Source organism: Typopeltis vanoorti, chromosome 8, assembly GCF_054136105.1.
Source record: "Typopeltis vanoorti isolate ZY-2024b chromosome 8, IOZ_Tvanoo_1.0, whole genome shotgun sequence".
Classification (NCBI taxonomy): Eukaryota; Metazoa; Arthropoda; class Arachnida; order Uropygi; family Thelyphonidae; genus Typopeltis; species Typopeltis vanoorti.
In genome coordinates, this window is record NC_143556.1 from 82717564 (window position 1) to 82961356 (window position 243793).

At 33.3% G+C, this 243793-nt stretch overlaps 1 protein-coding gene across 2 annotated transcripts; it reads left to right on the forward strand.

Annotated features, from left to right (window-relative positions):
- Positions 1 to 19053: 19053 nt before the first annotated feature.
- LOC150104170 (gamma-aminobutyric acid receptor subunit beta-like) lies at positions 19054 to 243550 on the forward strand. Of its 2 annotated transcripts, none has more exons than XM_090396791.1 (9): positions 19054 to 19163; positions 19384 to 19487; positions 27163 to 27230; positions 59050 to 59270; positions 110632 to 110714; positions 123657 to 123788; positions 185765 to 185917; positions 189325 to 189551; positions 242129 to 243550. In XM_090396791.1, exons 1-9 carry the CDS (start codon positions 19102 to 19104, stop codon positions 242492 to 242494), a joined length of 1416 nt encoding a protein of 471 aa, XP_090252917.1. In that variant the 5' UTR covers positions 19054 to 19101; the 3' UTR covers positions 242495 to 243550. The 2 variants fall into 2 exon arrangements, with proteins under 2 accessions (XP_090252917.1, XP_090252919.1); XM_090396793.1 differs by having other exon boundaries at positions 27163 to 27221.
- Positions 243551 to 243793: the final 243 nt, after the last annotated feature.

Sequence of the window (243793 nt, forward strand, 5' to 3'; positions counted from 1 at the left end):
AGTGATATTTGAAGTAATTAATAAGTTATATTAATAAATAATTCATATATTTTATGAATTGTCAGAAATATATCGCAAGGAATCAGTTTACGTATTTCCATACAAAAAAAAAATATATATATATATATAATAGTATAAAAGAAAACAAGACCATGCTCAGAAAATCCAAGTCCCACAATTTTTTTAAAAAAATTTAATTTAGTGAATCATCACTAGATGGCTCTTGCAACATTGATATGCAACATAGCACGACAAATGGAAAATGTGTAATTCAAATAAGTATATCCGTGTGAAGTTCAATAATGCTATGATCTGTTAATGATAAGTATTTCCTTTAACTAACAATTACATAAATTATCTGTCTGCTTTTTAATACGTAAAGAACACGATGGTGAACGTTGAAAAACTCATTAATTTTTTTCTAATTATATAAACGAATATAACTACCAGGATATCTTTATTATTTCGATGTTATTTTGTTTGAAGTCTATGCTTGCAGGAATAGTTGGCAACATCTAAGAGATTAAATTGAAATACAATTCCTATAATTTAGAGAAAAATGCAATCTCATGACTCCTCTGGTTAGTCCCTGGAATGAAAACTTTTATAACTTTACCGATTCTCTAATAAGCTATATAATTCTGTTCACTTGTGAATATGAATTCATCTGCATCGTTCATCTGTTTCCCGACATGTTCATAAATGCTCCTTTCATTTTAGACTATAGAAACAATTAGAATAAAAGTCTGGATAATGATTCCTGACTTAAATAAAATAAAAAAATATGATTTTTTCTCCCTTAGAATGCTTATCGGAGAGCGTATTCTCTTTGTAAATGTGTTGAACGAACTAGGTTCATTTATCGCGTGATTACTTTTAAAACTACAGTAATGTCTTAAGAGCATTGCTTAAAAAAAAGAAAAGAAACAAAACAATGATTAGTTTGTAGTTTATTTTAATTTGTGTTTAATTATTAAAGGCCTTAATAAATTTAAGTAACCAAGGTTCGCTCTGAGGTTTTAGAAAATCTGACAGGCTCAAATTCGCAATTTAATGGAGGAGAGAGAGAGAGAGAGAGAGAGAGAGAGAGAGAGAGAGAGAGAGAGAGAGAGAGACCTAGGATCCATTAATTTAGGTTTAAAATGACGAGATGACTTCACGAACGTTTGCAACAACAAAACATCAAATCTAGTGGTATTAATTACTTAAATTTAGAATCTATTATTATTTATTTTGATTATTCTGTCGTTGAAATGAAGAAAGGGTATGCAACTTGGTGATGATTTCTTAGATATTTCTTTAGTTTAGAAATCTAGTCTTAAGCTTTAATATTTTCTCTAGCTTCATCTCACTATATCTCTTTATTACTTTTCGTAGACTTTGGGTTTTGATTTCACCAAACTTTTGACATCCTTTGTTGAGAACTGCTATCAGGATCGTCTAACAGATAACTGGATATATGAGAGATCAGACACAACACCATTCTATTAATTAGACTGGTGCATGCTAGGTCCGCTGAAGCATAACATAAAATGCTATTTATAACAATCAGTTATAAACAAGGTTTATAACTGATTGTTATAAACCTTGTTTAATAAACCTTGATAAATATTCTAAATAAGAATATTTTAATTAAGTATGTTATAATTTTATTTTACATTTTCTACGATTTATTATATATTTCCTATGAAATGCAAAAATCATTAATTAAAGTGTGTTATTTTACATTTTAAAATATTCCTCCCTTTAAATCTTCGATATCTTAACGTTTTTCTTATTATCACAAAAACACTTACATAACTTACTGATAAAGAATATACGGTTTAATTAAGTAATAAATACTGTATATCAGCTAATAATTTTGCATGTGATATATAGTTATAATGTATTAGTTATAACTATATATGGAGGGAAAATAAAAGCGAACACTCTGTCATCGTCTCTTTAGCTACCGCATGGCGGTGATGCTTCAGCACTTAATTGAACCGTAAATTTGAAAATGTACAGTAACTTGATTTAATTCCAGGTCCTCTTGCTGAGCCTGAGAAATATAAAGCCTCGTCGGTTCAACCGTTTCCTATTAACAATAGCCGGCAGTAACAAAAAGGCATTAAATCATCAAGGGTCAAGATACTGTTATCGTGGAAAGAATGTAAATACACGTGGTACAAATGATATATGAAGTGTGAATCATATACAGTCTTTCTGAAAACAATTTCTGTCCGTTTTACTAATAATTCTGGTTTACATGTAAGCATCTTGGGCATGTGCTAACGACAGTGGATATATAAAGCTCGGAAAGTTGGTTACGTTTTTTGATGCATTTACATTGTTCTCGCAGATAGGATAGTTGTGCCTTGCTGATTATCTGATATTCTTGATGTAATAAGCAATAGAATTAATTAAATAAAAGGTAGATAATAGACAAAATTTAAAAGATATGTGGAAGGTTTGAAAAAACTTGGCAAACCAAGAGACAGCCAATGTTAGGATAGTGAAGAAGGAGCAAATCAGGATACTTAAAATATATTGACGATTTGACTGCAGAACAGTACCAGAAGTGAATGGAGAAAGGCACTGACATTCTTATAGTTTATGAAAAACACATCATATCACTCGGGTATTAAAAGAGCTACCATGAAAACTATTTTTCGGAAAATAAGAAATCGAAAACTGAAATTTATACGAGTACTACAAATACAAATATAAGAAAAAATTTATTGCATTGATTGTAAATTGGTGGCGTATAGAATTGTAGACTACATGCAGAGGATAAGCTTGGCGAGTTTGGCTCAAACAAGTAGTTTTTGGCACAAACAGATTTTGTGTCAGAAGTAATTAATTATCTTAAAAGAACGATAATAGGCGAATTTGGGTTTAAATTTGGAAAAATAAAATGACGGATGCCAAACATCCTGATTCTTGTATCGGTGTTATACTGCGCAATAAACGTTTTCGTAGTTTACTGTCGAAAAACCGATATCCTTCTGTGTTAGCGGTGCACGTGAAAACCTTGAGGATTATTCTCACAACTTGGACAATAGGAATAGAAGAATAAAATTGTTACATGGAAAATCACAATTTCGTGTTTGTGAGATCAAAGTAATTTCCCCTGAAGATTTGCCTCCGAATTTGTTTCTTGAACCGACAGTCTCTTCAGTGAAAAAAAGTCACTTAAAGCAATACCTCCAGCGCACTCAACTGGTACACACTAGAATTTTATGAGATATCCACTGTTTGGAAAGAAGTCAAATGATACCATAGTGTGAAGAATAGAACCTAGTGAATGACCTAGAACCTCCTTTTGCTGCGATAACTGCAGCAATCTGTTGACCTCACGCGACGTTACAGTTCATCTCACAGATGTTCAGTAGGGTTGAGATCAGGGTTCTGTGGAAGCCAATCAAGTTTCAAGTTCATGGTGACGTTCATGTCCACAATACACGCCGTTATAGCAGCAATCTTATGACACAATGCATTGTCTTGCTGAAAGATACAATGGTCAATTCCGTAGAAATACAAAAAAAAATGAAGCATTGTTGTCCAGATACCCTTTCTCTTTCAATGATCGTGGCACAACAAGAAGAGATCCGCCGCTAAAGCAGGGAAAACGGCACCATACCATCACACCACCACTTCCGAATTTCAGAGCTGGTGTTACGTACTCTGGTAAGAGAAATTCAACGGACACCGCCGCACCCATCCAACTGCTCGGTAAAGGGTGTAGCGTGATTCGTCGCTCCATAAAAAAGTTTTCCATGCTTCCACGTCCTGCTGTGCACCCTCTTTTCACCACAGAAGCCAAAGCTGCGTGTTGGTTCGGGTAATGTGGGGTTTACATATTGTAGTCCTACCATAGGGTTCCACACTGTGAGCCTCGGTTATTTATGCTTTTGTACAGATTCGAATTTCCAGTCGATGTCCCAAATTCCTCATTCAACGTGTCGAATGACGGATGGAATTTTGATAATTTTGTTTTTATCTAAGGCGTGGTTAGGTCTGTAAAATTCTCTAGGAGTGGATGTCTTTTGGAAACCATAGTTTTTGTTGTTATTTATTATGTTCTCAGTTATTGTAAATAGTATTAACGTTACCGATATATATGTATATATATATATATATATATATATACCTCACTGGACCAGATAATTTTGAGTGCGCAACAACGCAGTCCATGGAACACTTTCTTTCTTGACCCATTCTTCAATCATCTTGCAGAAAAGAGGACCTTATATTTGCACAGAAAGAGAAGTTGATTGCGCAACATACTGCAGGAACATCTGACCATATTGATTGTATTTAACTTTTGTATAGTTTCATTTTCCTTCATATTTTACTTATTATTTCCTGTATAATTTACCTATTCAGTTTAAGCTGTTCTCATTTGTAATATATCCTTATTTGCTTAAATAATGCTGTATATTTTGGGATGGCTTCAGAGAATGACGTAGATTTACCCCTTTACATATGCCTTTTCTTTGCTTCTTTGCGATTATTCACAGTTTGCTTCACAGATGGTGTTCAATTCATATGAACATCGAGATAGATTGAAAGCTATAACATTAACTGATTACCTGCGTTAAGGTTTTAGTTTTTAGGAGTGTACTTCATTTATATAGGAAGATTAGTGATCAGTTGTTAGATGTTTATTCATTGGATTCTGTCTGTGGGTTTCCGAATATCATGGATTGTTCAGGGTTTAGGTGTATTAAGGTTACTATTGTGTTACTTATTGAATACGTGTATATTCTTAAATCGTTATACCTATGTAGTCTACATAATGAAATATCTTGAATGTTAGTAGCATTCTGAGTAATGTTATCATCTAAATATAAATAGTTGAGAAGATAACTGCTCCCTGTGACACTCCCATAACTCTTTGCTTCAAATTAATCCTCTGCGAGTAATCTGAGTTCTGTTTAGCAGGCGGTTTTACAAACAAGTACGAGGTGGAGCTATTCCAATATGCATTCGTATTTGAAGTAAGTTTCTGCTTATGAGCGAATCGAATGGCTTTGTTAGATCTGTAAAGACAACTGTTAGAATTTAGTTTTTGCCTAAGACTGTATTCATTATTTTTGTAAAGCTTTCTAGGAGCGAAATCTTTATGATGTTGTCTGTTTTTGATTTTGGAAACCATGATCTGTCTTTGAGATGAGCTAATTTTCAGGCGCAAATGACGGATTGTGGGAAGTCATAAAATATTCGATCTCTAACCGCAAAGTAGCAATAGATATAATAATTGCTGTTTCGTTTTTTGTGTGTATAAAAATATAATGTTAATAGATGTGGTATAGGTTTACATATTTTTCGCCATGTTAGAATGTAGTTTAATGTTTTTACGTCTGGTGATATTAATGCCTGGTCTTGATCTAAAGTGCTGCAGAAAATAGTTCTTCCTCTTTCATATTTGAAATGCAAACTGTTTGATTTGCACGTAGTCCTAATAGAATCATTCTCTGCGTGCAGACGAAGAGACTTTTCTCTCTCCTCTTTTTCCAGTTCTATAATGTAGTTACGAAAGTACGGCTTGAAATAATTTGTTACCCATGATTTAGAGGTTTTGCTTCTTTCAAGAAGCTGGGTTTTATGGTTCCCTAGGGGATTGCTTTGTGAGAAAAATCCAACATTTAGCTGATTATATGGCTAGTTTCCTTGATATTGTTGCAGTGAGATATTAGTTTGTTATTGTGGTAGCTTCTTGTTTGCTTTTCATATCTGGTTTTAACGTAGTTTTTTTTCTGCATTCAGCTTAAAAGAGTATATTGTTTTTGTGTGGATTTCTCCCATGAATTGCTGTTAACATATAGTACATTAATATTACCGCCATATGTGGATTACATGTTTGATAATCTTGCTGTGGAGACCAAACACTGAATTTTTTCAAACTAGTTCAGACCTTTAGTAAGCACAATAGTGGTACTCTCACTCAGGATAATTAAATTCATCTCCACCTAAATATATTCACAAAACAAAAGATAGAATTCGGACCTTCACCTTATGTAGTTGAAGAGTGAATCTGTTCACTGAATAACAGCTGTGTTGAATTTGTGTGCATTTAATATTAGTACACGTTGTCTACAAAATCAGAAGTTTCCAATTTTTTCTTACACATTTTCCTTTCAATACGATATTTATTTATAATTTCCTTCGTGGTATTCTAGTTTTGCATGTAACTATAAAACGAGAAAGAGTGAGAACGGTTTTTTTTTTATTTTACATTTTATACTGGCTAAACCTAGTACAATATAGTATAGAGAATCTGATTAGAAATGCAGTTTGTGTTTTGTTTCTTTCTATAAAAATATGGAATAATGAAACTAGCAACATCAAATGTAAGAGCGATTAATGGAAAAGAGGAATAACTTATACAAGAAATAGCCAAAAGAAACATTAAAATATACAGCATAACAGAAAAACAAAAGGAAATGGAACAATGAACATACAAGACTATATATTTATATAGAGAAGAGTAAAAAAAAAACAAAATAGATCTGAAGCTGGATTAGGAATAGTAATACATAAAGAGTTAAATGAAAATATAGAAGAATATAAATATATAAACGAAAGAATTTTAATAGCTAGAATAAAAACAGATAAAGGTAAAATAAATATAATTACAGTATATACCCCAGAAGAAACTACAACAAATAATACAAGAAATAAAAGAAATGAAAAATTAATTATAATGGGAGACTTAAATGCAAGAATACGAAATATACCAATAAATGGAATTATACAAATATTTAATGAAAAATCAGTAAACAATAATGGAGAAATATTGACACAAAAATCTGTGCAAATAATAAGTTAAAAATCATATTTGTAGATTTAGGGACTCAAAAACACACGTGTTGAACAGATTATTTTATTAATACAAATAAAATAAAACTTGACTTTTCGACCTCTATATCGAGGTCATCATCGGAAGAATACAACTGTATACAGAACCAAGCTACATGCTCATGCTTTCTATAACAGTAAACTAAATCTACGTAGTTAATAAATCTTTTTTCTAGCCTGACCTCTAGTGATAGAAAGGAAAAACAAAAATAAATAAAGGAAGAAATAAAAAAAAAAAAATTATAAATAGATAAATGCAACTACAATAAACTGTTAGAGTCCTCATGTATTAATATTCTGGATAGTTACAAAATGATTTCTTTCAGTTGCTATTGAATGTTCTAAACACTTCACCTGGTGAAGTGTTTAGATTTATTAACTACGTAGATTTAGTTTACTGTTATAGAAAGCATGAGCATGTAGCTTGGTTCTGTATACAGTTGTATTCTTCCGATTATGACCTCGATATAGAGGTCGAAACGTCATGTTTTATTTTATTTGTATTAATAAAATAATCTGTTCAACACGTGTGTTTTTGAGTCCCTAAATCTACAAATATGAGTGCTGATCACCGTGTAACCCTAAAAGAAATAAGTTAAAAATAATGAATACATTTTATCAGCATAAAAGAACTTTTGGAAACACAAGAGGAGAGGAATCAATAATAGATTATATTATATGTAACAAAGTAATACACTGATCAGAAAAGATGTGAGAGTGCTAGCATCAACAGAAATTGGAAGTTATCATAATCTGTTAATATTCAAACTAAGACTTTATACAAGAAATGGATGAAAATAAAATCATAAGAAAATGAACGCAATGCAGAAATAAAATTTAAAGTGGAATCATTAAAAGAAGAAAGCATAAAAACATTATACTAAAATAGATTAAAACAAAAGTTCCAAGATAACCCATTAAGCTGAGAACAACATGAAGAAAATAACTGGAAGATTTTTAAAACAAATCTAACTGGAATAGCAACAGAAGTATTAGAGGTAAAATAAAAAGAATAACATAATCAAGAAGAAGGATTCCATGGTTTAACGAAGAAATAAAAAATAATAACAAAAGAAAAGAAAGAAAAATATCAAAAATATCTACAAATGAAAACAACAGATAATTGAAATGAATACAAAGAAATGAGAAGAAAAAATTAATCAAAAGAAAATATAAAACAAAAATCAGTTTTGGTAATCATATACAAAAGAGCTTGAACATGATTTCTATGGTATATAGAAACAAATGGAGAGATTTATTAATACATAAAAGAAGGAATAAGCAGAATATAACTGAATATTAAAAGTAGAAATAGAGGAATTAGAAAATTATTTCTAATTCCTCTAGTTCTATATTTATTCAAAATAAAAATTTGAATAAATATAGAACTAGGTAAACAAACAAATTAAGAAGAAGAAATAAACACAACAGAAACGAAAATTGAAATAGCAGAAATTGAAAATGTAATTAAAAAATTGAAAAATAGGAAATGACCAGGCCTAGATAATATCGATAATGAATTATTAAAAAATGGTAAAGAAATTATAATTCAGAGTTTAAATACTATACAAGCAAATATTAAATACAAAAAGGATTCCGGTAAAATGGGAAAAAAGTATAATACTAATATTTAAAAAAGGAGATAAAAAAAAAAGAAAATTATAGAGGGATAAGTTTCTTAAATACGTCATTAAAAGTACTAACAAGAATCCTGAATAATAAAATAATAAAGGAAATTAATCTACTAGATGAACAACAATGTTTCAGAGAAGATAAATCATGTACAGATGAAATATTCATAATCGGACAATTGATAGAGAAAACAATAGAATACAATAAGAAATTATTTATATGCTCGAAAGCATATAAATAAATATTTTTTCCAGATCTACAAAGATCTGGAAAAAATATTACTTTTTTCGAGAATGAAGCGGCGTTATAGTGCTAAGAGTGATAGTGTGTTTTGAGGAACGGTCGGAAAATGAGATTCAAACAGAGAGCTGCAATTGACTTTTGTGTTAAATTTGGTAAAGGTTTTACCTAAACGCATCAAATGCTTCAAAACGTATACGGTGATGAATGCTTATCTCGTACTCAAGTTTACGAGTGGTTTAAGCGATTTCAAAGTGGTCATGAGATGCTTAAGAACGACGAAAAGCCAGGCCGTTCAAAAACTGGACCTAGCGAAGTTAATATCCAAAAACTGAGTGATTTCCTCAAAAAAACCCCGAAGATGAATTGGGGATTCCAAAATCAACTGTATACAACATTTGTACAGAGAGTTTGGGCCTTCGTAAATTGAAATCGCGATTTGTTCCCCACAAGTTGACCGACGAACAAAAGCTGTATCGGATTGAACACTGCAAGGACCTCATTAAAACCGCTCTTAAGGACTCAAACTTCCTTAAAACGATCATTATTGGTGACGAAACGTGGTGTTTTGATTATGAGCCCGAAACAAAGCGCTAGAGTGCTGAGTGGAGATCACCAGAAGAGGAGCATCCGAAAAAAAGTCGCTTGGAGAAGTCACAAGTAAAGACAATGCTGATTTGTTTCTACGATTCCAAGGGCATTATCCACAAAGAATTCGTTCCTTACGGAACGAATCCCACGTAATACACGGCCGTTCTTTACACCCACTCATTCCAAAGCTATATGGTCTCCCTAAGGTACATAAAGAAAACTATCCACCGAGACCTATAGTAGACAGCATTGATTCACCCACCTACAGATTATCTAAATATCTGGCGTCATCGTTAAAAGCCTATGCGGGAAAATCTTCTTCTTATATTAAAAACTCAACAGATTTTGTCTCTAAAATCAAGGACTTAAAACTCAAATCTTCTAACATCATGGTGAGCTTCGATATGGTAGTACTCTTTACCAATATTCCGACACAAGAAGTTCTCCATATTTTAAAGAACAACATTTCAAATAAAATGTTCTCTCTACTATTTCACTGTGTAAACTCTGGCTATTTTGAATTCGAAGGTAAACTTTATAAACAGGTCAAAGGATTAGCTATGGATGGGAAGCCCTCTCTCTCCTATATTAGCCAACATCTTTTCGAGGATTTTGAACAAAAGCAATCTCCTCTTTTAGTTTAAAACCAAGAATTTGTCTTAGATATGTGGATGGTATATTCCTCATATGGGGCATGGTATTGTGAATCTTAACAGATTTCTCAACCACTTAAACAACCTCCATCAGGATATCAAATTGACCATGGAGATTGAAGAAAATAGTTCCCTCTGTTTCCTAGATGTTGAAATCATCAAGAAGCCTGAATCAATAAAAGTCTCTATATTTAGAAAGCCAACACACACGGACAGATATTTGCATGCGTCTTCACATCACCATTCAGCGCAAAAGTTGGGTATTATATCAACTCTTGCGAATTGTGCAAAATCTGTACTGGCAGATGAAGAAGAACTAAAAACAAGAGCTACAGCATCTTAAATGGACCTTTAAAAACAATGGCTACTCTTTAAAAAGTATCAACAAACAATTATTCCACCGTCAACGTAGCAACGTAGAGACACAGGAAGACTCCAAAGGTTATATCTCTTCACCATATATCGTCCACATATCACACGAGTCAAACGAAATCACCTTGGACCCTCTTCATATGAACTATAATATCAGCTATAATTTGCCTGACTCTTTCAGCTCTAATATCAGATACTGGAGATCGCGTGATTCCACACACGCACAAGTGTACAATAGAATTTTAACACTGACTGCAGCTCAAGTTCATAATAACTGTAATTTACAGTCGAATAGTATAGCTTTATAATCGTATAGCTTTAGAGTGTCTCAATGTTGTTTCAGTGTCTTTTAATAGCTTTCTATGTTCTTAACGACTGAAAGTCAATCCCGACGAAACATGTTGCGTTTTCAAATAAATCTCAATTTGTTATAATTCTCGGATTTTTAGTGAGTTTATATTAAAATGAATATATATATATCTTGGTTACAAAGATATATATATATATATATCTTGGTTACGGTTACCAAGTAATTTTATAAACTTCGTTATTTTACTCCTAATCCCAAGTAAGCAAACAGTTAAGTTTGCGCCTGAACGTTGTTCAAGTCTAAAGATGGTGCAACACCAGGTCAACTCATTGTAAAGGTGGGTAAAGCTCTGATCACTATTTTTAGTATTTTCCATAATGTAAAGCACATCTCACTAAGAGATGTATACTGCAATACATTATGGGTGTGGTCCCTACCCAGATATATTGCAGTATACATCTCTTAGTGAGATGTGCTTTACATTATGGAAAATACTAAGAATAGTGATCAGAGCTTTACTCACCTTTACAATGAATTGCTCCCGTGTTGCACCACCTTTAGACTTGAACTACGTTCAGGCGCAAACTTAACTGTTTGCTTACTTGGGATTAGGAGTAAAATAACCAAGTTTATAAAATTTCTTGGTAACCCTAATATACATTATTCCCAAGGTAAAAAACTTATTTAAATATATATATATATAAGATGATCAGTTCCGGTCACTAAATATATTAACTTATTTTTCTTAGTCGATTAAAGAATTGAATCAATATCTCCTGCGCAAATAAGATGCTCTCTTTCTCAGAAAGGAATTCAATTTTTAGTCTATCTCAAACTGGACTTTTTTATATGGCCTTCTGAGGAAATGCAATCTTCCCCTACTACTACTACTATTGTTTTCGACAGGAAGAAAACATCTACCTCCGTATGAGATAGGATTTCTTACATTTAATTCAAAACTCTTACAGGTGTTCGGAATATCCTAGATTGGATTTGAACCCACTTAAGCCCTTTTCTGATACTGACTGACGGAAATTATCCATCATATATGCTCACGGAAATCATAGTGACCAACGTTATAAATATTAATGAATAAAATAATTTATTGAAACGGCAAATTCTCTTAAATGACCCAAGATTTATTTCTTCACTCATATAATGATATGTTCTCCTAAAGAGGAAAAGTGTGATATAGTGCTGTACATCATATCTTGTTTTCAAGAACTTCCACTGTAGTGATGTTATTTAGACCAGTAGCAGAGAAAAACTACTTAAGTGGGAAATGGAGTTATTCTTATAGAAATCAGATTCAACAGAATCTGAGTTTTTTTTTTTAATTTCAATATCTATAATTCTTGATTTATAATTTTGGTAGTGTCTATTACGTAAGGGTTCTGATTATGGACGTAATCACACACACACACACACACACACACACACACACACACACACACACACACACACACACACACACACACACACACACACACACACACACACACACACACAAAGAGAGAGAGAGAGAGAGAGAGAGGAAGTAAAGTTATATTAGTTTCTATATCGTATTAGCTAAAATATAGCTGTTCGGGTGTACCCGTATGTTTATAATCATCACATATATAATTGCATTACCAGTTATTTATTCCCAAATGTATGATTTTACTGCTAGCATTGGCGTTATATATGGAAAGCATGTCAGAGTAATGCACAGCATCAATTTGATTTATATGCATATACGAGTATTTCTCTCTCTCTCTCTCTCTCTCTCTCTCTCTCTCTCTCTCTCTCTCTCTCCTGGTATTATTATATATTCTGCTCAACATGCTTTTGCTTTATTGAGGTGTATATTATCGGATATTATGTTCATATAAGAATTTAAATGTGCATAGAATTATCGTTCTGCTAAAAGTATTTTACAAAGAAATATTGCAAATAAATAAATAAATAGCAATCAACAACACAGTAATTTTTTTATTGTAAACATATTCAAATACAACAAGAATTAATTTAAATCAATCAATCAATCGTTATTTCTACATGCTTACAGTATATATTTATATATAAAAGATAACCTTCGCATCCATATTATTTCTCTAATATCCAAAGATTATATTAACTTCAATAGTTCAGTGGTAATTATCCTTTTCTTTAGATGATTTCAGTTAACATTAATCAATCAATAAATAAATACATATGGAGATCGGGATACTTATTTATTACGATACAAATGAAATTGAAAATGAAAAAGAATTAAATTTTGAAACGTTTTTGACCATTCTTGTATTTGGATACGTCTTTGAGATGCGTGATAAGGGGCGGCTCGTGCATAGGCACTGCGAAACTGCAGCATCCCCAATTTTTCTCGATATATAAATATATTTATTAATTTATCTATATTTGCTTGTAATATTTAATTTTATTATCAACAATCCTATACAATTCTCTTATTTTGTAAATCAAATAATAAAAATCCATTTTGTAGCACTTAGGAGGGCGAAAGACGCTAGCACCACTGTGTTTTCCACATTGTCATATTGCTATGCGCGCAAGCATATGCACATCATAGTGAGATACGAGTTATTAGTGTAATGCGGCACTGTCCGTCGCACAGTTCCACTGTTGTTTATATGCAGTCTGCGCCACTAGTAAAGTATTCGTAGTGCTTATCTTGTTTACTCTGTCTCTTTAAATATTTGGACATTAGAATTAAAGACATAGCATTTGTTATAAAAAATTTTAAGTAATTTTGAATTATACTAAACTATATAATTTTATCGATAATAAACAATATTTTTTCATGAAACAAAACAAGAAGAATATATTTCATTTATAAGTAATTTTTAATTATACCAAACTGTATAATTTTATCAATAATAAACAATTTATTTTTAACTTTTAATTTTTTTAAAATTTTTACCATAATTTTGAAATTTTATCCAAACACGTATACATACATACACACATATACATACATACTGTACTTACAGTGTGTATGTATATTTCGAAAGTTGTAGCACCACCAACAATTTCAAGCCACGAGCCGCTACTGTGTGTGTAACTCTAAGTAAGGTGAGTATTATTGTTTAATGGTTACGTACTTTGAAGTATCGCTGGTTTAGTTCAATAGTGGAATGCTTCTCTGCTATACAGGAAAGCCATCTTCATCCTCGTTAGTACTGCATCCGTTAATACAGTACATTTAATATGATTGAAAATGCAATTATTTCATTCCTACACATGGAGATAAAGTATAATTCTAACTAACTTGGTGGCTCTTGATAAATAAAATTGCACTCGAAATTTTAGTTTTAAAATATTCCTCTTTCGCTTCAGATAAAAATAAAAATAAAATAAGAAAGAAAGGAAAAGAAAGAACCTTAACACAACTTTAAATAAAAAAAAGATTATATGGAAAACACCTTACTTTGAAAATTTCGAGATTTTTTCATTATTAATAGACTAATTTTTCTAGTTTTGGTAAGAAATTCGTGCCATAGCCAGAAAAAAACGTTTTACAATTATTCATCTTTAGAAACTTACAAATACATAGCTATTCAACTGAAATTTATAAAGAAATTTAAATTTAAATATCCAGTGGAGATGAATTCCTTGAATACTCGAAAAGTTTATTCAGTTCCTGTTGTTCGTTGTTAATATTTTGAAAATGCCTGCAGGAAAATCAGAACGTCCAGAATAATAAATGGAAACGCCCATCCCTCCTCTGACAACTTATAAGATATGAAAAGAGCGAAGACAAGTCTACCGACAGATCTCAGTGTATTGATTACTGCCTGGAGCTAAACTGTGTCAATATCATGTGGAGAAAAAATCCAAAGAGATAGAGATCTATCTTCAGTTATCGAAATCAAATACACTCCTGGGACAGAATAAGAATGTAGTCAAGTGTCTGACTGACAGGACAAACTCTTAAATCTTTAGAAAGGCAGGTTGTTATAAAAGAAGATGAACAGATACCACCGCACAGCTTTACTTCTTGATACTGCTAAAGTGTTTTAATGAAAGGAATGAAGGTACAGAAGATAAAAATGCATTTCTTTAATAAAAACAGTGCGACAGGTAATAGATTAACGTACGTTCCAGGTATTAGAAAAATATATGTAATAAAAATAATTCAAATAAACAGTATGCGAATGCTTTCAGACTTAACTTTTCTCAGAGATAGGCATACGTAGTCTTTGCCACCAAAAGACCTTTATAAACTTCGCCGTCTTTTGTGAGACGAGCACACGCTTATTGGAAGCCTTACATGGCTTGAAAAGAGATCATATTTATCCTGTTGAGCAAGAAGGCCCATTTATTTGATCATTAATCGATCCAAATGCTAATGTACCTATGTGTACATCTTAGATCTATTACTTGAATCAGTAGAGACAATGAGTAAATAAAGCACTGAGCTCAGTGAAGCCTGGTTTTCCCTTTCAGTCATTTCCGACCGTAGGTGACTTTATAGGCATTGCCCACAAAGTATTCCTGGTAGGAGTTTTACAGGGTAGTTCATCATTCCTTTCCCCCCAATTTTATCCTGCTTATGGCTGGGAAGTATTCATGAATGTAATCTGTGTGTGTGTGTTCATGGGGCAGGTTTGGCTGTTCTGGGGTACGAAAAACCTGAGTTTCCGGATTAAAAAAAACCCGTACCTCCGTATGAGACCGGCTAACTCACCCTTAGCCGTAAGACACCAGATAATTCCTCACGTCACTGAAGGGAATTGAACCGAGATCTTTCCGAACAAAGGAGTTCGTCTATACTGACTGAGCTACGAAGGCGTCTTCTCAGTGAAGCAAGTATATAACTTGCTTCACTGAGATTTTGAAATATATATATATATATAAAACATTCCAATACATTTCCAATGAGATTAACATGGATGTGTTTTTAAGTGGTGAAACACATTTAATCACCTAGTATGGGAACGCGGCTACTTGTAATGATGATCTGAAGTGACTTGAAAAACTTCCATATTTTTTCTCAAGAGTCGGGGTTTCGAGATTACGTAAAAATTAAGAAATAAATAAAATAAAAATAAAAACTCCTCTCTTTTTTACTGTGCTAATATACAACCGTTCACGCCAATTTTACAGCGATTCGTGGGCGAGAGTCACATAAAATGGAATTTATTCAGTTCTGTGAAGACTTTGTTTGAGAATAAGAGATTCTCTTGAATATATTTATGAAAATATTTATGAAAAATGTGCTTTTTGGAATTATGAAAAATGTGCATTTTTCATAATTCCAAAAATGAAAATTCCATAATTAAATGTATTATATATTTCATAATTCCATAATTAAATGTATTATATATTTCATAATTCCATAATTAAATGTATTATTTAATTTTGAAATAAAGTTGGCTTATATAGTTATCAATGTGGTGTCCTAACCTTTTTCATCATATAATTCGGCTAAAATTTTATAAAGTAAATCCTATTGTAAGTTGGAAAAAAATTAATTTTACAAATTATGAAACATAACATAATCACATAACAGAATGAGTTTATTCTTTTCTAGTTTATTTATGATAGAAAAAAATTTCGGAACATCATTTATGATGCGTAATAAAATATGATATGAGCCGACAAGGATTAAATTTTATTTGTTGCTTGATTTTTTTTTTATTTCATTCTTCATGATAGTATCCGATACCGAATAATTTTCAGTCTTCAACGGGGACTCACTTGAGACCCTTTGAGATTATAAAAAGTGTCTGCTTTATTCGAAAATAAACAAGAAATTTATGTTCAAAAGTGTCTTCATAAAATAAATTTCATTTACAAGTAATTTGGAAAAGTTATCATCTGCTAACTTTTCCAGATTCAGATTTTGTGGAATTTTCTACATTCGGATACGTACTATATTTTATAAATTACAACACCAACTAATGTTTTTCATCCCCATGTGTTTGGCTGGTTAATTGTTTTATTACGTGTGGACAATATTTGAGGAAAATTTATATTGTTATTTTGAAACAACTAGTTAGTTAAGTTTGCTCTTTACAATGGATCTGTCTCTTTTTCTAACAAATGCAGCAATATCCAAAGTGTGTTAAATTGCAGTCGGTACCCATTCTTTCAATTCGAAAACACTTTGGAAAGGGTAGATTATTATTCCACAACATTTCGAAAGTTACGAGAATAGACTCACTGATAATATCGCTTTACGACCTTTCTAATAAGGCGTTCACTGAGATCATAATAAGAGAGTAATGTTTGATTCAAGAAAGCGTCTCAAATAATCTTAAAATCACACCGATTCCATTTTACGTAAAGAACAGAAAGGTGCGACATTGATGGATAGCTTGGCGCTACCTAAGACACTTCTGAATTGTTATCTGTAATAGAGAAACGTCTCAAGTGATGTATTTGGCATCATGTAGTTCGGATCTGTATATCATTTCATTGCAATATCTGCGAAATGTTTTGAAAAGTTGTTTCCAATAAGCTACTTATGTATATATAGACATTAATGATATTCAATCAAGAAAACTTCAAACTATTTAATGAATGAGATCTCTATAAAAGACCATTCTCAGTATTTTACTAAAGAAGATGTCAGTAATTAAAAATATTCATACTGCAAGAGAACTTCGGTAGTGCAGTCAGTAGGATAATGATGATGATGTCAACTGGTTGAGAAGATCAGATTTTGAATTTAACGTAGAACAGGGAGAATCTACTCTTTTATGGTTGCGTATTCAAAATCTGTAGGAAATTTTCAAAAGTAATCGAAAGTGTCCTCCAGTATTCTTTATAATCAATGTCCTACTTAAAAGCCCTGAACTCTAAAGAGTGTGTTGAGACTTGAATCTATTAATCGACGGAGCAGTGATGATTGCATAAATTTTCAGATAAATACTTCTACCAAGTTTCTCAAATTTTTCCATGAAGAACCAAAGTTCGATCAGTGTAACACTGAATCGAAGCATTAATTTATTAGTGTATTTCTTTTTAAAGCAACAATAAAGACTTTTGTATCTTTTTGGAATTTTATACGAGGTTTTGATACTACAATCAGAATAAGTTTGAGCTTTTTTTAATAGTTGTAGTGGACTAGGCTCTATAATGCCCTTTAAGAAATCAGAAATTTCCTGAGAATAACTCCAAGTTATTAACCGACAGCTGGAACAAAGATAATTATTTAAGGTGAAAAATTACATTTGTTGATGAAACAATCATAACTCTTTCTCTTGTTTCAGACAGAGCGTTTACACCATATCAAAAGTGCCGCGACGATTATGCCATAGAGAGATCGCTTCTGGAAATCAATAAGAATTGCGAAGTAATAGCAAAAACTAGATTCGGTGAGTCGAGTGATGAACATCTGGAATTATCGGAAGAGGTAATCGATAGCTGGATGCCTTTTGCAAAAGTTGAGAAATGATTTAGTTTTCCGTTTACATAAGGTACAATTATATTTACATAACTGTACCTTAATAATACAAATAAAGAGAATCAGCATGCGATGGAAGAATTGTTAAGGATGGGAGAAACCGTAAAAATGAAAACCTGTCTCCTGTTTAATTGAAAATAACAACCAAGTGAGATGAATTTCTGTATTTGATTGTAATCTCTCTCTCTCTCTCTCTCTCTCTCTCTCTCTCTCTCTCTCTCTCTCTCTCTCTCTCTCTCTCTCTCTCTCTCCATCTGTGTGTGTGTGTGTGTGTGTATGTGCTCTTTCATAAGTTACTTTCTCTTCGTCGACGTGTTTACTGGCAACATTACAAAGCATCATTCTGTTTCTTAGTTCGCTGTAGAAAGTTACCAAACGAACACTCCAGAGAGTAATTCTGTTAGAATAGTTCTATTTTTGTTATTCGATCATAAAGTTTAATCCTCTACCTGTCTTATACAATATCGATTTGAAACTATCGAAAAGAAACATCCACAGTTAACTTGTGTATTGGAAGAACGAAGGTTTTCTTCTAAAATCTGATCACAGTTTGTCCCTTGTCTTACCTTATTTGATATCCATAATCGAAATACTGAATCTCTCTCTGCCCTCCGAGAATCCGCTTCTTTTCAATACTTCTAATAGATCCAGAAGTTTACTAAAGAAAGAGAGGAGAAGTAGGAGAAAAAGACCGAAAAAAAAATACAGGAGTCTATCTGTCGAAAGTGTTTTCGCTCCACTCTGCCATTACCACTTCTCCATCCCTTTTTTTTTTTTTTTTTTCATCACGGAGAAGTAACAGCACGAATCCTAAACACCTCATGAGTCGACTAACGTTGATTGCAGCGTTCTTCGATCGACTCCTTACTTGTTACGGCAGGCAGAACGCGCACCACACTCCTATACATAAGCTGCCTGCAGGCGGTATAACACGAGACTAGTTTTAGTTGAGTACGCATGCTCAAGTAGCTACTACATCATTCTTTCGGTTAGTGGAGTTTGCCGGATCGACAGGGGATGCAGGACGTGGTTTTCACTACTGAGCTGGAATCATGGAGTTCCTATGGCTATTTGCGGCTTACATGGGAATTCTTCCAACCTTATGGGAACAAGGGTAAGCGGGTTACGTTTGTTATCATGTCACTCATTTTAGATGCACGCCAGAAGATAAGTAGGGTAAGAAGGGACATGACGGTGTGTGTGCGTGTATGTTTGTATGTGTGTTTGTGGGAAGCGAAGTCTGTTAACGGCAAACATTTTTCTCCCAAGCAAACGAAGAAATATGAGTGAAAGTGACAGGGTAGAGTAATGTCTATATTGTTTTCGTTTTCCAGTGGCTGTCAGTATCTTCGTGATTCTCTGCAGCTGGATAACATCACCGATGTCTTGAAGATGATACTAGACGATTATGACATTCGGCTGCGACCCAATTTTGGCGGTAAGTAGGTCAACGCATGCAGCTTTAGTTTTCTTGTTTACTGAGAACGCTTTTTCGTATCGTAGTTTAAGTAATTATTTATTATTCGTCAGACAGTTAGTAGTAATTATCAGCATAATCTTTTTTCTTTCTGTAGGAAGATAAAATATAATTTTGTCATTCGCTGCTGAAGTGAGTGTATCCACGTGACACTCGTGTCACCTGGAGGCAAGGAGTTATGTAATATGCCGTGATTAATGGAGCTACCTAACAATTCGGCCAAATTAGTTGAGTAATAAAATCTTGTGAATAAAAGCAGTAATATTCAGGATACATAAATAATTTAGTGAATGTGAATGGAGTCGTATTTCAGTTGTATTCAACAAAATTAATGAGTTTCATTTCAGAAAAGAGTCTATGAATGTCAGATTATCATTAACGCGCCGATGTTCACTTTGAAAACTATTCAAACTAAGAATAAGATAAAAAAAGAATCAGTTATAAAATATACATACAAAATATATAATTTTTATACATACTTACATATTTTTATTAAATATTGAAAGTTTTAAATTTTAAATGAAAATTTATTTTAACACCATACTGAAAATTGTCATATTGAAATATATGTTAAACTGCAAAATGATGTTTGTATTTGTTGGTTTATCAGTCATTTAATGAAATCAACGTCTCGTGCGATCATAGAGGTTATGAAAATGCCGATAATGAATGAATAGAAAACACAAGTATATAAATATAAATATCATATAATATAATTACCATATTTAGAATATTCGAAAAAAATAAATAAATATAAATATCATATAATTACCATATTTAGAATATTCGAAAAAAAAAATAAATATCATATAATTACCATATTTAGAAAATTCGAAAAAAAACAGACTGTTAAGCTTGCATTAAAAATGTCATTGAGCGTACGTTACTTTAGGTTGTGTATAGTGCAGGGCATCTGCGCTTTGTTTGTAATATATTATACTGTATATTATGCATTGTATATTTCTAAATGAAATGGCTCATTATAAACACTGATACATAAACTAAATGACCAGAATTTACTAGAAAGAACAAATAAGTATGATACGAAAAATTATTAATATGTTTCTAAGCTTACCACTTTCTCGTATCGCTAAGAGAAAAATTCTAAATCACGATAGATGCTACAGGAAAAAAAAATAGAAAGAAAGAAAAACTAAAACTATCGAATAGTTTTCTTGATCCGCTTCTTCACAATATACTTTATATATATATTGCTAAGGTATCATCTTTCTGAATAATCTCATTAAATACAGATTTAAATTAAATAAACATGTAAGATGGTATAAAAACATGTTCCACATTGTTAAAAATGATTAACAGATACAACTTGAAAAAGGAAGTATATTATATAAGTTCAAGAACATAATCGATACTTCGACACACACACATATACACAAAATTAATTTCGAAATAATAATATGTTTGATTTGCTAAAATAAATGTTCGTTATGAAAGTTAGACATATTTAAAAGTTAAATGTAGATTTGTGACAGAACTTGCAATACACTATTCTTAACGTCGCTAGTATAATACATTAAAATGCATTCCTTTTATTGTAATTACCCCGCAGTCTAGTTGGATGAGTACTATAGTACTTCGCTATCTAATCAACATGCCATGGAGTTCGGCTTTCGCGGTAGTCATACATGCTTCCAAAGTTTTCGCGTGGCAGATGAATTTAATTCGCCGGTGTATATGACACTGACCTTGCTTACCTGCCTTTCTTTCAGAATTTCAGAATTATTGTAACTCTCAAGCTTACTGACCTTGCTTACCTGCCTTTCTTTCTGAAGACTTTCAGAATTATTGTAACTCTCAAGCTTACTGACCTTGCTTACCTGCCTTTCTTTCAGAAGACTTTCAGAATTATTGTATACCTCTCAACCTTACTTACCTTGCTTACAAACTGACTTGCAAAAGTCCCATATTAGGTCTCTACAGTAAGATTATCTAGCTGGTATAAGCATTAAAAGCGTACAATCATTCATGGGTAGAATTCACATTACAAAAAGAATGTTTTATTTCAGCAGAACAACACTTGAAGTTATTGAATTAATTGTGTCAGTTAAGGTCATAAGATATATTTATGAACTGTGAAATTCAAGGATGCATTTGCACGAGAGAGAGAGAGAGATTCTAATCGAAATGACTCATACAACTGACTGGATAAAGCATGACATGCTAAGTATACAATGATTAAAATTCCAGCTAATCAACAAAAGGAATGACAGAATCGTGAATGGTTCCAGCACATTAATTGAGACAAATTAAGTATACCTTAGAGAGAGAGAGAGAGAGAGAGAGAGCATATTGAGACAACTTTATATATTTCTGACTCAAGCATTCCAGATATCAAACCTTTAGTATCATGAAGTTACAGTATTCGGTTTGCAATAATTTTGTACCTACAAAGTGCTCAATTCCGATTACAACACTAATGATTTAAATTAATGTAAGGGATTAAAATATTTGAATAGCACCTTGTAAATTATTTAACAGTAGTGCAAGTATTCTTTTTGAACAACAAAAGTTCGAGTGAAGATTTATACTTTTTTTTCATCAAATAAATCACAGATGCAGGATAAAAATGAATAATCAAAAACGTTATTTTAACGTATACAATTGTAAACAAAAGATGACTTACATCATGTAATGTCTGAAATACTTGCATAAAATGGTTCTCATCTCAACTCAACTCTTCAGCATAAAAAATAGCCAGATACTTTGAATAATTGAAAAACTATTACATTTACTTCTTATCTTTATAAGCACTGGCTTAAAGGGGCGAAGCAAGAACTCTTTTCATCTTCTCCGTTATCTGTAGAGGAGAGCGTGGGGATAAGGTGTTATTGAGCAATTAAAGCTCTCATCATGGCAGGAGGGTAACAGCAATAGCCGAGTCTCAGTTAAAACTTCATTGGTTACAGCATTGCCATGCATTAGCCTCCCAGGGTTTCATCCATCGATCTCGACACACATCTATACCTAACCCCTATTATGTTATATATACCTAACCCCTATTATGTTATATATTATATATTACATCTACACTTCCATGGAGATAAATATATACATAATTATGAAAAAAATATTTGGGTGTGTTATTAAAACATTGATAACTTTCTGATTTTACAAATTTTCGAGATATTTTCTCATATTCTTTTATTTATACTATTTTTATTAAAAGTAATTTATATTTTTACTTCTTTATACTTGCTTTTTAACCATATTTATCACGCTTTTACATATATTGAATAGATCCATTTATATCTCCATAATTTTCGGCTAAATTTCATGAAACATATTCCAAGTGTGAAAATTATCATTATAATTTAATAAATTTATTTAAATATTCTAATGATTCTAATTTTTTAAAATTTAAACAGGAAATCTAATTATAAATATAACAATAATTTTCGAATTTCTAATTTTCGAATTAAGAGCCGTTCGAACTTTTCAAAAATGCAGTAGCTTTTGGTGATACTTAAAGGATTATCGATAGATTATTAATAGACTTAATAGATTATTAATATTAAACTGCATTATCTTTGTCATAACCTATATGCACTGGCATATGAGTCCACTGTAAAAATAAATTTAAAGAAAAATTCAAATCAAAGACTTTGTAATGACAGTTTCCAAAACTTTCTATTTTAAATCCGACTAAAAGTTCACAAAGGTTAACTTTTAGTCTCTTCCCCATTACAATATAAAGAAAAGAAATTCTTCAGCTTAGAACAAATATGAATATCATAGTTGTATTTATTGTTCGTGAAAACCTCACAGATTATAAAAAGTATCTGAAATTCTAGATACTTTTCATAGAAATAGAAATATGTGTCTGAATAATGAATTCGCACTTTTTTTTAAATTGTTTATTGATATTCTGCAAGCCCCCCCCTCTCTCTCTCTCTGCTCCAATGCCTACTCTTATCATTGGCACTACGACAAGACTGAGACTACTTACGGAATTATGCATTTTATATACTTTATTAACAATTCTGAGGGTGAAGAAATATGTATTACATGCAATAAATTACATTGTTTAATATACAAGAAAACTAAAGAATGCTAGCAACATGATAACAGTCTTTGTGTTATATATAGCTTCCTATTGATTTTTACCAAACACATTTTAGTGTGAGTTTTAATTGAGAATTTATAGATAGCTCAAGAGGGTCAACAATGCGTATTCTAATCATTCTCGGACTTTTTGTTTATCAAATAGAACAAATATGCAATTCCTTTACCCAAATTACAAGACTAAAGGTAGGTATATGGTTATGCTGAACTTCACCATACGAATTTTCATGCATCTTTAATTAAGGAAAGTTGGATCCAATCCAAATCAGCCCCAATTATTTCCAGACTATAATGGAACCTCCCACAACCTTGACAGTTGGCACAAAACTGAGTCTAGGTCAAACCGTTTCTTTAAGTTACCCTACGTAGTAACTGTAATTTGACTGGAACAGAGTCAAATAGAATTCATGCAGTTTAAAATGATTTTTAGCATTTCAGAGTTCCTGATTAATATTTTACTATAGCACCAATTTTCATGCTTCATGAGCGGTGACTTTACTTGCATGCTGAATTTATGTGTGATGTGTTTGGACACATAAAATCCTGTAACTTTCGTTTCTAACTGTTGCTCCATTTATGATGTGCCTGTGTAGAAGTTAAGTAGTCTGAATATGCCACTATGATTTCGATGCTTCAATGTTATTGCATTTTGTCTGATAATTTGAATAATTAATTTTTTTATTCGATCTAATGCCAACTATCTGCATTCCAGAGTCAATTTGTTACTTACAATTGTATTTGATTGTTATGGTATACAAAAATTTGTCGTTAGTGTTTATGAGTTTAACAAGTGGAACTATATAAGGATGTATCACTTTGATATACGTCATCAAAATAATGGCACGTACAGCGTGAACTGGACACAATCTATACATAACATCCAATACACGATTGTTAGTTAGCTCTTAATGTTAAGACAATTACGAGTAAAAATGGATGTTATTTAAGTTTATATTCAGATAATTCTTAGCTGTTTTTAATCCTTGTTCTCTCCTCTTTTTGAAGAGAATTTCCAGTTTTTTGTTCATATATAAAAGAAATATATTAATTAGTCTGTAAATTAGAGGAAAAACAATGACTATGACGCCATTGTATTATATTTATTAATTGCATTGTTCTACAGCAAATCTGTCTGGTTTTTTGGATTAAGGAAGACCTTTGTCTTCTTAAATCTCCGATTTAAAAAGACAAAGGTCCAAATTTCTTCATAATTTCATAGAAAGCCCTTTCTTCACAGTTGTTTTACTATATAACACACAGATTAAGAAATACAGGAGAATAGAAACTTATCGTGTACTTTTAATTTTAGTCAAATAAAACTGAAAATGAAATGGCCAGTTAGCATCATTTTATATACTCCCCTTGGATGACACTAAACGAATTCTTTAAAAAGGTTCAAAATTAATAATTGCACCCATCTTATTATGAATCAATTTCCTTCTTATTTTTTTAAAATCTATTATATCTTTATTTGTTAAAATAACTAATATTATTAGAAATTTTGGAACAATATTTCTGTACATATTTACAACCAAGTGGGAATTCCTTTCGAACTAGGTAAATACCAATACGATCGATTAAAACTTATTCATTCTCTCAAAGCAATGCACCTAGTCGCACTTGAAAATACGATGGATTCCAATGACCTTTGCGCATTTTAACCTAGTTCTTACGTATGTTTAATTTGTATTAATGTATAATTATATATAATGCTTATTAGTGTATGTATCGAATTAGAAGCAAAATGTAACTTATTTCTGAGAAAAATGCATCCTTCTTCTAATTGGATTCTATCATAAATTTAATTTAAAAATGATAATCTAAAGAGTTGTAGATAGGAAGTCAGTAATGATGTAATTTTTTTCATGTAGTACTATCATATCCTGTACACCCCTTGAGGGTACATGGAAGGAATTTGATGATGATGATGATGATCTAAAGATTAAAACTGAAGTCCCTATTATATTGCAATGAGATACAATAGAGAATTAAGAATATATATTGTACTGATTGCGATTGTAAATACAAGATGTTATAAATCATTTCACCATTCATTGCTTTCTATTGACACCGGTTATCTTATTTCGACGTGGGGGGGGTTTAAAATTATTTAGTTCATATATTCAACCAAGAAACATCGGAATGCGGATACAATTAGAAGAAATTAACAAAAAAAAGTGATTACGAAAAGAAATAAAAGAAAATTAGACATTTCGTCATACGGTAATTTTTAAATTCATGTGTTTGAAAACATACTTAAAACCTTTGTATCTCTATAACGATGATGTCTTTGGATTGGAAAAACATTTAAATTCACGTCTTTACTGTAGGAACCATTCCGCAAGAAAATCGCAGAACACACGAAAAATGACACACACACACACACATACACATACGATTATGTAGATAGGATTGATTGATATATATCATAACATTAATTAGTTTTCTCGGAAATAAAGTTACTTGTCAATGTCTGGCTATTGAGCCTAAACTCAAGGGGAAGAGAAAATGTTATACTTTTATTATTCAAAATGAACTACTCAGCAGAATCTTCAGAGGAATGAAGCAGACGACAGGTGTATATTAATTCTAAATAATTAAAAACTTAATTTCACTATGCATCAGCAAATTTTATTATTTCTCAACAAATATACGCTGATAATAAGGTCATTCTAAATTCTAATTGTAAATAATCATCTCAAACTTCGTAATGAATATCGCCATCTGTAACGGCATAAGATTGAAATCATATCCCACATTCAGTAAAACAGTCATATCAATTGATTGAAAAAAAATCCTTTAATCTAGGCTTGCTATTCTATTTGTTTTTGTATAAAGTTTTACTGTAAGATACTTAAACAACTAGATCCAGATGAGTTACGTATTCTACAAGTAATTGATATAAATTACTTGATATGAAGTGAAAAACTGAAATGAAATAAATAATGAAGCTGTAAATAGAAAACCACTTTGTTACATTACATTCCTTTCTTAATTCAGCAAAAATTCGTTTGTAATTTAAAAAAATATTTTTCTGTTCAAAATCAATAGCTGCAACGTTTTCTAATTAGCACCTGGTCTGTAAAGGTGACAACATAATAGCATTAGAATAAAAAAAAAAAAGAAATATTTATTCTGCACTCAGACGAATTCGAATACCTTCGCTTTCTTTGATTTGTATTACAAAACAGTTCCGTATAACATACCCTCTTGAGAAATTTGTTCGGAAGGAATCCTAGCTAGGTAAACATGCTAGCAAAAGTTCAATTCCTAGAGAGTCACTAAAACCTTGTGTTACCCTGAAAGGTATGTGACTCACGACGAGAAGTAAGAGCTTTCTGATTTAGCAAAACATTTAAGCTTTTGATCATTGTATACAATATTAATAAGAATTAATGGGCTTTTCCCTTTTTAGAGGAATAAATGCATTTTATAAGTCCTATTCCTATTAAACATATGTATATTCTTCTGGAACTAATCTTTGCATTAGGTCTAGAGAACTGTATTCATTTTTGTTATAAGTAATTATTTATTTTTCTTTTATCGTTTCTAGGAAGTCCTCTTTATATCGGAATGTACCTTGACATTGCAAGCTTCGACAGCATCTCAGAAGTAAACATGGTAATTTTTCCTTGAAAAGCATTTATTTATTTATTTTATTATTATTGCATTTTAAAAGAAAGAATAACATTTTATTCAAGATGGTGTAAAGGTTAAAAATGATATTTTGAGCAATATGTAATGGGTTGCACACAATTCTAAATTGTTCAAATTAAATTTGAACAATTTAGAATTGTTTTTATGCTTAACAATTATAAATTACTAACTGTTTTTATCATGTTTAAGTCACAGATATGCATTTGAATATGATTTCGTTAAAAATAAAAATTTGAATTCACACACACACACACACACACACACACACACACACACACACACACAACACATATATATATACATATGTGCGTGTGTGTGTGTGAGAGAGAGAGAGAGAGAGGGGCTGTCTTATGATTATCTTTAAGTAAGTGGTAATCAAAGAACTTCATGATCCCATATAAGAGGGGACGAAACGGTTTTCTATACTTTAGTATTTGGCCATATACAGCAGATTCTCTAATCCATAGCCTAATCCTGACTCTAATATACAGTAGATAATCGAGTGCTGATAGAATTTTTTTCTTAGTTTGTGGTTTTCGTATTTTGAAATGAGATACTTGACATACAGAGGATCTCCCCCAAATTATTATTTAAATTCAGGTATTTATTGGGAAAAAAAAAAAAGATAAATAGATGATGAAAAACAAACTTTTTTGCAGTGTGAGTTCGTGCAACTCACACTGAACTTTTATATAAGTTCAGTGTGGATTCCATGTGTGGCTCGGTACGTATCCAACATGTAACTATTCTTGCTATGTTTCTCCAACATTTTTGGAGTAACTGTAGCTACAAGTTAGCTCCTTTCTGATTATAAGATTTCTGATTAAGTAAATTTCAGTGAATCTATTAAAAAAATTCGAATATAAAATGTCTGCACTACGAGAGTGCCAAGTGTGGTGTTCTACTCATCGAAAGATGTGTCTACAAAGAATTTATCGAGGATTCTGCATATTTAGGTTTCTCAACATATGAATGCTCCATCGATTATGCACTCTGTTTATATATACTTATTATCAAGATGGTTAAACTGATGTTTATCTAAAATCTTTGCATTTTTACATTTACATTTACATTTCACATTAATCTTTACATTTACCTTACATTTTAGAATCACTTAAATTTATACAAAAATGTAAAAAAAAAAAATAATTACAAAATTTTTAAAAATTAAAATTTCCAAATAAAGAAAAAAAGATAAAAGAATACACGAAAATACACCGAGCTTTTTTGTTTGAAATATCGCCATCTTGATACATTTCGGTCAGAATGGCATGACTGCTCAGGTAAACACTCAGTAAACAAATAATTTTGGTTTGAAAAATATTTGCATTTAAATGATCAACATTCGTGAGTGAATACTTTTGAAACTTTTGGAGATGACAATTTAGTTCCACGAAAATATTCGAACACCATTATACTGCACAAATCATGGAAATTCGTGATAAAATAAAATAAAAATAAAAATAATATGTAAAATATTACATTTATCCGGTTTCGGTTTCCAAATATCTCAATGTGTGTTTAATAATGTAATGTTGAGTTTTCCCCCACATTTCCTTTCGTCATCCATGTTTTTTCGCTCACATATTACTGTTTGGCTTCCGCCGCTTACTCACAGGGTTGGGAGGGATGGGGGGCGCTTGCGCACCCTTTGCTAGGCACAATAATCTTTGGCGCGGAAACCTGTAAAGAAAACATCGTAATTTTTTGAACTGGTTAGCCGAGGGAATAGCACTTTCCCCTCTTACACTAATCGGCTGTGAGTTCGAATCCCACTGAAGTATGGATGCGTGTCAACGTGTTTAGCTGGTATAGGAATTTCATTTGCATGCGAGAGATCCCACCTTCCTTAGTTGAGGCCTGCGGTTGTTTGAAACAGTTTCATGATTGTTATTGTACATAATTCAAACATATAGGCATACCTTGAATAAAATATCTTTCCATAAATATGCAGAAGATTTTGTTTATGATGCGTATTGTTATCTAACTGTAGAAACAAGAGATTAGTAAATTACAGTAATGTGTTTTCAATGAATAGTCTTTTTTTTTTTTTAAACAGATAGTTTTATTTATTTCTATATCCATCTAAAGCAAAAAGGCTTCGTAGAGACAATCGTCTTTCACTGTCTTTACTCATTCTCTGTCATTTTCAATAAATTCATGAAAGTGTGAATGAATGCCTCTCTCTGTCATTGTCCTTACAGCTTTGCACTATCTGCATTTTGCACAGAAAAGCTTTAAATCCTCTCGGAGCTCGGTGTATTGATTTAGCTCTTGTGGCCGCTCCTCTGATGAAAGGCAATGAACTAACTTGCATGTGCTGCGGTCTCATCCCTGATGCTGTGAGCTGGTGTACGAGGTGTTCACACTCATTTTGATCTATAAGCATTTCACGCAAGAAAAAAAAAATCAAGGAAACTAAGCCAACGAGATTACCACAATCTGTTTTCTGAAAGTTAGCAAAGGATTTAATCTCGAATAAAAATAATCCTGAATTTTTAAAGGAAACCATTTTCGAGAGAACAACTAAACACGAAAAGAATTATGGAAAGACATTTTGAAGTAAATACTTCAGTATTTTAATATTTTATGAGTCTTAATTGTTATTATGGTTAATGCTTTCATTGATATTTCAATCTCAGTAATATACTTCAACTTTCTCAAGCAGTACGATCAATAACAAGTTTCTCAGGCTGAAAAATTGAATTAAAATCTTGTTAAGCAACAGGTGTACGGGAGATGACACGGAAGTTTTCCGTCATCAGTAGCAGAGGAAACCTGAGATCTTCTATGTATGAACCGCAAACGTCGAATTGTTAAAGACAGTGTGATAAACTTCTAGCATGGCGCATTGTAACTTTCTCAGATATAAAATTTATGATAAACGTTTTTATTTGGTATTGATATTGATATGAATACTGAAAAGTTCTGTATATCCTTTAGAATAGGCTTGAAGCCCATACAAGTTCTAACAAATGTACTGTAAGCTTAAATCTTTTGTGGACGAAATGATATACAAAAATAATGAATAATAACTTGATTTGATGCATTAAATAAAACATAAAAGTCCTTATCCTTATAAGGACTGGCTTAAAGGGGCGAAGCAAGAATGCTTTTCATCTTCCCCGTTATCTGTAGAGGACAGTGTAGGGATAAGGTGTTATTGAGCTATTAAAGCTCTGATCATGGCAGGAGGGTAACAGCAATAGCCGAGCCTCAGTTAGAGCTTCACTGGCTACAGTTGCCATCCATTACCCTCCAAGAGTATTGGATTGAATGAATCAGTCACCGCATCTCACGGTCGATTGATTTATTCCTAAAACATAAAAGTCCTTATAAGGACTGGCTTAAAGGGGCGAAGCAAGAATGCTTTTCATCTTCCCCGTTATCTGTAGAGGACAGTGTAGGGATAAGGTGGTATTGAGCTATTAAAGCTCTGATCATGGCAGGAGGATAACAGCAATTGCCGAGCTTCAGTTAGAACTTCATTAGCTACAGCATTGCCATCCATTACCCTCCAAGGGTATTGGATTGAATGAATCAATCCAACCAAGCTAAAACATAAAAGATATTGTAATATATCTTTTAAATTTTCAAATATAATAAAAGTTTTGGGGTCTTTAATTTTTAAATAAATATTGGCAGAATTTTAAAGATATTTCATGGTTCTTAAATAAATTCAACAAAGAAATAAATAGACATCATTTTATATAGATATAAATATTAAAATTTTTAAAATAGTAATAAGTCTATATTATTACTATCTAAATTTAAAAAATATATAATTTAGACTATTTAAAAAGTCTATAGTATATATTTAGCTTGTCCTATTAAAACAATTTGTTTTAATAGGACAAGCCATTATCCAAGTGAAAATGCATTTTATACGAAATCTCTGACACCCACGCACCCGCATACACATTTTTGTCCATAGAGGGGATACTCTTTTAATGTCTTGCGGAATATTTTCTTTCTTTCTTTTTCTTTACAGAGTGCTTATTAAGAGAGCACGTTAGAATTGCGAACTACCGTTCTCAGTAACAGTTGTAAAGATCTCTCTCTCTCTCTCTCTCTCTCTCTCTCTCTCTCTCTCTCTCTCTCTCTCTCTCTCTCTCGCTCTCTCTTTGATTCTCTCTCTTTCTTTCTTTCTCTACTCAAGTTCTAAAGGATTTTCATTACATTTTTTAAAGAAATAAAGAAAATATTCACCAGTAATTTGAGACCGAAGTACGTCACAAAAAAACCTTTCGTCCATGATTGTTACTTTTGTGAAATTTCAAATGACTTTCAATACAATTTTACTGACATACGTATTCTTTAAAAGAAATTATTGTTGAAGTATGTTAATTTGAATTGTTCTGTGCTATGAGTCTTTGTCAGTAACAATTGCTAAAAATATAAAGTTAAATAAAATAAAAGTCAACCAAATGTTAACTTTTGTAATTATTACTACTACGGGAACCTGTAAAGAAACTAGTTCATATTACTAGAAATTATTATTTATATTGTTATTATGACTCATGATCTGCAGAGCTTATATTTATCCTAAAATGTATAATAATTTATCTCGAATCTGAATAAATACTTAATTTAAATTGATATAGCTTCGATACAGGTAATTTGACCAAATTTTGATAAAATAATCTCAACTTTTTTAAAATGACAAAATAATAATTAATTTACAATCGGATTAATTTATAATAGGAATAAACCAAACGTATTTATTAGATGGAAAATCTAGACAGCATGAAAACCCAATTTCTTTTGAATTTGCATATATATTAGGTATTATTTAAGCGTCTAAAAGTTATTAGAATATCTTATTATTATTAAAAATAATAAAACTAACAATAGATATAATGATAGATACAGTTTTTAGTTTATCAAATATCTCCGGTTGACCATACTTGATCAGGTTCAGAATTATGATGGGGATCATAGGTTGTCGACCGCTGCTGTAATAGCTACATTTCTATCGAGAAGATGCAAATAGATTATGAAAAAGATTGGACTCTAGTATATCTATAGTTGTGTTTCGGCAATTTATTCCATTTGATTTTTTGCGTATTAACCTGAAATAGCCTTAATCAACATGTAAATATTCTATATTTAATAAAGAATGACATTTATTTCATTTTTAAATCATAAATTTCATTTATGTTTTGCATGTCCGTGCCCATATTTATCTTAATTTTACTTACAATGGGATTTCATAAAACTCAAGATTTTCACAAGATCCAATCTTGGAAGAGTTTGTAGTAAAATGGAACTTTGGGAAATTCCTAAACATTCTCTTCAGAAGAAAACTGATGCCGATGCTCACACTCATTTTTAAATTCTATTTTTAGCAATGGCGTGGGCCACAGAAACAAGCTTTCCTTCATTCACTTTAACATGAACAGGAAACGTAATTATTTATCTTAAACTGCCACTTAAATCTGAGGTGTAAATAGAGAAATAAAAAAATTAAAAAATAAAACGACTTGCAAACTGTAAATATATACTCAAAATAGTAATTTCTGTTTAAAAAAAGAAGTAGCCCATTATATACGTGATGAAATGATGCTGGGAGCGTTTCATACATGCTATATGCATTTCATTATTACAAAAATTGCACTTACAATTTTGACCACAGTAGTCATTATTTAGTATTTAGCTCACCCAGTGCTCATTTTTTTTTGCAATGCTAAGATTAGTTGGTAGTTATGGAGGACAGAATTTGCAACTACTGTGATTTTTATCATATAAACATAAAACCTACTTGGATCAAATTGGGTATTACATTTAAATTTTATATATATTTAGGTGATGAATAAATTTCATCACCCCTAGTGAGACTATCACCTTCCACTCTCTTCACTGTGATTTGTGCAAAGTTAGTAGCCAGAAGAGATAAATAAAGATACATTTAATTAAATGCTAAGGAAGCTAGCGATTTGATTAATTTGCGCTATGAAAGGTTAAGCGTAAATGACAGTACAAGAAGAAAGTTCTGAATTAATTTTGTGACCTGGGTATTATCAAAGAATTTTGAAATGAGTAGGAGGAAGAGAATGTATTATCATCAATCAAATTATGGACAGTGTTTGAAATCACTGATAGAGAAAATAATTGATGTTAATGAATAAGGGGATGGACGATAGAAAAGATCCCTGCATTGCTGCATTGGTAGAAAAATCTGAGAAGGGAATATAACCATTATATGAAAGACTAGAAGACTTTTTTCCATTAGATTATTCAAGTCTTTTGATGTCATTATGGTGAAATACTTCAGGTGTAACTGGAGGCTAATTGCATTGTCCATCTATGCAGGAGTTTGAGAAAAATAATAACACAAGTAAGTTAGTTTTTCGTCAAGGGTTGTTATAATAGTAGTGCTATACTAAGCCCGGTGGAACACGTGCCATTGCCGCCCAACATCCTTTCACAGTACACCTTGAAACCAAGTTTCTTTCCCTCCTCCTTCATCCCTGCTACTGCTGTATTGTGGAACAATCCTGTCTCCCAAGGAATACAATATACAGGCTTTTAAATCAAATGTAAACAAGTTTCTCCTTTACCCATATACGTACTAACATACTATAATTTGATCAACTGACCTCTCGTGTATGGGCCCAACATAAAAAAAAAAAACTGTTGACAGAAAGTGGAATCGCATAGATTACATCCAATAGCTTTGTAGGATAATTCGCTCATTTTCTTCTGTTCACTTCATCACTTCATTCGGTTGCTACGCCAGATGGATTTGAGGAAGACTGATAGTAATAATACTCATAATAGACTTCCCATAACTTAATTCTAGTCATAGTTCCTAAAGTTATAGTTAACAAGTTGCATTTGTTAACTATATATAAAAATCACACACTTGGCATTTCTAAATGCATATACAGTATTATAAATTTACTTTAGAATGTATTAAACCATTTTAAAATAATCTTTACGTTTATAATAACTGATCCCATTCCATCTTCTTATTTTCGTTTTAGACTCGGTGGATTGTCACTGCCAAGTAATTTGGCTTTGAAATGATTTCTGCTTATGATAGAGCAGTTTATCCTATCGCATTCTCTGCTATGTCTGTAAATTCTAAGCATTCTTTTGCATGTTGCGAATGAAAAACCCTATTAAACGGCTAATTCACCTTTAAGTGAAAAGCCGTGATAAAGGATCCTCGCATCCTAGACAGGATTCGAACTTTGGTCAATCTAGTCAAAGGGCATCTTCGAAACCGACTGTGTTACGGAAGCTAAAAACAATATTCCTATAATAATAATAAACTTTATAGAAATATAGTTTTCTCCCTTTAATGTGATTTCGTATCTCTCTTATTTGGAAATGCAATGAAAGCAGTATATCAGTGCCAGTAAAATGTAATCGAATTTTTTCTCTCGTTAAAAATAAGAAATAATACTTTTCACCTATTATTATTATTATTATTATTATTATTATTATTATTATTATTATTATTATTATTATTATTATTATACCACACCACTTCTTTGAACAAATAAATCCAATACTTTTGAAACTCGTGAATGGAGGGATCAATCGACCGTGACATGTGGTGATTGATTCATTCAATCCAATGCCCTTGGAGGGTAATGGATGGCAGTGTTGTAGCCAATGAAGTTCTAACTGAGGCTCGGCTATTGCTATTACCCTGTTGCCATGATCAGAGCTTTAATAGCTCAATAACACCTTATCCCTACATTGTCCTCTGCAGATGGCGGTGAAGATGAAAAGCATTCTTGCTTCGCCCCTTTAAGCCAGTCCTTATAAGGAATATTCGATACTGGCATTATTTAACAACTAAAAACTGCAATAATTATGCCAATTTACAAACATGGTAAAAGTAACGATACTCAGAACTACAGACCAACAGCTACCTTACCAGTCATTTCAAAAATTCTAGAAAAACTAACACAGAACTATCTTCAGAAATACAACATCATCTCCCAAAACCAATACAGCTTTCAAAAAACAAAAAGCACCATCACTTTATTAGAAGACATCGCGACGCAATAAACAGAGATCTCAACGAAAACAAGTACGCCGTCCTTATACTGCTTGACTTAACCAAAGCATTTGATACACTTGAACATGACATACTACTCACCAAACTATATTCAATAGGTATAAGAGGAACACTGCATACATGGTTCAGGAACTACCTCTCAAACAGAACACAAGTAACAAAAATAGGTACATGTCACAGCCGGGGTATACAAATAAAACACGGTGTCCATCAAGGCGCCATATCATCACCCACTCTATTAAACATATACATTAACGATGTTCATAACCTGGCCATAAGAAGTCAAATATATCAGTAGGCAGATGACACCGCACTACTAGCAATCCATACAGACATCAATACGGCTCTCTCCAAAACACAAGAAGACCTAAATGAAATTACAACATACTTCTACCAAAATACAGATGTTAATAATACACTACCCGAGAATCATGCACCCCGCATCACTATCGATACACTGTCACACATACCGCTGCATTAACAACACAAAACCTGCCAATGTCCCGAAATCAAACCTGTAACCCATGTAAAATACCTTGGTCTTTACATAGATTGCCACTTAAATGGAGAGAACATATAGAATACTTGCATACCAAATTCCGGATCATCGCAGCAAAACTCTTCCAAGTAAAAGACATTATTTCATCCAACATAAAAAAAAACCCTCCCATATTACGGTATCTGCGAATTCTCAGATACGGTAAAACAATCTATGCAAACACATCAAACAGCCACCTAACAAAATTAGAAATATTACATAGGAATATTGTCAACAGTGATTTGGACACCTTATTCGCAACAACCAATATCCGACAAGCACATGACGATATACAGAATCCTGAGTTTTAAAAATCTGAAACACTGCATAATATTACTAAGGAATTACTTCAACATCACCTATCGAAACCACAGAAACACATATCGTATAACACGATTCACAACAACTCTCTACATCTCTACACCCTTCATCAACTCACTCGGTTATTTTGTGAGATCACATCAGATACCCACGCAACTCAACAACCTACCAAGAAATTTAAAACACGTAGACAACTACAGAACATGAAAACACGAACTCTGGAAAATATAAGAACAGGGTTAATATACCATTACTTCTAATATACATATCACAAATCACCAGCATGCAATGCCAACGTCCCATACAAAACAGTAAAACAACATACATAGTGAAGGCTAATCCCACTCTCTTCATAAAAGCAAACTCAAACTTCGAAGTAGGTGGGATTAAATCGCGTCATTCATTCACTCGTAATCTTCATAATCAAAGATTGCAAATTATCTAACAAAAGAATTAGTGCGGTGCATAATAATAATTAAGATACAGATATATATATATATATATATATATATATATATATATATATATATATATATATATATATATATATATATATATATATATATATATATATATATATATGAATTTGTATCCAGAGAAAAAACATTGAAAAGAAATAATTTGCCTTAAACTGCGTACAGTATAATGTACAGAGCATCAAGTGTAATATTCATTATTTGTAAATATGTAAATACTCGGTACGATGAAAATAGAAAAATTGTTATTTTATACATAATGTGTAAACATGCAAAAAATTTTCTCTAATAATCATATGTATGTAATTTATCTGAGACATTATCATATTATTATTATTATTAGTAGTAGTAGTATTATTATTAGTAGTAATAGTATCCATTATTCAAACATTCCGTGTAATCTTCATTGTTAATATTAGAAGAACACCTGTTGTAAATATAGATGCAAAATAGTATTATTATCAAAATTTTAATTGAAATGCAATGTGAGGAGGTGAAAACCTGATTAGATTCATTCATTCAATCCAATACCCTTGGAGGGTAACGGATGGCAATGCTGTAGCCAATGAAGTGCTAACTGAGGCTCGGCTATTGCTGTTACCCTCCTGCCATGATCAGAGCTTTAATTGCTCAATAACACCTTATCCCTACACTGTCCTCTACAGATAACGGGGAAGATGAAAAGCATTCTTGCTTCGCCCCTTTAAGCCAGTCCTTATAAGGACTATAAGGATGAAATGCAATGTAGAAAATTAATCACATATGCAGCACTTAGTTCTGAATTTTGTAAAAATTACAAGATGTCACTAAAGACGGTTATTGTAATTGTGTAAATATTTTAGAAATCAATAAAAATATTATTATTATTATTATTATTATTATTATTATTATTATTATTATTATTATTATTATTATATACTTTTGTGTTGAAATGACATATTTTTTTAAACATCTCTCGTGATAATCATGTCTCATGTGAAGCATTTTCAGCATTGAAATGTGTGAGCAAACTTCTGTTCAAGGCATGATTTTACTTTTTGAATAACTGGAAACTCCTTCAAATCTCAAATCTACTTTAGTACAGAATACTGTTTTATCAACTGAAGGCTGTTTTCTCATGTTCATTTTGTTGCGTTCTTTATTTCATGCTGAAGACAACCAATGATTCCCTCCTATAGAATTTGCTTCTTCATCATGCATACGTTCGAGTTTTGTTGTATGCATTTTAGCATATTTTCTACGATTAATATTCACTTTTATTGCCTGAATTATTCATTTCAGAATAGGTGAATTCACTGTAACTCATTATTTCTGATTCTGTCTTCTCCATATCTGTGTCTTACAAAGACGGCCCAGCAACACTTAAGTTCATTTTGTCATGATTCTCTGTCTGGGATGGGATGGTCGATTTACTGCTGTTCTGAAAGAAAATAAAATCCCTACATTTGTCATATCTTATCTGTACTTTGTTTCATGTCCAAGTACAGATAAGATATGACAAATGTAGGGATTTTTCATATCTTAATTTTGTAAGATATGACAAATATCTTACAAAATTTTGTAGCCTTTCCTATTTTTATCAAAGTTTTTGGCAGCTAACAGACTTGGATTTTTTGTTTTTGTTTGTTTCATCTGTCTTTTCTTTCTGAAGTAAATTATAGCTTCTGGGAGTAAGGCATGTTACCGACTCAACTGATATTGTAGTCCTAGACTCATTTGTTTCTCAATATGTTTGGTTTCAAATCCTCATATTTATCCTTCAGCTCAATACAAATAAGTTCTGTAAAGGCCGAGTCTATACGCAAAAGGAAAAATATGCGAGGTCAACATTTCTAACATCTGGAAACGGGTAGCGTCTTTTATTTTGAATAAGCATGAAAACACAACCCCAACCCTTTTAAAGCTCTTTACCCTCTCATTTATTCTCTGCTTTTTAAAATTCGATTTAGGGATTTTTCCCCTAGAATTTGTGTTCAAATATGATTTTTCCCAGAGGTAGTCGGCGGTGATTTTCTGGTTAACAATCGATTTTATATTTTATATTTCTTCACGTCTTTTTAAAGGTAAAAGTGCAGTTCGTTCTTCTCCTCTATTACATTCTATCAATGAACATTTTGGAGCGCCAGTTACTTGAAAGAATAAGTTCAAAAATATGTTTGAATCTGAATATATTTAATACCTTTTAGAAAGTAGGCAAATTTCAGTAGAGTAATAATTGACTGGTGGAAATCGATTAAGCAAGGTGACCTGTTGATATCCCCCCCCCACTTCCTAAAACTCCACCACATTTCATTTTCTTACGATCCTGTTCCTTAAATCCCATGGAATCTCCTCGAAATTCTATACGAACTGGAGCACCATAAAAAAGCAACTATATTTTAAGTAGGTTCTAAATCAGTTGGATGACGTAATTTGCGGAGCATTCTCATAAAGGGTTATTTCATTTTAGTTCTCAATTGAAATTTGCTTGTGGAAAGACAGGTCTTAAACAACGAAAGATGCTATAGTATTCAAAGTTTCGTGCCTCTAAATATAGTATTCTTTGATACATATAGAATATTTGATGAATAAGAGAAGGAAGGATAAATATACCTTTTTTGGCAATTTTTGCTCATTCAAATTGCTGCTCTGGTTCTTTTATTGGATTTCATAGTAAATTTGATAACTCGTGTTCTCTTTAACTATCAGGGAATATTGAATTTAAATTAGTAGTTTCAAATATCTTGAATTTTGGACCAGTTGACTCTTGTAATAAGAATAATTATCAAACCCTTACCATTCTTGGCCTAAGAATCTAGTCATCGGTATTATTGAGAGATAAACTACCAACTGATTCATTGGTGATGCTAAAGGGGTTCTGTTATATTCTTAGAATTTCTAAATATAAAATACAAATAGAAATATAATAAATTTATCCCCATGAATTCCCAAATGAAAGATGGGGGAAAACTTCATATTTTGAATATTTTATTAGCGTTTCAATACTAATAGCATATACCGTACTGCTACACAACAACACTATTTTAACGCTTTTGTTCGTGTATCCAAAAAAATAGTTTCTATTCATACTTATCATAAAAAGTCTAGTTCAGCATAAATTCCTTTCAGTTATATATTTCATAATAAATATAATCTAAATCTATTTGTAATTTCCTAAAGAAAAGTACTAGATATGTTCCCTTTCAGTTTTATTAAAATAAAGAAAGAAAAGAAAATGTCTTTCTATTGTCCCATTCACCCTCTATAAAGCAATATCATATCGGGGAGCTTTTCTTCACTAGAATGGCTGCTTTATTATTGTTTCATTGCCTGAGGGAGCATTTCAACTATTCCTGGATTTCTCGTTTCGTTTTTCATAACTTCGGATAAAATACAACAGAATTGTTCTGAAAATCCTCACAATCTATGTATAAGAAAAATGGTCATCGTTGAAGAAACGGAAATAATGATATTTGTTTGTTGTTCAACAGTCTTGGTTTTGGTTTACCCTCCTGCTGAGATAGCGAGCTTTTGTAGCTCAGTTAGTTTAGACGATGCCTTAGGATTGGAAACACTGGGGTTTGAACCCATTCTACAGAAAATTAAGTTCTGCTTCGTACAATTTTATGATTATTTCTGAAATATTATTTTTTAAAAATAATATTTCAGAAAAGTTATTTCGTAAATAATCGGAATTTCTTGCTATATAAAAAAGTTAAAATTCATTTCAGTCATAAAGAGTATGATATATTATATTTTACAGAATAGAAATAAAAGAGATTCTTAGTAGATTAAAGTGATGATTTCGGATCCTGTTTTCAATGAAGCTCCGAAATTTCTCTTTACAACTAAACAGAGAAAATCCTTTGCATGTTGATGCAAATTTAACCAATTATCCAGGGCTAACGGAGGTATTACTGCATGTTTCAGAATTATTATTATTATTATTATTATTATAAAAATAAAAAATATATATCACACCTCCAGGGAGTCCAAAGACTCATCGAGGGAGGGCATCAACTCTGCAACTCTTTGTCTCACTACTCCACCAACCGTCATCATCTAACACAAAGGCCATCTACTGTCTGCTACCACCACTAGTGCTTTCACAGACAATCACAAACATCCATGCCCACGGCGAGGATTCGAACCCTCAGCATTTAGACTGGGGAGCTGATACGCTAACCACTCGGACAACCACTCCGGCAAAAAATTAATAATAATACTCACTTTCCGAGAAGGAATAGTCAGTCCCATTTTTTATTCTTTCTTCTGACATTTGCGGGATCTAGCTTTTCCCTCCTGCTGAGATAGTGAGCTTTTGTAGCTCAGTTAGTTTAGACGATGCCTTATAATTGAAAACACTGGGGTTTTAATCCATTCTACAGATGGTCATATGTTTTTTCCCCTCCAAAAACGGGGGTATTTCATCCTGAAAAACACAAATCGGCCAGAACACTTGCTATTAAAAGAAATATTACACTCCCTTGATATCCTTAGTTACTTTGGTCCTCACTTCAAACAGTTCACTACCCTAACTAAGGCCCTGCAGCATGACAATCTCAAGAACAAGGATTGTTTTTGTGTCCCACTTTATTTTATGCACATATTTATGGGCAATGTATTTAATAATGTTTAACAGTGACAAATGAAAAACCATTTCGTATGGCAAGGAAATGCATGTTGAATTATTAGACTATCCAAAGCGTTGACATAGGATATAGTAGTTCATTCATTTGTGAAAATACAGCATAATTAAAGCTTTGAGATCACTCTGATGTCATTAAAAGATAAAAGAACCATAAGTAAAGATAAAACACTCATTATACACAACAATTTTACCTAAATCCTTCTCGAATGCTAAGACTCAACAGCTCAATAAGGTTAGAAACATTAATAAGATCTCTTGCATGATCTATCTTGAAACGTACTTAACCTTTAATGCAAAATATATTAATCATAATACATCTCTCTTTATACGATATATGTGGCATTGTTTTTCGCATTTCTTCAGTTTTTATGATAAATGAAAATAAAATTATTCGTTTTCATTTCATGGTCAAAAATATACATAAACTGCAAGGTTCTTTTAATAATTTTGAATTTCTGTACAGGAGTGAGCATGCACAACTAAATACACATAACATAATTTATGTGGCCATGTGGCAGTTTTTGAAATAATCTCTACTGCAGCAAATTTCATAACGTATGCACCGAAAGGAAGTAAAACGTGTGATTTTTTTTCTGCTTCAAGCAATTCTATGATTATTTCTGAAATTTAAACAGCATAACAGCAAAATTAGCAAAACTTATTAGGCAATTGGAACTATCCCGTATATACAACCAGAAGCTAAGTTAAATGACTAATATAAAAATTTAATTTACATAAAGAGAGTAAACTTAAAAGAATAAAAGAGTAATTGAAGTTTTATATTAGTTATTTAACTTAGCTTCCAGTTGGAGCTACGGGATAGCACGCTTATCTAATAAACTTTTTATTATTTTTTTTTAATACTAGACGCGACATGAAACTCAATTTCAGAAAATCTTTAAAACTGCATGTTCTGGAACTACGTTATGAATAATCAGTCAAGGGGAATGTGAATAATTTAAAGAACATATAGCAGATGCCTTTTTCAGTTTTTTTTAAAAAAAAAAGGAAGAAAGAAAGAAAAATCTACGAACATCGGTCGATGCTGTAAGATTACTAAGCAATGCCTCGTTTAAAAATGGCTATGGACTGTTTAGTGGTTAATGTAAGAAGTAAATAATTACTTGGTGAAGCAGTTACTCAGAACTTGCAATTCAGCTAAAACAGGTTATTAAAAAATCTCACCCTCATCCTCAGATTTCCTCATCCAGGAAAGTCATCTATTTCATAATTGTAAAAAAAAAAAAAATCCATACGTTTAGTTCTGGAGTTCGGGATTGTCAATTTTATGGACTACTGCGATTAGGGATGTGGTCATCAAGATGTATTTCAGTAGCAGGGGAAAATGTGAAGGTGCTCCATCGTGATTGACGTTCCTATGATACCGTTAGCTACATGATGCGGCTCCCACATGGTGACATTGAAACGATGTTTAATATAACTCTCCACAGGATTCGTTATGAGGGATAGGATAGGGTTACGAGATCGTTTCTCGTCACACATGTGAAATGGGAGAGATGACACATTGCTAGTGAAATAAATTTCGTCATAATACAATCGACAACTGATATTTAAGTCAATTGCAGCTTTTCAGCGGTTGGTTTGATTGCCTGATTACTGCACATGGTGTATGTAACACGGATAAAGGCATTCTTCATGTAATAACATTCTACCTTCCCTTCTTTGTAGAACAGCAAGATGCACAGAAATCATTCTATATGTACACCATAATAATGGTGTACATATAGAAAACTACAATATTTCAAGCATGAAATCTAATTTAATGGACCATACGTCATCATCCCACATAGCAAGTCTCATTGGTATCTTATTAATACGACAGTCGGCAAAGAATCCTTAGTTCGACAGTTTTTGCCGCTCTTCTTTCACTTCAATTTTAGAATGAAATCCGATTCTAATGAATAAAATAGGGAATTTATTAATAATTACATGTAAAATTACAATATACGAATCATACACATCCTTTTACTTCATCTCAACTTAAAGCGTATGAATGTTGTCACTATGATAGCTGATAAGCTACTGAATTTCTACTAACTACGGCAAGAACTTGTTATAAATGAATTTATTTCCGATAGACATTTCAGATTTTAGAATCTTATTGATATAACTGAAACCACTAATGTTGTCGTCGTAACCGCTCTGTCAAAAGCATGGTGTTAAAATTAGCAACGCAGATTGCTTCTGTTTAAAGAGAAAACACAAGATGCTTATTGCATTATACAGGAAATTTGTTTAAGCCATTTTTCGATGACCCTAATCTCAAGAGAAGTCGCATAATTGCCATAAATCTGCAATGTAGGTCAGCCAGCGAGTGTACATGGAAACATACTGCGTTGAAATATTGCGATATCACCCTTATGAAAATTTAGTGTTATATCATTAAATTAATGGTATAACACTAAAGGAAAAACAAAACGAAATCGCGATATTCAAATATGAAAAAAGTAAAATTTATAAGAAACAAATTATATTTGTTGCCTTATTCAAAACCCATAATTGTATCTTTTCATGTCATTGATATCGTGTTTGAACGTAATTTATAAGGAATTTTTTCTACTGAAGTTTGTTCTGGTTTTAGAAACACGCCTAGGATACAAAAGGTGTGAGTGTATGACGAAAAAGATATTTAGTTTTTCGTCAGGATACTAATTTCATACTCGCAGGGATGTCCCGTCTTAGTATCTGGGATTTGAACCCCCACATTGTAAAAAAACAAACTAGCTCTAGAAAGCTTGCAGTTAATGTGCATAATTCACTCACCTGATAACCGACCATATTTTAATATAATCATTCCCATCCAATCAGCTGTCTGGTATTGTGAAGAATTAAGTTGCGTTAGTATCCATAAAAAATTCATAAAGGTTATTTGCTTTTCTGAACACACCCACTATTTTGCTTCATAAATTTCACTGTGTGGAGCTGAAGTCGACTTTAAAATGAACAACGCAACCAAATATTAAGCTCTGCTTCAACCCGTATGCTCTTCATAACCTGATCTGGATTAGTGATTATCTAATATGCATGTTATATTCTGTATACAAAAAAATTCATTGTGTCATATATTAGTATAAGAACAGAAAATTAAATTAACATGCATTATTATATAATCTCTCTCTCTCTCTCTCTCTCTCTCTCTCTCTCTCTCTCTCTCTCTCTCTCTCTCTCTCTCTCTCTCTCAGTGTCTCATGAGTTCATTCATGTCAATTTTTGTCAATTTTTGACAAGAGGCACAAAAACACCTTTCGCTCAGAGTCTACGCGAGAACTAATGAAGCGGTTGCTTCTTTATATATATATATATATATATATATATATATATATATATATATACAGGGTGTCCCAAAATTCACGAAAGATTTAAATTTAGCGCCATTTGTGCGGTAAAGTGTTGCCAACGAGAAAAAAAAGACAGCGTGACAGCTGACAGTTCAGGGTTATTAAAAATGACCACACACAGAGAAGAGAGTTCGTTGAATGGATTATGGGACAACAACAAGTGGATGCTTATTTTTCGAACAAAATCATCTTCAGCGATGAGGCTCATTTTCATCTTGATGGATTCGTTAATCGACAAAATTGTCGCATTTGGAGTTCAGAAAATCCACGAGTGATTGTTGAGAAACAAATGCATCCACAACGTGTCACTGTTTGGTGCGGATTTTGGGCTGGAGACATGATCGGTCCATTCTTCTTCGAAAATGCGGCTGGTAAGGCAATGACAGTTAATGGTGCTCGCTATCGCGACATGATAATCCAGTTTTTTGTGCCTAAATTGCAAGATATGGATGTGGTTTCAACAAGACGGTGCCACATGCCATACAGCCCGAGAAACAATTCAATTACTGCATGAGTCATTTCCTGGTCGTGTAATTTCCCGTTTTGGTGATCAGAATTGGCCGCCGAGATCATGTGACTTAACGCCGTTGGACTTTTTTCTTTGGGGATTTTTGAAGTCTAAGGTTTATGCCAACAAGCCCACGACCAGCCACATCTTGAAGGAGGAAATTGAGCGCTGTATCAACGAAATTCGGCCACATTTATGCAAAACGGTCATGGTAAATTTCGACAAAAGAGTGCGTATGTGCCAGCAAAGCCGTGGAGGCCATTTACGCGATATGCTATTCCATGCATAACCCTATACTGTATACTTTATGAATCAATAAGAAATTACAATTTTTGATTAAAAACCTGTGTTTTCTATCAAAATTACTTCTTGCGTGAATTTTGGGACACCCTGTATATATATTATGACATATCTATATTTCATATCTCTATACATTTTATATTTTATGACAACCAATATCAAGAGCTTGCTTATTAATCAACTGATACGAATTGCATTTTGAACATCTATTCGCTATCTTCTCGCTTCTATTATGATTAACAAAAGCCATGGAGGCTTTTGTTAATCATGATAAATTAATCATGATTAACAAAAGCCTCCATGATAGATTAATCATGATTCATTTTGTTAATCATGATAAATTTAAACATGGTTTCTCTTCACGTTAAGGCGAATGTCATCTGGTATGGCACAAACACTTCACCAATCTTCCTTCCAATATTTTTCTTCTGTATTTCTTTAACTTTCCTTTTTACTTTTTTAATTCGATAGCCATCAGCTAGACTCAGGCGTGTCTCAAGATTCTGTACTTGTGCTCTTTCTTCTCCTCCGTCTTCTTTGTGTATGCCAGCAGTCTTTTTCACCTATTTCAAATCTAATTCATAGCACTTCTATTTCTCTGTTTCGGCGCAGAAGTGATCAAACTGATTCAAAATATCTATACGTCCCCCCCCGTCCATTCAAATTCCAATCTTCATATTCAAACTGTAGACAGAAAAACTAGAAATTAACTTATAGTGAAATTCAGTATATATATATATATTTTTCACCTATTTTAGTATATTCAGTATATATTTTCAGTATATATTTATTTTCACCTATTTCAAATCTAATTCATAGCACTTCTATTTCTCTGTTTCGGCACAGAAGCGATCAAACTGATTCAAAATAAAATATATATACGTCCCCCGTCCATTCACATTCCAATCTTCATATTCAAACTGTAGACAGAAAAACTAGAAATTAATTTACAGTGAAATTCAGTATATATATATATATATATATCGCAAAAGAATGATCTCTTTCCATCCTGAATTGTAAGCCGTTAAGACCATCATTAGAGAAAGTTTCACTTCAAGAATTAATGACTTAATTTTCACTTCTTAAATAAAGATCATATTTTAGCTACCTTAAACTTCAAAAATAGTCGGACTTTTTTTTAGTTTCTCTCCATTATATTTTTCCTGAGCAATAATCTTCCTGCTTATAAACAGTTTGGATTGACATTTCAGCCACAATACATTTCTCAAGAATGATTGCGAGTTATTATATTCAAAATTTTCCATTTTAAAAAAAAGGACTTCCCCATATATAATGTACAGTACGCTTTATGGATGAATTATGGCATTTAATAAATAAAGCGCGATGAATGGAAAGGAGGGGGAAAATACTACTGGAACACCTCGAATTTGTTACCTCTACAAAAACATCTTTTTTTCAACTTCTTCCAAGCTAGCATCCACAATCCCAAATAACTATTTTTTTTTTAATTGAAGAATATTTCCACAGGTTGGCCTTTGACGATTCATGGTTCAACACCAAACGCAACAAATTGATTTTCTTCATTTCTTTCTTCTATCTCATTAATTTCCATTCTACAGAACTTGGCTTCATCAGTGCTTCGTGAAAATTACACGCCTGAATATTTAAATTTGGTATTAATAGGTTTTTTCTCCAAAAACTTTTCAACACATTCTCTGTTTGGCATATGCATCTGCTTTTGTCCTAGCTTTATCAGTATAAATGAGAACGGTTCGGAAATATGCCTATAAGTACAGAAAAATATTTTGTGCAAGTTTATACATTTTAAAATCTTTTCCTTTGCGAAAAATAAAACCAAAGTTCCAAAAAAGAAAATCTAAAAACACCAAAATGAACATATTTTAAGAATAAGTACACGTATCCCAATATATCTTCCAAAAAAGTTCCTAATCCTAACTGGTATTTAGTCATATGCCTTGATGTACGCGCATTATTATTGTTGTTGAAATCTCTGGCTATTGACAACAATGAAAAAAAAAAACAGTTTCAGTGGTTATGTTTTTTAAGATTAATCACTTGGGTGGGGATGTCGTGCTTCACCCTTCAAGGGATTCATTGAAAATATCCCTGACTATTTGAGGTATATTTTTTTATCAGAATTGCATAATAATCACAATTGCATAATTGCATAAGAAAAAAAAATTGCATAATAGCAGATACGCAAAAAATTTAATTTTTTGCGTATCTGCTATTATGAATCTTTATTCTTCAAAACATTAATAACCAAAATATTTGCCCCATACAGAGCACCATTAAATCTTGCTGTTATGGACTATGGTGGGAAATATTAGAGGTCAGCAATTCTGTTGGCGAACTATACTTACCGTTAGCGAAACATTAATATTGTTTCTCTTAAAAGATTACAAATACATTGCTTTCATAACAAAAACAGTAATCAGAGAAGATTATTCAACCAGAAAAAAAAACTCTTCAGAGAGCAGAAGATCATAAAATTAAGCAATGAAATGTCAACTTTTCATTAGGTTTAAGAGAACTTTCGGATAATAAACCAGTTTTACAAACAATGTAAAAAACCATCATTATTAGCAAAGATTTATCATTAAAAAAGTAGTTGCATTACATACTACTTTAGGATGATTGAAGATATACATTTCCGAAGCAACGCTACTGACACAGCCACTGTACTCAATACAAAGGACAAATAACAGCATTTTTTTTCAAACAGAAATCATTCCTGTAACACGCACACATACAAGCTGAATTTGATTGTTCTCAAGCAGCAAAACAGGAAAGAAAGAAGAGTAGACACTCCTCTTACATTACTTTTCCATCTCGGTCCTGAGTAAGTATAAGATTTTGATGATGGTTTCAGCAGAAGTCTCGTTCCTTAAACCGTGGTTTTAATCTCAGTCTTCTATTGCAATGGAAGAAATCTCTACTGAAATGGAAACTACATCATTCATGAAACGAGCAATGAAAGTTTTTCGAATTACGAAAAGTACGACAAGAATCGGAGGAGAAAAAAAACAAAACATCCCTTGAAAACATGCTATTATTTTCGTTGGTAATCCACTATAGTCTACCTTTCCTGAGTGATCCAAGTTTATTCCAAGACGTATATTCTGTAGATAGACAACGATATGTAACTCTCCATCAGCGTTCGTATCAGGTATCTCTACGGTCGAAACGAAAAGGTCATTATGCGGATAAAAAGTCATATTGGTCAAGATCTATTTGTGAATCTCATCAGCGCGGAAGTACAGACAGATATTTCAGCGATGAAAATTCCTTTTCCTTTTCTTTCTAAATAAATATTTCTGATATGTTACAAGAACTGAGTTAAGAAAATAATCAGGTGGGAAAAAAAAATAAAGTAAAAATAAAAAAAATTCTCCTCTTGCCAAAACATCAGACAGTAGATATTTATCCATGTATCAGTTGTTACAGATATAAAGCAAGAACGACAATATTCATAATTAAAGTCCAATCATTAACAATATTTGATCACACTCGTCGGCTCAACATTTATCTGACCCTCGACAACATTGCTATCAATAATACCAGACTATTACAAAGAGTAAACTCTAATAAAATTTATTTATTGGGTAGATAGGTGTGTGTGTGGGGGGGGGGGGTGAGCTAGTGGCTGGGTGTTGCAATAGGGAAATCTTTATTAATTCATTTCGAGAACTGCTAATCATCTTTATGACAATCATATTTTGGTGGGATTCGCTAAAGATAAGCATCTCTTAGATTTGTTTGACCCATTATCAATAATATTTAAATTCCAGTCTTTGGCTTAAAGGATTTTAAGGAAATATGTTGTTTAGAGTATCGAATAAACTATTTTGGTCGTTAGTTTTGGCAAATGCTAAATTTATTTCAGTCTTTTTTTTTTTTTTTGTAAGGAAGTAGTAAGTCCATTTTTGTTAGATGAAATTTTAATAAAACTTGATTTATGTAATCTACTAAAAATCATCGAGTTATCTCGATTTTGGCTTCACTCCAATGATTTTTATGCTAAAATGATGCAAATTATATCTTTGAAATAATTCCTGAGAAGAACAGAAGAATGAAATTATGAAGCGTACGTTTGCATGATTGTTGTTCTTGATGATTGTTGTTCATCAAGAACAACAATCCAATCAAGAACGATCCAATCTTGATGATTGTTGTTCATTATAAATATGACTTTCGAAAAGACATAAAACACAAAATATTTTTGCCCGAGTTTTTCAGAAATCATATATTCTATATCATATTATGCTAAATAGTCAGTTTTGAAATCCTCAAATATTTGCAGAATTGTCTATCTTTTCAAAATAAAACAAGAAGGACCAAGATCTACTTTGTCTTACTGCCTTCAGTCGTAAAAAAAAAAAAAAAAAAAAAAAAAGGAAGACTAAATAAGATTTATAATTAAAAACCAAGTTAAATTTTTTTCTATTTTCACTTGATTTTTTTTTTTAATTAATGATTAATAGAACTGAAGGTATTTTCAATTTCAAAACAGATTTTCAGAACGAAATCTCTTTAGAAAAACTCGGGCATTTGAAACAATGACTGCAATTATAACAATTATTGTTTCAAATGTGCAGTTATCATTTTGTTGTCGTAATGCTGAGAATTCATTTAAAATCTATTAGATTTACCTGAATTTTGTGCTAATTATTGTGCTGCGAATTTTGTGAATTATATAAATTCGTGTGAATAGAGAACAGATGGTTGTACATTAATCATGTGGTCAAATGCATTCATTCTAAATCAATATGCAGTATAATAAAAAATTAAAAATTAAAATAATCTTTCAATAGAGGTATATGAAGGTTTTAGAGGAAATAATTTCAGTTATTTCTACCAAGCTGAAAGTAATACAAATTTAGCTTTTGAGTTTCTTATTTATTTCAGGCAAAAATTAAAGAAATAAATAGAAGTATTGAATTTATTTCTTTATATAAATTGATTTATATTTTTTTCTGAAATTTAACGTAGATTATATCAGAAAAATGTTAACTTTTCTCGATAGATGGCGGTACGTTAAAGCTCGCAGGTGGCATATGAATGCGCAGCTAACAATGTTATTTTTCAAGCTGCTAGCATTTTTTTAATTGGTCTGCGAAATAAATCAAGAATTTTGTTTCGTTCGGATATTCTGTACTTCAAAATATTCATTTTAATTTTAATGTTTTTTTTGTTTGTTTTTGTTTTGTTTCTAAACATAATTCTACTTAGAATTTGAAATGCTAAGTTAAACTTTTATTACTTTATTGTAACTATTTCGACGTTTTGTAAAATAAATGCACACTGAAGAAATTTTAGAGAAAAACTGTGCCACTGCGAATAATATTCGGAATAAAATCCCAATTTCCTATGAAATGGCACTTTAGAATTGTTCGCCAGAGATGAATAAATTATATTTGACTGCGTCCATGCTGCTTATATGAGCAATACCAGAAATAGGCCACCCATGCCTATTGTCTGTGAGTGTAGTGGAACTAGCATTAATAATCTGAGGCGAACAGTATGGCTCTCATTTAGCGATCTGGGAAATAGCAGAAATCTGCCGTTACCGTAGAGACCGTGACTAGAATTACTGCAAATGATTGTAAATGCCTTTTGAACAATATTATTATGTAGAATGGCATTAGAACAGAATTGCTTTGGTACACGCATACTTCTTGGCTTTATTTACGCAAATAAATATTTTATTTCTATTATTAGTTATTTCATTTTTTTTATTATTTTATTTTTACAAGAAGAGAAAAAATACAATTCATTTTAACAAATCCAGTCAATACCTATTTGGGAGAAATAAATAGATGAATAGATAAATAAATAAATAAATAAGCGTGATAACGAAAAATTCCCATACCTGAAACATGGTCCATGTAACAAAATTCATTTTAAAGCATTAGTAGAATATATGAAGCGCACAAATTCTAGACTTTAAAGAGAATGGTATTGATCTTGGTTTATTTTTTCAAGCCAGCTCTCTCTTTTGTATCATGCTAATATTGAGTGTGACGCATATTTAACTTTATTTACGTCACGTGCATACTTATTGTACGTATTTTCTAGATTTCTTTCTACCTTTGAAAGGTATAAAAATCCTTATATATATTTAGGCATTTTTTTTTTCACTTATATAACGAAACACCTTTGAGTAAAGAGATTGTCGTTCCTGTTTTCTTTTTTTTTTTTTTTCAGCATAGATTTCTTGAATAGAATAACAACAACAAAAGGATTTCTGTATGGGAATATATTTTGTTATTTTCCAAAACTTATTCTTAAATTTCTTTAAATTTTATCCACAGTTTTGAAATTTTGAGGAAATATGCTTTGAATATTTACCGAAGCCATCTGCATCATAATCACTTGCATTAATGTAAGTAGAGATCAGGAGAGGCTCGTGCATAGGCACTGCGTAACTGCAGCACCTCCAATTTTTCTCGATATATAATTATATTTATTAATTTATTTATATTTGCTTGTAAGATTTAATTTTATCATCAACAATCCTATACAATTCTCTTATTTTGTATCAAAAATAATAAAAATCCATCTTGTAGCACTTAGGAGGGGCGAAGGACGCTAGCAGCACTCTGTTTACCACAGTGTCATATTGCTACGCGCGCAAGCATATGCACGTCATAGTGAGTGGCGAGCTATTAGCGTAATGCGGCACTGTCCGTCGCGCAGTTCCACTGTTGTTTATATGCAGTTTGCGCCAGTAGTAGAGTGTTCGTAGCGCTTATCGTGTTTACTCCGTCTCTTGAAATATTTGGACATTTCAATTAAAGGATTTAATTGTGATGTCCAAAAATTGTAAATCCATTCCTTTAAATACAATTAAAGGAATGACATTTTTTTTTTCATGAAACAAATCAAGAAGAATATATTTTATTTTAAAGTAATTTTGAATAATACCCAACTCTATAATTTTATCGATAATAAACAATATTTTGTCATTTTTAATTTTTTTTCTTAAATTTTTATCATAATTTTGATATTTTATCCAAACACGTATACTCTGTACATACAGTGTTGTATGTATAATTCGAAAGTTGCAGCATCCCCACGATTTCAAGCCACGAGCCGCCACTTGTAGAGATTAAATCATATAGAGAAGAATTATTTATAATAAATGATTATAGCGATTTAAAAGAGGAAAAAGTCAGTCTGTCTATGAAAATGCACAGTCCAAATAACCGTGTGAGATTCCACTCACCGTAAATATTGAATCACCAAAATGTGAAATATTAAATGAAAATATCAAGAGATTTCTTATCATTTGATTTCTAAGACAACAGTGTATTTTAGGCATTTATGATTGTCATTATTATTTTATTATTTCAATTCTCATCTAAGAGATATCAGGATGGCAATGGGATCCTCTCTACTATTCCCACATAATGTATACTGACGCAAACGTAGGAGTTTTAGAAGACTGCTTTCAAGAGTGGCTTTTTTGCTTTTGAGGTATAAACAAGGTGAACTAGAGAAAAAACTCAATGCAGGAACTACAGTTACAGACCGACTGTTTAGTGCTTTAGATTTCAGTAAAGATAACTCACTGTTCACTCAATATTCATCGTTACAGTTGTGTTTCAGGATTCAGCAACAATTTATCCAAACGAGATGTGATAATAATAATAATAATAATAAAATGGTGACTGTAGCCGTAGCGGTCGATTTATTAGAGGAAGCGCGAAATTGAGATGAATCTCGTGATCTCAAGCCCATCTGTTAGTCACATCGTGGATTTCAAATTAATTCACTTAACTACTTAGTTGTAGAAACATCTTCTGTGTATCTGTGTTTTGCATCATGGCTGCGAGAAGGAGCACCGTCCGGCGATTTCTTTGTAATTGCTTGATCGTGTCACTTCTGATCCGAACTCTTCCAAAATGTCATAAGCAGGACCATAAATTTTGGGTGTATGATCCAGAAACCAATATTCAAGGTTCACAGTGAAAAATACCCAACTAATCTCTGCCAAAGAAGACGCGCCAGTCGAAATCCAATGTCAAAATACTGTTTGACTGTCTTCGTTGTACAGGGGGATTGAGAGCGTAGGTTGTACCAAGATCACTACAGTCAACTCAACTCTGAATATTATAAAGTAGCAAAGGAACATTTGTGGAACGACGGAAAAATATTGCAGAAGTGGGCGAATGGTTTCATGTTACATCACGACAATGCTCCTTGTCACACATTTCTTGTTTTTCGACAGTTCTTGTTGGACCAAAAAATTACGGTGCGCTCACATCCGCCGTATGCGCCCGATTTAGCACTGTGAATTCTGGCTCTTACCGTTGAAATCGACGATGAAGGGAAAAGCGTTTTACATCAATACAAGAAATTCAAGAGGCCACTACAGAGGATCGAAAAAGATCTGGAAAAAAGTGACTTTTAGAACTCTTTCAAAATGACTGGAACATTAGGACAAGTGTGTGTGTGTGTGTGTGTGTGTGTGTGTGTGTGTGTGTGTGTGTGTGTGTGTGTGTGTGTGTGTGTGTGTGTGTGTGTGTGTGTGTGTGTGTGTGTGTGTGTGTGTGTGTGTGTGTGTGTGTGTGTGTGTCGCAAGGCAAGAAGAATAATTTACACATTTCCTTATAAGACAGGTTAACTGAACTTTGATTGAAAAATTCTGATGATAAAGGTTCCTCGCATTATGGAGCGTATACATAACCCAGGTCTTTGGAACCAAAAGGCTGTTGATATAAATCGACAGTAAATAATAATTTATAATATCAAAATAATATCAATTAATAAACTGAAATTGCGTATAAGCATTATATCTAAGCCAACATCACTATATTTATATCAGGAGTGCAATTAAAATTCATTCAAAACAGTAATGACCACAGCAAAGTAAAAAAAATAATAATAAAATTCTTAATTTACTTATTAACCATCTTACTCATATCTGTACATTTACCGTTATTCTAAAAAATAATAAAATAAATATAAATATATTTTAAAAAATAACAGTTCTTTATAATGATTGAATTTCATCATAATTTGTCTTTTTGACAATTTGGAAAATTTTTATGAAAACTTTTCATTGTGACAAATAAACTAGAAAAACGACAATCACTTTGTTAAAAATCATCTCGCAAAGTGATTGCATAATTCCATGTTTTAATAATAATAATAATAATAATAATAATAATAATTTTTTATGTGCTTCTAGGTTCATCTGATTGTTTCCTGTTAGTTTTGAACTTAGGCAAAATCGCGTTCTGTTAAAATGGTTTTTTGACCAAACCATAAATTCAGGTGACGTTCACCAACTGCTAGACAACAAGATATCTTGCATGACGTCACCAGTGTCATTTATTTATGCCTGTAGTTTAAATCGAGTTAGAAGACATCTAGATGTCGATGACTCGACTATAGATATTGGGCTTAATAGCTATTGTAAGAGTAGTATGGTGAAGATGATAAATAGACTAGAGCCAACGTCTGCATCGTAACGTTAAAATGTGGCCCAGAAGGATGTGCGTGATAGAAAAGCAATTTAGACTTGGTACTGTTGAAGCACCGCCTGTGGCTCGGCTACGAGTTTTGAGAGATTGATTTATTTTCCAAGCCACTGCAATGGATGTGTCAGTTATACACACTCGTACAAACTTAAGATGCCGGAGGGCTTTAATAAATATGTTACATAGAAATTGGTTGGTATAAGTTGAAATTTCTAAATTCCACAAGGATTATTCCAATTTTGTAGATGTCCCCAAGAGAAACTGATTTTATTTCATTTATTTTTTATGTTTCATGACTATGAAGGTCAAGATTCCACTTTTCATTGCCTAAAAGTCTTATTGAATTATTATAAATTGCATGCTGAGTTGTATAGATTTCAAATGAATTCTGATTCTCAACTGATTTAGTTTTAAATTAACTTATCAATACTTGTTTACATAGGGTTTAACGTTAAAATATTCATACTTATGTGCAGTAGTTATCTAGAGTTTCAGTGTGGACCAAAAGCGATCCAGATAGTTTACAAAAAATAAAAGCAAAAATATATTTACAATAAATTGATATATATATATATATATATGGAAATAAATATTTTTTTTGGCCGATAAGTCAAAAATAAGGAAACTAAAAATTTTTAAAAATTTTTGTTTCATGCCTTAAAACACCATTAAATTTAATATACTATAACAGCTGAATATAGTGAAGTTCAGTATTGATTTCTCTGGGTGGTCGGCGAGGATGGATTGATTCTTTCAATCCAATTCCCTTGGAGGGTAATGGATGGCAATACCGTAGCCAATGAAGTTCTAACTGAGGCTTGGCTATTGCTGTTACTCCCCTGCCATGATCAGAGCTTTAATAGCTCAATAACACCTTATCCCTACACTGTCCTCTACAGATAACGGGGAAGATAAAAAGCATTCTTGTTTCTCCCCTTTAAGCCAGTCCTTATAAGGACTATATAAATTGCTCTGGGTTGATCTGAAATAACATTTCTGTTGGAAACCGTGAGTATTTATATTTATTTATCCTTCCGAGAAGGTAAATTGGACCCAGAAACACACAATTAAAGAATATAATTTACAGATAGAGGATTTAGGATGGATAAATTCTCTAACCTGAGGAACTTTTCCTCAGGTTATTATTCAACACTGATTACAAGCGATAACTGAATGTTATTAACATATAATGTAATACTTATCACAATTATAAATGATGTCATGCTTGGTAGTAATCTACATTTAAAGTTCTCTCGAAAAATGTACTTCGTTGTTTCATAGAAAACAACAATAAATAAATAAAATTAAATTCTTAGCAAATTCGATTAAAAGAAATTCGTCAGTGATTTATATTTATTTTTATACCAGATATTTCTATGAAAATATGCAGATGGTAGACAAAATGTCACATCTAATTCCTGTAAAATTACTTATGGCTACATTCTTAAATGGTTTAGTCTGACATGTTATTCTAAAAACGCCTAGCAATTAAATACAAACTATTTGCAAATTTTTGCAAACAATTTATGCAAAAAGAAGAAAAAAAAACGACATTGTATCTGCATGCGCAAATGAATACGCCTATGTGGCGCCATCTCTCGACAAGTAGACCAATCAATATACACAATTACTGACGAAAATTTTAAGTTGGGCGATTTATTATAAGATCAAAATGGATTTGAATTACTTAAAGCAAGCCAATATATTTTCTTTGTTTCTAAAAACAAATTCGATCTTTTATAAACTTCGAAGCAAATTATAATTTTCTATCCTTAAACATGTATGATAAAAATACCAACACCCCCCCCCCCACCCCGGATATTTTGATTTAGGGGATTTAAGTTGAATGAAACCGAATAATTTTCTTTAATTAAATATGTATTTTCATGATTTTGTTTCAGTGCCGGTATTCAGTATTTCTTCCCTATTTTCAGTTAGTAGGTATGGAATTTTTATAATACATCGTGGAACTATTATTATATTTCGGAATTAATAAAATTGGTAAATTTAATTTAAATCTATTTTATCCAAATACAAATTGACTTAAAATTACCATAAATTAATCACAATATTATATTCATAAGAATCTTCAATTTGAGTGTTTTTCTGACATTTTAATTAAATAACGGTTCTTCGTTGCATGTTTAAAATATTTGAAAGTATTTCCAATAGTTAAAGTACAGTAAGACCCTCGTATCCGCGGTTTCACTTATCCACGGTCAACCCCGGTCCGAAGATATTAACATACGAAAGGTCAACTTACGAAACTTTCATAGTCTCTACAAACATTCGGCTTTGAAATAATGGTGGATCTAATATCCACTTTACCTATGTAATTTTACATCGCCGATATGAAGCCATATGGCTCTTTCTTTTAGTAATAGACAGTTCGGCTGATTGCAGAGATTGTCCAACACCAGGGCAACTCGTTGCAAAGGTGGAGAAAGCTACACACTTCTGAGGTTGCTAAGATTCCATTCACATTCAGATAACTTTATTACAGTATGTTGTTATAATTGTTCTCTTTTATTATTAGTTACTGTTGTTAATATCTTACTGTTTTTTAATTTATAAATTAAACTTTGTCATAGGTATTTATGTATAGGAAAAAAACATAGTATATATAGGGTTCGCTACTACCCGCGGTTTCAGGTATTCGCGGAAGACGATATTACCAAACTCTGCGGATACGGGGGGGGGGGGGGGCTACTGCATTTCCAATAGTTAAGGTTTTTTTTTTGTTTTGCTTTCGCGGAACTTTTTTATTAGAAGCATTTGGACGTTTATTCCATATTTCAGTGCTCTTTCAACTAGAAGGATATAAAAATATCGTTAAAGAGTGCTATCTGCTCTGGATATTCTCGTGCTGTATTATGGAGCAGTAATTGTCTATGCATGCTATGATGTAGGCAAGTTCTGCTCCATAAATGATGATATGTCTCGATCATCCTTTTTTTTTTCTTTTACTTTGAAATATATTTTTGGCCAAAAGAATCAGTGTTTGTGCTGCAAAAGAACTTTACGGAAAGCCGTTACGTAGCTTTATGGTCCTTTAACTACTTCGTCCATTTACTTTAAAGTTGTCGAATCTTGTCTATAGGTGGCGTATCGAAACTCGTTTTATGTATTACATATATAAAATTAAAACCAGTTCTGATACGCCACCTATCGTCAATATGTTGTGTGTAAGCAATAAATAAATAAATAAAATCTATATTCTCTTGAAACTATAAACAGAAGTTATACGTTAAATTTATTAAACATTAAATTATAAAAATAAATTATTTGCATTTATACATTATTATTATTGCAAAAATAAAAAATAAAAATAAAAAAGAATAAGTCAAATGTTACATAATTGTAGTTATTATTTTATGTATACATTATTGTTCTTCAGATGTGCATAATTGGTTTAGTGTTAGATTCTGGCAATATGCCATTCAGTCATATTTACATAGACATGATTTGACACTCAGGTTTGTAGATTTATTCCATTCTTTGCATCATTTTAAAATAAATCAAACTTACAAATATCTGCACATACATAAATAATCCAGTTTGATGGAATACTCTGCACTTCTTATTGTCGATAGTCAATACCTTATTTGATCGATTGACCTCTTTCTTCCCGCAGACCCGAAGATCATAAAACCTTGGATGAGAATCCGAAAGTCGTATATTCACATACAGTTCATTGCTCTTCTGGGACACACAAGAAAAAAAAAAAGAAAATGTCTTCTGTGAAGACATTTTCTTTCTTTTTTTTTTTTTTTTTTTACTTTTCATCAGTTTACCGTGCATCGATCTCGAAACGTCGACCGTCCTCTAAAAGGAATTTTGATAATAAAAAAAGAAAGTTCCTTCTTATTTTTAATGCATTTTTGAATTCACATAGTGATTCGGAAAAAAATATAATGCATAATATTCATTTAAGAGATGAATAACTTTGGTTTTAATTCTTTATTTTTTTTTCTTTTAAATCTACGTATGTTCATTTTACCAATACAGTTCAATTAGTATGCAGGGCTACTGCTGGGTATAATACTATTTTTAAAGCTTTTATTTATATTTTAAATCAAAAACACACATTCTGTTGTCATATATTTATCCTGATTGCTCTCTAATTCAAATATTCCTTCTCATTAGGACTACACTATTACATTGTATCTGAATCAGTATTGGAAAGATGAACGCCTTGCATTCAGTTCTGGCAATTTTGAACTAACTTTGTCCGGGGATTTTGCCGAAAAGATTTGGGTACCAGATACTTTTTTTGCCAATGACAAAAATTCTTTTCTTCATGAAGTCACCGAAAAAAACAAAATGGTGAGGTTAAAGTCTGATGGAACAATAGCCTATGGAATGAGGTAAGCCGAAATCTATACGTTCACGTCTGCAAATTTTTTGAAATCTGAAAAATAAACACTGAATTAGCTTATTATTATTATTATTATTATTCCTAATATTTAGCTAGAATACTACTATAATCACTGTTTTGTCGCCACTATCGTACTTGCATCACTTATCATCATAATCATCACTTTTATCACACAATTATCATCATTATTGTATTACCACTATTGTATTTACTCTTATGGCATTTAACAACCAATAGTTTTATTTCCATAAGCAATAATCAATAGCCTTCATTTAGAAAAACCGTGATTCAATTATATTCAACATTTCCAGCTTTACTGATTGTAGATAATTTCTATCATCTGGTGTGATCACAATGATTTTTAATACTTTATTATGTCTTGAATACATATAGTAATTAGATTATAAAATTATAGAAATTACAAAATTTTAAAATTCTAAAAATTACATACATATAATAGTAATAAGAATCGTATTTGTTTTTAAATCCAGTGATTATTAAAATTATGATTATATATTATGCATTTACAATACATATTATAGTTGTTTTTTTAACAATGAATTTCATATAAATTTTCTTTTTTTTTTATATAATATATTAATAGTATACTGTTATTGTAGATGGTAACTACTATTCCCATGTGGCAGTTGAATAAGATTACATTTTTTACAGTATTTATAGTATAACAATAAGTTATATATTTTAAAATGTTTGCTTTTTAATGTATTTAAGCACTGTAACTACAACACTTGAATGTAATAAATGGATTTTGTTTTCTTCCTGTTGATCTCAGTTGAGATGTAATGTTTCAGCTTGCATCCTCGAAGCTTTTTAGTAAGCTTATTTGAAGATGGCATCGGTTAAATATCTTTTAATAATTTGATTCTGTGTTGGAAGTAAGCTGATGTTTGAGGTCAAATGAATGATCTGAAAGGTCTGATCAGAGAGGAATTGCCGATATATTCTGGTGTCATTGCATCTGTCTTGATGGTATACATTCATTTTTATTATGGTCTTCTTTTTGAACTAATTAGGAGACTTTTTTTCACTGTAGCAGCCTTTCTATGTCTTCTGAGCTTTTGATTTGTATCGGTTTTGAAGGTTGAGACTTCCTCAAAAATAACTTGGCATCTCTGATCCACAAAAATTAACTTGTAAATTAAACAGTAACTGTTTCTGTTTTGCTTTTCTTGCTTGGTACAAGAGATCCTGGTTGAATGGTGTTAAATATTTCGATAGGAAAATTGATGTATTGTCTTGAATGCGTTCAAGCCCTTGGCAACTGGTTTTTTTTTTTGTCTGCTGGCTTTTATGAGATTGTCTCTTGTGGACTTGCTTGTAAAACGAACTATGACTGGTACAGGTCGTGGCAAGCCTTGCTTTTTACTCTTCCTAGGAATCCGATTTATGGTCTGAATATCGTTAAGCTGTAGAGGGATATCAATTGCTTGGCCTAATTTTAAAACTACGTGTGGTTTTCTGAGGTTTTCTTTAGGTGTTTCAGGAAGACCGTTTATAACAAGATCTTCTTTATGTTGTTGCTGATTTAAACGTTCGTATTGTAGTTTTAGGGAATTAAGTTCTTGGCAGAGTTCAGATGTCTTTTTCATTAAATTGTGTTACCTGTCAGTTACTGTGTTAATGCTGATTTTGAGGTCTTTTACCGTTTAGAACACTTCTATCACTGCTAAATTATTATGTTTGACCAAATCCTCATATTCACTAGATTTGTTTGTTATTTGTTCGTTCTGTTTATCAAAGAGTTCTTGCACGAAATCTACTAAGCTGTCTTTTATAGTCTCTAGACCGTTTTCTATTAGTATATTTATGGAGTTCAAATTACAGGGCTCACATCTATTTTTTGTCTGTTCCATTCGTCATCTGATTTTCCCTCCGGTATAATCGACTGTGATGTAGGTGGCTGCCTTAAGTGCGTTTCTCCTTCCAGAGTAGGCACTTCCATTCCTTGCGTGTTGCATTGGATTTATGGTGCCAGGTTGTTTATGAAAGGCCGGCGCATGTAAAGTGTAGATTCCTAAGGCATTTGCTACAGGTTATATTATTTCTTGTATGATAAATCCTTCAGGCATTTGTTGCACTTCATGACTCACCTTTCTTCCCTTGGGCAACTGTAGTGTGATTGCAAAGGTGGTGACGTCCTTTTTTCTTCGCTCGTTGTTGACCACGGTCCTCTCTGTGCACCACTTCAAAATTTGGTTTCTTCTTAGCCGATTTCAGTGACTTTTATATCACTGTCTTCGGCGTGGCAAGTAGAGTTACATGGGAACACTTTGAACTTAAGCACAGTAGTTATGACCACTTCAAACTATAAAAAACGGGAGCAGCCATATAACCATGTGCCTGTTTGTATACCTACACAGCACCCTATCATTTTTCTTAATTATTAATAGTATTAATTGCTAATAACTGAATTACCAGAATCCTACATAATATCATATTTACTGTTCTTATATGAGTTTTTAAGTTTATTCTTGATTTTTTCAAACCGAAAAAAATCCTCGTAAGCAGTTTTATATATAGAACGTATTGAAAAAATCGTAATATTTTATATCAATAACATGAAAGTATGTTATATAATAAAACATTGGAAGGCAGAGCGGTTAAGTGCTGTAAAATCCAAGTATAACATAGAGTTGGACAGAATACAGTATGGCAGACTGTTACATAAATTGGAGAAAATGGGTTTGGGTTATACAATATTAGCATGGATAAGAGGATGGCTGACTGACAGATATCAAAAAGTGGTTTATGGGGATCTTAGTCTGCAAGGTTTAAGGTAACAAGTGGTGTACCACAAAGATCAGTGCTTGGTCCACTGTTATTCAATCTATACATTAATCAAATTGTAAAGGATTTGACAAGTGACATACAGTTATTTGCTGCTGCTGATGATGATGATGCAAAGATAGGTAATCACGAATGCTGTTGATATGCAGTCTTTGAAGAATGATTTGAATAGGCTGGAATTGTAGGCATGGAAAAATGGATCCCAGTTCATTGTCAGTAGATGTAAAGTCATTCGCTGCGGCATGATTAGATATCCAACGTCGTATTATATTGGTGGGATTCGGCTAGAAGAAACTGATAATGCTAAGGAATCTTGGAGTGTTGATAGATAGGAAGTTGAAGTTTAAGGGCCATGTAGCGAAGTTTGCAAATACAATTCAAACGATAATTACAATGCTGTAACGAATGTTCATATGGAAAGATAAGGATGTTATTTTCCACTTTACAAGGCCTTGATAAGAACTCACCGGGACTATTGTGTGCAGGTCTGGTCTCCTGGTTTCCGTTGTGATTCTGATATATTAGAGAGAGTACGTTATAGAGGGCGCAGAGTGAACGTTTGTTGATAAATTTGCTCCTGGGTTATACTTAAATCTAAGTAATTGTATTGATATAATCACCTTTCAAATGTTCTCTAATGAATTGTCTCAGTAATATGAAAAATTAGAGTGTATTAATTATCGAAATTGATTCAGTCGTTCCTGTAAACTAGTTCTTCAAATATTTCAAGCCATGTGTTGCGTCAACCGCCATTCTCACCTTGACGTTACCTATTAATCCTTCAAGGTGAACAGCCGAGATCCAACGTTGTCCAACGCTAATTGTAACAGCTGTAAAGACATTTCTAGGATAAAAGAAGTCATTAAAGTCACTAAGATGAAAAAAGTCATAAAAAAGTTAACCACTGCAAGTATTTTTAAAAATTGCCTATCCAATCTGCTGTTGTTCAACGGTCGCCATTGGGCTAGTATACAAGGTGAGTACCTAGAACAAATAGGCTTAACGTTAAGCACTAAACTGTAACATAATGGGAATCCGCTGCAAAGTTTGTGAAGAGACATGTATTGATGTTATATCTATTATGAAGTGTGCAGATAAGTGCAAAAGTAGTTATCATTTTTATTGTGCTGGTCTCAGCGAAAGCCAATTTAAAAAGCTCCCCAAAGACAGGAAACAAAATTGGAAATGCGCTTCTTGCAAATTCGGCGAACAACAAAGACCGGCAACTTCTCCTAGGGGTGACGATTCGTGCATTTGAGAGATTAGTAATGCAGACAATATATGTATAACGGATTTAATGGGATTAATAAAAGAATTAAAAAAAAGAGACATCAACGACTTAAGAAGTTCGACTGAATATACCTCGAAAAAAATAGATGATTTTCTGGGTATCTTGCTGGCCTAACACAAGAAGTTAACTAACTTAAAACAAAGAACTATGAACTAGAAAATGCAAATATGGAGCTGCGTAGGGAAGCTGAAAAGAATTCATGAAGCTGGATGATTTGGATCAACAGGCAATTAGCTCAAACCTAGAAGTTATTGGTGTTCCTCATGAGCCACGTGAAAATGTGCATGAAATAGCGAAGAAAATTGCATGTAAAATCAAAATTAGCTATAATTAAGATGATATTGAGGCTATACATCGTGTTCCTAGTGGACAGAAAAACAGACCAATACCTATCCTTATAAAATTTAAAAGTAAAACGATCAGAGACAAATGGCTGGACAGAAACAAAAGTATCAAATATAGACTAAGTACAACTGATAATATGACAGTTTTAAGGACAGTAAAATATATTTAAACGAGCACTTGACTGGAAACCTAAAACACCTACTATTTATTGCCAAGAAATGTAAAGAAGAAGTCAACTACAAATATCTCTGGGTCAAATAGGGCAAAGTTTTCATGAGAAGAGACGACACATCTAAAATATGGCGCATCAGATACGAAGAAGACTTATCTAAACTCCGAGAAAACAGCGAGAGTAATAACTAATTACGAACAACAATGACAGATGAGAATAATAACTGTGATGCCCCTTTTCATAAATGTGTAATTTGTCATGATTCAGTGGAATTAAGAAACTTTTTATCCTCAGACACTGTAAGTACCTAGAAAATTTTGCATATAAATATAAGAAGTATTCGAGATAAATTAAAGCACATTGAATTACTACTAGACAATTTAAATTATCGGCTAGATGTTCTCATATTAAAAGAAATCTGGGTTAAAGACGAAGAAATTGATTTGTACCAATTAAGCGGATTTAAAAATTATTATCAATGTAGAAATTATAACAAATCTGGATGAGTAATTATTATATCTTCCCAGGATATAATAATTACTCATCCAGATCCATTAGTAACATTACTAACATAAAAATGAAAACAGCTGAAAATGTCAATTTATATTTAGAACATCATAATATATACATATAATGGCTGTATATAGGTGGCATTATTACACAGTGTCCAACTTTATACAAGAACTCGAGTGTAGTCTGGATGAGATCAGAAGTGACAATGTTCTCATAATTGGGGATATGAATATTCATTTGCTGAGGAATAGCGGATCCTCTCAGGATTATCTAGATCTACTTGCCATGCATGGACTTGAACAATATATTCATGACCCCACGAGCGAATTCATTGGCGGTAGAACGTGACTAGATCATGTATTCGGGAGAACATTAAGTGGAAACAAAATCCAAGCAGCAGTTCTGCGCCAACCTCTCGCGGATCACTTTCCAATCGGTATTAAAGTGCATTTGTAAGTACAGCACAAAGATAGTACAACCGAAAACATCCCCTACACAACAATTGACTCGAGAGTATTGAAACGTAACTTAAATACTGTCTCCTGGGAAGATATAATGATGGAAACAAATACTGATACATTGTATCAAAAATGTATTGTAATATTGAACAAATACAACACTCAATTAAAGTTAAAATAATAGACAAAATGAAAGAAACAAAGCTCTGGATTACACAGGAAATCAGACACTACATAAAAAGTAGAGATAAAGTGTATAAAAAGTTTAAAAAATACCCCCACAATCAATATTATGAACAAAGTTTCAAGTACTATAGAAATCTAATACATCATAAATTAAAAGAAAGTAAAAACGAGTACTACAGAAATGATTCCTAAAATGCCAAGGAAATCCCAGAAAACAATGGAAGTTTGTGAATAAATTAATCGGTAAAGATACACACAAACAAAACCTCCTCATACTTAAAGATATCGATAGGAATAGAGAAAATGGAGACAGAGGATTAGCGGAAGAATTCAATAACCATTTTGGCACAGTCAGTGAAAGCATTCTGAAAAATGCTAAACCCAACCCTCAGAATTGCAATGTTATCAAGTCTCTCGAGAGTGACTTGATAACTCCATATATCTTTTCCCCACTTGTGAAAACGAAATCAAAAATGTTACAGCTAGCCTAAAAAAAATCAAAACTTCCGGATATGATGGTATTAACACAAACTTTGTGAAAGAATTCCGAATGTACATCTCTCTCCTTGTTCACTGGGTATCTACAGATGCCGTATGGTCACTCCGATGCTCGATGATGTTCTGCACCAAGCCTCGCCATGTAGTCCTATTGCTTGATTTTCTGGCAGCCTCAACTCTCCGAAGATCAGTCACTCCACACACGCCATCCATCCATCTCATTGATGGTCTACCCCTGCCTCTTTTTACAGGAACTTTACCTTCTATTACTATTCTGAGAAGTCCTCCTTCCATCCTTTCTATGTGTCCAAAATATTTTCACTTTCTTCTGTCAATATCCTTAAGGAGACTTAAAGTTCTACTAATCTTTTTTAACACCCATTCATTTGTACGCCTTTCAGTATATGATATCCTCAACAGTCTTCTGTAACACCACATCTCAAAAACAGATATCCGTTTCTTATCTCACTTCTTTAGGTTCCAAATCTCACATCCATAAGTCGCTGTCGGAAAAACAACTGCATCTAAAATCCTCAACTTTGTTCCCATGGAGATAGATCCATCCTTCCAGATTTTAGACAGGTCTTTGACTGTTGTTTTAGTCATTCCTAACCTTTTTCTGACATCTTATGAACAGCAATTCTTCACATTAATAATGGATCCCAGGTACTTAAACTTTCTGACTTCCTCAATTCTTTCTCCATTAAGATACACTTGTTTCTCAAGAGCTTCTCTGTTTTCTTTTCCTTTGAGAACCATGATCTTTGTCTTGCTAGAATTGAGTTGAAGTCCTCTGTTATTTCTGATCTTGTTAACTTTGTCAAGAATTAGTCCTAGTTCTTCCATGTCATTACAAAAGAGTACTGTATCATCAGCGTACCTCAGATTACTGATCAATCTACCTCTTATCCTAATTCCTGTCCTGAGCTCATCCAATGCTTCACGCATGATGTCCTCTGCATATATATACTAAACAAGTGAGGAGAAAGTAAACATCCTTGTTTAACTCCTTTTCCAACTTGAAGCCAGTCAGTCAATCCAACACCTGTTCTTACTGTGGCTTCTTGCTCCTTATACAAGTTGGCTATCAACCTGATAGTGTGTTGAGGAAAACCCATTCTTTTCATTACTTCCCACAGTTTCACATGCCCGACATAGTCAAAAGCTTTAGAGTAGTCTAAGGAACATATTACCAGAGGGAGTCTGAATTCTTTATATTTTTCTATGATCTGTCTAAGGCAAAGGATCTGATCTCTGGTGCCCCTAACTTTCCTAAAACCTACTTGTTCCTCTGGCATCTCTGCTTCAACTTTGGCCTCAGTCCTATTTAGCATGATCTTTAATAAAATTTTTCTTGCATGAGATATCAAACTAATAGTTCTATAATTCTTACATGCCTTCATATCACCTTTCTTGTGTAGTGGTATGAAAACTGACTTCTTCCAGTCTCTAGGCCACGATCCTGTCTCCCATATCCTTGCAATCAATCTATGAAACACTCTTATCCCTCCATTCCCTGTGTCCTTAATTAACTCTGCTGGGATTTCATCTGCACCTGGGGCCTTATTGCTGTTGAGCTGCTTAACTGCTCTTTCAACTTCATGCCTAAGTGGAGGAGGTTCCAAATCAAAATTTTCTTGGTGAAGAACTACGCATTTTCTTTATCCACTCCGCTGTACACTTCCTCACAGTATTCTTTCCATCTGTTTTTGATTTCCAACTCTTCTGTTAGTAATGATCCATTCCTGTCTTTGATGACATTCAATTTAGGCTTAAACTTGTGCTTTAAGCCACGAACTAAATAAAACATCCTTTTATAATTATGCCTTTTCATCTGGAACTCTATTTCTTCACATTTATTAGTATAGAAGTTTTACTTGTCCTGCTTGATGGCTCTTCTGATTTCTCTATGTAATCTCTTGTATTCTTCGGTCCCTGTGTCTCTTTGTTTTTCCAACCGCCTTCTTTTGATTAGTTCCCATGTTTAATCCGATGTCCATGGGTCTCTTTGTTTTCTTATTGGGCCGAGATACGTCTTCGCTGTATCTGTATTATCATCATGGCTCCTTCCCAAAGCATTTCTGGTGAGATTTCCTGATTGGTCTCCAAAAATCATCCAGCTGAGTTGATGTTTCGTCTGTGAATCCACTAGGAATTACTCTAACATCCAATCTAGTGGAATGTGCCTGACCTGGAAGTCTTAGTCTTACTTTGGCTCTTACCAGTTGATGGTCTGTACCACAATCTGCTCCAGGACAAGTATGCGCATCAGAGATGCTTGTCTTCCACCGCTGTAATCAATCTGGTGCCTTGACCTATCAATGTTAGATGTCCAGGTATAGGTCCGTCGTGGATGTTTCTGGAAGCAGGTATTGGTAATAACTAATCTGTTAGCACGGGAAAATTCCAACAGTCTTTCACCATGGGTGTTACGTTCACCCAGACCAAACATGCCAGACTCCGGCCTGACTCTCATACTCTTTCCCACTTTTGCATTTAAGCCTCCTAAGATGTACAGTATGTCTCTCCTTGGTAGGCAGTCCAAAACAGTTTGTAAGTTTTCATAGAATTCTTCACTCTCTTCTTTAGGCCTATCCGTACATCATAAATATATGTACATCATAGAACCCCTAATGTATATTTTAAACTTATCACTGATGACAGGCACGTTTCCATCAGATTTTAAGAAAGCCGTAGTTGTACCTATTTACAAAAAGGGAAACAAAAATAACTTGATAAATTACAAACTGATCTCCCTTCTAACAGTCTTTTCGAAAAGATTAGAGAAATTGGTAAAATTAGACTCGTGAAATTCTTGGAGAAAAACAACTTCTTTTCAAAGAATCAATTTGGGTTCAGGCAAAAGTTTAGCACAGAACATGCTTTACTGAACTTCACAAACACAGTTTATACCTCCCTTAACGAACATAAACTAACATTAGCAGTATTTCTAGATAATACACAAAGCTTTTGAATCTGTATCACATGAAATTTTAATAAAAAAAATTAGAAGTCATAGGAATACGAGGTACTGCCCTAAACTGGTTCAAAAATTGCTTAAATGCCAGATCTCAAATTGTAAAAATAAACAACAGCTATATCAGCTCAAAACAGTAGACTGCGGTGTACCACAAGGATCTGTCTTGGGACCAATTTTATTTAATATTTATATAAATGACATCTGCAATCTTAAACTAAACAGAAAAATAAATACTTTTGGAGGTGATGCAGTACTAATTTTCTCTACAGACACAACCGAACAAATGAAAATCATCGTGAATGCTGATCTTTTGAAAGTAACAAATTGGTTCCAGTCAAATAAACTCAGTCTGAATATCTCAAAAACTAAATATGTAAATTTTAACTTGCGAAATACAACTGGCAAAATGAACTTCACTGCACAATTAATTTTGCATGATTGGAATTGCAGGACAAATTCAAATTGCAACTGCGAGAAAATAGAAAAAGTCAGTGTAATAACTTACTTGGGATTAAAAATTGATAGTAATTTAAGCTGGAAACCGCATATTACCAATGTCGTAAAGAAAGTAAGGATTATGTTAAACAGATATTACTACCTAAAAGATTCTTAAATTCAAATATGCTAAAAATATTATATTCTGCCTGGATTCAAAGCACACTACAATATTGTATATTAAGTTGGGGAAGAATCTTATCGCACTACTCTGAAACCTTGACTCTCGACTCAGAATAAAGTAATTAAAATCTTAACTAGAAACAGATACAAGGATTTATGTTTATGACTTTATGTTTAAATTTATGGTGTAATAAATACACCATACTAAACATACTACCCCTTAGATATTTATACGTCTATAGGGTACTATTATTCATAAAAAAAGGAAAAAGAATACGTAAATATCAAACAAGATACTTTCCTTAGTAGGCATAAGGGCCTAAAATATTTAGTGCCAAAAGCGAATAAAGAAGCAATAGACGATCATTATATTTATTTAGCGCCAAAAGTATTCAACACACTACCTTTAACAATAAGAAATGAAACTAACTCAAACATATACAAAACTCGATTCAAAGAGTATTTATTTTCTTACAGAAATGAGGAAGCTCTGTTCAAAAATTAATTGTATAAATTATTGGTTTTTTTTAGCATATTTGTATTCAAATATCCAGTCTTATGTGTTATTATAAAATTTAAATGCTATTTAACTGCTTTGTTTTATATTGTTCCTAATTAATTATTATGCAACTTTCTCTGTATGATGAAATTTTATTTTATCTGCGATTTTATTATGTAATTATATTATAATAATATATAATATGTATATTATATGAATGTACATATATGTATATAATGAAAATGAATTACATAAATTTTTTTAACTTTATGCATATCGTAACCTGGATGAGCTATTGCTCTTAGGTTACACATATGATTGTGAAAATTTGGTACTATTAGAGGAAGCGTACAAATAAATAAGCAATGATACTGTTAAAGTACAAAGGACATTGTTAAAAATTATATCAGGATTGTGGAATACTGATTATGAAGACCAATTGAGAATTTGTAGACTACAGAAACTAGCAAAACATTAGAAAGAGGGATGATATGATTGAGACTTACAAACTTCTGAAAGGGTCATACAGGATTTCAATTGATTGAATTTTTCAATTTATGGTGAGTGGGGAAATGACGAGAGAGCATCTCCTTTGGAAGCTAAGAATGAAGGCCGCCAAGTGAGGGCTAGATTTTTCTCTCAGAGGGTGGTGCGTGATTGGAATGGATTGCCATTGGATGTTGTGAATGCAAGTAGTGCGAATGAATTCAAGAATAAGTATGATAGCTGGTGTGTGTATTATGTAGCCTCCCTCGATGAGTCTCTGATTCCCTAGAGGTCTCTCTTAATAATAATAATAATAATAATAATAATAATAATAATAATAATAATAATAATAATAATAATAATAATAATAATAATAATAATAATAATAATATCATGCCATGAAAGCTACAATTTCTCGATTTTATAAACTGTACTATCGATTATTAGATTCTTTTATGTGAATTCTTTCCGAACTAACTTGGGTGCCATAAGCAATGAGCACAGCGAAAAGCTCTTTCAAAGCATCGTCGCTTGTAACAAAATCAGTTCACACATCTTCTCATCCGGATGACGCCACCTGTTACAGAATTTAAAGAAAAAACTGATCTCCTAGCATTACGTGTCTCCAACTCTTGCATAGATGACCATGGCAGATCACCAGCTGCAATATAGAAATAAAGTAAAAGCGACACAATATTGTCATCTGGGAGAAATACATCTGGAAATTCAGTTGTACTCTCCACATGTACATAAAAGCTGTACACCAGGACTTATACCTGTCCTGTATCGTCTCCGCAATCTTTTATACTCAGCTAACAGTTATCCCAATACGTCGAAGCAAACCCACGTTCAACCTACTTCAAAGAGAGCCATAAAATTCTGCCATCAGATTAGCAACTGATTGCTCATCTCAGTCCTTTCCGAAGTAACAGTGAACGTCATAACCCGTCAACAACAGCCATCAATAACAACCATTACCGGTAGGATAAGAGATTCACGGTTCATCTCTTTTCTTAATGGTGTGCTCTCGCTGTTGACATTTACAAATTGGATCGTGTCTGGCATCGAGTTCTTTTCAATAAATCGTCATTCTTTGGTCTTCCTGCAATCCTCTATAATCTCCGTCATGGTGGATAGATTCCTCTAACAATGCCTCTGAGCTACTTTTAGTCACCTACCCTCTTTCCTGTATAACTTTAATTACCTTCTCTCATTGAGATGTAATTCTATCCACAGTTTGGTTGATGGTAGTGCAGCCATTCTTTTTGTTCATTAAACCATGCTGTGTACAAACATCTCGTGCATCAATATACCTTTTATAATCAGTGCATTAAACACGGATCACTATGACTATACCTTTCTTCAACAGAGTGAGAATAACTTGGTTGCTTTCAATCCCTACTCAATCTTGCCTTCTTTCATGAAAAAAGAACCTCAGCCTCTTCCTTTACCTTCACTAATACAAAACTCACCAGGTAGAATTAGATCTCTCTCTCTCTCTCTCTCTCTCTCTCTCTCTCTCTCTCTCTCTCTCTCTCGCTGTTTCTTTCTTTCTTTCTTTCAGACACATTCATTGCCTACAAAAACAATTAGGCATTCTTTTCCACTTCAACCAAGACCATTTTGATCTATCCAGCAGCGGCTCATAGAGTGAGGTGCTAGATAGATCAAATCTACCCATTCTTAGAATAATGTTGATCGCATGTTTAGGGTGGTGCACCTAAAAAAACTCCTGAAACTTCTTGATGCTATCCAAAGGAGAACGACCCCTCTCTAACTGACTCACTTCAACTTCTATCTTACAGTTTCATTTATATGTCTCTTCCACAAGTACTTTCATGGACATTGTTCCACCACATTCTCATCGAATATTCTTTCATTCTTTGATGGGCCTGTTAAAATAACAGCAACCCTGATCATTTTTAGTCCTAACTACAGAAAACACCTGTTTAATTTTTTTTTAACCATCTACTTCTATCCTCTAGAACAGTTTTTGTTAAGATGATTTTTCAATCACTTATAACCTCCAACACTTCAAGAAAGTTGTCTTGAAGTGTTGATGAAATGAAAGGTTTCTACATTCGGGAATGTAGAGCGTGCTCCACACTCGGTGCTGATTACTTAATTATTTTTTAATCACCTGCAACATCCAATATTATTTTAGTAAAAACAGTTTACAGCATTTTTGCTTAAGATCGTAAAGTGAAGTTTAATGCATATTCTTATGGCTCATTCGCATTTGATAACAGAGTGTGGTGTTCTGAAAGAACTACCTTCAATATAATTATCACTCTGTGGATGCTATTTACCGTGAAGTTTAGATTACAGTGATAGATAGGAGTCCTATTTTTGCTCGTTTTGCAGTTTAGACGTTTTTATTGTAATATTCGTGGTTAGATAGTTTCCATCTAAATTACTATGGATGGACAATGGAACCTTCGTTGGGTAGTTCATGGAACTTTTACTGTCTCCTAAATTTTAATGTCATTTTCTTTCATGCGCTTTAATGCATACATATAATGAGGTTTTTTGGGGTACAGCTACCCGTTGCGGGTATTTATTCGCATCGCTAAATAGCATTTTTACTCCCGTACGTGATATAATTTTCATGGCGAATGTTTCATAATCATTAAAGATAACATTTAAGATCTTTCTCTTTGGGTAGTGAGGAGCAGTGTGTGTGTGTGCGTGCGCACGCGAGGAATTCTCCTAGGCTGAATATTGAATAATTTGAATTCCTCGCAATTATTCGGCAATGTGAATAATCATTTCCAACAAAATATTAAATTAAAAAAAAAAAAAAAAACTTTCCGAATTTCTTAATTTTTTTTCAGAGTTTGTTCATTTCTTTTATGATCAAATAAAGTATATTTAGCTGTTTTATTTCAGCTGATTTTAACCGTAATCGTTGTACAGCAGAGTTGGGAAAAGCTGGCTTATTACGCAATTTTAGTAATTTTTTTTTTTACACAACCAGGTTGTGTTTAATCACAGATTTATTGCACTGCTATTTTTCAGCTATTTTGTAATTTACTTATTTATGTCCTTTTCATCTTCATATGAAATCGTGCATCTTAAATACACAAAAAAATTAACTTGTTTTAAAATTATTGTTAGGTAATATTATATTACTTCTAATAGGCTCTTGAACTTTAATAGTCATTGTGTTTGAAATTTTCCGTTGAAATTATCATTCTGAAATCTTCGACTATTTCTTTTAGATTGAGAATAAGTTTCTGAAGATTGTCATCAGAAACCTTTTTTTTTTCTATTGTAAATTCACATTAAAGGATTGCTTTATTAAACAATCTTTGATGTTTTTTTTTCTATTCCATTTTATTATTATGTCATTTAAATAAACATTAAATAGAGGAATGTACTTAAGAAATTTAATATAAATTTTAGTTCCTCTTTCAGATTAAAAAGCATCAATCGACTTTCCTGAAGTGGGAAAAACGTATAATGATTTATTTACCTTTCAAAACACAGTAACAATGCCAAGCTTTTCTGTGAATGATGCTATCTTTCATGTTAATAAAAAAAAAAAAATTGTCACAGCATAAATGTTCTTTCAGTTCTGAAGTTTAGCCTATTCCGATTTTGAATTAAAATGTTAAGCACACTTCAAACCTATTGATACTAATTTACCTTAGACGGAACACCCGTGGTCCTGAAGTAATATAAGTGCGAACAAACTCGTGGCAAAGGCGGCACAAATTACCATTTTAATTTTATAACCTAAGCTGCTTAAATTTAAATATTTTGAGTTTTCAGAAATTTTTAGTCGATCCAGCAGAGGGCAGAAATTCCATTAAGAACTTCACAACCTTCAAAAATATTTACTTAGTGTCACAGGAATTGAGTAAATATTTTGAGCGCTTTCAAGTCAGCTAGTGAGTCAAACAAAGCAAAGAAAGTCAAAAAAGAAAAGCCCCTAGTATGAAATATTGTACCATGGGATTATTTGTACAGCATCAGCTAATGCCTATGACACGCAAATCGTCAGCACAATAAGACAATAATAACGTAGTCATCATTTTAGAAGAGGATGTGCAGTGTTCCAATATATATGGGAACAGTAAATTCCGTATAAATGGAATTGCCTAGTAGCACGCAACCAACGACATGTGCTAAACCCTAACTATAGGGAGTGGGTTGTCCAAGTAGCGCAGCTCCAAATACGACGTCCTATTTACCTTGGGTCCGAGAGTTTTCATTTCGAATCTCGTCTCGGATTAGGGTGGGTGAGGTTGACAACAGTTCTTCCAGGATTGGAGCTTCCCACGTTTTCACGTGTTGGCCGAAGTTCTGTATCTTCCGGGATGAATTTAGATGACTTTTACGTTCGGGCACTAGGGGATTCGTATTACCGCCTATGATTGATTCACTATTGCATACTGATAGCTATATTGTCAGTTAGTGTAAATCAAAATTATCAAAATTTGACCGTGGATTTTGTACTTGTAATCAAAGCTCTTTTATAGTGCAGTCATGACAATCACTCTCATTAGAAATGTCTGAATTCGCACTCTGTCCAACTCTAACCTTTATATGGACATTTCATCTGAAGCTAAAGCAGATACGGAGCGGGTGTTTTTTGTACATGAACATCGGGTTCTTTATTCCGTAAAAAAAAACATGATGTACAACCCTCATAAACTTATCTTCTGCCGTTATTATTTATTGTTATTGTTATTATTTGACACCTCCAGGGAGTCCAAAGACTCATCGAGGGAGGGCACCTGCTCAACAACTCCGTCTCTACCATTCAATCATCAACTGACTGAGACTACACCAACGCCATCTACCGCCGACCACCACTGGTATTTTTACAGATAATCACAAACATCCATGCCCACGGTGGGATTCAAATCCTCAGCCTTTTGGCTAGAGAGCGGATACGCTGTCCACTCGGCCAACCGATAATTTAGATTCCTTTTGTAATTATACAAAACTAAAAACAGCTAAAAATTAATTACACTCGGAGCTAACTACTTTATTGTGTATGAAGTAGTTCATTGGCAGTGGAAGTCATTGTGCATCAGAATTAGTCCAACGATGCCGCTTAAGAGAACATCTTGCTTCAGTACTACAATGAGTAGGAAACTGAGCTAATAATACCAGGCGAATGTTGTTGTTATTATTATTATTATTATTATTATTATTATTATTATTATTATTATTATTATTATTATTATTATTATTACGTGACACTTCCAAGGAGTCCAAAGACTCATCGAGGGAGGGCACTCACTCTACAACTCTTCGTCTCTAACACTCAATCCACCAACTACAACGAACCTCAACTACCTTCATCATCTACACCAACGCCATCTACCGCCTACTACCACCACTAGTATTTTCACAGACAATCACAAACATCCATACCCACGGCGGGATTCGCTAACAATTCGGCCAACTAGGCGAGAATATCATTTATATCTGCTATAAACTCATCGCCAATGAATTTTAGGTGTATTTTTCAGCGTGGAGACCATAATTTAGTTTTTATATAAAAAATGTGTAGAGATTTTTATTTTGAATATATGCAATATGGGAACTGCAAGCCAGGATGAACTAAACAGATAGCATCTTTTCTCGTTGTAGATTCTTCAAATTCCATCTTGGGCATGGATTTTGCGCAAGTGTTTAGGCGGTGCATGATGATGATGATGAATGCCACAGCCGTGTGTGAACCCATGCAGCTTACTCGGGGATTTAATAGTTTCATGATTGATTGTAAAGCAGGGTTCTGCATTATATAACCCTTAGAGCACACACACACACACACACACACACACACACACACACACACACACACACACACACACACACACACACACACACACACACACACACACACACACACACACACACACACACAGTACTCATACTAATGAACTATTGGTTTATAATTCTTTGTAGGGGATTTATATATATAAAAAAATCTCAGAAATTAGTGCCATGTTCTTATTTTGTACAAAAATAATGTTTGTAAGAAATTCGTCCGTAATATTCAGTATTATTAGGTAATTAAATATCAGATACGCATTGCAACTCATAGAATGTTTCCCATAGTCTTTCTTCGGAACAGAACCTTTTCCAGTACAGTTTAACCTCTTCGATTAACTCTAAATAAATTAAGCTCAACTTTGAAGCGGGAGACTTGAGTGGCCATCACAAGCGTATCCCCATGAACTGAAATTCCGTCTTTCTGCGTGTCTATGGGGGAGAGAGAGAGAGAATGCTGCGCGGGAAATTCTCCTTCCACATCGGTCATCCATTCATCATTAGGAATTAGTAGAAGGCTGATTGCACAAACTCACCTATGGAATGTGTGACAGAGATTGACTATATGAACACCAAGTGCACAGGTGGCATATGCCATATTGAATGATTTGTGCAGGAGTTCGTGCGATCCCTTAATGTTCTATTTGCTACTGTTTGGGAAATTATGAATCCGCTTTGGGACACTTCCAATTATCTTCGACAACGTAAAACGCATTGTGACACACCCGAATTTCTAATAATTGAGAAATTCAACATTTCCAATTAAAGGAACAGTTTACAATTTTTTGTATTTTATCAGCATAGCAACACCTCATTCATGAGCTTTGTTGATCTCAATAAAATAAAAAAATTAAAATTTCAAATCTGTATTTTATGATTTTATTTAATTCATCATCATCATCATCATGCGCATCAAGGATTTAGTCCTAGAATGGCCTTCCTGCCTTAGAAGTCTTCGTTGGATCTCTTAAGAGGACGTCCTGGTTTTCTTTTTCCTAATAGCTTGTACTTGAAGGCTTGTTTTGGTAATCTTTCTGTTTTCATTCTTTGAACGTGTTCCATCAATTTATGTTTATATGTTTTAATTTTTTCTATTACTGGTTCTTGGTTTAAATCTTTCATAATTTCTTCATTTCTTTTGTGATCAAATAGGGTATACTTTGCAGTTTTTCTCATAAACTTCATTTCAGCTGTTATTAATCTTGGTTTGTCATTTTGTTTTAATGTCCAGATTTCACTTCCATACATTAAGACTGGTAGGGCTAATGTATTGTATACTTTTAGTCTGTTTTTTTTTTGAACTAGGTTTGGTTTAAATATAGAGTTAATTACCTGTTATTTTTAAATATTTTGCAATTTTTACGTTTATATCTTTTTCATTTTCATATGTGATCATACATCCTAGGTAGTTAAATGAATTCACCTGTTCTAAGATCTTGTTATCTATTACTATTTTAGTTCTTGCTGGATCTTGTCCTTTAAAGGCCAGAGATTTTGATTTTTCTGTTGATATTATCATACCGTAATCTTTGGATATCTGATTTAAATCTCAAATAGCTTTCTGTGTTTTATCTTCAGAATTTGTAATTATTATTTGGTCGTCGGCAAAGAGGAGACTGTTTAAGTTTACTGTAGGAGAAAGTTTAATTCCTCGATGTAAATTTTTATTCCATTTTATTATTATTTCTTTAAGTAGATATTAAAAAGAGTTGCTGAGAGGGAACATCACTGTCGGACCCCTTGGTTTATATCTCTTGTATATGATTGCTTGTGATTTAATCTTATTTGTATTTGATTATTTTCATATATACTTGTGATTGCTTTTAGGATATTATTTGGTATTTGTCTTTCTTTTAATATGTTAAATAATATGGTTCTTGTAACTTTGTCAAATGCTTTTTCAAAGTCAATTAATGCAATATGTGTTTCTAAATTGTATTCTCTTCTTTTCTCTAATATTAATTTTAGGCAAAAGGCCGGGTCTACACATGATCGTCCTTTTCTAAATCCATTCTTTACTTCTAAAATAAAGTTTTCGGAATATTTCATTAGTTTGCTATTTAAGATTCTGCTATATAGTTTGTAACAGGAATTTAGTATACTAATACCTCTATAGTTTTTAAGGTTATCTCTATTACCTTTTTTAAAGATAGGAATCACAATTGCTTTTTTCCATTCTATTGGGGGGGGGGGATACCAATTGAGTAAATTTTATTTAAAAATAATAAGAGTCTTTCTTTGCATCTTGTTTCTGCGTATTTATATAGTTCTGATCCTAGTTTATCTTCTCCACCAGGCGATTTTCAGTTTCTTGTTTCTTTTAGGCTGATTTCTAATTCTTCTTTAGTTATTTCCTTTTCATTTTCGTTAATTGTTTGCCAGTTGTCTTTTTAAAATATTTGTCTGTCCATAATTCTGTGTAGTAATTTAGAAATTCTTCCAATTTCAATTCAGTGTTTAATTTTATGTTTCCTTTGGTATCTGCATTTAAGTGTTTCAAAATCTTATATACATTCGGTCTTATTTTATATAAATCATGTTCTAAATTAGAAACAAATTTGTTCCATGATTCTCTATGTCTTTTTCTGACTTCTCTTTTAGCTATGGCTCTTATTCTTTTATATTCTATTTCATCTTCTAATATTTTACTGCTTAACCATTTGTGATAGGCTTCTTTTTTTCTTTTTGATTATGTCTTTCATTGTATCATCCCAGATGTTCAGTTTTTTCCTTTTATTGAATTTTTTGGCCTTTCCTAAACTTTCATTTGCTGCTGCATTTAGTATAGTTTTTATATTAAGCCATTCTATTTCTAATTCTTCGTTTTGTTTTATTTTATCTAGATATTGGTTAATTCTTTATTCATATAGCCATCGTACATTTGTGTCATTGAATAGTCTCGTTTTATTAAGAAATGTTTCACTTTTTCTTTCTGTTCTTATTACTTATTGCCATTTAGGTGGTAATCTTAATTTTATTTTAACAAGGAAGTGGTCACTGCTTATTTCATATCCTCTGTGAACTCTAACATCTGGTGAAAATTTTGATGTCTTTTCATTTAATATGAAGTAATCTAATATTGATTTCCATCCTCTTGCTGCCCAAGTATATTTATGTATGTCTTTATGTTTATAGAAGGAATTCATTATTTTTAGGTTATTATAAACTACAAAATTAATTAATTTTTTACCATTCCTGTTTAGAGTATGTTCTCCATGTATTCCTATATTATTATTAATTTTTGTGTGTTCCAATTCTTGCATTTAAGTCTCCTGCTAAAATTACGTAATCATTTTTATTTATTTTATTATATATGTTTTGTAGCTGATTATAAAAATCAATATTATCCTGTTCTCTTCCCTCTTCTGGGGCATAAAACCAATTATTGTTAAATAGCCTCTATCTATTTTTATTCTAGCTCCTATTATTCTTTCATTCCATAATTTATAATGTTTTACCTGTTTTGAAAGGGTCTCTGTGGACTCCACTGTATATCACATTAAAATTTTCGTTTCTCATAGTTCCTTTTAATTTCTTTTTTGTTTCAGTGATTACTGATATTTTAAAATTTCTTTCATTTAATAATTGGTCTAATTCTATTTCTTTATATGCTATTCGTCTTACATTCCAGTTTCCTATGTGTATTATATTTTGTCGTTTCCATTTTTGTTTTACCTTTTCCATTCCAGGGTATTTTCCATAGATTCAATCCGATTATCTTTTTCTGTCACCTTACAAGTAGGATTATGTTCTCCATGTCAGCGGACTAGCCTGACGATGGAATAGTTCAGTGATAGGGCTGCTACCGTAAGGCTTCTGAACTAGCCTTCTTCCGAATTTAAACTCATAGGAGGAATAGGGTATATTGAAGGGGGAAAGAGTAGATTATAGAAGAATTATAGTAAGGTTTATAGAGAGCACAGTTGTAAGGCCAGAAATGAAAGACCCCATGGCCCTCGAGTACTCTAATAGTATAAGGCGCATAAAATAAAAGGAGTTTGCTGATAAGGCCTTACAGGAAAGATTAAAATAAGTGGATCTTCCTCAAAGTAGAAGAAGGAGAGGACAGATCCAGCTAGTGGTCCATGGGAGTGCCGCCTTCCCTTACAATCAAGATGATTGCCCCTTATGGCCCTATTGGTCCACGAGTCCTTATTCCGTATATTCGGACCACCCCGCCACACACACACACACACATGGTGGGCTCCCCTATCCGCCACCCAGGGGATGCGCTCTCTAGAGGTTACAGAATCCCCCGAGAGGATATTATTTCATTAAAACATCTAAGTTTCAGAAAATATTATTTATTTGTATTATTAAATATCAATTATTACTATAATTTTATATAATTTCAAGATTAAATCGAAGCACTGCACAGCATTTATTTCACGAAAAATGATTAATATTAATATCATTACGAAAGTTTAATACCACTTCACCGTTGTTTGAGTAATCAACCTTATGGTTAGTGGGTTAGCAATATGCTGGTTACTAGGGAGTGGGTTATGGTACAAGGTGGTATTAATTACCTTCGTTCCCTACTGTATATTATGTGTGTTCATCGGACCGGTTTGGTTGTTTTGACTGATGAAAAACCTGAGTTTCTTGGAGAAAAAACAAAAATCCATCCACCTCCATATGAGACTGGCTAACTCACCTTTAGTCGAAAAGATCTGATAAAGATTTCTTCCGTCACGGACAAGAATTGAACCCAGGTCTTTCCTAACAAAGGGCTTCGTCTATACCGACTGAGCTACGGACGCTCAACACTTCATCAAGAAAAACAAATTTAGTAATAATGATTTTTTTTTTCTTTTTTGGCTAGATGGGTAAAGCAAAAATAATACTACTACTAATAATAATATTAATGAAGTCCTAAAGTCCTAAAAAGGACTGGCTAGATGGGCGAAGCAAGAATGCTTTTCATATTCCCCGTTATCTGTAGAAGACAATGTAGGGATAAGGTGTTATTGAGCTATATAAAGCTCTGATCATGGTAGGAGGGTAACAGCAATAGCCGAGCCTCAGTTAGTACTTCCTGCTACAACATTACCATTCATTACCCTCCCTGGGTACCCATTTTAGTCTCTTCGTACGACATGCATGGGCTGCAGTGGAGCTATTCTTAACCCGGCCACCACACGGTGAATATTAATGAAATATAACCATTAAATTATTTCAACAGAAGTATTAAAATATCTGTACGGAGTACGGAGTTTACCTAAACGTTGCTGAAAGAAATCAATCCAGTTTTTAATTTATCATATTAAATTTATCGTGTTATTAAAATTGAAAAGCAATTGTATATGTTTACTTAACTTTTTTGAAACTGATACTTATCTTAAAGAAATAAGCGTCTCCAGTTGAATTCGTGGGAGGTGATGTCAAAAGACAGTACAGTGAATAATATGTACAGTTTCACATGAACAAAAATTTAAATACGCTGTCAGATAATGTATAATATGCCAATATAAAATTATACTTCTTCGAAACAGGTCAACGGACACGATGCACCTTGCCCACCACATGGGCAAGGTGCATCGTGTCATGTAACCAATTAATTGGAACGTTCACAAGTCGGTGTAAATGTGTCCGATGAAATGGTTGCGAGAAGGGAACTGACAGAGTTTGAAAGATGTTTTGTGATAGGATGCCATGTTGCAGACTTATTTGTTCGGCAAATTATTGACAAATTGTCCATACCAGGTCAACCATCAGTCATACATATTGAGATGGAAGTGCACGGAGTGAACTGCAAGTGCTACCAGCAATGAACAACTCACCGAACTTGACGGTAGGGTGCTACAAAGGATAATATGTAAAAACAGGCAATCGTCGCCCAACAACTTGAATGCAGAGTTTCGGGCATTCGACTGGAAGACGGATCTGTACAAAAACATTCAGAACCGAGGCTCACAACATGGGTTTTCATGGTAGGACCGCAATATGTAATCCCCACATTACCCGAATCCATGCAACGTCATCATCAGTGGTGCAAAGAGCTTGGAAAGCCATGTTATGGGGCAATGAACCACGCTACACCCTCAACAGAGCAGATGGAAGGGTGCGACGGATGCCCGGTGATTATCTCTTACCAGAGTGCTTAATCCCAACTATGAAATTCGGGGATGGGGTGTAATGGTATGGTTCTATTTTTCCTCGTTTGGTTTCGGACGTCTGTGGTGCCACGAACATTGAACTCTGAGAGGTATCTGAACATTCTGGACAATGCAGTTCTTCCTACTTTGTGGCGTTTCTACGGAATTGACCATTCTCTGTTTCAGAGATAACGCACAGTGTCATAAGGCTGCTGCTATAACTGCGGTTTGTGGACATGATCGTCACCACACTTGACTGGCCTTCACAAAGCCCTGATCTCAACTCCATCGATCATCTGTAGGATGAATTGCAGCGTTAGGTGAGATTAAAGGCATTCCACTCCATAGCAATCCAGGACCTCATTACATGTTTACTGGGAGAATGGTCCAAAATCCCCATTGATCGCTATCGTACGCTTTCAGAAAGTATACCCAGTAGAATTGCTGCAATCATCTCAAGGAAAGGTGGTCCTACATCTTAAGGTGGGCGCACTGGTTGCTTGTTCCTCCCACTGTTAACTTCTTTCCAAACATTGTATATAAAATAAGAATATTTCAAACCTGTTTTATAATAGGCTAAAGTATTATTATTATTATTTCATACAATAAATATTCGTATAAGTGCCATAATGTTTATTATATACTAATATTATAATTACATTACATGTTATATATTTTTATATGTGCATGGTATTTATAAACACTGTTTCCTAAATTACAGAGATAAATAGGTATTAATTGGAACAACATTGTGGTTATTAATTTATATTCTGTTAAAGAGCCATTTCGTAAACTCCATTTTTTAATCTTCTTTTTACGATTCCCTAAAGCCAGAATTGAAAATAGATTCTAATAAGTAGAAACTACGGAATTTTTTTAACTTGTAAAATAAAAAGAAACGTAATACAAAATAAAGTTTGGAATCTATTTGATTGTGTGATTTTCGTTTTCAAATACAAAATTATCCTAAATATATTCCTCATGTATAAGAACTTTTGTTAATATGTTGATTTCACAACCAGAAAATTGTTTGAGAACTTCCCTATCCATTTCTATTCAGTATAAGTGTTTTTACTATTAAAGAAAAGAAATGCGATATACAAAACAAAATCTTATTTTTTGTATACTGAAATCAACTTTTCTAGGAAGAGAAACTGGAGTTCGATGGAGCTGTTCTTTTAAACGATGCAGTGTTTTTGTACGCAACCAACTTGAATCCTAGTTTAATATATTGAGTATAAAAAGCACGGTGATATTCACCACCACCTTGGTTTTATAATACAAGTTTCTTATAAAGTAAAAAAAAAAAAAAAAGTTTGCTAACTTGAATCTTTTATATTGGTGAACAGAAAAGCGTTGATACCGGAGGCAGAATCTAATTCTGTAGACAAAGGAAGAAATATATGCTAGGAATGGACGCTTTCGCTAAGATCTCATTAATTCTCAATAGCTGTGTTTAGTTCGAGCATACACATACGCAAAACAAGCCTAAATCCCTGTAGACCATGGGCGATTATCATCATCAAGCCTGACTCGATTGTTTTGCTGAATGAAACATTGAATAGCTCGGAAAAAATCGTTTCTACTTAGAACAGGTTTGATTTATCGTGTAATATATAATAAAACTCCATTTTAATTGTGTAAAATGTTTTATAAGTACATCAGTTAAACATAAATGGCGTTACAGAGAAATTTTCGCCTTTTGTAACATTTTTTATAATATATTCTCTATGTTAAATAACAAAAATGGTGTATTATTATTGAAACGGATCCAAAAATTTTACCAATTGTACATTAAGATTCTCTGTTCGGATAAATGCTAGAATTATTAGAATATTTTAAAGAAACTAGTGCTATTAAGATATCCAGCCAAACATTCAAAACCTGAATGTTTTAAAATAAAATGATGAATGAGTTTTTTATAAATTAAAATTATTTACATTATATTTTAGTATATATTTCCAGTAATGATTATTTTACGATTACAACTCTAAGATTAATAAATAAACTTTAAAATTTATTTTGCCTTTCTCATGCTTTTTTTTTTAATATTATTAAAGTAAATTTTATGAATATATAAGATTTTTTTAATAATCTAATGTTCATCTTTATCGATAGATAGTTTTAAACTGCACTAATTTTATCATTATTATCAAGTTTTTGCGTAATACACTATTCCTATTTATTATGACGTTATAGTTTTATTTGTCGACAAGAGAGGGCGGTAGTTTCACACAAGCGCTTTTGTGCTCTAACTGTTCTTGCTAAATGCGGAACGGAAATGCGTCACACAAACATTCTGCTCAAAAGCGATGTTTATTTCGGTAAAGTGTTCCATCCAATTTGTATAAATGAATTTATGTACTAAAACCTATAATAGGTCTTCAAAAGTATATGTTTATCTTAATTTTTTATTGTTTTTGTGTCAACTGTATTTAGATAAAATTCCCACACGAATAAATGATAATATTAGCTAAATTTTTATTTTCTCACATTTGTGTTCATCTGTTCAGAGAGAGAGAGAGAGAGAGATTGAAGTCCGAAATATAAGCGGTGGAATGCAGTAAGGAACTGGAAAAACAGGACCTGAAAAATAATAGATTAATTTTGAAGAAAATCGTTGTAATTTTTTTTTTATAAATTTTTAGTAACTATTAATAAACATAAGATACACTATCATAGATTTCTGAAAATCTACTGGGGTCACATATGCCATAAAATAGAATATTCGGAACATCCACTAGGGACACATATCAAGAAATGCAATAATGATAAATACTTTTAATCACTTTGTATGCGAAATATCATGGAACGAAAAGAGTGTTACACGAAGATCTTCTAAATTTTTACATGTTATATGTTTAATAAATTGCAATGTTAATCCTAATGTTACGAGTATATAAGAATGATGTCTAAATATATAAAAATGATTATACAAGTGAAATATGTGAATATGCACAAGAAAAATAAATGAAATGAAATTTACAAATATTGCAAATTATACATTATTGTACAAAAAAAAACAAAAAAAAACGATATATTAAAAGCAATATTAGTTGCAGAAAAAATAAGCCAAAAATCAACAGAACTTCGTAGAACACGAAAAATAAATTATAAATAATAGATCTTTTCTAATCAGTTATTGGTTAAACAGATCAAATGTTTATAGAATGAAGCGGAGTTATAAATCGAAAAGAAAGAGAATACAGGCAAAACTTAATTAATCAATTAAATAAATCGAAAAGAAAGAGAATACAGGCAAAACTTAATTAATCAATTAAAAAGTATAAAATATAATAATTGAACCTAAACATTTCGAAAATAAATAACTTTCATAACCATCAAATCAGTATATTATATATATAAATATAGAATGTATTAATCAAAAACTCTCTATTTTGCTTATACTTCTCTTTATAAAACGTGGTTATTTAATTAACACCATCTGTTTAAATGAATCAATCATAGATGAATTATTTTACCAATTAGATGCCTAAATATGTTCGCGTATTATGGGTGGGCATTATTATAAGAGCATTGTAAGTTTCCTAGATACGGAATACACGTTACGGTTTATGAGTAATTAATACAGTTATTCATATTTATTTATTTATGCGAAGATATGTTCGGAACATGTCGAGAAACGGCAGTCTGTTCCTTACAGGTTATTTGGCTTAGCAAGCTGCTGTTATAAGTGAACAGAGATATTTATTCATATCCATAATCCACGTCATTTAGGAAACAGATATTGGAAAGCTGTTCGGTCACTTATTAGCAGACCACATTTTCCATAAGGTGCTTATCTCTGTTAGGATCACTTTGATATCTGTCAAATTGAAGGTTTGAATTCAGACATAACTCACAGAAGGCGATTTATTAAACTGAAGGTTTATCAAGTGGATACAAGTGAGTAACAGAAAACAAAAATAGTGAAACTATAGAAAATTACTACGAAAGTAATTCCTTTGCTCACTACCTATACCCCCCCCCCTCTCCATCATCTCTGCTCGGAAAATGACGTCCGTTTCGTCCCACTTCATTTACTAGTCCATGTTTCATTTCTTAGTTCATCCTCCTTGATACTATTCATGCGTCACATCCCCTTGAATCCTCTGCGTTTAAATGATAGTGAGAGATGACGGTTTTTAAAAGATCAGTTCATGTATAAATGAAAGAGAAGTCTGTAAGTCTAAAGATTTGCCTAAAGTGAAACGTTTTTCTTTCAATTAGCTTTTTCTACTGGTATCTACCAATATACTACCATCTATTAACGAAGGTTTAATTCAATGAAGAAATTTTCAATAAATGATTGTCGTTTTTATTTATTTATTTTGATTTTTTAAAGCAAATGAATTTTCATTTTGGTGTGAAAGTCTCCCATTCTACTTAGGCCACTATTATTAATCTGTAGAAGAGGAATAGTTTAGTTGATATTTAATTTATTCTACCAAGAGACTTTCTTTCTTAATTATTTGAAATATGTAAATTATGGAAATGGTTCAGGAATTCTCATGAATTGAAATGATAAGTGTAATTTTTCTCCAATAATATTTTTGAAATCTGAAATTTCAAAGACAGTCATCGTATAAATACACTTGTCAGTTTATCCCTTAAATTTCTTTATGTAATTGGATCTACATTCAGAGTAAATGTAGATCCAATTCGTACTTGCCAGAAATCAACATCAATAAATTTTTTCAGTGGGTTAAGAATAAATCAATAAAAACAAAGTGAAGAAATAAAAAAGGTGCATCTAAATGTAGACGCAATTCTCAGACAAGTTTCAAGAATATAAATTAACTTCCACACTATGCCTATGCTTTTTTATTTCCTAAAAGAAGTGGACAGCACAGCTTTACCCGGTTTTTTTTTTTTTTTTTTTTTTTTTTTTTGAAATCGGGTGGTAGACACTGTCCACTTTCGTCACGACAGTGAAACATTATTTCATTTTCGTAATCCTGACATTATTTTTAAAATATAATGCGATTTCTAAAGTGGAATTTTCATAGTTGTCAGTCTAAAAATATGAATTGATACGAAGAGAATAATTCTCTCTTACCTTTACCAAAGATCGACTAATCTTGAAATATTTGAAATTAGTGATATTTCTTCTGTAATTTAAAGTCATGAATCTTACTAGAGTCCAGGCAGGCGTTGTAATATATCAGCTACATCAACTTTACCTTTCTTCTTTAAAATATTAGGTTGATTTTTCTGTCATGGCCAAGTAACTTGCTTAACAGAATCCTAATTAAGGCAGTGATAAGGCAATTAGTCCTACCCTCACAGTCTATTATTTCTGTCAGTTGTATATATTCTCTGCATGGTTTGCCTGTCATGTGGGATGATATGAAACTAATTATATATTGGGTTTTATCCTTTATCCAAGTGTAAGCAAACAAAGTTTGCGCCTGAAATACCTTCAGGACTGGGACAACTCGTGGTAAAGGTGGTATAAGTTCTCATCACTTGCCTTAGTATCACCCTTAATGCAAAGCAGATCTCCTTGCGGATATGTATAATGCTATGCATTAAGGGAAGGGCCACTACCCAGACCGGTTTCCACCTTTATTGAGACCTTATCAGTGGGAGCCAGACCCAGAGGTGGCGATACTAAGGCGAAAGTAATGGAGAAGTCATATTTGCCTATACGAATTGCCAAAGGGTGTCACACCCTATTATTAAAATTCTCTGGATTAGAGATAAGTTATAAGGGATGATATGAAGACAGTATTCAGGGAGAGAAATTCCTACCTCTTTGCCTGAGAGTGGCTAATTACTTTCATTTCAAAAGAAATTATAAAGGTTCATACTGTTGTAATTGGGATTCGAACCCAGGTTCTTAAACCGAAAAGATCGTTACTATCCACTGATTAAGGTGGCTGTTGTTCCGTATACATCTAAATTTGTAAATAGATCTACGATGAAATGCTTTTGAATATCTTTGAGTTTCTTATTCGGTTTTAAAACAATGTGGGATTTAACGTCCCCTTAATTTAAATAATGTTTATATCGCCGAAATGAAGCCTATTGGCTCTTTATATTTAAGTAGCTTTTGAATATTTTTTTCAGTTTGTTGTTGTTGTGCGACAGTCGTAGTTTTAGACTTCAGAATATAGCTACTGTTTACGCGAATTCTTCGGACTATTTTGTGTTACTCATGAATTTAAAATGGACACACCTTGGTACAATGAATTCTTAAACTAGTACATGATTATAAAATAAGATGAATAATAATAAAAAAAATCTTCACATCAAAGCTTTGTTTTAATAAAACAATGAATAATACATATTGAAAGGAAGACTGCGGCATTATTTTATGAACCCATTTCTGTGTATTCGGTCCACGCGCACACAAACATAGAAGAGGGTCTTTGTTTGTATGTAATGTGTGTACTGCTGTAGAGTGTGATGGTTCATTTGCTATATTGTTTTAGCTAATACAGCATCGTATACCTTTTCTATTCTTTTGGGAGTAGAACTATTATTAACACGGTCTCTGAATTCTACTAACTAACGCACTAAATTACGATAGAGGAACAAGAGGGAATTGCCATCGCTATCCAATTTCGCCACTTGATAGGCCTATTGAGATACCTGTAATTTGAACGATTATAAGGATGTCCGCAGTGAACATCGTAGAAACTGCAATTTAGGAGTGACTGTAATTATTAGGGTCCATAATGATTCATTTGACAAGAGAAGTGTATAATTCCTGCTCTAAACTTCTCATAACTTGAGTATCTTGCATTCGTTTTCTTTCTAGTGTTTCCAAATGTGCAGCTAATTTTGTGTAAAGTTGGTGTAATCAGAAACGCCATAAGTAAGAATAATCTATCAAACTACGGTCCTGGTATATGTGTTTGAAGCTAACTATATTCCTTTGGGTGTTAGGGAATACTCTCGGTGTCAAGGAAAGTTAGATGATAATGATATTACTGAACGAAAAGGTCCAATCTCAATTCTTAATTGCTTCATTCACTTTAAAGAAGACTATTTGTGCGTATCTTGGAAATTACTTGAAACATTCTCTCGTCTGTTACAGTAATGTAGATTTTAAGATAATTGTTTTAATTTCATCCTGAATAACTTCCGTATTAATTCGGATGTAATCCCAAATATTTAACCTTTTCAATTCTTGTTCATTATTTGCGGTTACGCTTAAAACTTTCACCATATTTAGTTGAGCATCACTGTAAACATTTGGGATTATAATAAGATATCGACTATTTTACATTTTCCAGAAAGTTGAATATTTGCTTTCTTTGTTCTCATTTTTTGTGCAAACTGAATATATTGGTTTTCTTATAAAGAAAAGAAAATCGCTTTCAGTGGATTGGGGTCCACTGTTTGGGAGTGCATGAAGCAAAACGTAATTCTTAGTGTGGCCATTAGAGAATGAGTTTTCCTTCGCGCTTGTATATTCTTTTTTTCTCTCTCTCCATTTCGTTTTTTTTTCCCTTTTGCCTTTCAACATGGACCCTAGTTGCAACTCTAGAGGTATCTATCGTTCTTTTGCATCCATTATAAAAAATGTTATTTGAATTAATTTTACCCACTGTTTTCTGTAATTGAATTACAAAAAAGAAAATAAAATTATTATTATTATTATTATTTGACACCTCCAGGGAGTCCAAGGACTCATCGAGGGAGGGCACCTGCTCTACAACTGACCCAACAACACCAACGCCATCTACTGCCGACACCCACTGGTATATCCACAGACAATCACAAACACCCATGCTCACGGCGGAATTCGAACCCGCACTTTTGACTGGAGAGCGGATACGTTATCCACTCGGCCAACCAGGCCAGCCAAAATCAATCAATGTTTTTTTTTCCTTCCAGAGATTGACTACGTCACATTTGAATCCTATCATAAATAATGGATAAAAATATGACTCCATGTATATTCTGTGATATGTCATTTTATAAGTAATTTTAAAAAACCGAGACATCATTGAACTCCAGAGTCCAGATGGAATATTTCTCAGATTAGTTCATATACGCATAATTCCTGGAAAAAAATATCTGAAGTAAAGAGTGGTTTCATTTAAAATATATGAAATATATAAAAAATATGTTTAAAAATTAATTTAAAACATATGTAGGTAACGCACAATTACTCTTTAATGTTCACACAATATCTTAATTAATTAATACCTTAATTTCACACAATATCTGAAATACATACAGTATGATTTTAACGTTCATTTTGCAATATCAAAATATATATACATATACAAGTTACACATACATATTTTGTGTGTTCAATATATCTCATCATTGGCCTAAAGATTAAGACAGGTGCCGAGAAGTAGAAGTTAAACATCAATGATGTTTACATCATTGATGTTTAACATATAATACAAGGTACGCATCAAAGTAATGATTACAGTTCTTAATAGAACTAGGAGATGGACTGAGTCCTTGACTCTTTATTGCGTCATCTGAATGAAGAAAATCTGTGTGGATGGGGTGTTTTTGAGCTAAAAGCTCTAGTCATGGGTAGGTAACGGCAATAGCCGAGCCTCAGTTAAAACTTCATTGGCTACATCCGTTACCCTTGAAGTCCTAAAAAGGATCAATATCCCTACTACATTTCTTAAAAGAACTGGGAGATGGACTGAGTCCTTGACTCTTTATCCCATCATGTGAATGAAGAAAATCTGTGTGGATGGGGTGTTTTTGAGCTAAAAGCTCTAGTTATGGCTGGGTAACAACAATAGCCGAGCCTCAGTTAAAACTTCTCTGGCTACATCCGTTACCCTGGAAGTCCTAAAAGGACTCATCCGTACTCCATCCTTATCAGAGCTTTCTGTCGCGCCATAATAATATTCAGTATATTTTAAATAAATTATGGCGTATTGAAAGAGTTAGTTTTAAGTTGATAAATTTTATGTATTATAATTTTATCATCTTTTATAATTTTATATAATAATTATATTATAATTTTTGCCTCTTTTATTACGTATTAAATAATTAAATTAAATAATATATATTAAGTTTAATGTTTATTATTTGAAATATTTATTATTTTAATGTTTATTATTATTCTATATTTTTATAATTTTATTTTGCTTTGTTTCCGTTTTGTTTTGGAGTCTTGTCCATAATAAGTGCACTGGTCCTAACACGAATATGACTTTTCCTATTTATAGCAGAATCAATAGAAATAATGTACTCAAATCCTCTTCTGTGACTATGACGTGCACTCTTTTTATCCCCTCACTAAAGCAGAACGCATTATCTGTACGGTACAGAAGAACAAAAATAAGCACAAAGAATCACTTTCTTTTGGACGCGAGGTCAGGTAGGCCTCGATAAGGAAAAGACGAGAAATGAAGCGGAAGTGAGTCCGCAAAGCAGTAAACCAATCAAAAGCGAAACAAAGTGAACACTTTTTTTTTTGGTTGCATAGCAGACGTCACGGAATATGAAGGCAACGATACTTTTAGTAGGTCAGATTCACCAGATTTCGATGGGATTGAGCAACTAGAAAGAAATGGAGGATTACGTATGGTGCTTTCATCAGCTTTTGAAGTCAGGGGAAAAGTTCCAAAGATTTTATGTATCTCACATAAATCCATTTTTGAAACTTAAAAAAAAATGATGACAGAATCTTCTTCTTCTTTTATCTAATAAAAATACACACAAAACGTTCCTTTGTAAATGCACTCAAAATATAAAAATATTCGTTGATAGGTTTTACTCGGAAGATTTTGACATACATTTATGGATAAAGATATTCGATGTGATTACATCCAACTGAAAGTTCGTTTCAACGTAAAAATAAAATAAAACGTACGTATATATACACGTACGTTTTAATAGTAAACTAGTTTTTCTATTTTTCCCAGCTTATTTTCTTAATAATTAAAAGTCACTAATTCAAATTCCAAGGTTGTTACAGACTAATAATTTAAGATTAATTAACATGAAAGAAAATTAGGTAATAAAATATACCACTGAAATGTTTAAAGAATGTGCTTTATTTTTCAAAAATTAATCATTTAAATAATATCTTCCCTGCTGTGGTTAAAATTTGGCTCCTAAATTCGTAACTATCAGCGTCTCCATAGCTCAGCATGTATCGACAATACTTTTTGGCTGAAAAAACCTGGGTTCGAGTTCCATCTAGGATGTAAAGAATCTCCATCAGGGTTATTTGAACAAGTGCGTTAGCTAGTTATAAATAATTTTAAATAAGAAGGTGCGGGGTTTTCATCTTGAAAATTCGGATTTTTCTTTCCATAAAAAGAAAAATTAATCTTTAGAACTCGCAATGAGCTATCATCATAGCTTTAGTTACTTCTGCTGTAATTTCAGCTAACAACAACATCAACATCGTATCTATCCCGTATTGCCTTAATGCTCCTTTATATTCAACTGGCGTCTACTCCACAGCATATCGGCATGTCCATATTCGGTGAGTTTGAAAACTAAGGGATGTAAGTCCACCTTAAAATTTTAGATGACCGCCATCACTTCAATGCCCTCTCTTAAGATGGCTTGAGTGGTTTACTCATCTTAACTTCTTCCTCTTATTTATTCACTCAGCATTTGCATTTATTTTTTCCCCCAAATATCGATGCACAAACACGTAATGACATCGACATTCTCAATACTGTCCAATTAGATGATAATCATTATACACGAACTTCAATTATTAATTAATTTAACTTCGTGTATTATTCGTGATATTTTGGACTAGCTATCTCGGATTGGCTACCGTTGGAGATTGAACTGTTCTCTCAGTCTCCAAAAAAGTTAAATAGGGTTAAAACGGACTCACCTACTCCTTATTCTGGAATAAAAGGGGTAGCTAATTTTTTAACGAACTTTCATTGCCCTATTCTCTTTCGCCAACAACTAAAATTCGTCTTTAAGTTATCTAATTGGAAAAAGAAATATGCCTAGCTAATCCGAGGTACACAATGCACTATAGGTTTACGAATGACCTTTGGTGGGTAAGAGCAACAGAAAAAAAAACAAAAAAAAACACAAGTGTGTCGTTCTATAACACAAAAAAATAATGAACTTCGTATATTTGTTGTAACTCTTTACTTATTTTTTTTAATTATATCGTCTAGTAGAGCGTGGTTAAGGCAGCCATACACATAAAACTATTGTTTTATATCGTATATATGTCCTGAAGTAACTTATAAATTTTCGTTAAGTCTCATCTCCATTTCAGTGTTAGATAACTTCATCAGATTATAATTAATCAACGATATACATAATTATCATAATACAATCCCTCCACACACTCACTCAATCTTCTTTGAATATCTTCGAATTTCTTGATATTTGAATCTAAATAATTTAAGAATATATAAGTAAAAAATAACGAATACCGAACAATGTGATATTTCGTTCCTAACTACCCAAAACACTACTTCCTCTAGTTTATCTGTCAATCAATTTGCTATCCATGATTCATTATGGAGAAGTTCATCTACAGTCAACTTCATTACTACCTTGAGGGCCTACCACTTAATCATTAACCACCAGTACAGATCCCAGCACATCTCCTAATATACATCATACACTTCTGGATACACGTTATGGAAACATTTGTAGAAAGGTCTACGGTTGCTTTTTGCTTTTTCTAGACCATTTCAATATGTCTAGCAGAGAGAAGTTAGCAGCAAACTAATTGTCATCTTACCGCATGCCTTTCACGCTTTGTAACTGTCCGCTATTTTTCTTTCTAGTAGTTCTCTTTTGGACTTCCTTCCTTTTTTTTATAATTAAAGGAAGGAAAAAAACTAATAATTAAATATTATATTTCAGTTTAAGAATAATAATCAGTAAATAATATCAGTAAATAAATTGTTTTAACTATTTCATTTTATTTGATGATGGAAATCTTTAAAAGAAAAATCTTTTATTTTTCCGTACATATATATTATTTGAACGGAAAATAATTTCATTATACTCGTATATTATTTCGAAATACTTTTCTCGTCATTATGCAATTTGTGAACCTATTTCCTTTTTTTTTTCAGTTTTTCATATATGAGACTTTCTCGTTTATGTCATTTACAGCAAATTTATACGTGCTATTCTTCCTTCTTTTCTTTGTCCAAAGTTTTCCGTGTTTATATTTCTACTTACTGTGAGCCATTAAGAATCCTGTTTGCTGCATCAAGCTTAGTTTTATCGATAAAAGAATCATAATTTTCTTGGAAGACATTAACCAAACACCAGATGTCGTTTTGTGCTTATATAATTATTTAGAATCACTGGAATGCATTTTACAAGTCACACGTCTGCCATTTCGTTTAAAAGAAATTCTCTGCCGTAATGAGATATTTTATGATGTTTTTCTATATGTGCAATTTACTTTTTTAAACCGAAAACGAAGTTCCTTTTTTATTGAACATTAACCTTGAGGAACACTAATTTTTCTAATCGTGATTGTATTCTTTCTGATGTAAATAGCTTTAGTCAGCTAAACACTTAAGAGGGGAAAAAAAGGACAAATGTTGGGGATAGAAAAGGTGCATTTTATTGATCCAAAAGTTAGTTTTTCGTCTTCTAACGTTTCACGTTTTCTCAAAAGTATTTTGAGAAATCTGCCATGATTGCTTCATGGCAGATAAGATGATAAATTATCATAAGTCGAAGGTACTTAATGCTGTCGATATTATTTATATTCAAACATTATAAAATCTATTAATGGGAAAAAGACAATCAGACTCAGCTAGAACAATAAGCGAGCTTAGAATACGATGTAATTACATTTGCGATTATCAAATAAATAAAAACATCATCACGAATTAAATAATATATTCGATTAGGATTCTAAAACTGACTCGTCATGTACGTCTACATGGATGCACATTCGTGAAATTCATCCATATAGATTATGAACCGAAGTAAAGATAGACCATACCCTTGTTTCTCACCTGAGTTTATATTCAACCATCTTCCAGCATGTCCTTCAATTCTAAATGATAAATTACAAATGAAATATAGACTATGCCCTGGTCGATATGATGCCTTGTTTACACCATATGTTTAGTGTATTCATGTTATTATTTTGACGCCTCCATGTGCCGTTTCCAGATCTAAAACTTAAATGCAGTATTATATATTATATTGCTGTTTTTATATGTTTACTAATTATTCCTCTTAAAGTGAAAATGCGATTCTCATAATCCCAATTTGGCCTTAACCTATCTTGACCTTCCACGAATTTCTCTTCCCAATTTTTCTTAGTCTAATTTTCAAGTATGCTTTATATAATTTTTTTACCAGGAGCGTTCAGTAAATATTATATTCGTTTCTTTCCCTTTTTATAAAGATTGGTACTGTGAGAAGACTTCTCCAATCATCTGGAATTTAAACCTCTGACTATGGTTTCCATTATTTGAACGAATATTATACTTAGCTATTTTTCTACATTTACATTTTGATTACTTTTTATACTTGATGTACTGATATGTACTACTGATTACATTTCTCTTTAACATGATGCCACTATTCTGTCACTCCTTGTTTCAGTTAGAAATCTTTCAAAGTAATTATTCAGACATCTAGACATCGTTGTCCTCGGTTCTCATTTGAGCTATTATCTCCGATTTCTGTTACATTGCTCATTTCGCTGTTTCTGAGATTTTCAATAGCCTCCAGAAATATTTTCCTTCTTTCCAGATCTTTATCTTCTATATTCTTACTAAATTCTTACCAACGTTTGTCTGTATTCTCTCATAAGACGTGCGGACTTACATGATAAAATTTTCCAATAAGCTGTCTTCTTTACCACGACTGTCTTTTCACATTCTTCAGTCCATCTTAGAGTTCTGATATTTCTATTCTTGCAAACAACGTCAGCAAATGAATCTTTGTTGAAACAATCAATGCTTTCTTCAGAATCTGCCACTGAGTTCCTAAAGTTTGATTCTTATTTTTAAACTCTCTCATTTCCTCCCCAACAATACTTGTGTATTCGAGTCTACAGTTCGCCTCTGAATGCTTCTCAACTTTAAAATTTTAAAATGTTTATACATATTTTCTTTGCAATGTGAAATTCATTTTTATCCTACTCAAAATAAATGGTGATTAATTTCTTTTTCAAATCTTTCGCATTGTCTTGTGTCCGGATTCAGCACGCTGAGGTAACTATGAACAATAACAGAATCAAGGAGACTTTTCTTATTTATTCTGTCTATTTTCCATGCGAATTTGTGCACTCAGTCATGTGGAACACGGTTTTAGTGATGACTTCCTCGAGTCTTGAACAGAAATCTAGAAGGCACTCACCATTTATTAGCATTGCTCTTTTTTAAATTTATTTTTCAAAAATATTTTATATATCTAGTATTTATTTCCTGATTTGCTGTTTAGATCTCTAACAAGACTAGATTTTCCATTCTTTAGGTTAACGGTTTTTAGCAAGGACTTGAAAAATTCCTTCACTTCTTCCTTCAGGAAATCCTTTTCTGAGGCATAAATCATCATTAATGACAATTTCCCATTTTGATGTTTATTCTCATCACTGTAACTTAATATGCACTGCTATTTACAAAGACTGTCCCATGCATTATTTACTGTTCATTACTGTAATTACTTTTTTTCCTTTATCTTTACTGCCTGAACATATTCTCTTGTATTTGTTACGTCTAAAAATTACCTATTTTTTCTTCTTTGTTTCAGTAATAGCAATTACCTCGACGTGGTTCTTTTTTTATTCTTCTGCCAGTTCCGCTTATTTTAAGTTTTATCTCGAATTCTGCTGAGGTTGAGTTATTGAGTTTCGCTCAGTTCTTCAATGTTTGCTCTGGTTCCTTAACAAAAACAAGGGAGTTTGGTTTAATTGGTCAATGAACTAATCGCAATGCCATTTTATCATGTTTCACCATCTTAGTCTTTTGGTTTAAATTAATACCATGCTGAAGTCTCTTTCCAATTATCTGGCTACAAAAATTCTTATTATACATAGATATTCAAATGCTGAAGATGTATCAGTTGCTGGAAGAATACTTCTCTGTAGTAATTTAGTGTAATGTGAAACAGCAAAACTTTAAATTAACAAAATTAGTATTTATATAATGTCTATTATCCTTATCATTATCCTTATAATGATGAGAAAAAAAAAAAGATTAGGGCTTTATTTAAGATGAAAACTACCCATAAATCGAGAGATACTGATTACTATACTTCTACACATACCGGCCACCGAATTAAAAACCTTTAGATGTACGTAAACGTCACTTACGCATTGTATACATAAAATAGCACCACCTGTTCTAGGAAACAATTTAAGAATGATGCTGGTCAGTAATGGTAAATAATGTTGATCATAATGGGAAAAACAAAGAATCTTTCAGAGTTCGATAACGGCTTATTATGGGTACTCGTCTGACTGGAATCATGGTTTTGAAAACGGCACAGCAGACTGGTTTCTCAAAAGGTGAGTTATCCTGAGTGTTTAATCAATGGAAAAATAACCCGCATTGCTTGTCTTAGAAGCGCAACTGTGATCCTACGACAGTCTGTCAGGAACGAGATCACCGTTGTCTAAAAAGGCTTGTAGGAAAAGAGAGCATCTGTGTGCAACGATTGACCGAAACATTTAATGAAGACATCTCCGCCCATATCTCACCGAACTATGCGCAAAGAATCGAAGAATATTGGTATTAAAGGCACAACAGGATCGGAGTATTAAACAAAAGTTTCTAATTCAGTGGCCGGTATATATAATGATAGTATTGTAGCTGCGAACTTAATAAAGATTTTTCAAAGAACATCAGAAAACCTCTCTGATATTGTTTGAAAAACATTTCGATTGAAGAATATTTGGTGTTATATTTGCAGTGAAGGTCTCGAAATTATATGCGTAGTGAGACAAACAATATTTTTTAATTAGAACACGTTTTCGATATGCGTTTGTAACAATTTAGAGACGTTTTTGGTTCATGTAGCTGTATCAATTGCTGATACATATGCATGAACTCTAGGATAGTGTTGTCTTGATAACTTGGAGATGTACTTCCTTCAATGTGGTCATTCCACTATTCTGCAGTACACTTCTTCGTTAAAAAAAGACTCCTAAGATCAAATAAATCCGTCAACAGTTGGAACCTTAGATGGAATGTACATTGCATTCAAACTCTAGTGATATGATCACTTTGGATTACGTGGAACTGACTTTATCGGACCATACAATGTTCTGCCATTAGTCAGCATTTCGAAGACTATGATTCTGGCATCACTGCAGTCACCATTTCTTGATATTGCAAAAAGGATTACCGAAAAGGCAGGCACGTACCGGCGAATATCCTGTTTATATATAGTTCCCGTTGCATTATTCTCAATAAAATACTTCGTCACTCTACCTCTACTGAAACTTGGGTAACAACCTTTTCAGTAGTTCTCCTATTTTCAGTGACAAACTCACATAAGACTCCAAAAGCCCCTTTCGCTTGCTTCGCCTTTCAGGCAAGAAAATATTCAGACTGTTGTAGACATTTCCTTTTACTTTCTATACAAAGTATGTTAGTAATGTTATAATAATGTGTAACTTATCCTTCTCTGAAATTCAATGATATTACGGACTTTCTCGTTGCACTGGTTGCAATGCATTTATGGATATCTTCTTTGCAGGCGCCCTTATATAATGTAATGTGTAATACGTGAATGACATATCACTTAAAATTCATAACAACGTCAAAGGATAAAGAAAACCCCTAAGACCTCAAGTCTAAGTAAATAGTCTCCGTTGCGCGAACTGTAATTCATACGCTATAAGCTATCGTGTTCCTTTAGCAGCCAGTCCGAAATTGTCCTGCTCCTGCTTATTCTGGAATATCTCATCAAACCAGAAAAATGATTATATAATTCCTCTGAATAATGCCAGCCACAGTTCTTCTGTAGGTAATGATGCTATATTAGCACTCAAGTGTTATTGCCTACTAAACTATGCTAGGGATCATTTTATTTTAATGATAAAAGGATATTTAGCAGGAAATGTTTACCTTTGAGAACAGCCTCGCATTGCAGTGATTATAAAAGACTGGAATTTCATTGTTCTTAGGTAATGTCAGAACAGAACAGAGGATCAAGGTAATACAACAATAAGTGCATCTTCTCTCATTTCTACTGCTTTTAACTGTTTCCAGCATTTAGAGTTCATTCGCCAATCTAACAATCACTCGCGAAAAGGGAGTAGAGTTATCGTAGAATAATGTTTCGCGCACTTTATACCTGGCCTTAACGATACAAATCTACCCTTCCAGTATAATTGTTTTAAAGCATACTTCATTCGTTAAGCAGAATATATTAACCGGATATTTTTATGGCAGATTTTATTCCTCTCTCTCTCTCTCTCTCTCTCTCTCTCTCTCTCTCTCTCTCTAGTAAATGCAATCCTCCAAACTACTTTCCAATCCACAAATGGAACTTACAGTTGTAACAAAGAGAAAGTAAGAGAGAGAAGCTATACGAATACGATGTTGATGAGTATATGTTATAATCCAAAAAACAATTCATTTTTTAAATTTCAATTTTGAATTTAAATATTTAAAATTCAAATCTCAAATTTGAAAATTCGTAGAAAGAAGTAATTTGAAATTTAGATCCGACTTCCTTTAGTGGTATTAGTTTTCATGAATGCCACTTCAGGGATGATACGAAAGGAAGATTCCATGGCAAAGAAACTGATAACTAGAATATCTTGCTGCTTAATGTAAACCAGTAATCCTAATAACAGGACTTGACAAATATGCTCACCCACCCGTGGCGAATAGCTGCACACTGGAATAGCATATATTTTTTTATTTCATAAAAAAATAATTTTCTAATATTTTGTTAACATTAACAAAGCAGAAGAATATGTATAGTATAAAATGAGCAAAGACATTCTAGTAACAAATATTGATTTTTTAGAAAATATTACAAATTATATTTTCCAAAAAATATCAATGTTGTTTTTATTGTTCTTCTTACTTGCTATTTACTGACTTTTCTTTCTGAATGGTTCTCTCAGAAAGGAAAAATATATTCTTCAAACAACAATACCGCACCACTAATTTCTTCTATGGAATTCCTATTGACATATTGGCGCATATCATTAAAATGCGAAATGTGTAAAATTCTACTTTCTCATATAAAAAATCACACAAAAAAAAACACATTTTTCTGTAATTTCCACTCACGAAATGTTGCGAGCCAATAGCATATTAGGATATTAGCACAGTGAGTAAGCTTAGGATTTTTTTTACATTTTTATTAATTTTATTAATTTTTATTGATTTTACTTCATTCGGAATTCTGCTCTAGAGACGATACATTTTTTTTTCGTCCTTTAGAAATATCACAGAGAGGAAAATCCTAGTCTTCTCTGTGAGAACCACTCCAAAAAGCGGATCAATAATTTTATACCGGACAATGAAAATTCATCTCCTATTTAAAGATAAAAGCGTTTAAAGATAACTAATTTCATAAGAAATTAGTAGGCGAAAGTTCTCCCTTGGATTATTAAGGATTATCTAACATCCACCCAAAAACAAAATCTCCTGATGAATCAACTCTCCTATTAGAATTAATTTTTAGTAAAGTTGGTAGGAGAATTGAAAATACTGTGTTCCTATTTTTTGTAAGAAAATTGGTGATAAAATTTAAATGCAATAACTCAATGTAAATAAGTAGAAAAGAAGTTGAAAACTTAATTATCTAAGAACATACTAACAAGGATTCAAACAGTATTTGACTCGCTAAGGGTGAGAGAAGAATAACTGGTTGCACTATATTCTTGCAGTAATAGTAACGCGACTGCAACCAATGATGCAACGTATTAGAATATCCAGTGGATTTCTGTAGAACGTTCATCACTTTAAGTTAATGCCCATCTCTGTGCGTTCTCTAGGTTTGAGATTAATTCTCAAGTACCGATTCTGATGTCAAGCAGAGCTGTGCTAATTATCACACAGTAGCTACAAAGTGAATTATCTCTTTGTTGACGTTTTCGCAGTGAACAACAGCCAGCACTGTCGTTTTACAAAGTGTTGTTCCTCGGTACCAGTCTCTCTTTGCACCAAACGCGCACACACACACACACACACACACACATACACGCTGTCCTTTCCCTCGAAACGATGCTCTTAACTGTTGCTACAGTTCTCTGCATGGGAGTTATTTACCCACTCGTAAACTAATTAGAAGTGAAGTAGCTCAAGAGAAAATCGCTCGTGCAAACATTATAGGTTTTACTTGATCCTTCTATCAGTCCTTCTGCCCTGTTTGACACTGTACACGCGGCAATACGTTTAAGTAGGATCATTAAAATAGAGAGAGGATACAAAAGAGTCCCTTTGTTATATAACTTGCATAAGGTTCTGTGAATATTGAAATATTTATTAAAAATCTATTTGTTGTAAGGACAGATTTCTTACTCAAAATTAATATATATATATATATTATTTTTAAAAATAAATTATACTTCCTAAATAATAGAGGTTTTCTATTCGGAGAAATATCATTATTTTAATCTATCAGTTATGTATTTTAAACGTCTTCATCAAAACATTGTGAATGAAAATTTTCGTAATTCATAGAGGACGTCCCATTCTTTTATTCATTGTTTTACATTAATTGTTGGGTCACTATTTATTTATGTATGGCTTAATTGTTTCATTTACTATTATTTAGTGTGCTGTGGATGCTATACGGATTGCATAAGAGCTCATTCGTATTTGCCATTAATCTTTTATGAATATAATCTCTGGTTAAATCTATTATTGTAATACAGTAAACCCTCGATTTTACGGACCTCGATTTAACGGTCATCGGATTTAACGGACAAAATTTCTGGTCCGTACGTCACGTGTGAAAATTAACATCCTGTTAATTTTAAAATGCTTTTAACAATGCTTATAATTAAATTAACAGGTTATGTTTGTTATTAATTTTATTTTTAACAAATTTTGGCGAATAGGCCATCATATGTTGGAAAAACACTGTAGTAATTTAGCCGACATAAATGAGTTACCGCTGATAAAACATGTTCGGCGAATGATTAGCACGTGATCACACCAATCGCGCTGCAATTGGTTCTTTTGTCGCATGTCGTGACTTTCTGCGGCAGTTTTAACGCGTGCCGGCCGATGCATTCGAAAAATCTACTTTATTATATAACGGACACCCCACCCCCCTTGCCCGAATTAGTCCGTTATATTGAGGTTTTACTAAATTATCGTTATAACAAGCAGTTTTTGCCAACAGTTGATTTTGTGAATACGGCAACCAATATACCATATGGCAAATATTAATTGTTCTATAATCATTCCATGGTCTAGATAGTGCAGAAACAGATCAGCACTTTGAACTAAATTATATTATGAATAATTAAGTAATTGAAATTATTAAAATAATATGCGGAATCCCAGGAGCCATTTTTTTCTGGTATATCACGAATAATCACTTCTGTAATTGAAATAGGTATGGGCGTTTATACTCAAGAAAGAATTTGCAATAATTAATTATTCTGGAAGAAAATACGCTGTTAATCACTTTTAAGTAGTTTTCCCTTCATCAGATTTACTATATCAAACAGTCTCATATAATATACAACATTTTTACTCCTGTAACATTGCATTGTTCTCTTCATTCTGCAATATTTACCTATTGTTGTATTTCAGCTATTTTTATACAAATAGTTTTTGCAGTGAATATTAACAATGAACAGTCCCATAAGATTTCAACAATTACGTTTTTTAATTAACAATTCACATTCTCTCTAGTAAAAAAAGCAACAGTGAAATATATTGTTATTATTATGGTTATTTTGATTCTAATTGAAAATAATTGATCTTCCGAAAGCATTTGTATCCAACTACAAAGAAAAAACTGCTGCCCGGAAAACCAACTACCATTTTCTTACTGTGTATTGGGTTTCTAAAACTCAAGTTCCCGTTTCATACCCATTGATTCCGTTCTTTAACGCCTCTTGCCCTTTGAATACATTTTACTGAAGTTGGCCGTTATTTATGGTGACATGTCTTGATTTAAAAAAAGTTCGTGTCTGTAGTCACCTCGCATAGTTCCTTACAAGCCAACAACAGTCTCTCTAATTAGGCTGCCTCAGAAGAACTATGTCGCTTAACTGGCTTTTACTACAGAAGAAATCTTATCTATTATGCATTAACTTTCTACTGGACACCGTCACGCCTCCCTGCACACAACAGAACAGACGCAAGAAACGTTGCTAGGCAACCGTGAATTGAGAACGTTTGAATACTCCTTGAAGAGGAAATTCTTCCACAACAACTAGGTCAGCGAATAATGGAGGTCTAGATTATTAGAATGGGCTGTCTTTAGAATTATTGCAGTCGCTCGAATCTTTAGATTATGATTGAAACAAACCAGCATGTGTCGAGATAAGATAATCTCGAACAAGACATTCATTCATATTTGAATACAGTTAGTTTTCCTCATTTAAAGGGTTTGTATAAGTTTAATGTGATTGTTATATTTGAAGTATTCATATGAATTGTTTAATTTTCAGATTATTGTTGAAATCAAAAGCTCTAAACAGAGGTTTCATTGTTTAGTTTCATTGTTATCATTGATCTAAACATTTTCATAAAAATGCCCTTTGTTAATAGCTAAACATTTATTAATCAAATTTTATTCAACATAACTATTATTTAAACTGCCAAGGGAGATGACTAATACCTATTTTTCATTTTTTGTTTCATTGAATCGTGCTATGGCAGTATGGGATTCAATGGCTGTCTCTATGAGAGAATAGTGAGCTACATAAACTGATATTAGCTACAGAAAATGACACAGTGAAATGGAAGCCTTAAAGGCACTCGTGATCCCCATAATCGATCTAGTAGGCACTCGGAAATTATACTCAAAGCAAGCATTCTCTGAAATGGATTGTGAAACAGAACAGTAACTTTAATCTGCAGACTTCACGGAAACATTTAACAGGTCATCAAGGGGTAATACCTGTAATTGAAGATTGCGTTTCCATCATTACATTAAACATATAAATGGAGTTTAATTTGGAGGAGTTTCTAACGTTCCCTTAACACTCGAATATTCAACATCTCCCTTGAAGTTTCTAAAGGTCATAGAAACTCGAAACGAATGCAAAGTGTACAAAAATAAGGTCAACTGGGAGCATTAGCTTACAGGACTGGCTAGCTAGTGTTCATTTACAGTTTCATTAGATTTCAATAACTTCGAAGTATTCGCAAGACGCAAGACGTTACTGTCTATAAGCGTGAAGCACAATGCTTTTATAATCCCTGCTATCTGATAAGGTTACTGTGGGGGGGGGGGGGAGTTTATGAGGTAAATGCTTTGCCCGAGTAGGTGCGAGATATAGATCCTCGTTAGGAATTAGGGTGGCCTCGGGTCTGCTGTATTTGGAGAAATCTGATTTATCATAATTTTCTGCTTGTTGTACTAGTTCATTTGGATGTGAAGACGATGTTGAGAAGAACTTTAGTGCTAAAGATTGTAGGAAAGAGTAGATATAAGGGATATTTGTGGGACATTTCTGATATATCATGGCGCATTTAAAATCATGCGTAGGCATTTGGTTTGTACTCTCTGCAGTTTGAGGATATTTGTGCTTGGAGTGTAGCTCCAGGCTGGGGACGCATAAGTAATAATGAGATGAATCATCAACTGATAAAGGCGCAATTTGATTTTGGTATCCAGCTTACTATTCCTATTGATAAGAGGGTAAAGCTGCGCCATGACGTTTGATGCCTTTGTACATGAGGCTTTTGTATGTGGAATGAAGGTTAGTTTTCTGTCCAGCAGTACACCGAGATATTTGGCTTCTGCTCTCCAGGGAATCTTGGTATTAAATAGGAAGATGTCGTCTTTGGGAGATATTGAGTTTTTAGTGAAAAGCATGACGATGCTCTTCTGAGGGTTTACTTGCAATCTCCAATTGGAGAACCAGTGCTCTCGTTTCAGCAGGTTTTCTTCCAATTTCTTGGTCACAAGATGTGGTTTAATAGATCTGGCTATCTGTGTTGTCAGCGTAGAGGGCAATGATAGATGGCATTGGATTATGCGATATGTCCGCAATGTAAATAGAGAAAAGTATCGGTGCCAGGAGGGTCCCTTGAGGCACTCCTGCCAAGATAGATGGGTAGATAACACATCGCTTAGTTTGACTTGCATTCGTCTTCCATTGAGGAATGACTTTATAAGGAGGAGTATATCCAATGGAATGCTAGCTAAAATCAGCCTGTATAGTAGTCAAAAGTGCCATAGCTTGTCAAAAGCCTTTTCTAAGTCAAGAAAACTGCTTCGGTGTATTAGTGCCAATTTTGCTTGTGGTAATAAACTCAATTAGTCTATGGATTTGCTGGGTAGTGCTGTGAAACTGGAGAAAGCCGAACTATTCTGTAGGAAGGATATTTAACTTGTTTACAGAGACTTGGATTCTAGAAAGGATGACTTTTACTGCAATTTTGCCCAAATTAGAAATCAGACTTATGGAACGATAGCTTTGAGGCTGCTGTGGATCCCAATAAATAAATTTTTGCTGGAGAAGTAGCTGTAAGTTGGCTGGTACAGGTATCAGACCGTTTTAACACGTATCTGACGTGGTGTGAATTTTAAAAATATGATTGAAGTTTAGATTATCGTATGAAGGGCTGCACTATTTTTCTAGATTTTTAACTATAGTTTCGGCTTTTTCTGCATATGTGTGAACAATGCCCAGATAAGATTTGAGAGAGGGAAGAGATTTATTTTTGTTTTTGCTATTTCTCAGCAGTTTCCAAATGGTTTGATCACCGGGTGATATGGAGGCTAATTTGTCTTCTCATAGTTTGTTTCTGTGGGCTTTAAGTGCATCTCTTACTGCACTATTCATTTAAGTGCATGTCTCACTGCACTATTCATTTTGTTGAGAAACTTTTTTTGTCTTGGGGTGCCCTGGTGTTGTTTTATCTTTTTCTTGCTTTATTTTTTCCTCAAAGTATTCGTTCTTAAAAGAACTGGGAGATGGATTGCGTCCTTGACTCTTTATCCCGTCAACAGAATGAAGAAAATCTGTGTGGATGGGGTGTTATTGAACTAAAAGCTCTAGTCATGGCTGGGTAACGGCAATAGCCGAGCCTCAGTTAAAACTTCATTGGTTACAGCATTGCCATTCGTTGCCCTGGAAGTCCTAAAAAGGACTGTTATTCAAATTATCGTCGACCCTCGAAGTATTCGTCAATCTTATAACAAGTAGAAGTCGAAGTATTCGTTCTTATAGTTCTTAAAAGAACTGGGCGATGGACTGAGTCCTTGACTCTTTATCCCGTCATCTGAATGAAGAAAATCTGTGTGGATGGGGTGTTATTGAGCTAAAAGCTCTAGTCATGGCTGGGTAATGGCAATAGCAGAGACTCAGTTAAAACTTCATTGGCTACATCATTGCCATTTGTTACCCTGGAAGTCCTAAAAAGGACTTTTTTTCTCGAAGTATTCGTCCTTATAGTCCTTTAAGGACTGGCTTAAAGGGGCGAAGCAAGAATTCTTTTCATCTTCCCCGTTATCTGTAGAGGACAGTGCAGGGATAAGGTGTTATTGAGCTATTAAAGCTCTGATCATGGCAGGAGGGTAACAACAATAGCCAAACCTCAGTTAAAACTTCATTGGCTACAGCAATGTCATCCATTACCCTCCAAGGGTATTAATCACCGCATCTCACGGTCGATTTCCTATTCCTATCATTTTCCTTTTTGGAGTAAATAAAATTTATCACATGAAATTTTTTAGTTATTAAATAAATTCATAAAAATTACAAATTATAATTTTAATTACAGTTTTATGTATAATTTTTATTTCATTTAAATTTTAAATACTGCATAGAAAATGCTTATTTTAAAATTCACATTATTTACATAGAAATGAGTTTTCCTAGTTCTTAATCGCAATATTAATTGGGAACAAGATTCAATTATCCTACGTTTCAGAAATATTTATTTCTTCAGCTGATGGCAAGAAATACATACTTGATTATTTCCATCTTACATTTATGTAGAACAGACACGAATTAACTTGAAATTATAATACTCATTTTTTTCTATACTTTCTACTAATACCTCGAGTTATTTCCCAAAAGATTACTTCAGTAATAAATAGCTCGGCTTCCGATTTCTTAAAAAACTTTTGTTTTTGTTCCCAAGCACATAGTAAAATCATTCTTATAATGCAAATATATTCCGCTTCATCTTTCTTCGGAGACTCTTGCTAATCCGACCTTAATGATGCAAAATTCCTAGAAGGGAACTATGTTGAGCGGAATTATTCCGTTAGTCTTTTCTTTTTCTACAGCTCGTAAAACTTTTAGAACTGAATTTAATTGCTACGAGGGACGGTTAAGAAACACTGAGCATCTGAGTTCTCTCTCTCTCTCTCTCTCTCTTTACATAGCCATGTATAGTTAATATTCTAAATTTTCAGGTAATCAGCGAGGAAATCAATCCTCTAAGAATGCAAACGTGAAAAAATATTCTACTTTCTATTTCGCGCAATATTTCTATATCAAGACATGGAAAGAATAAAAGTAGAATCTAGCCTGCAAAACATAACTGGCTTCTTCTTTTGAATATATATATATATATATATATATATTAGGGGGGGCTCTTCCCCCTGAAGCCTACGACGTTCAACCCCCCCCCCCGAGTTCCGGACTGGTAGGCCGGTTCTCCTTGAATTCTGATGACTCGAATTTTGAAGACTCGACACTTGGGGTAGCCCCTGAGTTTCAAAACGTTTCAAATAACTTGACAAAAAACGTGACACAAAAACGTGACACGAAAACGTTACAAAAAAAGACTTATCATTTTATATTATAGAGTAGAGATATTCAACGTTTATTTATTTGGTATGTGTGGTGGTTATCACTTGCTAGATGCGCTCAACGTTTAAGCTCCTGATTTACAGGCTGTTTTAACCTAATCTCTCATCGGAAAGCAAAATCTCCTGCAGGAACATTTGGTGTTTATTCCCGTAAACATTTTAAAGCTGGTCGGAGTTACTAGAGATCATCGAACTGGAGTCTCTTGCCCTCAGTTGTCTCTACGATAATTCCAGACTATCTGAATTTTCTTTTATGTATAAATAGTGTAACAAAGCCTTCCAGTGTACCGTTAGCAGCGTAAACTTTCCTCTCCAGTAAATGGGGGGGAGAGGGCAAAAGGGAGTATATCAAAACCAGTGAAAAGGCAATGAAGGGGATGTCATGAAACTCTAAAGAGTCTTATTAAAATGGAAATCATTCAATTATGGCTATAAATCCCGACTAGGATTCGTTGGCATTCCATTCAACCATTAAACATAGCAGTTATAATGACTCATGTTTTATATATCATTTATAAATCTGGATTTTTCAATTAACTGTAAAATATTTTATTTAAAATATAATTCTAAGTTATAGTCGTTAGTGTTTACTGTGCATTTTAAATTGGATTAACTGGGTAGTTCAATGGCTAAAACCGATGGCATAAGAAAACAGAAGAGATTATTATTGAAGAATATTTTGCAGAATCATCCTTTAAAAGCATGGAGAAGACTCTTCATGGCTGGCAACAGGTTAGTTGAACTGAAAATAAACAAAGTAAAAAAATTTGTAGACTGCAGGGAGTTGTGCAAGAGCTAAGTGGTTAGAATACCCGCTCTGTTAGCAGCAGGCCCCGAATCTGTTGTGATTACTTTTAGGTATGAAATTAATTTCATTTTCTGTGAACTCTTTTCCCTGCTTAGTGGATTTTATTTTTAGTCATTAGAGCAGGGTTTACAGATATTTGCGTGATGAACATAACAAAAACCGACAACATTACTCGCCTATAGCTTTCTTAAGATGCTCAAATAACACGCATCCATAAGACATGTATTAATTATTGAAGTACTGAAAGATTGAAAAAAAAAAATCCTTTTTTTTTCAATCTTATTGAAATACTCAGAAGAATTCTATCCAGGACATAATCATTTCGATTTCTTCATTATTTTACGGAGGGACTTCACTATGAAGCTACGCTTACAACTGGAATTGATTTTTGTTTAAACATTTTATAGTTGCAGATAATCAACAATTTCAAGAAGCTTCGTCACTTGATCTAAACCGAGGTATTTCGATATGTGATTGTATTAATGTTCATTCTCTACATAAGGGCCTGAGAGCCCATTATACTCTAGTAAGCCTTTTATTCGGTAAACGTTTATTGGACTAGAATTTATTATTAAATAACTTTTCACCATTTTTTACTGTCAGACAGCAAGAGACAACAGCAAATCTATCATAATTAAGGAAAAACTATTTTTTCCCTAGACTCAGTCAAATAAGTAATTTTGGACTCAGTTAACCAAGAGGACAGCGTTTCCACTCTCCGACCAATAATTTTTGTGGGTTGTTTGAATCCTATTAAGGGTATAGTTGTTTATGAATGCCTTTAAGTAGCATATGAATTTTATAGACCCGTGTAGGTCCATCACTCTACTTATTAGCTGTAATGGATCGAAACTTTGCATGGGCTCTAGAGTATGGTGTCCGGATTCAACTCTCAGACCATCTATAGTACTAATATACTAAATTTTCATCGTTTAGTACGTTGAATTCACATACGAAATCCGTTATTTTTTATTGTTTTTATTTTGCGGAGTATGCCAACATCTTTCGTTTATCAGAACGGATAGCATGTATGAAAAGGCTGCTGGAAACAGAGATAGAATAAATTCTGAAAACTTCCCATTCTTTATATGTTTCCGTTTTGAAATATAAGATTTCTTTAAAACTAAAACTTGAGAAACGCACCAGTAATCTCTCTAATCTTGTATTTCTTATGAAATGGCAGAAAAAAAGACCAATCTCACTTGTCGTGAGAATATATTGCAATAGAGCGGACATTTAGATGCCGGAATTATGTGACCTATACCCATTCATTCAATCTCCGATACTGTTAGAAGACCATCGAAATGCTTTGTGTAAGTTTCAATACAAGAATAAATAACTAAAGTAACGTGGTCGTTGAATTCATATGTGACAACGCATTAACTTTGTTTATCCACATCTAGCCTTTGAAAAGTTTATGAAGATTCGCTCCCGTAAAAAGTGCATTACAAAGCTTAACGCCAGATTTATATGATCAAAATATTTATATCTCGCATTCTTTGATCCACAGTTTGAGTTACATTTATTCCACTATAACATTTGAAAGAGAAAGAGAGAGAGAGAGAGAGAGAGAGAGAGAGAGAGAGAGAGAGATTGTTTACTGCTCTAACTGTTGTGCAAATTGTTTTTAGTTAACATGGATGACTTTTCTTGAGGTTTCATGGAATTAAATATTACTTAAAATAAGCAAATATTTTAATCTTATCATGAAAGTTATTTTTCTTAAGAACTTTAATTAAATATGTATTCATTTATATGCATAATACCGACCTGTTTATTGGTATAAAATTAACACAAGTACCTCTAAAACAAACCTTTTTAATTAGTTTAATACAATGCCTGATTCAGGCAGGTTTGTTGTTTGTACTAAATAATTCATTTCTTTAGTTGTGAGTGAATGAAAATGTCTTGTTTATTATTTAATTTTCTATGTAGTTTAGTAACATGACATTTCATTTTTTAAGATTTACGACAACCCTGGCATGCATGATGGATCTTCATTATTATCCACTAGATTCTCAGAATTGCACAGTGGAGATAGAAAGCTGTAAGTACTTATTTAATATAAATAATTGTGTGGAATGTACCGGATCTGAATGCAAGATAAATTTCACAATAGCTGCCACATGTTTGACTTCTATTTCTTTTAATTCTCAGTAAACATTCTGTTTTAAATGATTCTGCTAACGCTATCCACCTTCTACATATTATGAACTACACATCATAGAGTTCACAGCATGCAGTATTGTATATTTCGGTTTTCCTTTGGGCTAATAATATTAGAGGAACCAATGATTCCTCTAATATTATATTCAAATCATTATAATGACACATAATAATCGAAACTTAGCACACGTTTATTATAAATAATACATAATAGAATTTTTGTTTATTTTCGTTTCGATCTATTAATTGGTGACAAACAGATGAAACAAAAGATTACCTTACATTACCACAAATGATTCAACTCCACAGAATTGCGAGAGTGTAGGCAATGCGAAGTTTTCCAAATAAAATAAAAAATTCAGAGAAGCAACTGTCGTTTCAAATGAGAAAGAACTGTTTTTTATCTTTTACTTCCTCACAGATTTTGTTCAAAAGACAAATTCTGTGAGATATCATCTCCAATGCTATAAATTACCAAAGCCAACCTCGATTGATGATTATATATTACCACGTGATATACAATCATGTCTTCCTTCTTCTTCTAGCTAAGAATAATAGCGAAGCGCATCACTCTAAACGATGTTGATAGTCATGAATCGTAGCCCTTAATTTTAATTACATCCTATTTTCACATTCTAATAGCATCGTCATGGATGAGGATGTAAATTGTCTGTTTTTGCCAAAGCATATACCCAAATTTGTATTTGCATTGTAAATATAGATTCTAGATTCAAATCTCGTCTAAGATGCAAAGAATCTTTTTAAGTAATTTTCATTTAAAGGTGAGTTAGTGAATATGGTATAATGTAGACGTTGTTTCACCAGGAAACGTTTTTTTTATCCTGCACAACAGAGGAACCGGCTATATAATGACAATTAAGAGATATAGCATAGCATGTAGACAGGACTAAAACCCTATAACAGATTTGATCTGATGAGGTGTTTATAAAGCTTAGTTATTTGGGCGACGGGCTATTGAGCCCAACTTGTAAAGAAGTAGGTACTCCTGAGTCAAATGTTTCTTTTCGTATAAACATTAAGGTAACGGATAGGAGAAAAGTATTCCAGGAGATACAATTTTGGGTCCAAGTCCCTTGGGTTCTCCCATAATGAAAATTATGGTATCATTTTGTTTTATTTGACTTTGGGTGACCTCTCAGCATTTGCTTAGTTATCAAAGTGGATATAAGTTTCTTGATTATACACGAAGCGAGTACGCTTTCGTTTAGTTAAAGTTATTCAACTTTTCTTATTATTCTTTCTATAATATTCTCTGTGGTGCAAATCAAATACACATTTCTACTTTCCAAGTTGACTGAATTGGGAAAGTTTCAACAAGCCACCTAATTCGTGTCGCATTTCTTTTTTTTTCTCGTGCAATGTCCCGTTGATTACCAACGCAATCAATTTACTGTACGGAAATCCTCTTACACTGAAAAGTCAATCTGAGATGTACGACAGGGAAAATTTACACAACAACGCTCTTTCATTTCTCATATTCCCTTGTCTTGTTAACTCCTCGATTTGCTCTCTGCTTCTCTGGCAGTCCACATTTTCGTTTCTGGAGGGAAGATTTTAATTAGCTGAAATGTTTCCGTTGATTAATTAATGGAAGTGCGGCTTCGCTATTCGTCGCATCCTCCTAGTTATATATCAGCACCGACTTTCCTCGCTAATTAGAGCACATCTGTGTATTGTTTGCTACTGTTTTTCCCAGTGCCCAAGTCTACTGAACTGTGTTTTCACACAGGGTTACACAACAGTGAATTGTAGATGTTGATAAGAATCCTACATTTCCGGTAAGAGAATGAGGTGTTAAATAACCATTTTTTCATAAATCACTCAGAATGTTAGAGATTCATCAATAATATTATGAAGGAATAGGGAAGGTGCCAGAAGAAAAGAGGTTTAGATTGAAAACGAATACTTGAATTCCATTTTTTAGAGAAATGAACATTTACGAAGCTATTTTTCAGCACACTGAAATATAAATAAATGCAATTTAATCTGATTACTATTCTCCCGAGAGTAACCTAAGGCAATAAAAAATTTACATCTTTTTTCCCCCACCAGATAAACTTCCTAACAGTAGTACTGCCAATTGCTTTCTCTGAGCAGGCTTTACACTAGTACTTAAGTTCTTAAAAGAACTTAAAGATAAAAGAACTGAGTCCTTGAATCTTTATCCCGTCATTTGAATGAAGAACATCTGTGTGGATGGGATGTTATTGAGCTAAAAGCTCTAGTCATGGCTGGGTAACGGCAATAGCCGAGCCTCAGTTAAAACTTCATTGCCATTCGTTACCCTGGACATCCTCTTCTTTACACTAGTACTTTTCCTTATCCTTATAAGGACTGGCTTAAAGGGGCGAAGCAAGAATGCTTTTCATATTCCCCGTTATCTGTAGAGGACAATGTAGGGATAAGGTGTTATTCAGCAATTAAAGCTCTGATCATGGCAGGAGGGTAACAGCAATAGCCGAACCTCAGTTAAAACTTCATTGGCTACAGCATTGCCATCCATTACCCTCCAAGGGTATTGGATTGCATGAATCAATCACCGCATCTCACGGTCGATTGATCCATTCATCCAGCCACCCACTCTACACTAGTACTTATAAGGACTGGCTTAAAGGGGCGAAGCAAGAATGCTTTTCATCTTCCCCGTTATCTGTAGAGGACAGTGTATGGATAAGGTGTTATTGAGCAATTAAAGCTCTGATCATGGCAGGAGGGTAACAGCAATAGCTGAGCCTCAGTTAGAACTTCATTGGCTACAGTATTGCCATCCATTACCCTCCAAGGATATTGGATTGAATAAATCAATCACCGCATCTCACGGTCGATTGATTCCCAACCAACATCTACACTAGTACTCTTAACAAATCGTTTTCTTATAACAAGTTATTGTTTATTATAAAAAGGTGTAGCAGCATTATTTAAAAAAAAATTCTAAATAATTTTAACTTTTGAAACATTTGAAAAAATCTAATATAAAATTCTTATTTATTATATTTTATATAAGAAAAAGTTATTTTTTTAAAATAAAATTATAATTTATTATTCAGTTATTTATGTAAACTAATGAATATACCGTTCAGTTTTTGTTTTTTTTTCGCAAAAAACACGCTTCAAAAATAAAGCTGTAGCTTTATTGAATCGTCTGATGTGTAATTGTATTTAATAAAAATCATAACTCATAAATAAGAGAAGACTGCGAAATACAGTCAATACATGATTGGATTAAAAAAAAAAACACTTATGGAAAGGATATAGAATAATAGTCGGCCAAAGAAAGTGAAGACCGAGGAGAGGTTGGGCGGATGGTCTTGAAAACAGCAGCATTGAATGCAAACAGGCTTACTAGTGAAAGAAGAATAAGAGATGTTCTGAACATCCATCACAAATTCAGTCGTTTACTCTCTATCTTGTTAGAAAATCTTCTGGCCCTATTTTGACTTTTTTTTCATGTATGTGATATCTCATCCGATTTGCTTTTACGTATTTTGTTAAAAGTTCTCAAACAGACAAATAAACTTGAGATCAGGTAGGTTCAGGTTAAAAAGCCTTTGTAAATATTCATAGCGAGACACAGAATCAATTTAAACTGAGATCTTATCCATCAAGGTGAGCCGTTCCTCACCTAATGCAGTACATTAATGCTTAAATTTAAAAATAAATATCCGGGTGAAACCTTTAGGACAATTGAGAATTAGCGCATTTAGAAAACCTGTTTAGATCATTTACCTCTTAGTGAAGAAGATCATCTTTAAGAATGAGAAGTTTACATTTCTTAATAATGTATCTATGATTCCAGCCAATTTAAAAAAGGAGAAAGAAATTTTTTAAAAAAATACATTTATAGGGCCAGAAAATTTCGAAATGTTGGAGCTGTTCCCAGAGTCTCCTCGTCATTTACCATTATTTTGTTTTATTATTTGTGTTAAATGCCTCTTCAGCATCAGACAATCGAAACTGTGTTTGAAGTTAAGCTTTAAATCTCAGAGATGCCGTGACTGCTAATTCAGAAGAAGAATCTTTTTTATTGCAGGATACGCAATGCAGAAGTACTAAAGGAACGTTTTTTTCTTTTTGTCCAATAGGTAGTTTTCATTTCTGCTGTTTCGAATAGTAGAACACTTCCCGGCATTGACTGGCTATAAAGTGCAAAACAGTCTCCTTCTTTTGGTACAAAACATGCCGATGCATTCCGTGGAGAGCAAGACAATTTGGGCTGTCTTTTACTATGCAAGTGTAAGGAATGCAAAGTCCTTTTTATCGTTCACCTGAAAGAGCCTAATGCGTATACGGATCTCTGACGACTTACTTTTCTTCTTCTTCTTCTTCTTTTTTTTTTTTTTTTTGTTCCTCAGAAGTTCGTAAATGGTGTAGAGAGACACCCACAATAACTACGAAAAGAACAACATTCTTCTTATTGCTAAGAAGGCAATGTAGCTGTTGAGAAATGCAACGCACAATGTTCTGGCACGTGTAGTAGTTATCAAGGTGCAAACGGTAAACTATTGCACATGACAGGTGCGTAGACTTACTGTTAATCACCAGTTTCATATTCAGCTATAGATTATGTTCACATTTTGCGCAGCCTTTAGAAAGGCATTTAGAATACCATATTCGAATCTATGTCTGACAATTTCAGTTCTTGTTCACACTTGCATTTATTTATTTTCTGATGTATTCTCCAAATGTTTCTACAGAAGTTTGTATTTTAATTATCTCATAATTACTCATCTCCTAACTTTTGAATGAATTTAGGGATTAGTGATTGTACTCAAAATAAGGAAGGAATGTGATATAAAGTTAAGTCTGTTCTGTTATTAAATGTAGTTAATCCTGATCAGAACAGAGGTTAGAATTTGAGAGAAAGAATGATTTTCTTGGGGTTAATCTCTTCATGGCCAACACAGCAGTTGATACTTTTAATTTAGCATAAGATAAGATCATGTTATTGATTCTTATTTTGGTCTGTAGGAAGGAGTTCTAACGGTGTAATTCCTTTTGAGATTAATTCCTACTTCCAACCAGCATCTCTTGTACTATTGCTTTTATATATCGCAATATCACAATATACTCTTCCTTTCTTTCTCTCTCTCTCGCCTCTCTCTCTCTCTCTCTCTCTCTGTTTATGTTGTTTACTGTTTATGTAAAATCAATCCACTATTTTAATTTTTATTGTAATTAATTTTATTTTTAAAGGAATTCTGTGTTTATCTAATAGAATATTATTTAATTCCATTAAGAGTTTAGCATAAATTTTTTTTTATCTTGATTTCATCATAATTCCATGTTTATCTTCTATTATATTTTGAACATTCAATAGTATTATTGGCTAAATGATACTACCACTTATTTATACAAATTAAGTGGATTTCTACTTATTACGTGAGTCATAAAATTCGTAGGTACATATGACATTCATTGTAAAATTTAAAATCAAACTGATTCAAATTAAAATGATTTGTACTACCATATGATGATTCATATACAAGGGGGGTATGGAAAATTCTGATAAATACATAGAACAAAAATGATATTAAAGCAACTGGTATAACCACAAAAAAGAACGTATCAGGGATGTAAGAATATAAGAACATAAGTCACCTTCAATAACTCTGCTACTATTATGTTCTTTCTTGTGATTATATCAGTTGCTTTAATATAATTTTTTCTAGGTGTTTATCAGAACTTTTTGTCCTCTCATCCTCGTAGATTTACAGATGTTGTGCACCTAAGGAATTTGCACGCGGTGTCTATCAGAGGCCTAGGATACTCCCATATATGCAAACTGTGATTCCCATCTTTAAAAAAAAAAAAGAAGTAAGAATATCTGTGACAACCACAGAGGAATATGCTTATTAAACACAAGTTATAAGATATATGTCAAAACACTGAAGAACAGAATCAACTTAATACCAGTAAAATATAGATGAAGAACATAATGGTTTAAGAAAAGGAAGATCCTTTAGAAAAGGTTCTTCCTTTTCCACTAACTGAGAAAAGGATTTCCACTATTTGAGAAAAGAAGAGAATTCAATGTATAAACGCAACGGCATTCATAGATTCTAAAAAAAAACAAATTTGACAAGATAGATAGATATAAACTCTTTGATACACTGACAATCACTTGCCTATAACTTTTTTTTAAAATGAGTCTACGGCCTACATGAGAATAATAAGCTTAAAAATACGTGAGTATAGATCCAAAACAGAAACAACAAGAGATCTTACACAAGGATGCGTCTCCCCATTTTCTCCATATTATTTGGAATATACATATGAATGAAACAATGGAGGTTAATCAACAAAGAAGGAATTTATATACAAAATAATTTTATGCTAGCTAATTTACTGTTTGCAGACGACCAAGTGATGTGTAGAGCAACTGAGGATATTCTAATAAAAGCTGTGTATAAACTGAATTTAATAATAAAGCAGTATGTCATTCTCACAAGAAAAAAAAAACTAAAACTATTGAATTCATAGGAATAATGCCCTTCCGAACTAAAATAGTCTTCTTCTTCTTCTCTCTTCCATCATCTATATGGATGATGATGAGGCCGAATGAACTCTTTCCACTTCTGTCTGTCCCGGGAGAGTCCGAACAATTCTGTCCAGTTTGGTGTCGCTTGTTGTGATGTGGTTTTCACTAAAATAGTAATTGACAATAAAATAATCGCACAAGACAATTTTAATTATTTGGGCTATAAATTAAGTTATAATGAAGATTTAGACAGTTCTAAGAAAACTAACGTACTGGAAGAACTAAACCGAACACCAATAATGAAAACCATAGAACCAAATGGAAAGAGCATCTAAAATGAATGAATGACATAGGATAGAACACCCAAGAAGATGATAAATTACAAACCAATAGATCACAGAGATGAAGACCGATGAAAAAGAGAGGAAGACCGATGAAACGCTTGGCCTAGTCCGAAACAGTTCACATGCTTAAAATCATGATAGAAGAAAGAAGAAGATAGCATTTGTAAACAAAAATTAAAATTGATAAATAATGTATTATTAATATATATATATATATATATATATATATATATATATATATATATCACATAAATATTTTAACTGACATAAAATAAATGATATCAATAAACGTCATATTACATAAAATAATACGCATGACACGACATTACATACATATGAACTAAAGCAAAAACAAACAAATATTTTAAAATAAATAAATAAGTGTAGAAACTATAGAATTTTTCATCTCCCTCTTGCTGAAACTGTCTTTGTTTAGAATTACGATAGAAGTAACTCTCTTAGGTCTATGCTCATTGCATATCTTCTTGAACGGGTATTTCTGATTTTGGGTAGCGAAAAATCCAAGTTTCCTAGTGGAAAAATACTACACCACCGTATGACACCGGATAACCCATCTTGAGTTGAAACAAATGTGTTCTAAAGGTTCTTCGCGCGCTATGCGGTTTTCGAACCGAATTTTTTCAAACCGAAGTTCATCGCTGTTGCTGATTAAACTATGAAGGATCTCTCGCTGAAGCGAGACAGCTCCAGCCTTTCATAATAACTTATTTTAGTTTTAATTTTTTTTTCACTTATCTGAGTAGGAAATACAGGACAGTTTGCCTCTTGACATGTACTGTATGCCCACACCCACAGATGCAACCCTTTGACACTTCTGCGCATGTCAGAAAAAGGAGAATCCATTCCGATAATAGGGTAATCAATCCGTTTCCGGGATGAGTTGTTTATTATTACACGTCGGAAAATTAACTTTTCTTTTATTAACATTGTATTTTTTAAAGTGGGAACTATTTTACTTGTATAACAGTTGGAAAATTACATATAAAGCACGTGATTTCGAGTGTTGGTGACCAATTCGTACATGCTTTATTTATTTCTTCCCTTCTGCATGAATTGACTATTTTTGGCAATCTGCCAGCCCCGTTTCTATGAGCTGTATATGTCAAGTATATGAGCGCACCTCTCTGGTTACGTCCCAACTGATATAGCTTTCGCGTGATAAATAAAAGTTTTTAATTGAGCTTACGATATGAATTTCTAATTCACTTTCATAAAAGTTATTGCTTTTCTGAAACTCTTTTTTTTTTCTTCAACAGAAGGACGTTTCTACTGAATAGCAACTAGCAGTTGAATCCTTTGCTAAGGGTTTAATCTCTCTCCTCTCCCTCTGTGTCTTTCTCTACCAGCACACTTGATATTTATGTGTTTCCTCGCAGCACACAAAGTAATTGAGGGTTGGCTTTTCTCCTTTGAAACAGGAAATGATGGTCATTTAGGCTTAAAGGAAATCCTTTCTTTCGTGATATTTATTTCCGTCGTAGGTTTGCTTTGTTTTTAGCCTTGCATCTCTACAAGGAAAACTAGTTTCTCAAAAAAAAAAGCGCCAAAGTTTCCTTGAGATTAATGAATGAACTTTATTTTAAATGTTTGTAGATAACTTGATAATTGAAGCGATTTATTGATTATTATTGAGTGATGTATTTTCTCTCAAAAAAGAGTCGCTTCAAAATAGCCGTTTCCTATATTAAGAAAGCAAAATAAAGATATACGTAAAACATTCGAGGAAGGAATACCAATGGAAATGTAAATGGAACTGCAGAATAGTGCATCAGTAATATTTGTTTTTGTATTGGAACGCATAACTTTATTGTGTAGGCCAGTCATGAACAACAACAATGACGACAGAAATAAATAAGTTAGCAATACATTATTAACAAAGCACAAAGTAACAAAAACGTTATAACCAATATGTGTACAATAATAAAAAAAAAATAACAGTTTTATCTTATCGCTAACTAATATCTTGAAAAATGCCTTAGTTTTTGACCTGGAACTCGTATTCCTTGAGATAGATGGAATGAAAATAGAGGGTGAAAAGTTAGTTTGGTAAGTTGAATCCTCACTCAGTAGCTACTTTTTTGTCTTGTTTTTAAATGTTTAGTGGAAAATAAAGAAATGACAGTGGCAATTTCATTGGAGCAGAAGCCATGGAAACACAAATGTGTACTCGTGTATTTACTCAGTGCAAATCATTAATCAACGTAGTAAACTACCAGAGAGGAAATTGGTTATCCACTTGCAAACGGGGGGGGGGGAGAGAAGCACTGATCGTAAGATGATGGCTGGACAAAATGGCATGAATACCAGATCCGGCACGTATCCTGTAAATGTTAAGAGTAATCGCACGAGCGTCTCAAACATTTTGATGTCTTCTGTAGGGAGGATAAATCGTGGAGCAGGAAATATTGAGCCAGAACAGATCCTAAGAAAGGGATTCCAGATAATTTATCATAATGTGTTGTGTAATGTCAAATCTTAAAAATATACAGGTGTCTCGTTTTTGTAAGGAAAAAGGTGTGTAAAAAGTAGCTTGGATAGCTGAGGTGAACAACAGTAGCCGAAGCTGCTAGTTAAGATTCTGTTAGAAATGATCGGGAATGTTTAGATTTCTGTAAGTAGCGCTTCGCGTCACTTATGTTCCTGCTATATCTATGATGATCACGTGAATACAAAGATAAATTTGTTTTGTTTTTTATTTGTATTTTTGTTATGTGGTGCATTTTATAGAGTTAGTTATATTTCGGTGAGGTACTTTTTTGAGATATCTTTCTTAATTATTTATTTTTTGAGAGGAGGATTTATTGAAAACATCGTGTTATAAAACTTAGTATTTTTATAATATTTTGTGAGTATTTGAACTGCAAAATGTTCATAAAGGCTACTTGGGAAACGAGGAATTCGTAATCCTCATGCATTCAACTTTTAAAGCTTGACTAGAAATTTCTTCACGCCCAAAATTTTAACTGCCTCATTTTAATTTCCATAACTATGATTATGTAGGAAACTTAAGGAAAAACAGTACTTGGATTTTTTTTCTAGCAAAGGACAAACAGATTTTGGATGCTTAAACTCTCCAATTAGACATCTAGTCTAATCTGGAGAGCTACTATGATTACATTTTTAACTTTACACTTTCTTTCCTATTAAAAGTCTGGACCGAATTATAATTATGAATTATTTCAAGGAAGTAGCTCAGTCAGTTTCGACAATGCCCTTTGTTTGGAAAGACCTGGTTCGAATCCTTTCTACGAAGAGAAGAATCTTTATCGGGACTTTTAAGTGGTAGGTGAGTTAGCGGGTATCATGGGAGGATAGCAGAGTTTCACTAGCCGAAAAGACGAGATTTTTTCGCTAACCAGGAAAGAGAACATACCAATTTAAAATATACCAATATGTACTTAGGAAACCGACTAGCCACCTTATCTTATAAAGTATGGTTACTCAGTTCAACGACACGTGTCAAGTCACAGGTTTTAGAGGCCTGTAAGTCATACGTCATAGGTTTTAGAGACCTGTAAGTTCTGCATATTATTATTTCAAGGAAAAAAAAATCATGATTTTCTAGTTCTCATCCTTACTCTTAAGAGATACCATATATGATTCCTTTTAGAACTAACATATTCTATTTTTTCTTCTTCATCATCATTTTCATCATCAAATTCCTGCCATGTACCTTCAAGGGGTGTACAGGATATGATAGTACTACATGAAAAAAATTACATCATTATTAATTTCCTATTTACAATTTTTCTCCAAATCAGTCTGTTACTTGTCAAGACTCCATATTATCAGATCTTATATTTCTATCGTCTAAGGCACTTTTTACTATCAATCCACCTATATCTTGGTCTTCCTCTGGGTCGTTTTGCTGCCAACCCGGCAGAGAACACTTCGGCCCTTTGGCTAAGATCACGTGTGTAGTTTTTTCTTCTTCTGAAAAGCATAATCAGGTTATTCTGTACAACAATAAATAATAATCTCTTTCTATTTCACATCCCTGATACGTTCAGGCACCATTTATTCTAGCCTTCTCAACTATATCATCAACAGTAGCATAAACGATAAAATCAATCGATTTTTGTATGTTATCCCAAGTGAATTCAAGCACATTATTTGTGTTATGGGATCGGAATTCATTTTCAGCTCTGCTGTTTAGTTCTCAAAAAAAAAGAACCAGATTTTTTTCCTTTTTCATCTTTTCCTCCTTCAGATAAGAACTAAACCAATTCACCTATTTACAGCTCTTCTTCTCTAGAAGTATCTTCTATGGAATACACGCATAATAGAGTCTTATTGTCCAATTTTTCCATTTCAAAATTTGTCCACATTCATCAACTTGAAATTGTCTCCTTTGCAGTACTACAGATGCTCCATCCTTTCCCTGACTTCTACTCACTGAATTTTATAATGCCTATTATTTCGTATACATATTACTACGTAGAAGAAACTCTTTATTCTTCGTAGTGAGTAACACCAATCACGTTGATATTCAGTTTATATAATTCTTCTTGAAGCTCCTCTTCTTTTCCACTGACGTATAGTACTGATCTTCAGTTCTAGTATAGGCGGTTCTAGTAGCTAATTTTTCATGAATCAGGTCAATGGTTCCATCAGAGAACAGGTGACCTTTACTTATAAAACCGGTAGGAACCTGATAGAGAAAGAGATGAAAAGCGATTCTTAATGCTTAGAAATTTTCTGTGAATCGTCCCAAGTAAAATGAAATGCGAAACATTTATGAGTGGCCAGAGTTACTTTTGACCAGCACTCTGAGTCTTGATGTATTCATTCATAATTCTTATAATGTTTCATAATATTGAAATCAAAACTTATTTGTTAAGTATTACGTTTAAAGTTTTATATTACCAACTTAATAGGGTTTGGAAAATACAAATATGAAAGATTAGGTTACATTATGTGCTTTAAAGAGAGGGAGAGGGAGAGAGAGAGGTGAGAGATGAGAGAATCGCAACATTTCATTTTGTACTTCATTTTAAAACTATTAAGTAAAACAATCCTAAATAAATTATAAAGAAAACATTGTAAGAAAAGCACTGTTAAGTGAAAAATTGTTTAAATATGCAAAAAGAACAAATGTTGGCATAAATGTTAGAAATAAATTGTTTCTTATATTTTAGATGAATTATAGATAAGGAAACAAATGAAAAATGGAGGCGTGTGACACACACACACACACACACACACACACACACACACAATGAAGTGATACGGAGAAACAAGTGAAATACAATAAAATTAAGAATGTGCTTTGGTAACTTAGATATGAAATAGCAGAATATTTTTGAAACTTGTTTTGTACATTAAATAAAATAACAAACCTATTAAAAGAAAAACAGATAATGTCCACATTTAGAAATAGCATAAAATATTTCTATGCTTCAGTGATGAAAAAGCAAGACATTTTTAACATAAGCAGAGAGATTTACAATAACACAGAGTCAGTATGTATCATGAATAGTTTTTTACTCTTCTGCAAATTTTTTGAGAATCATGGACATGTATCAGAGTAACAATGATAGTGCCATTAATGCATAGAAGGGAGAAAATATAATAATTTATATGAAGAAAAAAGAAAGAAAGAAAGTGTAATAATATAAAAAAATTCTAAGATAGCAAACAAAATTACGAAGCGAATGCTGATAAGAATAGCTCAAAGAATAAGAATGGATCCCTTTATAACACATATGGAAACTCCTATTGCTACTAAAAAAAAAAAAAGAGCTACATCAATCATGCAGCGAAATCTATTGAAAACCTCTGACAAGTTGGTGTGATAAGAACTTTTTTTCAAATAGGATTGCAGAAATTCTTTGCCTTTCACTTGATCACTGATCTTTTATCTTAATACATGAATTTAGGGAGAAGTAATTATATCCGAAACATTCGACTAAATAATGTGTTATTTCGATTTGTAATAACTATTTGACATTTATTATAGATGGATATACTGTGGATGATGTGGTGATGTACTGGACGGATATTCCTGTTGTTGGAGTCGAGATGGCCGAGCTTCCTCAGTTTTCAATTGTGCATTATGAAACAACAGATCGTAAGGAAAAACTTGCCACAGGTATTACACATAAATATATATCTTCATATTTTTAGTATGATAATCCTCAAGTGTTCGTTTTACGCTTCTGTATTATTGATTTTGTGCGTTATTATTAAGTTATTTAAAAATGTCAGTTATTGTAACTGCACACGATTGTTGCGTAACCAGACTGTTTAAAACATATTATTTGCAGTTTTAAGAATTTGTTATTTTGCAAATTCTAGTTACCTTGAACTGTACACATATTCCACATAAATATTTTATTGCTGAGAGAAAATATGGTAGAGTGTTCAGGATTTCTGAAAAAAAAAAAACGGTGAGGTTGTCGTCTGATCTCTCTCATTACTGAGGTTGGGAATACTTCCAAGGTGAACTTGTCCATCGTTGGAGAACAAATTTTACGTGTATGAATGGAAAGTACTGACAACATCCATGCTCATGACGGGTTCGAATCTCCAGCTGTTGATTGTAGAGTAGATTCGCCTGCCAAGGTAGAATCGTTAATACTACAAGGAGAAAATAAATCTGCAGATTAAAAAAAAATGTTTCGACCATGAAACATATGATATTGAGAGGCTAATAAGTGGTTATTATCTATCTTAAAATCAGAAAATAATATGATTTCTCTATGATGAGAAAAAAGTAACTTTGAACTACAGTAAAATCTCTCGTAACAGGTACCCAATTAACCGGCAATACCAAAACAACGGCACTTTCGAAGGTCTAAATTTAAGCCGAAATTTCAGCCTATGACAGAAGAAATAGATGCAATTGGCTGGCATTCTGGAAAGATGTTCCGAGCAATGTTCATCTAAGTCAGCACATGATGTTATGAAACTTCATTGTATACACAGTGAATTTTTAATGTTCCGGCGAAAATCTTGTAAGCAGGCAGACATTCGAAGTCATGTTATGTCGTCCCACTAAGAAATTTAGAATACATTTCTTGTGATAATACGTACTGTAATTTTTAAATTCTGTTTAACTTTGATTTTGTGAAATATAAAAGTATGTGTATATGTTTTAAATTTTAAAAACTCCGCACGATTTTTGATGTTATTTATTTAATTATGGCTGGCAGATCGAAAGCCGCCACCGGCGAACTTCGCATGCTGCAATTTCTACACTTTGTGGCGTCACAAAACATGAACAGGTAAGTTCTCGAAATAGATATTTAATTATCCGGCAAAATTTCGTATCCGAAATCGGCGAAGTCCCGTTGTGGCCGGTTAAGAGAGATTCTAATGCATATCTAAAACAAACAAATGAATTCAAATTTTCCACTGGGAACATTTAAAATAATACAGTTTTATATCTTATCAAATTTAAAGATTTTCAGCACAATTATGTATTTAAATATTGTATAATTATACCTATATCTTGCAGTCATTCAGTATATTGCATATATTGCAAGAATTCACTCTCCTGTTCTAAAAAAGATAAAAGAAATCGGTAAACTAAACATAACTGAAACAAAACTAACATAACAGTAAAGGCAATCAAAGCCCATCTGACTTCCTGTATCTATATCATGTTAAAATCCGTTTTAGCTGTAGAATGTCTGCCCATCCGAAGGCAATTTTCTGGTGAATGCATTCTAAACTGCGAATATTTCCTGTGCGCAATATAGATGTTTACTATTTTATGAGAAACGTATTTTGGGAAGTGGACCCGAGCAGAAATTGCGTGCGTCATATTTCTTGAAAGCGAAATGTACTTAAACAGACACATTCCTATCTTCTTAAATTTCCTTGCAAGAATTTATTTAAATGTTTCAAAAGCACGTTCATAAAACCGAAGAGAATATTCTCATGGGATTTATTCCAGCAATATTCCATTCGTAAGTAATTCGCATTAGTTATTAAAATAAAAGCACTTATTTTACCCAAGAAAGAACTGAAAATGCCACTTGGAGAGAAACGAACAAGATTCGCAGTTCCATATTGTAAAAACTATTTCCCTAGCTGTAAAATGCTTATTTTCCATACTGCCAAATAAATGTGCTTTTCTGTTAAAGTGAAGTTAAAAAATCCTGCTAGATGACTTTGAAATTCATTCCCCCCCCCCGAGAAGTTTAATTTTTTTTTTTCATGGATTATTTGACTTACCTGAATAACAATGGAAAACGCAAGATTGTTCAGTGGCTGATTATTTATTTGTGTTTTTATTGTTGTTCATTTATACGCAGAAGTTACCATGCTTAAATTAATAGTTTGCTCTACAGATTACACCTTCACGTGGTGTAATCATGCTTGATGAACGGTTTTAGAAATTGTACTTTTGAAGAATTAGAATTTTACTAATCATCGACGCGCTGACAAGCAAAGTGAATAATTCTATCTTTCACCCTTAACGATACTTTATACTTGAATTTCTCTTTTAATGCAAACGCGGTTGTTTAACTTTAATATTTTCATTTTCATTACTTTTGTTTCATGAAATCATAATGTCCCAGTTCTTAGTTGATAACAAAGAAGCGAAACCATTTTATTATATAGAAAGACATAAGTAGAAGAGGATATAGTTTAAATATTTCGCTCATTCACTGTTATATGGTTCCTTTCACTGAAGGTTACCTGGAGTTTGGGAGTTTTTATTAATTTCCTGATGTGTGTCTTCAAAAGGTTTGAGGTTACTATGATAGAACTACATGATTAATATGACATTATTATTAATCTCCTATCAATAGTTTTTCTCCAAATCAACCAATTACTTGTGAGCACTCCAATCTTATTATATCCAACATTTCGTGCTTCTAAGGCACTTCAATCCACCTAGACCTTAGTCTTCCTCTGGGTCTCTTTCCTGCCATCTTGGTATTAAACACCTATTTTGCTAACTTTTCGTTATCCGTTCTATTTAAATGGCCATACGATCTTAGATTAGTTCTGCTGATACATTCTTGAATGCTAATAATGTTAAAATCCCTTCTAATATATTCGTTTTTAATATGATTCTGCAATTGATGCCAATCAGTTCACTGCTCTAAGTTTTCTTAGAATAGTCATGTCTGTGGTATTTGATCAAGTACTTTATTTCTAACCTAACAACTCAGGTCTAACTTAAAACTGGCTTAAACACTGTCTTGAATACTGCAAATTTGGTGTTTTGACTAATGTCTGTCTTATTCCATATAAATTTATTCAGCTGGCTATCCAACCATACCAGCTTTAATTATTCTATTGTCTATTTCCAGATTTGAAAACTAGCTGATATATTTTACTTGTTCCATAGGATCTCCATGATCGCCATTCAGAATGCAGCTGAAGGTTTCTATGCTCTTGCCTATTTTCATTTGGTCTTTTCGTTGCTGATTTTCATGCTAAATTTGTTTCGCTGTTATTCAGTTTAGTTAGAGAATCCTCGAGACGTTCACTAGATGTGTTTAGGATACAACATTATCTGTATAAAACAAAGAGCTAAGTTTGACATTTTACAGGTAAATTGTATAGTCGAGTCTATAATTTACCTGTACGAGCTGCTCAACTTTATAATTATCTTTAAATTTTCTTTTCTTTTCGATGTGTTATTCATTTTATTCTACTTAGTACTAAGTAATGGAGACTTCTAGTTTCATATCCTCTGTGCGCTCTTGTCTCCTGAACCAGCATTACATACTCTTACATAATGCATTTTATATGTTAATTCTTATATTCTTATAGGCTTATTATAGTATGACTTACATTACATGACTGCATTATCTTTTTCTGAATTCTAATATAGTGTACACCATAAATAGAAAGAACATGCTGAAGAAAAATAAATAAGTAAAATGCAAACCTTTTTCTGTAATAAAAATTAACCAAAATACTTAATGAACTTTTTCCCCTTCCTATGCGTAAGAACTTATTTCTTTAATAGAACGAATGACAAAATAATCATATTATTTTCCTTAATTAAGGAACAAAGAGACTCGCAATTAAATAACAGATAATCGTGCCCTTAATATTATTGCAGTTTGCGTATTTCTAGAAAACAAATCAATAGTTGTAATTGTGTTAAATGTGACAATTCTCTTAGTAGGGATGACCTCCAGTTATAACGTGAATTACAGCAAATTAGAATTCTAAAGCATGGGACGATATCTCTAATGAGGAAATAAGAAGTCGATATCTTTTTGACACCCTATTTGTCTTCTTGGCACGTTCTGCAAGGGTGTCAACGTGCGATTTTATTCGCCTTTATCTCTTGTCTCGTCTCCTAGTGCAGTTTGACGACCGTTCCTCTAAACAAACTGCTCTTCTGTCTCCCCGAAGACATGCAACCCGTAAATGGTTCAGATACACGACCGGAATAAGAAGGAGTCTCTATTTATCTAAGATAGTAACTTATTTTTCAGGAAGCACGTATTTACTTCAGCAGTTCCCTTGTGCCTTTGGATATAACATCAAAAGTTATAGGAAAACAGGCTGAAACGACAACAAAATATTCTGGTTCAGATCGGAAATTTATGTGGGATGAAATGTATAAAGCGTGACATAAAAATTTTAGAGCATTCTGTTTAATTTACACTCTACTAGACACTGGCAATCTGCAGCTATATTGCCAATTCACTATTCAATTCAGAGCATGAATTCCAAAGAAATCATTGCAATAAATAACAAATTTAATTTCCCCTACTCTGATGGGCATCATTTATGTGACTTAACAGTAAAAATACAATTTTTGAATAAACAATTTAATTGCCTAGAGTTCGTCTTTGTGTTTAGTTGCTTGGAACAGAAGTCAACAATGCTTGGATTGTTGTGTGCGTGTCAGTTGCTTCTGATATTTTAGTTGGTCTTTTGCTGCAAACAAAAACGAAAGTTAGTTTCGAAGGTAGTTACATTTATATATTTTTATTTCTGAATAATTCGAGGATATTTTTATTATATAATAAATGCAGCATAAGTATTAATGGTTTATTGTTAACATGCGAATGTGAATATGATAAACATTGTTATTTTTATAATCACATTCGTAAGGTGCTTTATGAATTTATCAAATTAATTCAAAATAAATTACATATAACTTCTGAAAATATAATTGTTTTGAATTATATGCATTTCAAAAACCAATATACTGTACTGTACTGATAAACTGTGAAAATGATACTGGGGAGTGAATGGCAAATTCATTGTCGTTAATGACATATGAGCATTAACCTCAGATCATTTGACGTTACAAGAAGTGGTTAAGGGTAGTTAATGAATTCTGTTCGTTTAAATGTTGCCGTCTTGAACTGTTAACCACCGGTCAGAAATAAGGCAGCCATTCAATGGCAGCCTACAGTAATAAAGAGTCTAAACTCAACTGTAGTCTGGCGAGCTATAACTTCACAGCTGAGATACCACACTGTCCCATTTACAAGGACGAAGGTCATTTTTACGGTACGGTATCATTTTTTCGCGATACAGTACTTTTACAGTTTTAATTTTTTTTCCTATTAACTAATCTTGACAGCTATTCTATGAAATTCAGTACGCGAAGTTTTTATTTTTATTTTTATTTTATTATAATTTTTAGAAAAATAAAATATGCAGTTAACATTTCCCACATACTATGGTATTTTCTATTTAGAAAAAAATTTCTATAATATAGTCAGGGTACTATAAACGTTCTATTATTAGTTAGTATACTAAACATATTTTCCCTTTAGTAAACTTTCTCATAAACCTAATAACTCAGTTTATTATTATTATCATCATCATCATCATCATCATCATGCGTTTCAATGATTTAGGCCTAGCACGGCCTGTTCCGGCCTTAGAAGTCATCGTTTAAAAGGACGTCCCGGTTTTCTTTTTCATAATGGCTTGTACTTAAAGGCTTGTTTTGGTAATCTTTCTGTTTTCATTCTTTGAACGTGTTCCATCCATCTATGTTTATATTTTTTAATTTTTTTCTATTACTGGTTCTTGTTTAATTCTTTCAAAATTTCTTCGTTTCTTTTGTGATCAAATAGGGTATAATTTGCAGTTTTTCTCATAACTTAATTTCCGCTGTTGTTAATCTTTGTTTGTCTTTTTGTTTTATTGTCCAAATTTCGCTTCCATACATTAAGACCGGTAGGGCTAATGTATTGTATACTTTTAGTCTGGTTTATTTTTGAACTAGGTTTGGTTTAAATATAGAGTTAATTACTCCTGTTATTTTTAAATATTTTGCTATTTTTACGTTTATATCTTTTTCATTTTCATATGTGATCGTCCATCCTAGGTAGTTAAATGAATTCACCTGTTCTAAGATCTTGTTATCTATTCCTATTTTAGTTCTTGCTGGATCTTTTCCTTAAGAGGCCATAGTTTTTGATTTTTCTGTTGATATTATCATACCATAATCTTTGGATATCTCATTTAGATCTAAAATAGCTTTCTGTAAGTTATCTTCAGAATTTGTAATTATTATTTGGTCGTCGGCAAAAAGTAGAGTGTTTAAGTTCACTGTAGGAGAAAGTTTAATTCCTTGATGTAAAATTTTATTCCGTTTTATTTCATTTAAGTAAATATTTAAAAGCGTTGCTGAGAGGAGACATCCCTGTCGGACCCCTTGGTTTATCTCTCTCGTATATAATAGCGCGTGATTTAATCTTATTTGTATTTGATTATTTTCATATATACTTGTGATAGCTTTTAGGATATTATTTGGTATTTGTCTTTCTTTTAATATGTTAAATAATATGTTTCTTTTAACTTTGTCGAATGCTTTTTTAAAGTCAATAAATGCAATATGTGTTTCTAAATTGTATTCTCTTCTTTTCTCTATTATTAATTTTAGGCAAAAGACCGAGTCTATACATTATCGTCCTTTTCTAAATCCATTCTGTACTTCTAAAATAAAGTTTTCGGAATATTTCATTAGTTTGCTATTTAAGATCTATTACATTTTTTAAATAGAGGAATCACAATTGCTTTTTTCCATTCTATTGGGGGGATACCAGTTGAATAAATTTTATTTCAAAATAATAAGAGTCTTTCTTTGAATCTTGTTCCTGCGTATTTACATAGTTCTGAACCTAGCTTATCTTCTCCAGGCGATTTTCCGTTTCTTGTTTCTTTCAGGCTGATTTCTAATTCTTCTTTAGTTATTTCCTTTTCATTTTCGTTAATTGTTTGCCTGTTGTCTTTTTAGAATATTTGTCTGTCCACAATTCTGTGTAGTAATTTAAAAATTATTATTTCAGAAATTATTTCACTATAGAAATTCAGTTTATTATTATTATTATTATTATTATTATTATTATTATTATTATTATTATTATCTGCCATCTCCAGGGAGTCCAAAGCATAATCGAGGGAGGTCACCTACTTTACAACTCTCCGTCTCCATCACCCAACCTCATCCACCCATCATCCACCAACCGCATCATCTACACCAACGCCATTTACTGATTCGCCATCTACTTGATAATTGTAGAGAAATTAATACAATTATTAACATGCGTTATATTGCTAGATTATATTCTAAGAGAGGAAATAAAGCAAGTCTCTTGGATGGTTGTGATGGAATTGAACAGTTCTTTGAATGTGAAATGATGTTTTCTTGACAATGAATTCAGGGCCTTTCCAAATGAGCAGCGCGCATCCTGTCCACGGCGTTACAGTCTTACTGAAATTTAAAATGTATTTAGAAGGTGGATTAGGATGATTCCCAGCATACACTCTTTTCACATTTTAGTTTATTAGGCAAAATAGCACATTACACATTCGAAGTCATTCATTCAGTGACATGCATTTGCAAAATTCAACTTCTAAAGGAGAAAGTATACATCACAATCGTAAATACAGTGCCACCGCATAGATTGCCTCACTTCCAATGATGACAACTCTTTGTAAACAATTTCAACAATATTACTGTTTAAAAAAATAATAAATTGAATGCTGCAAAATGTGGGCGTGTTTTATAATAACCGACCATAACTCAACAATGCGATGTCCTTGCATTGTTTGCATTCACTGGCACGTGGCTTTGATTGAAAATCGATTACGCGTTTATGAAAGTCATTCTTCTAAACTGACTTTGGTTATTCTTTTGGTCGGTTTCACTCAAAGGAAAATAAAATGCATTCTTACCTTGTGTAGATTTCTTTCTTTCTCAAATCAAACTTGTTGAGAAATTCCTGAGGGCCAACACGTTGGGATTTCTATTTGTAAGAATGGCTGTCTATAGAATAAACGTCATTAGGGAAATGCCACGTGTCGCACAGATTAGAAAATCTTTTTATTAACGTTTCATGGCTACCGATTCGCGACATTCAGTTCCTTAATGGCATTTTCTTTGGAATTAAAAAATAAAATAAAATAAACATCGTCGCCAGTTTCCAATTAAGTGACGGTGCCTGACTTGTATTGATCGAAGATTTATTTCAAACTCGCTGAATCTCTTATCAGCTGTTAATAATGAAGTAGCGAAAGAAAAGAAAAAAGCCACCTAAGAAACAACAACGCGAACTCAAATTTCCTCTCCGAGACAGTAAATAAGGAAGCAATCTTTGGTAACGAAGGAAATTCGATGAATATTTTTATTTGTTCGTTTAAATGATTTTTCCACTCATTTAAATGCCAGACATGTTGAAAGACAAGGCATTCAATACCATTTTTTAAAATGACAAAACTGATAGATTAAACAAACAAATAGATATGAGACTCATTGTTGTCATGGGAACAATGTATATGGCACTTCTGTGTTACTGAATAGGCGATTTCAATGACATACTTGGATTATCAATAATAATTATTATTAGTTATGGCTGAATTGTTTGCTTATCCAGTTATAGTTAGGCTATAATTCTTAGCGTGATGTGAATAATGCTTTCTCCATTCATCTGATTTTGGGAAGATAATTAACTCTGAATAAAAACTCTATTTACTTTTTTTTTGTTGTATTGCCTGGTGACAAATTGCTGGCCGCCTATAATTCTTGGTACGTCCAGGCTATAATGACTCAGGTCCGAATTCATGTGGCTTTCAGAAACCGTATTAGTAGGATTAGAGAGGTAATCTTAAGCCTAAATAGGTTTTGGTATATACATTCAGTGGCCACGTAATTAAGAACACTTTTCCATTTAGAAAGATTGGGAGGTAGTCGGTGTAAACTGTAAGTGTCCTCCTGGCAAGTTTCTCCGTTGCTGGATGAAAAACCCGATTTCCTTAAAAAAAATTCGTCATCCCTCATATGGGACTGGTTAACTTATCTCCAATAGGAAGGCCTGATAAAAATTCATTGCTTCCGAGAGAAGATTTGAATCCAGGTCCTTCCAACCAAAGAATATAATCGAATTCGACAAAGTAGCTACGGATATTCAAAGAAATGTTTGTTTTTAAAATTTAAACAGATTCCTCCCTCTTTAAATTTCTCTTAAAATTTCTTTCTTTTAATAACATTAGGCGTTTAGTTTTCTGAAGAAAATTAATAATACGGTTTACAATTATTTTTAGTAATCATCACGCGAAGCAAAAGCCTAATGGCGAATTTGTATGGTAATTTATAGGAACTCTACCCATCAATGCATGCATTACTGTATTAATACATGATTTCCAGTACGTTTCCTCATTCCAATTACTTTAAAAAAAAAATGAAATGGAAAACTAGACTAGGAAGCACGTGATAGTTATTAAAATCATTTTTCCGAATGCTTTCAAGAATGAAACGAGTGAACTAAATTTAGCACACCCCACCAGAACTCTGATTTTACAGTGAAGATAGCAAAGCATAACTCTTAGATATCGATCGAACCAGAACACAGTTTAACCTTAATCAATATCTAAATGTCGTCATTAACGATCCGATTCTCTATGCAAAATTCCGCATGTTCATTCTTCTCAGTTGTTATTCAGAGAATTAAGCTAATCGGGGATTATCATTTGTGAGTATATGCTGATCCATCGACTATGATTTAAAACTTAAGAGTGGTATTTGAATCCATCAATAATTACCCGCTAATGGGAGAAGGTAAGTCTTCTCTTCCACAGAACTGTGGTGATTCATATTCACTGGTGGGGGGGGGGGATCTTAGGAATTTTTCAGTCGTTTTCGTTCCGATAAAGTTCAGTATATTTCTATTGGATACTCTTCAAACATTTATTTTTTAAATTAACTCTACCTCTTCATTTATGGCAATGCTCAGTGATTAAATCTGATATTTAATTCAATCTCCTTCAAAACTAATCGCCTCTCGAAATTCAAACTGCATCTTTGACGTCAAATATTATTTGCTATGTTAATAATCTGAGATGTTCGCAAACGATGTCTTGTTTAAAGCGACGTTTCTACAGTTTCTAATCAACCTCGGTTTACAGTGAATAGTCTGGGCCTAACGGAAAGTATTAAGTTCCCTTCACTCATATAGAATTGCTGCAGTAATAGCGAGTGCCCTTTAATTAGAGATTTTCGTTCTTCCTATTACACTCTTTGGCCTCATTGCGAAGTAAATGGGTTGCATGAGGTAAAAATGAAGGTTAAAAATTTATGAATGGAATCAAAAAGTCTGCAAAAGATTACGTAAGATTAGAATAGTAATCAGAAGTGGCCACTCATGAGCGGAATTAGTCATCTTTTAATACATTATTAATTTCTTCAGGGTATTATTTAAAAATATTTTAAATAAATATTTAAATCTTTTGCTAAATATTTTATGCGTAACCTGTTCTTAAAAGAACAAGTAACGCCACCTAACAATAGGAGTTCCAGAGGTTTGATTCATTAGCCAATCAACGAGCTATTATTATAATGAAGGCGATAACTAATTTTCCATGTACTTTCTAAATTTCACTTAAATACTTTAAATAATTATAATTAAGAATACTTTAAAACTAAATCATAGGAGAATTCTTTGTGTTTTAACTGTTTTTGCGAAAAGTTGTTGCAAAATAATTAGTAAACCTAATTTATTTTTAATAATTATTATTTATTATTTAATACACGTTAAACTAAAGGAATAAACTAAAAATTAAGTGCTAGGTGAGCAAAGTTTTATTTAAAACACATTTTAAATAAAAATATTATAACGAAGGCGATTACAATAGCTTTAAGTAATATTTTTAAAATTGAATTATTTTTAATCTTTAATTAATATCATTGTAAGAATAATTTCAAATGTAAGTGTATGGTAAATTTTTATATTTTATAAAGTTTTTGAGAATAATATTACAAATAAGAAGACAATCTAATTACTGTTTTAATAGCTATTATTTATAAGCAAAAGTAGTTTCATAAAAATACAAGAGGATTTGGAATAGAGAGGATCCCAGGGTAACGTATGCCAATGCTGCAGCCAATAAAGTTTCTACTGAGGCTCGGCATTGCCGTTACCCTGGGACACTGAATTTTGCTCTCTTAGGTTTCTTCCGAAATTCTGCTCCCGGTGAGAGAGGCTTAGATTTCCGGGGGTTTGCCCTGAGAGAGCATTTTGGGTGTTCTCCGGTGAGGGGCTATGTCGATGGATGCTTTTCCCTGGAATATGAGCTGTTCTGCCCATCACGTGGAGCCAACGCTGAGTTGGACGGTCTTTCGGCCTTTAGGCAGTGGTCTAGGGATCGTCCTAATTTTTAGAGATGGCTTTACTTATTCAGTAGCCAATGAAGTTTTAACTGAGGCTCGGATAACTCGTGCAGTTTTTTTTTTTTAAGGTTATTAAATGACTATCGACCAATTCCGAAAGGTTTTAAACTACAGACTTGATGTAAACGATTTCATCAGCATATTTGAAAGAAATGCAAATAATTCTTGAAGGTATACCTACTGCATTATATTTATTAATTTATTCTATTCCATAAGTATTTTGTTATTTTCCTAGCTAATTTATATTTTTTTCTTTCAGAAGTATGATTTTAAAATAAAATGTACCTTTTTTTTTTCATACCTTGAAGAGATACGAGTATCCAAAATGCTTCTAGATGTTTCTGAAACCCCAGAAACGTTATCGTGTGTAAAGGAATCAATTCAAACTGAAAATCTTCAACGGATTTCCTTGTAGCTGTTGATTTCCCCGTAGAAAACTCACTAGACCAATATTGAACTTGACCGTTCCAATATCAGGGTAAGCTTGTAGTAGAGCGGTTACAGACACATCCTACTCAAAGTCGATCCCTTGTTCACTTTAAAAACTCGCATTAATTGGAAGTTTTTTTCCTCGAGAAATTGCATTCCAAAGGACATAATTAAGTTTTTGAACAGTAGGAAAAATGGTCACGTTTTCTTAATTATGAATTACAATATATGAGATCTACATTAAAATATACTTTTTCCCAGCTGAAAATTACTACCAGAGACTGTACAATCATTGAACAATCTCTAAAGTTTTAATCTCTACTTTTTTCTGTGCATTATAGTACCTTCTTCAGGAGAACAAGATTCAAATAAACTGATATTGCATTGACTCGAATGTGTAACAAATAAGTCAACCGTATCAGTAATACAAGTAGTTTGTCCCTGTTATTATAACAAATTAGCAATGTGAAGTTTATGATTCCACAACATTACTTCTGTATATATATATATATATATATATATATATATATATATATATATATACAGAAAGATATAAACATATATATCTTTCTGTATAGTGAAAAGCGATATCTATTTACTGAGAATAATAACTATAACAATTCGATTTCGAATTTGAAACCGTTTAAGGATTTATGGCTGTACGTTTTTTTTTTTTTTTTTTTTTTTTGGCTTCCCAAAGAAAGTTATTTTTAAAAACCTATACAAGGATGTGTTGAAAAGTGTGGTAATTACCATAAAGGAATTGAAGTGTGTGACATATCTTCTTTGTATATACTAAAAGAAAAATAACAAATTATTACAATTTGATGAAACGTGGGGATTAAAAGGTTTTAAGATAGGTTCTTTCTTGTGGTTATATCCGTTGCTTTAATATCATTTTCGTTCCAGTTGTTTATCAGAACATTTCAACTGTCATAACTTTGGGACTAGGTGGGCTGAATTTTTTTTCATTATATATATATATATATATATAAACTTTCTACATCTATCTCTCATCCTGAGATTTTTATTTAATAAGGTCCAAGCACCTTATGGTAACTTGTTGTGGTAAAATACTAAAGCACTGTATTACTTAACCTTGATATTTCTAAGTCTGGCTCCTACTAATGAGACCTCAATAAAGGTCGAAACCGGATTGGGTAATAGCCCCTTGCCTTTAATGCATAGCATCATACATCTCCTCAAGGAGATGGGCTTTGCATTAAGGGTAAATATTAAGAATAGTGATCAGAGCTTATTCCACCTTTACCACGAGTTGCCTAGACTTGCACTACTCTGCTGGTCACCCAGACCTGCACTACGTGCAGGCGCAAACTTGACTTAATTGGGAAATGGATTAAAACCAGGTTTTTAACATATATATATATATATATATATATATATGTTAAAGATATATGTTAAAGATACCAAGCTATTTTAAACCTGGTTTTACTCCATTTCCCAAGTAAGCACACAGACAAGCAAGTCAAGTTTGCGCCTGCAAGTGTTGCACGTCTAGCTGATCCTGCACGATAGTGCAAGACCAAGGCAATTCGTGGTAAAGGTGGCATAAGCTCTGATCACTAATCTTAATATTTACCTTTAATGCCAAAACACATCTCCAAGAAGGGGATGTATGATGTTTTGTACTAAAGGCAAGGGGCCACTACCCAGACCGGTTTCGACCTTTATTGAGGTGTATTTAAGTAAAGACCTCTCTAAAAATTATGACGATCCCTAGACCACTCCATAATGGCTGAAAGATCGTCCAACTCAGCGTTGTTCCACTCAGTGACAGGCTCACCCCGTCACCGACTAGAACTTCTCAGCGTTGGCTCTACCCAGTGGCGGGCTCACCCCACCACCAGCCAGAGCCATAATCTCAGCGGTGGCCCTACTCAGAGACAGGCAAAAACCTATCCCCAAGCAGAGCCTCTCAAAGCCAGCCCTCACCAGTCCGACCCCTATCGAGGTCTCATCAGTGGGAGCCAGGCTAGAAATACCAAGATTTTAGTAATACAGAGAATATAAGTATTTTACCAGAACAAGTTACCATAAGGTGTTTTAACCTTATTAAATAAAAATCTCAGGAGGAGATACAAATGTAGAAAGTATTTTACCTTGGGTATAATAAATGTTAAAGATACCAAGCTATTTTAAACCTGGTTTTACTCCATTTCCCAAGTACGCAAACTTGACTTGTTTGTCTGTTTGCTTACTTGTTAAATGGAGTAAAACCAGGTTTAAAATAGCTTGGTATCTTTAACGTATATTGTACTCAAGGTAAAATACTTTCTACACACACACACACACACACACACACACACACAAACACACACACACATACATATATATATATATATATGTAATATGAAAATATATATATAATTTGGAATCGTCATATCATGACTACGATTTTTATGGACAATAATTACTAAGTGGATTTACTAGAAATATATATTGATTCACATATTTTTTTTTTCATAGCAATTCGATCAGACGTCGTAATTTTTCACATTCATCAAATAGTCAAACTTTCACATTCAAATAGTTATGGTAATATTCCGAAAGAAACTTCAGATGAATTTTTTACGCATTTTCATTGTTTCAGCTATTTAGCGCTATACAATGATTAGTTCCGTCTGTCTCTATTTCCAAGTTAAAGTAAATTGATTGAGTTAGCAAGTGCTTATTTAACAAGAGGAAAGTGTCTTGTCTCTTCTTAATGGCGTTCTGATGTCTTTCTTTAGGAAAGAGTAATTTATCGTTATCAGATCTGCGTAACAGTCTTCTTTCGTCCCTTATCTTGTAAAAATATTCCCGGTAAGGCTAATGCTCTAGATATAAAGCAGGCATTATTGGTTTGCGATACGTACTTTTTTGTAATATTTCCAGACGGCTACTGAATCCTTCATTTTATTATTATTCAGATACTGAGTGATATCGGGACTAATGTTTCGTATCCGACTCATTTTGTAGACAATAAACCCCCTTATCAGTTGCGCACAATTACTATCTGCAAGAGAAGCCCTTACTTCAAAAATCGATTTTTTCGTTTAACTTTGTTTGCGTCATCTACAAACTTTAATTGTGCAACCCTTTTTAAATTTGCCTTAAACTTAGGGTGTTTCTTTGTAGATTTTTGCAACTGCAATTAAAACATTGTTATTACATTTGGATGAAAATTCAACAGTAAATTCTGAGTACATACAAATTTTAAATACACAGTTTTAATAATAAATTATAATACTAAAAGGTTAGGCCTACGTGAGGTTTTTTACATCCATACATTGTTGGACAGACAACGACATTTTTTAAAAAAATCTTTCTTGCTTTCTTTAGGCATTGGGTATGGCATTTTGTGATGGGTAAGGGATCCGTTGTCAACAGTGGGTTTTCAAATCGATGAATTTAGACTTATTATTGTTCTTGCGACAGAATTAGTCACACGCTAATCAGTGATTAGATTAAAGTCTATTTATCTGTAAATGCTGTAAAGCTACTGCTGGGTCTTTGAGTGTAGATATGATGTGCTATCTATGATAGATGTCACGGGTAACTATTGGTTAGATAAATCGTTTCAAATACTTGTTGAAAAAAACGTGATGATCAAGTTGTTCCTTGTGGATTGCCACATTCAATTTTTGTTTGCTTGTTTTATTTAAGTGGCATTTATTTTTACAACAAAGACTCCTTTTTTTTTCAGCTAGTCCTCGAACAAGCTGTGCATTTCTACTCTTAAGTCAACTTTTTCCTTCCTAATACTCTGTAAATCTAATCGAGTCTTGACCTCTTAGATATGTCTCCTCTATTTTGTCTATAGAAAACTTATTTCTCCACTTTGTACACTGCCATATGATATTACCTTCTTTAGTAATAGTATCTATTTATCTTGTTCTTGTTTTTTTTCCTTTGATCTTTTATCAGGAATTTTACCATTTATAGTCTTCATAATACATTTTATTATTCAAGAAAAAACATTCTCGTCACAATATTTTGAACTTGATTTAACTAGACGGAGTTAGTATAACCAAGAGTTGTATAAGATTCTCCAGGGAGTGTTGTTATTCATTGTACCAAATATTTTCTATGGCTTTTCTACCAGAATCTTAAATAATCTAATCCATCTTTCCAAATATCAAGGTTTCACATCCATAAGAAACAAATGTACAAATTTTCAATCTTTATACTTGTATTATCTTGGATATGCACTGAATTCCTTTTTGACCTCAAAATATATAAGAGAGAATACGCCTCCCTTCTTTTTTCAATTCTGCACTTTTACTACCTGATTTGGTTGGCTTGTAATAATTAAGATTTTCAGTTGTACCACTTTCTCTCTTTCAAGGCTCCCAATTTTCACACTGGTATTAGTTAATTGATTCTACCTAGCATTAATCATTATTTTGTTTTTTTGTTGATTAATTTTTGCTCAATGTTGTCCTTTTCGTAAATGGTTTGTTCTTCGAACAGAAGTAAAAATTGTGTGTGCTGAACATAGCTATACATTTATATATCTAGAAGAAGGGATTCCTTCTCCATTCTCCTGGCATTTGTTTTTTCGTCCACATGGATAAAATAAATTCGCATTTTTTGTTTTCTAGTTTCCTTTCTTCTACTTTCAACGACTCTGCAGGAATTTTATCTATTCTTAGGGATTTGCTACCCCTGAATGAATTGTGCGATATCTTGATGTCTATTGTCTCATCGCAGTTCCTCAGATTCTTCTTCTTCTACTACCGTAGTAGCGGATATACAATTTCAGTTGAAAAATAAACGTTCAATTCAGTATTTCATGATGTTCTTATCTATTATTTTTATTATTTTCCTTTGTTTTTAACATTTCCTAGAAGTATCCTGCATAAAACTAACACGACTTTTATACTCTAATTTACTAATAATGTTTTACTTTTGTCTAAGATTATCCTTCCCTTTCATATTCTATTGTGCATATTATTCACTACGGTGCCCCCCCCCTCTTGTTTCTTGAAGAAATTTTATCCACTCTGCATTAATTTTTAATCCTTTCAGCAAATTCTTTTTATGCGCTATTTCTTTTTTTATGGCTTGAGGGCATACTTCTTCAAACCTATATATTCTTTTGACATTTTTTTTCATATCATAGAATTTCCTCTGCAATATTCAAAATGCATTTTAACATATATCTAGCTGGTTTCCTTCTTCCTATATCTTGTTTTATGTCTATATTTTCAAGCTTTATTTTTTCTTTAATATTGTGTTGAAACTAGTTTCAAATCCATCTTCTTTAAGCTTTTTGCAATTTAAGCTGAAGAGTTCTTTCATTTATTTCATGATTTCTCACCGAAATTCTGTACTTATACTTAATTTCGTTCAGTTAATAATCTGAATCACAATAGTCTCCTCTACATGATTTTACTTAAATAATACTTAATGTTAAACTTTCATCTATATCATCGATCTGATTAAATGTTGTACCATCTTCATATATTCCAGTTCTTTTAGAGATGTGTTTATGAAGAAATACTGCAACGATTATAAATGCTAATCATAATTTTATCATAACGTAATTACTCTATTATTGCTATAATAGGTAATTACGCTTCGACTTCCAGTTACTTCACAGATATTTTCGCGTCCAGTTTTGGTATTGAAATCGCTAATAACCATTTTTATATCATTGAACAGGGCTGAATCATTCACATTCTGCACTTTACTGAAAAGTTCCTTTTGCTCTATATCATTCTTTATTTCTGACGGTACCTGAGCATTTGTAATCCATAAATTAAAAAAAAATTGTCATCTGATCATAATCGCACATAATCTTTTATTCAGGGTATCCCCGTAGACACTCTGGTCAACTTCTTTTTACTAAACTTTCATAGTTTCTACATTTCCGGCGTCCATGTAGAAAAGGGACGCCGAAAATAGGCCCTCATGGACCACTTCGGTGGTCCATGAGGGCCCATTTCGGTGGGTGCTTTTGCCTAGACTTTCCATAGAATATGAGCGGTTCTGCTCAGTGGTAGGATGTCCCGTTACTGAATGAAACCAATGCTGAGTTGGACGATCCTTCATTCACTCGTAGGGAGTGGTCTGGGGGATCGCCGATTTTTAGAGATGCCTTTACTTATAAATCGAATCTCTTGTCCCCTGAAGGTACTTAAGATTTCGGGGGAGGGGGGGATGTTTCTTTGAGAGAGAAATTTGAGTCTCTGGGCGATGGCGTTTTCCGGCAGGGGCTATGTCGGTGGTTGCTTTTCCCTGGAATGTGAGCGGTTCTGCTAGGTGGTAGAGTGGGCCTATCACTGAGTGGAACTATCACTGAGTTGGATGATCTTTCAGTCATTCGTAGGGAGTGGCCCTGGGGGATCGCTCAATTTTCAGAAAGGGCTTTACTTAAATAGTTGCCTTGTCTCTGAAGAGAACCAACCAGTTCGAAACAGTTGTCAGGCTAGTGAAACCTTGTCAAAAAATGAACCGATTTAGAAAGCAAATATATGGACGCCTGGGCAGTTCATGTTTTCTACAGTTGTCCGCGCTAGGGCGACTCGTAAATGCCAACGAGTGTATTCTCGCAAGCTTTCTGGTCAACTTATTTTTACGAAACTTCCATAGTGTCTACATTCGGCTTTGAAATAATGCTGGATCTAATATCCACTTCATTTTTATAATTTTATTCATAAGCTTAAAATCTAAAGCATTCCCTTTAATGTTTATATCTATTATATATACTTTTCTAAATTCATGCTTCATTGCTTCTTTTCACTTGAAACAAATACTGAATATTTCAGACATTTTTAATATCTGTTCCATATTGCCACTAATTTTCAATATATATCGAAAATTTTCTAATTTGAAGGATCTGTTACCTTTTTGTTTATTTAGAACAGTCGAATTCTGTAATATCTGAGACGATAAAGTGAGAGTGCTCACTTTATCTGCTCTTCTCAGCGCAGATAACTTGATTCAGAAAGTTTGGATATGTACTGTACATTAGTATTGACTTGCAGCTACTTTTGTTCTTGAGGTTTGGAGGAAAGGGAAGAAATAATAGTGGATATTTCAGCAGAGCACTGTCCATGAGAGAATGTGGAGAATAAGTTTAACATGAAAACTTGACGATAGTAGTGGATCTGTGAAACAGGAATCATCAGTTAAACATATTTCTCTCCTCTGGGCAGCACAATCTTAGAGAACATTTCGGTGCATCACACCAAATCTGTGAGAGCAATATTCCATGATTGGGTGGATTTGGGATATGGAGTTAGAAGCTGTTCAGGTGAGAAGCAGCTTAAGCAGAAAAGTACACTGAATCTTTTGGCTGCTATATATGCTATGGATGAGCAGTGTTTGGTCCAGGCAAGACTGGAGGTAAAAGAAATCGGATCATGATTCGAGCTGGGTGATATCTTAAATTAGGAGAATGAATGTGAGACCTCTTTTTTGCGAGAGATTAGAGAAGATTGATTTTGCCGTGTCACTAACTATACAGTTTGGAAACTGTCTTTCTATTTTCAGTTTTCCCAAGATTAATTATAATATGGTTAGCTCAGTCTTCTGAGATATAATTAAACTGCCTTTATCATATCAGATTGGAAACACTACTGTATTATCAATGTCAAGAAAATATTTACGATTTTTGCAGCTAATTGACCATATACGTAACGAGCTCTTTACGTCATAAATACTTTAATTTTTAAACCAAAAATAATTATAGTTATAGTCTTGTGTTTCCTTTCTAGAAAGTTATCATAAACTTTTTGTAATAGGATATCAAGTAATCGGTTATCTTTGAGCTTTGATCAATCTCTCTTGTCCTATTTTCTTATATTTACGATCGATGTCTAGATTTAATTTTCCACTATTGATTTCACTATTCATATTTGCGATTTAAGTTTTCCACAATTAATTTCACTATTCATATTTGCGATATTTCGCATTACAGCGTTACATTTTCTAAGTTGCCTTCCGAAATTCCTTCTATTTCCATTTTTCTTGTAAGCTGCTCGGTGTAATTCTTCCACTTGCGTGTTTAGTTTAGCGAGTTAAGCTGTTTAGACCGTTGTTTTCTCTTTCCTTAGCTTGATTTAAGTTTTTGTAAATGATCTGTAGTTTTCTTTTATTTCCTTAACCAAGATAAAGAGTTGACGCACTTCTTACACGCGTTTTCTAGATTTTGCATAATACTTGTTCCACATTCTAGGAATTACTGTATTTGTGTTTCAACTGTAACAGTTGTTTGTTCAAAACAAGCGAAAGAGAATTAAAAGAGAAAGAAAATGTAATCTTTCTCTAACAAAAGTTAACAAAAGTTAACTATTGTTTATACTCCCTCAACTCGTACTAAGCGAATGGCCAACAGAGATGTTCGCACTATCGAAGGTCACGTAGATGGTCGAAGGTCATCACTAAAGCGTTTTTGGAAGCAATAAAACAAAGCAGTGTTTCTTGAACTTTTTTGAGACTGCGGAACCCTATGTATTTTTTTTTCCGAACCGCTATGAAAATTTTCATAACAGTTATCTGAAAGGAAATTAGGACAATGAATCGTTACATCCAAAACATTTTAATCAAGAAAGCATACGATACATAATATTACAAATAATTACAAACTGAATAAAAATATTCAGACATTAAATGCAAAAATCGTAATCAGAAATATGAGCTTGTATAGAACGACGTAAAGTATTAATGTTTCGTGCAATGCTTCTCTGATTATGTCTCAAAGTATGCGTTAAATTTAACTTACTGGTTTCTATAAATTAAGGAACAAAGAAAAAAATCACGATATCTCTAAATTGTATGATTAATATTTATACAATTTAGTGAATATAGCAGTATGATATGAGTTGTGAAAGAAACCTGCAGAAAATTTTACTGATCTCTTTCTGGCAAAAGGATATGGTGGGCATTGAACGTTGGACATCTGGAATGGTTGGAGGACATTTGCCATTGTCGATTATGCGTGTATTGGAGGCAAAGTATGAAGCCAGGAGATTGATCTTTTCTGTAGGTGATGATGCAGTGGAGCCATCTGAGTATGATAGAGGCGAGAATAGTGTTCGGCAAAAGTTACGACCGATTGCTTTTGCGATGGACCAAAAGGCTTGGTTGCCATTTGGACATGCTGCTAATTCCCTGATTTTTGCTCTTTCGAACTCTGTTTTGGAAGCGTTGATTTTTTTCTGCATTTGTTTCGGGCTTGGGTAAGCTGTAAAGGAGGATGGGGTTCTTAATCTGAGCCAGTGAAGGTATGTTTGGTTTTTCATTTGAACAGCCTTTGCGCATCTTTTGGAAAACCAGAGTTTAGTTATGGAATGGCAGGTCAGAGTACTATGGGGAATATATGATTCCTTGCCAGTGAGAATTACTCTGGTTATGAGTTCGGTGAATGTGTTTATGTTGGAAGGTCGGGAGCTATAGTCCAACCATGGGAATGAGGCATAGAAGTTGCAGAGGCTGTCCCATTTGGCACTGTTATAATGTCAAACTACTCTTGTATGGGAGTGGTTGTGTATGCGTTGTTGCATGGGTAAGGAGACGAGCGTTAGGTTGTGGTGAGAATTGCCTAGCGGGCCCTCTACATTCACTGTGTATTTGGAAGGGTCATTGATCAGAAAGAGGTCTAGGATATTTGGAGAGTGGTTCGGGTTGTCAGATATTCTGTTGGCATCTGAACTAATTGTGTAAGGTCATTTGTGATAGCGAATGTTTCAGCATCTCTGCCTGTAAGATCTGTATAGCTGGAGGAGGAAAGCCAGTTGGTGTTGTGGACATTAAAATTTCCCAACAGCGAAAGTTGAACTGGAGAATTGAGAGAAGCAGCACAACTATCTAGATTATCCCAGACATGCTAAATTGTATTATGATCCATAAGTATGACTGTCTCTTCTTGAAGATATTAGTCACGAGCTTCTCTCAATGAGGACGTGCATTATCATCTTATAGAATAAATGCTTCACCTATGCATACGGACGAACATAGGGATTTAGGAACCCCTCTCTATAAATTACAGCATTCATGGCCCCTACTAAGAAGTACATACAGGTCGGTGCGTACACCCAACGAGATGCCATTCCAAGCCATTGCATAACCTCCACCATAAGTGTCCCCTACACAGGTATTACCGGGATGAGAATGTGTCGCTGGTTCTCTCAAGATCAGAGTTGGTTCCAGATCAGTGTCGGTTTCATAAGATGGTGCTGTACTATCCATATGGACTCACGGCCGCTATATCACCATGCACGAATTAATTAATTCCAGATCAGAGCATGCCTAGTCTTACGACTGCAAGAGATTTAGAGCGAACTGGGACTCTTCTGTGAACAATATTGACCCCATTTCTCTCAGTCAGGTAGACATACAGCCTGATACATTTCATTTTAGAAATTATGGACTTTACAACCGCGTTATAAATAACTCTTTTAATATCCCGACGTTTCGATCTTCATATTAAGATCATCATCTGGAGCATATACAAATTCACAGGACAAGCTAAGTTGCATTACATACAGTAAGTTAGAGAAACAATGAACTGATAACAAGTTATTCTACTGGCATGACCTCTAGTGAAAAAATAATTATAAACTACATCAAGCTAAATATCATAAATTCTATTTATGATACCATGAATAAACATTCTTTCTTACAGATAGTTTTCTTTCCGTAACAATGATGTCCTATTTTTAGCATTACAACTGTTATTTTTGATTTAGGATTCTGGATTTTCTAGAGTCATGTTTATAGTTGCTCTTAGAGAGGAAGGTTCTGTGGGTCGAATGTATGCCTTCCATATGTTTAGGATTTTTAGACCATCATTATTGTTCAGATTGTGGTGGTTGGTAATAATCTCACAGGCTTCCTTAAATTTGCGTTCATACCATGTTTTGGTGTGATGTAAACAACTAGTGCTTTTCCAGTGAATTCTATGTAAGGTGTTCAGGGCATGATCAGAAAGGCCAGCTTCATCATAATTATTATATTTAATGTGTCGTTTATGTTCTTTTTCTCTGATAGGAATTGTGCGTCCTGTTTCTCCTATTGGTATGTTACAGGTGCACTAAATACGGTACTCCAGGGTGGGCCAGCGGAGGGAGTGGGTCTTTGGATGAATTGAGTAAGCTTTTTAATTTTGCAGGAAGTTCAAAGGTGGCTTTGAGGTTTTATTTTTGTAGTATTCTGTTTATTTTATCTGATGTCCCTTTAATGTAAGGAATGGTTATAGTTTTATTGTAGTCTGGTTTGTCTTTGTTTTTTATTGAGGTCTTGTAGAGAATTTTGTTAATCGTGTTTTGGCTGTACCCATTTTTTTGAAAATTATTGCTAATAATTTTAAATTCGTCTTTCAGTGTCTGTTCACTGGAGCAGATTTTCAGAATCCTGTTTATTCATGTTATAATAAATAGAATTTAGCTTGATGTAGTTTATAAATGATTTTTTTTCACTGGAGGTCATGTCAGTAGAATAACTTGTGATCAGTTCATTGTTTCTCTAGCTTACTGTATGTAATGTAACTTAGCTTGTCCTGTATATTTGTATATGCTCCAGATGATGATTTTGATATGAAGATCGAAACGTCGGGATATTAAAACAGTTATTTATAACATGGTTGTAAAATCCATAATTTCTAAAATGAATGCTGATCACCGTGTAACACTAGAAGAAAGGAGCCTGATACATTCAAACGCTGTGCCCTGTGCTGCGGAAAATAAGGGCCCGTAGACTACTGTTCGCCTAGCATACACACCAACCTTCGTGAAAGCAGATGATGCCGATGTTACTGTAGTCGACGCGAGGTCAGAATGTTGATGATTTGGGATAGCACTCCTGTTTTGGGAAGCAGATAATAGGAGATATCAGTCACCCACTGCGGTCTTAGGCTTCGCTGTATCTCACGGATGGTGTTTGTGACTGTTGGAATTAATTCCGCAGTATGTGACCCACGGAATAACTCACATGCAACTATCTGGCTACCTCCGCATGACTCTGTCCGGCCTTTAGTCTGATTTCGGCTTGCTGTCCGATTCTATAAGTTAAGTAATGTGTTCTAGCAATATATAAGAATTCTGCCATCAAGAAACGTCTTGTTCTCACTCTAGGTACGAAATGTGAAATCACCCCAAAACGCCTGCTTTTGAAGCATGGGTCATTTGGATACACCGCTGAGAGCATACCTCATTTGGATACGATAACACGACTATTCGTCACTTTTTACATAAGGTACCTGAGATACATATCAAAGTATCTCCCCATCAGAGATATCGAGGTTTCCCTTTGTTCATTGATTTGTGGAAACCAGTGTATGTTATCAAGAACAAGCATCTTCCCGTTTATATCAGTCTCGTATAGTGACGAAGTAATTTCCTCATTAATGAACATTAATCAATTCCCACAACTGCAAATAAAATCTGAAACAGTACCGCTCCCTATACAACACTTAATGTTATTTATATCGAGATTCTTGTGAATGAATAATACCTCCTAAGGAGGAGGTATTGGTTTAACAAAATAGATTGTTTCATAAGCTTCAGGCTGTTGAACATATTTAATACGAAATAACAACAACAACAACAAACCCACATTGAAGATTTCATAAACGTACATCAATGCGAATTATTCTGTTTTCAATGACGATAACTCACTTTCCCTTTCCACACAGAGTTGGAAAGACATTGATAAACATCCGTGCTCTGAGCGAAATTCGAACTCGCATTCTTTTGGGTAGAGAACGGATACGCTATCCATTCGCCCAACGGCATATCACCTTTAAACATTAATATGTATATGAACGATACAAGGATGTATTTTTTATTTATTTATTTATTTTGAATTACGTATTTTCCTTTTGTCTTGCTGTGTTGCATACGATTGTTACAAGAGCCATCTCGTGAGGATTCGCTAAATTAAATAATAATAATAAAAAAGAATATGTGTGACTTGTATTTTCTGTGTATGTTCTTATTTAAATTTTTGTTATTATGGAGTTTTGTAATAGAAATACGTAAATTGTTTCCTGTAATGAATTTCTCAAAAAATTGCCATTAATATATGTATATATATATATAGTAGTAGTACAGCACTCCACCTCTATAGGCGGAGTGCATTTCCGCAGAGTGCTACATAAAAAGCTTAGTATGTGATAGATTAAAAATTGAACTTTCCACAATGGTACAAATATAAAACAAATATTAACTAAAAGTAAACATTTTATATATTACATTGAAACAGAACGATTTTTTTTTAAATTTATAATCTTAAATAAACTGTTTACTGCTCGAGTTTGTAGATATAAAAAAAAAATTGTGAATAAATTATTGACATATCCTTAATTCCTTCTTGAATAAGAATGGAACGAAGTTATTTAAAAACCTGTTATTAACATATTATTCAGTCAACTGAGATAATCATGAAATTATATCGCAAAACAATTTGTTATTTATTTACATCTAGGTAAATATAAAATAACAGAAGGTTTAGTTAAACTATCTGGAAAAAATATCGATATAATCATCAGTTATGACCAATTGAATTATTAACAAATCGTGGAAATATAACTACTATTATATCATTTAGTGATATATCTTTAAAAAAATGAATTGGTGAGTTTTATTACATGACCGAAAAATTGTCTCAATTGAGTATTTATAATTGTAATTTTATAACATATAAGAAAAATTTTTATATGATCAATTCATTTTTATAAAAATGAATTGATCATATAAAAATTTTTCTCTATGCGAGTCCTTACACATATGTATGCATTATGTGGGATTTGAACCCACAGCTTGTTACAAACAATTATATGGTAACAAAGCCAATTTTTATATACAAATATATCCACTATACTGTTCATAATAGCAATCATATACGTTCTTATCTAATATTTAAATTTTACAACAATCAAAACTGTTCGAATATTGGACTGATGAAACAATGCGTCGACGGTTTTGCTCATCAGCTGCAGCTGTTGTCACATTACATGCATGAACAAGGACCTTCAACAATTAAAGAACGCAATTGGAAATAATGAATACACCCGCAAAATCAACAAAACACTAAGACAATGTGGTATAACTCCTGCATTATCCTATGAAGCAGGATAAAATTTGGAATGCTGGTGAACTATAGACAACAATGAAATGAGGAGACAGCAAGAACGTCGTAGAATTATAAGAATTACCAAAAACATCACATTAGAAAAGTCAACTCAATATGTTGAAAAAGATGGTCACATAACATCAGCATAGTGTACGATGTTCTTTAACGGCTAAACAGTGTCACAGCTCTGTGCCCTTTCTCGATGTAATGGATTGCTATATGATTTTGTCGCTTTGCAAAGCGAAGAACAAAGGCGGCTCGCGCATATTCTGGCGATCGTGGTTTCGGGGATAGCTCGTTCCACCTAACCAGACATTGTCATTCTCCACTTTTATTTATTCATGTAAGAAACAGCAACTTGACGAAATTCATACCCTATTGAAATTTAAACAAATTGAATCAACTTCTTTTTCCTTCATTCCGTTTACTCAAAAGAACTATATAGTTATTCATAATACTAAGACAATACTAGCATTATTAAAAATACTATACCTTGGTTGGATTACACGGTGTGTGTGTGTGTGTGTGTGTGTGTGTGTGTGTGTGTGTGTGTGTGTGTGTGTGTGTGTGTGTGTGTGTGTGTGTGTGTGTGTGTGTGTGTGTGTGTGTGTGTGTGTGTGTGTGTGTGTGTGTGTGTGTGTGTGTGTGTGTGTGTGTGTGTGTGTGTGTGTGTGTGTGTGTGTGTGTGTGTGTGTGTACTTGAGATTCCTCATTGACGATGATATCAGATTTGAAGTAAGACGATTTGCGTCATTGAGTAAGTGTGAATACCACATCCTAAGCTTCCTTGAATTTTTTGACCAAGTATTTATGGTCCACTTAAGGCATTTCTGTTTTCTGCCATACAACAGAGGATGAGCTTACTTTCCTTGACTATTTTGTATGTTAATCTGGATTTTGTTTTCGCTTCCTTTTCTCACGTTTGACCTGCAAATCTCTCCGGATCGCCCTCTTTGTCCTCCATAATATATGCCACATGAATTTTACAAATCCATTTTTAAGGGAAGGATGACGCCGTTTATAAGGATGGCAATATCCTGAAATCTTTCTGTTAATAAAAATCGCACGGATAGTTATTTCTTACTCTAAAGGACTTAATTAGGTATGTGAGAAGCACAACAGACCATCAGAAATGCATTTCTTGCCCTGATTTTACATCTTTATTCTACAATTCTGAAAGTACTTAGAGTTTACATTTTGAACACGGATACGTTCCTACTCTGTTGGTCTATGTGATTAACTGGTGTAATCAAAAGTGCGACACCGAGCACGATATTCATTCTACTATCAGACAGTTGACAGTGGGATGCTCAGATGAGTGAGCATTGTTTCATCTCTTTTTGGCACAAGAAACATAATATTTTCTTCTTCTTCCCCAGAACTGTTTCGTTTAAGTTTAAATCTCTCTCTCTCTCTCTCTCTCTCTATATATATATATATATATACAGGGTGTTCGGGATAAATTTGACAGTTTCGTAAAGAAAATCTTCTTTGTATCTATTAAATTTAATGAATTGACAAAAAAACATTACAGGCAGAGTTAATTACAATACTATCAACAAGATTTACTCAAAATAACCACCATTAGCATCGATCACAGCTTCAATTCTGCTTCGGAACCTCGAACAAGCTGATGCTACAGTCTCCCTGGGAAGGGCCGCAAAAACTGTTTTAATTTTATCCATTAACTGGGCTTTTGTATTACTGGAAGTGCGATTGGTGTCTTTTTCAACTGCGCCCCATACAAAATAATCCATGGGGTTAAGGTCTGGGGAGTTTGGAGGCCAAACATTTGGACTGGTGAAGTCGTAGAAATTTTCAGACAACCATTTTTGACTTTTCCCAGAGGTGTGGCAAGGGGCCGAATCCTGCTGCCATACATACGGCCTACCATTGGCTACCCTTGTTATCCAGGGCTTGACTACAGTTAGCAACTCCACGAACAAAGCCCGAATTCCAATGCCAGGGTTCTTCAACACCTGTTCCTGCAGATTTGCGAGGAATTCTGCTGTACGAACGCAATCAGATCGTCTGCTAGGGATCTTTCTTCTTGCTACATCCTCGTAGTCACCATTGCAAGTCTCTAGTTCATGCCTGATTGTTTTTACTGTATTCAGGGAGCATTGGGCAGCAGTCGTAATATCCTTATTTTGATGGCGGGCACGAATCATCATGATACAAGTTATTCTCTTCCATGATTCAGGTGGGTTCCAGCTATCCATCCTTTCTGACATCTTGTATATGAATGAAGAAGGGTCCAAACTTTTAAATGAAGAGAAGTGTGTGTTAATACATGTAACTTACGGAAAAATATAATTAATTATAAATATGTGAAATTTATCTCGAACACCCTGTATATATATATATATATATATATATATATAAATCTATGTACTCCATTTATGAGACCTTGGTATTAAATCGGTTTGCTTTAATTTACAAAGTTTTTTATCATAAATTATATTCATAATTAAATAATATTATCAATTATGATCAGCATTTTTTATGAAAACATTCTTATTTCATTTAATGTGTCAAGAGGTTCACACACCAAATAAGCAAAAGTATATTAATTATAGAGGAGGATAAAGTGATGCGAAAAGTTATTGTTCAACAATTTTAATTTTGAGTTATTGTTTGCTTATGGTTATATTCATTTGATTCTTATTGATAAGAATAATTTTATAACTTTATAGTTATTGAAGATGAACGATTTTAGAGTATCCGAACCTATCCGGTGTCACCAGAAGAGGGTGGGAGCAGCTCTTTTGGTTTCCATATATTTCCATCTCAAGCTACCATTTTTCTCTTTGCCCAGTTCATCCTAGATTTCATGTGTTTGAACTATAGATGTTGTCGGTTTTCCATTCATCTAAGAAATGTTTTTGAAGCATTTCACTCCGCATAATGTGACTCATATATAACCATTCTCTTCTGTAAGTTCTTTATTAATTTCATTTTAGTACCCATCATCATGTCCACTCATCTTCATTTGTGTCTTTTCAATGTATCTAGTCTTTTATGTTCTTATGTACGTGCATATCACGAAAGAATCAATACTTCAGACTATATTTTATGCTTATTTATCTTGATGTGAGTATGTTTTTTTACTCTCTTAAAGGTTGGTTTCTCAATTTCTAATCTTTTATAGTTCACTTTTGCATTCACCATTCTCTGTAATTGAATGTCCTAAATAAATGGAACATGTTATATGTTCTATAAACTAGTTTTCTACTTTGATATTTATCTTTGTGATAGATATTTCTTTGGTTCCTATTATAACTTTATTTGATATTTTTCATTTTGTGCATTTATTTTTTCTATTAAATTTAACAATATATATATATATATATATATATATATATATATATATATATATATATATATATATATATATATATATATATATATATATATATATATATATATATATATATATATATATATATATCTTAACCGTTAATATCATACCATCCGCATAACAAAGATTATTTATATTTCTTCCTCCTATTTTTATTCGCTCCATTTCTTCCACACTTTATAATTTTCTTCGCTGTAGAGGATGAACAGAATTGGAAAAGCACACAGTCCTGTCTAATAGAATTTTGCGTTTTATGCCTTACAGTAAACACTCAATTTTTTTTATTACTATTTATAAATCAGGGATAAACTTTTCTTTTTACATTTCCAAGTTCCTTTCAAGTATCATATGAATATCGAAGATATTCAAATGATACTTGAAAGGAACTTGGAAATGGGGTGATTCAAAATAGGGTGATTCAAATGATTCACCCTATTTTGTTAGTCTGTTTTCATAATGCACCATTTTCGATGTCCTTGGTTTCATTTTCTGTGTTTGATTTTATTCCTTCCAATATAATTCACAATAGTAATTTTATTACATGGCTCCTTATTCTTATTGATCCGTAATAATTATTTACATTAAACGTCCTCAGTATTTTATGGATTTTTATAAAGAAAGCATTACTGAGTTCATCAGCAACTTATCCACATTCATATATACGGTTAAATAGTTTCTTTAGCCTATATTTTCCATTTTCTCCTAGTAACATTTCAGTATAAATACCATCTTAACTGGTTCCTTTCCTGCATTCATATGAGCTACGTGTCTTAATAGTTTTTATTCTTTTAGTATTGAAGGACCGTCTTAAAGACTAAAAGTATTATTTCTCTCACCTAATCTCTGAAAAAGATCCATTCAGCACGTCTTTGCCGAATTTCTTCGGTTTCAAATGATATTGTGTCACCACTTCTGTAGATTGTCAAGTTCCACGCATTAATCATTTTACTATTTTTCATTGTTTTTAAACTTTTTAGTGTACCGCTTTATCTCAAAGTATTCTATATCCTTTCACTTATTGTTAAACGTACTTGTGTTAATTTTCTTGCTTTTTAATTTTTAAAAAAAAGTAAATTTGATTTGCGTCATTATCTGCTCTCGGATATATTTTGGTTTCCACAATAACATCTAGAAATATTTTCTAATCATTATATAATCCATTGATGTCTAATTTAGCTAACTGGGCTTTCCTCCGCTATACATTCCTCATATTTAGTTGTTGAAAGAAAGTATTTTTTTCATATGAGGTTATTTTCCTCACAGAAATCAATTAGCCTAACACCCTCTGAAACCTCTAAAAAATGATACCACGTATCATTAATCATTAATCATTTTACTGTTTTTCATTGTTTTTAAACTTTTTAGTGTACCGCTTTATCTCAAAGTATTCTATATCCTTTCACTTATTGTTAAACGTACTTGTGTTAATTTTCTTGCTTTTTAATTTTTAAAAAAAAGTAAATTTGATTTGCGTCATTATCTGCTCTCGGATATATTTTGGTTTCCACAATAACATCTAGAAATATTTTCTAATCATTATATAATCCATTGATGTCTAATTTAGCTAACTGGGCTTTCCTCCGCTATACATTCCTCATATTTAGTTGTTGAAAGAAAGTATTTTTTTCATATCAGGTTATTTTCCTCACAGAAATCAATTAGCCTAACACCCTCTGAAACCTCTAAAAAATGATACCACGTTTGATATTTAACGATACTTTTTACAATCGCCAGTTCCCAGTTCCAAATAAACGACAAATCATAATTTCAAAGTAAGAAAATTTTATTCAGATAAAAACTGCCATCTGAAATAAAAATTGTGCCTAATTAGCTGAAATGTTTTACTTGTTCTATAGGTTCTCCATTCACAATGCAGCTGATCTTTTCAATGCATCGGCCTATTTTCATCGTCTTTGTCTTGTTATTACTGACCTTCATTCCATATCTATTACAACAGTTATTCAATTTAGTTAGGGAATCTTACAGACTTGTAGCGGATTTATTTAGAAGTATAACATACATTGTCCGTATAAAGTAAAGAGCTGACATTAACATCTCTAATTTTGATATCAGGTTTAATAGCACTTTCTTTCATAATGTGATCGATACAGATAATGAATAACAGAGGAGATAATGTACATCCTTGTCTGACCATATGTTACATTAAATGATCTTCCTGTACCTCCTTCAATTCTAACTACTGACTTACAACTCAAATAAAGACTAAGTATTGCTTGATATACTGCTCCACTGACATCATACAATTGTAGCGTTTTGAATATCTTCTCTCTTGGCACCATGTCCTATGCCTTTTCCAGATTTACAAAACTCAAATACAGAACTTTGTTATACTCCCATGTTTTCTCAACAATTTGCCATAAAGTGAAAATCTGACCCTGACAGTCTCTATTTGGTCTGAATAGAGCTTGTTCTTCACCACGCTTCTCATTCATAATCCATCTCAAGTATACTGGCATAAATCTTACCAGGAACACTAAGTAGAGAAATATCTCTGTAATTCTCACATTCAGTTTTATTTCCCTTTTTGCATATGGGTACTATGGAAACTCTACTCCAATCATCGGGAATTCGTCCCTCTGTCCAGGCCTTCTGAACTATGCGGCTCAGCCACTGTAAGACGTTTATACCTCAATACTTGAGTATTTCTGGTCGAATATCATCTATTACAGCTGAGTTTCCACATTTCAGGCTTTTGAAGGCTTTTTCTACTTCAATTATTAATATGTATTCCTGAATGTATGCCTATTGAGTCTGTTTTACCACTGTGTTGTCACTGATTGTTTGATTTAGCAATTTTTCGAAGTAATTACTCCATACTTCAAGTATATCTTTTTCTCCAGTTTCATGTCAACTTTATCATCTCTAATCCCTTTTAAAACACAATATCCTCCATTTCTGAGCTTTTCCAATAAATTCCAGAATATTTTGGCACAGTCTTGATATTTATTATCTATGTTCTTGCCAAAATCTTCCCATGATTTTTGTCCATTTAGTCAGGGAATTTTGCAGACTTGTAGCGGATTTGTTTAGAAGTACAACACACATTGTCCGCATAAAGTAAGTTTTACACAGTATTTAGCTTTATTAAATGTGTCTCAGTATTCTCTAAGAGCAAATGATGACTTATTTGTCAGGAACATTTGATATGCTTTCTTCTTTTCCTTCACTGCCTCTTTAACTTCCTTTGTCCACCATGGAGTTTTAATTTTTCTATCCTTGCAGACAACCTCACCACATGCCTCTCTGGCTGAATCAATCAATCTTTTCTTCAGGGCTTGCCACTGAATCTCCAATGTTTAGTTCCTGTTCACAAACTCTTTCCTTTTTTCTTGAATAATGTTTGTGCATTTTATTCTACAGTACACACTGATTTTGATGGTGTCCAGGAGTCAATTGGTAATAACAACTATTGGTTCTGCAAAGTTCTTTTACATCCATCAATGTTTTGGGAAACGTGTGTATGTAAGGGAGTAGGGGATTGAGAACAGCAACACGACTACCTAGATCATCCCAGACATGCTGAATAGGATTATGGTCCGTAAGTACGACAAAGTCTCTAAGTCCATAAGTCTCTTCTTTAAGATATTATTCACGAGCTTCTCTCAATGACGACGTACATTATATTTTCTTATAGGATAAATGCTTCAACTATGCATACGGACAAACTTACAGTTTCAGGACCTCGTCTCTATAAATTACAGCATTCATGGCCCCTACAAGGAAGCACTTACACCCAACGAAATGCCATTCAAAGCCATTGCACAACCTCCACCATAAGTTTCCCCTTCACAAGTATTAGTGGGTTGATAATGTGTCGCTGGTACTCTGAAGATCAGAGTTGGTTCCAGATCGGTGTAGGGTTCATAAGATGGTGTCGTACTAGCCATATGGACTCACGGCTGCTATATCATCATGCCCTAATTAATCAATTCTAGATCAGAGCACGTCTAGTCATATGATGGCTAGCATACGCACCATCATCGTGAAAGCAGATAATGCCGATGTTCCTGTAGCCGTCGCGAAGTCAGAATGTAGCTGATTAGGGTAGCACTACTGTATCGGGAAGCAAATAATAGGAGATATCGGTCATCCACTGCGGTCGTAGCCCGTGGCCTTCATTTACTGTATCTCATGGATGCTGTTTGTGACTATTGGAATTAATTACGCAGTATGAGAAGCACGGAATAACTCACATGCAAAACTATCTAGCTACTTCTGCCTCACTGGAGGGTCTCCAGTCTTATTATGGCTGGACCTCCGAATTTATATGTTAAGTGATGTCTTCCAGCAATATATATATAAAAATTCTGCCATCAAGAAACGCCTTGATCTCACTCTGGACACGAAATGTGAAACCACTCCAAAACGCCCGCTTGTGAGCCATTGGTCATTTGTATACGGTAACATGACTAATCGTCACATTTTACATAATGTACCTGACTTAGATATGTAATTTCCTCCCCTCAGAGGTATCGCAGTTCCGTTGGTTGCTTAATTTGTTTAAACCAGTGTATATTAATAAAAACAAGCATCTTGCCGTTTTTATCAGTCTCGTATAGTGACAAAGTAATTTCCTCATTAATGAACAAATTCTCAGAATTGTAAATAAAATCTAAAACATTACCGCTCTTTACACAACAGAGTTGGAAAGACATTCATAAACATCCATACTCTGGGCGGGATTCGAACCCGTATCGTTTTGTTAACCGTTAATATCATACCATTTGCATAAAATTTTGTGAGTTCAACGTATCTCATCATTGGCCTGTGGAGTAAGATAGGCTGAGATTCAGCAGATAGTAGGAGAGGAAATAAAGATAGAGTGCATAGTGGTAGAGTAGATGAATGAGGCCTCAGCTGACCTGTTTTAGCTGTTGACCCCCCAGGGGTGCTTCTAAAACGGTCGTTGATTTTTCACTTTTAAAAAGGAAAAATCCTGAAAAGGAAAAAAAAGGAGAGACTAGGCAAACTTAACAAGTGTAAATAAATCTAAAGACTGTGTGGAAGACAATTCTATAGAGGAATGAGTTTGCCGAGCAAACCCAGAACAGTATAACCAGGAAAAGAAGGGAGATGACCTGGCCCGGAAGACCCCGCCCTGAAAAGGGCTTGGGACCACCTCGATGTTGGCCTTCGCAGTCCGGGTTTGTTCAGGTCAACCCCAACCTGGGGACAGAAAAACTTTCAACTGTGAAAGGACTAGACCTACCTGTGGGTTAAACGCTGATCAGGAAGGAAGATCGGGATAGCGTCAACACCTACAACTTGAAGGTGTTATAGGTGCAGACACAGCCGGATTCCCCCCTGTATGATCTGGCAGATGGTTGGTGGATCACACCATCTCCTCAGGAACCGCTCTTCTCCCCGTAAGTACCTTTCCTGCTCCAGGAAGCGGCGGAGGTAGGCTGAGAGACAGTTCTTAACACGGAGATAGATGCGATCCCCCTCGTTAAGAAGGTGTTTTTTCCTGGTTTTCCAAATGTGGTGCTTAATCACATTTATTAGGAAAATCAGGTGTTTCTTGTTTTTGGTTACTGGGGGAGGAAACTGTAGAAATACTATTTCGGGGAATGTGAGCGCTGGGATCGCAAGCACCTCAGCCAGTCTGTGCCAAACACGCTGTGCTGGCGGGCAGTGAAAGAAGAGGTGCCCTACGGTTTCTATCGCACCGCAGACGTCGCAGAAGGGGTTGCATGGTCGCGGGTTGTAAGCTGATTTTACGAGTTTCACCGGGAGTCTGCCGTAGGCGATTCTCCAGGCTAAGTCCCGGTGAAATGGTTGCCCCCAGCTGTTTTTTATGTTGGTGAACAGCACCTCTTCGTTTGTGCCCAGATCGGGTTTTTCCCAGTCAAAGCTGTCAAAAATTTTCCAGTACAGCTTGTTTGGGCTGAGCTGAAGCACTCGAACTCCATCCGTTGCCAATTTTTTAAAAAGTTTACATATTGTGTAGTACCACTCAGGCACCGTCTCTGCACATGGTCCGGCGTGGCCAGTAATCCCGAAGTAGGGTAGGAAAAATCCTAAGAAGTATTTCATCAGATTGCCGGAAGGGTGATTTGATGCCAGTGCTTTCCGTATGGTCTGAGCAGCGTTGGTTAGGTGGCAGTATTTGAGGATTGGCAGGGCGAATCCCCCTTGTGTGGGGCGAAGATGGAGAAATGCCCTGCGCACCTCGTGTTTCCTGTTGTTCCAGAAAAAATTAGTGATATGTTTGTGAATGGCGTTGTCTTGTGTGTCTGTTATGTTTGTGAGGTTAATGGTGTGCAGTAACATTGGTTTTAGGACTGTTTTGATAACTGTTGCTCTACCTTCGAATGATAGGTAGTTGGGACTGAAGGGTTTTAGTTTTTCGCAACACATGTCTATTAAGTGTTGTGTTTGCAACACTGGGGTCTCTAGGAAGGGAATTCCTAGTATTGTTAATGGGCCGGTTGTGGGTTTCAGACCATACGGAAGACTGGCAGGGTCGAATTTCCCATAAATTTTGATTCTTGTTTTTTCTGGGTTGGTGTGAAGACCACTGAGCACGCTGAACTCTCGCAGTATGCCGAAGAAGATGTAAATCGATTCGGAATCCCTAAGGGTTCCGACAATGTCATCGGCATATGCGACAGTTTTGCTCTGTTTGGAGCCTAAGGGTAGCGGTATTCCTCTTACTGCGCGCGTCTCATCAATTTTTTTTAGAAGAGGCTCTAGTACTAAAGAGAAAAGAAGGGGGCTAAGGGGGCAGCCTTGCCGAACCCCTCTGCGTATGGGAATGGGTTCTGAAAGAAACCCATTAATCGCAATGTGCGTTGTTGTTTTACTGTACATGCTTTTGATTGCTTCCCTTACGCAGGCCGCCACTCCGACTTTCTCTAGGATATAGTGCAGGAAGTTGTGCTTTGCACTATCGAACGCTTTATCTAAGTCTACTGATACGAGTGCAAGTGGGAGTTCCTTATTCGTCACAAAGCGAAGAAGGTCTCTTATCAGGAAGAGGTTGAGCGCCATCGATCTTCCCGGAACTCCGTATACTTGAGTGCTGGTTAGCACATTCCCAATGCCCAACTTCAGACGGTTACAAATTACTCTTGCGAATAATTTGTAGTCTGTGTTGGTCAAGGAAATGGGCCTCCAGCTACCCATGCTATTTAGGTCTCTCCCTTTCTTGGGGATGAAAATTGTGTACCCGCTAACGAAGTCAGCAGGCACGTCACCAGTGAATAGGAAGCTGTTGAATAGTGAGACCAGGATAGGCAAGATGAAGTTCCAGGCTGAGCGATAGAGCTCAACGCCTAGCCCATCCAGGCCAGGGGTTTTCCGTAGCTTAAGCTGTTTATAGGCTCGAGTAACCTCTTCCGAAGTGATTGGTCTCTTTTGAAGAGTTCTGAGGTGTTCAGGCATGTTGTCAATGTTCCACACTCCGAAGTCGCCTGTCTCCTCAGCTTCGTCGGAATAGGTTCTCGTGTAATGCTGGGAAAATTGCCGCAGGATGTCTCCCGTGGTTGTTAGTGTTTGCCCGTTAGCATGAATTTGCCGAACCGCTTTCTCATCTTGTGCTGCTATGCGCTGCCGGTTATAAAAAGCGGCCGAAGGTGTTTCCGCCTGCCGGAGAAACAATCTGGTGCGAAAATCGAGCTCGGCGACTTTTTTTCGTCGAAGTGCCTCGAGTTCGATTTCCACGGCTTTAATAAGCGAATCGCTAGGAATACCGTTTCTCTGGTTAGCCCGGTACCACCCTAGCTCTCGGTACAGCTCTCTCATTTTTTTTCTTTGCGCGTGAGCTCTTTCTCTGGAGATGTTTTGGAAGAGCTCTTTTGCCTCGGTTTTGAACTGGGCCCACGCGTCCCAGTCCCAGTGGGCCCTTTTCCTTCCTTCGCATAGCAGCTGCAAATCCTTGCTATAAATTTTGGGGAAGCTTGGAGGCATTTTCCAGGGTCCTCTCGATGTTTCTACGACCTCGGGTAGTTCGATGTTCATAAGAACCATTTTATGGTCTGTTATCGAGCTACCAACCGCTATATGCCTGACCGAGATAACTTGTGGCCCAAGGTTCCTGGAAATATAGAGGCGGTCTAGTCGCGTTGCGACTCCCCCGCTCGCCCATGTGGTTCCCACTGTGTCTGGATTATGTTCCCTCCAGATGTCGATGAGGTCGACATTATCACAGCAGAGTTGCAGTTCCCTAGAGCCACCGGTACCGGAGTTGATGTTGCCACCAACTTTGTCAACTCTTGCGTCAGCGATGCAGTTCCAGTCCCCCCCGGCGATGATATACTGAGCCCCGTGTAAATAGGGTTCTATGGACATGAAGAATCCGCTTCGCTGGTGGGCGTTGTTGGGGGCATATACATTAAGGAAGCGGATGACTCTACCTCCAAACTTCCAGTCTATAGAGACTAGACGTCCTGCAGCATCTTTCTGTACATTGAAAAACCCGCCTAGAATAGGCTGACGAATAAGGATTCCCACCCCCCTCGCACAGCGCTCTCCGAAACACCAGAAGCTCTGAACGGGGAAGCTTCTGGAGAAGTTTTCTATGTCCCAGTACTGATAAAAATGCGTCTCCTGAAGAAAGAGTACATGAACCTCATGCAGTAAGATTAGGCTCCAAACAGCGCGTTGTGCATTGACGGAGCGCAGACCGTTAATGTTGAGAGTGGCGACTCGAAAAGTGTTGTTCATTTTAGTGGTGTAGTTATAGGGCGGGACAATTAGAATTTTAGTGTCTCTTCGGTAACTATTTTGATTAGTGCTTGGTATAGCGCTGTGATGTCGCAGTCATGTAAGCCCATATTGGCAGCTAGAATGGAGTTTCTAAAGGAGTTTTGTTCCTCATTTAGAATATCTGGCACGGCAAGTTTGTCCCATTCCAAGCCAACACAGGGTTTTGATGAACCCTTTGTGTAGTGGGCATAGAAGTGTGGCTCGCCGTTTTTCTCTATGGCGTTGTGGATTCTTTCGAACCCGTCCTGGTCTTTTTGGACATGGTGGAGAATAGTAGCTCCCCCTGGAATTATTTTAGGGAATGGTGCTGGGGTGGGTTCTGTTCCTGTCGTGGGGAGGGTAGTAGGGTTTCCGCCCATAGGCAACCTTTTAAACGAAGCTTGTTCGTCTTCTACCTGTTCCCTTTGACGTTTTGCTGTAGAGGTGTCCATTTCCTCTGTGGCAGATGCTGTGGTTGTATCTGCGTTCGTGGTGGTGGGGGGAACGCTGGCTGTTGAATTTTGGCTTCTGTACTTTTTGGTTTTACCCAGTGATACTTGTTTGAACCCCTCTTGTTTGCCACGTTTGGGTTGGGCTGTTGATATCGGTGGCGGGGGCGGGGTGGGTATTTTTGGTGGTTCTGTGTTGTCAGAGCTAAGGGGGGGAGGAACGGGAAGTGGTTGTATCGCACCCCCCATTCGTTCTGCTGCTGTTCTGTGTTGACACACATTGTAACTGTGGTCTTTTTGGTGGCATTTCTTGCAGGGGTTGGTGCAATGTGGTAGTAAATGGCCAGATTCGCCACAATTGCTGCACTTGGCCCTGGCACATTCTGCTCCCAGGTGTTCGTGGGAGCCACACCTGTAGCATTGCTTTGTGACACCTGGGTAGTTTACCATGACTTTTTCGGAGCCGATGGTGACAAAGTTCGGAACAGGAGTTTTCATCTCCATTGTGAAGATGACCACTCCTGATTTCCAATCCGGGTAGTCGACATCAGTGCCCCGTTTAATGTTCTTAATTGTGCCCCATTTAGCGAATGTCTTGTGGATGACGTCGTCGCTATTTTCTATATATTCGAGGGGGAACCTGTCAATTTTTACCGTTCTTAACAGGCTTCCCACTAAGAACGGAGTGATTTCTACGTCATTACATTTAAAACCCTCCAGCAGTTTGTCCCTAGTTGTGGTGTTTTTTACCACTACCTGGTATCTCCCTGCCCCGAAGGGGGTAAACCCGTAAATGTTTTCGGAACCTACTGCCTCACAAAGTGCTTTGCAGATATGTCTTTTGTTTAGGGCTGGGTCCGTTTGAAAACCGACCGTTCTCACCCTAGGAAGTAGTGAAGACATGTCGGTCTTAAGTTTGGCCACGGCCAAAAAAAAAAAGAACACACACAAAAAAAAAAAAAAAAAGGATATAGGATCTAGGGAAGAGAAGGATCGTGGTGGTAGATTAGTAAAAATATACCGTAGGACAGGAAGGTTCTACAAGCAAAGAGAGAAATCCCGTAAGAACAAGTCTTACCAGCAAATCCTGTAGCTTAAGCCTAGCTACTAGCAGAAAGAGAAAAAAAAAAGGAGTGAAAGGAATCCAAAAATAGAAATAGAAAACAATCTTACCAACCACGATCGATCCGGAAAGAGCAGCTCTCATAGAGGGTCGCGTCCGCTGAATCCTGGAACTTTACTAGGGAATCGTCGACTCTAAACAAACATCCTTGAAGATCAAAGTTTTGCCAGCGCCAGGTAGTTTAAACTTCATTGGCTACAACACTGCCTCTGCGCAAAGCTCTTATGTTTTGTTATTTGCATAACAAAGATTATATACATGTAGAGGATGAACAGAATAGGAAAAGCACACAGTCCTGTCTAATAGAATTTTGCGTTCTATGACAGCAAACGCTGTCAATTTTTTTTTGTCATCTATAAAACAAGGATAAACTTTTTTTTCTGCATTTCCAAGTTCCTTTCAAGTATAATTTCACATCTTTCGATGTCCTATATTTCATTTTCTATGTTTGATTTTATTCTTTCCATTATAATTCACAATAGTAATTTTATTACATAGCTCCTTATTCTTATTGATCCATAATATTTATTTACATTAAACTTCCTCAGCCCTTTTCTTGGTTTTTATAAAGAAAGCATTACTGAGTTCGCCAGCAACTTATTCACATTCATATATGTCAGGAGTCGGCAACCTTTTGAGTCTCGCGGGCCACATTCAACTTTTATGTTTAATAATCTTGCCGCAATTTAATTAAAAGAAAATAGTGACTGAAAAAAAAAATACTTAAATTATCGATTTTTATGATATCAATCTTAAAAAACACAGAAGTATTAAAGTGCGAGATATGAAACAAGCATGAAAATGAAACTCAGTGAAAAATTATTATTGCCTAAAAACAAAGTAACATACTTTTATGCATCACAATATGTGCGTGTCTGTCTCCCTGATTAATGTGCCTTTTGTGATTGTTTTCCCTTAGCCAAATCATCTGTATCCACTTTGATTTTAACCTGATTTATAAGCTGAAGTGCAAATTCGAATCGAAGCATGCAAATATTCATCAGTCAGTGGAGAAGAAAATTTATCTTTTTCTAAAACTCATGACAGAAAATGCTTATTTGCAGATGTATGTGATTCCAAATGCGACTATCATCTTCTTTGCGAAACTGATTAATCCTTCAAATTTTTTTGATAAACATCAATAAAATTTTTGGACATTTTCTAAAGAAAATGCGTTAGAATTTGTCCTTCCCGATCTTCCTGTACCTCCTTCAGTTAGAACTGAAGGAGGTACAGGAAGATCGTTTCATTGTGTTGTTTCATTGTTTCATTGTTTCATGTTTCATTGTGTTGTAATTCCAAAATTTCCATCTGTAGCTGATTTGGTTCGCCATCAATGTCGACAATAAAAGGGTTCAAAAATAATCGCATTTCGATGCTATTTTTGTGAAAATCCACAAATCTTGTTGAAAATTCCGTTTGTAAATCTTTAATAATACCAACAAAAAATTATTTCCTTTTTTGTTTGCCATTCAACCGTAGATGAAAATTTGCAACAAATGTATTGATGTAGATTTTATTCCATCATGTGTTTCTTCAACAGACATAGTTTGCCTTCAGAAGCTTTTATGTCAGAAAATAGTTCTGATAGTAATTTACCTTTCCCCTGAAGGTTCAAATTAAGTTCATTAAGGTACGTTGTAATGTCTACCATAAATGCAAGAGACATAATTCATTTTATTCGATAGTTGTGGGACAGTATTTTCGTGTTCCGTCATGAAAATATCTATTTCTTCACATAAATTTAAAAAAATATTTTTAGCACAGCACCTCTGCTTAACCATCTAACAACTGAGTAGTAGATAACCTTCTCAACTCCAATTCTATTTCTATCAAGAATTCTTGAAATTGGAGGGGTTTCAGACCGTTGCATCAGATATAATTTACAGTTGATATCACAATGTCCATAACGTCTTCCATTGGTGACAAAAGTTTGCTACAATGCGCTGCCTGATGAATGATGCAATGGAACACCATTGGATTATCATAACCTAAATTCTGTAATTCCGCACAAATCCCACCTACTGCACTGGTGTTAGAGCTACAAATATTTCTTCCACTATCGGTTGTCACACTATATAATTTTTTTCCAGTCCAATTCTAAAGAATCAATAGTTTCTTTTACCTTTATGAACAAGTCATTGCGGGGTGTAGTACCTTTTAAACAACACAAACTAGCCGATTCTTCATGAACATCAAAGTCACTATCGATGCCCTGAATAAATATCATTGACTGCTCAGTGTCTGTTACTTCAATACTTTCATCTATTGCCTGAGCGTAACACTCAAATGATTTTGCTTTAAATTTAAGCTGCTCAAATAAATTGATACCGATTTCTTCTACTTGCCTTGTACAAGTCCTGACAGATAAATAATATTTTTAAATAACGTCTTTTTTTTCTGGGCATATTTGTTCATTTTCAGCTAATAAACATCGTTTAATAAATTCTGAATCTGTATAACACCTTCCTTCTTTCGCAACAAGTTTCGCTACTACATAACTAGTACGAACAATCGACTCATTATGAATATTTTGTTTCTTAAATAAATATGTTTTGCTGAGCAGTCAAAGAAGTTTGTACTTTATTAATTTGATTTTTTCCACTTTCACGGTTCAAATCCGTGTATTATCTTTCATGTTCATTCTCGTAATGACGTCTGATATTATATTCTTTCATAACAGAAACACTTTTATGAAAAGTAAGACAAAGGAGCTTACCCTCATTTTCAATAAAGAAGTACTTGCTGTTCCATTCATCATTAAACCTTCTTCCTTCATCTGCAATTTTACGTGTTCTTGAACCCATTTTTGACATTATTTTTAACAAATATATATCCTCTGAAAATAATAGTTAATGTTATTTAATTATTAAATTATATTAAAAGACGGACCAAGGAACGCGATTGCAAAAAGTGCGCCAAAATCTCGGTTGCCGTCGGATGAAGTCCTTTGTTAATCCCACTCCTGATGACTCACACGATTGACTCGCGCCAAGTTGCAAGGCGATATCACGAAGCATAAGTATAAAATTATATTTAATTTATTATTCATAATATAAAATGTATTATTTAAATAATTCAACATACGGCCCACATGCCATGTAAGTATGGTCAACCTTTTATGGGCCGCCAAAAATGCACGTTTGGGTCGCCGGTTGCCGACCTCTGATATTAAATAGTTTCCTTAGCCTATCTTTTCTATTTCATCCTAGGAACATTTCAGTATAAATATCGTCTTCACCAGTTTCCTTTCCTGCGTTCATTTGCACTATGTGTCTTAATATATTTCATCTTTTAGTATTGGAAGACCGTCTTCAAGACTGAAGGTATTATTTCTCTCACCTCATCTCTGATAAGGACTGAAAAGCATTCAACTCGTGTTTTCTGAATTTCTTCAGTTTCAAATAACATTGTGCCATCATCATTATTTATTTTCTGTTGATTGAAAAGTTCAATGCATTATTCATTTTCCTGTTCGTCATTTTTCTTTCTTTTTTTGGGTACCTCTTTATCTCAAGGTATTCTATTTCCTTTCACTTATTGTTAAACCGCACCACTTGTGCTAACTTTCCTGCATTATTTTGTTTTAAAATGTATATCCTGATTTATTTTTTGTTTGTATCCTTTCTTTGTACCGATTTAATATGTCGTATCTTAAGCTTTTCACGAACCATTAAGGTTCTTATCTGTGGACTTCACAACGGCGATCGTCTCGAGGATAAGGTGCTTGGCCCTACCCTATGCCTCCCGGTGTGTCCTATGTATGTAGCTTAGTGTGTTCACGTACGGGTCGGTTTGCCTTCTCTGGGGGAGGAAAACCCGTGTTTATGGGTGAAAAACCCCTCTACAACCCGGTACGAGACCGACTAACTCACCTTCAGTCGAAAGAAACCAGATAAAGGTTCCTCACGTCACTGACGGGAATCGAAAACAAGAATCTTTCCGACCAAAAGAGCTTCCTCTATACCGACCGAGTTAATGAGGCTCGTACAGATTTTATACCTTCATTAATACGTCCTTGGTTTCCATCTTTTTCGGCTCTTTTTGGCATGCGGTTGAAGGAAGCATATTTAGCAATCTCCTTGAAATTTTTTTCATTCTGTTTTTTTTTCTTTCTATTTTCAATTTATCTGTTTCCATTTCATGATTTAAATAAAAGTTTTACTGTTTTCAAACCAAATTTAATTTTTTGTCGTAAACTTATTTCAAGCTATTCTTTTTAGATTTTTAGAGTAATTCTGTAAGTAACTGAAATCCGGACTGGGGTTATATATTTCTCTCACCGTTTTTCAAATTTTACTTTTAATTTTGAAACAAGTAGATTTGATTTTAGTTTATATCTGCTCCCGAATTCATTTTTTCCCACAATAATATTTACAAATATTTTCTAATCATTATATAATCAGTTGGTGTCTAATTTAGCTAATTGGGCTTTCTCCGGTATATATTCATCTTAGGAAAGAAAGTATTGTTTCATATCAGATTATTTTTCACACAGAAATCAATTAGTCTAACACGTTCTGGCATTTACATCACCCCAAATTTACTCCTTACCAGGGGAGGTCCTCTTCCTATGCCTTTAGATATTGCATATAAGTCTCCCACACTAATAATTTATTTTTACTAAAATAAAGCATTTGTTTATTTGTCACTTTCATCCAAGTTTAAAATCAGCGGTTGTTTCATTAATTGAAATAAATTCCAAAATGAGATTTCGTGTGATATTTTTTTTGTATTGCTCAAGGAAAAAATAGTATGGCATCTTTTTCTCTGAATTATTCCGCACAAAATTTCTACATTCAACCCTAAGCATCAAGCTTGCACTAACCCATCATTTACCCTTGGACAACACTCTCACGTGCATATACCCGCAAGTAAATTATGATATGGAAGCAATGAAATCACATTGAAGAGATAAATTAATCTTGCTAAATAAATGTTTTAACTAAACTTAAGGTTTGTAGCTGTACGTGTGCGTATGTACGCGCGCATATTTTTATAAATACCATCTATATTATGTAGATTCTTATGTCAAATTTCCCATTACCATAGAATACACAAGTGCATGAATTGACTGTCTTATATTGCGAATTCTAAACATAATATGCTGGATGCAGTTTTTTTTATTAAAAATCTGGGCTAAAGTGACTGTTTTATAAAGCATATCCACTTACAATTAGATATAGAACATTTGGACTTTAAGAAAATGAATGCCACGTTTGATATTTAAAGGTCATTCTGACAATTGCCCTTTTAGTTACATGCATTAGCCCTAGTTCCAAATAAACCACAAGTCATAATTCCAGCATAAGAACATTTTATTCAGATAAAAACAGCATATTAATAATTTTATAACATAATTTCTTTTTAATAAAATGCTGCATTCCTTCCACTGTCACTGAATTATTTTTTCACCGCTTCAATAAAAGATACTGATACATCAGGTAACATATAAGTCCATCTAATGCATTATACATTTGTGGCCTTTCGTGGGCGAGTGTGACATAATAATAGTCATTGTTTCGAGCATTTGTGTCGCATCCTCGTTTCTTTTCACGTGCCAAAGCTGTTGTTAAAAGCAGTTATGAAGGTTCTTCCCCGTTCCAGACTTGCGCATCAGTAATAAAGTATTCATACGTTGATTTTTCGGTGATTTTAAATCGCATATTTTAAAAATATTCCCAGCTACTTTAATATCTAAATGCACGTTTGCCATCAACTATTGGTACTACTAGACGAAATCACTTTCGGAACGACTAATGCTATAAGCCGATGTATGTTTTCCGGTTAACTTATGGGATTAAAAACCCGAGTTTCCGGAAGAAATTAGCTCTTATCTTCTTATGGCATCGCCTAACTGAACCTTAAACGGAAAGTCCCTAATAAAGATTCCTGTGCAAGATTATATCGAATCAAAGGGTGAATGATGCGTGGTTCTGCCGATTACACTATGAAAGTGTTTAAAATAAATAATTCAAAGAAAATAAATGTTTTTTGCATAATGTGATAGCTTTTAAATTTATTTTTCTATATACATACTTGAAAATCAGTTAGAAAATTTATTTCTGTATTGTACTTTTCTGTTCTTTTAATTTGTTTTTCTTGTATTGTTTATTTTTTTTAAAGATTAATATATATATATATAATTTAAACATTTAATTTAAAATTTAAAATTAAAATTAAAAAATTTAATTTTTTATTAATTTTATATTAATTTAATTAATATATATATATATATATATATATATATATATTTGATATATATATATATTTGATATATATATATATTTGATATATTTGATATATATATATATCAAATAATTATACTAATAAATATTTAATTTGTTTACAAGGACCAATTCCTGTAAATAAACAACAGTTGTTTACAAGATAAACAAATTTCTAACATACATATTAGTTATGGGACCCGTTTAAACGATTATTATTATTATTATCTAGTTCAGTGTGATAACATAAATTCATTTTTCTATATACTTAAAAATTTAGTTAGAAAATTTATTTCTGTATTGTATTGATTTATTTCTGTATTGTTCTTTTAATTTATTTTCCTTCTGTTTTTTTTAATTGAAAAGAACAATCGCGACGTAATTCCTGCTTTAGAAACATTATTATTTGTAATATATATATATCAAATAATTATCCTAACAAATATTTAATTTGTTTACAAGGATAAATCCCTATAAACAAATAACAGTGTTTGTTTTAACATATGTAGTAGTTATGGGATCAGTGTAAACGTTTTCGAAGTTGTAAATTATTATTATTATTATTATTATTATTATTATTTATTATTATTTGACACTTCCATGGAGTTCTAGAATCTATAATCAGAATTAGTCTACATCTCTCCACATTCCTCCCCTCACAATTTTGACTCACTTATAAAATATATTTTTTTGTTACGTATTCTCATAGTAATTTGGCTGTTTCAGGCGCATGAAACCCAGAAAGTAAAAAACCTGTCACCATAACGAATACATAGTAATAGTAAGATTAAGCTATGTTCCTACTGAGGACTGTGTTTGGTATGTTCGTTGGCTGGTTTTGTCATTATGGAAGACCAAAACTTTGCTTTTTCCATCTGAGATCTGCAGAATGTTAACGTAATGCATGATGTTCATGTTTACCCCCAGAAAAGATAAGAAAATTACACTAAAATTTTGCAAGCTTTCGATTAATAGATTTAATATCTAAGGAAAGGAACACCGCAACTTCCTTTCGTGTTATTTTTTTTTTTTTTTTTGATCATCTTTCGTTCTTGTATATAGAAAAAGAGAGTCTTTATCTCTGACTTAATGCAGACATCTTCAAAAACTTCAAGACAAAATTTAATTGTAGTTAAATGTAATTATTTCCATATAATTAAGCAGCTTGTTTGGGAGTTTCTGGATAAGTCTTTAGAAGCGTATAAAAAAGTAGATTTCAAAGAAAATATTATCATATATTTACTGCGTAGATTATTATTTATATACTTCACGTATGTGTTGGATTAGTTTCTGTAATAAAAGGCTAAATCGATTCAAATGAAAATTGAACATCATTATGTTTTCTATTAATCCTACTTGCGTCTGTATTTCCCATTTAAACATACAATAACTCATCTTAAATACCATTATGCTGTTATATATGTTGATTACTTATGCTTGTTACTAATATATAAATTTTAATATTCTGTTGATGATTAATAAATAGTATTTTTGCAATTGATTAGTAATAAATCATGGAGAACAGTTGGGCCTCTTAACTTGCTGTTTATAGAGAATGAAAAGGCGGGATCTCAGAAAACAAATGCATGGTAAACCCAAATTCGATAAGGACTTTTAAAAAACGCTATGCGTGAAAACAATGCATCGTACAACATGCACAAATATAACATTAATTTCTATTTCTTTTTAAATTTTATAATTAAAAGGCGAGTCATTATCGATCAATTAAGATCAAATGTAATCTCTTGTACGACATAAGACGTGATAAACGCGGATTATATGCATCCGACCAAGAAAGACGGGGGAGGGTGCTCTTATTAAGGCTACCCAACGTATGGAATAATTAACCTTAATTTAAAATTTCACGCTTTTGGATTTTGTAATCACCAAATAACCATCATCGAATATGAGAGAGAGAGAGAGAGAGGAGAACGATGAAAAAACTTTACTTCATGCATTACTTTATAAACATTTTCTTTGCTGCTCAGGTCCCATAATTAGTTCGGCAATTTGTTTCCAGTAGTTTGTTTCTAGTCATTATCGATCGTTCTTCTACGAAAGAAGGAAAGAACGATTAAGTGGGGGAATACAAAAAGTCGATTTTTACTCGCATACCACTTTTGGATATCATATCCACACTCTAGAGAAATATGGAGGCAATATAAATTTGTGAAGTGGGTTTTTATCTCCTATTCAATATAACATAAACTCTCTTTGCCTCTCATTCAATGTATTAGAGTGTGATCCTTCAAAAAATACCACAAACGTGTAATGGGGATGGCACTCTAACTCTTTAAGAATGTATTATAAAGAGATAATTTAAAATTTCCTTCTTAGAATATCTTTTGGCAGTAAATATGGGAAAAAAACGCTTTTTTTTTTAAATGGTTTTTAAAATTGTTTTTAGTACAGTCAATAACAGGCTTATAGATTAAATAAATAAACTCATATTGTAAATTTATATTGCGCCCATAGAACGATATTATCATTTGCTATGCCAAAAAAATACTCCTTATTTAGAGATAGTTTTGTGAGTATAGTAAATAAAATGTAGACCTGTCATTAGAAAAAATGGGGGGGAAGAAAAAAATGAATCAGCATTGTTACATTTTTTCCTGAAATAGTTTTGCGCGTATATTGATAACAATGCAATTAATCATAATTATTTACAAAGACTAAACAATTATATTTCCATTGTTTGATGCAAGAGACGAAAAATCTAGCTATAATTTCATGTAACAGATGAAAACCCTTACTAAAATTTTATGTAAGAGATGAAGAAAAATGCTATAATTTTTTTAATAGACAAAAGAGTCGTTTGGTATTTTTTCATACAACATTTTTACAGTCATAAATAATGAACTCAGTTCTTTAAAAAGAATTTAAAATCCAAAGTAACATAATAATGTTAGGTTGTGTAAATATAAATTAACACGGCGGTGGTTATCTCATTTGAATATCTAATGAGGACGGGTATATATCCAGATGAATTATTAGCAACGGTTCACTTCATTTCTTATCTGGTTAATGTAGCAGGAAGATGAGTACCTGCCAATAGAGATGTATGTTAGAAGCAAAATCTTCCAACAGAGGTATCGAATGTGAAGTCATCTTAATCGTTTATGCATTTCATTAAGTTGTGTTTCGGGTCAACGTTATTAATCTAATGATCCTTCTGTTCACAATAAGCTTTCTTAGCAACCGGATATCACATTTGCTGTCGATGTTTATAGGAACAGGTACCAAGTCATCGCTCATCGTGATAAATGGCTTTGGTCTTCATGTCAGTGCTAAATGACGGTAGTTCGTGTAAATAGCTGCTAACTTTCGATGCAAAAATGCTATTCGCTAATAAAATTTGCATTAATTAATCCAAGCTATCAATTAAGCTGAATAACTCATTTTGTGTAACCGTCACATCTTTAGTTTATAAAAACAAACTGGTTATGTGCTTTTATAGAAACAACAATTATCGCTAAATAAAATGGATTTAAAGTCGTACATCTTTCTTATCAGACGTAAAAAAAAAAAAAAATTTAATTAAATAATATATATATATATATATATATATTATTTAATTAAATTTTTTTTTAATATATATAATATATATATATATATATATATGTAGAAAGTATTTTTACCTTGGGTATAAATATGTTAAAGATACCAAGCAATTTTAAACCTGGTTTTACTCCATTTCCCAAGTAAGCAAACAGACTAAAAGTGAAGTTTGCGCCTGCAATTGATGCAAGTCTAACTGATCCCACAGGTAGTGCAAGATCAGGGCAACTCGTGGCAAAGGTGGAACAAGCTCCGATCACTAATCTTAATATTTACCCTTAATGCCAAAACACATCTCCAAGAAGGGGATGTATGATGTTTTGTATTAAAGGCAAGGGGCCACTACCCAGACCGGTTTTTCGACCTTTATTGAGGTCTCGTCAGTGGGAGCTAGGCTAGAAATACCAAGATTTAGTAATACAGAGCTTGTAAGTATTTCACCAAAACGAGTTACCATAAGGTGTTTTAACCTTATTAAATAAATAAAAATCTCTGGAGGAGATATAAATGTAGAAAGTATTGATGTAAAAAGTATTGATATAAATGTAAAAATTTTAAATTGCTTGGTATCTTTAACATATTTATACCCAAGGTAAAATACTTTCTACATTTATATCTCCTCCAGAGATTTTTATTTATTTAATAAGGTTAAAACACCTTATGGTAACTCGTTTTGGTGAAATACTTACAAGCTCTGTATTACTAAATCTTGGTATTTCTAGCCTAGCTCCCACTGACGAGACCTCAATAAAGGTCGAAACCGGTCTGGGTAGTGGCCCCTTGCCTTTAATACAAAACATCATACATCCCCTTCTTGAAGATGTGTTTTGGCATTAAGAGTAAATATTAAGATTAGTGATCGGAGCTTGTTCCACCTTTGCCACGAGTTGCCCTGATCTTGCACTACCTGTGGGATCAGTTAGACTTGCGTCAATTGCAGGCGCAAACTTCACTTTTAGTCTGTTTGCTTACTTGGGAAATGGAGTAAAACCAGGTTTAAAATTGCTTGGTATCTTTAACATATATATATATATATATATATATATATATATATATATATATATATATATATATATATATATATATATATATATATATATATATATATATATATATATATATATATATATTTCAGCGTTGGTATCTTCCCCATGTGGGTGCCGGGATAAGAATAGCACCAAATGTAGCCAATGCATGTCGTACGAGGCGACTAAAATTGGTACTCTTGGAGGGTAATAGATGGCAATGCTGTAGCCAAGGAAATTCTAACTAAGGCTCGGCTATTGCTGTTACCCTCTTACCATGATCAGAGCTTTATAGCTAAATAACACTTTATCCTTACACTATCCTCTACAGACAACGGGGAATATGAAAAGCATTCTTGATTCGCCCCTTTAAGCCAGTCCTTATAAGGATATAAGGAAGCGTTGGTATCTCTCTCGGGTCTGGCTCCCACTACTGAAGAGAGCACAATAAAAGTCGAGATAAGAATAGCACTGACGTAGAAGGCGACTAAAATAGACGCTGAGTTTCGAGAGTTCGCTCTCTCTGGTTTCTTCCGGAATTTTGCTCCCGGTGAGGGGGATTAGATTTCGGAGGATTGCCCTGAGAGAGCATTTTGAGTCTCTGGGGAGGGTATTCTCCGGCGTGGACCGTGAGGGGCCATGTCGGTGGAATGCTTTGATCGGTTCTGCTCGGTGGTGGGGGGGGGGGTGCATCACTGAGTGGAACCAACGCTGAGTTGGACGATCTTTGGGCCACTATTGAGTGGTCTAGGGATCGTTCTAATTTTTATACAGGGCTTTACTTATGTATCAGCACAACAAAAGTCGAAACCGGTCTGAGTAGTGGCCCTTCCCTTTTTGCATTGCATTATACACGCCTAAATGGGGATGCGCTTTGCATTATGGGATGCATTCTAAGGCAAATGATATGTAGTCATTAACCTCTATATACAAGTAGCTCAGATGTGAATATATTTCACGCGCAAAATTTTGTTTTGCTTACTTGGGAAAAGGATTAGAACCAAGTGTATGAAATTTCTTGGCATCTTTCACACACACACACACACACACACACACACACACACACACACACACACACACACACACACACACACACACACACACACACACAGTAAATGTATATTAACAATGTTTTGAGAAGTGTCGCAATAATAATTTTTAATATTAAATAGTGTTTTCCCCTTAATCTCAATTTAATTCTTAATGTCTGTCGAATTGATTTATCTCATAAATATTTGATGAACTGAACACAGTGGTCAAAAGATGATCAAATTAATCATCCCATCTATTATCATCAATCCCTTCAGTCAATGGAGATAAAAAAGTAAGAAAGAAAGCTATGCTGGTCATTGCTAAATGAGGTCACTTTTTTGCCGAAATCTTGACTGCTTCTCATCTATCAAACTTTCTACAAGTTTCAGATCCATCCTCTAATGTCACAAAGATGTCACAGTTAAAATAAGAAATAAAAATGGGAAAGAAAGTAATGAAAATGATATAATATAACATTTTTTTTTTTAATTCACAATTTTTCGAAAATTTATTTCAATTTTTAATTAAATTGCATTACACAACAGTATCAATTCTATCATACGGCATAAAACTGCATAAAATGGCAAGGAAACAAAGGGTTTCTCCCTCTACAACTAAAGAGACGTTTAAAAATACTTCCGTTTATGTTTCCAGTGTGGTCAACAACTCTAGTGAAGGATCACACCTTTGGGAGAAAGCTGTTAATGTCTTCGCTGTTTACTCAAGAGGTTTTTCATTATTACGTATTCGGAACATGTGTTTTTCTAAAGTTAGAAAACAATGCTTTCTTTATTACAAGAGTCATTAGCATTATGAATTTAACTCAACCCTGACATGACATCAGAGAAACGGTTCTTTCTTTATTTAATTAAGAAAGCGGCAAAATGTAGAATTATCAACGAACATTTGAGACCATGGGGTTATTATTATTATTACAAATTTCTTTCTCAAAACCTAAAGAATAATAAGCTACTATATTTGCATTTTTTGCTTTCATATACATTGTTAGATTTTTAATAAATATATTGAAATGAAACTATTTACGCAATAATGAAACCTTTATAATAATATGCCACTATTGTAAACGTTTCATTGTTGGAAATATACGCACGTTTTTGTTATTATCATGATGCCTACATAATAATTATTTTTCTTAGTTAAGACAATTCTTTTTTACAAAACGTTTCCAAACATTCGCCACTTCTATGAAACTTCATTTTCCCCCCACATTCTGGAACAATTCATCTTCACCACACATCAATATTTCTGAGAGTTCGGTCGCAAAATAGCTTATGTCGTCACGGCGATTGTCGTATAAAGCCGGACTGTAACCTAAACCTTTTTTTGATGGTCTGGATAAAATCCGTTCTCTCGAAAGTTGTGTTTTGCACTTAAAAAAATTGGTGATTTATCAGCGTGATGGAAGTTGCATTATCAGTGGACTTACTTGACAAACAACGGCCAGGAATTATCGATTGCTGTTTCACAAAGCCTCTTTGAAGATTTCGGTGCACCGATTTCTACTAGAGACTCGCAGTGGAATTTGTCATAATCCTACACGTTCGCAAAGTTACGATAGTTGGAAAAATCACTATTCGACAATTAGATTTCATGAACCCTAAATATTATTCTCTTGGCATGTCTGTATCTAGAAGCCAGTATGTCTTTCCATCTTTTATAAAATTTATTTAGCAATGCTAAAATTATTTATGAAATTTTATATTTTTATTAAATATATTGTAAAATGTAAAGATGTTTTTAAAAATTAAAAGATTTTACTATATTTTGATATTATATTTAAATTTTTCTTATAAACCAAAAACACCATAAAATAATTCATAAAAATTTATATTAAAATAACACTGCAAGAGTTTTAAATTGCAATTAATTTCTTCTGTCGCAGAATAGCTTATGTCGTCACGGAGATTGTCGTATTGTCGTATAAAGCCGGACTGTAACCTAAACCTTTTTTTGATGGTCTGGATAAAATCCGTTCTCTCGAAAGTTGTGTTTTGCACTTGAATCACCAATTTTTTTAATTGGTGATTCAATTTTGCATTAATTGCAATTTTTGCAATTAATTGTGAACATTAATTGCAATTAATTGCAAAAATGAATATTATTATATTATATTACACTATTAATATTATGTTATATTGTTTAAAACATACATTTTTCCAAAGTGTGAAATAAGAATTGCTTATTTTAATAATTTATATTAATATTATGTTAATATTACATATTGCAAGAACATGTGCACTTTTCCAAAGGGTGAAATAAGAAGCGTTTCGTTTAATAATAAAAGTTATGGTGAGATCGCTTTCTATTCCTTATAGAAAAGTAATCTGGTTTGCGTCTTGTTCAGTCTTTCTTTCCTTTTCTTTCATATCATTGTTAGTCAAGCTCCACTGTGAACAGACATGTCAATCGATTTGCAATGGCGGTAGAATCATCAATCCTAACAACCTACCTCTCCCGTCAATCGTCCAATATTTGTGTACTTCGAATCACTCAGTCATAGCGAACGTATTCGATAGCTCACTGCATAATAACGTCTTCCGCATGGCATTCTCATTGCCATCCACATTTCTGCCTTCATCATATCGCTGCCTCCTAAACATGACATGCAGATATTGGGTCTATGCGCCGTGGCATTACGCCTTTCTGACTGCACTCTGATCTAAAGCGTTGCGTCAGCTCGGGCAGCGAAAAGTGTTCCCACAACACACCTTCATATCGTATAAGTCGCTTTTCCTTTCTTCAATAAACTCAAGACTTTATATATATATATATATATATATGTGTATATATATATATATACATACACGAACATATCGAATCAGTTTTTAGTTTTACACTGACGCGCGACCACCCCTTCTGAGAGGCATTTCTGTAAGACAAATATGCATTTCTCCAATAAGAAAACACATCGAATTTTTTACAGTGAATAACCGCATCTCCGATTTCACCACCGATTTTTTTTTCGAAAAAAACCAATACGTTTTGGGCAGAAAGATATAAAAAATGAATTTTCTTACACGTCGTCAATTTACAACTTCCAAGTATCAGCGATTGAGATAAGAATGCATCCCGTTGTTCATCGAAAATTTAACAATTTTTCAAATATATTTACAATTTTGAAATACAGTAAAAGAAATAATCCAATAAAAATAAGACAGTATAGCGAACCATTTTGTTTATTTTCCCAATATATTTCGCGTGTCTGAGCATTCAAAACAAAGGGATTCCACTGATATTTTTCTTTGATGCTAATTTTGTGACACTGCATATTCAAAAAAATAAATCTCGGTTCTTTTAAAGTGGAATTTTCATGGAATCAAACGCGACTTCAGTTCGATAGTATAGTTACTATTTTTCTATAAGAATGTGTCATGAGGAGCTGTTTGTTTGTCTATCTCTCTAATGTACATATTTTCATCGATGGACTTGACACAGTCAAATTTCGTATTTGAATTTGAGTAAACAACCACAGACAACAGCTAAACGCATTTTGTTTTTCCGTTTTGATTCTTACTGTTCACTATAGCATTTTTAGCCTCCAAAATATTATTGTGAAAAAGAAAAGTATTTGATTTTCTCCGTAAGCTATGGAAACCTATAAGGAAAAAGAAAAGAACCTTCAGATTTATTTAATTTGCATTGAATAACGTAAATTCCCTGCAAAAAGGGGGCTCACTGATGAACTAAGGTTCAGAAAAATTAAGAAAATGCTTATACTGAATCAACTGCTTTTAAATTTTATCCAAGACAACATTGTGTCACTGCGTTAATAAATTATAAATAAATAATTTATAATTTATAAACAACGTGTCTTATTTCAAAGACAGATTAATATTTATTCTTTATATTAAAGGATAGTTTTACTTCAAAACCTTAACGTTTTGGACAGGGTTGAAAATTTTGATGTTTCCTAACTTAGCAATGAGTGGCCTTGGTATTGCATTACCTCAAAGACATAACTTGCTTTTTTTGGTTACACAGCTATTAGAAATTATTGAAATATTAATCTGATTAGAGAATTGGAAGAAACACGGAACCTTTTAACGCTTGCTGGTTTAAATGTTAATCGAAATTTAACTCTTCTTTAATTGCCTAGTGCCAATTCACAGGGTTTTTGTCTCTTTTTTTTCAGTAGATTTTACACAATTTTTTCTTAATATTTTAATATTATAGTATTATTGCCGAAATAGTCTACAAAAATATTTATTGAAACGAACTTCTTTGACGAAGAGAAAACGAATTTAGTGAAGAGAAACAGTTTTAAAGGTCTGCAGTGAAGAGAAACTTTGGGTACTTCTAAAGTTTATAAGCCATGCTCCGCAACAAATAAGCAGTGTCCATTCGCAACGATATTCTAGCAACATGACATTAGTTAATTCTCCTTCTCCACTCTGTATGTTTGAATTCGCACGTTTCAATATTGATATGCATGAATATTAAAATGTACACTAAGCATCGTGTTTAACAGCAAACAGTGATTTTCCTATAGAATTCTGCTATATTATTAGGACATTCATAATATTCAGTTTGCTGAGGTGTCATAAGGACCGGACAATTCTGTTCAAAATAGGACGTTGTCTATTTCGTGGTTTATAGCAGGTTGTCATAACAACCATCTACGCAATCACATATTAAATAATCTTACAGCAGCATTCCAGTGTATATTCCTCTTTTAACATGCTTTTCTATATGCGCGCGCGCACTGAAACTGAATGCCTTCAGAAAAGGTAAAGCAAGGCTCTATTTGTGTCTTTTATCTTACGTGTTTTCCGTGATTATAACCGAAGCTGAGGTGATCGTATGAACGATGAGTTCAATGATGGAAAGAGACTACTTTAAAAATTCCAGTAGCTATTTTTAAAGCAGCAAAATATCGATCATCACAAGACGAGTTAGAATATCACTATTTGGATAGAGTTTATACTCTTTAAAAAACTGCAGTTATTCTTAATCTCTTCGGCAACTTTTGACCTTTCGAAACATCAGCGTTGCACCTGAGGTGCAGCTAAATGTGTTTATGTAGTAAATAATATAGGAGACACTTCAAAACAGGTGGTGTAGTAGACCACCAGAAATCGTTACAAATCTCATTAGCAGATAAGATCTGTGTAATGCGATTTAATGAAAGGTTAGTTGTGGCTGATGAGCATTTTTATACCTAATATCGTCTCACTTTATGTATTTTAATGTGTATTTAAAAGCACGACATTTATATGAACATTATTCAATGTCTTTGAATAGTTTGTTGAAGCTTAAAGGTAATCAGTACATCGCACATTATAATACTTCAGGTATACCTTCAGTGAACGCAATGAAAACTAGCGATATCATTAGTGAATTTGATTTTTTTTTCAAAAAAAAAAAGAAACCTAATTACATATTCTCGAATGAAAAATAACTTTCCACATGCTCTTGTTTAGCAAAGTAACATATCGCAGTTAATATTTATTATATTAATAAAAAAATTGCAACTAAAATGAAATGCTTGAAATAAGATTGCCAGGTGATGGGTGAGTATAATAAGATACCTAAGAAGAAATTAAAATTAAAATTAGTTGACTTACTATTTAATTAAATAAATTATATGGATGACTCTCGTATGTGCTGCACTAAACAAAAATGCAGGAGCTGTTTCGGAAGAAGGAATGCCCAAAAAAGAGAGCTCACATATGCATCACTAATACTAACCCTAAGGGGGGAACAATGTCGATATTTTTAGCAGGAAATTTCCAAATGTAAACTTTCAAATGGCCTGTTTTTACGGTGTTTGATGTTTTCGCAAATATTGGTTGATGTTTTTTTTTTCTTTTTCTCCTATCCTTCAGATCTTTCTTATTAACTACTCAGCCAACATATTCTTTGAAATGTGCCTTGGTCTTGCTTCCATTTCCTCTTCATACTCATTCTTTATTTATTTCATGTGAAACTTTCTTTCTCTTGCGTTTTCTTTGCATAATTTACAATGGAAACTTCTTCTTAGTTCACGTGTATACTCCTTCAGGTCTATCATGAATGAAACATTAAATCAAACAGCCAAATTTCTCCTCACGCAAACAAATGCAGTCCCTTTGTTTCTGTCTCCATTGAATTCCTAGTTTCATTTAGGTTCTGTTGAACACGCGCTGCCGTATCCATCAGTATTGTTGATGTAACGCCTGCCATAGGCATTGATGTGAAATATTCTGATATAGTGTATGTGTGTGTGTATGTCTGTGTTCGTTTGGTTATTTAGGACGGGAAGCAAATGCTTTCAGTGAAACGCAAATAACTTGCAGATGTTGATGGAAACTGACCGTTTTCAGAGCGTGGCAAATCAGCATTAATTTAATATTGTGCCTGTTTGTTAAGCTTGAATATTAAAATACACACATCAGAGCTATTATTTATTCTTAAAATAATGATCTAGAAGGATAATGAGCATAAATAATGGGTCTTGCTTACGTTCTCCTTTTCATTAAAATTAATGCATGAATAATTTTTTTTCCTATTTATCTTCGAAAGTTTCTTTTCAGCATATTCTTTACCAGCATATTCTTTAAGTTTTTTTTTTTTTTTTTTTGTATCACCATGAGATTTTACGAATTCTACTTTCAATCTATTTCTTTTTCTTTACTAAACAGTTCCTGTAGGATATAGAGTTCATTAATAACTGGATTTGCTTGAAACCAAACCTGTATAATACGAGCATGACCGTAAAATAATATCTATCGTTTACAAGTATAATTATGTATATAACTGTAACATTACAGCCATGCATTTATAGGTACAACGGCATATTATTTTATTTGTTTTATTTTTTTGAATACCACCGACGAAAGGTTGATCCTTATCCAATCCACGGAGATAAATGCACACTCAGCTCCCAGCACAAAAAAGACCATACATGGCACTCTTTCAAGCCAATTCAAATTTCCGTTGAAAAAAAAAAAAAAAAGAAAAGAAAAGAAAACTTGAGTTTTCAGAGAAAAAAAAAAGGAAGAAACCTGGCAGAAGATTAATGTGATGTATATTAGAGAAATTACAAATAAAGCCTCCCTGATACGCCCTGTAACCACTTGCAAGATGTAAAATACAGCATGAAGATTCATTTAATATAAGTCAAACTTTCCCTTTATATAAAATTTCAATTAATAACAATACAGAATGCAAAAATAAATAAATAAATAAAATAAATTTTTATCCATTTTGTTTAAATAGAAATAACGGGGTAGTACTAAACGATATTTGAAAACTGGTCGTTCCACGTCTGTTAAAAAAAAAAAAAAAAAAAAAAAAAAAAAAAAAAAAAAAACACCTATACATAAGAAACAATTTCCAGACTGTTAATGCGACATATGTTTAATCGCATCACATTTTTGTGATGTGATTTGTTATTGTGTTACAAACAAAACGAAACCCCACCCCGCCAAAAAAAAAAAAAAAAAAAAAATCGTTATTCACTAGAAAAACTTACTACAAACAATTGGGTATCGTTATTTCCAGACCACTCTCCCTGTTCGTTGCTTTCCTGTCCTATAAAAGGCAGCAAACTCATTTCCTGTTCACTAATCATAATTAGAATGATAGATGACAATATGCACTTTACTAAGACGAATGTAATATGACAAGTTTCAAAAGTCGTATAATTGTTGGTAGGCGCTCTGCTAATTACCAGCATATTCTTTAAGTGTATAATCGTATTTTCAGGACAAAATCAAACTATCATTCAAAAATTATAAACTTCAATATGCATGCGTATTTATTAAACTTCCGAAACTTTGCATTATCCAATTTAAAATTTTCTGTTCTTTCAGTACAGAGAGTGTAGTTAATATCCGAGTTCACACTGTCTAAAGCTCCAGTAAGCTACCCTTCTGTGCATCTGCTGTTGACAATTTGCATGTACACAAAATAAATTACGGCATTCACATTGACATATGTTTCACCGCGTCTGATGGAACTCCCTAGCTGCCGTTGGCAAATGGATATTGCACTTCTCTCAACGGTAAACACGCGCTGTGCGTCCCTTTTCTTCCTCCCTCCCAATACCCGAAGCAAAGCGAGAGGCTCCAGGCGAAGTTGTAGTATTTTAGTGTCAACCCCTTTCTGCTGCAGCTACAGTGGTAATTATGCAAGAGAAACATGTTGATTGTCGATACGTTACTGTATTAGTCAGATTCTAAACATGGATCTGTTGCACCTTTTAACTTAAAATGTATTTAAAAGCTATTGTTAAATAAGCAGTCAATGGGAAACATTCCACGATTGCAAGAAAAGTAAATATAAAGTATAAATGCGGTGTTCGCATTTCGATACAGATTTATTCAGGAAAAAGCAAAGTTTGCCTTTTATTTATTTGATTTATGCTTGCCTTTTAATTTATAACAGTCCGAAAAATCGATACTTTTCCTAAATAAGAAAGTTATTTTTTTGTGAGATTGATTGCAGTTACCATTCTGAGTATTAATGTATAAATCACTACTTTCAAATCAAACAGCTACAAACGATCAAAAGATATTTTAAAAATCGGATTGTCTAAAGATTTTTTGTATTAATTATACAGTATTAAGAAACCTAAAAATACGAGGAGGAGTTGAATTATCTCCTAATTAGCTACGTATACACGAAATTTGTATATCCAACAAACGCTGAATGACTCAGTAGTCCTTTGGTCAGAAAGATCCTGGTTTGATCTTGCGTTAATACAGTACTTTCTTTCCCCAAGTAGTCAGTCTCAAACGGCAGAGGCAGAGTTTTATATAATATAATATAATAATCTTGTCAACGTTTCTTTTCGATGGAACATTTATCACCGGTCACTCTCAGACTGCTAACACTTTGGCAGCGCAGCAGTGTTAAATAAAAGGGCCTCCTTGATTTCGAATCTTCCTTCCTGATGCTCTGACATTTCTCTTCATACAAATACCTGCGCCATCGAATAAATAAAATAATTCTTGCCGAAATGAAGATATTCATCCCATATTTCACTCAAAATGTTTCTCCACAGTCCACGCTTTGGTTCTCCGACAAGTATGCCAGCTCATTAAAAAAAGAAAAAAAAAGTTTTCTTTCTTTAACCAAGAGGGTATGGGATTGAATCCATCGCCAGTGCAAGCATGATGGCTTGTGAATGTCTTTAGGTAGAATAGACTTCATAGTCATGGAGAGATCTTCACCCTACTTACTAGAAGTATGAATTTAGTTGCACGCAAACCACTTCGTGTATTTAATGTATGGAATTAATATTTAAAACAAGCATTTGCAGCAAGTTGAGAAGTGAATTTAAGAACGAATATTTCTACTTTAAACTATAAGCGAATTAGTCTGCACGGGAAACAAACACAATACAAAGATAAGGATTCTGCTACTTATCAATGTATCAATTATTATTAAGTAATAATAATTGATGTAATATACTTACATCAATGTTTCCGACAAATTGTATAAAAAGTAATTAAATAAATACTTTAATTCTCTGACGGGTACCATTATCATTTTAATATCCTTAATAAAGCAATTAAAATAAAAAATCTAAAATTTTAAACTTTACCTAGAACATTTAAGAAAAATATTTTCTTAAATTTTTCAGTTTCGTAGGACACATTACAATTTGTAGCAATAAGAAATTCAAGTATTTAACGGAACTAATGTACCTTAAAGTAAACATTAAAATCGAACAAAATTTGAAGGAAAAAAAAAGGTGCAACAACAAAATAAGCATATAACTAAACGACCAATGTCTACCACTTCCTTTTCCCTATTAATGATATTAACGAAGTTTAATACACGCTTATTCGACTGTTTATAAAATACCTTTTCTAAAATTGCGGTAATGAGGATCATTTAACATGATTTATTTGCTTAGTTCGATGAAAGAGATATGCATTCGAATTTACCTTCATGTAAAATTTCAAAATAATCCTTTCCCCTCCACTGCTGTTTCGCTTCCATCCGAGTCCACGTAATGCACTTTGCTAAACTTATCCATGTATCATATCTCACAAATGCTTTCGTCCATCACTGGTTTTATATCATTTATGGCATGAATTTCGGATTGCGAAACCAATTTACATATAAATACATACTTTTCGTGCTATCCTACACGGTGTGTGCCCACAAAATGACAGAATATAAATTAGCTGGGATCATAGCATATAAATTGGAATTAAAGTCTAAATGATTCCCAATGTCAAAGCATCCATTTGCGTAATGTGTCCACTTGAGGGACCCACGCTTATTACTCCTGCATCATAGAGAACAATAGCCACACCTTCATCATCACTCAAAATTGCTTCGAAGGTTGTTTGTGCACAGAAATCTCAACTCGCCTTAAATTACTGTCAGCTGCGCTAACTAGTCATATTGTTTAGCCAAAAATAGGGTTACGATTTGTGCAAAACAATATATATTGCTTTTATTTTGTGTTTTTTTTCCATTGTTCAAGATTTTATTTTTCTTTAGGAACTTATCAACGATTGTCATTGAGTTTTGAACTTAAGAGGAACATTGGATACTTTATATTTCAAACCTATCTACCATCTATTCTCATAGTGATGCTATCCTGGGTATCTTTTTGGATAAATCATGAAGCCACCTCAGCAAGGGTTGCCTTAGGTAAGTTTACTTAATCAATTAAAAAAAAAACTGATTAAAAGCATTAACTAATAATACAGTAGTTTCCTATTAACTTTAAGTCAATCCTATTGAGTATCTGTGGGATCAACTGGAGCGCCAGGTGAGGTCAATACTTACAGTATTTATTTTATATCTATTAGTTACGCTTTAGAATTTTATTGTATTGTTAATGTTTATTTATTTTCAATATTTTTTAGTTCTCACTATTATCAGCGATCTCTGAATTATTTCTCGTTTCCGCTATTATCAGGGTACAGGATATTATCTCTGAATTGCAAAAGCTGTTTTTAACTTTAACATTACTGACCTAAAGGGTGAAGCAGATGCTTTTCATATTCCCCGCTGTCTGATGAGGAAAACTGTGAGTGGGAAAAGATTTATGAGCCTGTTGCTCGCCCTGAGTGGGCCTGACGATTATTCATTGGGGTAGCAGTTTAAGATAGCTTTTGGTCTTTTATGCTTAAAGTAATCTGATGCATCGTAATTTGACGCTAGTTGAATTAGTTTATTAGGATGCACAGATGCTTTTGAGAAGAACTTAGTTGCTGTAGTCTGCATGAAGGTATATATGTAGGGGACATTTGTGTCCCGGTGAAGTTGCACAGTACGTACAAACCATGGTATACAAAAGCTATTTTAATGAGACATAATTATTGAACTTATCACAAAAGCCGTCCTTAAGTCCTGATAAGGACTGGCTTAAAGGGGCGAGGCAAGAATGCTTTTCATCTTCCCCGTTATCTGTAGAGGACAGTGTAGGAAAAAGGTGGTATTGAGCTATTAAAGCTCTGATCATGGCAGGAGGGTAACAGCAATAGCCAAGCCTCAGTTAGAACTTCATTGGCTACAGCATTGCCATCCAATTACCCTTCAAGGGTATGGAAAAACCATCACAAAAGCTGTTCTTAAAAGAACTGGGCGATGGACTGAGTCCTTGACTCTTTATCCCATCATCTGAATGAAGAAAATCTGTATGGATGGGGTGTTATTGAGAAAAAAGCTCTAGTCATGTCTGGGTAACGGCAATAGCCGAGCCTCAGTTAAAACTTCATTGGCTACAGCATTGCCATTTGTTACCCTGGAAGTCCTAAAAAGGACTTTCTTCTCCCACAAAAGCTGTTTTAATGAGACATAATTATTGGACTTATCATATTCTTATAAAATAGTGGTGGCCAAATTTAGTAATGGTTACTGGAAAAAATATTATTATTTTCTCTTCATATATTAATAAATTAAATAATTAATTATTATTACTATACTGAACATAAAATAATATTTATATTGTTTTAATTTTTCACTATTAATTTTTGTTTGAAATCTAAAATGGTTGTTGGACAGTTCTTGTTGAATAAGATTCACGATTTTTCCATTGAAGAAAAAACAACACAATCGTTTGTTTTTATGTTTATAATCTTTTCAATAAAAAGTAAAAGATGTATAATAATATAAGATAATTTCGGTAAATCTTCAGTTTTTGAAATCTTTATTCGAATATTCTAAAACTCCATTTTTTTTTATAAGACTATGTTATTATAAATAAATTCTCTCCGGTGATCTATAAATATCTAAGTGATATCTGACAGTTATTACTCTTTAAAATATCAGCTACTTGCATTTTATAAAAACACGTATACCACGGTAAAATTATTTATTTTCCAAATGTTTCGTCTTCCGTATCGTAAGAAATTTTGAGTATTAGTGAGGAACAAGAATGATGAAATTTGAACAAATATGAACACTACAGCGCATTCGCTACAATAGAAGCAGTTGAGGGTAACAATTTCCCAAACTTTAGGAATACAAAGGCAGTCAATTAAGATTAAGGTTTGTCCGATGAAATAACTTCAGAATTCATATTTATAAGTAGATTTAGGTAAAAGTTTGGTATTATCAAAATGGATCCCATAACTAGTTTGTGTCAGGCCAGATTTATGAGGTAATTTATGTGATAAGCTAAATATTTTTTAAATGTTTTAGACAATTTTATTATTACTATTATTTTTTTCTCAGAAATATGTATTTCTGAACTTCAAAAGCATGATGTGGAATTGACAGTACTAGCCATGGGATTCAGTGGAATAATAGCAAACTTTTACATAGATCAACTTAATTGTAATTATTTCATTTTCTTCTCTTACACTGATGATGTCTTATGATACGGGAAACGAAACATAATTATGGACGATTCATAATTATCATTATACAAGTGGTTACTGTATGCTATCATTATAGAAACGTTTGACCAATACTAATAAAGAAACATTTAAAATTACCCTGACAACGAATATACGTACATTTAAAAGCATAGTTGAAGATCGGAGTTAACTGTTAATATAAGACGGCTTGAGAAGTGGTAAAACATTTCGCAAAACAGACCATTTGGTAAATGAGAAAGAGCGCTATGATGGTTTATTAATGGAAGACAAAATTTTTTTGTTTCTCGGTTTCACAATTTTCCTTTCTCTCTTTTATTACTGAAATTTATAAATTTAAAAGACGATTTCATAAACTACTTCACACGGTGAATGAGTTTTTTATGGCAATAAAATAAACAACGTGTCTTTTATTAGACAAATCTTTTATGGGACTACATCAATTGCTGCACGAAAGAAAAATGACCCTGGTACGTCCTTCCGGGAGATTCAATAGTGTTCCTACCTAAACGGACAGAAGTGGTCAATAAATAGACATCATGACTCTGACATTCCAGTGTTCGGCTAATTTCATGATGATGATTATGGCGCATGCTACGTCCAAATCAGTCGATCATTGGAATTGCGTGGTAAATTAGCTCAAGAAAGTAACTACCTCATAAATACTACAATTCTTTCACGTTAACTAATATTTTAATTCACTATTTTATTCAGTTATTTCATATAGTTTTTTAATAAATGTTTAGAATGCCATTTAGCTTCTTATGAATATTTTTAGCGGAAAAAAGAAAGAGAAAAAAAATCGAATAGGATAAGATATAGTAAATACTTCTTTAGTTTGCGGGAAGTTGATATAGTTCTTTGTTATCGGTTGGGATTCGAAGTGCTGTTTTTTGAATAGAATAATAAAAATACTACAAGAACCTCCCTACTTGTAAATCCGAATTCAACTCCTAAGCTGTCTACTTTACCCGTTCAACCCCAACATTTAAGTACTTGGTTTAAATAAAAGTTCTATTTTTCTTTGAAATATTTTCTAGGCAGAGCTCTTTCCATCATGAAACTGCAGCCATTATCTTAAATCTCTGCAAACGCGTGCTGCAAATGAGAAATGTCAGATGCATCAGCCTCTCATATTTCTATCAATCGCAGCAATATCACACTAGCTAAATGGAACTTTTAGGGGTGAAAGGACGAGGAAGTTTCATTAACTCGGCTATAAATTGTCCGTAGGTATCACGACTGTCCTGACGATGACGACTATCAGTACAGGAGTCCGGTCATCACTACCCCGTATCTCCTACGTGAAGGCTATCGACATTTACCTTGTGATGTGCTTCGTCTTCGTATTTGCTGCACTACTCGAGTATGCTGCTGTGAATTATACTTATTGGGGGGCAAGAGCGAAAAAGAAAGCCAAGAAGATTAAGGAAGCTGAAAATCAGGGTAGTACATATGCCGTAAGTTTTATTTTTGCATAATTTATCTTTACTGATATGACATTTATTAAAGAAGCATTCCATATACTTCGCTTAGTTTTCTTTCAAAATAAGGCTGTATACGAAGTATATTTTATATTTCTTTTTAATTTTATTTTATGTGAATAAAATTAATCCGAATTAAAATACAGTATTTATTTAAAATGTGTATAAATATATATATATAAATAAATATATATATATATATATATATATATAAAGATAAGCCCCTAGTGTATATATATGTATGTATGTGTGTATATATATATATATATATATATGTGTGTGTGTGTATATATATATGTGTGTGTGTATATATATATATGTGTGTGTGTGTGTATATATATATATATCAAAACAGAACACGTGATCTTTAGTGCAGTTACATATAGCATTGTTTCCCAAGCAACAATACCTAACCAACAATATTTAGCAACATACATTGTTGAGTGTAGCTAGAATATATTCGTTTTCTTCCTCTGCAATTCTCATGAAAGTAAGGGGTTAAAATTTGAGTATGCTTTGAGGTGTATTTTGGAACGAGGCAAGTATATTTTAATATTATTGTTCAAAACTTTTTTTTCTATGATGAAGTCTGTGATGTTATTAAAATAAATTTGTCAAGTAGTTATAGTTCTGTAAAACCGAAGAGTGCATATAAAAATTATCACTTGTTTTATTAAATCCCATAGGCGTTTTGGGCTTATCTACCCTTCCCCTAATTTTCATTTTGACTAATGTTGGCCTAATACAAATGATTTTAATGAAATCAAAACTGAAATGACTCGACACATGTTAATAGAAATGCTAATCACGAAATTTCATTCATTGAATTCAAAATACAATCGTAGACATTTTCTGGTGCTTATCTTAAATTCAATATTTCATTCAATTCCATTCAGTGAGAACATAGATTTGGCAATATACAATTTCGATACTTTTGCTCTTTTGTCTCCTTGCAAAATAGTCGATTGAAACAAATATGCGACTGAATCGACAAACGTGTATGAGAATTTCAAACTTCAAATTTGATTAAAATCCAGCTTGAGTCCCTAAATAACTTGAGTTTGGATAGGCGGACTCTTATAGGTGCCAAATTAATATGCGAAACTCATCCGATAATAATGCTAATCATAAAACAAATAAAACATAAACAATGATAATAATAATTAAGTGTAATAAAAATAATAACAGCGAATATTAATGAGTTGCTACGGCAATGCTATCACTGTTTTTAGTTCCACTTGTTGAGCAAAGCAGAGTGATAAGGGAGGGGGGGGGCAGCAGGATCATTTTAGTGTGAAAGTTACTTCACGTTTTGTAGTAATTAATTAAATGAAAGGGTGTTCACATTATACAACTCAAGGGGAATGTTGAAATCGAATTTAGAAACCTGCAGTTGATAGTACTTGAAAATTATATTACAGTGGGAACTTATACAAACAACAGCCGTATAGGGGAGAGAAAAGAGAAATCTATTTTGTAAATTGGGGTTGCTTTGAATTACGGTCGAAGTAAATAAGACTTAAATGTCTGTTAACTCCGTTTGTTCTTCTGGCTGATTCGTTTGTTTTGGGATAAAAAAACCTGCTACTTAAGTTTAACTATCATTAAAATTAAGAACGTTATCAGACCTTGATTGAAGAATGGCTTGGAGATCAGAATTTAGGACGGAAAAGTTCATATTCTGGATGTTTTAGTGATTCGTATAGTATAGTATAGTAGATATCAAGAACAGCTACTACAGTTTCTCTGCTTTTCCATAGTGTTTTTCTGCAGGTGGTGAACAAAATACGCTGTTTCTGGATGTTAATGGCTGAATTCATGCTGATGAATCAACACGTGTAGAAGTTTACTTTTCATATATTTCTCCATTATATTAGAAGGAATATGAAGTGAAGACAGCTGAGGAGGGAAGGAGAGGTAATGCAATGGTAACGATTAGTTTCTTCTCTTAGGAAAGGATTAAATATGACCAAATTTAAAAGAGTAGAACAAAAGTACTTCGCCTAGGCGAAGAGCTAGAATATTAATCCTTTTTTTTCAATCGTCTATGCATATAATAAACCAACCCTCTGTCTCGTCAAATTTTTATACAGAGACAATATTGTGTTCCTGTATTTATGCGAAATAATACAGTGCAGTGTTACACAAATTCTAAGACAAAGGGCGTACAGCGCGGAATTACTGTGATAATAAAAGTACACGGTTTCGGAGAGAGAGCTTCTTTCGGTCATTAATATTTATTAGCTGTTTTAACACATGGCGTTTTTCTTTTAGAAATTCAGCATGAAATCTCTGCCAGTTTTAGCGTTGTGTGACGCAACGTATTAACAGGCAGCACTGCTAGCTTGCTGATGCGTGATAATTGAAACATGATTCGGTTATGGAGTTTTCACAGGCGAAGCCAAAGGCTCATTGTGATACTCTGAATTTAAATTAATTGAGCTGGTTAATACAAAATTTATTTTGTCTTCTAGCAAAATATGACGTTAACCAGTAAATTTTAATTGCATATAACCAATAGCACAAAAAGAAAATTTGGCGATGTTTCATAAAGTGATCAATGAATTCATAAATATGAACACGAATAAAATTGGTTGGTCGATACAACAATTATGTCAAAAATTACGATTTTCTTTTTCAAATTTAAGTAGTTAATAACCCGCTACAACTGCGAAATTTGGAAATTTCTTAAGTCAGTAATCGAAAAATATTTCAGACAGGACAGCCCCACAGGTGGCGCAGCATGTATAATTGCATCATCAAAAATTTCTTGAAGAGAGAGAGAGAGAGAGAGAGAGAGAGAGGTAGATTTTCTTTGTTGAAACTGGTGAATAAAATTTACTAGTTTAATAATTTAAATGTTTTTGTTTTTATGTTTATGTTAAATGGAGCCTCTAATACTCCTTAAAACCGTATTGGCTAGAAAAAAAGAGGAAAGTAGGTCCATGTTATACAGTATCTGTTAATTGTGTGTTCTCTGGCTGGTTTTTCTATAGTTTGAAAACATTTCTGGGGATTCAACCCTACCACTCTCCATATGTAATTGTTAACTCGACATACATTGTCGCATTCATAGCGACAATTGTGATATAGTGAAAGTTATTAGTGAAACAAGTAAACACAAAAAGTCAACAATAATAATGATAGCAAACTTTATTAACAAATATTTGGATCTTGGCAATTCAAGCAGTGTAGAACAATAACAATTGATTTCTAAACAATGCAAGCCGCTAATATAATATAATATAATACGGTGTAGTACACCGTGTATCGCTTTGAAATCCATTCTTATTGTTGTACATTATTGTTGTACAACAATTACATTCATACAAGGTACAACAATAAGGTACATCCATTCTTATTGTTGTACCTTGTTTGCATTGTAAATGTATTGAAATAATCTCATAGATTCAGATCGAAATATTTATTTATTCATTAATTATTGTTATTATTAAATCGCTATTATATATCTTTCAGTAATCGCTTTCAACTTACATTGAAAGATTCTCATAAATTCAATACTGCTCAAGGAAGAGGTCTCAGTAGTTGATGCGTTTGAATGTGTATTTTATTATTCAGTTGATAAATGCACATGGGGTGAGCTTAATACAATTGTAAATGTAAAGTATTAGTGAATTAAATATATATTTCATACAGTGATAATATACCGTTTTATTGTTCTTGCCTATCGCATACACAAACTTTGTTCGCAACTATTCTCGCGTTCAGATATCACAGTTAGGGCTTTTCGGTATTGGATAACCAATAAAGAAGACGCGATGCGAGCTCTTAAAGCCCCTATCGACTATTGGTTCTCGATTTCTCATGTTATCTGATTTTAGAGCAAGAAAGTAGAAACCGTTATCTTGTCAAAATTTCGAAGACTTTTTTTCTCTCGTTTTTATTTATTCTATTGTGATCTTTCTATACGATATTTAACTATCGTCAAAGTATATAGATCGAGTCCAAGAGCCGTTTGGAATGCTTTTGTCACGTTCATATAACAATAGATATGCTAAAGTGAGGTAATGGGAAATTAAAAATATGAAATTAAAAGTGAGGCAATGGGAAATTAAATTTTTAAAACTAAACAACTTACATTGTTTAGTTTTAGAAATATAAATAGCAAAGCAAGCCGTCTGAAGTTTTTTTTTATTTCATTTAGTAATTTAAAAATTTTATAAATTTAGGAATTTAGAATATTACGTAATTAACTACATATAATTACGATTAGTAAGGTAGAGAAATGATTTTTTTTCTTTTTTTGAACTTATAATAAGAGAATCCTTGGATGTTCTCTGGCAAACTTTTAATTAAATGAGTGCAGCTATAATCAGCTAAGATAAAGGAACCGAGTTGCATAACAAAAGATTCCACAGCCACGCACATAATATAATGAAAGGTGTTAATAATTCGTTATTTTCATCGGTATAATTATGATAGGAATTAATTACAGTATATGCTAAATTTTCAACCGATTTTCTTCATACTGATGTACGCTAACTTATGTATACGGAGAATCCACAACACTATACATATATTAATAATTTACTATTAATATTAAGTTCTGCTTATTCCTTATAAGGACTGGCTTAAAGGGGCGAAGCAAGAATGCTTTTCATATTCCCCGTTATCTATAGAGGACAGTGTAGGGATAAGGTGTTATTGAGCAATTAAAGCTCTGATCATGGCAGGAGTGTAACAGCAATAGCCGAGCCTCAGTTAGAACTTCATTGGCTACAGCATTGCCATCCATTACCCTCCAAGGATATTGGATCGAATGAATCAATCACGGCATCTCCTTCGTCTTAAGTTCTGCTATTTCGTGATAGCTTATTTAATATTATGATATATAAGCTATTTAAAGGTGTCTTTTGTAATTTTAAAATAATAGAAACATTTTTATAATATTTTTAAAATTTAATTTAGGTTTTAAATTTTATTTATTATTTGTAATAAAAATTAAATAATATAAATAAACTATTTAAAAGAGCATTTCCTATTGTGATAGCTATGACTCTCAATATTTGTCCTTACAGTAGAAAATCCAGGTTTCGAATGCCACCTAGGAGACCAATCAGTGTAATGCACGGATTGGAGGCTGAGTATTTCCTCCTGCAAAAAAAAAAAAAAAAAAAAAAAAACATGTTCGAGAATACACACAATTGATAGATAGAACGTACTTGTTTCTTAGTCTTACTTCCGTCGAATTCATGACACCATATCAAACCGAATATTATTTGATATGGAACGAATAATCATGCAAATACTGAGTTTCATGCTCGTTGATCAATCTGATTATACAACCGTTTGCCCACCCTATCAAACCTGATTGAAGTGCACACACCTGATTAATCATATTCGAGTCCTTTTTTTTACACAAAAGGTTCATATTTATAGGGATTATAAGAATAATAAAGTAAATTAAAATTGAAATCCATTGATATATATTTGAATGAAATGTATTCTGTGGATAAATATAAATTACAAAAAATTGGATACCAGAAAAAAATTAAATTCTTCACACAACGGTATGTCAATTTAAAGAAATTCATAGAAAACAGTAATTATATGCTAAGATATAAGATAAAATTATCTTGATATGCAGAGGTTGCAAACCAATCATTTCGCAACAAGTGAACGAAGTTTCTACTGCCGTTGTGGAGCTGGCCATGAATAACAGTGTTGATTCCTGCAGTGACCAAGACACATTGATGTACCTCACTGGCTGGAAAATTTTATTAAAGATTCTGCATTTCTACCTATTCAAAATAACCCTGACAGGAGTTTCGCTTGCAGGACTTTGAAAGTCGACTGACATTCGCTTTAACATTCCTTGCTCGAGTGGAGTTAGACGGTGCGTGACTGTGGATGATTTTGTGGGGAGATGAAATTCACATTCACCTGAAAGGAGCTGTCAATACCCACAACTGTGTGGAGTGGTGTGGGCTACGCAAACCAACAATCCCCTTTGCATTTACCCAAAATTACTGTCTCATACAAGTTTACAGCTTCCTTTGTCATTAGACCTTTCGTGTTTGAGGACATTCGCCAGTTCGGTTCCGTGACCTGCTCAAAGGTATCGCAATATGATAAACAATTTTGTTGTGCAACAGCGCATGTGCATGGATTCATTCATTTTCATGTAGGATGGGAGCCTCCTCACAACATATCGGTTAGAGAAGCCAGAGTGATCAGTCGTAGTGGTCTAACTGCGTGGCTGCCTTGTTCATCTGATCTGACCTCATGTGACTTCTGGCTCTGAAGATTTCGCAAAGACAGAGTTTATAGGGATCATTCTGATAACTTGACACCGCCGAAAGACAGCATAACGCAGCATGGGCTCAACATGATTCTCAACCAGCTACTTGTTGCACATCGGAATGTGCCATGGAGTTTGTGGCATGCCGGGAAAGGCAGCACATTGAAGAGTACAGTCCGTGAATGCATAAAGGAAGTGAATAAAATGTGTTATTTATGCTTTTGTCAGTTTTCTCCTTCTTATGTGCACACAGAAAAATTACTATACCTACATTCGGTATACGATATAGCGCTCCGGGTGGTGAATGTTGGAACACTCTCTCGTTCGATTCCGCATTACACACAATATATTCCCGCAAGGTTTCGCAGCATTTGGATCACTGGGTGGCCCCTCCACAAAACCGTAAACAGGAATGCTTTAATTTTGATCATGCGATATCTATCTATGTATATATTGTCGCTCTTACATTAATTTTTTCACCATTCCTCCCTTTATAATTTAGTTTCCCTGACTCTCTGTGTTAGGTCTCATACCAGTTATTAGTTTTTCCAGACTCCTGATACCAAACGCATTCAGATGTATCCCTCTTATACAAATCCAATCTTATCTCCAACTCACTCCACACATCCAAAAACTCGCATCCATTCCTTCTACATAGTGTACGCATCGAATCGTACGGCATCAATTCATTATTATAATAGCGAGGTAAAATACTGACGATTTTTTCTCTCTCACTCTTATCTCTTCCAACAACTCTTTCATGTCCCCTCTCATACTAAACTTACCACCAGTTAAGCGGTTAGTACCTACTACAATTAGGATTTCGTTTACTTTTCTTTTCTGTTTTTGAATTGCTTTCTGCATATTCTTAATTTTCGCTCCAGGAAAACTCGAAGTTATAACTCACTCATCAATAGCATGTTTTATTATAGTCAGCATACCAAATAACTTCTTTCCTTTTACTAACAACGTCAATTACCTGATTTCAGTTACTTCCTGACTTTCCTGTTTCCGTGCTTTGTTGTTGCTTATTTTCCTGCTTAATTTTCTTTTTCTCCCTCTGTTCGTTTAAACGCCTCTCGACTTTTTGCAATTCCTGAGTCGTTTCTCCGATGATCTGCTTTAATTTTGCTATTTTGGAGATTAATTCATTTTCATTAACCTCCTCCACATCTCCAATAACCTCGTTAACTCAGTCTTCTTGTTCTTGCCTGCGGTGCTCTTTTTAGCATTACTTTTGTTGTGCGTTTTTGGCGCCATTTTAAACTTATAATTGAAATATCTTAATAAAAATATGTTATAAAAATACTAAATACACTACAACACTAAAACCTATACTAATATACTATAAAACATTAATTTTCCAACAATAAAACAGACAAAAATCACCAATTTACAAGAACGCTAAATTCACTGACCCACCACAGTGTATCCTCGAACCAATCGTTTTTATTTTTATTTATTTATTATTATTATTATTTAATTGCTGTTAAGTTTCTAAGTGAAGTTTTGCCCGGCATTTGTTCTTACCATCGTGAACGATGAGAGTAGTACATAGTTTCTAAAGCAAAAGTGAGTGAATATTTTTAATTCCAGAATTTGGACACGATAAGTTTATAAAACGTTCGTGGATAGGAGGCGTATATATATAAAAATAAAATCCAAATTTCAACCAGATTTTCTTAGGTCATATCACTGAAAATGCGAAGGTAATAATTGTTTCAAATATCAATCATTGTGATTTCATTTTTAGGTGACCTTGAAATGCAGCTTCTTTTAAAATGTTAAATTTGTAATGAAACCAGAGTTCCATTCAGTTTTGCGGACCAGTCCCCTGATCACGACTTTTGGAAATCAAAGGATTAACTATAATATAATCATACGGATCATTGAATGAAGTTAAGTGTGGAATTCGCCAATTACTTGGCTTAAATACGCTCATTTGCTCTTGGGGTATGTTGTCATCAAATGCTTTGGGATGAGAGATCAGATAAAAACAAAGCAAGGCACGTCCACTCCAGCTGATTACAAAAGATGACTAGTTAAATTATAGAAGCTGCGGTAACCCACTGAAGACGAAAAAAAAAGTTTCTATTGTGTAAATATGCGAGACAGATTCACACAAAGCAAATCTATCTGTGGGATTAATTTTCATTAGACAGTTAAAAATACAATAGAAAACTCTAGCAGGATCAACAGTCTGTTCATGCTAACAGAAGAATGTCGTTTGAGTTAATTTGTAAGCCTAATTCCCCATGAAATAGTATATATTACCCAGTCACGCGTGATAACATATCGGTAATATATTCTAATAAATATTTTAAAAATTGCCTTCAATTGTTATTCGCTTTAGACCGAAAGTCATATGGTAAATACACTTAATGTCTGGCTCTGTACTGCTTTCTAAGCCATTGTTGCACAAACAACATTATTAGAGCAAATAGAAAGAACTGGAGGTATTGTTGTAAACATGTTTTCATTATAAGGATAGAAATTATATCCATATGTATGACTACGCTATAAACAGGAAGGCAGTTTTGGTAGTTAATAATTAGGATTCATCAATACTTATCCTTTATACTTTGACTTTTTTGTGATACTCCTTTATTTGCAGAAAATGTCACCACGCACCTTTATTTAAACAAATATGACAACCATGCTTGATCCTCAATTATTTATGCATGTATTATTAACAGAAAAGACAGACGCACACTTTGTTAGTAATTGTTGCGAGTAAGCCCCCCCCCCTAAAATTTTCCAACTTCATGGTTAACGAAAAGGCAGTTCTACAGTTTTATGGCATATAAAATTTTCCCGAAAAATGATTTGACTCAGAAATTTACATCTTAGATAACAGCAAGTAATTAAACAATTTGTTTTATCAAACTATATTAATACTCAGTAAGAATAGCATTACTTATGAATATACTAAAGAACTTAAGCATCACTGTTATTCGAGATTAATCCACATTGAATCGATTGATAAATTTTTGTGTATTGGTTTTCATATCATCCAATAATCCCTAATGACTGTTACATAACTTAGTACTCCATGCATATCATTGTGTATATTTAGTATTTTGTGTCTTACCACTACATGCATATAATAAACACATCAATCTGGTGGTACAACATGGTGACAGTCCAACCACCAAACTCTTCTGTGCAGGGCAAAATTCCAGAGTTTTTACTGGATATAAAATAAAATAATCCGATTACGTCTTTTATTCCCCAAAGGAAGTAAGCAATGCCGTTGATCCCAAATTACCTGACTTTTGAAGATTGGAAATTGGAGGGATTCACCCTTAGTCAATCACAGATAATTGGATCGAGGCTATCAGTGTTAATTGGCATCCAGGGACGAGAGTACACTGCTTGGAAAGAAGTCAAGGAAAACCATAGTGTGAGAAACAAAGAGCCATGGTGCCCACATTAATAAGATACTCGTTTAGCTAAAATGACTGCAGAAATCATACAGAGCACATACCTTCCACAAGTTTATGATATCGATCAGTGGGAATTTTGGACCACTGTTCCTGTAAACATGCAATGAAGAGCTGGATTGTTGTGTGGGAAGATATTTCTTGACCTTATCCGGCGATCCAGTTCATCCCACAGATGTTCAATAGGGTTTAGATCAGGGTTCCGTGTAGACCAGTCAAGTGAGCTGTCGTTCATGTCCAAACACCACCCAGTTACATCAGCAGCAGCCTGATGGCACGGTGCTGTCGTACTGAAAGAGACAATGGCCAGTTTCGTAGAATATGAAGCATTGCATTGTCCAGAATGTCCAAATACTTTTCGGAGTTCAATATTCCTAGCACCGCAAACAGAGATCCCACACCAAACCAGGAAGAAACAGGACCGTACCATCACACCTCCATCTCTAACTCTCAACGATCCCGTTCGAAGAAACGGTATCGTTGAAAGTTAGAGTTACCTTTGGGTAGTAAAGGTTAGAGTTACCTTTAGGTAGTAAAGCTTCACGAGCAAAGCTCGTTGGGACCAGGTTAGTGCCATCACTGTAGACGGTATTAACAACCAGGATGAAGGGAAAAATCCCATGTCAATATTTTCAAATCCTCCTGGCACTTACCGCGTTGCCTGATATGCAAATTCGATTCACGAAGTGTTTTCGACACCCTTGGTGGTGAATTTTGGAATTACTTTTTTCTTTCTCTGATTTCACTTTCGCATCACGCACAATATACTCCTGCAAAGTTTCAAAGCATTTGGATCACTGCATTAAAGTATCCCATAAATAGGGATACTTTAATACACAAATATAGGAAGTGTATATGGAAGTATAGGGATACTTCCATATACACACACCCTGTGTGTATATGGAAGTTTCTTTATTTGCCTAAGAATATTATATAAATGTATGTCCTTGATATTCATCATTATGCACATTACTTCTGGTTCGTGTTTTCTTTCTCTCTTTTATTTTTTTCTTCTTCTTTTTCTTTTTTTTTTAAACTGCTTTAGCTAATCAACACGAACCCAAATAAAAGAGTTTGCAGCCAATGTTTTCGAAAACAGAATCTATCAGGTGCAACGCTGTTGCAGTAATTTTGGGCGAAACATAAATAATACTGAATATTACATGACTTTCATGAGTTAAGCAAGCTGTCAACCCCTGGAGGAAGAAATGAATATTTGAAATTTTAAGAACAAGCAAAATTAGTTCTTTAAGCTTAAGAGTCGCCTTTCTGTTGGAAATGCATTATAAATTAGATTACAATGATATTTTTCTTAAACGAATATATAGCAAGGAATAAATAAATAAATAATTAGTTTGCTAGTATCTATGATTAATAAGATTGTGACAGTTTCGATATGTCTTCCAACAAATCGGCAGAGCTTGTTGCGCATATAAACTAATTGCTGTTAAATAAACAAAGTTCTGAAGAGAACAAAGCTTTTAATTCATCATTCAGTTGATTTATTCTACTCGTTAGTTAATTTGGACTACACTGGATTTTTTTCTCAGTTAGTATTTTGTGAAAACTGTGGGATAAATATCAAAATTTGCAATCCAGTATATATTTAAATGTGTAATTATATGAAATGTTTTATTTATTTATTTTTATTATCCCATGGTATTATTACACCAGATCATAGAGGTCAAGTTCATGTAATTTATACAGCACCTTTTCTGGGTTGTTATAGAGTTCACATTTGGAAATATTCATACAATTTATTGAATGCGTTGGCGATGCTTCCTCGATGTAACAGATTTTGCAGATGGGGAGACTTTTTTGCCATTGCTAAATTTGATTGGTCTTGTGGGCCAGTCTTGAGGCGAGGATCATGGTATTGGCACAGCGATTAAACTTGGAGTTGATGATAGCTCCTGGTTTTTCTTCTGAATACGTGAGGCATGTCCTGGAGAATCGTTATTTTTATGTTTTCTTTTTTGAATGGTTTTACAAAGGTCGAAATCTGTGGTATCACTTGATGTTGCAGCCATTTTTTCTACTTCATCTGCAGTTTCATTTCCCTTTAATCCTACATGGGATGAAATCGATTGGAAAATTATTTGGAATATTTACGTAGTTTGTTTATGTTTTTTACTATGTCTCTAAGTATTTCTTGATGGCTAGTGTAGCAGTTCTTAATAGCTTGAAGGGCTGCTAAGGAATATGTGAAAAATCTAAATTCCTTTGAGTTTTATTTATCCAAATGTTGCTGTACTGTGCTAATGTCTATTAATTCTGCATGGTATGAGTTGCATTCAATACTGTTAGTTGTTTTTAGTTCTATATTTTGAGAGCCATATCAAATGTTAACAGACATAAATCGCACTTGTAAGATTTTATTAGTCTATACGGACATTAAATTAATTGTTCAAAGAATGGCCCCAATAGATAAAACAATTTCATAATTTTGAAGAGAATAGTCGTTTGTCATCAAATATTAATAATGGAAAGAAGTGAGGTATTTTATAATAGGCAGTCAAAGTAACTGGTTTAGCAAATCCTTTGCTTTCCTGGGAAATTACAAAAGATTGACAATATTTCAGACTATAACTGCTACATAATAATTCATATCTATTAAAATCTGGTAAATTGATCTCTCCATCTTCAACTGCAATTACCGTGAATCAGTTTCTTTTAACATGCATAGAAAAATATGCAATATTTGATTAGAACCAGACGTTATTAAATATTTCGGGGTATTACATTGCACAAAGAATGATTTAAATCGTATTTAAAAATGAAGAAGGAATTGTGGCTTTATTGGATTACTTTCTAGCCATGCTATAAGCATGGTTAGAAATAAGTGCAGTGTTTAATCTTTGAAACAGAGTTCATGGATCTAATTCGGAATCTATTTTGGCATTAAAAATTATCAACTAATTAACAAATGAATTAACTAATCCATTTCATGTCTGCGTGTAGCGGTTTTAATTTATAAGAAATCACAATTCCATTCTCTATAAGAAACTTCACACGTGAATCATCGCTATCAGTACGGTTTCAATTTAAAAATTATCAGAATAGCCAATTACATCTATTACGTGTATGTCCTAATGGCAGAAGGAACACATGAGCAGACTGCATCATTCGTTTGCCAATCAGAAAGATATATTAACAGAAATTTGCTTGGCAACCAATGAAAATTTATATAAATGCGAAGACCGCAGGAAAAATTATAAAAGCCTTTGTTGAACCACACTACACCCGATTTGAAAACTGTTAGAATGGAGAATGTAATCTTCAAAACAGAGCCGCAAGTTAAGTTGGTTTTGTTAGAAGAAAGCCTTGAGGCATATGAGCTACAGTGGTGGTGGTGTAGTTTTATCAATTGTTGTTTTATATAAGATATGTTGTTCGTGTTTTCCTTGAATCAAATCTGCATTGGTAATCAACATGCTTCTTAGCTTCATATCAGGCGAAATTGGCCACGTTATTCTTCTGCTCCAGCACATAAACCCTGCGGCTTTTACTGAGTTCTGTTCTCGGCAGATATATGAAATGAATTTGAATATTGGCGATATATGCAAATAGATTTGCATATTTCCCGAGGGTAGCAATTATCATATAGAGGATCAAAAGATTTTACAGCTGCAAGTTTGTTGGGAAAAAAGCGAATTGTCAAGCATTTACTTTTCTCCCTAAACATGTTGCTCGTTCAATTCCTTGGATGCCGATAATGATAACAATAAGAAAAATATCGTCTCCTCTTAGATGCGATTTTTTTAAAATTTCTTCATAGACTATATTTAAGGTATCCTTCTGCTATCTGTCTTTGCTTGTTTTAGGTATGCTTTGTATTTTATTTTACATTTTAAATCGTTCTGTATGCCTCCCTACTTATTCTTATTTAAAAAAAAAAAAAAAACCTTCTCAAGTTGAATCAAGTCAATCCCACTAGTCGATAACCCTGAAGTCAAAAGCTCTGAACTCTGAAGGTTACTCTTCTAGAAGCTGAAATCTATCCATCCTTTGGTTTATTACCACTGAATACTAAAAATGTCTGGAGTTGTGAACAGCTCAGGTACTATAAGAAAGAAGACACTATCGGATTTCTTGAATAATATGTAGAGTTCAAACAATATTGTACGCGTTATTGAAATCACTTTACCTCTTATATAAAATAAACAAAGTTAGGAGACATTAATAGAAAAATCTTTTATTATCTGAAATTTCAACCACAATATACCAAAAATGACAGTTTTCTTCCTTGGGAGACAATTCCTTTTTAAACATTAATTTTCAATTCTCTTTTATTCAAAATTTGAAAATTAGCGTATCCCTCATGTTTGTTTCGAATGACTTCATGTTCTTTCAGTACGCCTCTCCTTAAATTTTCTATGCAGATTCACATTTTATGCTGATATTTCACATTAAAATTTGCTTTCTTTCACAGTACTTTCTAATCTATAACTTCCTCAGATACAATTGGTGTCTATATCTCTTTTTGCTTAATGTCTATAAATATTCCTTAATGTCTATAAATAATGTCTATAAATTTTTTTTTTTAAACTAACAGAATTGATTAAAGCTGAGTGTTCCTGTTTGACGTCTTTGAGGGATGTTCCATGAATAGATTAATAACGGTGGAAACATTGCCCTGTGGTGCATTTATGATAGGTAATAAAATTTCTCTTTGATGCAACAACAACGCTCCGCATTATTTGGATGAGATTTATGAGGGATTCACAGGAGAATGATTTTTCCCTACGATATTTGCGAAAGCAATGTCGAAATGCAGTGCTATGCCACTGAGTACTGTACTGGGATGATTTATCGCTTTTGTTGTTGTAACTATTACTTCGTCTACCCACAGGACTAAAATGATATGCATTCTCTACAGTAAAACAATTATGAATGATCACGGTGCGTAAAATTGCATGTTGCTCAATTTTTTTTTTTCGATAGACTTTCTGACAGAAAACAGAAGCCATATTTTGCAAAGTGCGAGTTTTCTTATTTTAATACTAAATGCTTATTTCAATTATCGACATTTTAGCACTCTTTATGACATACATATATTTGAAAGGTTTCTACTAGTGATAACATTTAATTAGTAAGGAGTACTTCTTAAAAGCTTAAGAAGTTGGATTAGCTGATTCTAACTATTAAAAAGGTGTTTCTGAAATGGAGTTTCCTCTGAATGTGTAAAAATAAGATACAATATACTCGGTTATCCTATAGTTTTAAATCCTCCCAATCACCTCTATATCCCAATTGACTAACTTCGCCATCATCATGATTTTTTATTTTATTTTCATTTAAGTTATATACAAAATTACATATAGTTTACTATTTACTTTGCATACATTTACACTGATTAGTCCAAATATTATAACTCTACATAGTAACATTTTGTGCTTCTTTACCTAAGATAACCGCTTGGTACAGTCTTGACATTGACTCCACTAGACAGCATATAATGTCCTGAGATACTCCGGACCAAATAGACAGAATAGCGTTGTGAAGATCAGCACTGACGTCGGACAGTGGATGCTTCGGTACACATGGCGTCATAATTGTTCAATGGGACTCAAATCAGAAGAATTGGACGGCCAGGGGAGAGCACACGGTATGCTTGAATATGCTCTTCCAGATACGCTTGCACAATGCAGAGCATTGTGAGCACGGGCATTATCTTGTTGGAAGAGTAAAGATCCATTGGGCTGCATTGTTACCAAATAGAGTCATCATGTTTCTAATCGTGACTTCTCATTGGCCAGAACAGGCTTGGTGGTCATAATGCTTTGGCTCAGTGTTTCTCAACCTGTGGTCCGCGACGATGGGACAGATGGTCCGCAGGCAGACTTAAATTAATTAAATAAATATTTTTTTTATTATTTAAACAAATTAAAATTTAATAAGTAAGTAAAAATAATTGAAATCAAATGGACATTTAAAAAAACAACAACAAATATCGTCAGAATGTTCAAAGGCGGAAGCAATAAAACTATTGTTTTTCCCTTCACCCCTCTTTTATTATTCATCATTCTGCCGCTAAATTTGTTGCAGCAGTATGACAATAATAAAAGAGAGGTGAAGTGAACAATAATATAGTTTTATTGCTTCCGCCTTCTCTTACAGTTTTGTCAGATTTGAAGTGAACATGTGTTATCCATATTTCAACCAATGGCTTGTTGTTTATTGATTTTTATTATTGAAGGTTTCCCTCCTTCAACCAAGGCTCAGTATATCTTGAGAAGTGCTAAGCGATACTTGGACAAAGTGTGTCCTGAGTTAACCCCAGTATTATATATTTATATATTTTTCGGAAGCGTTTTTAAATATGGAAAAGTGGCTTAAAACTAGGACTTTGGATAGAAGGGCAAATGAAACAGGTGATGCTAACTATTGTGATGCAAGTATTGTAACGGCCAGTAAATCTGATACTATTAAAGAAGAAGAAACAAGCAGTTCAAAGAAAAAATACAGTAGGAAATATAACAGTTCATATTTGGAATTCGGGTTTACTTGGTGTGGACATGAAAGTGAACAGAAACCTCAATGTGTTTTGTGTTATGAAGGGTTGTCGAACGAGTGTATGAAACCTACGAAACTCCGACGACATTTAGAAACTAAACATTGTGATGTGAAAAATAAGCCAATTGAATTTTTTCAGCGATGAATTTTTTTAGAGTTTCATACATTAGGGACATTAAATCATTAAGGAAAGATATAGTTTCGGCCATGGGTTCCATTAATAGCAAGGTACTGGAAGCATAGTCCCAGTCCGCGCGGTTGGCTTTGCGCTTCGCAACCATATGCCTGGGGAAGGAGTGTCCTTGGTTCGATTCCCGTTGCCGACGTGCGGAGCTTAAGGATCTTCCTTAGCCATAGCCAAGTTAGCCAGTCTTGGGCGTGGACAGCAGGGTTTTTTCTCCCCAGTTTATCTGGAGTTTTTCATCCCGCAAGCAGGCAAACCGGCCCCGTGAACACTCACGGATCTACAGCCATAAATACTTAACCCCCCATGAGGGATGGCTCAACTCGACCCAATAGAGACGGGGGAGAAAAGGGAGCAAACTCCATATGAATAAACTGGAAGCATCCTATCTCTTAAGTTTGCGCGTAGCGAAAACAGGGAAACCTCATTCTATCGGGGAAAATTGGCTACTTCCAGCTATAAAAGATGTGGTAAAACCGATGTTTGGCAACAAGTTACCAAAAGATGTTGATTTGATTCCTCAGTCGTATAGAATTTAATGATATGGAAGGTGACGTAGAATCTCAGTTAATTGAAAGAGTTAAGAAGAACCCTTATTATGCGTTACAAATAGACGAGACTACTGGTGTTACAAGTGATGCGCAGTTAATATGCTATGTAAGATATGCGCATGATAACAACATTGATGATGATATTCTGTTTTGTAGAACTTTGTCATACCGAACAACTGGAGAAGAAATATTTCATACTCTCAATAATTACATAAATCACAAAGGGATCCAGTGGGAAAAATGTATAGGCTTCTGTTCGAATGGAACGCCTTTACAGACAGTCATTGTGGGGTAGTTTCTATGGTCAAGGAAGTAGCTCCGGATATGAATTGGGTACATTTTTCATACATAGGGAAGCGTTAGCCTCCAAAGGAATACCACCAGAATTTAAAACTGTGCTATAACGCTGTAAAGCTAGTTAATTTTATTAAAGCTCGGCCGTTAAACAACAGGTTACTCTGCAATGAAATGGGCAGTGAATATACACAACTTTTGCTTCATTCTGAAATTCGCTGGCTTTCCAGGGACAAAAAACTAACAAGGTTATTTCAATAAAGACACGAAGTTTTATTATTTGTAAATGAACGTAATTCTGATTTTGCATCACTCCTTGTTGACGAAGCATAGTTATCAACACTATCCTATCCTATCTTTCAGACATTTTTTCAGACATTTCAGGCTTGCAGTCACAAAAACGACCCTTCGTTAACGAAAAAAGAACAGTTAATTGAGCTTTCAAGTGACAGTGGACTTAAAATGCAATTCCGTGATCTTGGTTTGGCTCGATTTTGGATCTCGCCTTCAGTGAGAAGTGAATTTCCCGAATTATCTGAAGAAGCATTAAAAATCGTCATGCAGTTCTCCACAACCTATCTTTGTGAGAAAGGATTTTCATCGCTCCTTCAAATAAAAACAAAATACAGAAATCGTCTTCGTATGTGTGCCGATCTTCGACTGAATTTGACCAATATTGAGCCAGATATCCAGCAACTCTGCAAGGGCCAAGAAGCTCAACCATCTCATTAAAAGTAAGTAGTAACATAATTATATCATATTATTTATTTGTTTAATAAAAATTAAACCTTTGTTCAATGATGATACACTTTTAATCGTTTACTTCCAATTTAATTAATTGTTTCCATATGTATTCAAAACATGCTTTTAGATTTATTATGTTATAAATGGTGCAGTGTTTACGAAAAGTTGGTAATTCCTACTTAGGTTTTTAAAAAAATTACGAAAAGTCAAAATGACGTACAGGGAAATAAAATAAAAACGCTATGTTTATTTTTGAAGTAAAACCTTAATTCCAACATTCTAAAATGTTATTTGTCTTACTTTTCTGTTCGCAAAATCGTCGATGACATTGTCGAAGTCTATTTGATCACTCAGTTAGTGTTTTATAGACAGTAAGGGAAGATTTCTTAAACGCCAAAAAGTGTCGCTCGGGGCAAATCTTCCCCGTCACCCCCCCCCCCCCCCTCAGCTACGCCTCTGTAACTTAGTGATTCGTTGAATTGTTTTCAGCATTTTACTGGTCCTTGGCTTTAGAAAGATTGAGATCTTAGCTCATACATGTATTTATATGTGATTATTTCTGTATTTTTTGCTAAGTAAATATATTATTATTTAGTTAACAAAGCTATGATTTCAGAGCTATTACTGGGACCTTAGATTATGGACTTTTAACAGACAATAGTGAGCATAAACCGTATTTTAACTCTATAATATATATGAGAGGGAGGGAGGGTTCGAAGACAAATTCGAAGGCTAATTCTAATAGGCAAAATACCCGTCCTCTTTCCTTTTCTGTTTTAACATTGTGGAATCCATTTAGGTTGTTATGCTCTGCGTAGCAGTAATTAAAGTCCTTCTTGGACAATCGGTTTCCTTGTATTGCTTGCAGGCTGAATAATACTTGAACTGTTGTTCATTTCCGACGTACATACAATCAAATGACTATAGAATGAACAATTTTGTTATGTGGGATGGAGAAATTTCGTTGTTTATATTTCAACCACAGCAATGTCTATCTTATTAAAATCGATAACTAATGAAATAAACTTTCTGAATAATTATTGTTATTTTCTAACCCTTTCCATTCAATAGTTTTTTTTGTTTTTTTTTACTATCCAAAGTAAGTTTAGAGTTCGTTCACAATAGATGAACTGTAATTAATGGCGCGCATCTACGTGATTTTATTCCTTACAAAAACATGCCATCGAATGCGGCACCAGCAAATTGTAGCCCGCTGATGAATTACCGTTCATAGAAACGTTCAAAATTACACTTCTCAACACTCAGCAGTGATATCATTATTTCCGACCTGAAATGATTTTCAGCATCTGCGTTATCGAGTGGCGTGGAAAAAAAAAATAAATAAAAAGTGGAAATAGCCCGATTTAATTACGATGGGAAGTAAAAATTATCGCCCTGTCATTACAACACGGCTACGGTAAAATATGTTACATTAATTTCCACTTTGAATGATAGGAGCGTATTAAAGCGATATTAGACTGGAAGGCGTCTTTTGGGCGAAATGGATGAGGTTAAAAAAACGGGGAACAATTAACAAAATAAAGCGTTCTTTTACCTCCCCCTTCTGTTTTTAATATGTTTATGCTATTAAGGTTAATTTTCTTCCCCCAATTTTAGTGCTCCATCTATTCCCCCCCCCCAAAAAAAAAGTTGTTAAAATACAAGTTCCAATGAAATTTTTAATATCGGTTGATGGTGTTATCTGTAAAGAAGAGTATTTCGACATAACACCATTGCTCTGTGTATTACACAGGCCAACAAAATCAAAATTTGTAGCCTGTGTAATAAACGAAGAAATTGCTTAATATATAGTACAGCGAATTCAAAAGTGGTATCCCATTTAACTGGATAAAATATGGAATTTTTGCAAACCTCTTGCATAATAACGCATTTTTTTAAATATTTTGCTACGTTGTTTTAACTGTGAAAGTATTACAGATACAATCAAATGTGGCTGATTAGGTGTGTGTTTAATTTTCCTTTAAGCATTACGATATTTGTTTTGTAATGCATAGAGGATAATGAAACATACAAACCCAAAGGCAGTACTCAAAGGCCCTATAGTGATATTCAGGCCACTTTACTACCGCCATCTATCGTATTACTTCTCGTTAAGTATATAATGTTCTTCTATTGACAACAGACTACATACTTCCATAATGCGAAAAATATTATGTTATTGGTTATACTGAATAATGTGGATGAGCGTGATATAGTTTTTGAAAGATCTTCTGGGGAAGGAGTGTCCTAGGTTCGATTCTCGTCGACAACGTGAGGAGCTTAAGGATCTTCCTCAGTCATAGCCAAGTTAACCTGTCTTGGACAGCAAGGTTCTCCCCCCCCCCCCCAGTTTATCCCGCAAACAGGCAAACCGGCCCCCTGAACACACAGGGATATGGCCAGGAATACTTCGAGGCATAAGGGGGGGGGGTGACCATTCTATCCTCGTATTTCGGTTACGAAATCCAAGCATGCTAGAAGAGTTGTGGGCCTTAAAGGCCTGTTAAAGCCATTGAGATAGAAACCACCTTGCGCGTAGTCATTTCCCTAGACGGTGGCAAATATAACTGCCCCTAAACAGCCGAAAAGCTATAACCCAACATCAATTATATTAGGGGAAAATCATTTCCCCTAATATAATTGATGTTGGTCTAAGTAACCACTCTGATTTCTTAATTTTATAATCATCTTCGTAATATTCTAGTTATATAGCACCCATCATTATTAAATATTACATTTTTTTTTAGATCTTCATTACTAAAAGTGTAATATTATCTAAGAATGCTTCCAGGTTTTCAATCGGTTGTGTAGCGTAGTCGGTAGCAGCGATGCTCTTTCTGAAATGACCTGTAGTGGATTCTATCGTAGTACCAGGAAACATTTATAAGAACTTTCCACTCTGAAGATTATTTATATAGTCTTATACAAGAATTGCTAAGTTCTTCTTTTGAAAACTAGGGTTTTAATTATCAAAAAATATAGAAAAGGAATGATAGAATATGAAAAAACAACAACTACAAAAAAAATCGTGTAACTCCTCTGATTAACTCGAAAAGTGCGTATCATCAGTATCTTCGGTAAAGTGTCGTAAATTTATGAAATTTACCATCGAGAAGAAGAAGGAGAAAACATAACAATATGCTTAGCATTATTAGGTACAACACCAAAATTTTTGAGGAAAAAAGAATATATGAATTAGCGTATTAGGAATCGAGAAAAAAATAATAATAAATAAACAAATTCTTGTCTCCTACTTAATGTACTTTTAATTAAAACTTCCGATGATATTAAATTAAAGTAATCCTTTGTGGATGTTGCTGCTCACGATAAACAAGTTTTTCTTGTCTTATAAACATTCGCATTTAATTTAAATTTCCCTTATTCTTCTGCCAAAGTTGTAAGCAACGATATGAAATTTCATTTACATAAAATAAATACGCGACTAAATAAAGCAGTAATTAGCATGAGAACATAATTAACAGTTTGAAGTTATCCGTTATATAACGAGTTTGGCTAGTCTAATCTCCTCATGCATCATAAGTATGCCGAGTCGCTTCTACTTTCGCGTTGTACGTATAGCAACAGAAAAAAAAATAAAAAAAATAAAAAAACTCCACAGATAATTCTGTTTATAATCTTTCCTAATTCTTTTATTAATTCTCGCCGAACTGTACCTTGAACTTAGCGTTCTTAACGAAGCGAGGAAAGATGATCTTACTTGACCTTTTGACGTATGACCTTTTAAAAAGCATGAGAATTGTTCACTGAAACGTGGCAGTAAACGAACACAAATATCACTCAGAATTGCTAACTGTAGACGACATTAAAGAATGTGCTTCCACGTACGTATTTTAAATTTATATATGTAACAGCTTTTCTATACGTTGTTTATTTTAATTATGGTTTAAAATAACAAAGGCTGTGAGGCTAGTGTAGCACATCTATTAATTCGTGTGTGTGTGTGTGTGTGTGTGTGTGTGTGTGTGTGTGTGTGTGTGTGTGTGTGTGTGTGTGTGTGTGTGTGTGTGTGTGTGTGTGTGTGTGTGTGTGTGTGTGTGTGTGTGTGTGTGTGTGTGTGTTATTCATGGTGGATGTGATTGCTTTTGGGAAAGAAACACCCAACTTTCGGAAAGAAAATCCTATAATCTCCATATGGCACCTACTAACTCAGTTTCATTCGAAATGCCCTTGCTATGCTTCCATGAAATAAAAAATGGATTATTTGGCGCTTTTTCATGGCATAAGCTAATTATATGAACGAGTTGCAGGTGTGTTTATATGAAGAAATATAGATAAGAATCACTTGATATCTTATTCATCAGGTATTTCACGATTAATTCAAACGAAATAGAGCAACTTTGTACGCCCTCTAGTGGAAATAGACTGCTTATATAATATTTAATTCTTTTATGAATAATCTACAAATAGAAAAGCACTTCAAAAACGGCAGCAAAATTTTTCTTTTATGATTACGCTGAAAAATCCATTGATATACTTACCTCAAAATTTATAATTCATAAACCACCGAAAGTTCAATAAACTGAGAATAATCGACGTCAAATTTGCCATAAACAACACATACTGGCGGTTATCAGAAATCTTACGGCCTTTCCTGTCGAAGATATTGTATACTTTCGACAAGAGAAGTTGTAAGGATCTGGTAACGTTCTTCAACAATGGAATTTGTCTAAAAATATTCTCAACTGAGAAACAATTGAGTTAGTTCCTTAGGCTCTAGGAAAGAAACGTGTTATTTTTCAAACCGCTTCAAACTTTAGAAAGTAAAGCGTTTTTTACACATCAGGAAATAAAAATCATCTATCGCTTAAAGATTCATTCTGCTGTGGGATTCGCTATTCATCTATAAGCTTACCGAAATATATTTTCTTATGTTTATCTGCTTGCAAAGTTCTCTGGGTCTTCATATGCATTTTTCGAAATCTTTAGTCTACAAAAATTCCAATTTCTTCATCTCAGGCTTGTTGTAATGAGTTTTTTTTTATTATAATTCATCTTCACTTTCTAATGGTTAAATATAAAAGAAATGTGTGTGTTGCTCATCATTCATCTTAACTTATGATTCTTGTCATAAATTAATAATAAAAACTAATACCGTAATGGACTACAAGAATTCATACATACTTCCATCAACAGAATTTTGCATTTATCTTCTTTAATTATCTCCATCAGATTTCCCCAAAATTTATATTTGGATGTTATTGAAGATGAATGTCTCCACCTGCATTAAATTATTGTTCATAAGACTGTCTGGCGCTGCAAAAGAACTGAAGTGGTTTTCGCTTTCAGCAGGCATAATTCTTTTCTGTAACGTCTCACGAAGTTTAGGCGTGTTACTAATATGGATTAGACGTTAATTACAATTTTCATTAGGGAGGCGGTGTAGTGGTTAGTCCTGGTTAGCTCGGTATGTTACAGTTCGTATTCTACTTCCGCCCCAACTCACTTATGTTTTTCTCTCTTTGCACGCAAGTCTGCGTTTTGTTTTATTTGCTGATGCAGATCTGTTTAAAGTATTCGTAATCAATCTCTGCTAGTCACAGTCACTGTACACGCACACACACACATAAAAAAAATTAAATAACTTCCATAATTCTAATTTGGTAAATCACCTTTGACATTTGCGATTAGCCGGCAATTATATTTATCAAAAAACCAAATGCTACAGAAGTTTCTCTCTGACATTGTGATGGGTAATGACATTTTGAAATGCTGTAATTAATTTTCTCATATTGTATGATACATTTATAGTTCAACTTTTTGCTATGAAATGCGGAAGTATGATAATATATTTTACTGCTACTCCTGGTACAACAGAAATTCTATTTTAGCAATTATATGATGAATTCGGGACTTTAAAAAATTTATGTAATTCTATGAAAACCATTTCATTATTTTATTGACGAATATTTAAATGGATAATAGGCAACATATTCTAATTACAAATTTATTTTAATTATAATAATAATAAACCTCCATAATATAGCAATTCATACTGAGTTAATGAAATTCATTTCTAATTGTTGGTGTATCATCACTCTGTAAAGACAGAAAGTTCAGCTTCTCTTGGATAACAATTATAACAGTTATACCATAATACAGTCTTTAACTCACCAGATTTCAACAATTGATAAAGAGTTTGTGTAATGAAAGACAAATCAACAGTTAAATTTGAACAATGAACAACAATGACAAAGCAATTGATTGTTGATAACAGTATTTATTATTATACCCTGCACCGAGTTACACGTTTCTCAAATGGGAATGCAAGAAGCTTTGTTAATTTCTTCTTTCATTTTTCAAAGAAGAAATTCTACGGTATTTTTGAAATAACATAAAAATGATACTAGTTAATTCAGTCCAGTCAGAAAAGCGCAAATACGATTAGCACATGCGCGCGAAGAGTAGGTTATGTTATCCTAATCTTTCGAATACAATTGTTCATGGGTAATATTTTCAATCTCCACAGTTTCAGCAATACCTTACTTCTTGCCATCATCAAGGGAACATCATACAAAAATAAAACAGTTAAATTAAATACAAAACATAAGCCTGATGCTACATAGATTTAGAGGTGATTTAATTGTTACGATTATTAACATGAGTTGATTGTTGCGCTATAACTAATTGATGCATTTATTCTATCGGTGTATTGGTTGATTCATTATTTCGCAATAGTCCTAAGGTGAAATGCCAGAATGAGCTTAAATATTCAGATCTGAATAAAAGAACTAAACGACCGAATATATGATCTTATAACTCATTAGGGGAAAAACTGTTCCCATTAATTTTACTCAAAATGCGTTATCCTGACATGATTCCTAGCGTATGAAGCCATTTTCTAAAAGTGTTTACGCAATTTATTAAAGCAAGTCTTTTTGTGGACGAAATTCTTAGCATTTGAGACATAATCATTTCTTTAAAAAGTTAGCTGAACATAAAGTTATCATTATTGTCTCTTTTGTAATTATAACCGCGTGCTTAATTGTTTCGAAACAATACAAACTTTCTTAATGGGTTATCTCTTTAGTACATTCATTGGTTGTTTACATCGCAAAGAAAACCGAGCTTCCATTTTTAGTGCTCCCTTATTAAATATTAGACCGACTATTTTCTTAATTCCAAAGAAAACTTTTAATAAGTATTTTCGACTAGAGAGACATTTTCTTGAAAATAATTACAATCCATCGACCATCGTTTCGTGAAATATTCCAAACTGAGTTGAATGGTTTTATACCCACGCGATTCATTAATAATCTGTTTAATACATATATTTTTCTAATCTTCGTTAATCGTTTCTATGAAGTTTTAATGGGCGTCTGTGTGTGCAGTTTAAATTACTTGGGCGTTTCTAACGTTTTCTTTAAATCACGTGCAATTTTTGGCATCCTTCAGGGGGTAGAGATCGATCCATCTGGTTGATAATTGTAAAACATTCAGTCCATAACACGCTACTAGTTTTAGAATTGAAGGCTACCTGGACATTTACCTGGAAATTATAGCTATGAAACTTAAACTATAATTTTTCAAGAATTATCGTTTTTTGTTGGCGTGTTAGAGTAGTTTTCAGTTGTTGATTCGATTAGTCGTGAACGGATTTCATTATTTTGCAGGAAAAAAAATACAAATAAATATTTGGGTGTGTTTTGCATTATGTAGTAATAATTCTGCGTATATAAAGATTATGAACTTCTCTTTTCAAATTGCTTTACTGGATAATCACACATGGAATAAATAGAATAAGTACTTTGTACTGGTGCTCATTTGGGTAGTATAGCATTCAGTGGCTTGATAAAGGGACACTGAAGAGAAGTGTGACACCAAGGCGAATGAAATATATCTAAAATGATTACAAATCAATTTTTATTTACAAATTTTTCAGATTTTTTAAAATTTTAATCCGATCACGAAAGGCAGTTTTAGGCTGTTGTGCATTTATTATTATTATTATTATTATTATTATTATTATTATTATTATTATTATTAAGAGAAACTTTCACGGAGTCAAGGACTCATCGACAGAGTCTATATATTACCCCCACCAGCTATCATACCTATTCGTAAATTAATTCACCAAACTGCACTCACTACAGCAATCAATTCCAATAATGCACCTCTATGAGAGAAAAATCTCTCTCCGTGTCTTGAAGGCATTGATTCTCAATTTCCAAGGATGCTCTCTTGTCCCTCCCCATCCTCCGTACAATAAAAAATTCCATCTACTAGTATCCTATATAACCCTTTCAGATGTAGGCCAGTCTCAATCATATCGCACCGTCTTTCTTGTGTTTTCTAGTGTATTCTCTCCACAAATTTTCACTCTTTTTTTCAAAATCTGTATTCCACAGTCCTGACATTTTTAACACTCTCCTTTGCATTCTCTTTCTTTTTCTCTCTCTCCGCTTTATCTGAATCACCACAGAACCCAGGAGACGAGATCTATGCATATTAATCATAATTAGAAATTGAACCGAATTTTTGAAGAAATATCAGGCCTTAATCAAGGCAGTGGCCACAAACCTGATGATGAAATTCATCTCCCACTTAAAGACATTCCCAAACATCCATAACAATTGGCTTGGTTGCTTTGGTGAATTGGAGCTCACAACTTGTAGTTGCAGAGCGAATATTAACCACTCTTCTAACAAACTAAGCCGACAATTAAGATTAGCTATAACTTAAGATATTTTGAAATCTTTATCGTCATTGAAATGATCCAAAAACAACAAAATACAAATGTCAATTATTCATAGATATTAAAATTACAATCATTATGAGAGACAAATTTGTGTATTTGGTATTATAAGCACTAATTTAGTTGTGTGTTTTGCCTCATTTAAAATTATAACAACTCTAAGCCATTTAGATAGCCATAATATCCAATAATATTTATTTTAATTTTTATTATATAATTTAAGATACATTTATAGACTTCAAGATCAAAAATAATAAACCTAAAAATAATATAATGATTTTAAAATTGTGCCATAAATGGCTTATACTTAACGATCACTACATGTTATTAATGATCTAAAAAATACTTTTTACTAGAAATTTTAAAGGAAAGACAGATAACTTATTATTAATTTTTTCGGTTCTGTTTCCCGGTGCAGTTCTGTGTTTAACAGAATAATAAAATGTTTACCTAGCAAAGGCCTCATTAAGACTGCCATCTATAATACCAACACACGGTATCGCATTTTCTTTTAAAAATAATTGAAACATAATGCGAAATTCATTTATTTATGAAGTCCATATTAACACTCTTAACTATCTTAACACAGGTAATGGAAGAATTTAAAGTGTCGTGAGGCCGACTTATTCTGGATACGATGAAAAAAAAAAAAAAAAGGTTAGCACTACTGGGTTCTTTGCAAACGCACACATACTTAACACACTGTTCTATAATATAAGTGAAATATAGCATACATTCGCAAACTGAATCGCATTCATGTTTAGTCTCTAAGTTCCATATTAATTTAATTAGAATGTAGAATGCCTAACACCAACAATAATTAACATCACCTCATAATATATTTAACGATGACAGCGTTAACCTACGTGACAGGATTCGATTTCCTTATATGCAGAATGTATTCCGGACTTGTCGAGTGCAGCTTTCTAATGAATTCTTCGCCTTATACTTTCTGTCCGTATTGAGCACAGCACCGACTAAGTTAATCGCATCAATTCAGAGTACTAAGCCCAAAATATTTGCTCACCTGATTAAGGGTAAGAGTAAATGATGACAAGTGACTGTGAAGAGAAGTGCTTTAAGCTCTACTTTCCTTGAACTTCTGAGGAAGAGATCTTTGATAATACGTGTACCTTACGCTTTATAGAATTACAGCAATCAAATTCGAATACACCCAATAAATAATATTACTAGTATTAATATATATATATATATATATATATATATATATATATTATAAACACTTCCCCCAAGATGGACTGGGTCACCATGGGGGTAGTAGACTCAACCCTCCGCAATGAGAGAGGCCTTCTTCCTGGAGGGGGTTAGAAAACGGGCTGGATATCACATCAACATCATCATCATCATCATCAGCCATGGAAAGAATATCAATGCTAGAATGTTGGAGTTAAGCCTAGAATGGTATAATGCTCAGGAACAATATCAGCTTTTTGGACCTTTAGAATCATTTACTCCAAATAGCGGGAGATGAAAACCCCAGCAGTACTGAGAAGTATGCACATGTGTGATTGGTCTGCATAATTTTATGGATTTTTGAAGCTGTATTGCTTAAATAGCAGAATTTTAACAATAGCAGTCCAAAGCCCCATGCTTCTGTTATAGTTGAAGAAATTATTTTTTTACTGTTTGATGTGGTTAGAGCAAAAAAAAAAAAAAAAATTGAACAGGACAACCATATAATTGCTTTTTTTCATCTTCGCTAATGTCAGTAACATTTATTACGTATAGTTGAGTCGTGAAGATTATAGTTTAAGACTATGGCTCTCCCAGGTTTTCAGTCTTCTAAGGTTTCAATGGTTTTGTGTATAAGTTCCTGAACTGGTAATATTGGATAAGTGGAGAAGGAAATTCGAAGTATAGTAAGAGGTCTTTTAGAGGCCAGCCCGAGGAGAATGATCCTACTTTCCAAAAACTTTTAATTTTGTCCTGCCAGCATTAGCAGTTAACACAGTGATTTTTATGAATTTTTTCAAAGTACCAAAAAAAAAAAAAATAATAAAATGTATATATATCGAATCATTATCCATAAATTGTTTACCAACTCCGTCAGGATATGCTAATACCTTATTTTTCTTCGTAGTTGAGGGAACAGTTATCCCTAGCACAGCACGTGTTTTGTCGGCAAGAAAAATTCAAGAACCTTTCTGTAAAGAGCAATGGACTAAGAGGACAAAGTTGCTTGACTCCTTTTTAAATTTCAACAGGTCTGATAGAATCCAATTATCTAGGAGGCAGGTAGTTGAATTAGCATAAACTTATTAATAACGAATGGCAGCTTTTTACCCACACCAATTTGCCTGAGGATGTGAAACAGAAAGGGATGCCCGACATTATCAAATGCTTCAATACCAACAATTTACTTAAATTTTTAAGTAAAATAAAAGTAAAAGAATTATTTATAAGAAAAATAAAATTAAATGCTAAAAATAGGCTAATATTAAACTAGGAACCAGCGTTTATATGCGTTTTATAACTTACCAATACATATTAAAACTGGTGAAATATTTAACCAAAACCAGTAAGGTGGAAATCCTAGGAATCTGAGACATCATTTTTTATTCTTCTACAAAAGCTTTCAATGTTTTAATGAAAGAAGGAGAATTGCTTAAAAGACGATGGTTTAAATTCCCTTCACTTCTTTCGTAAAAATGTGAGTTTTAGAGATTATATATATAAAACACCCTGGAGGATGGTATACAGAAAAATGTGTAAATGGTAAACAGTCAAGCTTTATTTTTGTAACAAAAAAGAGAACCCTTCCCCATTATTGATTGTGTGGAAAAAGTTATCTGCTTAATGCAGACTAAATCTGAGTACGCTACTTTCACTTTAAGATAATTAGCATATTTTCTAAGAATTTCCAAAAGCCTTCAATTTTTTTTTTTTTTTTTTTTTTTTTTGTATAAGCATCGTTCTAAAGAAAGGCAAGACTAAATCTACTGCTCGTGTTTATCTGCGTATAAAAAAACTTAACTTCTCTTGATACGCTGAGAAGTGCCAATTCAATTATGTTTGCTTTTGCAAAAATGTCGAATAATGTCTGACAGGCAGCCTTCCGCTGCCTTTCTTCCTTCTACTATGTTTGCCTTGTAGATTTTTTTAATGGATGTATGGTGGAGGGCGTTCTATTTTCATTAAAACTGTAGCGATTACTAACCGACAGTATCAAGTATACTTCAAGGAATCTCAAGAGTCTAAAAGCGCAAAAAGTGAATCAAATCGATGCTCTTGAATCTATACATACACCACTTGAGATAATAATTATTTCGACAGCTTCTCTTTTTATAACTATTTACTTAAATAATTTAATGGTGTATCTGCTCTCCTTTTATTATTATTTAAAAATTTATTTAAATATGATTAATAATAACAATTTTTGAAATATATATTACAAATAATTATGTATTATATAAATAATAAAAATTACACTATTTTATTCATTTTTGTAGCTCTCTTTTTTCTACAAAAGCTGCTTGTATTATAGTAATGAAGTAACATTACAAATCACTGTTCTGTTAAATCTAAATTAACATGCTAGATCATTGTTCTTTAAAATCCGTTTCTAAAAACGTCCAAGTATTTTGATAAAATATTAACAAAGCCAATGATTCTTCTAAAAGCTCTACTACTGTTGGTTGTTGTTTCTGTATTGTTTTCAGCAGTTGTATTTTCGTAGCCAAAAAGGTTCTTTGTTTTTGAAATAAGAGATTCAGCAGTTGGAAAAAATCACGCGTTTAACAGACAAACTACACTCGCCCTCAATGCTCTTGGCTGCCTTGGAGCATTCCTAAACAATAATAACAGCATGCGAGGCACGGAATGAAGTTCGTGTGTAACTTGTTGCATTCGGGCTAAAGGAATATGATCTGAAGGAGTACTTCTTCTATCTAGTATTCGATCTAGCTGCTGTTCCCATTTTTGGACTAAGTTGCCTATTCCATTTGATTTTTTAATATGTTAAGTTCATTGTGTAGTTCCATACTTTTCAGCATCGGTTTTCGCTGTGATTGGATGGCTTCTTCAGTTTAGTCCAGTGTGAATCTCTGTAAGTAACATATTCTTCGCACTCTCGTTACCGAATTTCTAGACTTATTTTCAAGTTTTGCTTTTGTTGGAGATTGGTTCGGTTTTCATTCTGTCTCTGCATTGTGAGTATCGTCCGTAAAATCGTTTCGCTTAACATTCTCCCTCTCCATTCGCTTCGGAGATTTCTGAGCACCGATAATGCAGTTTGCTTTCGCACTGGAGATATTCCTTTAGAGTTGCTTCGGGGAAGGAAGGAGGTGGGAATAGACGATCACCGCATCGGTTACGTGTTCACTATTGTGTTTCTGTATAACGTTCAGCACACAGATTATCGAACTATTTTGGTCCCGTGTCTACTACGTGTGAACACACTGGTATATCCCCCATCTCCTTCTCTCACAGCCTAAATAGTTTCTGGGATGATATTTTTTTTCCTTTTTTTTCTGTTTCACAAGAAAACTCTGCCTGAGACCTGTTCTATGAAAATAATGAAAGTAAATTCTTGTGTTCTAATGATAAATGATGGAAAAAAGGAATGAAATATTGGGAGAAAATCGCAAAAAAAAAGAAAAAAAAACCGAATATTAATGAAAATCACAAAAAATGGAATGGAATATTGGGAAAAATTGACAAAAAAAAAAAAGAATGAACTATTAAAGCAGACCTCTACAAAAAAAGAAATTAGGTTAGTTACGAAATAATCAGTTGCATGAAATATTTATCAGTTTCTTAATTTGTATCAATCTGAATGGTTAGCTTGATTTATTTAAATCAATGTAGGTTTTACTAAATTTCCTGCTCGAAGGATTTCCTAAGCCATGAATAAGTATAATCTATATATGTTAGCTTGTTAAGAAATAAATAAAAAAGTAAATATTAAGATTAATAATCTCCAAGAAAAAAAAGTTAAGGTTGAACTATTACAGAAAGAAAGTATTACCACACTATATCAACAAAATATTTCAGAGAAAAAGCATAAATTAACAAAGAAAAAAAGAAGCATATTGAAGAAAACATAGTGTTTAATGAAAGCAGAGAAATATTTAGAAATAACATTAAATAAGTAGTGTATAATGGTTTAATAGAGAGGGAAGTGTATGAAATGAAATGAAATATATATATATATATATATATATATAATTATCTAGGATGTTAAAGTGAATTATATGGAGAATATAACTTTATCTAAAATAGTGCTTTATTTTCATATTAAGATTTCCGTGGCATTCATTTCTTGAATATAACTACGCATAAAATAGAATTGTAATACTTATTTCATTACGACGACTAAATATTTATATTTTGATGTCATATTGGGTTCTCCACGCTCTCTTTTTGTGGTTCTAATTAGAACCCAATAGGAAAACGTGGGATTTGAACACCAATAAGGTTCTTATCCCACCGTGAACATGGATGCTTGTATTCAGGTTGCAGGTCAATTTCATCGCTCGCTGTGTCACCCCATCCCAATTATTGGAGGCCAGAAGTGGTTTGATAAAAAAAGTTACCTCTTTGTTGCCTAGAACGTTAAAAAAAATAAATAAAATGCAAATAAAAAAAACTAAATTCATAATAAAAATTGCTCAGCTTATCTAATAATATGTTGTGTTAGAATCTTACCTAAGTGGAGGTAATATTTTTAAAAGAATAATAAAAAAATAAGTTAGCATGCACACCGTGAAGACACAAAACTCAAATGGCTTAACAAAGACAAAGAAAATTGAGTAATTTTATGTCATTTTGACCGCTGTACTCTTTGAAGTGCAAAATTGTCTCATTGCTATCTTTGTTTGGCTGAAATTTGGTTAAGATAATTTCTTAAAAAGTAATAAAAATAGAATAATAATAAAAATATATACATATGGGATGACACTATACGGTGGCATCTTTAGATTTTTACAAAAAATATTTAGCCTTTCCATACATTCCAGAACTATACAAACTACCTAGAATAAAATCCACAAGCGTGTGCGGATTCATTTAATACTCCTACCTACTAGCTAAATATCTGTCGTCCGAAATCATCAAACATAGTGAAAACGTGACATTACCTTACATAATATTCTCTATTCCATTTAAAAACAACTACACAGAACCCTCAGTTAAAGGAGAGTGTTTGCTTAGTTAGCTGTAATGTCTCATCTTCTGTTTACAAATATACCTTGAATGCTTCATTAACACTCCTATCCAAATCTTCCCAAGAGATATTTGTTCATTAACTAGTTGCACAAACTAAACTAACTGAAAAGATAAGCTGTCCTTCTGCTTCTACTCATCATTGTTAATTTATACATGAAATCCATAGAACTTTTGAAAGGCTATTTGAAGAATACAAAGAGGACTTTGTTATTTGGTCACATTGCTTCCAATCCCTGTATGACTATTTTTATTTAAAACTATCCACTCTATATTTTCTTTTCATTTATAATATAAAATTAAGACAAAATAAAATTAAAAAGCTTCAGTCCTCCCTAGCATTCTCGTTATAATGTAATCACAAGCAACTCCATATATTGTTGTTATCATTAAGTTGGGTATTCCAATCATATGCGAGCCTGGTTGTCCTCGTGGTTAGCGTATCCGCTCCAACAAGCAGACCGTGGGTTTGTGAGACAAACACTCTGCTCATTGGAGCCCTCAAGTGGCGTGTAAAGTTCCAAGTAAGGTATCTATAGCAAGATTATTTAATTCTTAGCCCATCCATGATGCTAATTCACTTTAGCTAAAAGCTTTTTTGTGGATGGGATTCACAAAAGTGAAATGGCATGCAGGTATGTGAATTGGAATACCTGCATGTCACTTGACATCAACACCCTGCACTAAAACTAGATATTTTCTTCACATAGTAAGGCATATGAACCAACAGGTGGTCTTAAAAGCCTTAAAACAAAATGGCCACAAGAACTAGAAATAACAACAAAAAAAGTGTTTTGCTGAATAGACGTGATACCTTCAATGGTTGTGTACTGTTATATCCCTACTGGAGTAGTGTAATGCATCGTGGCTTTAGTTTTGATGCACTCCATCGCAATTCCTGATTGTTTGGCACGTTTACCTGACAATTTCTAACGTGACTAATACACTTTATTGTTTGGTTGTTCCTTGGTCTGTTCGAAGTTCCAGATATTTTCAGTCATATTCTACATTCTGTCTACCACAAAATTCTTGTGTACCCAATACATTACTGCAGGTAGTCATCATTCTTGAACTGATACCTTACTATTAAAAGTTGGAAACGTTGTTCTGTGTTTATCTAAAAAAAAGCAATGATTTCTTAGATAGGCTTTAGCATAACAAATATTATTTTCCATCATGTTGATGTTGCTTTTGCTGAATGATATAAAAAAGAAAGAAAAAAATTATATATCAACTGCAAATTTATAATATCTTGTGTTGGAGTTGTTAATTTTGAGTTCCAAACATAGCTTATAAATTCTCATAATCTTTATATAAGATTTTCATCTTCCTTTCAGGAATTTAGGCCAACTGGCCAGTTCCGGCCTTATTCCAACCGGGTAGTACCTAAACATCTTTTTGGGCATCTCGAATTGTCCATGTTTTTTAAAGCTATTTTCCATGTTATTTTGTCCATGTTTATTTAAGATTAAACTGAAAAGTAATTTAATTCAAAGGATAAATGACTTTTAAAGAAACGGTTATTACACGGAATATATTTTAATCGTTAGGGGTAGAGAGAGAGAGAGAGAGAGAGAGAATTAGGGTTAGGTTCCAACAGCTTATCTCTTCTCATATTCAACTACAGAACAATATACGAGTACGAAGTAAACCTTCCTTCTTACATATGAAATACGTCACGTACTTCATGGACAAACAGTAATTCAAGGATAACTATTCGGCAATAATGTTTTATGCACTGGTTTTGTTTCCTTTTCTCCATCAGTTCTTCATGAATTGGGGATGACTATTCCGGACAGACCTCAATAATTTCATTGCTTTTGTATTTCTTGTTTTAATAGGAACTGGTTCATAATATTTGACATTGGATATCACCTGCTTGTAATTTATTTTGGATATAACCATAGCGAATGATAAATCAAGTAGAAGAGAAAATAAATAAATAAATATAACTTTGAGAATGCTGTAGAAAACAACATTTATCCACAGACGGCTGCGTCGATTATGATTAATTGCATTCTTAACTGTAATCCCTGGAAGAAAGTGTAGGAATGTTGCTTACCGAAGGAAACGGATACATTTTATTAATGTTTACGTCATGGTGCTTCGACATTTTTGGAATTCTGCAACAAAATATATCGCTGCTATAAACAGCAAGAAAGATGATGTCTCTAGCGGACGCGAAGTTGTTTCTAAAACTGAATTTTTTAAAGGAGAAACTAAAGCATCTTAACTTTTCTTGTAATGCATTTGGAGAGATAAATTTTCTGAATAAGAAAGAAGCCAGAGAATCGGCAATGATAAGATGGAATGCAATAGAAAGATATTATGTGCATCGTATGCAATATGCAGAAATTGTAAATAATAATAAAACACTTTAGAAAATTGCACATTGTTAAAAGAAAATATCTGAGTTCAATTTAAGAGTTCTTGGAAAACTTTATTCTTAATACAAATAGAATTGCAATGCCAGAATTCCTAAACCTTTTGGTTATCTACAACTTTCAGCGTGTATTCTAAATATCTAATATCTGTAATCAGATATTCTGCCAAATATCGCAAATATTCATTTGAACAACCAGAAATCTGACTTTAGATAATGTATGTATATATATAAGATTGTTCTTAAATGACGAGGAAGGGTTTTATGAACATGCCGTTTATCAATGCATTTTGAAATTATATTTCAATTCATAATGTGAAGTTCGTTTCATGTAATGTAATCTGTAAACTCCTGAATCTGTTCTAGAATAATAATCTCTCTAGTGTATGCACGAATTCTAGTTTTTTACTATATTTTAAATAAATATGCATTATTAGATGACTTTATTGTTTATTGGTTAAAATTTAGACATTTTTTTTAAGTCTAACCAATTGAACGTCTTATATATAAGTACATAAGTACTGGCCTTATCACAGCTAAACATTTAGCTGTCTTGTGTTGTCTTGTATTTCTTTTTTTTTTTTTTTTTCAGATGTATTTGATAAGTCGGGTTATTTCAGCAGAAATCCCGTTCATGACACTGAAAAGTTTCCCTTTGAGTGATTCTTTTAGCTCCGAGAACAAATCGAAATCCGGAGGGCTCATACTAAGACTAATACATGGAAGCTGATGAAGCATTTACTCATATATTAAAAAATGGAGGATATTATAGATCTGTCCATATATTTTTATTCAAATAGAAAAAGAAACAAAAAAAGTTTCTAAATTAGCCAGAAAGCTGATGAGAATATAACCATCAGCATCGGAGTTGCCTTGAGAGGCTCTACTTGAAAGACACGAACTCTTCCCAGGAGCTCTATATTCGCCTTTTATTAGTGTTTGTATTAGATTTCGCTTGACTGACTATTTCGAACAGCTGGTTTTCATCAGAGACGAGAACAGAAACCTTAGCAATTCTATGTGACGAAGTTATAAACGCCATAAGCAAACTATCGGATAGGGTGCATAATTAGCATAGCTATATACTTCAGAAACTTACCTTAGAGATATTTTTTCATAAGATCTGGTGCAGTGCAGTACGTGAAACAAAATATGTGACTAGTCAGAATGTGACAGGAGTTTGAATCAGACACTTTCTCCAATTTAAAGACTTGAACACAAAAAAGAGGAAATGAACGATTTTTTCTCCCAGAGTCTAGCTTATAACTAACATGAGGGCAGAAATCATTATATAATCCCACTGGGCACTCACCTATGGTGTGTATTGTTGCAAATCTGGAAACTGTTTTCATTGTTCATTGCTTACTAACTCTTTGTGCATATTGCAGAGCATTGTCTGGTCTGCAGTGTAATGAAATATGAAATTCTTTTAGCAAATGGTCTTTTTTTGGTCGAAACTGAACAATGTTTAGTCCCTAAATTATACCGCATTATGTAATTCCAATTTTCTAGTTGTAAATTGGAAAATTTGGACACTTTATACTGAAGAGTTACCTAACTTATCAAAACTCACTATCAGAACTGTAACACATAATATTATTTTTAATTACAAACGGAATAACAATTATCTGAGATCTCGGATTATGAAATTGTAGACATTCCATAAGAAATTTGGATAATTTACTTGGTAATTGGTTATCTAAAAAAGTACAAATCTTTACTACAAAAATTAAAGTATAATGCTAATAGGCTTCAGGATATTTCTTGTAGCTGATTTGTTTCTTTTTTTAGACACTTTGTTGCTGGAGGCTTCATTACAAAGTGGATTAAGATGTGAAATGGATTTTAAACTTATAACATCTGCATAAGGAAACAGATGAGAAAAATAGTAAGACCTTCAGTCTAAATAAATAAGGAACGGATAAGAAGGGGGGGGGTGCAATGACTAGAAATCGAGGTAGTGAGGGGAGGAAATAGAATCTTTTGTCAAGAGAAAGAGCGGCTGTTTTCCTTTTCTTTTTTTTTCCTTCTCATTTTTTCATGGAAACTCTTTCCTAGAACATTTTTTTTAAAATCCTTCTATTTTTTCCCCATTCCTATCTCTCTAAAATGTATCTTGATACTCTCTGCATGATAACTGTCCATATAAGAAAGTTTAAATTAGAAACCAGATCTGGTTTCTTAATCTAGTTTGTGATAAAGCTTTCACAATAACATTACAAATGAACACGCAACCAACTACGAATAACAACATAAACTTGCACGTAAGGCAGTTTACTGTTCTTGACAAAGTTCTTGAGTTTTGAAAATTTCCGCAAATATTGTGATTAAAGCAGGCAAGCTTCGAACGAATTAACTAAGCTCTACTCTATGAAAAATATGATAGCTACTTAGTTCAGAAATTTCAATTAAATCCGGATCACATCCTACTGCAAAATAATCAATATTTCTGTTCTGTGTTTGGCTAGTTTGATGCTGCCTCAAATGAATTTTCTCACGTAAAACATGCTAGTCAATATTTCCTGTTTATTCACTAATGATCTATTTTGCATAAATATGAAAATAATCAGATAGCCTTTGCATTAGCGCAGATAGATATGGTCTTAGTTTCGGTCGCGTCTAAGGATGGAGACCGGCTTCTCTGGATGGAGAATAAAATGCTTCATTTATTTAATAACGTATTTTATTTCATTTATAATTACTGAACGGTTTTTGTTTTTTCTATATCAATGAACATGGCTTGTTCTTTCCTACTGCAACTTCCTAACAACCGTTAAAGAATTTCATGTAAATGTACAGAACAAGTTATTTCATAATCATTCATATTCATGAGTAAAAATTCAAATTAATATAGTAATATTTAGTGATGAATGCTCTCGTCGTTTATACGAACTAAATGATATTTAGTTCGTACAAACAACGAGCTTTTAATTCAGTTGAATCGTCTTCAGGTTCCGCTTGAAGTGAATGTAACTTAAAGTATTCCCTTTCAATAATCTCTCCCAATATAAATCACTTTCATACGAACAAATTTAGGCACAGAGAATTATTGCAATTAGATAAGTTAAACCTTCTGTTAAATGCACAGTCCAATAACTTTCCCAGTTGAATAAACAAAGATGCAAATAGGGATATCTTGGATACGTAAGTCGCAAGTTCCATCTGCCCCTCGGTAATTTTCCAGACCTTCGAATATATTTACACCCATTATATTTGGAGAATGACACTACCACTTGCTAATGTTACCTCTAATCTACCGTCTATTACCGGAAAATGTTGATGTAGTCTTTCTATTAACACTGTTAAACTGATCTTCGTTTCATGGAACTAATTTCAATAACTAAATATAAACACTAATGATGGAGACTTAATCATGAATGACCATCGTGAGCAAGAGAAGATTATCACTATGTTAGAAGATACTAACGTTCTTTGAACGTACACTTATTTTACAAAATTTCATTTATATGTAGTCATTAAGTTTCAATTTCTAAAAGGTGTTGAAAGATTTTTATGATTATTAAAAAATCTTCTCATTAGTCATATTTTTAAAGAACTATGTTTATAGTAATTATACGTAAATTATATATATATATATATTACATTAAAACGAGCAGATAGTTTTAGATGCTTTAGGCTGTAACTAATTTGATATAATTTAAACAATCTGCAGTGAATTCTAACGTCTAGACCAGAGGTCTACATCCTTTCAGAAAGTGTGGACCTCATTAAAAATTTCAATGAATCCCGCGAGCCACTAAGCTATACTGCGGTATTTAGAATTGTATGATGCTTTCCAGACTCACAAGGAACGCTGTGCATTTGATATTTTACATAAAATCCTATAAAAATAAATAAACTCAGCTTTAAGAGCGTAGGTAGGAGTCGGGTTCATGATAAGTAAATACAATCAATACTTGAAAAAAAGATAATTTAATGATGAAAACATGCATTTTTTACGATGTCAATGGGCAACTTGGCAATGTTTTTCCTTGACCAGCTTGTCGATGTTGGCATCAATGTTGGAAATCGCTATGCGCAGAGTATTCTCGAGATGTTGGTCCGTAATCTGAGTTTTTGTCTTGAACTTCATATGCTTCCTTCTGGAGAAGAACTGCTCACATAAGTATGTGTTTCCTGACAAAGTGCACAAAGCATGCCGGCGAGATTAGGGAATGCGTCCTCCGAAATGTAGTCTTTGTAAAATGTAAGCAAGGGCACATTCAATAATTTATCTCTCAAAGAAGAGTTGTTTTGGAGTTCAAGCAGCTCCGTTTGTATTGAGCCTAGCATTTCGGCAGCATTGACACTGAATGGCATTGAAAATAAATCGAAAGAAGACTCTTGGTTACGAAAATCACTGAATCTCTCTTCGAACTCATTTCGCAAAACGGCTAATTTTGTAGCGTATTCATCAAGAGACGAACAGTTGGACTCAGCGAGCTGAAAATGAGTTAAGTCTTTTTTTTTTGCGAGTTTGCCTCCCAACGTTTGAGCTTGGCCACAAAAGCTTTGATGATCAAACAGAGTGTGCACCAGTTGACTTTGGATTGTAGCCGCGTATTTAGGTCATTCATATGCAACGAGATGTCAGTCATAAAGGAGTCTGTCTCATAAAGGAATCGAAAAGGAGTCATAAAGGAATCGAGATGTCTGTCATCCACTTCGAATCGTTAAATTCCGCAATCGGATTCCCTTTAGTTTGCATGAACAGGCTGTATTTCGCTCCTTAAGTCAAAGACTCTTTTAAGAACCTTCCCTCTGCTCAACCAACGCACATCACTATAATAAACCACATCGCCGTGATCCGCTTCGCACTCTTGGGTCAAAAACTCTCGGAATTGAAGATGATTCAATCCTCTTGCCCTAATAATGTTGACGGCAGTCACAATAACTTTCATGACATTCTCAAATCCAATAGTTTTCGCGCACAAATTCTCCTCGTGGATTAAACAATGGTAATAAATAAAATCTTTTCCTTCTAGTTCCGGTTCTTTCCGTAGCAGCGTAACAAACCCTTCGTTCTTTCCCACCATGGCAGGGGCACCATCAGTTTCTACACCATTCGAGGTTGGTTAAGCTGAGGTCGAAATGCTGGAGCGTTTTCTTGGCGGCTTCAAGAATATCAGTGCCTTTTGTCGTTCCCTTCATAGGTTCGAGAGCTAGCAGTTCTTCTGTCACGTTGAATTGTTGATCAATACCACGAACAAAGATAGCCAGTTGTGCTGTATCCTTTACATATGTGCTCTCATCTAAAGCAAGTGAATATGACGTAAATTCGGAGGACCGTTTTTTTAAAGTTCCTTCAATGTCATTGGCAAGTTCTTCGACACGTCGTGCTACAGTTACCCCAGACAAACTCGGTTTTTTAAACACTTCCTTATTATTTGGGCACAGAATATCCCTAGCAGCGATGAGACACGACACTCTTTCACAAACTCGCCGTCCAAGAAGGCTTTTGATTTTTTAGCAATTTTTTCAGCTATTACATAACTTACTTTGACTCATGCTTCGCTCTCTTCCATCTGCCTTTTAAACGTACCCTGCTGGCATTTTAAATCAATTTGGAAACGGTTCACTTTGTTCACACGAAGCCGCCCTTGAAGGCAACCGAAATTGGACGCATGCTTTGTCTCATAGTGTCGTTTTATATTGTATTCTTTTGATACTGATACTGACTCACGACAAATTAACACTTTCATTGCCAAGCTGAAAATTGGAATTTCGTGTGGTGGCCATTTTTTTTTAATTTTTTTATTTAGTTGACGACGTCCACGCGATAACACGTGATCGGCCGGTTGGTGAGATCTCGCACCGCGCGATATCGCGTGATTTGCAATGAACGTGTTAAGCACACTAGGTTATCGTCGATCGGCACATAAAAGTACAAATTGGTCCACTTTTCATTAAAAACCGACAAGAATCACTTGATTTACGCTTTTTACTCGTAGACGCCATAGTGATGGAAGGTGAACCCAAAACTGATCCAAAGTGGCCGTGTAGCAGCTATTATCCACGGAATATGTCTCACACTAATTAAAAAAAGTCTGGCAATACAAAATCACAATAGGCTATGGCTGACACGACGAACCTGCGTGTGCTTATACACGAATATCACACTGTTCACGACTGACTGACTGTGGATGAGATCCTCTTATATTTATATGAAAATAACGAAGTGTCGAGAACCTTCGAGATGTATCTGGAAGGCACTAGACAGAGCACTCGAACGAACTACTACTTCAGCCATATACATCTCTAAGATTTTCGATACTTCGTTATTTTCATATAAATATATGAATTGGCGCTGGTAGATGGCTGAAGAAGCATGTCTATTTAATGTTTATTTTTATAGGATTTTATGTAAAGTATCAAATGCACAGCGTTCCTTGTGAATATGGAAAGCATCTTACAATTCTAAATACCACAGTATAGCTTAGTGAACCGTGGACTTCATTGAAATTATTTTTAATTTAATCGCGTTTTAATATTAAGTAGATAATTTTTCAAAATGGCCGGCGAGCCAGCAAAGAGCTCCGCGGACCACACGGGCCCACGGGCCGTGCGTTGAAGACCTTGTTCTAGACTTTCATAAATCGATGCAACACCATTTTTAGCATTCCTAATAAGGAATTACTAATGCTTATTTTTACGTTGATAGAATAGCGATTGACAATGGTATATTTTGTAGATCTCTGCTTGGCGTCTTGCCAAGAATAGTCGATTCATGCTGAAGGTGAGAAAGAAATGCAGTCCGTACCAATTAGTCACCAACACGCGAAATCACGTGCTTTATAGGTAAAATTTTCCAACTGTTATACAAGCAACACAGTTAACTACAATGATCATAAAAGAGAAGTTAATTTTCCGACGTGTAATATTAAACAACTCATCCCACAATACGGACTAATTACCCTATTATCGGAATGGATTCTCCTCCTGTTGACATGCGCAGAAGTGTCGAAGGGTCTCGAATCTGTGGGCGTACTATACAAGGCTTGTTGGTATGATTAATTAACATTTTTGCTTATTAAATAATTTAAAAATATAATTATATACAGACATTTATTTATGATATGTCAATTAATTAATCATTCTATTATTTCTTAAAATGGACTGATATTTAATTCGAATCTATCCTTTTATTTTTATCATGTTTATAATATATATATATATATATATATCACTTAAAAATTCTGGTACAATAGTCTAATAATGAGATTTTTTATAAACCATTCACTGCTCTACTAAGCAAAATATCATGCAAAAGAAAATGACAAGTCTGATATTCTTATGGTAAAATACTGCTTGTTTATAAAATCTATTTCTTTACACACGTTTCAAAGTTTTTTTGTTTTTTTTTTGTATGAAAGGAATCCAGTTCCAATTTTAAGCTAAAAAGCAAAATGAACACCCAAAATAAACGAATATAAATTTTCAGAAAAGAATAAATCTGACTACGCAATTTATAATGAACATCAATTAAAAGTGAGACTGGCTACCTCGCAGTTTCCAATAACTGCTTACATACTTAGCGAGTTTTCGCAAAACTTTTGTTGACTTTTCGAACTTTTGTTCCCTGTAGGTATGTTTAAGACTTCGATATGTCATCTTCGTCTTTTCATTACTAATAAGAATAAATCATCCTCTTCGTTTTGGAATTACAATTTCCTTTTGACAATCTCTCGTGTCGTGATTAAAACTTCACAATGCATATCCCATCATTCCATACTAAAAATATGACTTATCCACGTCTGCCAATAAGAGGTGCGATTCGAAAGGTATTTAAATCCTCTCACGAGACATTGTTAATAATGTTTTCCATCAGCGAAGCATGCCAGAGGAATTTTATTTTGTAAGTAATTCCCAGCAGATAAACTGCCTTTGTTCTGGTGATGACCATTATTACAAAGGTTTTTCTTTTTTTTGTATTTTCGTCCTTACCAACAATGGTAATCAAATTCTACCGAAGATTTTTCTGTTCCATTGGAACTTAGAATTAACATTTTGCCTGAAAAGCGTTTAGCTTTATATCATAATTTATTTTAATTTCTTCAAAGAACGAATAGGATAAAATACTCTAAATTAAAGTAGAACTTGTCTTTTTATATATCCCTTTATATATCGAATTTCGAAGCTCTTGTTTGCAATTTGGAAATGAAGAATGCGAGCTTGTTTAATAATAGTACTTTTTGTTACTTATTCATTCTCTAAGTATTTTTAAATGAAGAGCAGCTTCATTACTTTTTTATCTGAAAAATATACTAAACATTCATCTATGTTTGTTGCGAGATGAAAGGAAAATATACTCAATGCTGTCTCGTAGTATTGTGACGAAATAATACATGTATTTTTGGAGTCGACAATGATGTCATTTCGTTATTAAATCTATAATAATATTGATTGTTTAAATATTTGAATTGTTCACTTATAGTAACTTGAACCGACATTAAAAGTTACGTGTTATATAAATAAAATTAGACTACGATGAAAACTATTGTATGCTCCTTGGTCTACATATAATAATCTAAAATGCTTCATTATGAAAATATAATCATATTCTTATAATTATAATAGAAAATGCTATGTAAATTGAACATAGGGCAATATTATTGTTCGTCAAGAAGGGTTTTAATTAACTAATGGCTGGACAATAATATATATACCAGAGAGATGGAAAACATATTCCTTTAAGGATCAGATTTCGTCTTCTTCCTTGATGTACATTTCTAACTGGGAGTTCAAAATATAATTTAAATAGACATTTAGGGTTTCCTCTTAAATGAGTTTAGGATGCAGGGGCCAATAGTCATCAACGAAGAAGTTATACCTCTGGATCTCTCTCTCTCTCTTTTCGATCGTTATTTTCCCCAGTGAAAGTGTTTTTACGACTGGTTGTGTACAGTGCAATCAGTACTTGAAAATAACTCCGTTTTACGAACACTGGTCACGGTACTCAGCGAGTGTAATTGGACAATAAAATTGTAACAGTTCACTCTTTCCACTAATCAAGGAAAAGAAAAGTATCAACAGAAAACGTATCATTAAAAATAAGGGTATAAAATAGTATCAAAGAGCTCTTTTTAAGAAAGCATAATGCAATAGTAGGTCGTATAATTTGTCATGAAAACAGCTAATGTTAAGAAATTAACGACATTAAGTTGAATTTTCGTGAACAGGTTGTTTTCTTAAATGATATATTCGACAATTTCTTGGAGTTTCTTCTTCTTATATGAATTCTGATCAGATGAAAGTATGCATTGAATTCTAGAGTATCAGGTAATCTGAAGTTTCTGTCTGATTATGACAGCACCTAGACAACAATGCTTCAAATGAACAAAATGGACTCATCTAAGTGGTGGAGTTGTAGCAGTGGTGCGCATTTAAAATGGGTTTTAGCGATATGTTTGCATTGCGAAAGTGGTGAGTAGTGAAAAGGCAACTTTATTAACTTGATTTTTCTTTATTTTTTATGAAAATACTCGTATCAATAAATATCAATAAATATTTATGTTGTCTATGTTAAAAGGGTCAACATAAAATTTATTGATATTTTCATAACACGTTCATTCTATTTATACATCTACTGTTCTTGCAAATGTTATGCATCTACTTGTTTTCTAAAAGCAATTAAACTTTCAGACTTTTCAGTTTTAAATATATTCAAGTAGTGGTATTGATGTAGAATTCGTCCTGTATGTATTTCTGAAACTTTATCATACCCTCGAAACAGGAAAATAAATTCAAAATCTAGATACATTCCCCCTTCCTAATGCAAAACGGTTGAGTTTCTATTGTATTCCTAGTCCTGAATATAATTATAAATGTAGTTATTTCAACTTGCATTGAATTTATTTTTGTAATATTTTAATATGATTTAATTATTGATATTAATTAGTGGTATTAATTGTATTCATTTTAATATTCATAGTACTGTTTATTATTATATTAAAAACCACAACTAAAGCGATTCGGAGATTTTTCTAAAATCCACAAAAACGAAATTTAATAATAATAATAATAATAATAATAATAATAATAATAATAATAATACAGTAGTTCCCCCTATTAGTAAGGGATACGTTCCAAGATACCCCGCGGATAGCACCGAATACTTTATACTATGTTTTTTTTCCTATACATACATAGATACCTCTGATAAAGTATAATTTATAAATTAGGCACAGTAAGAGATTAACAACAATGACTAATAATAAAATAGAACAATTATAACAACATAACTGTAATAAAGTTATCTGAATGTGAATGGAATCATAGACACGTCTGGAATTGTGCAGCTTTCTCCACCTTTGCAACGAGTACGTTGCAAAGGTGGCAAAATCAGCCGCATTGTCTATTACTAAAAAAAAAGCCATACGGCTTCATTTCGGCGATATAAAATTACATCGGCAAAGTGGATATTAGATCCAACATTATTTCAAAGCCGAATGTTTGTAGAGACTATGAAAGTTTCGTAAGTTGACCTTTTGTAAGTTAATATCTTCGGACCGGGGTTGACCGCGGAAAGTGAACCCGCGGATAAGAGGGGGGGGGGAATATATTAATAATAATAATAATAATAATAATAAATCAACCAATCAGAACGGAGTTGTTATGAAGTTATTACTTGCGTAATTTCAAAACATTTTAGAAAAATTTATCACTAAAACAGTCCGACTGAAACCAAAATAGAAATATCCAAAATCCGAAAATAACATCAGGTTGATTTTTAGTATGCTTTAGCAGTACGATCTTAAAAAAACATTCTTTACACTCTAATCTACAGAATCCATAGCACCGATGTCAAAGAAATAAAGACACTCTTAACACAAAAACGGAAGAAATAACATCTTAACCGAGATGTTTTGATTAATACCACCCTCTTCTAGAGTACAAAAGACCATTTAAATTCAATAAAGCGATTTTTTTAATGCCTTTTGTTCCAGCCATCTCCAAGAGTCGATACAATACCATTTAAAGAGCTTTTGTTAATTATGCAAAGGCGATTACATTGGTCAGTTTGTTCTCCGTTTTCTGTCGTTTGTGCTCATCGGGTATTTTCCAAAAGATAAAATTCACGTTTCAAGCCTACTTTCTAGAGCCAATACTAACAACAAAAGCAAAAAAACAAAAACAACAAAAAATGAAAAAAAAAAAAAAAGAAACTTGCTCGCGAACGTTACTCTTGTGTATAATGAAATTCATTCTTAACGTCCTGTTCTGTTGCGTGACTCGCTATATAAAGTGGAATGTTTTATACTCGGGGCTATAACTCACAAAGCTGAGTAGGCGGAGGTGTCATAATCCTTCACTTGCAATGGCACACTGAACTTTAAGATTTATGTCGAAACGAGTCATTTAGTCTTTACCCGGAGTTGCACTGTAATATCATATATTGAAAGCCATATTTCTTCTTACGAATTCAGCAGCCAGTAAATATATATATTAAAAAAAATAAACACAAGAAAGCTTTAAAATATATAACATGCGTGTCTTCTATATAAAGATTAACGTAACAAATTCAGTTGAATGTTCAAGAAAAAATTTAAAATTATAAATTAATCTTTTTTTGTCTCTTGAAGTCAGGGTTAAATACTTTAAGACTGTCAACGTAACCTCCATCTTTGTCTGTGCTCGAAGATGATCGATACAATCTCGAAAATTGAGAAAGTTGGTATTCAAGTTCTGAGGAGTTTGAAATTCTTCTTTCTTTAAAGAAAAAGATAAATATATAGTGAGAATATGGACGTTTAGAATTATTATTATAGAGATACTGTGTGTGTGTGTGCACTGTTGTAATTTAGAGTTATAAAATTATTTAAAAAAAACATGTAATTTTATATAACGAACGTAAAATTAATAATTTAGTAATTACTTTATGGAGTATGTTTCTAGATATCTACAGGAAAAACATTTCTACCCTTTTTAAAAATAACGGAAATTTAAACTACAAAAATACAACCTTTTTTTTCCCCTTTTCAGATTTCAAACAATGTATTTCTAACAAAGAAATTTTTAACAATGACTCTGCTATAACAAAATTGCATCAAAATCAGAATTCCTTGTATTGTTATGTGTGTGTGTTGGGTGGGGAGGTATAAATCATAAATTAGATTGCTATTGTTCAAATATAAAGGGCAAACATAATTCATAATAATGCTATTTGATTACTCGTTATTTTTTCAATTGTTTACCATAGAACAGACAGTAATGTTTCGTTTGTTTAATATTTGTATTGACATGACGTGATAACGCTGAAGGTCTTAGTCACTAGTCATAAGGATCCTGTGTGCTTACTGCCAACTATCACAAGCTTATTTCTCTTATTTCTTAGAAACCATATTTCCGAACACAGACTAACCTTGTCAAAAGGTTCTTAAGGAGGGTTATTTTTTGTTGTTGTTGCTTGTTGTATATATATATATATATATATATATATATATTCAAAAATAATTATATATATAATTATATATATATATATAATAAAAAAAAAAAAAATATATATATATATATATATATATATATATATATATATATATATATATATATATATATATATATATATATATATATATATATATATATATATATATTCAAAAATAATTATATATATATATATATTCAAAAATTGTATTTTATGTAACCTGCTCCTTAAAAATAAAATATATAAATAATGTTAGCAGATTGTTGACAGGATAAAACACGCAATTTCTTTCTTTAATTTTCATGCAATTTCATGCTCTTTGAAGCATGCTTATTATTTGTCGCCTTAAAAAAATGATTTTTGTAAAATCGACTGACAGAGGTCGTTATAGTTCCTGTTTTGACATTCCGGGATACTTTGTGGCATAAAAACAGTTCGATTTCTTTAACTTATAGGGTTGCCCTACAGGATTTAATATATTTTCCTTCCTCAAACGAAGTCGATGAAATTGACTGGCTGGAAATAAGCCGAAGAAACGAAGATTATGAGCTGGGCATGTTACGTCTATTAATAACCCCACCCTATTTTCTTTTTCTCGAGTGAATAATCCCAGTTTTCACATAAATTCCCCGCCACTTCTGCAAGAGTCAATCTCGCAGTCGAATTCAGATCTCTCAAACATTAAAAACTGTTATTCTTCCGGAGGTATCACAGAGGCGCCATAAAAATGATAAATGGTTTTAATACTTTGATTGAAACATATTTATAGGTGGAAAAGCAGGAAGTATTTTTTAATCAAAAACAGAAAGTGATGTTCTTTAATAAACTTCATGAAAATAACCACATTTCTCCGTAATTGCCTATAGAAAAAATAAAGTATAGGTCATCTAAGAAAAGCTCTTTGAACGGAAGTGATGAGTTTTTTTTTTTTTGTTTTGAAATAATAAGACCGATGGTGTACCGTAGATAGGGGTATCGGATTTACGGAGCCTTGATAGCATTTCTGCTTCTCTCCAAACAGCGATGAGTGGTCTTTGTCAATAGACGAAAGTAATCTTCCTGTCTCTACTTCATGGCTGGTATTAGGGTTAATGTTTGAGATAGCGAGATAAAGCTAAAAATGTCAACACATTTCTTACAATCCTCAACCGTAGTTTTTGCTTTTCATTATTGTAAAACCTAAAGCATCGTGGGATCTAGAAGTTTTTCCCCCTTCTTTAATATCTCCTTAGTATATGCACTCTGATATCTGTATTCTTGGCCAACAAACTTGTATAATAGGAAATCCAAAAAGCCTGAGTGATGTTCTCAATCCTCTGGAGAAGAAACCCGACTCTAACTCACAAAGTGTTACCGGAAACAAAATCCCTAGACAAGAAGATAGCGGAGTCGCTTTCTTAACCACCAGGGACACAAGGGACTAAACAAGGCATTACATCGATGCTCCAGACTTAGTACTTTTCGATTTGTGTATGTGCGTGTGCATTTTGTTTTCTTAAGTAAAAAACAACAACAACATATAAACAAAAAAACTAACCAACTAACATATACGCTTTCAGAAGAAAATAACCACTCAATTTCTACAAATAGAATCTCATTGCAATGTGACTTTTTTTTTAATATGAATAGCGTAGAACAGAACAAACATTAAAGCAAAAGTTTGAATAGAAAGACCACCGACTTCTTTATATTCTCTTTTTTCATACGAAAGTAATGTTTACTTTGTTGATATTAGCGAGTTTGTTGATTCACTTAAAAGAGGACTTATTTGCGCTAATAACTGTTTTTATGATACAGTTTCTTTTTTTTTTTTTCTACGGTTGGTTTAATGTATTTAAGGTAAAATTGGAAAGAGAGAGAGAGAGAGAGAGAGAGAGAGAGAGAGTCTTCTTGAAACAAAAGCGGTAACGCCATCTGTTGGCAACAATTAAATGAGTTGCAATCTCACGTTCAGAGATGTTTTCTCTATTCAAAATAGTCTAAATTTTCAAATAAGAAAATGATCAAGGCACAGCTATTGAAAATTCGCTTTTTTTATAATAATATGATGAGACTCCATACCTCACTAGGTATAAACGAGCCTTTGTTTGGAAAGACCCGGATTTGAATCCAATCCATGACATGAGGAACCTTTATTAAGTCTTTTCAATGAAAGGGTGAGTTAACCGGTCTCATACGGTAGTGGATAATTTCTTCATCAGAAACTCGGTTTTTTCACCCCTCAAAACAGACAAATCTGCCTGTGAACACACAGATCTACAAGCGTAAATACTTGCCCTTAGTAGACCCATATATATTAATTCGCGTGACCACTAATCAAAGGATTCTACCAGTTCTAAGGAACGGATGGGTTGAAGAAGAAGAATAACAGGCTGTATATTAGCATCTTAAAAAACTGGATTAGGTCCTGAATCTGAAAATTACTCTCTTCAAAGATGATTAGGCCCTGCTGGAAATAAATTTCTTTGAAGTTGGATCTGGTGTAGTTGCTATAGTTACTTTCTTCAAAACCGGATTATGTACTGAATCTAAAGTTGCATTCTGATAAACTGTAGTCTGTACTGGCCCCAGATATCTTCGAAGTTGGATTAGTTGGATAATTTCTAGTATATTTAAGTTTATCAGGAAAGAAAAATATTTATGATGCTTGAAGCGAAATGTTTTAAAGCGTGAAATTATAAAAGTCGAAAAGTACTATCACGAAATATTGTATTCTACTCATTTGTTGATGGTTAGACTATAATAAATTTAGTTTAGTCCTTTATCCAAGTGTGAGCAAACAAAGTTTGCGCCTGAAAATAACTTCAGGACTGCGGTAAGGTAGTACAACACCGGGAGACTCGCAGCAAAGGTGGAGCAAGCTACCATCTCTCCTATCTCAGTATTTCCCATAATGCAAACCACATCTCCTTGCGGATATGTATAATGTTATGCATTAAGGGAAGGGCCCCTACCCAGACTCGTTTCGACCTTTATTAAGGTCTCTTCAGTGGGAGCCAGGTTCAGAGGTGCCTTCAGAATCAATAGGGAGCTCATCTTTACCTACAGGAGTTGCCAAACGGTGTGCCACCTTTTTATTAAATTACTCTGGATTTAGAGAAAGATGTTGAAAGTTTATTTTTCACTTGGTTAGACTATAATAAATTTAGTTTAACCCCTTATCCAAGTGTGAGCAAACAAAGTTTGAGCCTGAAAATATCTGGGCCTGGGTCTCTCAGGCACCCCTGGTCCTGTCTCCCATTGAAGAGACCTCAATAAAGGTCGAAACTAGTCTGGATAGGGGCCCTTCCCTTAATGCATAACATTATACATATCCGCAAGGAGATGTGCTTTGCATTATGGGAGATACTGGGAAAGGAGAGATGGTAGCTTGCTCCACCTTTGCTACGAGTCTCCCGGTGTTGTACTACCTTACCCCAGTCCTGAAGATATTTTCAGGCGCAAACTTTGTTTGCTCACACTTGGATAAAGGATTAAACTAAATTTATTATATTCTACTCATTGATTTATATTCAAGCAAGATTTTATATATACAAATATTAATATTAAACTTGGTCCAGGTAAGTAAAAGCGGATTCGAATATTTCGTGACGATTCCTAGTATTATGTTATTCCTAATATTGTTTGAATTAATTGCACTGAAGATATCATATGATACCTAGAACGAAATATTTACTAATAAAAATCTTATTGCTGTGGTTACGTGTGTATATTTAATAATGAATGCTCCACAGGTTTCATTATACAACAAATATTCAATGAAATATCATTGGTATTATAATTTTAATATGCACTTCGTATCCGTGGCAAATTTGTCATGCATACACCTCAATGCCCGATTGCCTTAACGATTTCAACATTCCTTCTTATTTTACGATCGAATTTCTTAGTCTCACATGGTAGTGATATATTCAAGTAATTTATTACGAACTTCTTATCTAAATATTTCTGATTAAAAAGTGAAAACGTCTGATCAAAGCTTTAGTTCTTTCATTCAATACGCAAATTTTATTATTACATGTGTGTGTGTGTGTGTATCCTCATATATAAGCTCTACAGAATTGTGCAACCCGCTGAATCACATTATAATTCATTATTACAACTCAGACATTAAAGGGATGGAATTGAAAATAACCCTCGAAGTACCGCTGGAAGTTACCAACTTTTGAAAGGATATTTACTGTAATTTGTTTTGTAATTTATGTATTTGATAAATATAATTTTAAAAATATCACATACTCAGTTCCTATATAACTTTTTGAAATTTCCTTTCTGCTCCTCTTCTGATAACGAATTGAGTCAAGGAGATTAATGAATTAGGACCTTCTTAAATTTGGCTAAACAACAGTTCAGTAATATGTAATGGGAATTCAATTACGTCCTCTTAACCTTTAGTTACTATAATCTACTATAATCATCTAAACACCAAGTTTTAGTTGTTAATATTTCCATTGTTTCAAGTGTCATATCTGTTTGTTTTCTCGTTTTTCTTAAAAAAAATTATTTGTTAATGGTATTGGCCGTTATTATTCTTGGTAATATATAAAACTCATCATGATAAATGCAACAATGGATGAAAGAGAATAGTGACCCTTCCCTATTTTATTTCGTAAGCAAAATATCACCCTACCACGAATTCTCTGCATGAGTAGCCAAGCTTAAAATGCCATGAAAATCGGAAGTTTTTTTTTTTTTTCGTTTCGATCTTTCCGAATTTCATCTTAGATAGAATGAAATGCATTCTTTCCCTATACTTCAAAAAATAACACCAGAAACTAAAGAAAGTTAGTGTAAGAATTTTTTTTTCCCTTGGTTTTATTTCGCTTATTCGATACTTCTTTTTATTTTCAATATAGAACGAAGAGATAATTGAATTGCAAGACGTCCGGATGTCCCCCATTCCATGTCTAAGGAACAGGCACAAAGGCTTAGGAAATGCGACCAGCGAAGGAGAGGCAAGATTCCCGCCATCGTTCCGTATGAGCAACATGGGACCCCGTGTACCTTGTTCCCCCCGCGGATACAATCGGCGAGGACGATCCGACTATTCAGGCCAACGGAAGCCACGAGTACTGCAGAGCATCAAAAGGGGAGCAAGCGCACTGCGTGCTTCCATGCCAAAAATCAAGGACGTCAACAAAATCGATAAGTATTCTCGTGTAGTGTTCCCGGTGTCGTTCCTTGTGTTTAACGCCGTCTACTGGTGCTTCTACGTACTGTAATAACGAAACTGCACTCTATACAAATAATTCTGGCGGGATTTGAAAGCGTTCATCCTGGCATTCTTCGGCAAAAGATGGGGGGAATGCAACACTACTTGGTTATTCGAGTAGAACATGGCGCGGTTCTAATCCTATCCTAGGCTCCGATACGCGCGATATTTCCCGCAGGACTTGTGCAGACATCATGGCAGCTGGTGAAAGACGCTCAAAAACTGGTAAATAATGGCTATGAAGAAACCTCTAGCGGCAGATTGTAGTGACTCCTTTTACGCTTTTTCCTCCCCCTTTCCCTCCTACTACCTTCTTCAACTGTAAATGTCCTTGGATGCAACGCCGTTCATCAAACGGCGCTTGACGAACGATCGTAGTTTCATGGTTTACTCACAGAGCTGAACTGCACCAATTTATCTGGGCGACCGGTTTGGCTTTTCTTTTTTTTTTTTTTTTTTTTTTTTTTATTTCTGCTAGCCAGCAACAATAACGACCCGATTTTTTTTTTTTTTTGCTAGCTTAAAATATTTTAAATCAAATAAGGAAAAAAAAAAAGTTTAGAAAGTTTCTTTGCACACGTCTGGTCTGCTATGTTTCAAACAATAATTAAGTGGTACGGTCGGTCTTAGCTTCGAGAGAAGTTCAATCAGAAGCGCTATTGTTGCTGCTACTATTGTATATATACAGCAGCAACCAGAATGCTTCTTCCACAGCGATGTTGCTGTTGCCCAAGCAAGAGAGAGAGAGAGAGAGAGAGAGAGAAATTATCAATGTCCATAAGTTATATTTAAATAGCACAAGCACTGATTTAATAAGATTGCCTTTCAAAATGAATTTACACTTATTTAGTCACGATTCAATCGTAACACTCCTTCACAAGTATTTAATTGCCTATAAGCGACGCATTTGTGACTGTCATGATTTATTGTAGCATAATTCTCCATAATGAACCCTGCAATTACTTGAAATCATGTGCTAAATGTCTCATTTCGATTTTTGTTTGCTTGTTTGTTTACAGTGCTGATCTTAATCATTCACAGTTTATGAATAAAATAGCGTACAGGATTTTGAGTTATTGTGTGTTATTTATTATTTTTATCTATTAGTCCATCTGTCAGTTTTATAATCATAGCTACTTCTGTAAGTATAGCAAAGCATGCTGATCCAGAGGCAGGATGGAATTATCATTCATATTAAAAAATAAATATTTTAATAAATTAAATAAAAATTATAGCTACATCGAGAGACATGAATCATAAACAACACACACACACACACACACACACACACACACACTGTTGAGACACT

Bases quoted from the DNA above. Each gene is read 5' to 3' on its own strand.
- LOC150104170 (XM_090396791.1), top strand. From the start codon at position 19,102: ATGGAGTTCCTATGGCTATTTGCGGCTTACATGGGAATTCTTCCAACC. The intron at 19,488-27,162 runs GTAAGTAGGTCA...TATCGTTTCTAG, and splicing joins GCTGCGACCCAATTTTGGCG to GAAGTCCTCTTTATATCGGA. The intron at 110,715-123,656 runs GTAAGTACTTAT...CATTTATTATAG, and splicing joins CACAGTGGAGATAGAAAGCT to ATGGATATACTGTGGATGAT.